General features: G+C 39.3%; 2 protein-coding genes across 9 annotated transcripts in view; one reads left to right on the forward strand and one right to left on the reverse strand.

Annotated features, from left to right (window-relative positions):
• The first annotated feature begins 7607 nt into the window (after positions 1-7607).
• On the forward strand, positions 7608-146678 carry COMMD10 (COMM domain containing 10). 4 transcript variants are annotated; one of them, XM_041400222.1, is made up of 7 exons: positions 7608-7662; positions 7798-7888; positions 10649-10759; positions 12541-12696; positions 30505-30615; positions 113155-113214; positions 113838-117754. In XM_041400222.1, exons 1-7 carry the CDS (start codon positions 7631-7633, stop codon positions 113874-113876), a joined length of 600 nt encoding a protein of 199 aa, XP_041256156.1. In that variant the 5' UTR covers positions 7608-7630; the 3' UTR covers positions 113877-117754. The 4 variants fall into 4 exon arrangements, 3 of the variants coding, with proteins under 3 accessions (XP_041256156.1, XP_041256157.1, XP_041256158.1); XR_005952339.1 differs by lacking the exons at positions 113155-113214; positions 113838-117754 and adding exons at positions 136714-136783; positions 146376-146678 and having other exon boundaries at positions 7613-7662; XM_041400223.1 differs by lacking the exons at positions 113155-113214; positions 113838-117754 and adding an exon at positions 32710-32772 and having other exon boundaries at positions 7613-7662.
• Positions 146679-173688: 27010 nt separating this feature from the next.
• The window catches only part of SEMA6A (semaphorin 6A), a 117572-nt gene continuing 2902 nt past the window's right edge, over positions 173689-288358 (reverse strand). For 2 of the 5 annotated variants that reach the window (XM_041400216.1, XM_041400217.1), the window contains exons 2-19: positions 239761-239898; positions 237294-237411; positions 232130-232190; positions 230519-230581; positions 229584-229685; positions 226716-226806; positions 223286-223405; positions 222146-222234; positions 221031-221248; positions 217397-217528; positions 216096-216251; positions 214508-214684; positions 213626-213766; positions 213457-213537; positions 211489-211547; positions 209717-209737; positions 202515-202679; positions 173689-178457 (exon numbers count right to left, since the gene is read on the reverse strand). In XM_041400216.1, coding sequence (XP_041256150.1) covers positions 177268-178457; positions 202515-202679; positions 209717-209737; positions 211489-211547; positions 213457-213537; positions 213626-213766; positions 214508-214684; positions 216096-216251; positions 217397-217528; positions 221031-221248; positions 222146-222234; positions 223286-223405; positions 226716-226806; positions 229584-229685; positions 230519-230581; positions 232130-232190; positions 237294-237411; positions 239761-239860 — 3084 coding nt within the window. In that variant the 5' untranslated portion in view covers positions 239861-239898 and the 3' untranslated portion in view covers positions 173689-177267. Of the gene's footprint in view, positions 178458-202514; positions 202680-209716; positions 209738-211488; positions 211548-213456; positions 213538-213625; positions 213767-214507; positions 214685-216095; positions 216252-217396; positions 217529-221030; positions 221249-222145; positions 222235-223285; positions 223406-226715; positions 226807-229583; positions 229686-230518; positions 230582-232129; positions 232191-237293; positions 237412-239760; positions 239899-252409; positions 252472-288358 lie in introns of all 5 variants that reach the window. The other 3 variants (XM_041400218.1, XM_041400220.1, XM_041400219.1) reach the window with 3 other exon arrangements.

Here is a 288358-nt window from a genome sequence, read left to right on the forward strand (position 1 = left end):
CTTTGACTTCTGCCAGGAGTCCAAATAGCCCACATCATATCTGAGCTATGTTTCTTAAGGTAGGTGGAAATCCTGCTGTAAGTCAGGAGTTAGGAATTGTTTCTAGTTCCAGATGTGCCATAGACTCATTCTAGATTTGAGGGAACAAGCAGCTCTTCAAGAAGATAAAGTTGATTTAAATTTACAAGAAGATGGCAGCCTTTGACATAACCTCAAGATCTGAAATGGACAGGTTTGAATTATCATCTATTTCTTTCTACTTTAAGGCAAAAACCTAAATAGTTTATCACATGGATTCCTGTGGTAAGGCTACATGTTACATTTTGTAAGTAATGTGGTTAATACCAGATTGGTGGAAATCCCATTGTTGAATTCATTTGTGTTACTCTGTGGTTTTTAAAATGGACTCTGACTCAGTCACAGTCATTGCTAAACACAAAGTCTAAGAGAACTCCATCACAAACACACTTATTGTAACCTTGGAAATAGAGCACAAAACCTGAAAATAAAACAAAGGTGGGAGCCAAGTTAAAGAAATAATAGGGCAGAGGCAGTTCTGCTGTGGTTTGAAAATTACCCTACTATTGCAATGATCCTGCTAACTTTTCCCTAAATTCCAAATGAGCAGTTCAGAGTGCACAAGTATAATTCTATTAGGGCAGATGTACATAGGGAAGAAGAAAACGTGTTGTACATATTTTTATAAGGATTGTGAAAGTTAGTGGTAGATACAAATAGCAACACAATGCCCATATCTGACAGTTTTCTTAAGCAACTACATAATACCACACCACATGGCATTATGGTTTTAAATCCCTTAGGAGAAATGGCAGAGAACATTTTGTAGTCTCTTGAGAGATTGGTTATGCTCCAGATGACATCAGATCATCTTACACCTTATAAATCAGTCTAAACAGAATATGAATTTCCCTATGGAATAAGTTTGGTCCAGAAAGATGGTTAAGGGAAAACAGATCAATGAACTCTTCCTTAAGGTCAGTGTGTCCTTCTCTCTCTTCCCAATTCCTCCCCTCCTCCCCACATTATGCACTTGAAACAACTTGTGACTCTGTGAATTTACTTTTCCTGTCTTTTCCTTGTCAATGTGGCTGCTTTGCTACCAGTGATCCCATTGTGGCTTAAGGAAAGGGGAGTATAGATAGATACATATTGAACTACATCCATACCATCTCTCAGTCTCTCAATTCTCTGTCTAAAAATTGATTCAGTTTGTTTAATTTGAAATTATTGTGTCTTCCGCTGTATTTCCCTTGCTTACAATAACTATCTATCTGGAAGGAGATATTCACCTCTGCTTTATTAGATGTTATTACTACCAAGAAGCCAATCTCAGGGAAATGAACAGTGTATTCCCATATGATTTTTGCATAAGGATGCTTCTTTCCCTTCTAACCTGCTATGTACTTGGGCATTGTCTTATTGGAGTTGTTTTAATTCCAAAGACTACAATGTGCATCTCCTGCCTTTTACAAACTTGAAAACTCAGAAAATAAAATGAGACCTATGCGCAGCATCTCATTGTTTGCCTTCATTGCACTGAGTTAGACAACAAGCTAGAAATCTATCCACTAAAGGCACTCTCTATTTAACAATGTTTCTTCATCTACATCTGAAGTTGTCACAGCTCTGAGGAAAAAAAATACAATAGCTGTCCTTTCATATTGTATTGGATACTTATAACTGCTTCCACAACAAAGGCCAATTAAAAGGAAGTAATTATAGAATTATTAGCATGTGGCCTGGAAGAGGCAAAGACAAGAGCCATTAAATATTATGACTTTTAAAATGTGAAAGTATGCGAAAGACCATGAACATCTGAGGCTTTATCGGGTGAGTTAAGAGACGGGAGTTTTGAATATGGCAGACCAAAGCTGTATTGGCGCACAAGGCTGGCTAGCTAGCCAGCTGTAGCAGGACCACCACTCTCTTGTCTGCCTCTATTTCTCTGCTCCTAGAAGGGACACACAATGCTGATTTTTCCCTTGTTCGGTATTTGCAAATACTTCATGCAAAGTTCCACAGTGAAAATCAGTATAACATAGCCCTTCTGAAACACAGACTAGGAGTACAATAGATCACTGTATCAGCACTGTAAAACAACGGGCAGAAAATTGAGATCTTTCCCAAACTAAGCTCCCACATTTTTATATAAAAATTGTTGTGGGATTCCTGTCCAAAATGGGGACTTAACATTAGATAAGTAAACCACAAGGTATTCAGTTTACCTTCAGTGCTTTAAAACAGTGAGGAACAGTCAGTCCTGGCAAAAGTCAGATCTGTGGTTCCAGAAAATCTACATATTTCAGTTACAAGACCACTGAACTGTTCCTCCTGGCTTAAAATGAACTTCTGCATATGGCACAGTGCTATTCAATCCCACTGCATCATTAAAGCATTCAAAAAAGAGAGAGAAAATAAAAAAGATACATTTTTGAATTCTTTTCCAGACAATTTTCATTAACCTTTTAAAGATCGCCTATAAGAACACAATTGGACTATATCCATCCACACTATGGTAGAATACAGATTTGACTCACTTTAGGGCAAAAACCAAAAGAGATGGACTAAAGAAATATAGACCAATGGTTTCTGAATAAATATTCAAATATCCTTAAATATCCATTTGCACCAAATGCCTTACAGTTGCTACAGCTCTTTTGAGTTGGCATGGCAGGATAGGGAGATGAGAGCAGTGGATGTTGTCTACCTCAGCTTCAGCAAGGCTTTTGACATTGTGTCTCACAGCATCCTTGTAGGTAAGCTCAGGAAATGTGCGTTAAATGACTGGACAGTGAGATGGATCAAGAACTAGCTGAATGGCAGAGCTCAGAGGATCCTGACCAGCAGAGCAGAATCCAGGTGGAGGCCTGCAGTCAGTGGCACTCCCCAGGGATCAGTACTGGCTACAGTGTTATTCAGCCTGTTTGTCCATGACCTGGACGAAGGGACTGAATGCACCCACAGCAAGTTTGCTGATCATACAAAACTGGGGGGAGTGGCTGATCCAGCCCAAGGCTGTGCTGACGTTCAGTGCAACCTTGATAGGCTGGAGAGCTGGGCAGAGAGAAACCTAATGAGGATCTAGGAGGACAAGTGTAGAGTGCTGCACCTATAGGGGAAGGAATAACCCCAAGAACCAGAACAGGCTGGGGGCTGACCTGCTAGACATCACCTGCTCTTTTTGTCTGTGTGCATACAAGTGTGCATGCGCTATAACAAACGTGGGAGAAATGCTGCTCTCCTAGATTTTTAACTGTATAAATTGCTTAAGTTATAGGTTAAGTTAAATGCTGTTGAATTGAAGTACTGTTTTAAATGCTATTAAATAAAGTGCTGTTGGACCTTTGGGCTGTATTCCCCTTTATCCTTCCCCATTCTATACTCAGTGTGCCTTGACCATTGGGTAAGTATTAAAGAGTGCCTATAGAATCTATTATATTTAACCTGTTTTTACTGATACTTTTGCTAGTGATTCTTTAAACAATCTTAAAACACTCATTCATGACATGGGTGCAAGTGCAAACCAATAAGATATTAATGGATGTCTGAGAAATCACAACTTTTTAGAATTCCTATTTAGTAACAGAAAAGGTATTAGGATAAAAAGTGGTATAATGGTGCACTTGACTGCACCTTGTCAAGTTAGCTTCATTATTTATTGTTTCTAAACTCTCTTTCCTGTGTTTCTTCAGTGAGGGTCTGAACACAGAGTCATACATGGTAGAAGAAGCCTCCAGGGCCTGCAAGTCAAGTCCAGCTGGAGCAGTTTGCCCGGTTGAGTTCTTAATGTTCATTCTCCTGATTATTCATTTTAAATATTCATTTGATGCAGCAAAGTGTGAAAGAAAACACTTTAAAATAGGTCCAAGTTGTAAAACCAGAGAATTGGCAGCAAACCTGAGCAGTGCATCCAATACTTGTATCAAATGGAACTTTATGAAATAAGTAAGCAATTGTTAGACTTCCAAACACCCTTGCTCATTTTGCCTGAACAAACTTTATAAAATTCTGCTCTTGGGGGAGATTTTCTAGAACAAATAGGTATGTTGGGTTTTTTTCAGTGTGCAGCAAAACACTAATTTTTCTTTTCTAGCCAAGTAAATTTCTTGCAGGAATATTGGGATTTTTTTGTTTGTTTGTTTTATAAAAGCACAGAAAACCAGATGAAATAGTTGAATATAATTGTATTTCATCCCAGAACAATAGCTTGAAAAATGTAATGGCCATTCATAACAGTGACTGTGGGTCCAGCTTCTTGTAAAAGTTTGTCTCAGTTTAAGACAATTTAAAAAATGGACAATCTGAAATCAACTACCTCCCATTATAGCTCTAATCAGTCAATTTCCACCATAAGGAGAAACAAATATGAGTAGATGTAAGTGAAAAATTAATGGTTTACTAACATGTGGAACAGAAATAGGCAAAAAAATAACAGGAATCACCACTAGATACGTAACTGCTAAATCTCACTGGCCCTCCCGGAATAAAGAGAAACTTAAAATGGTGGAGTGACCACTCGTCCAGGATGGTGGCCCCCACAGCTGGCAATGTGGTTTGAAAGACGAAGGGAAGCTGGTGACAAACCTGTCCTGCGAAGGCAGGAGCTTACAAAGCAGCTCTGGCAGCAGACAGAAATCACAGACATTGCTGGGGTGTGACTGGCCCTGCTGTGTCAGGCTCTGGTTTGCTGGGTGTTGGTGATGCTGTCTCTCTGTCTCCTGTCATCCACTGGACTCTGCTGGCAATGGTGCTACTATTCCTGAGCCATCGGTGTGTTGGGAGGGAGTAGCAGGGAAGAAACAGTGTCTCAGCACTGAGGTTGTGGCGACCTGACCCTGACTGGCTCAAGCTTTGCAGTCGACAGGTGTTGCAACATTCACTGTGAAACAAGTTCTGATTGTAAAATGCAGCTTTTTGGGTTGCTACTGTTGTGAGCCCAGAAAAACCCATCTGAAACAACATCTGCCTTGAGCAAATGTCATGAGGGAAGAGAGTACTTTGCTGGGGCGCTCCAAGATTTTAAAGGGATTGGCACCACTCCACCTCCAGTGCAATTCTGTTTCTGGCTGTGGTGCTGGGCCTTAAAGTGTCAGTCACTATTTTGGGCACAGATAGATATGGAATCCAATAACTTTTTGGGTTACCCAAGACAGAGTATAGCACAAATGTGTTTTAAGTCTCAGGCAGGAATTCTCTGCTTTCAAACTCCTGTTGGAATATGGCCATGTCTCTCACATTTGTTTTTTTTTTCTGCTAAAGTTGCTTCTGAAGGCCAAGTCTGTTTAATCAGACATAATCTTTTCAGATGTTCTGGCTGCAATGCTGACTATATTGAATTTTACCCTGCTGACTAAATTCCCTTCAGTTAATTATGGCAGATTTCAGCATATATGTTTATAAAACATTTCTTCACAGCACTCACAAAAATTTCCAACCTTTTCCCACCTGTCTCTTGATGTTACCATAATTTATTACTATATATTACCTTTGTGACACAGCTTATAAACCTTTGCAGCCACATTCTGAAGAAGTCTTCAAAAGACTTTTAACATTTTTAGTTGGCTTCCTAGGAAAACAAGGCTTATGCAGTTATGCTACCTGTTCCTCTGTTTACACATCCCATTGTCTTTGATCCTGTTTTTCAATTTCAGCCAAATCTGATGGAAAATAGAGGTCTCACAGACATTACATCCATTCAAGTAGAGTAGAAACACGCAATTCAATGCTTCAAAGTTAACAGTTCTGTTCATTTAGCTTGAGAACCTTGTGCTTGGCTTGAAACAAGGCACGGTGTGCTCTGTGTCTTATGCAGGGGAGTTTGATGGTGTGGGACGGGGTGGGGCTTCGGGAGAATTACCTGGGCACAGGTTGTTTGGGGATGGCAGGAACTGCAGATTCCATGTCTGTTGAGGTGAACACTCCATGTGTGGAGACAGGATGTTTGACTTTATTTTTTCAGAAGGCCGATTTATTTATATTATATATTATATTAAAATACTACATGAAAACCATACTAAAAGAACAGAGAGAAAAGAACGATCAGAAGGCTACAAAGAAGGGAATAGAATAACAAAATCTTGTGACTCTCAGAGTCCGATGCAGCTGCATCTGTGATTGGCTCTAAATTAGAACAACCAACATGCACCAATCACAGATGCACCTGTTGCATTCCACAGCAGCAGATAGTTATTGTTTGCATTTCTTTCCTGAGGTCCTCAGCTCCGCAGGAGGGGAAAAATCCTAGCAGAGGATTTTTCATAAAATATCATAGCTACACATGGCCTCCAGAACAATTCGCTGTTGCTGAAAAGGTGACAGTTTGCTTTGACAAGCTCACGGCCTACAAACAAGGGTGGTGCTGACAGGTGTTTTAGGGCTGATGGTGCTTTTCCACCTGGGAACAAATGTCCCTGTGGAGCCTGAGGGGCTGAACAGCATCACAAGGTGAGGGCTCAGGGATGAGACTCAAGGAGGAGCGCTCGTCCTGGCTGCCTGCTGGTGGGCCCCAGGGTAGCTCAGGCCCGTCCAGCCGGGGGTTCAGCCGCAGCCCTTCGGCCGCCGCCGCTGCGGGGCCCCGGGGCAGCGAGCGCCCTCAGCCGCAGGGGCAGGCTCGGCACCTTCTCCCGGGCTACCAGCCACGGGGCAAGAGGACCCAGCCTCAAGCTGCGCCCGGCAATGTTATGAATAAAAAGTTATCTATTTTTGTTTAAGGTTACAGAGCTAAAAAACCGGTGGGACCAGTTGCTGTTAAATTAGCTTAATTGTTAAAGAGTTCTTTAATTGCCCGTTAATGGTTGGTGATTTAGCCATTGTCCTCCCTGGTACCTGCCCCGGAGCTACACCCGGACACGGCAGCCCAGGAGAATAGAGTGGCCTGAGACCACGTATGCAGATAAGAAATGCACTGCTCCAAAATTTTCCCTTTTTCTAGGAAAACCCCTAAAAACAACGAACCAATATAGAATTAGGGGACTCTAGGTGATGTATAAGGATGGGCGTGAAGTCCAGTGCCTGCTTGGATCCTTTTTGCTTCACACCCTGACCTCAAAGGATGTTCACTAAGGAGGGGACCCGGAGCGTTGGACTGAAAAGGAGGAATCTGCGAATCTCCCGTGAGGACGCAGTCCCCAGCTCTGCCTGCAGACCAGCGGACAGAGCTGCACCACCCTCCTCCTCCGTGCCACTCTTGGGGACAGCGGCGGCGTGGGCACGACCCGTCGATTTCTCCCCGCCTGAGCTGAATCTCTTTAATAAAGGCATTAAAAAGGAGAAAGATCTCCTGCCCTATTTATGTCAGGCAAGGTTAAGGCTGGACCTAAGGAGGAGTTTCCTCACAGAAAGTGTGATTCGACATTAGAATGGATTACGCGGGGAGGTGGTAGAGTCACCGTCCCTGGGAGTGTTTAAGGAAAAACTGGACGTGACACTCCAGTGCTGTAGTCCAGCCGACATGGTGGTGCCCGGTGATGGGCTGGAACAGGACGATCCCAGATGTTTCTCCAGCAAGTTCATTCCGTGATTCCGTGGGTTCGCGATCTCCTCGCTGAGAGCGGCACGGCAGCGCTTGGCCCTGCCAGGCAGCCGTCGAGGGCGGGCCTGCGCCGTAGTCATGGCGGCGCCCGTCGTGCCGGAGAGTGACAGGTACCGGCGCTCCGGCGGCGCCGCTCCCGCTGGGCCGGGCCGGGCCGGGCCGGGCGGGGCGGTCAAGGTACCGCCACGATACTGGGGCGCAGCGGGGCCCCTGCCCCTCTGACACCCCTCCCTCCTTCCTCCCAGCATCCGCAGGGCCGTGTCGCTGCTCAACGCCGTGGACCCGGGCCGGTTTCCGCGGCTCCTCTCCCGCCTTCTCCAGAAGCTGCACCTGAAGGTTGGCGAGGCGCAGGGAGCCGGCTGGGGGTCGTGTGACGCTGGGCTGAGCGGGGCGGGAGCGGGGACTCGGCGGTGCTGGGAGGACGCGGGGCCGGGCCCGGCCGGAGTTTGGGCAGCGCGGCTGCGGAGCCGGAACACAAGCCCCAGCCCGCCCCGCTCCTTCTTAAGGATTTTAGATCTTGATTTCAGTCGTCACTAGTTCTTCAGACCTGTATCGGGGGGAGGAAGTAAAAGCCGGAAACGCGTGGCGTAAGAAGGCGAATGGCATGCGAACTAGTGATGCTTGTTTTAGGCTGCCTCCTCCAGGTGCTGGTGCCTCCGAGAGTGCTGTCAGAGGACACGCGAGTTGCTTGGCTTTTTGCACAAACGCCCCCTCTGCCCTCACGAATGTTGTCCACAAAAATCGGATTTGATACCCGGTTTGCAAAAAGCCAGTGATTTAACACTCGAGTGAGACACTGATTGTTTATTTCAGAGTTGTGCAGGCCCGATTTTCAGTGGCATTCCCCAAGGCAAGTGCCCCAAGCATCAAAACTTTTTACCATTTATACATTCTAGCAAACAAAGGCTTTAGTGTTCATTGGCAACAAGTTACATAGTGCTTATCTGTTAATATTCTGTCTTCTGCTGGTTAATGATTCTCTCGCTTCCCGTGCTAATTAGTCTGCATGCTCATTCTTTCTCTTCTCTTGAGTCACTGGGCTCCTTGGGCTTGTGGTCTGTGAGCCGGTGGTCGCAGATTCCCCTGTGGGAATTACCTTTTACCCAGTCGGAGCTGATTTCAGCACAGTTGCTGAATTGGCCTTATCAGTTTCTCCCTTATCTTGGTAGTTCTGCCAAATGTCCTCGAGGTCCATAATATCAGTGGTACATCCTTCTTCCCAGGTTTTGTTACCCTTCCCCTAGGTCTGAGGTCACTGATGCATGTCAAGCCCTAAGACTTAACAAGGAAATCCTTCCAACAAGTATTTTGTCTTTCTAAAAAACCTGCACATCACTCAGAGCTTGTTAGCTGCTCTATGTTTCATGGGTTAATTCACCTTTCTTCTTGATTAGGCTTGAAAGTATACAAAGATCAACCATCAAAGAACATCCTTTCTTAAGAAAATGTTACATGTTCTGCTTTTTACAACACAAAGGAAACACTAAATAGATGTTTTATGTATTTTTCTGTATTTGTGGATGTCCATCAACTAAAAACACCTGTGGACTTGAAGATAAAAATTAAATACAGAGCTTTTAGTGAATATTTCTGTCATCTTTGCAGAAGATGATTATAGATTGCAGAATCAAAATAAATAAAAAAGAGAAAGTAAATCAGTAGTCACTTTAATTTCACAGTGCTCAAGTGTCAAATGCAGACTAACTCTAAACTTCGTATTAAATTTTGCACTGAAAAATTAATCTTACACCAGAAATTACTTTCTTAGTTTCATTGTCTTGCTGTGTCAGATTTTGTTTATTCCACTGTTTTGTATTTAGAAAAAGTATAAAAAGAAACACAGAATTTGTTTTCTATACACATATACATACAGACTAAATGGTAAAATAATGCAGAAGCAGCATGGAAAAAAATGCAAATATGTTAAAGATTATAAATGTGAGACTGTAAGGAATCATTGGTTCAGCTGCTGGTTTGTTTGTTTTTTGTTTTTTTTTTTTTTCTATGAACATCAGTAGCTTGGATGCCACTGTTATTGCAGAGAATTTTCTCTGTTTTGCATGGATATTAACTGTTAGGTAACTGGAATGCATCACCAACTTTTGTTTGTTTGTTCTTTTTCACTACTCCATAGCATTTTAGTAGCTCTTCACAGTTTTAATTGGCATTTACATCAGCTGAAGTGGTTATTGTAGTTCAGCCCACTCAGTCTCATTAATAGTTTTACTTTCTAAAGTACCTAAGTAACTAGTTAAATTGCTGGAAGCTTGAAATTAACTTCATTGCCTTAACAAAGCAGATACTGGGAATTCTGCAGTTTGTTTTTAACAACTAATGATTCAAATAACGTTTGCATTTTGGTACTCTTGTTATAAACGTCGTGATCATTGAAAGTTTTGTGTAATTGCACCATTTTTTTTATTTGGACAGCTAAATTGTTTTGCTTGTCTAGCTTTGCAGTTTTGGATTACTAAGGGGTCTAAATGTGGTGTTTGTTAGTAATTGGGTTTTAAAAGAAGGCAATATCTGAATTTTAAATTACTATTTAATTTGCTGTAGTCTAGTAAATACAACTGCTGTAATTTAAAAGTACAACACATTTTCAATTATCTTCAGTAACTAGTAGGCTATAGATTCAAATTTGACTTTCAAAATAAATATATATTAGGCCTTTATTTCCCTTGCAACAGCATGGGTGATTTTTAGAAGAGTGTCCAGGATGGAAGACGCATACATAACTAACATAACTATAGTTTTGCTTTCTGTTTTGTGGGGTGTGATTTAAGTAATGCAGTTCATATTTGCCTTATTTTTATTTATAAAAGTTTGTTGGAGATGATCTCATTACTGAAAGAATAATATTTCTGTAGTGTCTGTGAGGTACAAAGAGAAAGCTTTTTCTTCTGATGTATGTCAGATAATCCTGTGGTACTGTGTTAGCTTTTAATTTTGATTTTCAGTGAAAGGAATTGCATCTGCCTTGTAATTTCTGTTTATAAACAACTGTTTATAAAGATGAGGAGAAAGTTTTTGTTTTGATAAATATGTTCTTGGTCCTTAAATTAAATGTCAGGACTAACCATATTTGTGCTTCAGGCTGAAAGTACTTTCAGTGAAGAGGAGGAAGAAAAACTTCAAATAGCTTTTTCATTGGAAAAACAGGATCTTCATCTGGTTCTTGAAACTATATCATTCATTTTGGAACAGGTATTTTGTTTTCACCTTTAGGCATTAATAAATGTATTTTTTTATCCAGCTATAGATTTCAAAAATAGGATGGTGAAGTTAAAAAGGAATTAGTGAAAATATATCTGTAGTATATTTTGTATGTTTTAGGGTTGTGATTTAACTGCTTTTTGTTTCATGCCTTTCTGACTTGGATGGGACTAAGTGCCTTTGTGCAGTGGTTTTTCAGCTAATGTAAATATTAATAATATAAGTGAGGTCTGCAGTTCTCAAGGGAACTCTTGATAATTACGAGATATATTATTCTCTCTTATGCATCGTATCAAGCCAGCCATGCATTTTTTAAGTTTATGTGAGGAAAATCCTAGATAACATTACTGACCACAGCTTAACTTATATTAGGAATCAGTTATGGACAATTTTCATGCACAGAAGCCTTCTGTACTGAGGTGAACAGGCACAACTACTGTAGCTCAAGAATTTGGAGGAGTGGATGACTGCATGGTGTAGCGTGGTGCAGTCACCTTATAAACAGAGAAGGTTTTCTTGTTCGGTCTACCTCTACAAAAGCTGTGAAGCTGTTGTATTACCCGGTAAATATGGTAATTGTTTTAAAAATTGTTAAGCCTATGCTGTTATCCATCCATTTCATGCAAATATAGATAGTGGAGTCTTATACAGAGGGCATGTTCATAATGATGGTCTTTTGGTGGATTTAAATCTGGTCCTTTCTTACACATGTCAGTTTATGATCAGTTCACTTAATTAGCATATTCCACTGCATTGGAAAGAAAACAAACTGTCCTCCTCGTGGCTCCCATCCACCAAAAAATCAAAATAAAACCTAAGGTCACCTCCAGACTGGAGTTTTTAATTTTCATCTCAGCAAAACAGCAAAATTGCTTGTTTACTGCCTTGTCCTGATTTCTTCAGACTGCTTAATTTGTAGTATAATTATTGAAGATGAGCAGATAAAGCCGTTAATTCTCTTCATGATTCTTTTGCATTAAAAAAAAAAGCGGGAAGAATATTAATATCTGCCAAAAAAAGAGTCCAAAGTGGACTACATGTTGTATGAGGACTTTTTGGTTTCCTGCTGAAAACAGCTGTGCTTCTTGGAGCATCTGCTTGTTCTGTCAGATTATGATTGTTTTAACAGCACTTTGCTCTATGAAGGCATTATAGATAAAAAGACTATCATACAGTTGTTGCCATATATGTTGTTTCTTTTTTTAACCTGACCTGGTGGTGACACAGTCCTGTTTTGAAAGTGAAGAACCATATAGAGTGTCTTCCACAAAAAAATTGACACTAGTAGGGAGGTAATATCTAACCCATTCAGTTTAGGCAAACTCTTCTTGGTTTTTCAAAATAATGCCTTGTAGTTTAGTTTTGCTTGAACAGTGTGAATTTGGAAAAGTTCTCCTTTCTTGATTGTCACAAAGATGGCTTCAAAGCCCATCTGATTTTCATTGATAGCTATTTTGCCATTCTGTACAGTGGAAACCTGTACATATACTCAGATCTGACTTGTTCTATTTTTTGGTAGTGTGTCTATCTTGAGAGGAGTAATTTGTAACACATTTTTGGTACAAATTTGTTAATTTGTAATCACATTTTGAGATAGTTATAGTTTTCCATCTACCAGGTAAGAGGGTAAAGATGAAAAGGATGCAGATAGTTCCCCTAGTGGAGTTGCTAGTAAAAATCTTGTGTGAACACAGTGGTCAGTTGTGCTAATACATATTTGCTATGACTTGTAGAACAGCACTTAGCAACAGCAGTTATTTTTCCTTTAACAGGCAGTCTATCACAATTTGAAGCCTGCTTCACTGCAACAGCAACTACAAAGCATTCACCTGGATCAAGAAAAAGCCGAAGCATTTGCTAGTGCATGGGCAGCTGCAGGTCAAGATACGATTGAAAAGTTCAGGCAGAGGGTTTTGACCCCTCAGAAGGTAATGTGTGTGGTTTCTCTTCTGAGAGAGAACAAAGTTGTATTAGTTCGGTTTAAAGCAAAGAGTTTTAAACTAAGGTGCAAAGTTTGTGGCAAGCCAGGTCACTTATAGGTACTAGATAAATTTGATCGAGACAGTTGAATTCTGGTGTATTAAAGAGATGTTACTTGTTAGCTGAGCTGCTGTAACTGCAGAAGCCCAGCTATATATGCACTATTAGCAGCCTGCATACTGTTTGTGAGCAGGCTTAACAACATGCCGTGGGGACTGTGTGTTCATGAGCATTTGTGGTGATGGAGCTCATCAGGTTGGTCATTCTCTGTGCTTGTATCTCAGCTTCTGCCATCTTTAGTTTTGTAAGCTGGTTATGTAGTGAATTTTGCAAAATACTTATTATAATTTTCTGGTGTTTTTCTATGATGGCATATAATTTTGCTTCCTATGTGCCTGTTGCCACTTAAAACTTGCTACAAGCTTTGGAAGTCTCATTGTATCTTTAGACATAGATGTCTATATCTATTACAAGGTATAATAACATCATTTTGTTGATTCATAATAATCCTTCAAATGCATAAGGAATTGTATATAGAACATAGAATTGTATATAAGATCAAATTGTTAGAATTGTGAAACACAGTTTCAGTTATTCTGAAATTGTTAGATTTAACAATTAAATTATTTTGTATAATAACTGAGTTAATGTTAAATTAACTCAGTTATTCTTACTTTATTTTTATCATTGCTTTATATCATGTTGGGATAAGATTCAGTTTGTTAATTAATGATTTGGTCAATAAGATGAACATAGAAAATAAATTGTATATATTAAGTATACATGATGCACAGAGAGAACTATAATAATGTAATTTGTACCAGCCTGCTTGCTCCTGAATAAATCTAGAATTTCACTTAGGTGTAAAATTCACATTTTGAGAATTTTGAGAAGGTGAGGTATATTTATGGAACAGGCTGAAGATACTCTGAATTACATCACTGTTGATTTTTTTCAAAGTATTTAAACTTCATTCTTTGTAAAACTGGGTAATTTTAGGCACAAAACCTACAGGATTCTGATATGCAAAATTATAATAACTCATGAATCTAACAGAGTAAATGACTGATAGTATAAGCATACAGAAGAAAAAAAAAGAATCAAGAATCAGCAAGATATTTTATGTTTCTGGGTTTGTTTTTTTTTCTTTTTTTAATAATGTTACCAGTGTCAAGTGTTCAAGTCCCAAAGTTTAAATGGTCAGTGGGCCAGTAAGTATGGTATGAGTGTCCATTGAAGGAGGTAAGTAATTTGAAAACTTACCTCTTTGAATTGAAGTGAAATAATGAAAGATTATGAGGTAAATGTTTCAACATACAGAATACACGTGCAGAATGGAAGGCATTTCTGAATATAGCATGCAAATCAGATGTCTTTAAAAATTTTCTTCAGGCAGACTATGCATTAATACATGTTTTACTGCTGGCTCCTAGGCCTATGAGAAACCACTTAAAAAACCTTTCATCCTCTTTCATTTCCAGTTTGTACCATACATATCTGAGGTCCTTCTGTGACCTACCTGGTTTGGGAATGACATTGCTCTGTTACTTGTCTCAAGTTTTGTCAGCCCTGTAACATGCAATGTTTCTGGTGTATGTTACAGTTTTGGAGGTTCATTGTAACTTCAGCGCCATCTGCTAAGGCAATGGTGTTTTCCTACTATATTGCATCCCCCCATATAAAGAAGTTTTAAACTGTGTCTTTAATTGAATTTGCAGGTAAGCAGCTACAAAAAGATTGTAGTGCCATTTACTTGTTTTTTAACGTGAAAGTGGGTTTAAATACAGGTGTGTGCCACTACGTACGCTTAAGTCGTCATTTTCACTCCTGCCTTTTTGCCCAGACAACAGGTTGAGTTTCAGTTTAAGTGTAATTTGAGTTGAAACTTGAATTTGCTTTCTCAGTTTGTTTTGAAAGTCTCTGAAGTATTACTCCTGTAGACTTGAAGTTTATGAGAGTTTTCCTTAGAGATTAAGTTCACAAAACTAATTGCTGAATAAATAATTAATTCTGCTAGCAAGAAGTAAAATATTTTAAAAATTGCATTGTAATGGAAAAACACCTTGCTATGTCCTTATAATCTTCTGAATCTCTTTGTAATATCTTACAAGTGCAGTAGGTGACTGCATTGTTTCCTTCAATATTGTCTGTAATTGCATATCTGCATGTATTTTCTATATTACCTTTCTGTACCTTGAAAAATAGTGGTCAGAATATTCTGTTACTTGTTGTACATTGCTGTACCATCCAATTTTTAGTAATGTTCATCATCATCTCTTCAACTGAAGTTAGAAAAAAGTTATAATCCTGACAAGTACTTATGGAAGGGCGATTGCTTTTTTGATTACAATAATATACAATCTAAAATTTACAGTTTTAGATTACAATGATATACGATTTAGGTATTTATATTGATTTAGAAATTATATTAACTTTCTTCTTTGTAGAAAGAGATGTGTAGTCAATTATTAATACCCTCTTCAACATGTAAAAATACAGGTGTAATGTATTAAATAATTGATCCTGTAAATATCAGTATTTATTTACATGGCCATATAGTAATTCCCAATTTACATTGTTCACTTCTCTTCCAGAACCAATATTCTGAACAGAAAAAGAATGACTTTTATGTTATCACAAGTTCCAGCAACATAGTCACAGAATAGTTGAAGCTGGGAGGAACTTCTGGAATGTGTCTGATCCACCCCCTCTGCTCAAGCAGGGGCATTTAAACCCAATTGCTCAGGACCATGTCCAGACAGCACCTGAACATCTGTGAGGATGCAGATTCCACAGCCTTCCTGGGCACCCTTTGTCAGTTCTTGGCCACCTTTGAAGTGCCTAAATGTTTTCCTGTGTTCCAAGAGATGCTCCCATGTTTTATTTTGTGCCTGTTGCCACTTGTCCTGTTACTGGGCCTTACTGTAAAGAGCCTGGCTCAGTCTTTACAGCTTTCCTTCACATAAGGAGTTAAAGAGCTCTCTTGTAGCTTCCTCTTAAATGTGAGGTGCCCTTCCCTATCCCTTCCCTGCCCTTCCTATCCCTTCATCATCGTGGTGGCCTTTGCTGTATTCTTTACAGTACCTACATGACTCTTATACTGTGGAGCCCAGCACTGATTATGCTACTCCAGGTGAGGCCTCACAATTGTTGAGTGCAGGGAAGGATCATTTTCTTCAGTCTGTGGGCGGTACTCCTCCTAGAGCAGCCCAGGATGGCTCATGATTGACTTGGTGTCCACCAGGAGCCTCAGGTTCTTTTTCACAAGGCTTTTTGTCAGCTGGACAGCATCCAGCTTGTACTGGTGCTTGTCCCCTCCAGTGCAGGACATTTCACTTTCTCTTGTTGAACTTCATAAGGTTCCTGTCAGACCACTTCTCCAGCCTGTCCAAGTCACTCTGGATGGCAACACAGTCCTTTGGTGTACCGACCACTCCTCTCAGCTGTTCTCAGACCTCACCTGGAATATTGCATGAAGGGCTGGCTGAGGGGCCCCCAGCATGAGACGGACTCAGATCTGTTGAAATGAGGATCCACAGGAGAGCCATTGAAGTGATGCAAGGGCAGGAGGACCTTTGCCGTGAAGACAGACTGAGACAGTAGGGGTTGTCCAGCCTGCAGAAGAGAAGGCTCCAGAGAAATATTATTTTAGCTATTCAGTACTTAAAGAGGGCTTACAAGGAAGATAGAGAGAGATGTTTTACCAGGGCATGTAGTGGCAGAACAAAGGGCAATGGTTTTATATGAAAGGATTATGGATTTAGACTGGATTAAAGAAAGAAATTCTTGATGAGGGTGGTGAGATACTGGAGCAGGTTGCCCAGAGAGGTTGTGGATGCCCTGTCATTGGAAGTGTTCAAAAGACTGGATGGGTCATTGATCATCATGATGTAATGATCAACATGTTCCCAGTCCATGGCGGGGAATTTGGACTAGATGATTTTCAGAGGTTCCTTCCAATCCAAACCAATCTGTGAGTCCTTGAATGCTAGTTGTTGGTTGGTTTTTCTTTTCTCTTTCACGTTCTTTTAAAAATACATACTGGCTTTTTGGTTATCATTGCATATTTGGTATGGACTGCTGCTGACCTGTTGAGGTGGTGTGCAGCACTAAGTATGAATTCAGAATTAAGTTCACAGGGGATTCTTTTGTACTTTTGCTTACCGTGTGCTTCCTGCACATTAGTAACTCTGGATTTTCTTTATTAGAAGCTTTAGTGGGTGTGTAAAGGGTTTGCTTGTGTGGATCCAGGTGCAGAATCAGGGTCATGATTAACATTACTGAGGTCTCAATAGTTCTGTTCCAACACATACACAGTGTCCCTGCAGACATTCACAAGACAGAGTTTATGAAATAACTAAGATCTGTTTGGAATTTTATATTGTGTTTTACTAAAGTCTGTGTGACAAAATAATTCTAAGTCTTTCCTGACACCTGATACTTAGAGGTTGTCTGTTTCAGAAGTATTGAAATGGTGGCAGTACAGTATTTTCTGTCATGTACACAAGGACTGGGCTGTAATCCATTTCTGTTTCAAAAAAATTAAAAATGGCAGACAGTTTAATTTTTTTTTTTATTAGGGGTATGGTTTACATATTAAGAGAACTTTGGAACCTGTATGATTGATTAGGTTATGGTCAAAAACTAGTGGGTAACTGAGTGTCCAAGTTTGTTGTTTCATAACAAAGAAAAAGATTTTACTTATGCCATATTTCAGAGTAGTCCAGTGCATCTTTTGGCTTGCAGAAGAGTTCAGGTTTGGACTCAAAACCACTAGGTATTATGAGAAATAATTTAATAATTTTTCTTTATTGATGAGCTATTTCTCTTAAATCAGATTCCTTTCTTGCCTTCAAACTACAAGTTGTTAAAAGGTAGTATTCTGAGTTCTGCATCTGTCAGTTCTGAGCAGGAGGTGTAGGTGGTAATGTGCTGGTTGATACCTTCATTAGGCTGACAAGTCAAATTGTGCTTATTAGAGCAGCAGAACAAGTATTTCCTAGAATACTGATTAGGTGAAGTTTTCTGTGTCATATTCAACACTATTTCTAATTGTTTGAGAACAACTATTTTCTGAACAGTGCAGACTGCTTGGTAGATAGGGATGTTATTGACTTGAGAAATTAATAAAAAGTGTGGAGTTAAAGCTGTACTGTTTAATACTGTTTCTCACTTCATCTTTTCATTTTTCTTTGCTGAATTATTGGCAGTCTTCAGCTGCACAGAGTTATTAATTATGTATATTCTGCTGTTGCATTAATTGGTTCTTTGGTCCTTACTCATATGGCAGTGCCTTTATTATATTATTCCTGTTGATGATAATACAATCCTAGTCAATTAAAATGATGGTATTTGTATAATATTTTTCTTTGATCACATTCTTAATCTGGCCTTTAAAATGATAGGCTGCTGATAATAGTTTGATAACAGGCTGCTGATAATAGTTTGATAACAATCTGATCCAGTTTTTAAGTCTTTTCTTGGTAATGTACAAGTTTAGAAATGAGGGCATGCTGATCAGATTAAAATATATTTTTTCTTCCCTGTACAGAAGAGCTGGATTTTTGGTAGGTTTCACTATGAATTCTCATGGCAGTTTTACATCAGTTTTGTTGCTTTTCTCCACTTCTCCTCCCCCTAATATTATGTTCTCTGTATGTGTTTTGGTATTCTGCGCAAATCTTTGTTTTAAAGGCAGATCAAGCTAAGTGCTTCATAGCTTTCTGGTTTTGGAAAACTATTCAGGGTATTGTTAAAACATATATAATGAAAAAGATAAAAGTCCTATGTTGCCAAGCAAGAGGAGTTTTTTATAGCTTTCAGACAGCATTGCTTAATATAATGATGCGTGGGAATGTAACTAGTGAAATTATGTACCTAAAATTCTTGACAGAGCTGTCAGTTCTGTATCTTGACTGCCTGTTTGAAGCCATATGGGAAAAACTCTGAAAGTAATTTTCTCAGAAACTGGCCTTCTTGCTAATGGGTGTATATGTAATGTTAATGTGCTAAATTCCCTCTGCTAAATGCTGGCACATCTACAGAAATACTCTGAAACACATGCATCCTGTGGTTATGCCAAAAAAAAGGAGAGAATTGGTGTGCTCTGTGTCATGGCAGAATTTTTTTCCTGATATCAGAAGAATGCAAAATAAGGAGGAATACAGTTCAAACTATAAGAAATAATTTTACAGTTTCTTGTTAGTATCTGGTTAACTAATTGTTCTTACAGTGACAAGCTGAAGTCACAAAAACAGTGTTGTACCTATGGGCATTGTCACAGTGAATTGTGAACCAGCTTGCATAATGTGATGCCAGTGCACTCACAAAGAGACTGCAAATGATGAAATACAAAGTAAAAACACAGTTTTATGCCTAATGAGATTATTTTAATCACCTGCTGCAGCACATGTGAGTCTTATTCTTTCACTCACTCAGCTTTATTAGTAGGAATTTTAATTATTTACAGTTTTTAGGTACTACTTCTTAAGGATTTTTTAATGAGTTGCTTCCTATCCTGGCCCTCTTCTGTTTTCTACCAAGAAGGCACAAGTTATGAAGGTTGGAAGAAGGTACATTCTGAGAAGGTTTCGAAGATCTGTAGGTTTTGTTCTGTTCCTACATGCAAAATAGCATTTTAAGAGATTATAAAAATGAGTACTGTCCTTGTCTTGTGTAACTTCCTGAGTAACACAAAACATAATTTTTTCTCAATATGTAAAAGAGCTTTTGGAACAAGAGTGTGGTTGTGATTTCAAGGCTTGAAATGACAGGTATCTTCTGAGGGTTTTTTTGTGGTTACTGAAAAGGTTTGCCTTATCTCTAATTAAGAACTGTCCAACTTAATGTTTCCTCCACTGGATCTTGTTATATTTTCTGTTAGATAAAAACACCAGTCAGTCATGACTTAATAAAGATGGTCATAGACTGGTGTATGTTTTTGCTGCAGCTATGCCCACAAATTTTCCATAGACAGAGCACAACAGGAGTGCATTTGCCTTTTGCACTAAATGCTACGGTTTTTGTGGAATGTTGTTTCTAATGTTTATCATAGAGTCTCTTTCTGTTTGCTTTCAAGCTAGCTGTTTATCAGTAAAAATCAGTGAAAGATGAAAACTTGCAGTAACCTCAATTAGAGGAAAGTCTTTTGAAGTTGTTGCAGCTTAACACTAGTTTTACTCTACCAATGTCTCTTGTATCCTTCCTTTTGAAGCATACTGATTCTTTTTGGTGTGTCTTTTTCCTGATTTCCAAGGTTAAAGAGCTGAGGGAGTTTGATTTTAATGTTGAACAAAGAAGTCTGAAAATACCACTTTTCTTGGTATACATGCTAAGAAAACTGTGCTGAAGAGAAAAATGATTTTATCCTTGAAGACAAAAATGGGAAATCAGAAGAAATTTTCCTCCAGCTAGTCTGAGATGAAGAATCTAGTTAAACTTAAATATTCACTAATAAGGTGGATTTAGGTGCATAGCTTGTGCATATTTTCCTTTTAGAGTTAAATCCTAGCCTCTTCTATTTTTAATATGCTCCTGATATCTTCTCTGAGAGGTAAGTGAGGTACTGGCTCTTTGTTTTGCTCCTGTTGCTTTTTCTAACATTAATTACAAGCTGAAATGAACAATTTATAGAGATAAAAAGCTTACTGCTCTTCTTTTTTTTTTTTTTTTTTTTTTTTTTTTTTTTTTTTTTTCCTTTTTTTTTTTTTTTTTTTTTTTTGCTGCCTTCTTAAGTTACTGATGTTCTTTGGGAAAGTTATGCTGAGGGTTCCAAGAGTTGCACAGCAAACGTGATGACGTGATGTGTTTGTTCACATTAGCAAAGATTCTTCACATTCAGTGCCTCTATCTCGCTTGCTTGGTTTAATCACTTGACAGTGTCTTTGACTTAACTTGTTTTCAGTCTCTTGATCATAACAGTGCCTTCTTTTGAGGCCAAGATACTTTTCTTTACCCCTGGGAATTGGGCTCCATTTGGTCAATATTTTACATGATTCTGTAAATTTACTGTCTGCCTAGCCCAATCCAACTCTTTCCTTGCCTTTATACTTTTATGTCTAGTTATTCTTGTCTGTTGGTGAAAAATATAGTTCCTCCTTTCTTTTTTTTTTTTTTTTTGTTTGCCTGTTTGCTGATGGCCTCACAATATCGACAAGATTAAGGCAGAATCTGGTTTAACATTGCATTCTAGTATTGTGTCTAGGTAGATAGGATCCATCTGGTGATTCTTTACTTTCTTTTGCTTCATGACTGAGAAAAAATATCATTAAAGTTTCAAAGTCCAGTCTTAAAAATTTAGTGTGAGTCACTGCAGTTGACTATGCCACTTCTGCTTAACTTGACTGTGCATATGTGTTATGACTGACTATAACTACAGACTTGTAGTTCATAAAAATCTTCACCTTATTGTACTGAATCTGTTACGTGGCTGAGTAGTTGTACCTACGGTTTTGTTGACAGTTACATACCATTTTATGGGGACTGCTTTTGTGTTTATTTTGAAGATTTGTGTAATACTGTCAGCTGAAGATGCTAGTCACTCATTTTGTGATTCATATATATAGGTAAAATATGAATGTTACAAATTTTAAACCTGCCATGAAAGAGTACTTATCACTGAAGCTACAAAATACCTGAGTAACCGATTTATGAAATGAGGATGCTGAATTTTATTGAAGTTGAATGTGTTTGTCCAGTAGAGGGACAGTTTTTTAACTACTGTATACTTTATTTTCTATTTTCTATTAAAAAATGGAAATCTTTTTCTGTGGTTGTTAAAAATGTGGTAGAGGACTGCAGTCAGAAATTTCATGCAATTATATGAAAATCCAGTGTTTCACAGTAGGATTGCTCACCTGTGGAGCAATTGTTGCAGCAAGACCTGCTTGAAAGAAGCTGCAGCATCCAGAACTCCTTCAGAGGTATTCATGCCACCTGAGTTCAACTGATGTCAATAGCAACAATGGAGAATAGAAATCAGTGTGTTTGTGCAGTCATTTCCCAGGCTTACAATGCTCCAGTTTCCCATCATGAGAAAATTGATGTTTGATCTGGGGCTTATCTTAAAGGAAACACACTCTTCCTGATTACAGATTATTTCTGTGATGAAGACCCTACCTATGGTGATTGGCAAATTTTGCCTGTCAATTATTGTCTTCTCTTAAAAATTTGCCCTTCTTTTTCTGTTTTAATGTTCATTTCCTGTATTGAGTACACTTTTGGCTGCATCCTGCTGCTATCTCCTCTGCAGTAATATTCTTTTCTTGAGATGGAGAGAGTTTTTGAAGGAGTTAATAGGCATGTTTTGTCACCTTTAAATCATTCCTAAATAATTTCCATCACCACAGCTGGCAAAACTGATATTTTCATGTCTTTTTTTTTTTTTTTTTTGATTCTGGAGTGCTGTATTTGCTGATGAAAAGTGGAATTGGCACCTTTAGCTACAAATTTTAGGGAGAAGAATTAATGGTTTCCTCTGGTTTTGTGCTGGTGTGATTACACAGGTGTGAAGAAATGCATTGTAGACCAATGGGGGTTTTTTTACAGATAATGCACATTTAGTCCTCTCCCAGCATACAAAACTGATAGTTAATATATTAAAACTATGCATACATGTATATTATACATACATGTATGTACATAATATATTAAAATTATACATACATGTTGCAATACTTTCTTTAAGAGAAAATTATTCATTTATTTAACTGTTACTTAGTGTATTTTTGTCTAGTTGATTATTGAAAGATGAGGGAAAGACATCCTCACACTTTAAACATGAGTATTTTGATTTTTGCTTTTTCCAATGAATTGAGGAATATTTTGTCTTCAGTGCAGGAGCTAAGTGCGGCAGTTACTCTTTCAATAATTAAACTGAATGAAAGGATGGCCATACTCGTTTTCTTCTAGGTTATTTGCTTAGAACAACCAAAAACATATAAGTGAAAGAACTGCGTTAGAAAATTTCTTATGTTGTGGAGTATTTATTTTCTTGAAATATTTTGTTGAGTGGAAAATGTTTTGTTGTCAGTGTGATATATACTACTGTAATAATATATTTCCTGAAGATGTCTTTCTTATCCCATTGTCTCTTCACTGTTCATAACAGTTCCAGTTAGGATAGTATCAATGGCTTAAATTTCATAAACAGCTCTTTCAATTATTCAAGGAAATGTTTCAATTTTCAAGTTGGACTATTCCTCTGAAATTAGGGGGAAAAATAACTGAAGTGAATGAGTTAGTAGCTGAGATAAAATGACAAAATTATGATTTAATTTGTTAAAATCAGATGTAATTTCTCTCCTTTTGTAATTGTTGTATTTGGGACATTATAGTCCCTTGCTAAGGTACATTGGGCAGAGTCATTAAGTTGTTCATTTTCCCCATTACTGCAAGCAGCAAAATTATGTAGTGCACTTTTTCAGTTTGTCAGGCTTCATTTTTAAGGTATAGTTTTTGGTCACACTGAGGGTATTGAAGGATAGTTCCTTTTTTCTTCAGCTGTGAGAAATCTACTTCCTCAAGAACAGGCTAAAGTTTGGGTTTTCATCCCCCTTTTTTGCACTCCTCGACAGTGTTATTTATTCATTCTTAACACTAAAGTAGTAGGCAGGCATTTAGACTTTGCAATCTTAAGATGTCAATATTTACTTTTAACTATGAGTTAAGGTAGCCTGTTAAGTAGGGGTTCTTGATGTAGTGAAGCTGAACTTACCTCCAGAGTAGCTGCTGTGTGTAAACTGAAGATACACCACATTTAGCAGAAATAGATGAGGAGACTGTAAGTTTGAAATAGTGCTGTGCCCTTGTGCATTATTATGGTGTTTTTAATAGAAAGAGCTTCAAGCGTGTCAATTTCTTTCTCAGGCTATGAAAAGCATAATCTGATGTTCAGTAACACCGAAGATATTACAAATACCAGATCATTTTGAACTAAATGGTCTCTAAAAATAAGGATTAAATTATTTGAAAATAAATGGGTGAATCTGTACACCAGTGGAGCGTGACACTAATTTCTGTATTGCTGTAACTGACCTACTTTATCTGCTGTAGTTTGTTAGGCTTGAGCCTAATGGAAGACTGTTTTCTGTGGTACCTGTAAAAAAATGAGCCAGTAAGAAGTTATTGGCATTCTGTTCCCTTTATGCAGTTTTAAAAAATCTCAGAAAAAATGAAGTCAGTTTCACTACTTCAGCATGTCCTCGAATTAATCAGACTCCCTGAGAATGGAAGTAATTACAGATGCACTTAATCTACCCTGAAGTCAGTCTTTGAGTATGGACGTAAAGTCAGGAGACCTGGATGTTATTTCTTAGCTATGCAAGTTACAGGAGCATTCTATACCATAGAAAGCTGCTGGCAACTAAGAGCAGGGGTGTTCATGTTAATTAAGTCTTTCAGCACCACCAGTACCAGGAGGAGCTGACCCCACAAGGAGAGCCTGCAAGAGAGCTGGAGAAGAACTTTTTACAAGGGTGTGTAGTGGTAGAATGAAGGGAAGCGACTAAAACTGAGAAAGGGCAGGTTTACTTTAGATGTTAGGAAGAAATTCTTTATTGTGAGGGTAGTGAGGCACAGCAGCATGTGGCCCAGAGGAGCTGTGGATGCTCCATCCCTGGAAGTGTTCCAGGCCCGGCTGAATGTAACTCTGCATAACCTGGTCTAGGGGAAGGTGTCTGTGTGTGTAGAGGAGAGGGGGATTGGAACTAGATGATTTTTAAGATTCATTCCAATACAAACCATTCTATGATTAGAAGCACTTAGCTTTCTGCCAAGATCTGAATATGCAGAAGGAATGGTAGGATTTATTTTCATTTGTGCTCATGTTACTGGCTTTTCATTCTGACTGTGGGCTACAAGCTCAGTTTGCTTTGAAATTCTCCTCAGTCATGTTAGAAAGCTTTAGCAGTTCCTTGGCAACTTTGTGGTAATGAAAATCTTTTTATACCTAAAAAGGCACATGTTGAGGAGTTTTCTTGCTTTAACAAAATTCAAGCAGATGAACTAAACTGTAGCCCATTGACAGTGGAAGAGATACTGAATTGAAATGATACTGTTGAAAAACTATTTTATGCAGTTGATTTTTAAAGATTCTTATTATATGGTAATGTTACCACTTTTATTTACCAATTACCTTTAAGACATACTGAAAACATTTGTTGTGGTACTAGTAGTAGGCTTCTACAAATTGGATATGTTAGTTTGCCTGTGCTATTTGTTCCTTTCCCATCCAGCACTTTCCTAGCCTTTTTTCTTTCATAAGCATGGAACTACAGGACACTTGCTGTCAGTTTAGAACTCCTTCTGCATTCTCTCCCCACCAGACTTGTTAAGTGGTTCAGCCCAGAATTGTGTTTTTCTCCCTTTTTAGGTTTTAAGATTAAACACTGGTTTTGAGCATTCTTCTTGCTCTTTGCTAACTGCTAGTCAGCATTTATCGTTCTGCCAGTAGAAATGCTCCTGGTCATTTGCTTGCCAGAAAGACTAATACTGGATATGACAGGACCTTTATACTGTTTTTCTGTAGCCAGGTTATCTGTAGTGGATTGTTAAGTGGCGTTTAACCTGCAATGCTGATTAATTTTCTGCATATTTTGAATCAAGTATGTTTTCTGACTATAACATTTTAGTCTATTTAGTGAAAGCTAGGTGTTCTGAAAGCAGCAAGTCTTGCCAAGAAAAGGGAGAGCAAGAGCCTGAACAAAAAAATTAAATCTTTATAACTAGCTAAATTTCATCTGTAAAGTAATTCGCTGTTTCATAACTGTCTAAATGCCTGGTGTTATAAAAACCTCAGTGCTGTTGATTTTATGTTTCCAAGCTGTATTTGTGTAGTGTAGTTCTTGCAGGTTCATTGCTGTGTTGAGCAACTCATTTTTGCTCTTACTTTCTGTGAGTCTATGCTTAAATCTCTTTCTAAGGGACAAACAGGTGCCAAATCATGGATGAGAAACAGTGGTTTGCAAGGTATTGTGGCATCCTGCTGGCATTGTGGTAAGAAGTAAGCTGCCAAATCAGTGAGTTCTGAGTGCCATATAATACTTGTCTTCTGTAGTTTCTTTAATGATATGTTACAACCCTTCTAGAATCAGGTAATTTACATGAAAATTGCAGTTTTCAGCTTTAAAATTAAAACAGATTTCCAGTCTTTATGGGTGTAGAGACAGACAGGAGGTGTGATCTCAGTTTATCAGCCAAGACCAACTGAAAAATATCTTCTTTTCCTCCTCTGATACTGACTGAGTATTTAAACCCCTTTTTTCTGTTGTGCTTTAAAAATACTGGATCCTGCTCCAGAAGTTTGGCTGAAGTTGGAGGTATCAGGTAAGAAATTTTAGGTGAATACATATTTTCTGAATTCTGTTCTACTTCATTGTCCCTGTTTCACTATGCTTCCCCTTATTTTGTTCCTTCAAATTAGGCCCTTGCCAACCATTTTTTAGTGTCAGTTTCTTGTTCACTTGGGCCCTGTTCTTGCTCTTTTGGGTTGAAGCCCTGCAGAATGCCCATTATTGACATTTGTTCTGCTTTCCTTCTCAAAGTTGTAGTCCTTCATTTTAAGTCTGACAGCCTGGTTTTTTTATAGTTGAGATGATTAGTCTGAATTTCTTTGCCAAAGAGTGTTTATTTGATTTCTCATTGAAGAGTGTAAAATAAATATATGTGTAGTTGAAATAAGTATTTTTTGACAATTAATATAGAAACTTGTCCTATTTGACAGACTTCTTGAATTTCTTCTCAGTTTAGGTTTAATTTGTGATAATGTTTATGGGCAGCAAAAAGTGGAAGTAAGGAACTGTGGTGAAGATATGCTAGGAAGAGACAATAGAATATGTCAAAACACAGTGGGTTGTAAGAGAAATTGTGGATTCTGTGGGTGTTAATATTGACTGTGTGAACCTTGATTTAGCTGGAGATTGTGCTTCACGTTTATATCAGCTGTAAAGGTTGACTTGACATTTAATGCACTGGGCTTTTTCAAGAGTGACTTTCACACAAATGTTTTACCATAGTTATGTTAGATTGGCGGTGGTCTTGTCTTACTCTGTAAAATGCTATGCTCTGCTATTTAGCATGTCTGCTGGATAGGGCTTGAGTTGGAAAATCCAGTGTTTTACACTGGAAGAAAATTACTGTGGCCATCACAGACAGATCAGATGGTGTTTTTATGTACCTATAAAGATGCTGCTCATTTTCAGTAGAAGGGTCAGATCTTCTTATAGTAGGGGAACTAGCTGCTTTCCATTGTGGATCTGCCCTGGGACAGCTATGCGTCGCCACTGAGAAGCACTGTGGTGAAGGAGTACAGAGCTGGTTCTTCATGCAGTGACATCTTACCTCTTCTACAGCCAGTACAGAGTGAGTGCTTGGAAGGGGGAGGTACTAAAGGTCTTCCATATCTGTGAGTCCCCAAGTGCCATGGTAATCTCTTCAGAAGCCTCAATGAAACAAAATGGACACAACAACTGAGGATTTGCAGGGGTTGTTGAAAGCTTCCTCCTATCTTTATTGCCCTGACTTATTTGCCAGAGGGTTCATAGAACAGATCTGAAGCATTTTCATATGTTCTTACTATTGGTTTTGTTTAGTACTTATGTTTATTTCCCTTCCTTTTTTCCAGCTTGCACCTGTTTACTTTTTGTTGTAGTTTTTTTTCTAAACATAACCTTGAAGTTAAATAAGTGCCAGAGATATCAGTGGGGATTTACAGCAATAAACAGTATATTTTCAACAGTACTTAGTGTTGAAGTGACAAGGTAGCTTGCATATTTCTAACCTGCTGATAAGAAATTGTGAGAAGAAGCTAAAGGTCTACACTAGCTAAAAACATGGCTTTGTTCTCATGCTAGGCATGGAGAAATACTTCTCCTCTGCTCCAGTAAGTGCTTTTCAGTTAGTATATCACAGATTCTGGCACTATTCTTACATCATTTTTCTTTTCTGTAACAAGTTTTATACCAGAAGTAAAAATAATTTTCATATTTGAAAAAAAAATGCCGTAAAGTATGTACCACCTTGTGAGTAATAAATACTTTGCCTTGACACAAATGCCATGCAGAAATGTGTCACTACTCTCAAAAGGTTAATTAACATTGCAGGATGTTGAATGTCTTGTAAGTAAACAAACACAACAATTGCCCGATATATGTTGCATTTTTCTTTCAAGAAAATGAACCATTTTGATGCCTTAGGCAGCATGCTATTTATTAATTAAAACTTATTCTCATACAACTATGTTTAAAACAGAAAATAGACTTGAATTGTACAGGAAAACAAAGTAATTTTTAAGGCAAAACAATATAAAACAAGAGTTACAGCTGCTCCTCAGCTATAAACTCAGGCCAGTGTGCAGCCACATGTATTGTATTTGTTCTGAGCTCTCTACAGTATTCTGGGATAGATGTGTATTTGAAGTGAAACTTGATTTTTTTATTTTTGGTGGTTTGTTCTTCAGTCTACACAGAGTACACAGTATTTAACAGTTTCAGAAAAGTCTTAAAAGTCAGGCTTCTTTCTATATTGTTTTTGTCTCTAGTGGCATTATGGCATTGTCTTATGATCCTGGGTAAGCTGCTATCCTGTCTAAGGCTTGGTTTCTGTACTGGAATAATAGACTGTTTAAGTAGCTGGTAGAAAGTCCTTTCTAACTTGAGGAGCAGAGGGCTTGAACCATAGTGGTTTTTGTCCTTAGTGGTTAGGTGTTCTATCAATAGGTGGTACTGTTACCAGTTTCCTGCTTTGGCCTCCTTCCACCCCTATAACCCATAACTTAGGATCTGAGTCCTTTTCTGTTGACCATTATCAATTTTCTTGACTGAACTATACTTTTTTTTTTCTTGATGAAAACCAGAAAGTTATTTAGTTTGTTTTTTGGTTTTGTTTTGTGTTTTTTTTTTTTTTAATTTTTATTTTTAAAATACTGTCTTTATGCTTCTGAAAGAGTCAGAGTTAGTTTCTTAATTTCATTGAAGCTTGTGGAGAGAAAAATGTTTTCTAGTTTTATAATTCTTGTATAATTTCCTAGAAAATACAGGCTAGCACAGGGACTTAGCAGACTTTTCCTTTGGTGTGATTGACTTCAGCATGTATGCAGAATACACTCTAGATTGTTCTGTGCTTTTGGGTGGGATGGGCTATGCACTGTTATTTTCACTAACCAAGATGTAATCAAGTTAGAGAAACTCAAAGCTGAATTATGATTAAAAATTCAACTGCTTTTATTAGTTATGTACATTTTCTTTAAAGCATCTTCTAATTCATAAGCTGGGGGCCTACTGTTATTAAAGCTATGCTCAAAATGAGGTGGACCAGACTTGGAACATCTTCACTGGGTCCCTTTATGTGGTCTACATGCTTTAGTGGATTTTATAAAATGTAAACTTCCTTATTTTTATAACAAATTGAAGTTTGAATGGTGCATTGATTGCAGAGCAGCTGGCAGGCTGCAGGCTGACCTGCTGAAGTTCTTCCTGCTGTCCTGTTCCTATAGCTGTGCACAAGGTCAGTCTGAGATGGTGTCTTTCCCTTATCTGTGGTCTTGACTGAACTCCCTAACCATCTTGTACTGGGCTTGGTGGTTAAGATATATCATGATACATAGTTTTCCTTCTGGTATGCTTAGTTATGTGGTGGCCAGTGCTTGTTATGTAGTTCTGCTATTCATCCTGCCTACAGATAAATGCAGTATAACATACATTAGTTTGTAACTGTAAATTGTATAGCTGCAAGAAATTTTGGAAGTTCTGTGTTTGAGCTGTGTCCATAGGAGAAGCTTTTTGCCACCCTTTCCTATCTTTCATCTAGAGATTACTGTCATTGTAGGATGCAGGGCATGTATTGCTATTCACAGTACAAGGTCTTTGGCATGGCTTTATTCTGTTAATGATTTTAGCTGAATTTAGCTATTGGATTGGTAAGAGATTAACTAAGATGTGGCACTCTTTTGCTTTTCTAAGTCAACTACAATATTTACTAGAAGAGGGGAGATGCTAGATTAAAAAGAATTTGTGTGTAAATTATCTTGGCAGATGGTAAGATTTTATATTTCCACTTCTTTTTATTACTAAGGCCAGGAAGATCATTTTGTGGAAGCCTTGTGGTTCTGTTGTTGTGTATTTCATTTGTGCATGAGCTGTACCTTAATAATGCTTGAATATAATTTCAGATTAATGATGAAAAAAGAATTCGAACTGTATTTTTTTTAAAAAAAATTATATTAAAGATTCTATTGCTCACATGCTTACCTGGATTTTGTCCTTTCAGCATTAGTGATTCAAAAAACAAACTCATTTTTGTTGTTAAGATCTGCATATGGTACAGCACACATGAGTATATCTGTGGATTAAGAAATCACCATTTTTAGGTGGTTTACTATTTTTTTTTTTATCCTGAAAGTAAAATAAATATTAAATTAAATTGAATAATTGAATCTTCAACTTTGCTGATAAACTTCCACAAGAAAAGGAAGCTGCTATATTCTGGATCTGTAGTTGTGTTCTATGGATTTTGTCCATCAGATCTGAGACACAGGAAGTTGCTCTATTTGAGTGGTCGTAGGCAGTTTGAATGGTAATTTTGACAAGAGAAAAGCACATCTGTCCCGGAGTCCAGGATAATTTGAGGGAAATGCATTGTATACAAATACTTAACATTTGTAGAGTGTGATACTGTTCACTGACTCAGACCACTGGCAGTTCTGAGAGTTGATGTCAGTGCTTCTGTACCATCTGATTGTAATCTAAATTTGTGTTTTATAGCTTGAAACAGTTGGATGGCAGCTTAATCTTCAAATGGCAGAGTCCATGCAAGCAAAGCTGAAGTCTCCTCAAGCTGTGCTAGAGCTGGGAGTGAGCAATGAAGATTCAAAGGTAAGGAATATATAAGTCAGCAGAATTGGAATGAATTGTGGTGATGGCCTTATGTTAAAGCTTTGTTAAAGGCATCCATTGGAACTCTTAAGTGTTGTTGTTCTTGTCATTATTTTAGTTTTTATATTTTATATAGGTTATAGTAAACACTTGGAATTGTGAAATACTGATATAGTAGCATAAATATTCAGCAGACTGAGAGCTGTGTTACCAGCTCTTTGGACTGTAACAGGAGAGATAGGGAATATGGTTATTTTAGATCTCTAAAGTTTTTTGTAGATAGTTTATTTTTATCACGTAACATGTGATTGTAGTTCTTATGCTTTTAATACATAGTAGGTTGCAGCCTTCTGCCGTGTGTGTAGTTATGTAAGACATTGCTCATCGCTTACAACTTTTCTGTGCTAATGATGTATATATTTGAATGATGACACTATGTGAGGCCACAGAAACCCAGTATTTGGGGATTCTAAGGTAGAGTTTTAAGTTCAAGGATTTTAGTGACTTGGTGGCATATCAGAACCCAAACTCACTAAAGGACATAATTTTTTATTCATAAAATCTGTGTCTTTAGTTAGCCAGTGTGTTTCAAATTAGACACATGATTTGCTTTTAACCTTATCGTGCTATGGAAATTGGAATTTAGTTCTGTGGTGTCTGTCAGAATGTTTGACTGTGTCAGTGTTTACCTATGAAAAATTCAGTATAAGGAGTTTGAGGGGAGAAACCAGAACTCAGTACTGCTTTAGCATTGCATTTAATGAAGTAATTTTACTAATGTGAGTGGAATTTCTGATTTGTGGTGAAGTAAAAGAGAAAACACGTCTTATGTTTGTGATTTGCACTAAGACTTGCAGCAGTTACATTTTTTTCAGCATTTCATTGCTGCAGATACAGGAACTGGACAAAATTTTATGCACAGGCCACATTGGCGAGCATTGAATACAGATTCTGTTCTTAATGGTAAAACTATTAAAAATAGAGATGGAAAAATGTCACTTTCATGTAAGACAGAAAGTTCTGTTTATTGTACAAACAGAATTCAGATAGTGGACTTTTTCTGCTATTTCCTCTCTTATGTCTTTTTGTGGATATGTTTAGATACCAAGATCAGAATTACTTTGAGATAATTACAAGCTCAGAATAAACTTGTGGTGGGCATTTAGATGAAACAATGCAACAAGAAAACTGATGCTCTCACAGTACAGACACTATAATTTAAAAATCTGGATTGGTGTGATGATATCTACAGGATTATGTCCTAGTACGTAAGATTGACTAATATTTGCTTAGTGTGGGTAATTTTTCTGCTCTATCTTGCATCTTTGTGATCTCTTGGAGCATTAAGTATTGTATCTGAAAATCATAGCTACTGAATACTTCTTCTTTTCCTCTGTGAAGTTATGTGTGTGCCTTTTGTGCAGAAATGTGGTGTGAATTTAAAATGTATATTCTTAATGATTGGTTTATTTTTTCACTTTTTTTTCATAATTCATGAATGTAATGATTTTTTTCAGGAATGACACAAAATGATGTTACAGAAGAGCTTTTATGGTCTGGCTCATTAGGGGGCAGTAGTGCTCTTTGTCACCCTGGTTCTTTGCTTTTTTTGAGATAATACTCAGAATCAATTCTGAAGTCAGTCATTGTGGGAAGTGTTTAAGTGTTTACATTTCTAATCTGTATATGACAATAGAAGTTTCTCTTGTGTATAGAAAAAAATAAAGCCTATTAATAAAAAAACCATACTGAGCAAGGCAAATGAAATGGGCTATAATTTTCACTTTTGCTAACTAAAATTAATACTACCAATACATTTGTGTTTACTACGAATCACACTGCTTAAAGAACACTTAAACTGTTCTTATTCACAAGATGACATTTAAAATTAGTATTTAAATTATCTCTTCAGGAGGTAATCATAAAACCTGTGGCTATATGGATGTTACTTCGGTGTTGAGAAATAAAAAGAAATCTGTTATATGCTGTATAAATATTTATAGAGTACATTTTGTCAGCTTCAGATGAAATGCAGAGTCCCAGAGGAATAAATCCATCATAATGCAAAAGTAAGGTGTTCTTTATTTCTTTCAGGTGGTTCAAGCTGCTAGTGGCATTTGCATTTCCCAGGAAATAAACTGCTTGTGACTAGCAAGAGTTGTGATCAGAGCTCATGATTTTTGTTAAGCTGTTTTTACTGGGTTTTGTTACAGATTTGCTGTTTGCTTATACTCAGGCATGGAATTATGCTTGTGTTAGCCCCAGTGTGAGCAGGGGGTGGATCAGGTGGGTTGCCAGACACAGCCTTCCAGCCCAAGTTGTCCTGTGATCTAGGCTGCTTTGGTTGCTGCTGACATTTTGTATGAGAAAGAGAAAAAAGGAGTTTCCAATTAAAAATCCAATTAACAGTGTTTTATTACAATGATTATTTTTTTCAAATGTTTAATTCATCTTAGAATCTGAGGGAAGTGAAATGTCAATGAACTAGACATATGAAACAAACTGGTAGAATAGGAAACATATTTTTGATTTGCAAGATCCCTTTGCTTCCCTTATGACATTTTGATGAGTTTAGTGGCATTTGAGAAATAATGTGTAACTTATCCACTGTGTAGAGGGTTTTTTTTAATAGTAAATTTGTTTTCAGATTTTTGGGCTGTTGATTGCAACATGACAATCTGGAGATTCTGTACAGGGTATCGTTGTTTTTATGGCTATAGGTTCAATTGACCAGTAGAAGGAGCACAAATTAACAATCCTGACAATCTGTGTTGCTAATTTAGATTTTTGATTTGCAAACAAAGACTGATGCCAGGAAGTACTGTGTTTTTTTAGTATTTCTTTCTTCCAGTAATCTATTTGGTAACTATGCACATAGACACACACTCTCACATTCCTTCCCACTGTTAATAGCAGTAATTCCTTAGACTGTCTAGTCACAGACTTTTTAAAACTACTGTGATAATTTTTTATAACCATAGGAGAAGCCACACAAATAAATAAATAAATAATCAAAGTGTGTAGAAAGATTGAAGGGCTTCAGAAATGTCACACAAATGGTGCTGAATATCTTCACAAGGAATATGGGAAGTAGGAGTGTGTTCTTAAAGAGTTGTTGCTATTACTCATCATTAGGAAGATCCAGTAAGACGCATTACTATATAAGGTATTTGTTACTGTGTATTTTCACACATGATCTGTAGTTACCATTTATGCTGAAAATCGTTAGGATAAATAAATTATTCTTGCCCAGTGTTGTCTCTCGATAGTTATCCAATTTTGTAAATCCATTCCACAGATTTTATTAGATTCAGCTATCTAATTGCAATTTGTCCTATGGAAAGCTTTGCTCTTTTCTTGTTTTCCTTCTCCTTATTTAATCTGTGAATTTATTTTTTACCATAAAGAACTTCTTGGGGGAGCTCTATTTTTAGAGAGCTATGTAGATATTCCTTGTGAAAAATCAATATTTTGCTTCTTTTGTTCCTTCTTTATAGATGCATATGAAAAATTTTTACAGGATTTTGTCTGCTAGTGCAAGATAAAAAATAACTGATAATTGTGCTGGTTTGTTGTACCTGCTAGTGTACTTTTGGCAAATAATACTTTTGGCAAAAGACAGATAATATTATCTTGATTTACTTTTATTTCCTTTTAAATAATTTCCCCTAACATCAAGATGCTTTAACAGGGGAATGTAACACATGAGAGACTGCAACAAATTAAGAGAGATGGGTAATCACTAACCAAATTAATTTTAATCAGGACAAATGCCAGATTCAGCACCTGGGATGGGGCAACCTTGGATGTATGGGCAGACTGGTGAATGAGATGCTGGATGGCAGTTCTGTGACAAGTGATGTGGGGGTTGATGGCAAGTTGAATGTGAGCCTGCAGTGCCCTGGCAGCCAGGAGGGCCAAACTTGTCCTGGGGAGCATCAGAGACAGCATCACCAGCTGGGCAAGGGAGGGGATTGTCCTCTGCTCTGCTCTGGGGTGGCCTCCCCTCGAGTGCTGGTTGCTGTTTTGAGCGCCACAATATAAAATAGATACTAAGTTATTAGAGACTGTCCATGGGAGTGCAGCAAAGATGAAGAGTCTAGAGGTGAAGTGATGTGAGCTGCAGCTTGCTCTATTCAGCCTGGAGAAGGAGAGACTGAGGAGACATCTCGTTGCAGTCCAGAGCTTCTTTGTGAGGGGAGAGGAGGGGCAGACACTGCTCTCTTCTCTGTGGTGACAGTGACAGAACCTGACTGAACATCATGAAGCCGTGCCAAGGGAGATTTTCGCTGGATATTAATAAGAGGTGGTTCACCCAGGGGGTGGCTGGGCCCTGGAACAGGCTCCCAGCGAAGTGGTCACAGCACCAGGCCTGACAGAGCTCAATGTTCCCAGGCACATGGTCTGACTCCTGGGGCTCTGAAGGGCCAGGAGTTGGAGCTGGACTTGGATGATTCTTATGGGTCACTTCCAACTCAGGATGTTCTATGATTCTATGAAAATCAAGCTGCAGTCTGATTACGTTTGAAACTGAGATGATATTACATATTCATCATTCTACAGAGTAAGTAGAAATCTGGAAATCTGGAATTACTATCTTTTACTTGTTAAAATAACAGCATATATATTGGGCTTTTTTTTTCTCCTGTTTTTTACAGACTTTCTATATATTTCTGAACAGTGAACAAAATTTATGACTTTTTGCTCTGTTTACTTCAATAAGTACGCTATTCTGCTTTCTGAGTTTGCCATTGTGATTACTTTTCCCATCTCTTAGAAAAAAACCCAGAGCAAAGTAAATGAGAAATCTTCTATCAGAGCTACATCAGTAGCTGCACATTGATCAATGTGTAAGGAAAAATGGTGGTACGTCCCCCTCCACCTCAGTTTAGCCCTTTGTTTTTCTCTGAAAAGAATTTGTGTTTGTGGAGTGGCACAACAGTGGTGGATCCTAGTAATACAATCCCACTTCTGAGATGTAGGAAGTGGCAGAATTGAGCATGTTCTCCTTTCATTTGTCATTTCAGTCCTTGCCTTTGGGGATGATGCATTTATGTGGCGCTTTTTTTTTTTTTTTTTTTTTTTTTTCCCAGAATAGAGGAGTAATGTTTATTTGTAGCGCCTTCAAAAGAAAGGACACTTGAAAGTAATAATGCTGAACTGTGATGAGGTCCAAAGATGAAACAATTGTAAATTCCTTCCAACATTCATCAGTTCCCTCTCAAGCACTTTCTTTTATGATGAGAACATCACCTTTTTCCTTCTCACAGCACAAACAGCCTCAGCCTTGTATGTACACCCTGGAACTGAGCTTAGTTTTCTCATCAAGCATATTTGTAAGTCTCTAACAATTACAAAAAGAAAGTAGGACAGGCCTTGGGTGAGTGCAAAAATATTTAAGGATTAGATTGAGAGAAAAGATTTCTTCATTCCTATTCAGAGGAATTAATTGGAGTCCTGGATAGCCTCAGTCAGCACAGTCCTGGTTCAAGGTTTTTCTGTGCTTCTGAACAGGCAATGTTGCTGCTTTTGGCAAGGTGTACATCATTAAATGAGTTTTGTTTGGAATATTAAACCCCAATAAGTAGTGCTGCTATTAGGAAAGAAGAAAGTTCCCTAAGAGGAGATTTCAGAATATGAGAAAGGTCCTCATATTTTTAGGAGTGGTAGTAAGAATGACAGTATAATCTTGAGTGTGTGGAAAAACTGAGAAAAATGAGACTGAGATGTATAACTTGATTCCAACAGTCAAATTGCTACGGAAAGATGACAGAAATTTAATTGCTCCACCGTGAGTGATGGAAATTCTGCACTTACGATGAAGAGCAAATCTTGCATTAGACTGTTTGGTTTTGATCTATCATAGCTATTACCTCTGATTAAATCCATTTAAATTGAGGAAAAAATGAAGCTGCAGTCCAGAATTTTTAAAATGCTGAGAGGACTTTATTTTCTTACTAGCATAGAAATGGATGCCCATATAACTTGTTGGGAGTAGTTTGACATTTTTCCTAGTAACCATTTGTCAGATGGTGTCGCTCTAGGAGTATGCTCTCACTTCTGGGAATTCTACTGCAGCATGTACTTATTATCTGACTTCATTTGTGATTTTACATTATTTAATTATCCTGCTTATAGTAAGGATCTCTTTTCAGTATACTTACATTGCTTTCATCTGGCTATATGCAAAATTTATGAATACAGATTCTATCACATAGATTTACAAACCCTGTAACTGGTTACAGCCTGTACACGTGCTCTGTTCATGGCAGAACATTCTTAGGACTTTCTCCTTGTTTCTTTGTGTCTTGGAACTAAAGAAGAAGATGGTGCCAGTTGACTGTAGTTGGTTGCAGCCTTGGGCAGCCTCAGCCTACAGTCAGAAATTAATCTCTTGTTTTGTGCAGGAGTAAATTTAATTGTCTGTCATGTGTAGCTGTACTGTTGTCAGTCCCAATAAATAGCTGAAAAGTAGTTCAAATACTGAAGTTTAAACTTGGTGACCCATTTCATTGCCAGGCAGAGTTGAACTTTAGGTTGTTGAGGGAGTTTGAAAAACAAAGATCAGGTGAGTCTTTCTTATTTAATGCAGTTGTTTGTAAAATCTTTTTTCTTAGAAAACTTTTTTCCTGTTTGCCCCAAACTGGTTTTGTAGGCTTGGTACTTCAGTCTTTTCAGATGAAGACAAATCCCTGGGATTCATGACAAATTCTCAAGCATTTATATACTTTATTGCCTATTATTCTCAGAAACTATGCAGTGCCTTAACAGATGAACTGTTGCTTTTATTTGTACGTAGCAATAGAAAATAACCCTATTTGTTCAGTACCTTTGCTATGCTTTTGCAGAACTTCTGAACATTATTTTTCCCTTTGCTTTTACTGAGACAATAAGCTCTGTGGTACCTTCACACATATGTTAAAAACCATAATCTCTCCCATGTCTGTTTCTTACCAGCTTTATGGTAGAAAGATAAGATAGTCTAAGAAATGGGTGAGGTTAGGGAGAGATGAATGTGAAAGCTAGACTTGCTCTAACAGCAAATCTAAAGTTACCAATATTGCTCTTCTGCCTTTTTCTCTGTCACACTGATGATGACTGCTGCCTTTGAGAATTGAAGGCGGAGGCAGAAATGGACAAGGTATAACAAAAAGAATGGCAGCAGAGCTGGTGATGGGTCTGAAGTCTGATGAGAAGGGGCTGAGGGATCTGGGGATGTTCAGCCTGGAGTAAAGGAGGTCAAGGGGACACCTGATGGCTCTCTACGACTGCCTGAAAGAAAGTCATAGCCAGGTAGGGGTCAGTCTCTTCTCCCAGACAAGATAGGATGAGAAGAAATTGTCTCAATTTGCACCAAGGGAGGTTTAGATTGGATATTAGGAAAAATACCTTCACTTAGAGGGTAGGCAGACATTGCATATGAATCTGCTTAATTTGGGTTAAGAAATTACAGATTCTGTTACTGTGTAAAATAAGTAAAGGAGAAGTACTGTGCAGCCCAAAGGAGAAAACCTGATCTGTATCAGAGCATTTGCATCTTGCCAGGGTCAGGCCCCACAGCTTACTTTGGGCCCACTTTGGGGCTGTGCATCTTGTACCTAGTCATGTTTTCTCCTCTGTACACAATCTGTCACAATTCTTGTGGAAAGATATGTGCTTGTCTTTTCTTCCTGTTAGTGTCAATGCTCATATCAGAAGAGGCTGTGGAAACAGTTGAATGGATGACAAGGAACAGCTGCCAACCCAATTCAGTACCGTGCAGATCACACCTTGCTTTTGTGTCATGTACCTTTAAAAAACATTATGGTGAGGAGAACCATTTCCAGTTACTCTATTGGTTCATACCTTGCCAGCAGTTCTGTCTTGCTTAGACTATTACAAACTAATCAGGTGTGTGACAGGCATCTCACCAGGTCTGCTCAGAGCAGTATAGAAAGAGCCCACACTTCTCCATTTGCATTCAGTTTACATTTCTGTTCACCGTTGTAATTCTCTCCTGTGCTTTACTTTCTCTTTGTCAGCTCTTTAAATTCATTGTTTTGTGAGTTTTGGTACAAAATGGTACTGTCAAGGAAAAGTAATCTTGTGGTAATGAGTTTCAAACCAAGCATCTTTGGGGGTTAATAGCATGGTTTTGAATTTAAAAGCAATTTTATTGCCTACTTTGTCGAATTGCTGGACTTGCATTCCTGTTCATTTGCTAATTTTTCTGTCAGTTTGTAACTAATGTAATTGCCAAATCTGGCTTTCTGGAGAAATAGTATGTCTGTTCTTGAAAGGGTAGAAAGGTTAGCATCTCCTGTGTTGCTAATATCATGTCCTGCAATAAATATGCAGTACCATGCTGTCAAACAGTATCAACGCTGAGCATTTGACATCAAACAGGTGTCTAACAATGTTGTGACACCCTTTCCAGTTCCTCTTCAGGTGGAAGAAGGTAGGTCATCACCTCAATCATATGCAGAGGAGACAATTTTCACTTGTCTTGTTTCCTGTTGTTTACCAGTGATGGGAGTCTGGTATCTGAAACTGTGTAGAATCTCAGTTTGTGCCACTTGGCTTTGTCTGAATTTTTAACAAACTTTATAAGCTGCTATGACAAGTGACCTTTTTCACTGGTTGAAATACATAAAATATGACCTCTTTCACAGGAAAACCACAACCCACAGCATGACCTACAGCTGAGAAAATCTTGTTCAGTGTGATTGTATAAAATTACTACTAATGAAATAAAACATATTTCTAGAAGTGCATGCTCAGTGGCAAGACAACAAGAGAAAGAGGTTTTAAGGGAGAGAGGAAAAACATTTTTTTTTTCCATATTGAGACAGATCCTGTTACTGAGAATACATTTGGAAGCCTTGGAGTAATGAATGGATAATACAAAAGGCAAAAGAGAGCCAAAGCTACTGAAAATGCTTGTCTCTCTTTTTTAGCAATGTGTGATTTTTGTATTACCTCTGGTGCATAGAGGCAGGCAGCAAACTTTTAACAAGGTTAAAAATACTAGATGATTTCTCTGTCCTCTTTTGCAATGTCAACAGAAACGAGAAGTTGGGAGATACCTGTGCTTGGAAATAAGTCATGTTGTGAGACTGGGAATTTGACAGCAAAACAACTTGCCAATATGTAGATACTATGGAGCTCTACTACTACTACTTCTCTCCTGTTGCTGTGCAGTTCTTTGATTAGGTACTTCAGCACTAAAGGGTTGACTTGTCTGCTTCATGACATGGAGTAAGGTATTAAAGAATCATAGAATCCTTAAGGCAGGAAAAGACCTTCAAGATCATCAAATCCAACCAGTGACAGCATTTCTAACCCGTATCCCCAATGCCACATCCACGTGCTGTTTGAACATTTTGGGAATGGTGATTCCACCATTTCTGTAGGCAGCCCATTCCGATGCCTGATCATGTCAGTGAAGAAGTTTTTCCTGATATCTTTAGGAGAGTCACAGACTTAAGCTTTCTGGAGGACGGACACAGTACCTTAGGGGCTGCCAACAGGCAATTTAGATGTGCCATCATACCTAGTAGTTATGGAAGTTTTGCAGGCTGGAACTGAGTATAGCATTCAGTAACTGCACACAGGAGTTCAAATTCATGTCATCTTTACTCCTCTCTTCTGAATCCTCAATAAAGGAATTTCAAAATCTACACACGTGAAAGCAAATATATATTTTGTTCAGGAACAAGTGCATTTTCAGGCAAACACTGCCTGAAAATACCTGAACTCACTAGTAGAAAGTAAGTGCCTTTTATTAGAGGATCTTAAGAATATTCAGGAGGAGAAGGTTTATTTGAAGATGCAGTTAGAGGGGAAGAAAACCTTCTGTAGATTCTGGAAGGTCCTTCTGACTACAGAGAAACAATTCCTGAGCTGTTTTGCTACCTTGTTGTTATTTCTAGATCACTTTGCCACTTCACATTCCCATTCCTTCTTTTTTGTCATCTCATCTTCATAGGAACAGATGCATTGTTCTCCCATAAAAGAAAAGAAACAGATTCCTTAACATTTTTGAAATTCCTCAAGCATCAGGGTTGTCATTCAAGTAGGCCAGAATTTCTCAGTTTGATGCTATGTCTAATAGATTCTGTACAAACTCTGAAGGACTGCCACATATAACTAGTAGCTTTTTTAATGGTTGTTTCTGTTTCTTTTATTATTGAATAATGGTTGATTAAGTAATATATCATTATAATGCTTTATTAGATTGGCTTCCTTTGTTGTTGAGGCCTTAGAGCCCTTCTTATGCTGTAGGGTATCTTTTGCTCCAAAAGGATGTAAAGCACAGTGTTATATAAATGTAAGATGTTTAGGCAGTTTTTACACAGTTTCAGAGGTCCTGGGTGGCAGTATATTCCTGTCTGTATTTTTGAATCCAGGCTCTTGAGTGAGCGTTTTATTTTCCTCTTTCTGAATTTATATCCCATTTAGTGAAAATGAAAGTCTTTCTTGTGAGGACCGAAATGAGTTGGTAATAATACCGATGAAATGAAGAAAAGCTAGGTTTTAGTATTGAAATTGATTTCTTTGATTTCTTTCCAAGTGCAGATGTATTTGAGACACCATACAGGAGGAAAAGGTAAACCTTTTCAGGAGAGCTACTTTGCTGTAGCAGCAAGGAGCTGTTCTGTTAGAGTGCTTTAATTTGCCAAGGGTACTGTAGCCAGGTGGAGTCAGGTAAGCTGGCACAGTGATGTTTGAAAATGGTATTACACAGAGCAGAAGTGCATGAAACAGATATGGGGAGGTGGAGGTGGTAAGGGCAGTGAAGAGCACAGAAATGCAAGAAAATAGTGCTCACTGAGAGCTACCTGATGTTGAGTTGAGCCTGAAAATGTTTTTTGGAGTAAAACTGAAGATGATTATCATGGAGGAAAATTATGCACTCTGAGAAGGGTTATGCAGCATGATGCAGTGTTTTTTTTTTTTCAAGTACTGAACGGTCATTCTGAAAAGCTCTTGAAAATTCAACTCAATCATAATTTGATTTTACTTTTTTAGTGAAATTGCTTTAAAATTCACATTACCATTTCAAACTGCAATTGTATGCTTTTGTGGCCTTCAGGAAGTCACAAAGCACTTGAAACCATCCTTGACTTTGCAATTGAGGCCTTTGATGCTTGTCTAGGGTGATGGTATAAATAAATTGCGTTTGCTACTTTCAGAAGAGAAGAACATTTTTCTCAGGGACTGCATTCCAAGGGTGAGCCACAGACCAACAGCAGATCTTTTGAGGAAGTGTGGAAGTAGTAAGACAGAAGAAGGATATGACAATAAAAAACTCCAAACCCCTCCCAAAATTATCCAAAATAGGCATCTAATATGTCTGTTTTTTATGGATAAACAGATGAAATATATTAATGCGGAGTATGTGAAGTGCAGTGCTGTAACTTAAGCACCACAGTGAGGCATCAGATTGTGGATACTTGTTGTAAATTCCTTCTTTCCTTCTTTGCAATAAAATAATTTGTTTTCAAAACATTCCAGTCCAACTTGACAGACTGCTTGCTTTTTGGAGTGATGTGGCTTTAGATGCTGGAAAAAGAAATAAAAAAGGGAATTCTGTTCTTCCCACTGTTTTATGACGCAGTTCAGTCATGTACTTCCATCACTGGCCTTTTTCCTTTTCCTTTTTTTCCTCTTTCTTGTTTTGTAATAGAGATGGAAACAAAAATTGTAGACCAAACATGGATCAGTGTATAAAACTGCAAAAATAGCTTTGCCTGTCAAAACCAAAGTGCTCTTATTTTACTATGTGTTTTTATATGCAGATAAGCATGTCCCATTTGCATACTTATGTGAAATTAATACGTGTTTAATTCTGTCAAAAAAGGTTGCAGGAGTAGGGCGAGTTTGAGTGTCAGGAAGACTGCACATTAATACCACTGGAAACAACATCCAGTAGTGTGCTGTTCTAGCAACAGGTTTGGAACAAGTACAAAAATAATCTGCCATTGTATTTGTACATGCGTTAATATCTTCACATTACCTCAGAGCTTGAAAAATTAAATTATTCTTTGGCTTTGTGGAGGCAAAGTTTTTTTTAAGAAAAGTACCTGTTTACATGGAATCACTGTTTGCTTATTTGCATCTAATTCCTAAGTTTCCCGTAGAATACTCTCTTCAGTTAGAGATTTGAGGTTTCTTATGTGAGTGGTTTTTTTTGGTGTTTTGTTTGCTTGTTTTTAGAACTTTTTTTGTGGGGGCAGTTTGGGTTTGTGTTTGGTTTTTTTTGTTAAAGAGTACTAGTATCCTTACTGAATGTAAAAGTGTTGAGAAGAAAGCCTTTGTGGCTAGAAAAGTGTCTTGTAGTTTGTGCCACAAAATGACTTCCAAGTTTAATTGACCTAAACTGTATAAAAATCACCATTCCATTTCTACCAGTGGTTTCTCATAAAACTCCTGGATTTTTACGCAAACACAAAGTCATTCTGAGCATTCTGAGTTAAGGTCAGACTTTGATGTCGTTAAACACCACACTCTTGGGCACTGTGGGGAGTGCGTAGTCCAGGTGCTGGAGATAATGCACCTTGGAGCAGAAGAGGGCTTGATGCTGCTTCCTTCCAGCCTTGAATCTTAGTATAGAGAAAATCAGCTGCCTTCTCTCCACTTTCTGAAGTTGGTGTATAAAATAATGTAGAAGATGATGGCTGATAATCCCACAGGTGGGTGAACGCTCAACAAAATAAAAAAATCCAACAATTTCAGGGAGTATAAAATAGAAAATATAAAACAAAGAATATATAAAATGACACACCCATACTAGCAGAAAGATGGGTAAGGTGACCAAAAGAATTCTCCCTGTAATTTTTTTGATTGTAATAAAAGAATTTATTAACACAAATTTTATATCTATATATGAAAGTAGTAAGGGACTGCTTGTGCTAGTGACAGTAAAATCTGTGTTGCTGTCAATTATCTTCCTCTGTCTGTGGCCTGCATGGCACCTGGAAACTACTTGAAAATGGGGCAGGAAATTGTAGACCAAGGAGGAGAAGATTTCCTCTGGAACAAGCATCAAGGAAAATAGCCTATTGTGGTGGGTTCAGTTTCCTTGACTATTATTGTTAGAATGTTGGAGATGTTTTTAATCCTTAATGATGCTTAAGTGGTATTTTTTTGCATGTGAAAGTAGATACTTTTGTCAGCAATTGTCAAGTATCCTTCAAGGCTAGCACAAAAGCAGTAGAACAAACTGTGATTGTAAATAGAAACCTTGGAAATAAAAACAAAGCTAAATCCCTTTTTCCTTCTGGCATTTGAGAATTGTGTTGATTCTCCCTCTAAATACATCAAACCCCCAAGTGTGTGGGTTTTTTTCTGTAGAGGGTGAATGAAGTTCACATTCTCATAGTTGCACCTGTTTGTTTGTAAAGCTGTGCTGCAAAATGGAGCCCTGAAATGAATTAGAAAATTAAACAAAACTGATGGCCTGAAGGTTTTTAGAAATTATGAGACCTCATGTTTCTGGTGGGATCTACAGAAAAATTGTACTGGTACTGAAAGGAATAGACTGATTTGCAGGTGGTTTTGAGTTGTTAGCATGGAGTTGGGTGTGACATAGCAAAGAAAATACAGCTTTAAGCTGTGCCCTGTTTTTAGCTGTTAACACTTCTTTTTCACAAAATAGCAGTCATCTCCCATATTTTAAAAGGCATTTAAAGACTATCATTCTGCTTTACAGATGTAGATAAAAGTGAGGCTCTTAAATATGTATGTTTGTCCCTTTAGTATTACTACTAATGCAAAGATTAGGATGATTCAAACCTACTCTTTTCGGAGGCAGGAAAGATAAATTACTTGGATGGAATATGTTAAACTTGAGGCATTGGCATTTCTTTTTGATGAAATCAGTTAGAAGGAGAGAAAACTAAGCATTTTTAAAATTCCCACAAATTGAAAAAGCAGGAAATTGCTTGGCACCTATTTTTTTTTTTTTTGTAATCATGTTTGTCCTTGTTTATCTGAAGTGCTATTTGATTAGATTGTTTTTCTGCTATTAGTAGTGTTGTTCATACACTCAACGTTAAAAATGACATAATTTTTACTCCAAACAATTCACTTTGAAAGATCTGTGTGTATAAACTTTTAGAGATGAACATATTTTTGTGCTGCTTTAAAATAATAGCTGTTTTAAAATAATTTTCTATTGTGTCCAAACATAAGCCAAAGAATACGATAAGAAGAATTTGATATTGGTACATAGAACAAAAAGGTACAGGTATGAAATAGCAATGGTAAGAAAGAAAAGCTTATGTGGCTGTAAACAGCATGCATTATAAAAGAGAAAGCAGGAGAGGAAGAAGAATAGGAATTAAGGAAATGTCAATGTGGACCACATTTAGAGTAAATATTGGGCAAATTAGTGATAGATAAAATGAAGCCAAAATACTTTGGTTAAAGGATTAAGAGTGACATGAAATGTATGAAATTGATCAAGGCAGGAAATGAGTGGCTGAGAATCAAACTCCTCTTTGAGCTGCAGCAATTAGCCTACCCTTTGTTTTTGCAGCTAATAATTGGTGTGTATCTAAGGGAGCTAAAGAAATAATGGATGAGAAGGATATTGCTCATAATATATCCAGTGATAAAAAAAAAAAGAAACAGAAATTATAAGAGTGCCCAAGAAAAGCCAAAAAAGGGTTGCAGTGATCAGGGCAACTGCAACTGAAATGAAGAGATTCTTGTCTACGATTATGGTGATTATTATCAAAAGAATTTCAATGTATTCGTATAGTATTTTAAGTAACATTTTGAGGAGGGGAAAAAAACTGAGAACATCACTGGCAATGGCTAAATATGGTTTGGAAGAAATGGTTTCAAACTTTGAAAAGTTTGAAATTTGAAATTTTCACACTGTGAAAGTGCTGTCCTCAACTAAGATGTGAGAAGTAGACATTTGTAGGGTATATGTTGAAAATTCGCTGTAAAGCAAAATACTTGGACTTGCAGAGGTATCCCTGCTTTGAGCAGGGAATCTGGGGATGGTTGGTCCAGATGGCTTCCTGAGGCCTGTTTTCAAGGTAAATTTTTCTGCAGTTATGCAGAGATTTCACTTATGAAAATGTAAATTGGATCTTAAAATGTAAATAGGATCTTCTGAAGAACCCTGGAAAAGAGGTTGAAGAGATTAATGCTAATTTTGTATTTTATTTGTTCTGTTTTGCTTCAACAAGAATAGTGAGATAGAGTGTGTGGGTTCCAAAGATGAACATTTGTGGAAGGTGCCTAATTTGTTTTGACTCTTTCTAAAAACCATGTTGTACTGGTCAGTTGGTCACATTTTCCATTTTTAATTTCTTGTTAAGGTTTCCAACTGAATTTTCATTAGAAATGCTGCTTAATGGGAGATGTAAAAAAAAAAAACAAACAGAAAAACAACAACCTATAGCATCGCAGATGAGTTCTTCCATTAAATTTATTCTCATTAAAAATCAGTCAATCTCTATTAGATAATGGAGAATAACAAGTAGCTCAAAACCTGGCAGACTTGGGACCAGTTTCAAACAGTAGTATGATAGTTAGTGTAGCCTGGCATTATAGTAGTTATGTGAAACATGCACAATAAGGAGCAGTTTGACAAGAATGAGCACCTAAGTGAGGTAAAATTTATCCTTTATCCTATTTACAGGATAAAGGACCAAAGGCAATACTTGTTCTGTGCCTAGACTGCAAATTCTGTGGTATCCCATATTTAATGTTATGTGAAAATAGCATTTGGGTATATATTTATGGTTGCAATTACTCTGGGCATGGCTTGTAGTTTAAAAAACAAACAGCTTCAGACCTGGATTCTGATCTATTGTGACTCTTTATGATTATGGACTTAGTTTATTTTTACTAGTGTAATACTAGGGCTTTAAGTTTGTTTAGTACCAATAACCAGAGTAACATTTCAAAGAAACTTTTTTTCTGTTTCTTCTATGAGTCTGTAATCTGATTCTGCATTTTACAGTGAATGAGGCGTGAAGGTTAAATATTAAAATTAATTAATTTTTTATTCCGGAAAATCTTCAACATTTTAAATGTTGACCTTAATTTTGCTGCATATTCCTTTCTATACTCTGCAGTGTTCTGTGTGGAGAAAATACGTTGTTGTAATTGGTAACTTATATGATTAATTTCCCTTGGAAGGTCTGAAATTAGTGGTAGATTTGTTTTAACTTGTTACTTTGTGTGTAAATAAGATAAGCATTTGTAAATTCCTTGCAGCCATGATCCATTTTTGTTGTACTTAAAAATAGCAGATTTTTGCCACAATTGGAAAATGTTCCTTCAGACTACTGCTAAAGGCAGTTATTGATTTTAGTCCAGCACTTCCATATTTCCTCATATCAGTGTTCTAATCTGTTTACTGTTACACCTTGAATTCTCTCTGCTGCTTTCTTTAGATACTAATTTTAATGCTATGCTAGTGCTCTGTAGAAAAATTGTGGAAATGCTATGGAAGTTTTGGATTCTGCGTAGCTTTGCCTCTGTTTTTCACAAGTAACAAACAGCAGCGTTCCTTATTTTAATCCACTGGCTGCTAAAATTGCATCTCGACTGTACTTCAGTGTGACAAGCTGCGCGCCCAGTTAACACCTGTGCCCAAGCTGGCGTGTGCCACGGGGTGGGCACACGCCTGTGCTGCGCTGCCAGCTCAGGGCTACTCGGCAGACACATCTGGTTGCTGAAGCCATCGGTGGGATGCGCAGTCCCAGAGCATCCTGTGGCACCTGGCACTGCACCTGTGTCTCCGCAGTGCCTCCACAAGCAGCTCAGGTGTCAGGAGTGTGCTAATGGGGTTTCCCTTAGAGGTGCAGCCAAAACATGTCACTTCTTTCACTACGCTGCAAAACACCACCAGCTTGAGCGTGGTGAGTGCAGGCAGAGAAGCTGGGCAGCTTGCTGGGGAATGTGGAATAGTGCATGGCTGCATTTCTGTGGCAATGATGGGTGGTGTATGTAGGATCACTTTTTAAACCTACTGAAGGTGTTTGTAAAAAAAAAATGTATAAGTTGTAAAACAAATGTACGGTTGTTGGACTGAATTCACATTTAGTTTTCAGAAAGTGTAAGGAACAGAAAGATGGTAGTAAAATGTTACATTGCTATAGTTAATAAATAAAAGTTTTTAGAAAGTGTATTATAAAATAAAAAATAGTGATTATTATATAATATGTATTGATTAGGCTGGGCTTGGATACAGGATTTTGCTTGGTTCTTTTTTTTTTTAACTGTAGTAATCTGCCAGTAGAAGGTGCTCATCCTAACATGCAATGCTTACTTTTGGTAAAGGTATGTTGTGCTTGTTAAAATACATAGTGGCAATAGTAGTGCTATTGCCTTCCTTACTTATTTATCCTAATAAAAATTATTTTTTATTTTAAGTAAAAAAAAAAATCACATACTGAAATATGTGCCCTGTATCTCTTTGGTTACTGTTTATAGATTTATCTTATTGATTAAAATATAAAATTAAACTTTTCAAAAGTTTTGGAAATGCAAAATTAATCCTTTTTTTCTTTATCATATGAAATAACCTTTGCAGTGAAGGCGGAGTTGAGTTGGTTTTTTTTTTTCTCTCTTAATGCTCTTGTGAATTAATAATGGAATCACTTTTTTCTGAGAATGTATTTTTGTGTAAAGTCATAGATTCTAACGTTAAGTTTTCTATATTATTGCTATTTGTAAATTGTTAAAATTAAAAAAAAAAATCCCAAACCAGAACAACCAACCTGAATTCTGTAATCTGAAACAGACTAATTCACAGAGGTAAATTATTAGCAAAAGGTCATGCTGCATTTTGGTGGTCAGTTCAGGAACAGAGCCTAACACTTTCTCCTGGGAAGCAGGGTGTCTTAATTCTACTTCTTGTGAATAGAAGGGAACAACTATATTTGTTATGTGTTTTGTAACAGTTGATGGTCTCTAAACTATTCTTACACTGTCAGATTCTCAGAAGTAATGAGTATGTCTGAGGCATGACCACTTAAAATAAAAAATTCACACATGCTTTTATTGTCTTTAATCTTGTGCTGTAACCATTTTGTAGGTCTGGACTGTATTATTGCAGCTTACTCCTGTGTTTTACTTTTAACAGTACAAATATGACATGCAGAGCAACATGGTGGGGGCGTAAAGGAGTGGATTTTGACAGTCATGATGTTTATGGCACAGTTAAAACCGTGTAAATGAAACTTTAGATTTGCGTTTCATGGGCGCTATATGTAGTAAGTAAGGTTTTATAGAAGTGGATAATCTGAAGAAATCTTAAAATCTCTGGGGTGTATTGCCTTGCTTTCTCTGAGATTTGCATTTACAGTGGCCATTTATGCTTACCTCAGAGCAAGAGCTTTTTTACAGCTTCTTGTGGCATGTGAGTTGTGGTAACTTCTGGCAAAAGTGAAAACTAGGCATAGTTTTTATACTAGATTTAACCTAATACTCCTGTCTTTCAGGTCTTTGACTTGTAGACATATTCATTATTATTTGAATAATTTATTACAGACACTCTTACCAGGATATTATTCTAGTGTATTATTGTTGTGTATTATTCTAGTAATTTTTTGACATCATAATTTGATGGATAGCTTGTTGTTGAAAGTAAAAAGCATGTTATTTACTTTTTCTTGATTAATTTTTTTTTTTATGTGGAAGGGATTAATTAATTCCTTATGCTTTATCAGTCCAACTGATCTAGTTCATTACATTATGTCCATGATACCCATGACCTTGGAAAAGCTATAAAAATTTCAAATGACCTCTCCTGTTTGCCCATGTCACTTTAAAGGACAGTCCCGATAGGGTAAATGGCAGCAAGCAGAAAGAAACATGCTGCATGGAAAACAAGTACCTTTTTCTTTCTTGCTTCTATATTTAGGTTGGAATACCTAATTTCTATTTTGAGAGGCCAGATTTTTGTAATCCAAATAACCTAAGTAACCTGATTTCTGCATTTGGAACATCAAGCTTTAATAATTTACATTTATATTCATTTCTGGACCGCATTTCAGCCTCTGTGCAGGAATCACAGAACTCAGTGCAACAGTTACTATGAGCATGGTACACAATCTAAATATGTTTGTAGAGGTGGTTTTATAGCTGTTTATAGCTGAGGAATACTGTGTCACTTTGTCCTGAAAGATACTTGTAAATTGGTATTTAGAAAGAATAAGCCCTTGTTTCCCAAATTTCAATATTTGTAAACAGGATATTCTGATTTAGTAGAACTGTGAATAATGTGGCAGGCACTAATATAAGTTCTGGTGTAGCAGGTATTTTTGCCTAAAAGATTTTTTTTTTTTTAATAATACAGTTTGATAATCAATTAATCATAAAATATGGATGGAAGTTGGAACAGAATTGTTGTGCACCATGGGGATACCTGAATATAATATTGCTGCTGTCCAAAATCATAGGAGCAGTCCAGTGAACAGAATAATCGCGTGCAGCGCTGACTCAAAAGAAAACAGTTGTCTCTTGTTAATCTTTTTGCTGTGGCCTCTTTTTCAGTAGCAATTAGAGAGTGTGTTAAAATCAAGTGAAGTGTATCACTGTAGGGCACATATGGACACTTTCTTTCCTAAATCAAATACTGCAGCTTGGCAAATAAGGCTGCATAAAAGATTTTATCATTACATTGTTTCAGACTTATTGTACTTGCGGGGTTCCCAGAGGAAGGAAGGAATGATGAATCTGACTCCATGTTCTCAGAAGGCTAATTTATTATTTTATGATCTATATTATATTAAAAATTACTAAACTAAACTATACTAAAGAATACAGAAAGGATACCTATAGAAGGCTAAAAGGTACTAATGAAAACTCGTGACTCTTTCCAGAGCCTCAACACAGTTTGACCCTGATTGGTCATTAAGTCAAAACAATTCATATGAAACCAATGAAACAATCACCTGTTGGATAAACAATCTCCAACCTCATTCCAAAGCTGCAATACACAGGAGAAGCAAATGAAGCAAATGAGATAATGTTTTCCTTTTTCTCTGAGGCTTCTCAGCTTTCCAGGAGAGAAATCCTGGGTAAAGGGATTTTTCCAGAAAGTATGACTGCCACACAGACGTATATTTTAGTTTTTTCATGTGTATGAATGTAAGACTCTACACCTTGTTTTTTTTTTGTTTTTTTTTTTTTTTTTGTTGTTGTTTTTTTGTTTTTTTGTTTTTTGTTGTAGTGGTAATGCAAAAGGTTAGGAAACATTTTACATCTGAAATTGTGTTTCTGATAAACTCCCATGATCCCATAGCAATTTTAGTAACCACGCGCTGTTTGACTGGACGAGCAACTTGAGGATATTGCCTGGTTTCTCTCTACCTCCCATGGTAAACCTTCTGTTTGTTTTGTGAATTTAGTAGTCAGAGGTGCATGGATAAAACTTGCCATCTCCTACTTAATGACATTTCACAGCCAGCAAGGCTGCCAAACTGCTATACAACTTCCCTTTTTACTTCATTAAGCAACACAGAGGAACAGAACACAACAATTATTTTCTACCATAATACCTCATGTTGACTGAAACATTTAAGTCTTAGAAATAGACCAGTACCATAAAATAAAAGGCTTAAATGGGAAATGGACATCTTCACAACTCCAAATAGGTCTAAGGGGAGAAAAAGTGCAGAGACCCAGGTTAAGAAAATTGAGCTTTTTCAGATGAGTGAAGCATGAATTGAAAATGGTGAGAAAAGGTTAAGCTATGCTTGTCATAGTATATTATATTAGAGATAAAATTTAAATTTTTTCTTTCGGCAAAACCACACTGAAGGAACAAAATGGAGCTAAGTGTTTCTGCTTTCCCTAGTGGCAACATTTGGACTGCTGTGACACTTAAAATGATCTGTGTGCTCTTTTGCAAAGAACATGATTGTATCAAAAGTTCTTTAGTAACTGACCAACCTGCATCTGTGATGCTCTAAGGGTAGAGCAACAGTAGTCTGATAATACTCTTCAGATACCAAAATGGCTTGCAATATGAATTGTTTACTTGTTGTTATGGAGTTTGTGATTTCATATGTGTATTTTGGTTTTCAACAGCTGTAATTAAAAAAAGAAAGAATACATATTTCCTTCTTTCTCCCTGTCCCTCTCCAACAACAAAAAATTGGCCCCCCATTCATCTGTAATAGTGGTTTTGACACATGGTGTTATGTTTGTTAAAAGGGAAATAGACTCAGTGCTTGTGTTGGCCTGCCTTCAGGGTTTTTTTCCTTGAAGCAGCAGATCAGACAAAATGTTCAAGAAGAGAAGGTGAAGAGTGGACAGTAAAAAAGTGTTCTGTCTGCTGATCACTGTATCCCTTTAAAACACTTTTGTGGCCTTGGGAGAATCCTGCAAGTCAGTTAGAATAAAAGCTGATCTCCGTAGTATGCGAAAGCAAATAGTTAGTACATATATGTGTCTCAAAAGTGTGTTTTCTATTGTAGGTGGGCTAGAGTTAATGGTGGTGGTGGTGTTAACTGAGATTGTGTCTTGCTGGGGACTTACTTTGCTTGTGAGTTCAGATGTCACTGGAAATTGGGCAGTCATTGTGATGATGCATTTGCAGAAGAAAAATTGCCACTTCAATGGGCTTACAGGGTGACAAATTGTGGACAGCACTTGGGGAGGGCTGGGAGATAGCCTGCTCTTGTTTAGTGTTTTTATATTGCACTGAGGATGGATAGATTGTTACAGCAGAGGATACATATATAATGGCTCCTTTTTTTTTTTTTTTTTTTTTTTTTTTTTTTTGTCTCACTCTCCTGTAAGGAGAGTAGGTTCTGGTGCTTTGTCCTTGTAACTTTTCATTGGTTGAAGACTTGTGTTACTACTTAATTTACATATTGATGGAAGCTCCCACAGCTGCTTTCAGAGTTAAATCAGTAGCATGCAGATTACTTTGATAATACTACCTGAAAATACTCCAGAACATGCTGCTGTGGGATAAAACACACTGAATTAATCTTGCACTTGAAAATTAGAGCTCTACAATTGTGATTGTTTCTGTCCTTCAGACAAAGCAGGACAAACACAAAATAGGAGAACTGACTCTTACAGAAAGCAATTATGAATTGTTGTCCCAAATTTTCACTATTTCTTTATTTATGTTTGTTATTTTAACCTGCTTATCACTTTAAATTTAGGTGATGGTGTCTAAAGTAGTGTTTAGACTGTCAGATTGTGTTATTTTGATAAAATAATTTTAGCTCTGAAGATATGACACTTCATTGTCTGAGATTCTGTTACTTGTTCTGGCTTCGTAAATTTTACCCTGATCCTCTGGCCATTTCAGCTTATTTCTCCAACACAAACCTGAAATAATGAAAATACTGAATTATTTGAATTGAAAATGTAGAAATTGGGCTTTGTGCAGCAAGGTGAGCCATAACTTGATAAGTAATCAATTTTGCTAATTCTGCATTGAGTTAATTGTAGAGGAAACCACTGGGAATTCTCGTCTGTATTTTAGGATTTTCCCTGCATGATTTTCTGTAAGGAGTTGACAGAAATCACTTAGTTAAGTAATGGGTTAATGTAATTAGTTGAGTAGACATAAATTCTTCTTCTGCATTTAAACTAATGAAACTGCAAAGAGGCTGATTGTATTCCCCTGCTGCAACATGCAAAACCAGGAGATTTTTTGGTATGAAGAAAATATGTAAGTGCAAAATCTCATTTCTGTTACTATAATAAAGGCATTACAGATGCAAACTCCTCATTAGTATGATACTCCATAAAGTATACAGGTCTATACAAGTCTGTAATATATGCTGACTGACCCAGTGATACCTTGGAGTACTCATGCAGTGTCCCAGAGCTGTGGTGGATAGAGTGGAAGAAGACACAAGCAATGGAGAGCAAAAGGGAGAAAGTTTTTTGAACAGATGACCTACAAAGCTTCTCCCGTTAAAATACTGGGCATCATTTGCCTACTGTGTGTCTTAATCATCTACAAAATACTCAGTCATGCTTCTTAAGAAAACTGAAAGATGCCAAACCAGAACCAGACCTACCACTGAGCTTCTGGTTTATTTTTATTTTCTGGCTTCAGGAGGTTAAAAAAATCAGCTATTTCTGCACCAGGAAAGGAACCTATAGAAACAAGTATGCAAGAGCCAGTAATAAGGGTTGGCAGTACAGTCTGTTAAGTAACATGAGAGATCAGACTGAAAATGTTAAACTTTTTAAATAGAACTTTTAATATTCCATTATCTTCTTAATTAGACTGTGAATCAGGAGTTGTTTGAATTATCACTAGTGGTTTTAAAGAAAAAGTATGAGCTGATACCTTATTAGTGTTACTGTGGTGGTTGACAAATCTGGAAGCACCAAGGACAAGTTGTAGAACCCCATTCATTATTAAAGACAAACTTAGTAGTTCATAGGATACTATGAACGCACTACCAGTCAGTTTCCTTTGTTGTTAAGCTCAAGTGTGTCCATTGTGCGTGTTAGAAGTGCCTTGGCTCTGATTAACTCAGCCTGTAGGGAAAGAGCTGTAAGGTAAGAGGAACAAGTACACAAGTGGTTCCTTACAGTTGCCAAGCTTTTCTCTAAGCCCTAAAGCTTGTTTTGTATAAACTTAAAGAATGATTATAAAGCAAAACCTAAAAATGAAGGCAGTGAGGATCTTTATGCTCAGACTTGGTCTTTCTTATGACTTCGTTGTGCTGAGCTTGAAGTACTACATGTTTTTACAAAGTAAAAGTGGGGGGTTTTTTTCCCACATTTGCTGGAATATTGCATTACTGAAGAACTTTTTTTAAAAAAAACCCAACCCTATGAAAAGTGACTGGATATTGAGGACTAAAGTAACATTTGCACCACTGGTCTTTTACTTCCTTTCGCTACATTTGGGTTTGAAAGATTTCTGAAAAACACCATGTCTGAGAATCCTGGAATGTTTTGCCCTAATTTGATATTTGTTCAGTGCTTGCACTGTACAGTTCAATGTGAGAAGACATGATTTTGGGAGACCATGCAGTATTTGCATTAAGTGCTTACAGTGCAACAAGCTTTGGTGTTTTTAACATGAATTTTTCAATTTGCCTTTATTCTCGCAGGTTTCATGTGAGAATCTTAGATTTAATTTCATCTGAAAAGGAGGGAGCTCTTTTTGAACTGAAACTTAAGTGCCTTTTCTTGTTCAAAAGGAGTTTTTTTCCCATGGTTGCCAGACAGAAAGATGACAACCTGCATACTTGTTTGCAGTGTTTCTTTTAATGTTGACATAGCTATAACTTGATTACTCATAAGGATTAACTATTTGCTGGAAAATACAGAATCTTTTATTTCATGAAGAGACTGGTGGATAAAAAAAGGTAAAATTGAGATGAGGATTTATTCCATCTTTTCAAAAGGTTGAAACTTTCAGATCAGAGATTCTATTTGCATGTTGTCGCTGAGTCGGTTCAAGAAAGAAATAATGTGTTTATAGCATCTATTAATAAATGTTTGATCAATTGAGCATTGTAATGCCTGGAAGTTGGATAAAATACTGAAACATACCTGGATAGCTATGCAGCCATTCTTTATTTTTTATTTACAATTTGAAGTGATGATATTTAAAGTGCAGATAATCTACAAGTAAAAATCTGTTCCTGTGGAATAATGTAGTCTTCTTAAAATAAATAAATTTATAGTAATGTGTCATGACAATATTGAGAAAATAGACCCCAGCCACCTTCCTTGAAAAGTAAGTAATAAATCACTCAGTATTACCATTTTTTTTTAAATTGAAAACAGTGCTAATGTTCAGATCAGAGTGGGATTTTGTGGCACATGTCGCAATCATAAACCCAACAAGCATCCATTGTCTGGTTTCTTCTACTTTCTTGTGTTTGCATTTAATTGGATTTAATGTTTAAAGTGTAAAACTGGTTTGAGGGATTTCTTGCATACTGTAATTTTGAACATGGGAAGTACTGAACAGTACATAAAGAAAGCTGCATGTAGAACCCATTTACTTTAGTACACCTAATTATTTGCACATAAAAAGGGCAGTTTTAGTCTGGAAAACTGGTATTCATGCTTTCACCTCTGTGCAGTGAAGAACTGTCTGCTGTTTCATCAATGTCTGTTTCAGACAAATGTTTTTTTCTCCTTGTTTCAAACATTGCTGACACTACCCCGCAGGTGGTAAAGCAGTGGAAAGTGAACTTTATCATCTAGAACCACTAAATACAGGAAAGAGAGAGAATGATGCGTTTAAAATGCTCCTATTTAAGAAATGTAAAGCAGAATTAAAATTTGTTTTTGTATCAAAGTGTAAGGCTTCAGTGCCTGAGCTGACTCCAGAAGCAAAGCAGTGTATGAAGCAGTGCTGCTTTCAGGCAGGTTTAGCAACACACACCGAAGCTTCTTGTCTTGGTGTCTGCCTTTCACAAACGCATACAGTGGCCTACTTAATTCTTCCAATTATTTTAACGAATTTCCAAATGCCTGCAAGCAGTGGCTGCTGTGTGGGAAAAAATATTCGCCCACAGCAAACCCAGCTGAAATGCAGTTATAAGTTCATCAGCTTTTTCCTATTCTAGCATCTTTTACAGTATTTCAGCTTAATTAGTTTCAGAACTCTGTTTGAAAGAACACAGCTATATTTCATATCCATTGAAGCTTTCATATTTCTTTGAAGTTTTCACAATGTCTGTAAAGAGTGGGAAAGGAAATACTTAACGAAATTTTGCAATGAGAATAAAATATTAAAAATACTTCAAAAACTTAATAATTATAAGAAAGATTTTTTTTCTGATTTTTTCTTTACTTTCATGTGTACATTTTAGAATTATAGCTTTAACTTCCACAGTGCTGTTATTAAGAACGTGTAATAAACTATTCAATGGATTTCTGAAATACAGCAAGGATATCCAGTGTTCAATACAACACTGATTTTAATTATATAGTGTTCTTGTCATGCATCTTATTCTAGCCTATCTTCTTGTTAATGATGTATTTGTTGGAATTTAATACCATGACACATGTTTTTGATTTTAGAGGTTTTTTTGTTTAGTTAGTTTTTCTTTCTCGCTAAGGAACAGTTTGGTGCTCCTAGTCAAATTTCATGGCTTCCAAGTTAAATTTCATATGAAATGTAGGGAGGAAAGATCATTATGATGCTTATGTTTTCAAAAGGAAGAATCCTAGGAGGGAAGCCTTTCTTAGTAGCATCCAGAAAGCAGGAGGTATTGAATTCACATGTTTTGTATTGTGCTGTATACCTTTGTTTTGGCATTTGTTATCACATGGCAGTACTCTCCATATAGGGCTGTGATTTAAGGTTACTGGTCTGGATGCTGTTAGCCGCATATTGTTCATCTCCATCTCTGCTATCTCAAAAGTATCACACCAGTCTTTACCTCAGAGGGACAGTCCAGGTCAGTCACTGTAGGAGGCATACACTGTCTACGCAACAGCCTCATCCCAGTGAGGGAGGTGTACTGGTGCTTCCTGTGCTTCCAGGTGCACAGGAACTACTCTGCCTAGAGGTTTTCTGTGCTTTAAGCCAGTGCTGTTTGGAGTAGCTTTACTGAGATGAGCTTTTGTCCTTTTATATTCCAGCTTGAGGAAAAGGAGTATTGCAAAGCAAAAGTGGAATTAATATATGTTTTACTTCAGGCTAAATATTGAACCATGATCTACGTAGTAATTTCAAGTTGAACTCTACCACAGGTAGTCATGTTGGTCTTGCAGAAGAAAGACATTATGAATTTTTTCTGGTCATGGGCTTGTGCTCAGTTATGGAACAATTGCTTTGGGGTGGAATAGCAGTAGACCAGGGCACTTGGATGTGTGTTTCTATTGTTTGTAACAATTTGTCATTTTACCTGCACCATCACTTCATCTGAAAGTAATATATTTTATTTAAGCTGGGCATTGAAGTGGTGTACATAAGGTAGTACATACTCAGGCACCTTGAGAAAAGCACTGAAACTTGAAAATTGCAGTGGAGATGTAGCCAGTTTCTCAAAACATTTTGCTGGAGTGTTTCAAATAGGAGTTCTGGACAGAAGAAATTGTACTTAGAAAAGGTAATAAAAAAGGCAGTCTGTTGTAAGGCTGTCATCTTGGGGTGCAGATACATATTTTTAGGCCACTGGTCTGAGATTGTCCTGTATATAGCCACCAGTAGGTAGTGGATATTAATAACGTGGACAGTTTTAACAGATACTGCTTTCAGATAAAGCTGTCTTGCAGTTGTATTACAGTTTTTATGTCACTGAGAAATTTAAGCACATGGAAGAAACCACCAGAAGGTGAATATCACAGCTCCTGATACCCTACCGATCCTTATTGTGATTTAAATAATTGTAAATGCCTAGTTGAATTGCCATAGGGCAGAGCACACGTATAGCCTGTATTTTTAACCTTGTGGTTCTTCATCTTGTGTGCATACTAAATTTTCTAGTTGTATTCTCTTGTATTGGTATTTTCATGTTTTCTATCCACAGATGTGGGATATGCTTTAGAAATTTAGGGAAACAGCTACACAAAGAATAATTAGGTTTTTCAATGTCACATTTGATTTAGAAGTTTGCTATATTATTTTAGCCATTTTCCTCAATCATCATCTCTTTTCAAAGACTGTATCATTAAAATAAAATCCCTCTTCTTGATCTATTTCAAAACTGATGGACAAACCATACAATGGGAAAATCACATGTTGTCTTTTTGTAGCTCTTACCCTAATGGGAATGTCTTTCTCAGATTAGCAGCAGAAGGAAAAATGACAATGAAACAGAAAATTAGTGTTGGTGTTACTTTTGAAAGGTAACTTTAAGGTGACAATTTCTAAGGAAAACATTTTCATTTAAATTATTATTATTGTATCTTCGTTTGTTGTCATGGAATCATTCATAATGTTAATTTATCAAGTAACTTCAGTAATCAAATATTTCTTGTCAAATTAATGATTTTTAGAGAAACAGTGGAAATGCTGGTGTCTACTGAGATTATTGTATACTTCCAAAGAAGACTAAATATGTTTAAGCAGAGAATGCTGTTTTGCCTGAAACGATAAATCTCACAGAGAAAGGTTATTGCCAAAGATACCTAATATTCTGGTTATAGGTGAAGGGCTGCATGCTAGCAGAATGGAAAAGGAATCCAGCATGTATGCTACTCAGTCTAATTATAACAATACAGATGGCCATTACATAAGGAATGCCTCCAAATCAATATCATCCATGCAGAGAAACTTTTAAGTGTATACCTGATCCTGAAAGAGGAGGAGCTTGCTATTTTTCCCCAGGAGTGTGGCTCTTGAAGCAGCAAGTAAGACCTTCCCTCCTTCCCTTCAAAGTTACCTTCTTGGTTGTGCTGACTTGGTATTTACATTTGATTTTCTCTCCCGGATCACCATGCTACCTTCCTTAACACGGTTTTCTTTTTATTGTATGCATGCATCAGGCTGAACCATACATTAGATGGAGACAGTTATGCTTTATTAAAAATGAATTATGTATACCCTAGTTAGGATTTTTTCATTATAAAAAAGAGTATGGTGATGCAGAGACTGAATTTAGCTGAAAGGGAGTAAACCAAGCTAGCAAGGAAATGAGGTGCAGAGACAATAGTTGCCCAAGCTAAATTTGTCTTTAAGTGCCTACAGAAACTGACAGTGAGCTTTCAATAACAGCAGTAATTAAGATTAGTGTGTTAGCACGCTGTCTGCAAGCACAAGCTCTAGCTAACTGGAAGGAAAGTAACTGAGTAATGTAGCAGTAATATAACAGTGGTGGGAATTGGGCAAGCAAGGTGCACAATTTAGGTGATGTTTAGGCCTAATACAGAATTAGACATTGAATAATTTATCCTATTTTTTTATACTGAATGAAAATACCTCCTCATCGCTAGATAAAAAGCTCATCATCTTTCCTGCCAGCCGTGGGCAGCACATGAAGAGGATTGTGTTTATATCAGTGGTTCATATAGTTCACATTTGTAACTAAGCATACCTTCTGTGTTTAGTTATGTTCAATTCTATTGCCATCCACTTTTAAAATGCCAAAATAAGTGCTAGTTTGATGGTGCAATCTGCACAGGTTTAAGTAGTCTTCCACCTGTGCCTGCACAGTTCTAGAATATACTGCTTTTTTACGGCTGACTGGGTAGAGAATTTTGAAGGGTCTGAACACCAGGGATTCGGGATTTGCTGCACATCTGTCTTGCTGGATGCATGTTTATAAAGCAGCCAGACTAATACAAATAACTAATGTGCTAGGTGAATCAAGGTAATATTAGAGGAAGACCATTGCTAGTCTGCTTGGATTTCTGGATTTCTTATGTGTCTTTTCATAGCAGAATACTCTTCATTAGGATAATGTGCAACTTTTGGGTAAAACAAGCAGTGTTTTTACATGTCTACTGAGCTGCTGTTTGGAAAAAAATAGGTGCCCTGCTAGGTTGCTAGGTTGCTAGGTGTAGGTTCAAGCAAGTATTACAGATTTAGCATATGGGCCAAATTGAACATACTTAGGCATAATACAGATTGCAAAAGCACATTTCAAGTTTTTGTTGGGTCCCTGTAATTGCTGGGTTGCATGATCTCAGCTGCTTCTTGCTTTTAACTTGTTAAAAGTTACTAAATAGCTAGTACACTATTTCACATGTTACAACTTTTATGCACCCTCATTTATTTTTTTTTCCTTTAAATTGGGACCTTATTTTTTAAATGCATTATCTTTTTATCATTTAAATAATGAAATTTATTATCAGTATGATTCAGTCTTTATATGTAATGATACACTGCATGACAAAGTTACGTTTCTTGAAAGATTGAAACCCTTATATAAAGTTCTCACAATGCTAGGAGCTTGCTTATATTAAATAGTGTGGTAAGAGTGCTTGGCTTGTTGATTTAGTTTGTTCTACATTGCAGTACAGAGCAGCTGTTAGTTTATTACTGGCTTTCTATGGGATTACAATATAAGAATGGGGAGAAGAAGCTGGAATTGCCAAATTGGTTAATTATGCAAAACAGCATGAGCTATAAAGTTGTTGTCTGTGCTGCTGCTTTGGGATGTCTTGCAGACATCAAAAATACCCTAAGCTTTTGTTTAGAGGAGAACCTGACAAAACCACCTCTGCACCTTTAGATGCACCAGCGGTTAGGTCAGAAAAGGATAGTATTTTAGCCTTTCAGCTAGAGTCTTCAGGCTGAGGAATACCTCAGAGTAAGGAGGTTTTGTTGGCAAGTGTGTGCCAATGATTTTCCATACTATATGTATGAAAAGATAAGATATGAAACCAGTGGCTGTCAGGGTGGTGGTATGTGAGCGTGGAATATGAGTGAGGCACAGGCCTATAGAAAAAAGGGCTTCTGAGATTTTCTGGCTTTCAGCAACAATAGTACTGTTTATAACCAAACCAACAAAACCCATCTTGCACCTGTGTTGTTACTTGCCTTGACGACTGCTAGCAAAAACCATTCAGCATATTGTTCACCTGGTAATGAAGGCTTCCAGTTCCTATAATACCCACTTAAATAAGTGTTAATACCCACTTCTTGTATGCCAGTGTTGCCTATAGCTTAAGAGGTTTTCTCCTTCCTTTTTCTTACATGCCTGGTTTGTTTACAGAGAGTATTAATTGCCTCTCAGCTTTCATTTTACTAGGCTAATTAAACAACTGCCAGTGGTATCCTCTTTATACTGTGGTTATCCTCACTTCTGTTGTTATTCTTGTAGTTTTCCTGTGCACATACTAGAGCTTAAATCATGAATTTTCTGAGAGGTGACCAGAACTATTCACAGAGCTCCAGATGAGATCTTACCAGTTTCTTGTAAAACATCCCCATCTCCACTGAAAATTTGTCCCTTGATATAGCCAGATTGCATGTCTTTTGGAGGTCTTTGACAGACTGTATTCATCCCAATTGATTAATACATCCAAGTCATTCCCCTGCTCTTTTATTTTGACTTGATGATTTGCTAGTACAATTACAGTGGAAATTTGTCCTGTTCCCAGAATGCTTGACCTTGTCTTTGTGCTATTGTATTTTGTCATTACTATCACTTTGGTCCTTGATGGCTATTCAGTTCTTGCAATATGATATTCTGATTTTATTCTGTATTGATACAATTTTATTATTTTTTTAACCATCATCAAGTATTATATTTATGATCTAGGGCTTTTTCTTTATTTTTTCTACAAGGTCATTTCTCATGATGGTTTGTAAGGAACTCCACTCTTAATCTTGTTTTCAGTTCAATGGTTTCCTTCCACATTGTAGTCTGATTTTTTCTAGTAAAATCCTTGCTGTTTTGCATTCAGTTGGGTTTTTTGTATCTTACTTACTAGTGTGCCTACAATTTGGTATTTTAAGACTTAGTGAAGTACCTGTTTTTGTAAGACACATTGATTTCAGTCATCTAAAATATTAGTTACCTCCACAACAAGTTACCCTGGGCTAATGTGCTCCTGTGTGTGAACATAACTAAGTCCAGTCATTTTTTGTTTGGTTGAAAGTCTGTTCGTTAAAATGCAATATGAAGTTGATGAAAGTGCTAAATGAAGAAAATGAGGTTCTTCAGCATCAGAAGAACCATTAGTGACTCTTAGCAGTCTCTGAATTTCTTATGAAGTTTTATGAATGTAAAGTGTGCTTATTTATAAGCTTGGTTTTTTTATGAGACCTTTAGTTATAAGACTGTGTAGGCATACTTTTCAAAAGTGTATTAGGTAACTGGGAACCCTGGTGACACTTCATTTTTGGATTATAGAATTAATGTAGACTCAGAAATACATTAAGTTCCTGCTTGCTTCATGCTGTGAGAAAGAGGCAGAGCATTTGACAAAAATTTTCCAGTATACTAAGTTTACTTTTTTATGATGAAAAGGAATACCAAGGATATTAAAAAAATCTGTATATCCAAGAATATTCCACTGGCAGGCCAGCCACAATATTACAGAACATCTTAATGAAATACACTATTCAAGCCTGTCTTTCTTGAACGAAACATACAATGCAAATCTGATTAAAAAGGCCTGTATTAGTGTATGCCTGCCTTAACCAACGTGACTGTTAGACATGATTGTTAGATCTTATCTGTGTCAATCTTGCTAGCCTTCATGTTGATAGTACTTGACTGTCTCCTTTGTATTTAAAAATAGAAATGACATCTCTCTCCCTCTGCCTTTTTGGCTTGATTAGTTCGTAGTTGAAGGTGTGAGACACTTGAGGGAAAAGCTAAATTGAAGGGTTGAGGCTCCCATTCTGCATGTGGTTAAGACGCATTGTTCTTCCAGGAGCAATTGCTGCCGTCTTGTCTTTTGTCATAGTCACATGAAAGTCTTCAATTTCAGTACATTCTGTTGTTTGTCAGTTGTGCTGGTGTGGAATATTAAGGCTGTTGTGCTGATGGAGTAGGGAATGGAGAGGGAACCCAGCCTTTCAGCAGGTGGTGACATAAGAAACACTGAGAGATGCTTAAGGCTGTGCTCAGGACACAACAAAAGCTGCACCAGAGCAATAGATGCTCACCTTCCTGTCATGTAGGCTTTCTGAACTCATTTATGTGTGAACTGTATTTCTGTTAATGTCCTTGCAGTGTTTTCTCACCACGATGATTTAAATAACTCAAGGCGGAGGTCAGGTGTATGTGGTACAGTTTGTTTTTTGTCTATCATGGGCAGTGATGGAATGAAAGGTTACTGTCTATCGATGCCTGTGAGTGGTCTTTCTCCTGTTTTTATCTTCGTATTTAGTGACACTGACACCATCACCAATGTGTGGTGCTAAGCAGCAGAAAGAAAACATTACAGTACATGTTTCTATGAAAAAGCTGTTTCAGTGGTTATACAACAGAAATTGATGGGATAGGCTTTGTGCTAGGTAAAGAGACAGTGTTTGGAATGAATGCTGTTCAAGGGCAAAAGGAATAGAACTTCCTTAGGGACATGAAAATATCTCTTCCTTCCCTATACTGTATAGATCCTATCCAAAGAAAACAAAGTGTGTGCTTAGTTCTTTCTCATGATTCCTCAAAATTATTTTAATGCTGGAAATTACACTTCTCATTACTCTCTGTCTGGCTCTAGTCAACGTTATTATAGTTACTAGATATAATTGATGTTTTTTGTCATTCCATAATCTTGTGCAAGAAGAGTCCTGTTGTTACATAGCATGAGTAGTATCTTATGAACAGAGAGAAAAAACAGATAAATTTACAGATAAACCTCATTAATATGTTTTGAATTCTCTATATTGCAAAAATGTAATTCAGGGTTTTGTCTTTTTGGTAACTGAAGCTGTTTAAAAATACATGTTTTCACCTTGATAGCGCTAGATGAGTTCAAATGCACTAGCGTGAGTCTGGGGAGAGTCTGGGGATTTTGTGCAGCTTGGGGAATGTGGGGGACAGTGTTTAAAAATGAGACAGTTATGAGAAAGAAACACTAAGAAAATGTGAATGTGTCACTTCAAGCTATATATAGAAATACTATCTATATCTATATATATCTATATCTATGTCTGTATATAATATAGGTATATATATATTCATCCCCTCCTTCAACCAAATATGCTTTTTTCTTTTGCCAACAGAGGGCCTTTAAGTGGCTGTGTATTGTTATATCTCTGTGTTGAAAATTATCCTACCCAGGGACAGGTTGTGATCCTTCAGTGCTATGTTGGCAATTATGAAATGCAGGCCAAAGAGGGAGAAGATAAAAGAAGAGAACTTGGTACATTTTCTCATGGGAGACAGGACCCAGGGCCCATTGGAAGAGGCATTACAGTGATGCCAGACAAACTTCTGGAGCATTTGAGATTGATTTATTTCCTCTAGTAACCCTGCTTCTGTGAAAATACTCCCAAGTGTAGCAGGGAGGGAGCATGGCCAACTTTCTTTTCAGGCAAGTCTGGTTTCGCCACTGGAATTGAATGTTAATAGATTAATTTGGAAACTTACTCAACCTGAAACTTCATCGAAGAGAAAAAATGCAGAATTATAATATGACTGAAAATATTTATTCTGATAAATTTTTGCAGATGCTGCAGCTTAGTACCTTCTGAAAGTGATGTATTTAAGCCCTGTATACCTAGTTTTCAGACTGTCATGGACATTTAAGTAATAAGGCAGTCCTGCCCTACAGAAATATCCCTGTGTTGTGAGAAACACAAAATAAAAAAAGATAATTTCTTGAAACCATATTAGCAGTGAGTTGCCTCTGTCTTGTATAAACTAGAGGACTTTTTTTTTAAGGATTTCGGAAGGCATAGGAAGTTGGTGCACAAAGATAAATATGGGCTTCTGTTTGTTTGCTTATCTGGGCTTGGGATTTTTCTTAAAATGTGAAACTTGATGTTTGTCCCTTTTCTTTTGCACCTAAAAAACCTGTAATATTTAACCTATTTTTTCAAAGATCTCTTATATTAAGAGAGACTTTCTTCTGTGTTGTGATGTGCTTGAAGGCTATTATTTTTATCATGAATGATTATCACTGTTATTATTCAGTGTTATTATATGCCTGATCAACAAGAGCTTAGTTCATCCTATTTTGCAGTTACATCTGTTTGCAGTTAAAACCAGAAGAGATCGTATACCCCTTTTTTAATATAGAAGCATCTTGAATCCTTCTACATTACACCTAGGTCATAAAAGGAAACTTGTGAGAATCACAATAATGAAGAACATAATGAAGAAAAAAACTACAAAAGAGAGGTCAGGAATAAAAGAGATGGATGTGTAGAGGATAAGTCTAATGAGTAGGAAGGAAATAGGTGTGCCAGAACTCCCAAGATTTGCTTCTAAAACCCCATGTGCTTTGGAAGAAACTAACTCAAAGGGGATAGCCTGCAAAATTCAGGAACTTAGTATGGACATCTAAGAAAGGTGAAAAGTATTTTAATTTCCTGAAATCTTCTCATTGTAGAATACAACTAATGTACTAGAGTTACTTGTTACTAGAGTTACTAGAGTTACGAGAGTTGTCAGACAGTTGTAGCTCAGAGCAGGCCAGTTGTATTTGTCTGTGAAATGAAGGGCTGGTTAGAAACTCTGAAATCTTGTCACTCTTCATGTATCTAGAGAAGATATGATTATGTTTCTGTCTAATCCTGTACACATAGAGTATAGCATTTACAATATTGACCATCATAATTGTATTAGTAAAATCCACTTAAAAAAGCAGTACAGCTTGTTCTTATATTTTTATTCCTCTTTTGGCAGGTCCCAGGATCAGTATTGTCCTTGGTCTTGGTGTCCAGTCATCCTTGCTGTTGATATTTAGGATATTCTTTACAGAAATACTCTAGTTACCAATATATATCGGTAACTAGAAATACATTTCAGTGAAATTGTGGAAGTATAGCATTTAGAGTTAAGAGATGTAAAAATAAGTTATAATTGGAGGTTTATTTGGTTTTGGCTTAATCTAAATCTAATTAATTGTAAAACTAATATGCAGATGAAAGAATTTCTTACTTATACAGAAGATTTAATTAGTCTAGCGCCAATGTATTCATTTTCAGATAAGTGTTACAGGTATACTTGCATATGCATTCTGGGCTGACCATATGGTTAAAGTATTCATTAGTATTTTATGTATTTAAACACTTGGTACTTGAAGGCACTGTTAAACATTGCTGTATAAACATCCTTTGTGTAAATGTAGATGGAAAAAAAAAAAAGATTAGCTTATTGATATTAATCTAGCTGTGTGCTACTTGCTGATCCTGCATTGTACTATAAAGTACATGTCATGATTACTGCCTGCCATTAGGTTGGAGCTGCTAGCAGTGATGTAATTTCATCTTTGTGTCATGGAATTGGATGCAACTACTTACTTAAATTGAAGGGTTTTTTTCTCAGTATAGCTGAAAAGAGCTCCTTGTTTGATTGCAGGAAAATACCTACATTATAACAGTTTCTTTTACTGCAGTAAATTGAAAGTTTCTGTGTTAGTTACTTGAATCTGACCACACTGATGTGGTTTCTTCATGAAACTTGAGACACTTAACCCATGATTTACAGAAATACTGCTCCAGTACTTCTTGCTTCCTAGCTTTTTTAAGTATTCCTTTTAAAAATCAACTATTTGCTTTAAAGGATTTGCTTTAAACCTTCAAGGGTTCAAAAACTGCTTCCAGATTTTAAGTTGTCTCTGTGTTATTCATGAATAAGCTAAATAACTTTGTTCATTACCTGTATTTGACAGTGGAATAAGAGAAACAGTGAGGATTTTTTTATGGTTATAATTTATTTTTCTTTCCTTTTTTTCATTTCTCTGTACAAAAATATTGGTAAATTATCTCTTAGAGAGCACCAGCAGCCTTCTCTTCTTAAATATGTCTCTAGATAAATAGGTGTACAGCCAAAATGGAGTCAAGGTTCAAGGATAGTAGACTGACTATCAGCAGAAGGGTGAAAGAGATGTACCATTTTTAAGTGACTGATCTAATGGTGGAGGAGAGTTAACTTTTTTACCAGACACTGATTTGTCCTGTATTTTGTGGTTTCGTCTGTGACATTTGTCACAGCGCTTTGTATATTTTTTATAGCATGATAGCAAATGTTCAATAACCTGATCTGTGGTGTTTGGGCTCCCTGCTACCAGTTTTCAGTTCAGAAAAATTGACTTTTAGTTTTGCAGCATTGGATTTCTTTGCTGCTATACCTTCATCCACAACGCATACATAGAACTAAAGCTTAGTCTGTTATAATCCAGATTCATCATTATTTGCAAACCAGTAGGAACCAGACATTGTTCTTGGCCAAAATCACTTATGAAACTCAAGGACCTTTTTCACCGTGCTAATTTGATCTTGTATAAGTGTCACCAAAACAAATGACAGAGTAAAATGCCACATGCAAGATGCACATATATGAAAAACTACTGCAGATAACACTGACTGCAGTTTTTTCACCACAGATGCTGAGCCTTGAGAGTCAGTGCACTTGTTTGAAGTGTTGCTGCTTGTGAGAAGGAAGATTGAGCTGTCATTTCATTGAATATCTAATTGTGGATTGATGGGGGAGCAGTCTGTAGAATTGATGCATGTTTCCTAAATGATCCTGAGTTAATTACTTGTATAGCACTGTGGAGTTTAAGGCTGCAGATTCAGGTATGTATGTCTGACTACAGGACAATGTGCTGTTTTTTTCATAGCATTTCTGTCTTTGAAGAAGGTGTATAATGATGTAGGCAAAGGTATCAGGAAGAAGAACAACAGTCACGAGACTAAGAAATTGGAGTATTCCTTGAGAATTCTTGGAAAAGCTAAATGAATGTTTGCTAAAAATCAATTAAGTGAATTTAAAAGCAAAGTCTGAGGCAGACAGCTCCATGTAAAGTTTTAGCCCAAGAATTGTCTTGGCAATGTTGCCCAAAATCTCCTTGAAAACCCCAAGATCCTATGTATATTCTGAATGCAGACTGAGATTGGTAGAAGTAGTGTAGTGTATATGAAGATGTTAAATAACTTGAATGTATGTACATAGTCTTAAGGAGAGTTGACATTATTTCTTTCAAAAGTCAGTAGATCTGTAGTAATTTTTAATGAATTCCTCATACCTTGAAAGTTTACTTTAAATTGTGTGTAAGGCCTTAAATCTTAGTTAAAATGAAAATGTCTTACATGCTGGTCTACTTCTCCTAAGTTTACTGTTGCATGTGTGTGTGTTACTCTGACCGTTTTTATGTCAGTTAATATCTTAATACATCTACTAAAGGAATTACCTTTGCATAGATGGCGGTAAGTGGTTATCTGAAAATCAAACTAATTTGTCTCTCTATCTGAAATAGGGAGCTGTACTTTTAAGTACAGCTGTCTTTTTGGAAACTATCCTTTTTTATTGTTTTTATTTATACCTTTTTCAAAATTTACCAGTAAAATAAAATCTGCAATCTAACAATGAGCATCGTTTCTAGACAACAAGTTTTTTGAACCTCAAAACCCTAGAGACAAAGGCAGGGAAATATGAAAAATTAAATGAACTTTCTCTGTTCTCAATGCAAACTCAGCTAGCTTCCTGCCTGAACTGACAGTGATCTGTGTACACCGCAAGGCAAAAGCTTTCTTGCAGAACTTTTTGGATACTTCTCCAAGACTTACTGTGGTTCATGCAGTTTAGAGAGAGAAGCTGCTACTTGTTGAGGACAATACATCATATTCTGCTGAGATTTGGTACCTTGTAGCTAGTGACTAAATTTAAGGCACTTCTAAATTTGTTCACAAAAAGTTTCAGAAATATTTACATTCTATTTTTATTACTCCAGACATGTTTTTAAAAAAGGCACAAGACACTTAGTTTGAAACTGGGATCATGTTTTATTTTATGTTATTTTTGAAAAGGCAGGATTTTTAAAAATATCTAATTGGAATATTTTTTTGTTTGCCTACACAAAAAGAGTGCTAAGCACTAAACAGAGTCGCCGGTTTTGTAAATTTGACTTAGTAGACAAGAGATTTTAGTTTGCATTGTGATTTATGGGATCTGGGATTTTAATGTGGTAGTTGTGGACTAAGCATTTTAAATAGAAGTCTAGAAAGGATTTGAAGCAGATAGTGATAAAATACTGCCTGTTATTAAAACGCGTCTTAATAGACACTTCTTAACAGATATGTACCTATAAATATAGTTGCCTTTCATTTTTTATTTCATAACTATTGCATCATTCATTTTTATGACTTTTATGAGACAATAAATTACAAAAAGTTTATCACTGAAGTCAAATCTTCCTCTAAAACTCTCTCTGCACATTTTAAGATAATTTAATCTTTTTTCTTGTCGTGTGCCTTTTGAAATACTTTTTTGACTGCACCATTTGTTACTTTATTTTCAAAAATACTAAGTTTAATAAAATGTGAAAGTCTTCCCCTGCAGAATTGAAACCCCAAATAAATTACAGGTAGCACTTTATACAGAACAGAATTAGTGACTCCTTTATAATCTGTGCATTAGCATTTTCTGACATGGCCCTGTCTTTATTTCGGATTTGAGACCAATGCTTAAACTTAATTGCATGACATTACTTATCATAATTTTGCAATTATATTGCACTGATAGAGGTACCTAAAATATAAGTTGGCTAACCAAACACAATACAAGTTTATACTGTTGGATAAAAAACCCCCAGGCTTTCTTAAATGTCTAATGGAATTTCTAGTGATGCCTGACTGCTGTGGTCTCATTGATGTGACTGGACAGCTCTTACATGTCTAGAGGCACTTTTTAGATGTTTAAATAACTTAACAACAGAATGTGTAAATTGGATGGTAATTTAGACTAAAAATTTCACAATTTCATTAGCTAGACAATGGGATGTAGAAAGACATGTTATAGGAGAGAAAGTAAAAACATGTAGGGCCATGCCTAGGTAGAGGAGTACCACAGGAGAGCAAAAAATAGAAGCTAAGTGAATGAAAAAGCTGCTCAGCTGGATTGCAAATTGTATGGTGATTTCATAGAAATCCAAGTTATATTTTTTATGTCCAATTCTGGTTTATGCAGTCCATTGTGCTTGCAGTATCTTGGTCCTGGGTAGATTTACAGAACATTATCTTTAGACTTCCTTCATTATACAATTGTAACCAGTTGTTGCAAAACCAAGATTTTTCTTTCCAGGAGCAGAGACTACTTTGCTGAGGATAAAATGCTGTATACCAGAAAGACACAACACTTGCTGTTCAAGAAATAGTGAAAGTGCAAGACAGCTCTTCAATTTCCACTCAGTTACAACTAGAAAAGCCTTTAGAATATTTTTTTAATTTTTAATTCTGTAGTGTTTTTTTTGTGGCCTGTGTATGATGTGTGGGAAACACAATCATGAACAAAAGCCTAGTTAGCATGTTTATTTTATGATCAGTTCATACCTTGCACCTTCCTATACTTGCAAGATGGGCTGCATAGCTGTGGTTATTATGGTGTTGGAATGATCTTGATGTTAAAAAACCGTCTGTGAAGACAATTGTTTGTGGTGCTGCTTTTTTACTGTGTTTTGTTGGTACGTAAAATAAATGTATTTTTCAATTGTTTTCTTTCACTACATACTTACAACAGTATAGTTTATTCTTCTTTCTTTTAGCTACGGTCATTCATTTAATCAAATGTAGCCTAAAATGATGATTCATATGAAAATGTATACTGATTTGAGGAAGATAAATTTCTCATAATGACTCAATTCTTCATAAGGCATATTAATTAATAATTTCTAATGTATTAACTAAATCCTTAATTTATTCAGCAAACTTTTATTTACTGTTCCCTTGTGGCAGATCCAGATTTTCAGTGTGTTTGGGAGTGACCAAACTTGTTGAACATGCAGATCAAGGTATTATGGACAGAGTGAAACCTCGAGCAGGGAGTTTGAACTGTATGTTCTCAAAAATCCTTTTCATCTTCACCCACTCTCAGAATCTGGAAAGGCTTCTTGTATTCCCTACTAAGATGGAAAAATGTAAGGGGGGAGATGCAAAACAGGATCCTGCTCAATGTTGCTGGATTTGCATTAATTCTTCCTTACTGCAGAAAGTTTGCTATTTGTCTAGATACAGGAGTAGCTGGCTGCACATGTTTTGAGTGCCACATTTAGTGGTCTGACCTGAAGTACAAAGCAACAAGATAGAGTCTTTGGGCTGCATTTAAAAATCTCTATGATACCTGCCCAAGTTCTTCTGGAGGCTACCCTACATTGCACACTTCTCTCAGTGAAATGGAGAAAGTGGCAGGTAGGAAGTAATTGCTAGAGAGCAAAAGCAAATTAATGGAAATTCATGCCTTTTTCAGGAAATAATTCTTAAACTGTTGTTTGTATTTCCCAATGGCAGAGATTCTTAAGTTTCTTCTATACATGCTACTGGGGCACATTTTCTTTCAAGCTCTATGGATATTAACATTAAATCTCTCTGACTGCAATTTGGTCTCTTAAGTAGTTTTACCATGAAAAAGGCCACGGAGCACAGATCTCTCTTGTAACAGTCTTCTGAATGTATCAAATTGTGAAATATATGCCCTTGATTGATTCTTTTATTATAAACAGATTATTTTTTCAGTTTTTTAGTTCATAGTATTCTCTGAATGTTACTTCATGCTGGTGCTTTTCCCTGAATTCATTTCAGTTTGTGCACATTTGAAGTGAAGTAACTGAAATCGGACACAGCCGATGCTTTTTCTTCTTCAAAGAAAAAACCCTAAACAAAAAACCTGTCTTTTATGCAGCAGTTCTCTTAAAGCGCTAGAGAGGGCAGCATCCTCCCACTGTTGATTCAGTTTGTGGTCTGAAGTAGGTTCAGGATCCTTTTCTACAGAACGGAGTCACCTCTGAACATTTCAGCATTAAATTCCTTTCAGTAATGGTGGCATGGTTAATTTGTTGGCAATGGCTTTGTTTTCTGTTTCCTCCAAATCTGGAACCATTTTTTGTTCTGTAGTAAAAGAAAAGAGAGGGGAACTGTCTGCATTTGAAACACTTGATATGAGAGTTCTGAGAGGTTGATTGCTTTTTTTACATTTTTCTTCCTGTTCCCACTCTTCTTCATCCCCTCACCCCTACCTCTCAAAATCTGTCACACTGAAAAAGAGATTAAAGAACAGTATTAAAGACTCTACAGAATCTGACTGCAGAGGTCACTCTTCTATAGACAAAACAATCTAAGACCTTTTTTTTTTTTTCCCAATGAGAAAATGAAAAAGTTTCAGGAAAGAAGGCCGTAATGCAAATCTTTCCATTGGAAAGTCTCTGAAAAGAACAAAAGCTGGCTTAGGAAGATCAGAGAATTCTTCATTCATTTTTATGGGAGCAAGCATGGCTCTTTAGTCTTGGGGGCCAGAGTTTATGGAGAAGAATACAGCTTTTTTTTTTTTTTTTTTTTTTTTCCCCTGGGAATATTTGAGTCCATTCCTTGGAGTCTATTTCAGATCCCATTTCCCAAAGAAACATATGAAGAAGAATGAATACATCTACATGTAACTCTACCATTCTAAATTGTCATTTAAAAAAATAAGCAGAGTCAACCCAACAGTTTCCAGAGCATCTAGTATTTTCTGCATCCTGTGCAGGTCTTGTTCACTGTGGCTAAATGATGCTCTATGGCAGGAACCTTGGAAAAAATAAAAGTGATGAAATGTTTGTGTGTTACATGGATACTGCGTAAAGGAGGGAAAGAGCAGGGAGGGTGGAAATTCTTCAAATATACTGTAAGTCTAAAGCAAAATTTGAAACACTTCAAATGTACTGTAAGTCTAAAGCAAAATCAGTGATACAGAATTGTTAGTCACGGTAAAATTAATATGCAATGACTTCACTTGTGTGTGGCATTGTATTAACTTCACAATACATTTTTCCACAGAGAAGTGATATTCATGAAACAGTGGTTACAAGGCACATGTAATTTTTAGCTGCTCATGTTTGTACCAGTCAAATGTCTGAGACATATCAGTGTAAATATTACTCTGTCTGAGTCCTCGTCAGAAACTTCTTTTTAAAAAGATCACTTCATCACCCTGTGTGGGTGGGTGAGGCACACTGTTAAGTACAGGTTAACTTAGTCCGGATAAAACCAAAATGTGATTGTATTTGGAGTTTTCATTACAATTACAACAAGATGCTACATTGCCTGATAGTTATCATGTTGCCTTGTCTGTGGCCATAAGCACAGGATTCTGTAAGGATATAAAATTGCCCATTTTTTTTACTGGAAAAAAAATCTCTCAATACCATCCATTGTTGAAAAAGCAAATAGCCTTGTATTTCTTCCCCTGTTACAAATTCTTTGAACTTCCTATCCTTTAAAGCTTGTTATCTAGCTATAATCACTTTAAAGGCGAGTATTGAGGGGAGGATAAAGAAACAAGAGCATTGTTGTATGAGTAAAATTGTGTTAAGAGTAAGGATAGTATTTATTGCAAAAATAAACTCTGGAAATTCTTCCTCCACCCCTCAAGCTTTTGTTTATATGCAAAACAGATTTTAAATAAGTAAATGAATTAAAATATAAAGCAAGCAAACAAACTGACATGTGCCTCTGGCCCACTTTTAGTTTCAAATGAGTTCTGAAATTTGAGATGGAATACACTTTCTTTCCCAGAAAATATCTAGGTATGCTGGTTTATAACTTATAATTTGTAACAGCTGCTAGGTTCTGAATTTTCATAACCCCTGAATGCCATGAATGGTGCAATTGTGGTTTTTTGAAGGTTCATAAGAGGTGTTATTCTCTTCAATCTTCATGTTCTTTCATTAAAGGGAATGAAAACACTAGCCTGAAAGGCCATATGAAACATTGAAAACAATGGTGAACAGACATATACTCATGCTACTATTCTGCATGTTTAATTTGCACAATGGAGTCTCACTAGTCTGTCTCTCAGAGCAGTATCTGTTTCAAAAATCAGATCTTTGTCTTTTTATTTCTTGACTCTTTTATTATGCATTGCTGTTGGACACCCCATCGAGATGGAGTTAAACATTTTTCTGACAAAGATGAAGACAAATACTATCTTTCTTAAGTGTATTTAATGGTAAATATTTATGGACTGAACATATTCAACAGTGTAGGCTAATTCTGAAACAGACTAGAATTTCCACTTTTGGAGTAATCAGTGCTCCATTGTTTGTGGAGGGTTTTTTTTCTGTTTTCCATGAGTCTTTGGATTCTACATAGTTGTCTTCAAAATAACTGAAGAACATCATTGTTCTGAATTCCTCTTTTTCACCTTGAGTCCATTGTCACGTCTTAAACTGTGATTCTGCTGTCACAAGAGCTTTTTTTGCTGTTTCTGAAAACACAGAACTCCTGTAGTAAATCAGTAAAGCACAGCCTGGTGCCTTGGGAGGGACTGTCACACCCAGTGCTGCTGCCTGTTGCTGCAGGCATGGGGGTTATCGTGACCTTGCTGTATACTGTGCCAAGGCCAGCCAGCTGAATACTGCTGCTGGACAAGGAGGAGTTGGCTGCTGCTGGCAGCCAGGAATGCTTCTTCTCATCTACAGAGGTTGCTGTCAGTCCCTTGTGTCTATTCCTGTAGCAGCATGTAGGTTAAATACTCTACTAGTAATAAACCCCCACAGAAATTGCATAGATTTCTGTTGTTTATTAGTAATTATGTTGCAAAGATTTTTTTACATCTTTGAGAAGCAAGATGAAATATGCTCCTTTTTAGAATTGCTGAGTTTTATAATTCAGAACATATATGATAGTCCCAGTAATGGAATGATTCATGTGGCAGTTCAAACCTTTGGTTTCTGGAAATTATTTGCATTACCAGCTACTGTGGGCACAAGTGTGAGAGAAAGAGTAATACCATTGTTACAGAGCAGGGAAATATACACAGGAATTGAAGAGATGGGAATGGCTGAGAGAGTCCACAAGGTTATTATCCAAATCTTGGTCTTGAAAGTTTGTATTTCTTCACTGAAACTGACAGCAAAGAGATTTCATATGAGTTTCTATTATGACAGCTGCTACGCTTGTGGTTTCATTTTGTGAAGCCTTGCTATTTTGAACAATATATTTTAGTTCTGGAAGTTTTACTCAATAGTGGATATTTAAGGAGTTGTTCAGCTTTTTGTATGAACTGTACCATTCCCAGGGAAGTGTTAGCTAATATATCAACACCGTATGTATTTCTCCTGCTGATTAATTAGATCTAAAATAGTTCAGATGTTGGAATAGCACTTCTCATTGCTAATGGATATCTGTCCTAACACCTAGTCTGAAAGGGAATATTCTGGAGTCTTTGGCATATATTTAGGGGTTACTGAGTAGACTTCTCTAGCCTTTTCCCATATTTTATGTTTAAAATATTAAAAGCTCATATTTTAAAAATCATTACCAAAGTCAGGTTTTTCCCTCCTGCCCCCAGTTATTCAAGACCTGTAATTTTTGTTACTGTTATTCTGCTTTTGTAATCAGATTCAAGAGTTACTACATCATATAGTGAAATAAGATCTTTTCATCTTAGGGGCTACTAGCATAACATTTAATTATTTTCATAGCAAAATAATATACTCTAATAATTAAGGCCATGGTACTTTAGTGTATTTACTGCTGCAACTAGTATGGCTATGTGTTTGAATGTTTATGCTGATTACCTGAATCATTTTGGCAGATAAATACTTTGACATATAAGTACTTAAGCACAAATACAGGCTGGGCAGAGGATGGATTGAAAGCAGCCCAGAGATGAAGGATTTGGGAGTGCTGGTGGATGAGAAGCTGGATGCAGTCCAAAAAACCAGCCGTGTCCTGAGTGGCATCAAAATGAGTGTGGTCAGCAGGGCGAGAGAGGGGATTCTGTCCCTGTGCTCTTCTCTGCTCAGCTCTACTCTGCTCTGGTGAGACCCCACCTGCAGTGCTATATCCAGCTCTTGGGTCCCCAGTACAGGAAGGACAGGGAACTCTTGGAGTGAGTGCAGAGGACAGTCACAAAAATTGTCATAGGGCTGGAGCACCTCTCCTATGAAGAAAGACTGAGAAAGCTGGAGATGTTCAGCCTCGAAAAGAGCAGGCTCCAGGGAGACTTTATGGTAGCCTTCCAGTACCCAAACAGGGCCTTATCAAAAGGCCAGAGAAGGACTTTTGACAAAGGCATGTAGTGACGGGACAAGTGGGGATGGTTTTAAATGGAATGAGGGTAGATTATGTAAGATATTATCAAGACATTCTGTACTGTGAGGGTGATGAGGCACTGGCACAGGTGGATGTCCCATCTCTGGAGATGTTCAGGGTCAGGTTGGGTGGGGTTTTGAGCAGCCTAGGCTAGTGGGGGGTTCCTTCCCATGGCAGGGGACTTGGAACTAGATAATCTTCAGGGTCACTTCCAAGCTGTACCATTTTAGGATTTGATATTGAAAACAAAGTGTCATCTAATGGGAAAAATTAATAGGTGTAGAATGAAACTGAAAGACATCTGGAGCTGTGTGAGTCTTATATACAGTTTTATTCTACTTAGGTGGTTTACCTTTGCTGTTGCAACTAAGTTTTTGACCAGTATCTATGCTTTGAGAACAATGAGCTTTTTTTAATTTGGTCTCTTCAAAGTCTTCCCTCCTTATTTTTGTGTGTGTGTAAGAGTTATCTTTCATCCTAAGACTTTTCTGAAATGCTTCCTCTGACATTTAAAGAGCAATTTTATTCCTTAATTGCCATTGTATTGCAATCCTATGCAAGCCAGGCTACTTTAGTTGCTAATGTAAATAAGCTTTCCATTCCCAGAAATTCTTAGCATCCTTTTCCTGTTCTTCTGCCAGCTTGAATCATATTTTTTGCAAATGGATAACTGGATTTGCCTGTCTCAGTTCTGATGAGGTCTTTCTGGTACCCTGTGCTGTGAGTAGCTGTGTTCCAGCAATTTAATAGCTGGGTTCCTGCTCTTGTCCTGTACTTTACAAGATAGTAAACCATGTGTCATCTGTGCAGTCATTGTTTGTGTTCTCATCCCCTAGCAATCTGAACCTCTTATTTTTTTCCTTCCAACTTTGGAAAATAAGGCAGAGGTATCAAAGATAATTTCTTCCTTGCTACTCTTGAGAGCAGGATGTAGAGCATTCTGTAAATCCTTGACTAGATGAAAAGCTACAGAATGAGTTTACATACCATCTGGCAAAGAGAGTCCATGCAAGAAAGCGAAGTCATAAATGCCTCATCTTACCAGGACCACACAAGTGTTGTGTGCACACAGGTGCATAGCCTATTAAGGACCACAATTAATTGTTATCAGTTCATTAGCTTTCAAAGTTTTGTTTTGTTTTCTTTGCTTCTCCAAGAAAATTACATACTCACTCAGCAATTGCCATACAAGTTCTCAGATTTTGTTGTTTGTTTTCCTGGTATGTTTTAAAAAAATGCCAAGATCTTCCCTTTCAAGTCCTGAACTATTCAAGAAGATTTCACTGTTCTTCTTACATCTTCATCTGGGAGCTCTAATCCAACAGACCGTTTACATGTGGTACAAGTTGAACCTGTGATACTTCTGTTTCCTTTCATGGGACTACTCAGATATTTGAAAATGATTGGATTTGTATATCCTGTTGAGTTGGAGTAACCGGGGTCAGAAGATAAGAATTACTGCATCTGCCTCAAAATTACATGGGGGATTTATGTTTGTATTTTCTTAAACGAGGTTGATCCATTCATCACTTCAGTTGAGTACTGAGAAAAATGACATATGCTTTCTGGGTTAAGTTTTGCTTTGCTTGCTTTGCTTGTGGTTTTGTTTTGATTTGTTAGTTGGTTCTTTTTTTTTTTTTTTTTTTTTTTTTTGTACTCTTGTTGGTACATCTTGTTGGATGGTGAGATTACTTCCTTGCCTGAAAGCAAGGTAGTCTTGGGTGCTAAATGCATATACTTAAGAGCACTCTAGGGTCACCTGAATGGTTAGTTTAAACAAATGACAATATTAAATAGATACATACTTTGATAAAAGTGGTTTATTAGCTATTAGAAGTGTTGGAGTATTGAAATCTGTAGTGAATATACAATAATACTGCAGCAACAAAAATTGCATCTGTTGATTTCTTGCATATTTTGTCCTTTTTAAAATGTTCTTCTGAAACTATGGATTTGCTATATTTTCAGAAAAAATTGTCTTGAAGTAGCATCTCTCTTGATAAAATTCTAGTTGTGTGTGAGCCTATATTGATTCATTGGAGACATACAGAGACTTAGTTTTTCTCTCTGAAATTACTGATTAAGTGAACAGTAAAAGGTGACTGTTGTTGTTTAGGGTTGTTTTTATCTTTAGTAAATGTATTAGTATGTAAAGTCCACTTGAAATATATTTAAAAAGCAGTCTAAATAAAGAAGTCAAGCTATTTAACTGAAATGTGATTGCAACTCATTACTTCAAGTACAGACAAAAGAAGTTGGTATTGGTCTCAGGAAAACAGGCTGTATGTGAGGCTGGCAATTTTATGGAAGTGACATTTGTGAACAACAGTGTTACAAGAACTCCTCTTACAAGATAAAGACATGTTAGCATTAATGTATCTCATGGCTATCGTAATGTTTAGGGAACGCTTAAGTGTAAGTGTACAATCAGTGTTTCAGATTTGCTCTACAATCTTGCTGAGAGGAAATTGGACGACAAATATAGCCTGGTTATTTTAGTTTTAAAAATATTCCAATGTCCTTTGAATTGTTTCCTTTTTTTATTCTTAGCATTTCTTTGTATTCTTTATTCTTGGCATTTTGTATATTGACATGATATTATGGATACTAAGAGCTGGATTGTTAAGAAACAAAAATTTACCTTTATGAAGCTATTATGTTCTGAAATAAAGGCTTTCTTTAGTATCTATAAAACTCAAGATCACTTTTTCACCAAATTTCTAGCACTTAAATTAGCTTTCACTGTGCACTTCAACGTGCTGTAGGTCCCATGATTCTCATGACGCTTTTCTTTTATTTAAGTCTGAGCAGAGGCTAGAGAGCAAAACTATAATTTAACTTTATAGGGTAATCTTGAAGAAGCTGAAGCAGACTGAGTAGATGAAGTACTATTGGCAGTTGTTCTTGAAAATGATACCTCTTTACTTTTGAAGATAAAATATACAACAGGGTGCAAATCCAAAGAAACTTACCTGTGTGGAATGAATTATTTTTGTCTGTTATCATTTAACTTTTCCTTGGACACTGAACACCCTTCTAAGAATGTTTTATGAGAAGTTCTATAAGTAATATGATAAAATGAAAATGGAGAGCCAAGAAATGCTACTTTTAGTGTCCCTTGCCTAAGTGTGAAAAAATTTCTGTTTCTTTGGAGTCCCTATTGTGGTTCCCCCAAGTAGCTGGGGAGGTGCATGGCTGATGGCAGCAGCCTTTGGCTGTAGTCTGGCTGCCAAGTAAAGCATCCAAGATTGTGGGAGAAAGCAGTAGGAGCAGTATTTAATAAATACAGTGCTGTTCCTGCCTCAGCAAGCCTGTGTCCCCTTCTGTGTGATTCTTTATTCTTTCTTAGCCACCCAGCAGCTCTCAAGCCTCCACTGAGTAAACTCAGGCTCTGGGATTTTCATCTTCCTCCAAGCTATATGTTGCTTTATAGTGCTGTAAATGATGAATCAAATCTTCTTGATGGAAGCTTTTTAATAAAGGTGAATTTTAGACTGTTACTGATGTGCTGAATTGTAGTGACCAAATCTGATAATCGGGTAAGACTGAGTGATACAGAAATGTAGCCAGGACAGTAGGGATGGCCCTAAAAAGATGACTCTACTTAAGCAGTTGGTATTGTGAAGTAAAAGAAAAGTTTCTGGAAGCAGAAAAATTTCCCCAAATTGAGTGAAAGAATAAGGGAGTGAGAAAACTAATGAACATTTCCTTAATGAATTGCATTTTGATGGAAGGTTTTGCATTTGTATAATGTGTCTCATGTGACTAGCAAAAGAACAGATCTTCACAGGAGTTGAGGTTTGGTGGGTGCCATAGTGTGTAATCTTTTTCTAGAATTGTGCCCCTTATGCTGACCAAGTGGAATACTGCTTTCCCTAATGCCATATAATGGTAATTATAAAAGTTTTCTGGAAACTATGCAAAAGAAGTTATTGTTTGGATGATAGTGCCATATTTTACAGAAATTATTCTTTCTTAAGTATTCTCATTTGAAAGTTCAAGGATGCTGTATCCTGCTAAGCCACTGGTGTTTCTATTTTCAGTACTTTGTGTGCTGCTTGAGTCATATTGATTTCCAAATACTTTTACAGTGTACAAAACAGGAAGAATGTAATAGCCTCATATGGCAACTAAGATGTTGGCGGTTTTTTCTGTAATTAAAGTATTTATTAAAATTGCAACAGGAATTGCTCAATGTAACAAGAAGCTGCATTTTCTTTGTTTGCAACCTAAGCTACTGCTTGAACTAATTCCAGCTGTTTCTTGTTGTTGTTCAAGTGCAGGCATTATCTGCTGTGGAAGAAAAGTAAGAGATGTACTTTCTTTTAATGTCTTTTCTAAATGTAGGAACACACAATTTGCAGGTCAGAAGTGGTGAAGGCTAACAATACCAAATTGCTGATGAAATAATAATTTTCTTTGTGTCTGTGTTTTCACTGTTTGATCTATTTATTTGAATGTCATTATAATAATTAATATTGTGGAACACCAACTTCCTGTAATTAGGGTACTTTTTGTCCCCCTTACCCTGAATATTCTAAAATACACAACCTGGATAGGATTTTAGTTGTGAAATAGTGTTGGCAATTCGCATTTACATGTGGGTTTTGTTTAATTTTTTTTAGTGAGAATGCTCGCAGTATTTTTACTTCTAAAGTAAGTTGCAAAATGCAGGAACAGTGTTGGTGTTTTCTGCTTCTAATATATATGGGTAACAAATATTTCCCCTTTTTTCAGGCAAAAGAAATCCCTAGAGCACCTGTTATGGTTCTTCTCAGGAGGTTTTAAGTTCTGGGATTTGATGGTTCCACATAGCTGGTCATGTCCTAAGAGTGATCAACAGTCTGCCAGATTTCCTGCACAGACATTAACAAGTCTGGTGGAAATCATCCGGTAGGATTTATTTTTGTGCTCTTAAGAGACTTGATTAATTTTTTTCTCTCATACATGCTTGCGATTTCTCTGAAGGGGAGGGACAAGTACCAGAGGCTGATGCCATCAGCCAGCAATGTGCACCTTCCTCCTGGAACACAGAAAGCTTGTCTTTTGCTGATTGCATGATCCCTCTACTGGAGGGAGAGCTGGATTCCCATGTGGTGCTCAATGTTTTGGCTAACAACATTTTACAACTGTGCACTCAGCCTCTGGTTTTCACATACAACTCGTACGCTGAGTCATGTGTGGCTAGACAGATCTGTTGCATCCAAAGAAGAGCATCTGAAATCATTGAATGTTATAAGCTTAGGTTCCACATAACATATCCTTTATTATTACTGGTGGAATTCTTGGTTTAAAGAAGGAAGATATCAATGATAATGTTACATTTGTCAATATAAAAGGCTTCCGGAATGTGAGGAGTGGAGGGTAGTTTGGACCTTCTCCAAAGCTTGATGAGGTGACTGGTAGCTATTTTTGTAGCTGCTTGTGAGCTGTAACAATAGCAGCTTAAACACAGGAAAATCACAGGATAATTTTGAGTGCGGGTAGGTTTTAAGCATTTTGCCCCAAAATGCATAATGAACTTGTAAAAGCAGAATATGAAGTCCAAATTTCATAAGGCATAAAACCCTGCATTTATCCATCTTCCTTTTGTACTGCTGATCCCTCTTCTTTCACAATCTTTTAAATACAGCCTTTTTGCTAGCTGGTCCTTTGCTATTCTTGAATCCTCTGCTTTTCAGTTCTTCATACCTTTACTAAGATCTCTTTCTGGGAGAATACCTCAAGAGTGTGAACCAGGCTGTGCTGAACAGCAGAGAAATCGGAGGATGATGTAAGGGCAAAGAAAAGGGTAGTTAGAGCATTCTGTATTCAGAAGTATCTCCTCAAAGAATTCACATAAATGGAAAGAAGGATTAGGCCTCAATTAAGGGTCTGCCAGGAAATCTGTTGCTTTGAAGACCAAGGAAATAAATGAATAAAAGCTTCACTAACATGGGGTTAAGATTATTCATTGGTGCTCTGTAGTTTTTGAGGACGTAGAGAATAGCTAATACAAAGACTCTAGAAACCAGAAAGTGCATGATTTAATGTGTTTGGCTCCCACTACAGGATTTTAATACTGAATTTCTGAAATCATGCCTTGCTGTATCTTTACATGCTCTACACAGCCTCTGCAGGTGCTGTAACAGCTCTGGGCACAGAACACCTAGGCTCTTTGCCTGGCAAAGTTTGGATTTTTAAATAGGTATGGAAAGTAGGGGCTTTTCCCAGCAGTGAGGTTACTCTTCACATATTATACCCGACTTGCCGGGGGTTTCATTCTGAGATGCTCCTTTCATTTACCCATTGCTATACTTTCAGGATTCATTGTCATATATGCCAGTAGGCTATTAGTAATTCCATGACACAGAGGCATTTTTGTTCATCTCTAGGGAACTTTTCCCACACAATCAATTCACTTCAGCCCTGAAAGGAGGCATTCTTGATTCCTTGGGATAAATATATACTCTTTTCAAATCACAAGATGCAGCTCCTCCAGGCTGCTCTCACTAACAACTCCACTGGTCGCTACACTGAGTGTTAACATAGTGAATGCAGCTGGAGTGTTTGCAAATATGTGCCGGAATGTAAATGTGTGAATATAGCATAAACAGTAACACATTGTTCTAGTTCATTCACATTTCTATTCATGTATCTTGTAGCAATTTCAGGCCCCTGAGAACCATCATCTAGTCTGGCCCCTTGGCTATCCTTTCTGTATGGATTTCTCAGACAGTAGCTTTCTTCAGGAATTCATCTTCGAGCTCCAAAGAAATGAAAAGATGCACAACCTCTGCTAATTGCAGAGGTTTTCCTATCCATGAACACTTGTCACTGAACCATTCCAAGAGACTGTTGGCAGCTCCCCGACTTTGTAACCAAGATCCCATTGCTGAGGTGATAAGTACATTATTTTTCATGGCCTAAGGCACAGTCTAAAAGCAGCTGAGGCACCAGTGGCACGTTTGAACTGCAGTAACTAAGCTTTGTGAAAATTCAAAACATAGAGAGTTAAAGAGTGGTTTTTGTCATATTTCTTACCATCTTAACTTTTCATATGAAATTGTGGAGAAGAGCACTAGGCTTCTTAAAATACGTCTTTTACATCCAGGTGTAAGATTGCTGAAGTTCTCCTGCTTCATTCCTGTGTACATGGCTCAGCAAGTCCATACAGGCTGTAACTCACATGAGGAGGAGTTAGCACATGAGTTGCCTTAGGGGGAGATCTTAAGAGGAGCCAGCTGAGAAACAATACTTTTGTTAAACTTGAGTTTTGAGTACTCACTAACACCAAAACGTAACAAGGGTTTGCATATTAACTTCTGGACTTTGTTTTCTCAGAGTCTTGGCTATGCTCTTCCTCTGTTAATTTTCTGTATGTGATTGAGCTGTGTTTTGGGAGAGCCATAGTCTCTGAAGCCTTAACATTTTGTATTAATTTATCCGTGGTACTTTGCTAGCTTATTATGAGAATAACGCTTGCCAATGCTCTCTATTAACTTTCATAGTTATCCTTGCAAACAGTAATTGATCTTTTGGTGAATTTAAATATCCTTCTTCAAAGGCATGCTGGGAGATTTTTTTCTGTGGCTGAGCGATAATCTTATAATATTTACAACTTTTAACGAAGATCGGGTTTCTCAGCTAATTAAATTGTGCAGGGTTTCTTTCTTTTTTCTTTTAATAGAAATACTTTCATCTTCACTGCTTTTTTACCTCTTGAGATATTTTTAAAATTAAAATGATAATATGAAAAAGCCGCAAGACATATGTTATCCAGTCTTAGTTTTGACATTTGTAATGGATTCTTGAACCTCAAGTGAGAATGTATCAAGAAAAGTTTAATTTACTTAACCAGAATGATGAAGGAAGTTTGTTCATTTTGACACAATTGTAGTCACATTTTAATAGAATTAACTCATGATCTGGTGATCATGCATTAAGATTGTATTAATTTCCACTTCTTCTATTTGCTGTATTTCAAATACAACTTTTAAAAATTAGCTGTTGAGGGGTCCTACATCACACTCCTCTTCTTTTATCCTGCATATATACTGCAATATATCTTGCATTAGGAGAACTTACTTTATTTGAAAAAGTGTCTGAAAATCTGTAGTAGTATATATGTGTTTCAGAATGCATATTTTTATATATACACATATATTTTTACTTTCCTTTTAAATCATTGCAATGTTCACTACTGTCAAACCAGGTTAAGTCAGTAAAAGTTTTTTCAAATTTGGTCTAGGAAGAAAAAGTAATTAATGATATATTTTTTCTGGATCAGGAAACTATTTTTTAGTGCAAATGTGAGTTCTGTCTCACTAGCGTCAGTATTCTTTTATCAGTTTTACATGGATTCAGCTAATGCTGAATCTAAATGTTTTTTTCAGCAAAACAAATCAAAGTCTTTTAATTAATAGTCTTTAGGGCCTTTTCAGTATTCCGTCCTCAGAGTTGTAAAGTGGGAGGTTTTTATTGGGGTTTTTTAATTAAGAAAATTAATTTTGTCTTTATCTTACAATGTATTTTACCCATGACATACTGAGCAATGCCGTTTTGTTCTGCTGATATGTGAAGTATTCTAGAACTTTCTTATGTGGAGCAATTTGGCTTTGTTAAACTAAATACTTTGAACAGGTGAGTATGTGCTTTGTTCTCCTTGATGTTCTGTATTTTGAGGGGTTCAGCAACTAAGGCATACATGGGCTTCACAAAGTAGAGACAGTTTTTTTCAGACTTTTCCATGCTGGGTAGGGCATCAAGAATTTGGTTTAAACATTTGAATGTTTTCATTTCAAGGGTTACATTTTGGGGGTTTTTAAATGAATTTTTACATGAGTTGGGTAAACAGTAAAAGGATGGTGGTATTCCCTTTCTAGAAGCTGCATTTGAGAAATCTAGTGGAAAGATAGGAGCTTTATAAATTTGAGCCGAGTCTGCTTATGTTGGGAATAGGGGAATAAGATTTTTTTGGTGAGCTGCATTACTAAGGGATAGTGAAAGGTTGCGTCATATTAAAGAAAGGGTGCCAGAAATTGAAGGTTTTTTTGTATTTGGGTGAAAGCATATTTATGAGGGCTCGGCTGCAGATTGAAAAGAAGGGACCCAATTTTGAAATGCTTGAAATAAGTTGCTTTTACTATCATGTTCCAGGTAAGCATGCTTGCTAAGGACAATAACCCCTGCGGTGTAAATGAAAATGTATTGTAATTAGAGATGTAGCAGGGGCTTTGAACTCTACAGTTAGTAGAAATAAATGTCCTTTTCCTGAGCACAGGACAGTGTTAAGGTGTAAAAGCTACTCACAATTTCCTTACAGAGCATGTTATTTTATAACTAGCTAGAATTTATTGTTCTTCTGCAGCATTGAATGGGTCTCGGAGTAACCTCATCTAGTTGGAGATGTCTGTGCTAATTTCCAGGGGCTTAGACTAGATGACGCTTAAAACTCCCTTCCAGCACAAACCATTTCATAATTCTATGATTTCTTCTCATCAGTAAAGCTAGAATTGAAAATATTTAAAAATCAAGCCAAATCAGTCTGACTACAGTATATGAATTTCATCCAAAAGAAGCCTGGAAGTCCCTTTTCAGCATCTGTAGAGTGGAGGGTGGGAGAAGGAATGAAGGGACCGCTGCTATTTGGATGTTTTTTTTTTTTTTTTTTTATTCTGGTTGGTTAATACATGAAGACTGTGTTATGATACAGACTGTGCATAGGCTGCTGAAGACAGAATGTATGACTTGTGGGATAAGCAAGTGTACCTGATCTCAGGCCCTGATTGTACTTCGCAGCATGTGTGGAGAACGTTCTGTCTCAGTGTGAACACGTGTGATGCTTCAGTAGTTGTGTTTTGTGTTTGTTGTGTTTTCGCAGAGAAGGAAAAAAGCCTCTTACCATTTTTACGGTCTTTATTCAGGAACATTTTGAGGGAAAATGTAGTCTCTGATCAGCTGTCACCTAGGCAGCATACTGGAATGTTCTTGCGGATTTTATGGATTTAGAAGTAAAGGAACTAAAACTGAGGGAGACTTTGAATTTTATCACTGCAAAAATATTCAGCAGTTTTTAGCCAGTGTACTCTTTTGAGCTGCTTTTCTCAATTTGATAAATTATTCACAGATGACTGCAAATTCTAGCCAAATTGTTTATTTAAATGCATCATTACTGGACCTCACCAGCTTCTCATCCATTTTCAGGACATTGTACTTCTACTTCATTTCAAAGCTTATTTTGCTTAAGAAACCACTCTATTTTTCCTGATTCACTGGCTTTGCTCAGAAACTTATGATTTTATTACTCTTTTTAAGCTGTTTATGTGTTGCTCACATTGCAACAGATACAATGCTTCACTGTAAGGCTTTTTTCATGCTTATTTGGACCAGTTTATATGATAATGTGTAAAATAATCTATTATTTAATGAACAGTTGTATATTCGATTTTACCATTCAGATTTGTTTGGTAGATATTTCATACAGAAGGGGTCAGGATTTCTGGATCCAAGATGTCATGGTATATGTAGTCTTTTGCTATTCAAATATTTTAGTTGAAATGTAAATGAAAACAGCCTGTGTCTAAATCCAGATTTTAAGGGGCAGACTGGTTCTCTTGGAAGATACCACAAATGTGGTTAAATCACTAGCCTTACAGAGTACAAAATTAAGTCCCAGTGAAGGGGAAAGAAAAGATTATTTGAGTGCATTTTCTTTTATATTGTTTTTATATTGTTTGAAACCCCACCAGCAACACAAATGAAAACCAGGTACTTACCGTGTTTTGTCCTTTGCAACAAAAAGCCATTGTCTTTATCAAACAGGCCAAGGCTGTAATAACTACAAAGCCTTTCCACACCTAACAGTAGGTGTGGGAAAATCATGCACAGATAGGGATCTTGATTTCTTACAAAGGAACTTATCAGATGCCAAGATAACCCCGATGACTTTGTAGGCTACCCAGTATGGCAGACTAGCAGGTGTTTGGCCAGCTGCCACCCAGAAGCACTGGTAGCCTTGAGGATCCAGCTGGCCACCAGACAGCCTATTGGCCACAGCTTCCAGCAGGTCCTGGAGGTGCTGCCTTCAGGTCTGGAGCTCAGAAACCCCAGTGTCTGCATTGTCCACAAGCCAGGGCTGGCACTGGTTTGGAAATCCCAGCCTGTGGCTGTCTCAGTATGCCTTGCTCTGCAGCAGCCCTCTGGACAGATTGGTAGAAAAGGTGGGAACCCTTGTGTCCTTCCCAGCCTTCAGGCCCAGGGAAGCAGGCAGAAAAGCAGACAGAAGAGCAGGCATGTTTCTAGCTGGTCTTTTGTTAGAATTTGAATTTTTTTCAGGGACATGTCAAATTCAGCATTTTCTATCTGAAAGTTACTATACTGAAATATTCTTAACTGGCTGTATTGAAACCTTAAATTCCTTCAGCCTGAAAAAGGAAAAAAATTAGGAGGTTGGAAGTTGGTGGTATCTTGCATATGTGTGTCTACAATAACACTGTTTATGAACTCAGGTCAGAAAACTAAAATAGCCAGAAGAGATAAGGATTTGTATGTTTGGTTTCCAGGAAGAAGCTTGAAACAGTATAAAATGTTTTGCAGTTAATTTAGAGTTTTTTTAAAATTTGAGGGAGGAGAAAAATATTGGGCATAAGAAAGAGGTTGTAAATAATTTCTAATAATTAATAATTTTAATTATTATTTACCCTGTGACAGATCACAATCAACCGTTTGCTAGGCAGTTTGTCACCCAAGTTTCCCTGTATTTAATAGTTAAAACCTCAAAACATTTTCATGCTTGTATTTCTATTCTTGAGTATTTGTTCAACTTCTAAGCTCCTAGTTTAGTTTTTTAAAACTTCTGAGTTTAATAGCAAATATTTGATCTCAATTAAATATTTTTATTTTAATTATTAGCATACCAGAGAAGGGGAGAACAGTTTGTCCTGTTTCCAAATACATTTTAAAGCTTGATGAGACTTACTGGCAATCAGAGCATGATCAATGTGCATGTTCCTGACTGAATTTTTAAAAAGATTACCTTGAGCACAATAGTTATCTTTGTGTAATATTAATTAAACAATATATCCCAAAGCACATCAAGAGTGAACAAGTAAAAACCCAGGTGGATTACTGCTCTCATTAGTTTATCTTCTTTTGTTTCTCTTCCCTTGTCTGCCTATAATTGATATTTCTATTTGGAAATGCTAGATCTTAAAGCAGATGTTTTGAAAAGTTACTGCTGTTAATGTGGCAGAGCAGATTTATCATTTAGAGAAGGAAAGATAGGTGAGGAGGCAGGAAAAGCAGGTTGCCAGAGGCTCCTTTCTTGTTGTGTGCTTCATTCTTGTGTGTGTCTCTGTGCAGATCCATTACTTCAGCACTAAGACTGTAATACTACATCATCCATTGTCCTGGCGTTATGATAGTTATGCAAACATCCACATTTAGCAGTAGGGTAAATTTTAATTTAGAATGAAGGGCAATGTTGAAATGTTGGTTCTAGAAAAGTAGAAATAATAACAGAATAAAACTTTGTAAATCCTTCACCACCAACTGCATGTAAAGACTGACCTTTTCAAGACATGTTCAGATTTTTCAAACTTTCCCACATGCTGGAACAGCTCCTTCCTTCTGTATCAAATCTATAATGTATGCTTTACACATATTGCCTCTTGAATCTCCTGTTTCAACAGAGAGATCCTTGAAAGTCGTATGTAAAGTTGGGCATTGTGTTTAGTGGCTTTATATTGTGGTAGCTATTGATTTGTGCTGAGAAGCACTGCTCTTTTTCAATTATTTCGACTAAAAAGCATAATCTCCCTTTTCTTTTTCACCATCATAAAATAAATTATTCAGACATGATCCTACACTATGGCTTCTATGAACCACTTAGCTTGAATTTGCATAGTCTTTTATGAAATTTTTCTTAGTGCTCATGGTCTCTGATGTGTGAATTTACTATTTACTCTGTATTTGTTCATACCGATATACACCTGACAAGGAATTTGCTTGCTTTGTCATTTTTTTGTTTATAGCTCCTCTTTCTTCTAAATTAAAAAAAACCCTAATGATGCAAAAGATGCTACTACATGTTACTTTTTTACAAATTTGCTTTTAGAAATCAGAATGTGCCTCACACATGTCCTCAGTTTTCAAAGCAATTTTTGAGGAATGGGAAACTTTTCTTACTATTTGAGGGAATTTTCATTAAAAACATTAAACTTGTTTTCACTCAAGTGCAGATTGTTTACTTATATACAATTATTGAAGAGTGACAGGATCCTTCTACAAAATCTCCTAAATTCAGCTTTCGTAGTTTAAATGTTCTTTTTATATCCATTAGCCGAATGAAAGCAAAAGAAGAAAATTAAAATTAGTTTCTGTTATGTACCTGAAAAAAGCATCAGAAGACTGCATTTAGAGATAAATTTGAATAAAAAAGCTTCACGGTATTTTGGTGCAGAAGCAATTGGCTGTAGGAGATGAGATGGTATGGAAACAGATAGGAAGATTGGAGATTTTCAATTTGGACAAGAGCTGAGTGAGAATGTTTTCTTTCTGTTGTGTGGAAATCAGTGCTGTGATGGTGGAAAAAAATATTCTGTGTGTGTTCATTTAGCTACAAATTGGCTCTTTCGGGACTCATCTCAAATGCAGGAGTAGAACAAACTGCTTCTGAGAGTTTTGAAGACTTTCTTTCCTGTGTGCCCAAGAGAATTAAAGGGAAAAAGAAGTGAAACATGGATCAATTAACTCCTTTTTCAATTATTTTACAAAACAATACAGATTGGAGTGAGTGAATCACCTAATGATATTTCACTTCTTAAAATTTTAATGAAAGAGATTATTCTCTGAAGTAACCTGCTGTGCCTGTTTCACAGTGACAACATACAATATTCCCTGAAGCTATTTCTGACATCACTGAGTCTAACATAGTTTAGGATGTTTGATGGAGAATTAGGTGTGGGAGAGATGCTGGTTAGAGTATCCAGTATCTTGGGGATGATACACAAAATACTGAGGGTCTGGGCAGAGTGGATTTTTATCTTACAAGCTGTCACATACACTGAAGCAAAATAAACAAATGGACTGACAGTCTGATATGCTATTCTGTCACTTCACAGTGGTAGAAAACCTGCTTCTGAGATTTTGTGCGTGGGACAAAGTTAAGGTACATGTTGCTATTGATGACGTGTTGGATGTAGAACTGAAAGCTTTATGTCATGTTGGGCCATATTAGCAACAGCATTGCAATCAATGGGCAGAGTGGGTGGCTGCTTGTTTGTTTTAAGCTTCATGATTTTAAGGCTCAGTGGAGGCTTGTGGCACTAGCTGATCTTAGATGTCAATATCCAGTGGATTTTTGGTTTATTTTTAATGTGGCTTAATATTTAGCATGTTTTGAGAAACCAATATTCTCTAATACCTCTGAATTTACTTTGTTGTAATATATATAGTTGTATAGATGCCTTCTGATTTAGGGTGCATCACTCTTTAGATGAGAATTTAAGACTCTGGAGCTAAAAATCCGCTATTATTTCACTTCTTTTATTAGATTGCTCTGTCATATAGCACCTTTGTAAGTTCTCTGATCTTCATTATAAAATTAATTCAGATTTTTTTCCCCATTACTTTAATGGCAAGACTCTTCCAGTCTTATCTGTCACAGTGTTTAGGAACCTTCATTTCAATTTGAAGTGAATATTTGTCTAATTTATGTTCGTTTGTTTTCATTCCATTGTTCTTTTACCCTCTTCTTTCTCTCTGTTATATTTATGTTCTGCAATAAACTTAAGGAATCCTGCATTGTGAAAGAATTTTAGGGAGCTGAGGTAAACTCTCTTCAAGCATCTCAATAATTAATTACTTCTAATTTTCTCCCTGCCTTTATATTGGTCACTCTTCTCTACATTTAGGGATGTAGCATTATACCACTGGCTTGGTTTTAAATGCAAAGTTTTCAGTACTCCTTAGGATCTGTATTCCCTTTCTCTTTCGAGACGCCCTGTACACTTCATGCTTGATGATGTAGCATACTATGTATAATATTTCCTGCATATATTTGCACTAGATTTGCTGAACTTTCTAAATATTCAAACTAGCTATTAAAATATAATTTTGATGTGATATTCTGTGCAGCATTTTATTTTCCAGCTATGGTTACATCAGTGTCATCAGCACAGATTGCTTTTGTTCAGTTCCTTTTATTTGGATGGATCTCGGAAAAGTATCTATTATGTATGACCTCTGCAGATGCACTGTGAAATCAGAAGCTGTCCAAATGTTGAGCTGCTTTTTGTGGCACAAGTGCCAGTAAGTTTAAAGAGTTATCAAATGCTAAACTATTGTACAGAAGGACCAAGCCAGTAATGTGCATTCAACAAGTTCTTTGTTTTCTTCATTGCTGTAAAGACAAAGATCAAAAAACCATGTTATCAACAAGGAAAGCTGGCTAAATGAAGAACAGAGATTGTCTCTGTAGCCTGTATTTGAGATTCTTACCAAGGGAGCTGATGAAACACAGCAACATCTTCAGGTAGAATGGTACTGCTGTTGTGCTGAATTTTATAACAGGCTTGATCAGAAATTAATTTAAATAACTGTTAGGCTAATCTTAACAATTGCTTATCTACACTGTTCCTGAAAAATGCTGTGACTCATACTCTGAGAGCGAAAATCACTTTCAGCATCTTTAAATATTTCCCTATTTGTAGAGTACATGTCTTGTAGACCTTTTTCTACTTTTGTACTTAATTTCTCTGCTTTCCTGCAGAACACTAAACATTGAGTGTTATTTTATGACTCAAGATTCATCAAGTCATTACAGTAAATTATGGCTTTACAGTGTTCTTGTCTTTTTTTTTCTTGTATTATGAGAATAATGAGCTTGCTTATTGTTTACTTCTGTAAAAAAGCAGTGGGCATATGTGTCTGTTAAAAACTTTAGTGTTAATTAGAGTTGTGTTAATACAGTCACCTACAAAAATCACATAATTCTGTTAAAGATGATGAAAATATTTCTTTGTTCTTATTAGCTAATAAGTTCACATGATAAGCAGAAGCCTCGGTGAAAGACATCACACTCTTCTGGTGGAGAAAGATACAACCTTAAAAAGTAGAGAAATTGTTTAAATGTTGACATATATGAATGCTACAGTTTTTTATTTAGCTTACAGTAAACTCCAACTAAGACTAAGACATTTGAAGGGTCCACCCATATGTCCTTCAGATAAAATTTCAGCTGCTTAAGTCCTAAAGCAAAGAATCAAACAAACAAACAAAAGGAACCCCAACAACAAACAAAACAACCCCCAGTCCAGTAATAAAGTGTTCTTGATTGTTGTAAAAACACAAAGCAATGTAATGGGTACTAATGCTCGAAACAGTATTTCCTGTGCTATAAAGGGTATTTGGGATTAAATACTTTTCAAGAAATATGTATTATTTTACTTACTAAATTCAAACAAGTTGTTGCTTTACTATTGAAACAAACCCTCTAAAATCTTGGTAGAACAAGGAAAATCTGCTGCACGCTCAGTTTTGGGGTGGCTCATGCTTCTTACCATGCAGCTGCATACCAGCTTTGCAATGGCTTGAAGCGGCTAAGTGACTATGAGAATGTAACATCTAACTTCATTCTTCTGCCTGAAAGTCCTTGTAGATTTGAAAAGTTGACTCACATTACCCAGTTTGCTCCTTATGCATAAAAGTATGTCAGCTGAACTCCCCTGAACTGTTCTGCTTTAACTAGCGGCTTATGCATAGAAATCAGCTGTCTTTTAACATAAGCTGATAAACAGTTGACAACTATAGCAAGTCATTATCAGATTTGTCTGGGTGGAAATCCTTTTTTACATTAATGTGCTGTCACCTAAAGCTCTATGAAATATTGAAGCGTATTTAGACGTGTCTGGGGAGAGTCTAGTGTTTAGCAGCAGGCTAGGAATTTCTGCAGTAGAGCAACAGACTACATTTTAGTGAAATAAAGGGAGTGAGTAGATGAATTGAAGTGATAGCCTTGCACAGGGGGATTGCACAAGGAAGGAAAAATATTTTACCATCTAGAGAAGCAATAGGTTCTTTTGCAGGAAAAAAAAATTAATCAATTACGTACTTTTTGTAGTCTGAATAATTTTCTTAGTATTTTTACTATAAATTTAATGGTCATTAATAGTTAATATTTTTATCCAATATTTGATAGAGGGCTCATTGTGTTATTAAATTTGTAAAGTGTGAGTTAGAGGAAACAATATATACAAAATCTGCAGAAGCAGCAATTAAATCAATTACTGTACTTTGTGTTTACTTAAAAAATAATGTAATATTCTGGTATTCCTAATTCTAAAGGGCAACAACCATTTTATAAAAAAGGGGGCTTTAGGAATGGGAATGCAAAATTGAAGGAATTGTCCAGGTGTTGGAAAAAACCCCCATGTTTGCATGAGGGTTGATGGTGAGCAATATTCTCTTTCATTACCAATGTAATTTCATAGTAATATTGATACTATATTTTTTCAGAATTCACATGGATTCTTACTTTTAAAAATAGAATTGAAAGCAGGACATCATGCTTTTCTGAAGTTCATTCACATTTCAAAGTCATGTTTGGCTTATTCCTGGAGTTAAGCATGGGGTTTTTTCCCTGAAAGGGAGTGAAGACCTCAAAAACTGTGATTTCTGTGTATAGAGAGAAAACTAGATTCTTAGGAAAGGGAAACTGGAATAAAGGTGGGGAAAAATGGAATTGAGAGTTAAGGTACTTTGGGAGTTAAAGCAAATTCCTTATTGCATTACAAAACATATCTTTCTAAAACTGACTGGATAAAATGCAGTATAACCTTTAAGCAGCAACTTAATATATTCTCCTCAATTTGACAATGGCATGACAATTAACAGCTGAAAGGAAGGTATTTATTGAGATTAGCAATATGACTCATACTACCTTTATAAACTGGGCTGATACATCAGGAAGTGTTTTTAATTGAAGTGAAAGTGTTGGTATGATCACAGAAATAAAAATCCTTTGGAAAACTGTGCTCAAAAATGTGGTTGCAAACTTTTTATGTGAGTTTCAGGAAGGATGGAACAAGTCTACGAACAGTGGTTGAAGGTTATTAGACAAATAAATTCACATGGGACTGAAGAAATCCACCTGAATTCTGAAAGGGTGTCTTGATGGGAATGCACAGACACTGCCTTTAAAGCCATTATTTTCAGAGTGTGCACAGTGAAACAGAAGAAACTTGAAAATATTACATATATTTTAATCTGGGAGGCTGATTGTCTTTTAAAGGTAGCGCTGTCTGCACATTTCTTTTATCTTTTTCATTCCAAATCTTTGCTCCATAATTTCTGGCATTTGGGTCCATGGGGTGACTTGCTGGAGAATTTGTTAGGTTTTGTGTTCTGACGTAGAATTAAATTGAAGTGCCATTTGGTCTAATTCTGTAACACTAAACAAAAATTTTAATGACCAAGAGTATTTCCAAGTTAACTTTGTCAATTAAACCCATGCACAGAAGGGTTATTTTGATAATGTAAGTAGATTTGTGGAAAATAAATTAGCATTTGATTACTTTTGAGGGCCAGACACATTGTTTCAAGAGTTAGTTTCAAGGAGCTTTGACAGCAATACCAAAGTGTTTGAAATATTTACCCTGCAAATGCATGAAGGAAGAAAAGAAAGCCTGAAGAGCATTCACCAATTGAAATTGGTGGAATTTAAATGGTGTTGCAGTTTTGGCTAGCAGAGTGTGATGGATGTGTTTCTTTCTGGACCATTGAATTGATTTCAAATTTGAAAAGTTTTTACAGGGCTTTAGGATCAACTTGGATTAGGAATGGAGTCAAGCATCAAATATGCCTTTGATTTTCAGAATTCTTTGATTTTCTTATATTGCAAAATAAAATCTGTTGCACTTTCTATCCCTGGAAGTGTTCAGGGCCAAGTTGGATGGATTCCTGAGCAACCTGATCTAGTGAATAGCATCCTTGTCCACTGTGGAAAGGTTGGAAATAGATGATCCTTAAAGCCCCTTCCAACACAAGTCTGTGATTCTACAATGAAAATAGCTTCCTTCTCCAAGATTGAGTCTCTGGCTTTCATGGTATTACTAGATATTCCTGTAACATGCTTCAAAGTCTCTTGTAGAAATAATTTATAACATGGGAAAAAATGCATTTTCTGTCTTAGTTTTGTTTAATGGTAATTTTTTCCCCATTTATTTTTTCTGTCCTCTGCCAGTTCTATTTGGGCAAAACCAAATACAGCTATGCATTTTTAAAGTAATGACACTTGGTTTATCCTCACTGTATAAAATGCATGTGTCACAATTTTCAAAAAAGTAGTTATGGGACAAAAGATTTGCATATTGAGAAAATTTGTATTGTCAGTCTCCTTGCTGTACAGGCATGTGACCTGCTCAAGTTAAGACTGGCATTCTGGTTCTATGGTAATAGGCACATTGTTATTAATATATGCTGCCTGATTCTGATCTGCTCTGCTTAGAATGCATGTGGGTTTTCAGTGTGTGTGACATTTAAGGGTTATGGATTAAAGAAATTAAATTTTCCGAAACAAAAAATATCTCATACATTTTTAACAGAGTTTACAAAACAGCTATTCTACATTTTCCCTCTAGCAAGATGGTACAGTATTAAATTAAGTGTTGTTATTTCTATGGCCATGTAAGACTTAATGTTCTGGGCAAAGATATTAATTGTCTTTTGAAGTGGACAGATGGTTTTGCCTAAAACCTGCTTGTTAATTAATTGGATTTTTTGAAAAACAAGTAATTTTCAAATGAGGTTTGAGGCTCATTTTTTTTGATAGAGAATTTTTCATATTGTAGGCATGAGGGTTTTTTGAAGTACATTGTGTGATGTAACATTTTCTATTGGATTGTGAAAGTAGAATCTAGGTAGGATGGGAGTTCACATCATCACTCATGCAAAAGATGTCCAAACCTGGACTGAAAATAAATAAAAATAACTCAAGAGTCAAGGTGTTACAGCTCTTCATTACAACATGAGGAAGCTGAATTTACTAATTTATACAGATCTGCACTTTACTCTTAGTAAAAACTATAAACTGCTAGTAGGAAATGATGTATGAAACAAGTTACCACTCTTAGAATCTCCTAAGCTTTTTCGGAAGTGCCACTTAAAACTTCAGCTGTTAGTGTGAAGATCAAGAAGAAGATGAAGTCAGCAGTGTTTGCAAGTCATTTCATCTTTCTGCAAGAGGGAGAACATCAGAGCTATGGCTAGGTAAACTTATCAAGAAAGCATTAGACTGTATAGCCAGTCTAATCTCATGCTGTGCTGCAGATCACACACAAACCTGTAAATAAATGTAGTATATCTTTGGTAAGTTCTCGGGAATGCTGGAGAGCTCACTTGTGTACATTTTTATACACTTGTACACCGTTGCTGTTCTTTTACTCTGCATTGGTGTAGCATTAATTCAATGAACACAATAAAATCTGGTACTTTTACCCTGTTCCATTTGCCCCTTTTGTCCACTGATATTTATCTTAACTATAATAAAATTATTTCATGCTAAGCATTTACATAAGATGTGGATGCCCTTGAGCATATTTTATTTTTGTTAGAAATTATCTGTAAAATGAGTTTATTTATTTCAGGTGCATTTTTCCTTGCTGTTATTCAAAAAAACTTGAAGTGAAAAAAATATTTTGAAGTACAGAATAGAAGATTTTAAGTAATGAATGCTGCATATATGCACCTAATATTTTCCCACATGTTTAGGGCAAGATTTTTATACTAGATAATGGCAGTACAGAAGGAACCATTTCTGATCTAGCATGGATAGGCCTTGTGATAGGGGGCCCAAAAACAAAAATTAAAAGGCCCAAATAATATATTCACTGCAGTTCACTGGAAAGCAGCTACAAAAGCCAAAAAAACAAATTTAATAATAAAGCATTTACTACAGTTAACTGAGAAGTAGCTATATGGACAAAAATACTGGGCATACTTTGAGATTTAACATCAAGTGAATGAAAAATTCTTAAAATTCGCTTAATTAAAGGTGTTTAAAAAATTATTGCACTGATGGAACAGAAAGTTTTTATCACTGCAAAACATAATAATTTTACTTGACTTCTAAAAAATATATTTAAAAAATGTCTCTGTTACTAGTGAAGCACTCTAGTCAAATCCTTATTCAATAGGAACAAGTTGATTGTAGGTACATTTTTTAAATAGATGGACTTTGTGTTGGTCTGTTAACTGTGGTCCCTCAAAATTGCTTTTTCCACAGAAATACAGGAGCAGACTGTTACTGAAGCCCAGGTATCTTCTAATTGGGTGTTATGGGAATGGCAAAAGAAGGACTGTCTTTCCCTCCTTGCTCCTAGAACACAGAGTGATGACAGGGCTGGACAGAAGCCACTCTTGCAGAGTCTTGATCCTGAGGTCTGTCTTTTCCAAGGTCTGTGTTGATGCCTAGATTGATCTCCATGCATTAATTACTTTCTTTGTAATCCCCAGTCACAACTGATTTCTCACATTTTCTTGATTATGAAGCTTTTTAAACCACCATGGTCAGGGTGGAAAACATTATTTGTGACAAAGTTATATTTAGTTTTTAAATTCTTGCATTATTTTGTACTTTCAACTGTAGCTGTTCAACTAGAGAAGATTTTGGAGCTTTTTGCAGTCAGCAACTAGAAGCAGTGGGATGCTGGGATTACATGAAATAACTGAAGTAAATTGCCTTAAAATTTCATTAATTTGTGTAGGTTTTGATTGTGAGTCTCTGTCAGTGTTTCTTGGTTTCCACAAAACAGTGTTAGAAAAACATATTATACTGGAAATTGCAACAATAGGGAGATGATGTCATGCTGCATTAGAGAGTGGTGTAGAAAATACCGCATTTCTAGTAGCCATTGTTATTATTATAATCTGAATAATGGCCTGTGAAATTCATTCTGGTATGGCTTCAGAGTAATGAAATATTCCAGGCAACTTTTGAGTAACAGCGTTCAGCAAGGTAATTTACAGCCCCATTTTGATATCTATCTTTATCTCTTCAGTCTCTTGTTTTCTTGGAAGTATTGCCACATACTGGCCTGTAAATAGCATTTTGAGTTCAATTCATAGCCAGTCAGTACCCAGCTGTGAAATAAACAAACTCGAATTTCACAATTAGTTTAGCGCCACGGAGTCAAGGCATGATTTCACAATCATTAATACTGTATCTCTGCACTGCTGTATTGCTCACAGTAGAATTGTAATGCTGGGTGCAAGATAGCCATTCTGTCACATTAACTGGAATATATGCAGCTAATACAGAGTTTATGCCAGCCTTGCATTTTTATGCTGTCTTAAATTCTAAGAGAACGGGCTGTGCAACCACTAATGCAAAATTAACGTATTGACTTTCTATTAAGCACAATTTAGTTGTTGGAGGTAATCTAGCTCCTTGTATTATGTGACCGTAACATTTTACCTCTATGAGAGCCCTATGGCCCAGTGGTGCTCTGAATGGTAGTGTCTGGAGAGGTGTAGCTGACTAATAGCAGCAATTATTTATTCAAGAGCTCTGGACCCTTTGGGTATTCACTCTTATACTTGCTCTTTGTGGATGTTTTACGCTGGCTTTAAAGTTTCAGAGTTATTGAAGTTTGTGCTGGAATTCTTTAATCACACTTCAGTTGCAGCACTTTCAAACTGCTGGGGATAAACAAACCGGAGGTCAGTAAGTCTTCAGATCCTAAGACTTGACTGTTAACAGCCTTGTCTCTTGTGAACTTCAGTGGCCTCCTGCTAAGTTATCTAGATCATCTTTCTGGCTACTCTCACTGCTTATCAGTCAATATCTATTGAAATTACTTGTGCATCCAGATCTACATCTTTTAGGAGTGAAGAAAAGTGGCCATCTAAAAGAGGTAGTTGCCAACTTCTAGGGATGTTGTTTTGATCAGCTCCCTGTGAGAATTATTTGGAGAAACAAATGGTCATGAATGGATTGAAATTGTATTCCTTGTCAATTCTTCAGGTAAGGAATGGTTATTATTTGTTGCCAAACGTGATTCTTTGTTATGATGTGAACTCCCTAAGCTGGTAAGATCTCTAGTATTTAACAGAATAAACTAAAATCACCTGTCACATTTTAATGCTACAATTGTTACATATAGGTGTATAGATTTGAGACAGTTTAAAGAGGTGGGCAGTTTGAAATTATAACTTCCTCCTTGTTTCCAACTAATCCCTTCCCACCAGTAATGAATGACATACCAACAGATGTAAGTGAAAAAATAACAGTTTAGTAACAAACAAAGTGGCACCAGGCAAGAAAAAGAAAGGTAACAGTAAATAACGGCTAGATAGTCAACTGCTGCAAACTCAGGATCTGCTGGAAATGCCCTTCCTGAGACCGTGCCCAGCAGGGACAGCCTCGGGCTTGGACAAGATGGCAAGAGATCCCTGCTGGAATGCAGAACTCACGGGGCAGGTGCAGCAGCAGATGGAGACACCGATGGCTCCCCAGGGCCAGTACCATCCCCCAGAGGCCCAGCAGGGCGGGCGGCATTCGGTGTTCCCTGTCCCCTCTGTCCTGGGGCATTTGGTGTTCCCTGTCTCTTCTGTCCCAGGCACTCGGTGCTCTCTGTCCCCTCTGTCCCGGGATACTCAGTGTTCCCTGTCCCCTCTGTCCCAGGACACTCGATGTTCCCTGTCACCTCTGTCCCGGGACACTCGGTGCTCCCTGCCCCTCTGGCTCGGGACACTCGGTATTCCCTGTCCCCTCTGGCCTGGGACACTCGGTGCTCTCTGTCCAGCGACAGCTCAGCCGGAGCGGGGCCACAGCTCCATTGCGGGCCAGTGCCTCGGCTGTGGACAGGCACCTGCGGAATCCACCCCAGGGCAGCCCAAAACTCCTGCTGCAGCCCCTCCAAGATGAAGAAAAAAAAAAAAAAATTAAAGGAGAACCCAAAAAGGAGAAAATCTCTGCTTAAACGAAGACCAAAGAGCCAGTGAAGCAAATACCACGTGGCAAAAACCAGGAAATGGCATGCAAGAGATGATTGTAAAAGCACCTGCGATAGCACACTCCCCACCCGGTTCTTGTTTCTAGGGTCTTAAAGATACAGTGCGAATTTTCTGTGCACAGGTAGATATGGAATACAGTAACATTAAGGATTATGTGAGGACAACAGGACTGCAGGTAGATTCCCTATTCTTAACCCTGTTACAAATCTGGTATATCTGGATATACCAGGTGTGAAGAAGTACTATAAGTATCATACATCTGGTGTATCTGGATGATTACACTCCAGTTATTAACTCCCCTCAGTTTCCAAACATCTGTCCTGTACTGGGGCTGTGCAGGACTGGAAGCAGTGTCTCAGATGAAGCCTTACACGTGCTGAACAGAAGAGAATTGCTGTACGGTGGCTGATGGCTGTGTTTTTGCTAGTGGAGAAAAACACTTTTTCTTACAATGGAATATGCTTTAAGATAAGAATCTCTTGTCATTCATGTATTAATCTTGAAAGGTGTATTTTAGAAAGGAAAGTTTTAGTTCCCGGTAGAAAAGAGGAATGGAAAGTCTTTCTGTATCTTCAGTATTCTGGTTCTTCTTTCACTCTTGTACCAAGGATAGCTATTGTTAAATGGCTTGTAGCTTTTGACCTCCCATATGTTTATTTTCACATTTCAATATTCTCAACACACAGAAAATATTAACAACTGTTGGAGAAAGATTTTAGTACAAACACAAAACCTCATTTTGAGTATTTATCCTGCTGATACAGACATGCAGTTTATTTGGTTGTCCCTTTCTCTTATAATATCACACTTTGTTACTGCATTCTAGAATTTCATATCTCTGTAGGCTTCAGCTTTAGAAGGCTATTATATGGAAGGATATTATATAGAAGGATTTAGAGGGTATCACCAATGCCACAAAACCCCAGGTACTGTGTTTATCATTTTGAGAAGTAGATTGCCAACTGCAAATCAGCAGTTGGATCTATGTATTCCTTAGGTAGCCTCTAATCCCAGAAAGCCATTGCCTGACCGTTGAGTCCTGCCTAGTTTATGGTTGTAAACCAGTCAACCTGTTTATCTCTAAAATAAACAAAACAGTCCAAATAGCATTACTTCTCTATCACAATAGTGTTTTAATCCTTTCAAAATAATGCTCCCAAGTATGTTAGACTGTTGTTCTCGTTAAAGAAACTGGTTTGCAATTTGAGCAATTCAGTCTTCTTCTGTGCAGGGTTTTGGAATGACTTTCTTCAACAGATACAAAACATTTCTCATGCCTGGAATCCAGTGGTGTCTCCCTTTAGCGTGTGTTCAGCTGTTAATTCTGTCACACCAGAAAGAAAGCACAGATACTCTTAATATGCTCTTTTATAAAGACTGCTCTCACCCTTATTCGGACTAGGATCATCAGGCTATCCTTCCGGTTCACCAGTTCAGGTGTCACACTTTCATTCTTCTAGTTCATTTTCTGCTGCTCAGAGACCAGTTTTGCACCTCGAATGCAACTAAACACTGCCTTGGTACTAACAGCTACCTCAAAGGAGGTTGTGGAAAGGTAGGGAATTAGCAGCAAGACAAGAGGAAATGGCCTTGAGCTGCTCTAGGGGGGTTCATGTTGAACATCAGGATGAAATTCTTCCTGGAAGGGGTTGTTAAACATTGGAATGGACTGCCCAGGAAGGTGGTAGAGGACGTGTTGAAGAAATGATTAGGTGTGGCATTTAGTGCTGCGGTTTAGTTGACATAGTGGTGTTTGGTCAAAGGTTGGGTGGGCTCGATGATCTTGGGGGCTCTTTTCCAACCTTAATAGTATGTGATTCTAAGAAAATAGTGTTTGCAAACTGACCTGTAACATCTTGCTATTCCATGTTTCTCTTTGAAGAACTCCTATGTTAAAAAGACAAAAAAGACATTAGGTTTAGTTTAGTAATTAGTATTAGTTTAATATTAATTTTGTGTCTATCTTTGTGAAAAGATTACACCACATACATTTTATTGCTTGCTCTACCATTTTAGTTTTGCATCATGCAGTGTTATCTTGAAAGAGAAAAATGTAATTAATTGGGAGCTAAATGGATTCATTTTGAGAGAGAAGCATAAAAAGTGTCCTGGTTTTGATGCTTACTGAAACCATTGCAGCCAGCCTGAGTACCAGATTGTGCTTCTGCCATCTGTAAAATAATCTGAATCTAGTACTATATTCCTTCATATTACTTACTGTCTTTTAAAGCAACCTGTATAAATGGTAATTCAATAGCGCACAGATTTGAAGAAAATAAAAATAAAATGGGCTTTGATACCCTCTTTTGAGTTGCTTATGTTAGCCAGAAATTGTTTTTTTCTTTCCTGAGAGGATGTTTATTACACACGTTCATATTCTGGCTTTGAAGGAAATTTGGGGTGAGAGATCTCATTTCATCTTTGGTGTGTGTGAAAACACACAGAACTTGTACTTTCAGTCCTCAGCATTTTGTCCAGTTTTCAGTAAGCAGTGAGAATTCACACCACTCCACTGCATCAAGGTTTGAATAATTTGTCAGCAAAATAAAAGCAGTGAAGCAAAATCACTGAAATTCCATTGTCTGAAATCCAAAATAGTTAATTTTATGTAATTAGAATGTGTGTAACCTTCAATGACAAATGAGAAAGTTGTTGCTTGATGACTTTGTAGTATAGTGATTGTTTCCACATTCTTATTAAATTTTTTTGTGGGGTTGTAATAAGAAGAACACATAATCTATTTGTAATTCTTGTAAAAAGGCAAATATTTTTTGTCTAATTTGAGAAACTGCAGCGGCAGCGGCTGACCTTAAGGTGTGTCCCGGCTAGCTGCAGCCAGCACCGCCGGCAGCACGGGGGCACTCTCCCGATCCGGGGCTTGGTCAGGGGAGCGCCTAAGGCTTTCGCCTTAAGGGACGAGGATCCGCGGCTAAGAGAGAGAGAGGGCTGCTAACCCACAGGAGGCGAAAGAAGAGACGGACTCCAGTGGTAGTGCAGTCTGCATTTAATGCCCTGGGGAGCTACCAGCTGGAAACAGCCAACTGGCCTCCGACCTGCGTTTATAAGGAGGGGCGGATACAGAGAGTCAAGGTGGCCTTCAGCAAATCAGAGTACAGGTGGGAGTGGTGGGAGGATAACAGACATGTAGGGAAAACCACTGAGGGAAGAGCAGGGGTGGAGGCCTGGCCCCTGATCCAATCACTCGATGCCCAGGATGGAAGATTCTAGACAGAAGGGCTGGGGCACCGAGTGACAGACAGGGAACCAGGGAGGGACTGAGGGAATGGATACATCAGTTACTAAGGATAACAGGGAGGAGAGATTTGAGGGACGGGGCGATCAAGGAGAGAGAGAACCAGGGCAGAACCATTACAACTTAAAGGGGTGTAAGGAACAAACCAAATCGGCATACAGCATAACAAAACACAATACAACAAGAAACTTTGGTTTTAATAACCTCTTCCAATTTTGCACTGTGGCCTGTTGTCTGAGAAATGTTGGTGTTTACTTGGTCAGGCTAGGGATGCAATGTAATTTTGTTCACATCAGTGAGACATCTGACATCAGTGTGTCCTTGACACAGTTAGCTCTGGTTCAAGGCTTTGCTGGGTTGCTTATGGCAAGGAAGAGGTACCAGCAGTTATTTGTAGATTATGAGCATTGTAGCAAAAGCTGCAGATATATTACAACCTTAAAATACAGCAAAAATATTAAGTAGGTGACTTCCTCATAAAATTAAGTAAATTTTAAAAAGGATAAAGTATGTATTACTTTACAAACAACCTTATTCCCTAAGAGTTTTGCTTTTGATCCTGTTGGAGACTAGACAGCTAGTTAACATCCCTCATTCCTGCATGACTTCCTTGTCTTTCAGCAGCTGAGATTTGTGTGCAAGCCCCCAGCTGCTAGCTGCTAGAATGACTTGCCCGCTGGAGATCAAAAATATACTTGCTGACAGCCACTAGCATCTCTTTAGCACAGAAAAAAACAGCCCCAAACATTTTATCTTTCCTGATCTGCCTAACAAAATCCAAATTTGTGATACTCTGGGTGACCCATTTCAAACAAAAAACCTAATTTACAGATTATCTAATCTCGACATTTTGTGAATATTTGAACAGATTTTTGAAAGGTGTTTTCACATCAGTTACATTGATTTCATACTTCCTTAGATCTTTCCTCTCACTGCTGGCATCTTTTATCCAGCTGCTTTTTCTTGTGCCTCAACAGAAACAATAGATACCTTCAGATATTCCAGTGATGAAGGCTCTTTGTAGTAAAACAATACAGCATTGCAGTTCCTTACTGAACCAGCTAGGCTCAGAAGGTAAGAATTCAAAAATATGCCTGCCAGCTTCCTCCATTCCTAAATGGAGGTATAAATCCTTCTTAAAGTGTCAGTCATGTGCATGACATCACCATGTAATAATATTTCTGTCGGATCTGTAGCTCTACATGTGGATGCAGATGATAACAACCCAGGTTTCTTCTCTGGACAGAGGAGATTGGATGTGGCTTTTTGATAAGAACAAAGGGATGGTTTCCTGAGTAGTTTGGATGACAGGTTGAGCTTCCTCTAAATCCAGCTTCAGACCCAGCATTAGATGTATAACTGATTAGAACATAAAGTATTTGTAACTCCAGGTTAATTACATCAGCTGCAAGCAAGCTGTGTGAGAAGCTCTTTAAAACACTCAGTGCATGGTGTTGAGCTGCTCTTCTTGCTAATAGGGGGTTTTGACCGTTGTATATCTAGATGCAAAGAGTTTTCAGTCTGCCTTTGATGCTGTAAGCCATGCTTCACTGTTCCAAGGCACCAAGGTTCATTGTTCGCCATTTAAGCTCATAATCTTAAATTGGTGGTTGTCAATACTAGGCACTTAATATTTATACTCAGTTCTGTTAGTTTCCTAGAATTTGATTATGTTCTGATCACAGTAATGAAAATATTTCACAACTGTAGCTATGTGACGTCTTTTTAATGTAGCATGAAATCAAAATGGCATCAGCTGTGGTCAGATCTGGTGAACATGTGAGGTCAGAAAAGCTTGAAAGCATTTCTGATGCCAGCATGCCTAGGCTTTCTATTTCTTCAGAAGAGGTTATCTGTGAATGCAATAATAAGAAGGGAATTCCTTATCATTTGAGGTGAATGTAAGACTATTGTGTCGGTTTTGATGTGAACTATCTTTAGAGTGGAAATGTGAACTCACTGGTCTTCATGGCTTTGAAGACTTATACATGCTAGCCCCAGTGGAAATAAAAGAAACACAGAATCACAACTGCCTGGTTTTCCTTGAATCGTTCCTGAACTTAATTTTTTAAATGTCATAAGTTCTGTGACAAGTGAGGTGTACAAAATGGGAAAGATAAGAATTTAATTTCTTCTGTGGAGTAAAACCACTTATCACATTATAGCTCTGATTAAAGAAGAAAGTTGTATTTTGATAGTTACTGACAGTATAAGCGGTATGAACAATGAGGGTGTGTGTGATTTCTCATGGACTCTTTTTTCCAAACTTGATACAGTGAAATTTAATAGGAAGAAAGCCTGTTTGGATGGGTTTTGGGTTTGTTTTTGGGGTTTTTTTTTTTTTTTTGGTGTGTTTTTTTTTTGGTTTTTGTTTTTTTTGGGTTTTTTTTTTGGTTTTTGTTTTTTGGGGGGTTTTTTTGGGTGTGTGTTTGTGGGTTTTTTGTTTTGGTTTGGTTTGGTTTTTTGTGGGTTTCCTTTTTAAATTTTTAGTAAGACTGCCTTTTCAGAGAGCTTTCTGCAGTATTTGGAGTACAGTAGAATTTGCAAAATTAGGTGAGAGATGAAACAGGAAAATAATAATTATTAGTTGTCGGGGTCCGCTGTTATGTGTCTCTGCCCCGACACAGGGAAAGGTGGTTCTGGGCGGCCGCGATTGCGAAGGATAGTACCTGTGTTTCTCGATTAATCTGTGACATTCCTAGTATTTGTGGCAGCCTTTCAGTGAATGAACTGATTTTTAAAACACATGTCAGAACACATTTGGCTGTACTGTTTTTGGAAATTTTGCATGTTTTGCAATTGAATCCTGAAAGTACAACAACATTCCTGTGGATGGAGACTTGTTGCTTGTAGTGACTGAATAATCCATGTGGAGTGTAGTGAGGAATCAATCAGGAGCTTGTGCAGTGTGTATAGTTATATTCAAAGAAGGAAAGGGCATGTGAAGGTAAATACAAATACAGAACTGACATAAGGCAAGTCAGCCTTTCAATAGATCTTCTATGAGCCATTTCCTGTACCTGCAACATACGGGGAAGTATCGATATAAAAGACATGCTTTTAAGTGATAGGCATACACTGATACACATCTACCACCCTTTTCTCCAAAAAGCATGTTTGTTCACTGTGATGTTTTTCTGAAAGTGTATTTTAACATAGTCTGCACAGAAGTGTCGACCCTTATCTCTAGATTTCTGGTTTTTAGAGGTTTTCCATGCAAAAGTATCGTTGAAAGGCCAGCCAATATAATGATGGTACTTATATGAATGTAAATTCCTAGGAAACTTTGCTTGGATATGGCTATTGAAAAAAAAAAAGACTTTTTGATCTCTCTTTTCTTTAGCAGGATGGTATTTACCCTGACACAATGTACTGAGGTGGAAACTGTAGTTTTGGAGGTTTTTTTCTCAGATAATTCTCTCTCAGTTTTAAAAGCATTTTTCTTAACTACTTTGAAAAAGGGACCTGTCCGTCTCTCATGCTCTGTGGTCGTCCCATCCTATGTGGTCTTTTTAGTAGTTGTGTCCCCTTTCCTGTCTATAGTTTTGCATTAGTTCATTCAGCCAGCAATTTATATTTTTGTGAGGATGGGGAGGAACAGGAGTAATGAAAATAGTAGTGACTGACAATTCTTACTGAGTTTGGGAATATGTCAGGTCTTCTGTAGGTCTCCATATGACTGCAGAATCTGTTGCTTTATTACCAAATTGGACAACAAATACATTCTTGCCATCTTCCATGCAAACATGTTTAAATGATCCTGAACCTACTGGAGTGAAATTCAACATTTATCTGTATGTATCTCCATAAATTCCAGTAACACATTGGTTAGCTCTCAGGAATCAACACAGACCTTTGGTTAGGATGCTTACATATAGATTGCAAAGAGAGTAGTGCAACGCAGGTCTTGATCTTTCTGAATCCACAAGGAATTTGAGTTTCTTAAGCTTATATGAAAAAGAAATGCAACTTTGAAAGGTAGAATGCAGTATGTTTATGAACGAAATGTTAATATGTTGGTCAGGAAGCGCGGGTTAGTATCTTACATTTTATAGCAGTAACACACTGAAACTTGAAATGCATGTAATTCATAAAACAAGATTTTTTTTCTCTTCAAAAATAGTAATTTGGTATTGCAAATGGAGATAAGCTTGGAAAAAGAATGAAGATTGAAAGTTACATTTCTGATGATGTGAAAGGAGTTTAATTAGGAATATATTAGTCTGTATTTAACTCCCAGTGTTTTGCTGAATCCCTGAGCTGAATTACATCCATCTACAGCTGTAAGAATATGAAGATGTTTTAATTAATGTTTCTTATATGCAGAGAGTTAACAAACAGGTGTGCTTCTAAGAAGTGCTTCTAAGAAAGGTTTGTTTTAATGCATATGCTCTTGAAATTGATCTTCCTGACCAAGCAGCAGAAACTTTTTGATAAATTCTGTGAGATTCAAGTAGAAAAAGGGCTGTAAGTTGTAAGTGCCTAGGTGAATACACAGTTCTCCGGGATGCAAGCGAGTTTAATGGAAGTCTGAATTAATGTAGCACAAAAATTGATAGGTCCAGAGGGAAATGTAGCTAATAAGAATCAACTGGAGTCTGTTTAGGAATGAATCTTAATTTATGCATAAACTGATTAGCTTACTTATCCATATAATTCTGTTATATCTGAGATTTTAAGGATATCTAATAGGAGTAAATTGGAGAATGGATAGCAAATGTGAAAATATTCTTCTCTCAAACCTAATGGAAATGTGGCTCAAGATAGTATTAAAGGTAATATTAGAATATGAAGACTGGGATGTATGTTATTTCACTTAGTTACTATTAAAAAGCTTTGCTGAATATACTGTATTTTTTTTCATGTGCTCAGTCACAGAACATTATCATTGTCAGCAGACATTTCGCTTATAAATATATTATATAATTCAACTTATGCCTCTGTTTCTTCGGAATACTTGGCATTTATTTTCCAACATCATTGAAGCAGCTATAGCTTTACAGTTGAGAACAGTAGTATCTGTTTTTTTGTATTCAAGTTCGCTTTAAACCGGAGGTTTAGCTTTAATTTATAACTTCTAGTGCATTACTTTATGCTTACACATGGGGTTGGGGATTTAAAAGTGTGGAATAGCTGTGTAGTATGTAACGTTGCAAAATTCTGTCATTAGTAATAAGGCTTTTCTCAGTAGCACATTATGGACATCTAGAGCACTGTATTAAAAACACTCAACAAACCACTACAAACACATAAAGATCCCCACTGTGAAACCAACCAACCAACCAACCCCCTAAAAGCAAAACCCAGTCCTTTGGTTATAACGAGAAATTTACCTCTGCTTTCTGAAGTATTTTAAGGAGACAATTTTTGCTTGGTTGCCACAGAAACGTTTTGCAGTAAGAAGGTATTTGTGTTTAAAATAGTTAGCCAAAATAATGGGAAATTGGAGACTCTTACATATCCTATATATTTGTATCCTCATTATTGTATGCTGATGATCATGTTCAGCTAAAAAATTTGCCTGTTTGGTGGTGGTTGTAAGCTAAGTGTACATTGAAAGACTGTGGCTATTCTGTAGAATTAGCCAGACATTCAGAAGGGCTGTTTTGGTTAAGATAGCATATTCATATTGACTGGGAATACAATTTTATCTTCATTTTCCTCTCATTTCTCTTTCCTCTTTCCTGCCCCCCTTCCACCCCCAAAGGAAATTTGGTTTTAGAGACTGATGAAGATATTATGTTTTTTAAAATAATAGCAGACAGTGAGAAGATACTTAAGGGGAGAAAACAACTCTAATCAGTTAAACTTATTAGAATTTCACAGTTCTCAGGAGGCTGTAAGTTGTAAATTGATACAGCCCTGGGGTGAGAGAAGAGGTGGAATGAAATCAGATTTCATTGAGATGTATGAAGGCTAAATGGCACTAAAATCTAATTTTTACACTTAAAATACATTCACTAGTGATACATGTCCAAACATGTTAAACCACACATTTCTGAAAGCTTATTACCGTATTCCTTGCAGTGAATTCAGAGTGATATAAAGATTTTTCTTGGTGACACCTGCAATTCACACATACCTTTCCAGTAGTAAATGCAATGGTTTGGCATGTTTTACAGTAAATGAGCACACTGAACTTAACAGCAACTTTATTTAGCTAATGTGCTGCACATACTCTTTAGCTACACTCATTGAGCATGTTGTTCAAGTGCAGTCCCTGCCACCCTTCGTGGATATTGTATCAGACAAAAAGCCTGTCTCCTTGTTTTCAAAGCAACCCAAAGAATGATTGTTTGGTGCTTTAGAGATTTCTTTGTCTTCATAAGAATAGCATATTCAGCTGTGTTTCTCTGATGCTATGAAACTGTCACACTCAAGGCTAAAACTCTAAAAGTAGGATGTAGGAGTTAACACTGGCACAGCAGCAAAATTTGGGATGTAATTAGAAAAACTGTCGGACTGACAAAGTGTGACAATGGGAATAAATTCAGTTTAGTTTTCTGGTCACTCAATTTAATTTTGTTTCACATGAAGATGATAAAAAGAAAGAGAAAATGAGATGCCAAAAATGAGGGGGAGTGTAGTGTGAAGGTGAGGGATGGGAAGATATTTGTGAGGTAAGAGGAAAAAAGAATGATACGTTTGATAAAAAGAGGAAGAAGTTAGACATCCAGCAAATTGCTGTTTTCTTATTTATGTCTGGGAAACACACTAGATCAGAGGCAACATCTGAAAACTTGTATGTGCAGATAAAAGAAGTCAGCTTAGCTTTACTTTTCATAAATAGGTTGAGGCTCTGTCTGCACACAGTGACATTTAATTAAGTAAGTAAGCTGAAAGTGACTTTTTTAATCCTGTGTTTTAGTTACAGTTGAAATATTATTGGGGTTTGTAATTTTGTATGCTTATCTGAGTAAAATTTCATTAAGTATATTAGGAATTTGCCTGCTCTGGGGGGTAGCAATATTCTATCTATACAGTAATTTTTAAGACAATTTTACTGAGTAATTGAAGAACTGGGTGGTAACCTAGTTCTTGTGGTGTACAGTTTTAATTGCACTTGTTTATATTCACACAGAATAAAGCAAATAATGGATATCTCAGCTAAAAATGGGGGGCCATCAGCTGCGTGAGAAGTATGTTTTTTTGTAGGGATATAGTTATGATACAACATTTTTGTAATTTGTATAGGAACTCCTGACCACACAATATTGATCATTTGTCACCATCCTTAACGGACTCATGCTAGTGAGAAATTTAATATAGTAAAGTAACATTTTTAACTGGTGCTATACTTCTGCATGGGTTTTTTTTGTACACCACTCTCTGTTGAAGTGGTGTAGTAGATGTACCAGGTTTTTACACATACAAACAAATGTGTTTTAGCAGACAATTAAGTGCAGATAAACAACATATTTAATACAAGATTGTTACACCTCGCTCCCATTGACACTCCTACTCCCACCCCAGATCAGAAACGTAGCCTAGCATGCCATGCTTTCTTTTAGATCTTCACAGACATTTGCCTGCCACAATCCAACATACATTTTGTCCTAGTTATCAGAGTATGACTATTAAATAATAATGGGAATAGAGATCGCATCCTGTTCATAAAGCAGAGTGGTTTTTTTTTCTAAAGTGTAAAGAGAATCTGAATTAAAAGGCCTTCACTTTTTTCATTTGCATACTCTGTCTTTTAAATAGCAGTAACTAATGTAGCTAGAAAATATGAAAAACAAGCAGTGAGAGAGAGAAGGAGAATTGATTGTGCTTAGTGATCTGAAGTAGTACCAGAAGATGTCTATTTTGAACGAGACACGGAGATTGGAGAAATGAGATCTGCTAGTCAGAGGTTTTTCTCTGCCCCTCTCTGGAGGCATTGCAAAAGTATCACATCCAAATGTAGCAGACTCCCTTTCCAGAAATCATTCAAGGAATTATCCTAGCTATTAATTGTGACTGATAAACTTTGAAGATACAAGATATCTTCCTTTTGCTGAACCTCCTCTTTTCAGTTCTGATTCCTTCCATTCAGTCACCAAAATCCTTCTAGGATGGCAAATGCCAAGCAAACATCCCAGCTCAAATGGTCAATCCCTTTGCTATTAGTGTATTTTCCTTCTTTCCTCTACCCACTTGCTCTTCTGAAAAAAAATCTTGTTTGCTTTGTTTTTTGTTTCTTAGCTGCTAGAAAGCCTTTAAAAATGCTTTTACTTTCCTGTCATGGCATTATGCTCTTGGGAGAGAGGATCAGCTGGAGTCATGGCAAAGAAAACTGCTGTCCTGGTAGTTTTATTTTGTATTCACCATATGATTCACAGTATTGCATTGTTCCTTCTCAGAGGGGGAAGATTGGTCTCTCATGCAAATCACTGGTCTTTTTCTATGCTTTTGTAGCCGTCCTGAAATTGTTGGAAGGGATCCTTCTTTCTGCAGAGTGAGAAGGAGGAATTGCACCAGACAGGCTGGCCCCAGTTATTTTATCTCTTTCCTGTGTCTCTTACAACTCCTTTTGAGGAGCAGGCACCAGGCCGTACCTATACTGTGTTCCCAGGGCTTCTGCTGGTCTTGTGCATTTGGTGGGCCAAATTCAGTGACATTATTTGGCATAACTTGAGACTTGCATTGCTTTGAGTACACAGAATCTGGCCCTCAGCCTTGACTGTATGCAAAATTGTCCTTGCTCATTTAAGCTGAGTGGATAAACAAGTGTTTTTCTATTGACTCAAGTGGTACATGAAGTTGCTACCAGTTAAAGAAACGTGGTGTGTGTACATTATTTCAGCTGATAATATTTTATGAGTAGAGGTGTCCAGAGATTCAGCTTTCACGGAGCCTCGTTATTGTTCATGGTAGTGCAGCTTTTATCCTCAGGAATGCCTCTAAGCCTTGAAAAGTCTAAGAAAAGTAAAGAGAATGTGCAGAAATAGAAATCTACTTTTAAATAAATAAAGTCACGAAGTGAAGTAGAAGGAATAAGGCTAGGTAGGAACTGCGTGCATAGATCTGCTGTGTGATTGAAGGTAGCAGGCTCCAAGCAAGTTAAGCAGGACAAAAGTTTTAATTTAACTCCCATCTTCACAGACATCAGCACATGCATGCAGAGGATTATTACCACCATCTGTTTTATATACAGCAGTTTTCATCAGTTGTGTTATTTTGTGGGTTTTTTAAGTGCTTAAGCACTGCTTTGAAGCTGTTGTGTTAATTGTTAAGTTTGGCTGAATTTGCATGGATGCCTATAGCAGTGTCAGCATGCTAAGATTGGAACTGTTAGATTAATGAATGGAAGTATCAGCTCTGTGCCTGTGCAGTGCATTAATAGCTGTGCCAGTTCCATCAAATACACTACTGACTTTGTCACTGTGAAATGGTATTTACCAGACCTTAGATGGACTGCTGAGAAAGATGAATGCAATCTTTCATTTTAGTCTGACTTAAAAATAAGGTGACTAAATTCTCACATAGATTATTTGATTACTGTTCTTCACAGGAGGAAAATAGATAGACTGGTAGATTTGGATTCTTGAATGAAATACACATGTATGAGGAACATTGTGTTGAATAGAAGGAAACTAATCATTATCTTTCATATAGCTTAATCTCATATTCTGATTTACTGGAGTTAATGTTGGAAAGAGAAAAAAGAAAAGAAAAGAGAAAGAAAAGAAAAGAGAAAGAAAAGAGAGAAAAGAAGGAGCATGCTTGTTTCTTAATTTTTTTAATTTGTTTTCTTTCTTCTTTACAGAACCTGAAGAAGGTGTTTGTAGAATTTAGCCATAAGGAGCTATTTGAGTTCTACAACAAGGTCTGTAGATTTTACAATACTATAGTTTCTTTGTAAACACATGATGCTGCTCAGCCGGAAGTGTTGCCTATATTAATTAAATGTAGTAAAACTGGAAAAAAGGGATCCAACTTAAATCAAGGCTGTTGGAATCCTTTGATCACATAAGCCATTTTCAAGATCCTGTGCATTCAGCTTTGGAATAGGCGGGGCTTGGGTTACTGTAAGCATACCTGTTGGTTAGATCAGGTGGAGTAGCTGATGATTGACAGTGGGGATCTCTGGAAACAGCATCTTTGTGTTACATCTTCAGTCAAGATGCTAGGCCCATAATCCAGTCCAAATGAACTCTATTATTTTTTTCCTTGTTATTATGCATTGGAAATTCAGAGGAAAACATCTGTGCATGCTAAAGAGGTAGTATTTAGAAAACTGTTTCTTTAAAATTTGAATATTTAAACTGCAGCAATGAATTCTAATAGCTTCATGTAAAAACAAATATTCATGAGTACAGGATTTTTATATTGGTATGCAAATATATTTAGTATGCATAGTTGAAGATATTGGTTATTTCTGTTTGCATGTTTCTAAACAACTCTTTATGAGTGGAGTTTTTTTTCTCTCTTTTTCTTTCCTTTAAATAGCTGGAAACTATACAAGCACAGCTGGATTCCCTTACGTGATGTTTCTGAAGACTTATTTCTCTATCACACTCCTGCCACCTCATTATTTTGAATTGAAGATAGATTGCCAAGCTGCGTTTCCTGAACGATTCAGTGGGTTGCTTCTTGTAAAATTATATGGCTTATCTGCTTTTCAGATCAGTACCATTAGCCAAGAGTCTTTGTCAAGGATCTGATGATTCTAATGGACTTTCTCTTCTTTGCTTAGCAGCTGTGAAAAATGTCTTCTTTACTTACAGTGGGGAAACCCCCTGCCCATGCCCCCCCCCCCCCCCGCCAAAGAATGCTACCCTGCTTCAGAAATAATTTTTTTTATTCTATTATGCATGTTACTTGATTCTGGTAGAAATTTGCATGTTAGTGAGAGACAAGGAAAAAATTCCTTCTTTGTAGACAAATGTAGAAATTATAAGAGAATACGCAGCTAATAAAATCTCTATCCTTTTTAAATAATATTCATACAATTGATAATGCTTCTTGCAGATTTGTCAAAATAAATTCAGAATTTTGAAAGTTTATTTTGGGGCTAGTCAAACTTCATTTCACTATCTTCATTCTATTTTAGTTTTGTGGGGGTTTTTTCTTTGAAATAATCAACAATGTCTCTGATTTCAGTGTTTACTCTTGGCACTGAAAATAAGCATGGTTTCTTAGCACTGCCTGCTCACTAATGAATCTCAGAAGTGTGGTGTATAACTGAGGGGAGAAATCTCAGAGTATAAAACAAAAAAATACTGAAATGATCTGACAGATTTCTGAAAGCTATATTGATCCTTCCTCGTGCTCTTTTTTCTACCAGAGTTTTTACATTGAACAGGAAAAATTGAAATTAAAGGCCGACTTAGTCATACTTTCACCCATTAGTTCCAGATGATTCATGAGCAGCAGGAGAAGGGTGAAAGTCATCTTAGTTCTTGTGTGTTGATGTTTGTTGACAGGCAACTCCTTGCTGCACAGTGTAGGCTCTGGGCTCCAGGCTTATAGAAGGCAAGAGGAAATTTTCCTGTTCAGAGATTTAAAAGTTTTTTCTTCCTGATGCTTACATCAGGGATGGTTAATACCCAACCGAACAGTTTACTTCTGTAGGTTGTTTGCTCATGACTGTAGATATAAGTATAACCAAAATGTATGTTTTGAATACCTGGTTTCTCCTGAATAGTTTAGGTCCTCCTGTGCCAGATTTCCCACTTTGTTGCCTTTTTGTGCCTTTTTGTTGCTTTGTTGTTAGGGATTGTGCTGTCAGCTCTAGAATACTGTGAGATTTGCACAAGTTGTCCAAGCTGAAAATTATTAGATTCCAATGATAACAGCCTATGTGTGAGTAAAGGGCACTGAGGAGAAAACACACACTTAGCATAGTCCTTAGCTCTTTAAGGAAGTGCCAAATGATACTCTACTGCTCTGGTACAGTACACTGTTACTGTAGAAGAAGAAGAAAGTCACCTGGAAGAAGAAATGAGTCACCATTGCCTGGCAGAATATCCTCAGCTATCCACTGTAGCTTGTGAGGCTGGCTGCTGAAATCACATCTTGTCATAAGCCCCTGGCACACGTACCATATTGTCTAGAGACGTCACCTCCTCGGTCTGGCTGTTCAACAAGAGCTTGGTAGCTGGCTCATCTCACCCTGCATGGACTGGTGCATGTCTGCAGGTGGACACAACCTCACCATTCCCTCTGCTTGCTGCAGTGCTTTGTAGTTAGTGCAGCTGAGGGAATCCCCTTCGGCATGACATGTCTTCTCTACCAGTCCTGTGGCACAGTGTGCTTTGTACAAGAACACTGCTCTTGAGCTTTTTCACCGAGTTTCCAGAGTTTATATTCTGAAAGTCAGGTCTGAAGTGAGTTCAGACCTTCCTGTGTAGATACCGGACATACTAAGGCAGTTGTGTGAGGGGTTTAAGTTATCTTAAATAACTTAACTGAATGTAGGCAGTGATTGATGAATCCTGGAGGAGGAGGTGAAGGCTGGACTAGTTTGTAGAGCAGGAGCCATTGGACAAATCAGCAGGCACATCTTAGAAAAAGAAGTCAGAGTAGGAAGAAATGGGGCACAAGAAAAATTAAGGAGAGGGTAGAGAAATGGGTATTCCCAAGGATGGAATTTGGGTGTTGGAAAATACCAGGAAGAGAGCAGAAACACTGGAAAAGATGACAAAAAGATATATACAAAGAAAAAATTAAACAGCGGAGGAGATAACCTTGTAGAAGAGTGAGAGGAAAACTGGGGAATCAGAGTAAACCAGAATTAGCTATGGAAACTAGCCAGTTGTATAACTGCATCTAGTATTTCAAATTAACCCAGAAGTGCCAACCTTGGTACAAAGTTGACCAAGATCAAAGTGTAGGATAATGAAATACAGATTTTAAATCTAGCTTCAATAGGAAATATTTTAAAATTATAAAATTATGGTGAGAGGAAGAAAATGGCTAAAGTTGCAATAATTTTGTAAAATTCATTTAATGTTTATCCTTGTTTGCAGATGGCTGAAAATATTTATGGCTTCTTTACAGTGGCTGCCTTGTATTTTTCACTAACTGTACTAAATTCTTAGTATCAAAAGCTTTATTGTAAGAAGTACAGTGGTTATCTTTAGTCAAGGACTGCTGAGAAATAAACATTTAGTTTAAAAAGACTTTTCTGTATGTAGTGGGAAGCTTTGGGGTTGTACATTGTTATGGAGCGAGGACATAACCTGTACCATCTTAGAGAAGAACACTGCCACTTAAATTTAAGTGCTGCTGACTAAGGAGAGAAAATTGGCTAACTGAGAAAGAGCAGAAGACTTTAGGGGGTTTTGTTAGGTCTTGCAGAAAAGAAGGCTTTTATCCTGGTTGCTTCCCTCTGGGTGTGAGTGGACCTGGAGAAGGGAAGATTATTCTTCTCCTGAGAGAAGTTGTCTCTGCTTGGTTTGTATAGAATCCTGGTGTCTCAGAAGTGTCAGTGAACAAGAGGAAAAACAAGCACTGGCACAGACTGCGTCATGCGTGGGTAGATCTGCCTGAAGCAGGGACTCAACCCAGTGCCTGAGGGGTGCCAGAAAGAAAAACACTTCTGGGAGGAAGGTGGCATGAGTGAAGAATGACACAGAATGACCACTCCAGGCTGGTGTAAAAGCCTAGACAGATGTGTGCATTCTGAACGCCTTCAAGCTTTGGTTATGGGTACTGGTGAAAAACAGAACAGTGAGTCTCGGGGCTATTTTGAACAGCCCCAAGTAGAATTTTGAAAATTTTTATTGCAGGAAACAAAAGGGATGCATCCCATGCTCTTTCCAGTTCAGGATCCTAGCATACTGGCCTGTAATATCTCTTGGACATGATCCAGATTTGAAATTACCAAGGCTTCACATTGTGTTGAAGGAAGATATTTGCAGAGATTTATTGAACTCTAAAACTGGAAATTGGAATGAGTAAGAATTACTAAATCTTCTTTCGGGTCTTTCAGTGCATTTAAAAAACATTTGATTACTCTTTGTTCAGACATTAAAGACTGTATTTTCTGTGACTGTACTTCTTTCAAAACTATAATGTCAAAATCTGCCTCAAATGGACTGTTGGCAAAAGAAGGAAATCTTTTGATTCAGGTGTAACAAACATCAGTAATATTTTGACGTAAAGATTTGGAGTTCTGGACCTAAGGGAAAGCCAGTTCTTAAACTGCCTCAAAACCACCAAATTACTGGTGAAGAGCAACCACTTGTACACCACTGACCAAAACCAACACTAACGGCACATTAATGCTTATTGAGTACAAATGCATTAGATTATCTTTGTCCAGTTCAGACTTGGCAATGTAATTCCTGTTTTTTAAGCAAATACAAAATGTCTGTAAATTTTTGCATTTTACTTTTGTTGAAATAAAATACATAGTTAGACAAATATAGCTTTGCTGTCTCAAATTTTGACTAACTACCAAACCTGTTTTGGCTCTTCAGAGGAGGGTTGCAAATTCTCCTTTAATTTCTGGGTTTGCTGACACATAAATTTTGAGTAATGGCCTGCAGCTTCATTTCTACAGTCTGGTTTTAAGGACTCTGAAGTCGTGTTCTTTCAAAGCGTGAAGAATTTACTGACATGCTAATTCTTACCTTGGCCCAAGGAAGAAGAATGGTTATTGTTATAAAATAGCATAAGCCCCCCTTCACACTTGTTCATATTCTCATATTCTTGATTCCAGCATCATCAGTAACATTTCATTGCTTGGCTGTATTGGCGTATATCTTCAAAGTTTATGAATTCTCTCACATTATGGTGGAATAATGACAAAGCTTAGTAATGTCTGCTGACCAGTGAATAAGTAACATAGCATCTTGTGTTATAAGCTTTTATAGCTTATTTGACCAATGAAAATGAGTGACATTTTGAGCTACTGTGTGGAAGTTCCTTTTCTGTGGAACAGATATGAATAACAGTGATTTTGAGTAGGTGTATGAGCCACAGTGCTGCTGACTGGTACACTATTGATGGTGTCTCATTAAGATAAACTAATAAGATGCTTTTATCTGCAATTGCATAAGTTGATTTCTAATTTTCATAGAAATTAATCCGTTTTGTTGGATCTTCCCTTGGCCTCCTTAATTGTTGATCAGATCAAATTATATGCTGTGATTTTAACTGAAATGAAGTGTTTAGACTGTCTCTTCATCCCCTCATTATTTTGTTTCTTAAGAGATAAAAACTACTGGTCTGTTACAAATCAGATACTGTTCATCTGTATTCAGCTATGCATGCAGGAAGCACTTATCCCTCTCTTTTAGAGGGATTAGTCTTTTTTCTATTGAGGTCAAACTATATTTCATGGTTATCCAATGTTTTCTCCTATTATTGAAATAATAGGAGGGTGTTTGGAGTCCTACACATGCTGGAAGCATAACTGTCTTGACCAGGTGTTCTAATAAGATGATCACATTTTTGGAACACTTTTAACTTCTTGTCATTGGTGTTAAACATTAATTGCCCCTTTGTGGTAATATAAAACATACATTCAAGAAAATGTGGATGCATGTAGTACCTGTCCCTGAGATGGCTGTGCAGATCCACAGCAGCCAGCACAGGCAGCTGTGGAGTACTAGTTCTGGGACTGGACACACTGGAGTGACAGATTAGTTCTTTTGGAATTCACCCTCTGGTCATTCAGGACAAGGGAAGGGAGGAGGAAGCAGCACTCCCTGGACAGCGCTAACAAGATTCCTCATATCTGCACTGTGTTGGAGGGATCATCCCACAAGAATTAATATAAAGAGCTCCTCATACAGGTGAGCTGCCTTTATTTCATTTAGTTCCCATCCATGGTTGCAGTAGTTATGGCAGCTCTTTAATAAATTGCATTTCATGAGGACACAGTGCTTTTTCTGTCATGTACTTGTCTGTTTTTCTGCTTCCAGGGTTAAGAAATGCTTCTTTGTTAACAAAAGAAAAAAATCAGTTTGATTTAAGAAATTATGCAGTTAATTATGTAGTAAGCATTTTAAATAAAGTTTGCATTCTTGTGTTTGTTTCTAATTTCAAAGTGTTTGTCATAGCCAATATCCTTGCTGGCAGCAGAGAATGAATCTCAGCGAGGTCAGTGAAGCCCAGGGACAGAAGAAAGGACCTCCTGTTCCTTGCACTCATCCATGTTGAGCCCTGGGGGGCAGCTCAGGCTTTTCCTTTTGTTTTCACCTCAGACTGCCAGTTAGCTGAGTAGTCACTACCTCTTTCCTGGATAACAGAGCATCAGGAAAAGGTCAGAGATGCTGACTGCAGTGGAAAAAAAAAACTTAAGTCAGACTAGGTGTCGTTAGCTTAGCTCTTTATTCTGGAAGGGATGAGAATATTTTCTTCATGCAAGCTGCATTTCTGCCCGGGTCTCCTCCCTCTAAGGAACTGAGGTCAGAGTAGTGCTTTACACATCAGATGAATCCCTGATACCTCTGTCAGGAGCCATGCCTTGTGATGGTAGATCTCCACCATCTTCTCATCTTGTAATTCCTAGCAAATTCTTGCTAGTTCTAGCTCATACACAGCTTGGAGAGACGCACCACAGGCCTCAAGAACAGAAAAGTATCTTTCTCTAGCTTCATCTCTGCTCCCAGGAGGATGTCTACTCCTCTCTCAGGCTCAGTGTTCAGTACAGTTCCAGATAGTGTCCTACCTGTTGAGGATTTTGTTGAGGTTTTCTCACCACCCCAAATTTGAAATTCACTTTGAGAAAGGTTCAGAAAAGAGCTGTATGAGAGGAGAAGTCAAACAAGACCAGCCTTTCAGGATATTCCCTTTCAGGGGTATTATTCAGTATTTGACCATTTCTGGAACAAACTCTGTGTTCAACTAATCAATGATAAAATTTATTCTTTGCAGCCAAACTGCCTAGTGAATAAAATCATCATTGTTTCCCCACATCATCCTTATGAATTGCAGCAAGCTAAAATATCCTTGGAATCAGATTTAGGGCAACAGAAGTGAAGTATGTCAGATAATTGTAGAAAAAATGAAGCCTATAAGTGTGAGCTGATACCTTTGGAGCTGTGCTCACTCACTGTCTGACAGGATGAATGGCAGTGATCCCACTTTCTTAGGTTATCTGATACTAGATATAATAAAAAAGCCACCCCAGTTAAAATAGATATAAAGAGCCAAAAAGGGCACAAATAAGCAGAGCAGAGTCTCCTTTAAGCAAGAGAATGCAGTATGTCACTGAGGATGCTTGAAGTGAGAAGTTTTCTCAGGTCTTGCTTGGGGCAGCACAGACTGTGTGTAATCCTCATTGCAGTACCCAGTAAGTGTGCTGGAGTGCTTTTATGTCCTCCTGCAAATGAGCTGCATCTCCCCATATCCTGTCAAATGTCACCCCTGCATCTACCCACTAAAATCTGTTTGACAGCCTACTGATTGATTCCTTTGGGTCTGTAGTCATAAGAAGGACTGTCTGGGTGCTCTTCTGTATGTCAGGACAGAAGATACAAGGTCCTGAATTACCTCAAGCACTGGTGGGCAGTACTGCTCTTAACTGCTTCTGCAAACGGCACCCAAATAGGAATGCAAAGTATCTCAAGTAATTTTAGTGTCATTCTGACTGAATGAGCTGTGTTTGCTAGGGTTGATAAACAAGGTTTTGGGTCTGTGTCTCTCTCAGCACTGAAGTTGGTAAGTTTTAAGATCCATCTTCTGTCTGAGAACAGAGAAGTTTTAAATTAATATTTAGTTGAAATACTTAGTATGAAAGAGAAGCCAAAGGTGGAGCTTATTCTGCTGCCTGGAGCAAAGTTCATGCTTTAGCTAGTATGTTAGGTGAATAAAATCTACCCTTGAGTTCCTTGCATATGGGCCTGGATATGAATGTGTAAAATTATCTGAGCAAGAGGTTGTATCCCTGTGGTATAATGATTTCAGCATGTTGGAAGAAAGGAAATCTCCTATTAATCAACCTTATTCCAGTGTGCAAGGTCACAAAGCATGAACTTGGTACCTTATTCTGTGTTTCATAGCCCTGCCTAAATCAAACCCAGGCTGCAGACATGACTGTACTTTTTACTTGCCAGAGTAGCCCTGTTGTCATAACTATCTTTAGTCAAGTGATTTTGGTGGTTTCAAATCAGACAGAGCATTCAGCTGCCACATTAGCCTACTTCTGCATCCAAGGTATTAGTCCTTGAAAATTCAGCCCTTCAGAGTTCCATCAGCCTCCAAATAAAGCAACCATATCTCTTGTATAAAAAGATACAAGGGATCTTATCACTTGTATGAAGATCTACTCTACCTCTTGACTATCAATATATGTGTGTGTGTGTATATATATATATATATATATATGTATATATATAAGCTCATATATCTTTACAGAAGAATTCTGATGACTTGGTGACCAGTCAAAGATGCTATAGATTTCTTTGCATAATCTTTTCTCCTTATTTCTCCCTTTCTGCTTATATTTCTCCTGTATTTAAAAGCTGATTTTTTTACCCAGTTTGGGAATACAGTGCAGCAGTAATCCCCTGGTATATGGACAGAAGGATGAGGAAGAACAGGAAAAAACTACTGTGCCAGCTTGTAAGAGACTTTGTCTTCTAGGAAGAGCCTGCTTGAAGGAAAAAAAAAAAAAAAAAAAAAAAAAAAGGATTTGATTTCCATAGATTTAGATTAGCTTGTTATAAATTGAATGGTTGTCCATGCCTCTCCCCAGGTACAAGTTAGCTGAAATCCTGCTGTTATGCATCATGCTAACAGCACATTATCTGAAAAATGCAGATACCTATCTGTAGTCTCTAGTTTTTAATCCATCAGATTTCATTAACTTGATCTCTGAGGACAGTTATAAGCCCCAGTAATAAAAGTTATGCATCTCATGAAATCATGAACTGGAATTCTGGTTCTCCTTTGGATTTTGTGAAAACCTTCCTCGAAACTCACCAGTTTCTTTTTTGGCCTCTTTGCTGATGGATTCTATCTTTTACTGATTTTACCTTAGCTCACTCAGTTAACTGGTTTTGCTCACAACTTTCCCTACACTCTTTAAGCTGAAATTAATGTTTTGCCATGTTCTTTCCCGATTTGCTACATATGTACTCTGTCGACTTTTCAAAAGAAGGATCAGGAGGTGCCATTTTTCTGTCAACAGTCCTCTGCTGGTGTGCACTTTTGAAGGACTTAATACAAATCTTAAAAGTCAGTAAAAAATCATTCACAAATAGGTTATACTGTGTAAAATTGCACTATTCATCACAGTGACACTCAAGGTCACTACTGGTGTTGCAGGGAAGTGTTGAAATAAACCAGATAAACAACTGAGAAGATCAGAAAACAGTAAAATACAGAAAAAGGAAAGGAAAGGAAAGGAAAGGAAAGGAAAGGAAAGGAAAGGAAAGGAAAGGAAAGGAAAGGAAAGGAAAGGAAAGGAAAGGAAAGGAAAGGACATCACTGGATATTTGGACACATGGGGCACATATCTAATCCACCTTTATTAGATAATCAGTCCTGCTACAAAACTAATGTTTCCCTTGCTTCTTTAAGTGATTGTATAAACTTTTACTCTATGGAAGTTTTGCTGCATTAGCAAGAAGATCTTTCTGCTGTCTGTAAGTACAGTCTGTTTATCTGAGTACACAGTGGTTTTCAGTCACTTCATTGAGAAGTAAATGGGTCTGAGAATGTCTGAGACAATGTGGAATAGCCTTATAGATTCATTTTTATAAGGAATTGTGGGAGCATTATGTTCAAAAGTACAGGAGGTGGAAAACATTGATGCTTCAAAAATACCAATAGTCGAAACATATTTTTATAATCAGAAGAAAAAAGGCAGTATGAAACATAGCATGGCAAAAATCACTCAGAGTCTTGTCTAGAAGTCTGGTGAGATTTATGATATATGGTACTGGCCCATGCATTTTTGCAATGCTGAAAAAGCAAACACAAGGTAATGGAAAACAATTATGAGTCATTCCTTACTTCAGAGGTGATTAATGTGACACAGTCAAGTTAAATCCTCCGAAGAGATATCAGCTATGTGTTCCACTGATGGGTTTTGTAAGCATGGGTTTGATACTCTTCCACAGGAGATTTTAATTTCCTGCTAAAGGATATGTTCATGATCAAAACCAAGGTATACATAAATACTAGCTGCTCAGCTTGTAAGACTGATGGTTTTCTTATCAGCAAATGGTAAGAACACAGAGCATCTTTAGTTTTATGACACAAACAACTCTGAAGTAAAGCATGTGGAAGTGGATTGAAATATTCTAATGGACTAGGCTGCAAAGGATCTAATAGCATCCCATCAGACCACCATATTCCTGGTCTTTGTGTACTTGCATTTAAAATCTGAAAATATTTGCTGCTCTGAGAAAGAAAGGGTGGCACTCAGAAATTTAAGAAACAAAAAGGATGAGCCCAAAAAATACAAAGGTCCTTGGAAGTGCTGCCAAATAAAAATATGTAAAGCCCACATCCACACAACTGGATTGTCACTTTGTCACTGTGTTTACAAGCATTATTGAGCCCTGATCTGGCTCCCTGTGCATATTTGCAAACCTGCTGGTGTGACTGCAGAGGGCACAAAGTTGCATTTAGTCCCTCAGTAGTTTCCCTTGATGCATGTCACTTAAGGTGTTAATCCGAGAGCTCAAGACAGTCTTTCATTCAATTTGTCTCCAATTTCTAATGGGAAACATGTCCTAGGGATGCTTTGCCACCACCCCCAGCACTTCAGTCTCCTAAAATGCCTCCATTCAGACCTTTGATTCCACTTTTTTGTTTGCTAAGTTAGCCCAGCTCTTCTATTGCCTTTCTCAGTTTCAGCAAATCCTTAGTCGGAGCAGCATCTTCTCTGGATGGGAGCTGAGTACAGAGGTTCCCTCCAGTGTAACTGAGTCTAGTTTTGTGGCTAGGCTGGGTGGAAGCATTTTGCAGAAGGTATTTCAAATTTTGACTCTCACTTGTCAACTCTCAACTCATATCCCATTTCCATGCTTAGAGAGGCAGAAGATACAAAACTCATTTTTGATGTATTGAGTGCAGTTGTATTCTGAGGTCACAAAATTAGGTATTGTCCTACCACTCAAAGCTCCTACCACTCAAAGCTTGAAGTGAATGTGTTCCTTGGGATATGAGTGCCACCCAGGCAAAGTCTGTTCACTCCTTGTTTCCCTCCATTTCCTTAATATCAGAAACAGGTGAGCTCAGGACTGTGTACATCCACATACACAGATGTGTCTTGGTTCACCATGCTGCTGCACAGGGATACATCTGTATTGAATTAACCATTAGCAGAAGTATTTAGCACTTTTATGGTCAGTTTGTTCCTAGGAAAATACTGGAAAAGCTCAGTGATCTCAGTGTTTACCTGACACTTAACAACAGCTTTTTGGACACAGTCATTTTGGTATTTGGAGATGGATGAACTCATTTATAATAAATTTTTAGGGGCACTTCAGCACCTTGTTCCCACCCCATCAGCTCTGACTTTATCATTCTTTGCATCTTTGCCCCCTCCACTTTTCACGGTTCATTTTTTTTTCCCCCAGACTTCACCCATAGCTACCTATATCCAGATTCACCATATAGATATGTGTAGTGGTTGCTTGGGTTTCATAGGGTCAGTGCTGCTCCACTCTGTGCGGCAAATGAGCTGTTGGTGGCACTTCAGGAGCAGGTTTTAAGCCCTGGAAAGGGGAGAGCTGAGCAAGCAGGTGGGGCTCAGCTCCTTCTGGCATCATTCTGCCATGCGGACTGTGGTACTGTGACTCCTGCTTAAACCCGTGCTAAAAGCCTGTGTTTATTCTGTAGGTAAATTCCTCTTCCAAGTCACCATTTCTCAGATTGCTCTCTGACACCTACTTGTTGTTCTTCCCCAAGGAGAGCTTCTGATACTAAAATTCTCTCAGTCAAGGCACATAATTTAGTACATTCTTTACATCAGTCCTGAATTTATTTTTCTCTTTTTATCAGATGACTCACTTACAGAGATAAGGGATTCTTATTTTCTATCAGAATTATTTTCCAGGAACACATAGTGTGACAGATCTCTGAGGATTAAATTCCTAAGTAGTCTTCCAAGTTTTCCTGGTTTCCCAGTTCTCTGTTGTAGATAAGGATCAACATGCAAATCAGATTGTTTTTCCCAGGTCCATGTTAATCTCAGCTCTTGGGCACTGATTTCTTGCTTTGTGGGGAAAGTGTGAAGTGGGTATGTCCTCCTTTATTCACCCAGCTATTTCTCTTATCTGGTGTTTTTAGCATCCAGACAGTATAACTGGAGTTTTTTCCTATCCTCATTTCTCTTTGTTGTGTTTTTTGTTTTGTTCTGTGGTGTGGGTTCGTGTTTCTATGTGTGGCTTATTTTTTCTTCCCTGTTTGTTTCTTTGGGGCTTTTTTACCAGCTTTTGGTGTTGCTATTTATGCAAACTTTATTCTTAACTTTGATCTGATTGTTAGGAAGTTTGCCCTATTTTTGCAGGATTCCAAGCATCACATGTGAGCCTGTACTTATTCCTCTAGTACTGCTCTGTTACACTGACTTCTTCCATAGAAGAAGAATTGCTTTAAATGTGCTGCCCACTAAAGATAAAGATAACTCTTAATTCACCTTTTTCCCGAGAGACATCTTCAGGCTGTGAAAACTTCTACAGAGATATAAAGTGATAGAGAGTTTCTCATAAGAGAGGCCAAAGGCTACTTGAACTAAAGCAAAGGACGTGGCAATTCAGTCCCAAACATTTTTGCCTCTTCTTGCAAAGACCTGAAATGAAGTCAAAGGAAACTGAATCTTGAATTTATAGACACATTTACTCACAACTTGCAGACAGAACTACAGAATATGGCCTTACTGGTGAAGCTTGAAGATAGCCAAAAGCATCCCTCTGATGTGTTGCCCCAGAGGGATAGCTTTTTTGATTCAGTAGTGTCTGAAAGTACTTTGGTGCTTCTGTCTTTTTCTGAAGGACAGATAGTTTCTTGTGCTCACCTAAATTGTTTTTTATATCTTTTCAAATTGATATGAATTCATAACCTTAGTCCTTGGGGTCTGTTGTTGATTTGGAGTTGGGACCAGGGTCAGAGGTTGGAGGATAGAGAAATTTTATTGGAGTGGAGTTCATTTCACCACAAAGTGCTATCAAATTATTTATCAAGTGTCACATATATGAACTGAAAAGAACTGTAGTGTTCCAGGGATCTGGCAATATCTAAGAGGGTGACAGAAAGGTAATAGACTGGACAGGGAGCTAAACTATTACATAATCCTGTCTACTGCCTCTTTTAAGATGCATTACATTAGCTTAAATAGAGGGGGTACTTGCTCACGTCCCCTGTTGGGTCTAGCAAGTTAAATGGTCAGCAGGGGCAGGAGACAGATAAAAAATTATTTGCTTCTTTGAATTCCACCAACTTTCATCTGTGGAGTTATCTTAACCCATTATAAAAACCTTAAAAAGTCAGTATGTGAAGTGGTGTCTAGTAATTTAAGTAAAAAAGAAGAAGAGGATCTATTCTCTGACAGTAATAAAATTCACATATCATGCAGCTTTTATTCTTTGATCCATAAAAGCCAGGTGTTCAAAGTGTCTGCCTCATTAGCTAAAATGGAGCCTAAATTGAAAGGGAAACAAAGTGTTTGTGTGTTTTGGTACATCTTTTAATATAGATAATCTATTCAAGGGAAATCGACCAGGCTGGCTGGCTTTTGGAGAGTGGATGTCTGAAAGGAATAGCACTCACTTCCCAAGACTTCTGTTTTATAATCATACCCCTCTTTGAATACTAAAGATGTAGCTAATAGTGATAGTAAAAATAAATAATTTTGTAAGAGTTGTTACAATATGAATAATAAGATTATGGCCCTTAAATTCAGTTGAGATCCAGATTTGTTATGTAGAGTCTATTTTTAATAGTGTTTGTTATGTCTTTTGAATCCAGTTTTGTCCTCCTTAAGGAACCTGAGATGCTGTCACATAGGATTTCTTGGGGAAGGGATATCCAATGTCAGTTCCACAGCAAATGAAAACAAAAAACAGGAACAAAGCAGTGGTATGCAGAGATACCTGGGCTAGGTGGGATGCTGAAGTAGCTGCAGAAGATCAGCTCACTACACAGGATAATATATTTTGCTTCTCAGCAGAGTTGTGTAGACAGAAGCAGGTGAAAGTAGCTCTCAATAGGCCTGCAATGAGCCATGAGGATGTTTCTCATTATTGCAATGTAATAAGAACCCTTTTCTGAAATTATTTCCTCTGCTGTGTTGATGTAGGGTTCACTTAGTCTTGGCAGTCTGGAAGATGTTGAAACAAGATTATTTTAGCTAAAATAATGGTTTAAGATCACAAATTTTTGGAGACCAGTGGTGACAAATGATTCATTTAAAACTTTGAAAGAATCGTTTGTATTCTTCCCTCTCCCCTCTAGTGGCCTCATCTTCTAGTACTTTGTAAGTAATTTTAAAATAATTTCCATTTTGTTTTCTTATATAGCTGGTCACTCATGCAAGATTGAGGATTCTGTGTGGAGCAGTTTTTATTTGCACTTGATTTTATCTGACTTGTATCTGACATTTTATACTTTCAGTAACTTTTAGAATAGGATTGCTTGTACAATGACAGGAGTAAGGCAGTCCAGATTCTGAAAGGGGCCTGTGGGTACTACTCTCCTGTGAACTGAAATAATTCTGGTTTGCACTGAGACTGCTTACTTATTTGTCAAGCTTCCAGAAGGGAAGTGGCAGAAGCAAATGCTCTGACTGCTAAACTTCAGCTGGGTGCTATTCATCAAGATCATGTCATACTAAGAACTGCCTCAGAGCTCACTGTTAAGGTGACTCCTATACCCATTATTTCCAAAACTAGCACTGTCATCATTTCTGTCTGGACCATACACATGGCAAACAATAACTAAGGTGTGTGCCAGCTGTCAGAAGACTTTTAAGTATATCTCTAAAATGTACTTAAAAAAGAAAACCTTCAGATGTTTCAGACTTCCACTGGCTGTGTTTATATATCTGCATGCCAGATTCTCACCACTCTAGACAGCGACTTAGAAATCACCTATCTGAAGCCTATAAGGCAAAAGAGAAATCTCCTGCAGAAGTGACGGAAGTCCTCACCAGGCTTTATTTCCAGGTGTCTTGGCTGATGGAGTGTGTTCTTCCTCAGCGGGAATCTGAAAGGCAGTTACCTGTTTTACAGACCAGTATAAGTCTGCAATGTTCAGCAGATGTGGTTTCTGGAAGTAAAGACTCCTTGCTGTGATATCTGGTTAGTCACTGTACATTTAACCAGCAATCTGTAGGGTGCTTGCACAACTATTTATGCTTATCTTTAATGGGAGGAATAACAACTCTATTTATTCTCACTCTTATCTGTAACTTCTGTGTAAACACAATATGTAGAAAGAAGCTAAGTTAGGAATGCAGGTGAAAAAGTTCAGGAGTTCTTCCAAATGGCTTTTTTTCCCCTCTCAATCTATTTTTTTTTTGAAAACTCTTTTTTTTTCCCTGGAGAGGGGCTGATGTGCATTGTCAGTAAAATTGCACCTCTCAGCATTGAACAGGAACATGGAGGAGGCTCGTCTGTCATGTCCCCCAAACATCACAGTGAGAAGATGATGTACTCTTGCCTTGGTCATCAAAGGGAAGGGATGCTTTTCATGCTGTGTAACTCATGGGCAGCTGACAAGGTTAAAAACAAGATTTCAAATCTGACATGTTAGATTACAGATTTGATGCTCACTTTTAACTTTTAATCCAGAGTTTTCAGGGAACTTTCTTCAGTAACTTTGCTGTGAAAATCCTTCAGACTCATTACACAGTCTGGCAGCTTGAGTGAGATACTGTCACTTGAGGTCATGAGTACATTAGGCAGAGCAATGTAGGACTATATATATATACATATTTTGGTCTATATTTACTCTGTTGGAATGTTTGCTTTCTGTTCTATAAGCATTCTTTTGATCAGCCTCAGCTGCATTTTCTTGTGAAAATATAAAGATCAGAAAGCTGACTCGTACTCGGATTCTTTGTTGGAATGAGATTACCCAGGTTATTTCAGAATTTCCAGAAATTAGACAGATTCCATTTGTTTCTTCTCAGAACAGATGGTGGAGTAGAATTAGAATCACTGAAGTGATAGTGGGAGAGAAGTTAAAGTTACAGTGGGGGAAAAAAAGGGAGTTTAAGTGAAACTTTTCACACTTTCCTTTTTTTTGCTGTTTCCCAGCTTTTCTTTTTTATTTGAAGTGTTTAATAGATCCAGCTTTCAGATTTGGCTCCATTGTTCAGAGAACTATAAAATCAGATGGATACAATCTAGAATATTCTGTACTTTTACTAGATACTAAATGGACACTCATAAAGTGCTAGACTTTCACCTCATGAATTGAGTTCAGATCTATTTTAGTGGGCTGTTTCCTTCTTCATTCCCTAAAGTGACAGAGCTAAAATCAGGATTAATTCTCCCACTCTTTAAAAGGAGATGGATGTATGAATTTAGCATGGAGTCTGAAGAAGGCACATCAAAGCCACCACCACTACCAAAACTGAAGCCCTGGATGAGAACTCAGTCTATTTCTAGGTCAACCCTTTAAATTATTTCTGTGGAGATATTTTTTATTTATGCTTCTGTGTTTTCTGCAGTTGTAGGATCACAGACCAGGCTAACTCAAGGAAATAGCTGGCACAGGGCAGTGACAGAGATGGAGGGCTGCACTCTGGATACCGGCAGAAGAGGCAAAACTGAACCCTAAGCTGCTCTCTATTGGGTTTGATTTCTTTTTATCAGTGGCTCTTGTACATGGCACAGATGATCCTGAGAGAATACATGAATCAGTGTGCCTTGAGTCTCTGTGCCTGCAGCTCTCTCACTGACACAACAAAATCCCAGAAATGCCTTGCTGCAGATGAGATGAATGAGAGATTTCCCCACGCCCCACACCGTAAGGCAGTAAATGCAGTGAGGGTTTTTTTTATTGGTTTCTATCATGTTTGTTGTATTGAATGGCTCCACTCAATGTTCCATGCACAGAGCTGCAGAGGGCTGAGAGCTCGTGTGCCCTGTGCTGGGGGCTACAAGCTCCTGCCTTCCACAGGCTTCCCTCAAACAGGTTGTGGGTGGGCTCTGCAGGCTGACCAGACATTCACTGCATGTTTAATGTTTACTTCCTTTTTTGCTCATGTCTCAGTCTGCTCTCTCTGCTATTATGTGCCTAAACTCCTATTATATGGGGTAAGAGGTCTACACATGGTTAAAAAAAAAAAAATAATCTATAAGCTTTCAGGGACAGATTCAGCAAAGCACTTACAGAAAGTGCCTAAATGGAGAGATGTGAATAGCCCTACAGACTTCAGTGGGATTATGGATGTAATTAAAATTATACCTGTGATAAAATGCCTGGCTGCACTGAAGTCTAATAAGGGGTTTCTCAGAGTTTCACCCATCCTGCAACCCAAAACCCTGGGTGGTTTCCAGGGGCTCACCTGCAGCCCCAGTGTGGTGCAAATGCTAACAGCCATGCTGTGCCATTGGCCTCCCCAGCAGCCAAATTTCATTTCAGAAACCACAGATCTAGGCTGGGAAACAGGCAGAGGTGAGAGCACGGCTTTGCACATGTCTCTCCTCTTTTTCTGTTGAACGAGCAGCACTGCCAGAGTTGCTGGCTCTGTGACCTGTGATGTGCTGGCAGATGCAGCCTCAGGGCTTCAGATCCTGAGTTGCCCATGCCCGTTCCTTGCCAGTCTTCCCAGTGATTTTATGGCAGGGAAGAAAAGTGAGCTAGATTGATTAACTTTTAGGCAGCATTCACTTCAGGAAACATGGTTGTGGTCAGTTTTATCTCAGTGCCATCTAGTACATGAAATAGCATAAAGAAAGAAGGACAAAAATGTGGATCATAAGAGGAAAATGTAGTAACACAAAAAAGAGCAGAATTCAGAGAAGGACTATAATAGTAGTAGAGGAACATAAAGATAAAGGTGTCATAGTTCATCATTGTGAAGATAAAAGGTGAAGTTAGTTTAACCCACTGCATATATCTCACATGGTTTTCCACCTCTCAGATGCTTCGAATTGCTTTTCAACCTCTTTTCAAGCACTTCTAATGATAAAACATCAATTACAAGGCTGTTGTCACATTGCCTTTATATTTAATCTTTCTGACTGCATTATTGAAATATTTTAGCATACCACTGTCACTTAAAATACCCATGGTGCATTAAACTGTAGGTGTTTGTGGGTTACTGTAAATATCTCTGCACATATAGGCATAAATAGCTCTCTTTTTATTCCCTAATTCAGAAACCACTGCCTCCTCCTCCCCCTGTCTCTGGTCTCTCTGATTCCACATAACCTCATTAGTTACTAACCTTTAAATGCTCCCCCCACCCCTCCAGGTCCAGGCCACTCTCCACTAAAAAAGACAGAGCATACAATTTCAAGCTTTTTGCAAGAAATGGAGTTATACCCTCAACTCCCCTAGGCTTCCTTTCCACTTAAGAAAAAAACCAGCCTGAAGACACTGGTGTCACCAGGGATCTTGCTGTGAGCAGTGGTGGCGTCTTAGGTGCCTGTGGTTGGACTGTCAATGGCAATCCCAGATGGTCATGTGGGAGACCTAGGGCTTGGCTTTTCCACGGAACAGCTCGGTACTTCTGAGTATCCTGTCTGCTGCTCTGTTCAGAGCCGTGAGTCATCTCTAGGGAGACTGATCTGAGACCCCCAATTCACAGGCATTTCCTCAACAGCTAAGGTGAGGACTTAGTCTTACTTTATACTTTTTAAATCAATATTTCATTAAGCAATGCTTTTATGGCATTTCAGTATTCATCTACAGTAATTAATATAAGCCTTTTATCTGTGTAAATCAAAACACTTTGTGAAAGCTGAAGTGCATGAAAACTCTGTATTAAAGATGAAGAAATATGAATCATGCAGAGGGATTATGTACTTTGCCCAATTGCCCAGCCAATTAACGGATTAATTCTTAATCCAGTTCCATATCCATGGGGCCATGCTGCCAGATTTTATCTCCTAAATGTAAAATATTCTACATCTGAAAAAAACTAATCAACTTAATGTCACAGTCACTTTGCAGTTCAAGTATTTCTCTATTTTTAATGAACTTAATGAAAAAAAAAGTGTTTGATTAGGGTGTTTTTCTGAAATGTCTGTATTTCAACCTAGTGTAAGATTTTCAGTTAATGACATGTTTAACACTCAACTGTTTGGCAACATGTTTCATTTTCCTTATTTTAATGTTTCACTCTTATTTTCTGCACATGCAACTGGAAGGGAAGTCTGTGTCACAGAGAAACCTTTTTTCTAGGGTGTTTCATCACCAAAACTTGGGTGAAGAATATAAGTTAAAGAAGTGTTTACACAAACTTGATGTTCCCTGTTTCCCTGGTTTCCCTGTGCTCTTTTTTTTTTTTTTTTCCAAGAGGCTACCAGCTTTCCACTTCATAACAGGAAAACAACTAAACCAGAGGGACTTCACCTACACAAATGCATTTTGTGAGGTAATTATTCGACTGGCATTACAGAGCTTAAAACCTCTCAGACTTCATGGTCTCTGAAGACTGAATTCATTATACCTTAAACAAGGCAAGATTCTCCTTTGGGAATTTTCTGTCTGTCTGCTTTTCTTATATATATAGTTTATCTGCTTAGGAATGAGGCAAGAGGAATAGATCAGCTCAAATTTTTTGATACATTTGCCCTTTTTTTCTCCAAAAAAAAACAAAAAGAAAAAAGTTGTTTGTTATTAGAAACATAACCTACTTCTCTTTATGTAGGCAGGCACATGCTTCTCTCCTCAGCTGAGACACAAGGCCCTATTCTTAGCTTCGCTTTCATTTACATTGTCCCTTGAGGCAAGATGCACAGGATGTAACAGCTCTGCAGTTAGGTCTGGTTTAAACTAAGCAAAATTAGAACCCTCTCTAACATTACAGGCAATTTAAGGGTATGTGAAAGATGTTAGAAACCTGTTATAGAAACCCTGTCCAAGGATATGTAACCCTGACAAGCAAGAAAGGAACATTAAAAATATTTGGAAATATTTGAATGCAGTCAGATGGGTGCAGAACCAGCCTGCTGTTTCCTCCTCATGGCAGCTGAGAACCAGGAAATGTCTGCAATAAAGGGTCAGCTCCCCAGTGGATGAAGCTTATTCAGTTTCACTGATGTTGATTTGCACAAATTGACAAACTAGGCAGATCGGAGAAATTGACAGACTCAGAGCATTCACCTGTGATGAATGCACTCAACCTTCTCAACCAAACTAGCAGCAGTCTGGTGCAAACTCCAAAGAAGGTAAAGGCCTGGGCCATAGGCAAGGCACAATCTCCCCCGGGAAGCCACAAAGGGGCAGAGTGACCCAGGGAGCACTGATGCACATGGACTTGGAACACCAAGTGTGCTGTTAGTGCAAGGAGAGCAGGCGGTTTTGCCAAGACCCATCTGTGTGGGTACGAGGAATCTCATGCTTACCTTTCTCGCTGTATGCTCTTGAACTTTGAGCCAACTGCTTTATCCCATAAATATGACAGCCTAATTGAGCCCTCCCTGCTAGGCAGTGTGGCTGCATAAGTGTGATCTCCACTGGAGCTGGAATGCCTCTCAAAGTTTGAGATTCTTTACCTGAGATCAAGACATCCTTCCTTACCCAAGGCAGAGAGATACCTTTGTAGCAACAAATCCTCTGTAAGTGACTGATAGCATGCTAAATTAATACTAATGAAATCATTAATTGATTCCTTTGCAAACAAATTGATTCGTTTGATTCAAACAATTGTCCAAGTCTGAGACTAAGATTGGCCCTAGGTGCAGCTAGGCTTCATCATGAGTTTACAAAGCAAGGGGGTTCACTCTGAGCCTCATGACTCAAGGGGAGAACCTCTCCTGATGGATATTTGGTCTCTGTCACTCTAAATGGATTCTGTCTTATTTGCCTTTGTATGTTTCATGCATGTGGTAGGTAATAGAGTGAACCTTGCCATTGAATTTGTTAATGCACATTTTATAAAGATGTATTAAATCTATTTTTGCCAATATCTTTGATTTCTTGAGTGACCTTAAAGTATGCATTTGTGACATCACTACTTGTTGTTTCTCCACTGTTGCTTCAGCACTACCCATTACTCCTTTCTTTAAGATCTGCACCTTACCTATCCCTCCTGTCTGTACCTGGAGGAAAGGAAAGCAGACTAAAAACTGTCCTTGGAATATAGCCTTCATTATCCCAAATTAGTTCACAAATATTATGGAGTATTTGGTAAAAGAGTCAATCTTCCCAGTAAAAATTCAACCCACAAGGTGCTGAGCAGAAGAAACAGTATGGAGACACTTCTTATTCAAATTCTGAAAAGTAGGTGTCAGCTTGGCTGGTAATGGCTTTGTAGTCCATCCCACAATATCCAAACCAGGAGTCTAATTCCACAGAAGCTTAGCTAGTTAATGGTCATGCTCTTGGGAGGTAATGTCCAGGGTGCTTTGACCTGGGATATGTGCAGGAGACATGTCACCCTGCTGGTGGTGAGGCCAGGCTGCACTGTGGAGGTGCCATGTGCTCCCCCTAACACCAGGGTGGACATCCATTGGCTTTGGAAGCTGCGTATGTCTTCCTAGCCCAAAATGGGTAGAAAGATTCCTCTCCATCCTCATGAAGTTCTTGCAGCTTCCCTTGAAGCCCCTGAGCAGAGGACCAGCTCCTCCAGGTGCCTTGAGGGGGCCTCGCCCCATTTTGAGGGGAAGACAAGAAGTTAGAGGAAATTATTTATTTCTCTTTCTCCCTCACCACCTCTCCAAGTATGCTGGGGAGGGCATGGATAGACTGACATCACTCCCCTCACGCACAGATTCTGCAGAGTTTGGAACAAGGCTGAGAGCAGTCTCCATGACTTGAGATACTGACACTGGTGCCAGCAGCAGCTATTCTGGTTCCTAGTTTAGGGATTTGGAAATAATTTCTCCCAGGTGAGGAATCTGGGGGAAAAAAAATTTAGGCCTTCAAATGACAGGCATTTGCATTTTGAATGTTGGGTGTGTAAAGAGTTAGAAGGGACTTGATCTGTGACCGTGTATATCTGAGGGCTGATTAAGCCAGTTACTGCAGGGGCATGTGTCTCCATGAGGAAAGACTCTGGCTTCAAATCAGTATCCCTGGTTGTTACTGAGAGTGAAGATAAAGCATTAATTTCATCACCACAACACGGTTTTCAGCAATTAGACCCATTGGCATGTCTTGCAGCTGGTGCTGTAGCAAAACTGCCAGAGTTCTGGACATTTCTCTCCTATGGGTAACAATGATTGATAAAGCTGTAACTTCATAATTGACCAAATGGAGATTTATATGCTTACTGGTCTTTGTTCACCATGTTTCCTTGCACAGCACAAAATTGTCACCTGTTCTCTGCTTGCTCATTCCCTTGTTATACCTGAAGATCTGTCAATGCCATAGGAATAACCCTGCACTAAAAAAGAAGCCAACAGAACCAGTTCAATTTCTGCTGCCAGGGCATATGCACAGAGCCTGGAGCATCTACTTGGGCCAAGTCAGTGACATGACATGGCTGCATGATGACAAAGGCATCGTCAGACCTTCTTTCTCCCCGACTTCATTCCTTCACCTCTTACTGCAAACCCTTCTGCTGTGGTGTTTTGTATTCATTAAGTAGCTCTCCCCTTCTATGTTAGCTCAGTGCCAAGACTGCTGAATGGTGTTGGAGGAACCATTCCACTAGAAATTCATTATTTGGGATATTCTCTGACAGAGCAGATTAAGTAAAAGACCCTTTGGTAGCATAGGTGCAGAGTCAAAGTTCAGGATGCCAGGTGAGCTGGTATTGATGTACCTCACAGCTTTTTTTGTAGGTTGGTGGTTCCAGGGTCTGTTTTGGTTGCTAAAAATAGCTGTGCTGCTGCAGAAATGCAGTCTTCAGAAAGCAATTTTACAAAGCATTTGAGTAATTTTTTCAGGGCTCTGCCCTGAAAAATAACCCAGGAAAAAGTGTAATATAGGGGTCTGTATTTATTGTTTTTCATAACTGGCTGGGATCCATACATGAAACCCTGTCTTCTGCATCATTCTGCACTGTCCCTGGTAAAGGAAATGTGAAAGCTGATGAACTAGAGAAAACCTTTTTCTCTTTCTCTTGCTCTCAGTGGTGTCAGTTTTATGCAACTAGAAAGCAGAAGATAGTAAAAATCTATTTCAGTCACCTGAAATCAGCAAAAGTGAAAATTCACAGAGTGAGCATGTTGGTTATGTGAGAAGGTGCTGCATTTGCAGTCAGTTTTCAATGTGGAATTTCACCATAATTTCTCACTGACATGAGAACACATGACAATTTGGAATAAAGACAGGCATTTTTTTCCCCCAGGAGTAACAGCTGCCCAGACACAGGGAGGTAACTGCCAAGGACCTGACTGCTGGTCTCTGGTGTTTTTTAGGTAAGGACCGTTACTGCTTGCTAACCCTCCCAAACTGGAACTCAGTCCCCAGACTTGGCTGGGGATGTCGTCTCTGGTACGAGCATTCCCTGAAAGCTGTAAGTGAGATGCCACCAGAACAGTGCCACATCTTCCCCACCGTGACCCATCCCTGCATGCTCCTGATCAGTAAGAGGGCCCTCCATCTTCCTTGCGTGTTTTGTCTCAAATATGAATGTGCTTGCATGATGGAACTCCTCAGTTTTCAAAGAGGGAAACTCCAAGATAATCTTTATGAAATCTTTATTTGGGGCAGCCAGAAAGAGTGGAAGGGGTCAGTCTTGGGTAAGAGCAGCTGTAATTAGCCTGAATCAGAAGTTGAAACAAAAGACAGCAATACATTTAATGGGAACCTCTGTTTTTTTAGTGGTCACTCTGCCTCCAAAACGCACGTGATCTACAGGCAGAGGTGGAGATGTGACACCAGCGCTGGGTTCACGCTCTGTCCTCTGACCCACCAATACCCTGTTCAGTCCTTGGGGACCAGACTCCAACCCAGACTTCAGCAATGTGGGCTCCCTCTGCTCTCCAAGTCACAAGTGAGGTGTCATTTCCTCTGCTCACATCCATTCTGAAGCAGAGGTGATCACTGGGGAGCACAAATGTATCATTTTTTCCATAGAGCCATGGGATGCTCCAGGAAAAAAGAAATCATAGGCTGGTTCCCTGGGGAAAATTTCCAAATTAGACTTCAAAGCTGGATTGGGTAGGGCTGCTGGCAATGACAACTGGGAAAAAAAAAAAAAAAAAAAGTGTTCTTTTTCCCTGTATGTGTAGCTCAAAGTGCTGCCTCTTGGATAGTAATTATATTGATCTAAGTTATTTTACTATTCCTCAGGAAAAAGAAAATTAAAATTCCTTAAAAATATGTTTTGTGTGCTAATCAGGCACTGTGGCTTTTCTGAAAAGAAGCTGTTAAGTCGAATTTATTTTCAGCAATGGATGGTAGGGTTTTTTCCCCCTGACAATCAAGCAAAATGGTCAAAAATAAGTCAGTCCTTGGAATTAGTTATTGGAATTAGTCTCGACTTTACATTTTATTAGGCCTAATTGAATATGCATATTCATTCTTAATTGTCATTTTGTCATCATTAAAAAGGTTAAGGTTTAGTAAGTGATTTTTTATTAACTATTCTATGCAAATGCTTCTGTCAAAACTTAATTGTAATTTTGCTTGTAGTTTATTTAAGGCATCTCTATAGTGCTGAATATTACATGTGAATTGACCTGTCCTTACATTTGTTCTTATCATTCTTCATAGAATCATGGTATGGTCAGAAGGGACCTTAAAGATCACTTCGTTCCAACCTCTGTGCCATGGACAGGAACACCTCACACTAGACCAGGTTGCTCATGGTCCATCCAACCTGGCCTTGAACACTGCCAGGGATGAGGCATCCACAGCTTCTCTGGGTGACCTGTACCAGTGCCCTATCACCCTTACAGTAAACAATTGCTTCCTAATATCTAACGTAAATTTTCCCTCTTTCAGTTTGTACCCATCACTCCTCATCATGTCACTGCAGTTCCTGAGAAGGGTCTCCAGCTTCCCTGCTGGCTCCTTCAGATCCTGTGAGGTTGCCATGAGGTCTCCACACAACCTTCCCTTCTCCAGGCTGAACAGCCCGAGCTGTCTTAGCCTAGCTTTGTAAGGGATGTGCTCCAGTCTTCTTATTAAGTCTGTGGCCCTTGAGTTGCTCCAACAGGTCCATGTCCTTGTGTTGGGGACCCGAGAGCTGAACGCAGAAGTGGAGTCACACCAGAGCAGAGCAGAGCAGAGCAGAGCAGAGCAGAGCAGAGCAGAGGGGCAGAATCCCCTCCCTCACCCTGCTGGCCATGCTGGATGCAGCCCAGGACATGTTTGGTTTTCCAGGCTCTCTGGGCTGCCCTCCAGACCCTCATCCACTAGCAACCCCAAGTCCTTGTATGGGAGGCTGCTCTCAATTACTTCTCCACCCAGCCTGTAGATGTGCCTGATGCTGTTACACCTTGAAAATGAGTCTGGTGAGAAAGCCTGGCAAATATGGCATAAATGGGCCATGTACAGATTGTCAAGACTGAAACTGAGAAATAGCTAATTAGACTTCTCCTTTGCTAAAAATTGCTGTAAATTTGTTGCTTTGTCCTGGACAATAGCTGGTACTCTTCTTAAGAACAGTGCTAGCTGAACTCAGTATGGGATCACTTTGTAAAGAAATAGAGTATCGGGTGTTTTTGAGAGGAAAACTTACAAAACTTGAAGCATTCTTCAGCTTGATAGAAAAGTGAAAGGCTACATAATTTGTAGTACTATATTGACCATGCTCCATTGCTTCTTCATTCATAAGTACCTATATTCAATGTGGTTTTCAAGCAGAAACAAACCTTTGCATGAGTAAGATCTCATTGGACAAGCAGCCAAATTAAGTTTAGCGTTCTCAGACCAAAAACAATTACTTTTTTGAAGGAAGCTGAGGAAAATGTGCAACTTATTGCCATTGAGCCTCTTGACACCAGGTCAGATTTCAAGCCGACTACCCACTCAGCATGAGATATATTTGTTGAAAATTGAACATGCCAAGAATCAGACTTCAAGGCGAAACAAGGCGAGTTTGTTGTTTCCACACTGGAAATCTCTGTCAGCATCAGTGAATTTTGGCTCCTTATTTTTCCTACCTAAATTGATTGCTAACCATGCTAAAGTAGAGCAATTAGAGCCTGAAAGCTTTGATGCAGTGACTCTTGGTGAGGGAACGGGGGAGTGGGGCAGGGGAGGGAAGGGTAACTAGCAGCAAACCAGCCTTTATCAGGTTAGAAAAATAGCAGGAATGCAAGGGAGCTTGGGAAAATGAGGTCTGATCTTTTAGTGAACAGACTGTTGGGCTCAGATACAAAAGTTTACTGTGTGAAAACCTGGGATTATGCAGTGGGATGAGGGAGACGAGCCTTGCCCCAGCACGCCTCTTGCAACTGCGATGGACGTTGTAGCTCGAGAGGTGCCTGCCAGGATGATATCTTCATGTCTGTGTTTACAACAGGATTAGAAACATCCATTTCAAGGGATCTGCAAATCAACTGGAAAAATTGGCTCAGATCAGGAGCCTGGCTGACAAAGCTGTGGTCTTAAAGCAATTGTAAAAAACCCCAGATCATCTGCTTTTCAAATCGCAGCAGGAGAGCAAACAAGTGGGCCTATTTTCTGTTTGTTTGTTTGTTTGTTTTTAATATTTCCTTAGTTGTGGTTGCATAACACAGGATTTTTTTTTATATTTTAAATTAAACCATTGGCTGTTGTTAACTAAAATTTGAGATGTGTGAGAAACAAGTGTGAATATATTTAGTAAAAAATAAACTGATTAATACTACAGTGTAAGCTTTTATAAATGCAGAGCTATATTTTGATGTTGTAGCCAGATTGCAATATAGTATCAAGGTCAACATAATTTGAAAACATCCAAATAGATTTGGAGCAGGAATTAGTGGGTGAAGCAATATTCCCAGGGTGTTTGGAACATCACACTATATTTTATGATGGTTTATCTGGCCTTTGAATGCACATTCTGTGAAGTTTGCCTTCCCTTGCAGAGAGCTCTGTGGCCCCAGCATCCCTGCATCACCAAAGGAGCTGGATGTGCCCCTCAGGAGGTCCACATCACTGATGTTATCTTTCCCTGAGCATGCACTGGTCTGGAGAGTGAGGTGGGATCAGTATGGAGTGCTGCCCAGCTGGCACTACAGCTCCTGCTGTACATTACTGCACCTGGGGCAAACGCCCCTATGAATATGCGCTTCTTTTTCCAGAACAATAGATATCTGTAACTGGGCTGCTTGCAGATGAAGAATCTCTTTGTTCATTTAAATTCTCCGCGTGAGACCTCAGGTGGGCTCTGGTGGGATGTCTGAATTGGAACAGGGTCACATGACCCAGCGGCTGAGTGCCCGCAGATGGGTGCGCTTGCAGGCGAGGTCTCCCAGCAGTCCAGCAGGTCACTCAGCTCCTTGGTTTGGTTTGTTTAGTTTGGTTGCCTTTGGCAGAGTGGAACTCCAGGAGGCTGCAGCTTGTGCTGTAGCAATAGTAAGTTTCAGAGGGCCACTCATCTGTGAACTCAGCACACTCAGCTTGTGCCATTACCAACAGCAGTAAAATCTGGGACCTTGAAACAAAGCCAGCTGTTTCTCCCCATTGTTGGCTGAGGCCTGCTAGTACAGGGAGAAGAATGGCAGCATCAAATGAGCAGGATTATTGGGGGAAAAAACATAGCAACAGCACAGCCTTGTCACTTAGTAACAAGGTAGAATTACGATGAAGAAGGAAGGAACATATATAATAAAATATTCAGGAATATACATATTCATTAAAATGTTACCCAGAAAACAGAAATAAGAAGGGCAATAGCCAAGCATCTAAAAATGTTCTTTAATGAAAAAGAATTTTAAATATCTGTCTCCGCTGCTCAGAGCTCTGTGATGATATTACCTTCCCACATGACACTATGCTATTTCAGGTTCCCCGGTTTCCTTCCCCCATCTCCTCACCTCAAGTACATGAGAAGTCTGACAGATGAGCTTGAAAGTGTTGCTTTTTTGTTTCCAGACATGTGTTGCTGGTTTATTACCCTTACTGTGTCTATGTGAGTAATGTTCTTTATGTATCGCCATGCCCACTGCTGAATACACAGTGATATATTTCAGCTCTGAACAGCATCCCAATTAATTTGCCTGCTACAAGAGGCAAATTTGCTGTGAGACCAACAGCATGTTCCTCATTGTTTTGATTGCTTTCCTTACCTCCTGGATCAGGTGAAGAGCAGAAGATGAACAAACAATGGCAGTAACCAAATAAAACTCTTTCTCTCCTTTCCACACCTCTACACTCAAATGTATTTATGTCATCTCTAATTCAGGAAAAATTTAAAAAGCCAGCAAAGAAAAATCAAGCCCAAAATAAAAGCCTCAATAATCTAAAATTCAAACCACTTTCACAGAAGGAAAAGTGAGACCTTGGAAGCTGTTGAAAAACAAGTTTTTGTGTTATCAGATATTGTTCTTCTACCTTGAATATTTAATCAAATGCCCAAGTCTGTTCCCACACAAAGTGAAAGATTAATCATTGACCTTATAAATCATTCTCCTCATCTCCCTCTCACTTGCACTGAAGGCGCTCTCTTCTCTTTCAGTGCTGTAGAAGCTGCTACCCCTTAGCACCAGCTTCACTTTTTCTAAGGGCTTCAGCTGGCATTGTTAAGTAAATGTTAAACAGTCACCTTTATTGCTTATTTTATGTATGGAAAACTGATTGCAAGCCTTTTGTCTTCAATCCACTGCTTTTAATAAATACTTTACCTTCCGTTGCTGAAACACTAGTTATTAATTTTCAGGAGCAACTTCACATAAATCTTCTTAACAGCTCTCCACATGAAGAGGGTCTTCAAAAGCACTGTGCTGGCCAGGAAAGGGTCATCTTGTATTTAGTTTCTCTCTCTCCAGTACTTTCAGGGATTCAATGGAACATTTAACACAAAGAAAGGTGTTGTTCCAGGCTTCATTCATCTCTGTTGATAACAAATGTTTGACATGACTGGAGGCTACACAGTGTACTTGTGTAGCAGCTAGTTTTGGAAGATCCCTAAGATAAAAATTGCTCCTGTTTGGGAAATACTCAAAAGAATTCGCATTTATATTTGGATGTGTACCAAGATCACATTTGGTGTTTTCCATCTGAAATTTTCATAGTAAACTTAGCAGCATGTATTTGAAGTATAGATGCATATAAAGTTTATCTGATTTATAAATATTAATGTGATCAGTTTGTCTGTGCAGCACCTGTCCATGACTCATAGAGATGATGAGGAGCTACTGGGGCCAATAAATGTCCCCTGTGTAAAAAGATCCACTGGCAGACAGCAATGGCATTGTCAAAAAGCTGAACAAATTTTTTGCATGCATTGGCATTCACTGTGATGGTGGCACCATGAATGGGGAGGGAGTCGGAGGAACCACCTCAAATGGAGGTGGTGGGAAAAAGCATGTTAGGACAAATTGATAAACTAAACATTAACAAATTCTCAGCACCAGATGGTGTTTACACAGGAGTCCTGAAAAAACACACACCACAAATAAGAATTTTCTGAATTGCTAACTATGTGTGATCTGGCACTACTATCAGCTCCAGGTTTAGAGGGATGCAGAGGAACATGATGCCAAGTTTTGAACAGGGCTTCAGGAGTGATCCTGGGAAGTAATGGTCAGTCAAAGATTTCACTTGCAGTGGTCAGATTTGGTTGGAGGTTTGAGAAGAAACACGGGTGTGGAGAGGAAGGTCAGGCTTGAAAGCCACAAGAACTCTTGGAAGGATACCAGGAGCATACATATTGTGCTTGTTCAGGCTATGTAGCTTTCAACAGAACCTTAGGGAAACAATGGCTCATAACAAATGACACTTACTATGGAACATCAGAAGTTACTTTTGGGCTAACCCCCAGAAAGGGGAGGGTTGGAAGAAACTGGCACCTCACACATCAAGAGGAGGTCCAATAGACACAAGACCTAGATCTGGTGTTCAGCATCTTCCTAAGAGGCCTGGAGAAGACAGTGCAAGCAAATAATGACAATGGTTACAACTAATGAAATATTATTCAGGATAACCCAAACTAGTCTTGACTCTGAAAAACCGCTGAAATTATTCACTGCACTAGAACGAAATTCTGTGTTAGGGGAAAAGTGACTACTTACATAAAATCATGATCTCTTACCTCAGGAAAAAGTGAAAGACAGCTTGAGTCATTGTAGAATGTTTGCTAAAAGCATCCAAGCGCTGCTCAGTGGGCAAGGTGGCTGTTGGATGTGGAGCGAAGGCGGAGAAGTGCATTTTCCTGTGGTGCAGAATTGCACTTTTGCTTCTGCATATTGGGGAGGCCAGAGTACCAGTGGGGTGTGAGGAGGCGGGTGATCTGAAGGAAGAAGGCTGTGGGGAGCAAGTTAGGCCGGGCAGCATGGCTACACCTCCCGGCACAGCTGTGTCCCAGACTGAGAGCAGCACAGGAGGCACTTGCCCTGTTTCACATAGCCCCTCTGAAAACCACACTGCAAGCCTTGGATGGCTCTGTTTTTTGGGCTAAATGGGACTTTGGTATGACATTTCTCAAGGCAATCCCAAGTTATCAGGCTTTTCAAGGGTTTGAGATGAGTTACTACACGCAGGAGAACAGAAGCGAGTTGGTGGTGGGTAGCAGGGTGTCTGTCACAGCTTACATTTGTAGCTGGGCAGTTACAGTTGAGACACACTTAGCCAGCTCCTAGTCAGAGGATTTTTTGCCAGGACTTGTTTTATGTGTTGGTATTTGAAACTTGATTAGGTATACTCAAAGTTGTCCTGTCTTATCTTACTTCCTTCCCTCTCTGAAAATAACATGTTTTTTTTTTTCCCTGGAGAAATAGGACGTGGCTATTTACTGTCCTAGAATTGTCCACAAGAAGAGAAAATAAAGACCAAGACGAACAATGAATGTAGCTGTTTCTCCCAGTTGTTCTCTATATGATTTATTGCTTTATTTTCAAGACATGAAGAATGTTGTTAATGCAAATATATTGAATGGGCACCTTATTGTTTTTATTATGGTGACTTTCTCTTTTTATCCTGTGGGAGAGCAGTAGATTTGCATCTATCTGACATTTGAAATGTTCTGCCTTTGGCTGATCTGCAGTTCTGTGCAGCATGACTAAGAAAAGCTCATTTCAGTTCTTAGGACAGGTGCAAGATCAAGCATCTTGCTTCTGAAATTGCTTGTGATTGTTTTTCCTCCACAAATGTCTGCATAGCTAGCAATTAACTGCATCCAGAGATCAAAAGCTAAATTGTCTCAGACAGAAATTGCCATATCAGAGCTTAGTGCTACTTGTACTGTACTTTAACAATCAGGCAGTTCCACCGATCTTCCTTTCCTTGAAGGTGAAACAGGCAGGCTGGGCTTGCTCTGCAGCCAGGGAGAACAGAAAGGGGAATAAAGGACTACATGAAGACCTGAGGAGAAGCACAGATTTTATGGTCCTGAGATTGTAACATCACAGAAAAATGTTTTTGTTTGCTCTGTAGGGCTAGAAGAGTGAGAGAGGGCTCCTCACTGGACTTGCAGACTGAAGTGCCACAGATGCCTCCTCCAGGGGAAGCCCTGCACTGTCCCTCCTCTGGCATGGCAGGGAGCCTGGGGCTGGCCACCTCCTTGCAAGACAGGAGGTGACAGCTCCACTCTCCCAGATGGGGGAAGACAGGACCCAGCAGGGAGAGGAGGCCTGAGAGGGGCTCCCTTCACGCTGCAGGCAATGTAGGCTCAGGGAAGCAGAGGGCTCGGTGCCTTGGCAACTCCTTTCCTGTTATTTGTAGAGAAGCTCCTGATGCCTTCACCCTTAATTGCCTTAATTAGTCCATTATCCTCCTCTAGGGGAATTTTCCACAGAAAGCGAAGATGTCACTCCTTGAAATGTTTGACTGGTAGACCGAAAACTACCCTGTCAGCTTTTTTTTTTTTTTTTTAATTTTTACTATATTGTAAGTTGAGCGATTGTATTGACAATTTAGCATCTAATGCTATTGCTCTAATTCAGTCATTTGCCTATGCATTAGGATAACAATGATTTGCATAACAGCCTTCAGTCCTCTGTTTAGCAACAAAATATTCTGATTTTTGCTTGTGTTAAGTGGGATAAAGCTGTGAACAGGCTGGAGAGTGATCCCAGGGGACCTGCGCTGATTCTGGCACTGCTGGGGAAGATGTGGCTGCTCCATTTTCCTGCAGGCTGACTTGCAGGGAGCTGGGGCCTGCTGGCAAATATCCCTTCTTGGGAAATTTGAAAAAAGAATAGGAAAATGTCTTGCTTGCCCCAGTCATGAATGGTTAGATTCCACTTGCCTGTATTTATCACTTTCTGCACCACTGATAAGGATTGTTTTAGCAAGTTGGCCTTTATGTGCTGTTTTCCTTCCTTAGAGCAGAAAAGGTTCGTAATTGGGTTGTAAACCTTCCACTGGAGTGGCAGGACTGATAGTTTTTTGCTCTCAAGGAGACAGTTCCCAAAGAGATTATTTGCATCAGATTTTCCTGGAGAGAGCTCGAAGTGTTCGTTCCCTGTTTGAAGGCCGGAGGGCTTGGCATGGTCAGAGGTGCAGTAGGTGTCCCCCACAGCCTGGTACCAAGCTGTGGATGCTCCTGCCCAAACAATGCCTCCCACATGCTAAAGCACAGCCCTCACCCCACATTCCCTGTACAGCGCTTTGTAATTCTGAGATGTCAGTCTTCCAATTCACCCAAATTTCCAGTTTCATCTGCTACGCATTTTTATTTTGTTTAGCAGCTAGACTTTATACATGCTTTGTAGTTTTACATTCATTTTCTGTGTCTGGCAGATAACATTTTCCCAATTGATTAAGTATCCAGACTTACAAAGGTAGAGCTGCTGTATGTGACTGCAGGCACCTGAAAAGTTGTAACCCCCTGTGGCAGATCATTAACTTCAGATCAATAGGAAAATCACTTTTTCCCCTGTCTTTTTTGTAATACCTTTTTTTTTTTTTTTCCAGTGTCCAGATGCTTCTCAGGGTGGTGCTTTCAGAGAGAGCTGTCATTCCTCTAACACAAAATTGTATTATCAAAGAACTTCTGCTGGTACTACAAAAATGCTGAAATGAAATGCAAATCTAGACATTAAAGACAACTTCCTTAATAACTGAGGTAGATTTCTTCGAGCTTTCCTCTCTTGAATGGTACTTCTTTTCCTAGGAAAGAGTATGGAGATAAAGGAATGTTTCTACAAAGAGCCTTTTCTTACAACTCTCCCTCAACTTTGGTGCATATCCTCCTTAAGAGGCCTGTGGGATCATACCATTTGCAGAAGTCCACGTTGTATGATATTCTCCATTGTATTTTAACATATATATTTTTATTAGGATGCGATCTGTCTATTTAATTAAAATTACTACTCTGAGAGGAAAAACTGTGGATGTTTTGATTTTCCAGAGGCTGTTGATAGCCTGGGGTTTGCTTGTTGGAAGAACATATTTCAATGTTTTCTCCTCTTGCCTGCTAAATTATATGCAAACATTCCTCCTGAAGCAAAGCAAAGTCCATTTTCCATTTTGAAGATTATACTGGGGTGTCCCTGTCTGCATGTCATCTCCCACGAATTCCCCATGGTCCTGTTTTAGCATTTCCCCATGTTGTGAGGTGGAGATAGGAGCAGCTACCAGTGTGGCTGGCACCCTGGAGAGGGCAGGTTGGCTCAGGGCTTCAGGGACTGCCCAGTCCTGGCATGGTATAGGGGCTTCGGAGCTTCACCTCACTGCTGGCTCCCTCAGTTCTCCTGAATGAGGGAAGGAACAGAAGAGGTGGTAGGTCTCTTATGAACCATTGGGTCTTTAGGATGAGTTTTGTAGCATTTAATGCCTCTGTCTCTCATTTTTTTCCTCTGGTGCTTTCAGACTGAGGAACTGGCATGCTTGGACAGAGAGGAAGCCACATCTGCGGCAGGTTTGGATCACTATGGCACTGATCCTATTCATTGCACAGCCACCACCAATGGCATGTGTTACCACATCTCACCATCCTGGCTGGGAAGCATCCAGGTCCCCACCGTGTCCCAGGCTAGGCCTTTGGCTGCATTACTTAAATTAACTCCTCTTAATGGATCATGTTGTTTTTCTTCTGCACTGGAACCTACTCAGGAAGAAAAAGTGGTTCCCCTGGTTAATAAAGGGTTAACTTTTTCAGTCCCAAACCCTTTATTTTTACTTTATTTTCATGGCCTTAGTCAATACCATAAAGCCCCCAAATCCCTGGCAGTCTTTACCGCAGAGATAACCACACAATGAACCTATCTGCACATCACAAAAAGCCGACAGTAAATTTACAAGTACTCAGTGGGATATGGGGCCTCCTTGCTGATAACCAGCTTTGGCACTGAATAGGAGCTGTACACTTATGCCTGCTTTGTTATGTTATGTTTTTCCCTGCAGATAGCAGCTCGTTGTGGGAAAAGGCAAGGACTGCTGCTGGAGCACATTCAGCACCCTTGAATCTGTGCTCTGTCTCAGCTCTCCTGCCCAGTTTAGTCAGCACTGGTGTTTGTTCCTCTTTCTCTTTTTGTGCCTCCTCTCCCTTGTCTCTGCTAATAATTTCACAAATTCTCTCTATCTTACAAGCCAGAGATAATTTCTATTGAAACTGGCTGAGTTGCATAAATTGTGAGATGTTTTTCCATGGCACTCTGGTTTTAATCTGTGTTGATGTTAAGATCCTCTTCTCTGCTGAGTGCTTGCTGGGGTGTGAAGCATCTGCTTAGCTGTTATGTAAAGAAATACATTTATTAGGTAGTTACTGTAATCACATAATCTTGACAGACACCAATGCAGCCGCAGTTCCATATTTTATCAAGTGGGAGGATATATAAACAGGCAGGCAGCAAAGCAAAAGTAGGCACATTTCTGCTGCTAAGGGACACCTTTTCAGGATTATGTTTCCAAAGTCTGTTTTCTGGGAAAAAAGGTAGGGTCATTAGCTCTCTGTGAGTGCAACAACTGAGGCAGGGGTGGAGTGACCACAGTGACCACAGCTGGAGGGGCACAGGGCAATGTTGCAGGTGATGGATGCAGTGTGCAGGACAGGGCAGAGACAGGGCTGGTCCACTGGAGGAAGGTGACAACGACCCTCAGCCATCTTAGCTGGTGGGAAGTGGTGATGTCCACGTAGGAGGTGGGGATGGAGCAGGGCCAGGAATCATTCCACAGCATGGCCAAGTCTGGATGCAGGGGTGTGGGTGGTCAGGAGGAGTTTTGGAGCATCCTTGTTGAGGTGTTCAGCAGTGAGCGGCTCCTCCAGGCTCAGTTGGTGACCAACAGTTCATATAAATTTGCTACTGCCCTTGAATGGCAAGGAAATGTTTCAATCCCTTGTGCTGCTCAACCTGCAGCATAGTTGATTTCAAGTGTACACAGTTCTTACCAAGATGTGTGCAGGAATGGGCAGGGATGGGGATGAATGTGTATGGAGAGATCCTTGCACATGCATTATCTGCAGGACTCCCTCTGCCTGCACTGCCCAGCACTGATGAGTGGTGGAGCCTTTTGGGAATCAATTCCACTGGAAGAAATCCCAGAGATTCTGAGTTAATTGTGCACAATCGTCCCCAGGGGAGGAATTTCCTTAAATCATTTCAGTGCAGAGAGCTGATGGAGGCCACAGGGTTGCTTTGTTTCCGTCATTCAGGCAGGAGGCAGAGGCTGTCACCCACAGGTCTCTGGGTTCACTTTGCCCACAAGACTCCAGTCCAGCAATTGGAATAGTCTGCATTTGTGGGAGAGGTGAAGGCTAGAAATCTCACTAAGCATTTTAGTCATGCAAAATTGTCACCTTTGATTTTCAGAAAGCTGCTTCCCCCTTACCATCTGGTGCCACTTCCCTCTCTGGAGACACCCAACAAAATAATAATATGGATTTTTTGCATGTGAGCTGGAGATGATCAATAGCACTCCTTCCTACAGCAGCAGCACAGTACATGAAGCACTGTAACATTAGGGTATAGGAGGTTCAAGGGAGACAGAAGCAATGGCCTGCATTTCCTTGTTGCACAGCTTGTCCTCCCTGTGCTCCAGCAACCAGAAATTCTTGCTGCTGTTCTTCTGGTTTGTTTCCCTGATGTAAAATGAAAGCAGGAAAGGCTGAGCTACCTGCCTGCTCTGAGGAAAATGTTTACTTATAGTGGACAGGCTGGACAATAGTTTTCATTCTGTTTCTTCCATCTTTTAATGACCTCTGTTATGCTGTCAAGACCTTCAGTGATTCGCCGTCTCAGTGCCAGTCAGGCCAGCTAAATCTAACTGCTTTGTTATACAAATCCAGGGTGTTTTCCACCCATAAAGGATGCAGGCAATTTGCATAAAGAAGGTATAAGCAACTTCTTTGGGCCAATTCCTTTATTTAAAAAATTTCTGCATCACCTGAACTCCTAGTATGCATTGCCAACATTTCTGAGTTTTTTGGAAGGGATAACATCAGCATTGATGATGTTATACCTTCCAGAGAAAACCCAATTTATCTATGTATTTTTCTAAATTATTCAAAGATGTAAGAGTGTTTCATGAAGCATGAGCGAGCTCTGAAACTGTGCATATGTGAGCCTACCAACATGATGGAGAGCTTTTGGAGGAGTTGCTCCTCTTTTCCTTAAACTGTCACTGTTGATGATGAGAAGGCAAAAATATTTCTGATTTCTTTTTTGCTTTGCTGGTGGTACAAAGCAAGACAACCCACCACGCCATGATACATTTTCTGAGCTCCTCTGTCACAACGAAGGAATGAAACTGGAATACCTCAAATGGATGTATTAAATGGTCTCTCTCGTGTCACATGGTAGTCAGACATGGCATCCAATTCTTTCCTCACACACCATATTAATCTCTTTCTGAATTCAGAATTAATTGTAATAAGATGACAGAGTCCTAGAGATTTCTGAAAAATAAACCAAACATATTGTCAGTTTGCTCTGAATTTTCCACATCTCTAGTGCATGATGTGCACTTAAAAACCCTTTAAGTATGTTGTAATCTGGTATCAGACATTCTCAAATTAGAATTTTCTGTAGCATCATGTATGAATTAGAATTCTGTTGATACTTTTTATACTAAGCTGGTTATGTGATACATTAGGTGTATGTCATTGTGCCCATTAACATGGATTTATTTATTTTTGTCAAGTAAAATGCATGCAGTTTAAAGGATTTTGATAGCTGGTGATGTTCACTTTGGTAGGCATGGATGGATAGTGAAGAAGATGTCTTTTCATTTAAATGTGTTACCCTTTGGATAGGTCTTAACTTCTTCACTCTTTACAGGGTGTAAATACATCTATAAGTAATTCTTTTGCCTTCTTTTGCCGATCAAGTCCTCTTTGCAGCACAAAACCACAAAATGAAGTAATGGCAGTTTCAGTAATTTTTTTTTTTTTTAGAATTAGCACTGCAATTTCTGACATATCTTAATATTTTTGTGATTTTTAGGTGTCACACTTCATGCCAATTTTTTCCACACTCCCACTTCTACCCTCCCAATAACATGTGCTATTGTTCTAGAGAATGTTACAAACACATCACAGAAGGATCTGTACTCTCAGTTCACCTGCCACATGCTGAGTAATAACATCAAAACAGACTAATCTTGTGGAAGTAAACTGACTTTCTGTTTAGAGCAATATTTACAGAGATGTGAGAACTGCAGCCCGTGCTCTCACCATGTGTGTGAAGGATGATCTTTCTGCTGCCTCTAGTTCCTCCCCTCCAGCAATTTCAGCTCTGCCCTCCAAATTTTACCCAGGGAAGCTGCAAGAAAGGGGTTTTCCAGCTCTTGAAGCTGCTGCAGGAAGGTAAACTGACCCTGTCAAGAGGCTGGCAGTCACTGTGGCAGGCTACAAGCCAAGACTGGGCTGTATGTGTCTCTCCCACACAGAAGTTTGGGTGCATCAGTGGACATATGGACTAGTTTCAAACTTCAGGTGCAAGTGCAGAGAGCTGACACATTTGGAGAGGTGAATGCCTTGGGGGTCAGGATGTGCCTCATCTTTAGTTAAATGAGTAGCTAATTAACTGACCAAGTCCACAAGACAGTGCTTGGCCTTGCAAAACATTGTTTGCTCCTCTGAGGAGCTGAAAAATATTTGTTTTGATTAGAGGGTGCCAGGACTACCTCAGGAACACATCACAGGGAGGAGGAAAAGAGGAACAGTTGTATCAAAGGGAAGGTTAAACTCCCTTGGAAGAGATTGACTGTAGGGGTTCCTGTATTTTACCAAGCTTGGGTGCTCTCCAGCCGGCTCTGGAGGAAGGCCAGAAAGGAGGGAGAAACACAGAGACCTCACATATTTTTACTAGCTAAAATTGTGGTCTGCTGTGGAATGTATGAAATGACAGTCATAAAAATAAGTAATGGATCCAGGGTACAAGGTGAGACCCTGTGGAGTAGGTGGGAGAGGATCCCTGCATCACTCAACAGCCTTCAGGCGTCACTGCCCAGAGCTGATGGAATGATGGAAAATGGCACCTAGAGACTGTACAACACCTACTCTGAGATGTTCATAGGGTGGCTGTGAGGATGGTCAGGCTTTATGACTGGGGAAGAATCAGAGACAGAGGAAGAGGGGTCAGGGATAATTGAGAAGGAGCAAGTCCAGAAAAATAGGGGATAATGGATAAAAGGGGATAGATGTATGTGAACAGGAATGGCAAGTGTACTTTTCACAGCTGATTGACCCTTCTGCATGCATGTGCCATGTGTATGTTTTCAGTGCCAGCTGTGTGACTTAGCCCATGGCCAAGAGATGACCTGCCCAGCTAGCATCCTGGCCCCCGGGAGGGACACACTGTGTGCAGTGTTCCTTGGGGACTTGTGTGTGTGTCTGTGCATGAGAAGCTCTGAACAGGAGCTGGAGTAGGGCTGGGCTTGTAAGGCAGCCAAGGAGGCTGGGGATCCAGGACCAGTTACAGCAGTTACTGCCTAAGGTCACTTACTGGAGGGAGAGGAGAACCACAACCAGGCCATATGCATGCTTCCCATTTGGATGAGCACTCTGTGTGTGTTGGGAATAGAAACTCAGCCTTGCTGCTGGGTGGATCTGGGGACACAGAGCAGCAGCAGCCTCATGTCTGTCAAGCCACGTCTTCAGCAGCCATGAGCATTGGGATTATTAAGTAATTCACTGATTGCCTGAATACTGGAGTAGGGATCAGTCTTATCAGTGCTGCTGCAAGGAGGTTGAGAGTATGGATTAGCATTCCATGTAATGCTGACAGTAGAGATATGGACCAAAAAAAAATATTAGGATATAACTCAATTGGGGTGACTCTAAGGTGGGTGAATATATAAATTTAAATGGAAATAGACAGCAATACACAGACACAGTATTAAGTGACAGCCCACCTGTCTACAGCACATGAATAGGACTCTAAGGTGGCAAGGAGACACGATACACATTTTCTGCTTCACACAGAAAAAAAGTTCCCGAAACTACTGGTTCCAATTTTGGACACTGTATCTCAAAAAGAGGCTATCTTACTTGATTAAAGCCAAGAGGACAGTGGGAGTAGTACAGTAGACTAGAAAGCATGAAAAATATTTTTACAAACTCCTTCTTTAGTCAGAGAAGAAAATTTCAGCTGGAAATAGATGACCTTGAATCCAAAAGAAGTTGTGGTAAAGGGGGTGTTTACACTTGATATTCTTGGACAGGCAAGAAATGCTTGATTGGTGCCAAGCGAGATGTGGAGATCCTGGAGCAGGTCCGGCAGAGAGCCGCTGTGTCGGTCAAAGCTCTAGAGTGTATCTCTCACCAGGAAAGGCTGAGAGAGTTGAGTCTCTTCAGCCTCAAGATGTGAAAACTGAGAGGGACCTCATCAGTGCCTCTAAGTATCTGCAGGGACAGAGCCATGGGGATGGACCAGGCTCTGCTCAATGGTGCCCAGGAGCAGGACAAGAGGCAAGAGGCAGAAACTGATGCAGAGGAAGTTCCACCTGAATATGGGGAAGAATTTACTGTGCAAGTGACCACACATTGCAACCTGTTGCCCAGAGAGGCTGTGGAATTTCCCTCGCTGGATATACTCAAGAACTGTCTAGAAACAATCCTGTGCCATGTGCTCTGGGATGACCCTTCTTGTGCAGACAACCCACTGTGGTCACTTCCAACCTTACCTGTTCCGTGATTCTGTAAACCATATGGGGAATGGAAGAACCACAGATCCACAGAGGAGGGCAGGTGAGGCTGTGGGACCAGCTGCCAGTTCACAGGGCTGGTGGAGTCTCCAGTGTCCCAGCGCTGGAGTTATCAGGCAGACATTTACCAGAGGTGGCCCTGGCACACAGCACCCCTGACAGCATATTGTCCTCTGTGGATACCTTGAGGAGGTCACACTCCCCAGTCTATGCATGTCATTGCTGAGAACAAGGCCAGGGCTTCCTGTCTTCACCGGCAGAAATGTACAAAGATCACAGCGGGATTAGTCAGGAAACCTCCAGGCCTCCCAGGCTCTGGGCTCACTGTCAGCTGAAAGTCATGCTCCCTCTAAAACTCTGCCGACCTGATGCTTTGTGGGAAACAAAGGGCTATTGAAAGCTACTTCTAGCAAGAGATGAATGCAGAAAAGTGTTTGCTGCCTCCAGGCTTAGTATATAGGTCAGGTAAAAAGTACAGTGTTACCAACCCTTTGTAAATAAGTAATTAGGGCACTTAATGTAATTGAGCAGCATAATGAATAGTAGCAATAGAAATGAATTGCAAAAGGTTTCTGTCCTTCAGAGAAATGCATAGGTATGCAAAAAGCATTTGCTGGTATGTTACAGAGTTTGTGACTGAGAGTAGTTATCAGAGAGACAGAAAGAAATCTTAGGTTTTCCACTCGGTGTCCTGCTGGGGCAGATTTGGTTCCAGCAATGCACTTTACAGTATTTGGTTACCAGAACTATCAAAGGTAGGTGAAATACATACTTTTTAGACTCAGGTCCAAGAGGCTCAGTGGGTCTAGGCTGACAGAGCACTGCTGAAGGCAGCAGAGGTGTGCCAAATTACACTGTGTGAATTAGCTAATGCACACTCGGGGCAACACATCCTGCTGGGCCCCACCAGCCTCTGTGAGCTCAGCAGAATTTGTCATCAGTTGGAAAATACGGTGACAAGTTTTGGCTGTGTCCTGTCCCCAGCCCCCCCATCCCTCAGCACCCTGCTTTTCAGCTTCTTCCTGACTCTGTCCCGTGGCCCTACAATAGGGTGGCATCTGCCTGACTCAAAAGCTGTTGTTGTGAGTCAGTCTGTTAAAAGGATCATGAAGTGACTGGCTATCACAAAGAGAAAAACCCTTTAACTATATAACGTTAGGCTATTGGAAGCTATTGGGTATCAGAGGGTTAAATATATCTGAACTTCTGTAGGCTGAATTGAGAAGATATGGTTTCTGTCATATAATAAATGTTTATAGAAGTTTCATAGACATAGCTCCTGAATAACTATGAGACTGGAATATTCATGAAGTATAACCCTAAGGGAAGCAGAGTATCTGGATATCTAGCCACTCCACTTTTATTTTTATTTAAAACTCACCTTTTTTTCCTAATAATATTTCACCTCCCGTGCTTGCTGAAGTTTAATTCAGCTGCTCTTTAACTGTATAGCACACTGTTCATGTTTAGCTGTGGTCAGTCCTGCATAAGGCTGAATGGGGAGCGTGTTCCCAAGAGTGTGTTTCTGGTGGAGAACCAGAAGATGGCCCTTCTATCTGCAGACAGGTCATAGCGAGTGTTACCTCTCAAGCCTGGGTCCAGCCTTTTGCACCCCTGTGATGTGCTCACCACACCCACATATACTCCAGAGCCCAAGATGTTGCTCCTGACAAGGATCAAGAATATCCCAGGAGAGCTGGCAGTATAGTACCTTTGGGACTGTATTTTATGTGCTTATCTTTAATACAGTCTCCTATGGCGACTTATATATTTCCAATTTATTTTATGTATAATCTACTGTGCAAACTACAATTGCAGATTTCTGTACTGTGCAACACAGTTGTAAAGCATGACAGTAAATAATATCTGAGTGATTGAGAACACGTGTTTTCAGTTCAGATTTGAAAAGAGAGGGGGAGTCAGTCAGGCATGTAAATGTGAACGTAAATGTATCTAATATTCTTAAAGGAACTTGTGCTCCAGAAGGATTTTACCATTTACCAGGGTTTCTCCTTTAGGCTATAGAGGATCCAAACTGCCTGGATTCTTGGGCTACAGCCAGGTTGCAAGCAGTCAACCCACAACACCATCCACCCAGGGGAAGGAGCAGAAGAGACTTCAGAGCAGGGTGTAAAAAAGGTACAATGTAGGGTGGAAAACCTTCCCCTGCTGAGTCTCTCCCTCCAATGTGCAGTCTCATTGCTGGGAGTGGTCTGCAAAAGAACATTGCTCACCCTGGCCTCTTTGTTCTGGTTTCTAACAGCTTATCAGATGACTGACTGCAGCAGCTCAAGTTGCAAAGATGGGAAACACTCAAGCCAGTGTTAGGAGTAGCTATGCATGCACATAAATCATGCACGTGAGTCCTGAACCATATATGGAACTGCAAAAGACCAAAGAAAGTAATTTCTACTGTTCAAATAATGACTATTCTATTTTTAAAAAATTTCTAGGTTACCTAAGGCTTATTTGAACTAATCTTAAAAGACAAAATCATATGATGAAATAAAGTTAAGCCCGCTAAATGGAACAGTATTTGGCAAATAGCCTGTTTTATAAAACAAAAGGGTGGATAATTCCTCTCTGATGCATAATATTGGTCTGACAGGAAAGACTCTCTCAATTTAACAAAGAGCTAATTCAAGATATTTGTGAGGACAAGTAGGGTTGTTTCATGGAAGTTTTCAAAGGAATTAGTACTTTTTTCTGTCTTGAACTTTTAGCTGAATGTGGGCTGAAGTATTTCAGGACTAGGTTAAACATTGTTTACAATGTGCCTTTTTAAAGCTCCCCATCTCCAAGGTTTTTGCTATTATGTCTTTCTGCTTCTAAGTAAATTAGAACTCTTTGAACTGCTCTTGTTGTGTGGTTTGTTTATGTGCTTTTATAGGTTAAAACCTTCTGCATTCACATTTAGCTGTGGAGGAAATGTATTATTTTCCCTGAAATAAGCTTAGACAAATGCTTTTTGTTCTCCCAAGTCTGGAGTTCCTCAGGTATTTTATGCTTTAAACAATCCCTCTGAATGGATGAAAAATGCCTTGTAACTTCCCAGCCAGCAGGGCGGGTGAGATAGTCTGGTGGGATTTAGTCATAGTAGTTTTCTCTTGACCTGTGCCCTGTTCTTGGGTTCCCAAGGACAGGAGAGGGTGATATCCTGGCACTTTGTTGGAGCCACAGCTGATGCCATGGACATCAGCTCTACCACCATGTGTGTTTAGACATCCTCTTCTGGGCCATCTTCTGCTTTGTTTTTCCTCCTTACACCAAGAGTTTTTTTTCCATATGCTAAGACACCCGAAAAGACAGATGAACTTTTCCATGAGCCCAGCTGCTTTGCAGCCCCCATACCTGTGCCATCCCGGGTGAGCAGCCATCCAAAGCGTTTCCCTCCTGCAAGGAGAGCACAGGCTCCAGGCCTGTCCGGGCAGGCCGTGGAACACACACAGCCAAGCGCCTTCAGACCCTCCGGGGGCGAGAGATCTGGTTACAGCCACCACGTAAATCCCCAGATCTTCTTATCGGTCTGGCCTCAGCTGCGTGTGCCTGCTGTCTCCTCCCCCCCGGCCTGTGGGATGGAGATGGGGGATCTGAGATGGGTGGTGGGGGGCAGCGCAGGGATGTGCCCGTTAACAACACGGCTGCTGCGAGGAGGGCTCTGCTTTCCCAGTGATTTAGCCCACGCAGAGTGATTTGATGCAGAGAGCTGTGCCTCACCTACCTCATGCTTTATTAGGCTCTTTTCCAGCTCGGCTGTGCATGGTTAAACAGACTCTGAACCCTATTACATGACCTTTCGGGTCCTTGCCTGTCAATTGAATTTCTTCCCACATGCTGCTCTCCCCATTTACAGCTAGGGCCAGACCTTGTCCTCTCCGTAAAGTATCATGTGAGTGTGACCTGCTGCCACTGTAAGAGGAGCTTGGCTGTGCCAGCTATCCCTGCTCATATTCCTTCTTTACTGAGAGAAGAGGCAAAACCAGATATGTTCTCAGCTTGTTTTTTATGTTCCTTCCCCAAAACAGCCTAAAACCCAAACCTTGGATTTTTCTCCTCAACTATAGATATACCGATAAAGAGAAATTATTGTTTGCAAATTGGTCATACTGTGCTTAATTTGCCTTGCATCAGTGTATAGCACTGTCTCTAAATTCAAGGCTGTCTGTGTGGGCTGGCTGGGGCCAAAAAACTGTAGTGCCTTATGTCGCTCATATCTGTCCCCAGATTGATCAGGCTATAGGTATTTGCTCCCGTTGTGCAAAGGCATGAAAAGAAAAAAAGAAGCCAGCTAGGAGACTGCCCCATCCTCCTCTGCCTGGGTAGCCTTCGCTTCACTGTGACATTACCTATGGTTCATGTGCTAGGAATCACCCGTGGTTTGTATGCTTTACATTTCTTAACGGCTGAAGTTTGTGTTATAAGCTCCTTCATGCCCTACTGCAATTTACATGTGAAGTAATAGTAGGACAATTATTTGGTGATGCTTATTCTTCCTATTACATGTGTTGAGATTTAACCCCAGTCAGCAGCCAAGCCCCACACAGCTGCTCATTCACTCCTCCACCAACAGGATCAGGAAGAGAATCAGAGACTAAAAGCTTAGAAAACTCATGGGTTGAGATAAAACCAGTTTGATAGGGAAAGCAAAAGCTGTGCACAAAAGCAAACCAAAGCAAGGAATTAATTGACCGCTTCTCAAAGAGCAGGGAAATGTTCAGTCATCTCCAGGAGAGCAGTGCTCCCTCACAGTATCAGTGACATGGGAAGACAAACATCATCACTTTGAATGTTTTTCCCCTTCCTCCTCCTACCCCACTTCTTTATGTACTGACCATGATGTCAGATGGTCTGAAAGATCCTTTTGGTCAGTTGGGTCACCTGTCCTGGCTGTGTGTCCTCCCAGCCTCTTAGGCACCACCAGCTGCCTCACCAGGGTGGAAGTGAAAAAGCAGAAAAAGCCTTTTGTCCCTTTCATATTTTCTGAAAAATCCCTTTGCCCAGGATTTTTCTTCTGGGAAGCTGAGAAACCTCAGAGAAAAAAGGAAAACAATAATTATCTCATTTGCTTCTCCTGTGTTTTGCTCCTTTGGAATGTGTTTGGTGATTGTTTACCATCAGGTGATTGTTTCATTGTTTTTAGTGTGAGTGTTTTGTCTCAATGGCCAATCAGTGCAAAGCTGTGTCGGGACTATGGAGAGAGTCACGAGTTTCATTATTATCTTTTTAGTATTCTGTAAGTATCCTTTATGTATTCTTTAGTATAGTATAGTATAGCATTCTTTATTATAATATAGTATCATAAAATAATAAATTAGCCTTCTGAGAACATGGAGTCAGATTCATTGTTCCTTCCTTCGTCTGGGGGCCCTGCAAATACAATAGCCTTTTCTCTGTGTAAGCCCTGCTCAACAATAACAAATCATCTCTGTGTTATCAACCCTGTGTTCAGCACAAATCCAAAACACGGGCCTGCACCAGAAAGAAGAAAATTACCTCTACCCCAGCCACAACCAGCACAGCATGAACACAATCATTCAAAAAGACCTAAGCAAACAAAGTCCTTTAATGTGAGAAAATTATATCAAAATTGACATAAATTGTACTGCTTTCAGTGAGTCTGGAATCAAAGGATCCTGAGGAAAAGGAATCAAAGTATATTTTAGATATTTATGGGTTTTACCTCTGAAAAGTGAAAGAAACAAGCCCACAATCAAGTTTATAGTTTTCTTTTTCTGCAGATCTACAAAATGTTAATGGTAAGTGAAAATACTGTTGATTTGAGAACAAGTAGAAATGTTTTTTCTGTTCTGATAACTGGTTTATTTGAGATGCACAACAAATGCCAAAAGAAAGCAATTTTTCATGAGGAAAATTCCTGTTGAGAGATCTGCAGTATTTATTCTTTTGACCATGATCACTCTTCGTACTCATGCGTGTTACAAGATAAAGTCAAGAGCACTTTTGCCTACTGTTCTGACACATATCAGTGCTTGTCCACCCCACAAAATGTTTGGTGTGTCGGAAGGGCACATCTGTTCTACTCTGGGATCCTCCTGGCATGGTTTATTGTGGAGGAAACAATTTTTCTGCATGATGAAAGCAGAGCAAACTGGTGTTTGCATTAGTGTGCCATTAATGTCTTGTTTCCTTGTGATGAAACAAGTCTAAGGTTGGCCTGTTAATCAGTGCTGTCAAAAATGGCTTTTAAAGGATGATATTTTCTCCTTTTTTTTTTTTCTTCAGTTGCATGTTTTGGGAAGAGGGAACATGAATAACATGATTTCTTTGGGTCTGAAATGATCTTCCCACCCCTTTTGGCAGACACTGCTGCCACAGCTGAGGACTGGTGCTCCAGCTTTCTGGTTTTTAAGGAGCCCTCCTGTCCAAAGAAGAAGGCTGAGTCTCTGCCTTGTTTTACATGAGCTGACACAATTTGCCTGTGCGGTTGAAGAAGCTTCAAATGTAAAGTTCTCCATAAATAAATCATAATAAAAAAATAAAATATCAACATCAACCCTTTTAATAACAACAGTAATTGTGGCTTGCAAATGAAGAATTGCTTTATAAGTTGCTGAAAGCTACCACTGTATTAAAAAAAAAACAAAAAACTTGATTGCATAAACTTCATTAAAAGCTGGTTTTCCGTTTGGTGCCATGGCTGCAAAGACTCAGCTTGGGGGCAAGGCTGGGGGCCGGGAAAGCAGGTGCTGCTTTTGACTTGGCTGCTAACAGAATAGCATTAAACTAGATCACTAATAGCATTGAACTAAATCACTTATCTCTGTTTTGCCTTCCACCTCCTTGGATTTCTGACCTTGGTGGGTGCAGCTTTGATATATGTTACAGCATCTCAGCAGAGCTCTGCACATTTTAATTCTTGATCATTAGGTGATCTCAGCATGGCCCCTGGTAAATCACAGACTATTAAGTTGTCTGATGGCCTCCTTTGTCATCCTTCAGATGAAGGAAGGTGCTAGGGAGGCTGAGCCACCTCACACCCCTAAGGCCACATCCCAGCAGGCAAATAAAAAGCAAGCAGCCCAGGCTTTGCTTGGTGCAGAGGTGTTGGGGCACTGCTGGTAGCTGGACTGTGTCTTTCAACAAGGTCAAAAGCCACCCCACTTCCTCTTCTGTATGCACTGACCATGATCGCCACCTCTATGTTTCCAAAGAGCTCTCGCTGTCTCCCTTCAAGGTGAGGTGCAGACAGCCCACATGTCATGTGGGAGCCAACCTGTCCCTGCATCCCACCTGAATTACCCACTGAGGGTGGTAGGCCCCTGCAAACCCCAGAAAACACTATGTGGCGTTCAGCTCAGTCCATCTGGCAGCCACAAGCCTGTTCTGCTCACTGCTCAGTGCTGGTGAGTAGTACAGCATTTTCAGGCATCTTGTTGAAGATTTTATATCATTTGGAATATTGATTGAAAACATATTAAATAAGGCTGGCCCAAGACACAGTCCTGTGGGAACCCTGCTGGATCTAGCCTCATTATTAAGCATGCTTTAGGATCTACCAGAGTTCCAGTTTGTAATTTGTCTTCACGCACAATTAATGCAATATTGTTTTGGAACAAAACCATGCATGTCTAGAATTTACTGGTGTTTGAAAGTCATTGAATGGTAGAACGGCCTGGTTGGAAGGACCTTAAAGGTGGGAACCTTAGTATAAACCACGACTTGGTCTCAAGGCAAGACTTCTTTCCGTGCTCTTAAGGCTCTCAGAAAGACATGTGAATAGAAATGTGGCAAGTGGTTGTACTGGGTCTGCTAAAAGTCACAATGGTCTGCACCAGGAGCCTGCAGAGGGTGTGAGAGCAGTGCAGGAAGAGCAGTGTGAGCCCTCCTTGTCTGTCTTATACTTACAGCATAATTAGAATAACATAAATGCCACTGCTGTTAACAACGATGGTGATGACTGTTGTATCAGAAAAATCCCCCTGCCGTCTGCCTCCCAGGTGTTTGCACTTACATATCACTTGCCATTAAAATGGTCTGCAGCAAGCGCCGGGGGTGTCAGAGCTGGGTGATGAAATTGAATTAGTTTGAATAACTGAATAAGTTTTAGATCTTGAACTGACAGCTTGTTCATATAGATCTTAAATGCCCAGCAGCAGCAGCATAATTTGCATTACCCAGGCATGGCTGTTCAGAGCGGGAGGGCAGGGCTGCACATGGCTGGTGCTCGCTGTTAACCTCACTGTCTTCAGGAAGCCTGCCTTGCAGGGAGAGCCACAGACACAAATGGAGTAATTGCAAATAATCTCTCCTCTCCTCTCCTCTCCTCTCCTCTCCTCTCCTCTTCCCTCTCCCTCTCCCCCCCCAAGAAGTGCGCAATTCCTTGCAGAAAACAGCATAAATTCTGATTCATTGATTCTGCCTGATCCTGCACAGCACAGGCAGTGCTGAGGAGGGCAAAGTTTCATAAAGACCTTTTGTATAGCTTTTTCTGAAATCTGGCATCAACCAATACAATGCAGACTGAGCAAGCGTATTTTGAAGAAATATTTAATAATTTATGAAGTACTTGGCACTTGCACAGCACCTTTCATCCATGGTTCTTAAAAGACTTCAGAGATGTCAATAGATGATACAAACAGAATAATGTTTTATTATAATAAATCCATTTTGCATGTACATAAAGAGGCAGAAATTGCATTCCTAAAATAATGAATTGTTTTATCTATAACCAAAAAAAGGGACAGTCTGTAAGAAAGTAGGACATAAAAGTAAAAATTTTAGTTTCCACCTCTCCCTTGTGAACTTTTTGAGGAAATGGAAAGCTTGAGGCAGAATAATGATTTTTATACTTTTAAAAAAGTACCTGCTTGACTAGCATTCATTATCTACAGTGCTTTTAAGGCCTCCCACACATGGTGGATATTTGCCCTCCTGCTCAGTATCGTGCCAGCTGAAGGGGTGTTACTTCTGTATAAAGCAGCAACTTAAGACCTCTGTGATTAGGTTCACCTGCAAATATTTTTCTTTTATATGTTACAAATAAATAAGAAGTTGTCTGTAAAGCCTTTCCCCCCCAAATGTAAAACAAGTAATGGATGACCACAAAAATCAGAGACACCATAACCTCAGTCTCCCTTGGACTTTCATTTTTTAAAATAGATTACATTGTTTCTCTCCATCATCCAAAGTATGCATAGATTAGATTAGATTAGATTAGATTAGGAAATGCATAAGGTTTTGCAGCTAAAATTTCCAAAAGCCCTTTCAACTTATGACAGTTTAGGCTTTAATAAGGTGTAAAGAACCATTGAGAGAAGTCTGAGACTCAGAGCATGGTACTGTACAGCAGAAGGGTTGGTCACACTTGGTGCTGCTATATCCTATAGAAATGTCCTTTAGCTAATGGTAAATACATCAGAAGTTGATCAAGTGATAATGGGGTGGATGTAGCTATGAAGGTGGGTTCAAAAAAAGGCCCAAAAAATTCCAAATGGCATTCAGTGAGATTTTGTGATTATTTTACTGTAATCCTTTACCCAGAGGATAATAAAAGAACCTGATTCTGACTTGTGCATACTACTACTTCACATTGAATTAAAAGAAAACTAAGAAATTAAATGGAACTATTTAGAAGGAAAATTCTTTAATGTACAAAGCCCTTCAAAACAGAATGCTACATGAAGTACTTACCATTAAAAACATTATTATTCACCAGTACTTACCACACAGATATTATTCCGATATGCTATTCTAAGCAGCTGGGTTACCACACTGTGGTTTCTTGGAAAATGCATGGTTTTTAACTGCAGTAACATTACTTGCATTAATGGCATGGAAGGATGTGGGTAAATGTGCACTTGTGCTTAGGGCTGTCCAGTATTTTCCTCTGCAAGAGGCTGCTTGCTGCTGTTTGTGTGTCAGCAGGCTTTGTCCTGCAGGAGTACAGGGGCCTCAGCCAGGTGGGTGCTGTGAACTGATGCTGCTGTGCAAGTGTCACGAGCAGGGGGCTGTGCAGCCACAGTGAGGCAGCTCCTCTCTGCCCCATCTGAAAGCCTCTAACACCTTCTCATTTTGAAGTTTCAGATGTGCTTTGCAGCAGTGCAAGTTTTGGGAATGTAGTGGGGGATTGCGGTGGTGTTATGCCAGTGAAAGGCCTTTTCACACTGACTGAAAAACGTACTTTAGGACATATGCAAATACATAATCTGAGTAAGTGTGGTGGCATCTGACAACAAATCTTGATGCTCTTATATGCAGAAAAACAAGCTTATTATGTATTTTACCATGTAGCTTTGCATTCCACTTTTACTTTGCTGGCAGTTTGCCTCTCTTTCTTTAGGTGTTGTTTGGCTCAATTCTTGTTTCAGTTACAGAAGTCTGCTTTCATTTTTCCTTTAAACACATAGGATATTGAAAAAAAAACACTTAAAAATATACAAATACCTGATGGTAGGGAGCCAGGCTCTTTTCAGTGGTATGCAGTGACAGGACAAGCACATACTGAAATACAGGAAATTCAGTTTAAACATAATACTATTTTTTACTGTGGAGGCAATCTAGTGCTGGAATAGGTTGCTGAAACAGTCTGTGGAGTCTCCACCCATGCAATTACTTAAAACACAAGTGGATGTTGTCCTGGGCAGCTGGCTCTAGCTGACACTGCTTGAGCAGGGGAGTTGGATGGGATGGCATCTGCAGGTGTCTTCCATCCTCAGCTGTCCTGAGAGCATATGAATACATCTGGTTTCCGTAACACACACAAATATATATTAAAAATGAAGACTTCCTTATGTGGTCTGGAGACCTGAGTTTATCTCGGTCAGTCCATGCTGCTGCTCAGAATCGTTTGGCTAACCTGTGTTGGGGGGGGTGTGGGTTCAGCTCTCCAGTGCTTCCTCTCTGGCACAGCCACAGTCACAGAAGAGACTGAAAACATCCTGAGACAAGAGGAAGGAGGAAAAGGATGTGGTTCAACTCCAAGTTGCAGGGATTGAAGACCTTCCAGGCCCTCTTGGCAGAGCTGCTGCTCAGGGATGGCAAGTACCCTCATCCTCTGTGCTGAGGGTTACACAGCAGGAAAAGAGAGCTGGAAAAGAAAGGCATTGCCATGTGCATCATGCCAGTCATGCTGTCGGCTTCAGGGTCCCATTCTGCCAGACCTTCCCTCCACTCTGTAGTGAGGAGCACAGAATAGACCTGGGAAAGGGACAGCAGCTGAAAAAGCTGTAGGTGGTAGCCCTGGCACTAGCTTCCACTTAAAATAAAAATAAACAAATACAAACCCTCCACAAATAAATGAAGAGGAAGGCCAAGTGAAGAACATCACTGCAGTACAGCCGCAGTACAGCTGATGGCTGATTAGAGATGTATCTTCACCAAGGCCCAATTACAATTGAGTGTTTAATTGCTTCTGGCCAGCATCAGCCCCCTGGGCAGGAGGCAGCTGGTTGCATGCAGTCCTCATTCCACAGGGGAGTAGGGGAAAAAACTTTTCTGGCTCTGTGGATTGTTTGTCTTTGGCACAATTTGGAAACAAATCAGTTATCATTTTTATTGCTCTAAATATTACACTATTATTTTTCCTTTAAGTGACGTAACCTTTAATTAGCTGCATGAGTGAAGCCACACAATCTCTCTTAAATTACTTAAATTTAGCCCCATAAGGTTTTGGGGTTTTTTTGTGGGAAGGTAGCATATTTTTTAACACCGTCTATTCCTACCCTACTTATTGAAGAGCCCGCTGCTGCAAGTCCTCCAGCCCCCAGTGTTGCTTCCTCCCAGGATGGTGCCTTTCATACTTCATTTCTGAGGGACAGGTCTCAGACTCCCGGGTGCCTTGCTGTGCCTCACCCCACAGCAGCACTTCTTCTGGGGAAGGGAGGTCCCTCCTCACATCCACCACAGCCAGGATGCAGTGTACTGGCGTAGCTTTGCAAGCCCCCACTGCTGTGATCAAGTTACAAGTTACTGTACCAAAAATTGAATATTAGCAGTTAATTTGGCACAAAATCCCAAGAGGAATCTTTTTAATAGACATAAAATATATTTAATATGACTCTAATACATCTTATATATCATATATGCAAACCACATGAATATTTATATCTATATTTTTGCATATATATGTATATAGTTAGTTAGTTAGTATAGTTGGTGTTTTATGATCAACTTGCCACAGGAGGGTTTCTGAAAGCAGAAGTTCCTTGATGCTGGAGACATCCCATTTGCCTGCCTGTGCCTTGGCAGCAGGATGTTCTGTGATCATCCAGGCAGTGCGAAGGGCAGGGCAGGAGCTCTGGGGAAATTGGGGTTGGTGCAAAGTGCCCAGCCTGTAGCTGCAGGTGGAAACACACCTCACCAGAGAAGGCACTGGGGGCTCTGTGAACCCCTCCCTGGAAACAGATGACCTGTGGCTCTCAGCCCCTGGGGCAGCAGTCTGCTTTCCTTCCTCTTCTCACACCAGCAGATCCTCTTCTTATTCTTCTTCCACGCCATGGGAAGGTTTGGCTTTGTTTCTGGTTCTTTTTGCTTGAAACAGGAATATCCATGTGCCTGCCTTGTTTGTAATTTCTTCACAAAAGGGGATTCTTTTCCATTCAACCCCCTTCCTTTGATTCTCTGTTTCTGCTACCACTCTCCAGGCTTATGGAGTTGTGCCTTCCTCAAACCTGCCAGTTATGCCGGGCAATGCAGAGGTGAATGTACGAGAGGGTGATCTGGGACCTTGTGACTGCCCTTGTCCCTGCTGCTGGTTTGCAGGTAGCTGGGACAAAATGGCTTCAGTCCTCATTTTGCCTGTTCATAAAATGTGTTACCCAGCCTATTCTCCTCCATCAAAGTAGTCCCAGTAGCGCAGGTAGCATGACAAGAGGGAAAGGAGAGAGAAAATAAGGATTTAAAACAGAACAGCCTGAATCAAACCCTTGTTGAAATACGTGGAGGTTCCCTGTGTTCTCCAAATCAGGTTGAATGATCTGTGGATGCAGGCAGACTTCTGGGCTGGAAGGGAGCAAAGACCACATTGCTGCAACCACCACAGGTGACTGGGAGCATCCTTTGCAGAGGCTGATGCTTGTAAGCTGTACCCCTTCCTGCAACTCTCATGGCACCTGTGTTTTGCAGTGCCAGCCACAGGAATGGCAGTGACTCTCAGGTGCTCCCCTTCTCATGTGGCGAAAGTCCCACAGACATGCCAAATTCATGTAAAGAGCTGCCTCAATGATCTGAGCTAATAGGGCAGCTTTTAATTTCCATCATTAAAGCAATGGGGAAAGGTCACATACATCTTTATCTAGGTCAGGGGAGTTTGTCCTTTCTCTTATATAATGGTCACAGAATCCAAAGTCAGAAAATTAGTTTTCATTGCTTTTAGACCAATTCTAAGTAAAGCCCTTTCCAGCATTAGAGCTAGTAGTTCAAACTTCAGGTAGACTTTCTCATTAAAAAATTAAGATGAACAAAAGAACTACTATTGAGTTGCATTTGTTATACAAAATGGCATGTGCATTTAACAGCAAATACTCTGGAGACTCTTTAGTTTTCTGTCAGTCAGCCTAATGCATTTCATATTCTGTGCATCAAGTAAAATCTTGTATCAGCTATAATTGTGGGTGAGACTGGACCATCTAAACAATCTCTATGTTGAGCTGGTTACACTGGGAAATAGAACCAAAATTGCAGCCTGTAGAGCTCAAGACTCCTCCATTTCAGAAAGTCCCTTCCTGAAGATTTCCCTTCAATGACTGATATTTGGTATGACTTGTGTCATTGTGTTTGTCTGCATAGGATTTTAAACTCTAAATGCAGGTGTACTACAGTTAGGAGATATTTAAACGTACAAGTTAGACTAAAGAAGAGGTATTTGAATGCAGATGTGAATTATTCAAAACTTTAGTAACTGGGCACCCTGAGTAAAGTGTTTAGGACAGTAAGTGGGATGTATTTCTATTCAGAAAGTGTTTATATAACTGTAGTTCATCAATGTGGGCTTAATTACCTGCTGATCTCAAACATGAAATCTCAGTAAAATGCATTTTAATCATATTAGTACAACAAAGCCACTACAGCAGAGGATGAAAAAAACAGTGTTACAGGCTGCATCAGCCAGGTCCTGTTCTTTTGTACCCATGAGTACAGCTTCTGTGTGCCACATGGAGTAACCAACTATGTCCACACGATTCGTGGGACATGAACAAGGAAAGTGGAAGCAGGTCCTGAGTCTGCAATTTACCTGCATAGGCATGGCGCGGCCTTATGCCTGTTCAGCTCTGACAGGTAACTGCTTTAGATTTACTGGCTTGGAGGGCAGCTGTTCTTATGGAGTATCAATGGCTGTCTGGCCTCGGTTAGTTTGGAAGCACCATTCTTTATGTGGTTGGCAATGTGGTTTCTTCAGGAGGAGTCCTGTGGCCCTGCCCAGGAAATCTGTCATTCTCTCCCATCTTTAAAACAGGAAGCTAAATGGGCAAAATTTTGTTTCAAGTCAAGACTTTCCCTGGGTCAGTGTCTGTGTTGCCAGCAATAATGCAGTCCAGCTCTTCCAGAGTGCATATCCGGATCCAAATGCTGCTCTCTGCACTACCTGACAAATTCAGTCATCCACCAAAGTTCACATTTCTGCACCAACAATAAATGTCAGTTCTTAGCTCACCTGCCATTTGGATTATCCTGTGCTTATAAACACTAGTCCAGAGCTAAAATCTCTGGACTCTGTTCGGTGAGTTTTCCCCCATTTGTCAATTACCTGCAGAACAGAAATTCCCCAGGGACCTTTCCTAGGACCAGAGACAAACACATCACCATGTACACTGCAGCTTGTCACTGTCCCAGACTCTGCTTGAGGAACAAAGGACCAAGGAACAAAATTGAGTAACTGGACCACGGAATAAAATTGAGTAACTGGAGTGGGGATGCAGCAGTAAGGATCAGTGCACTGGGTGTGTGCTTTCCAAAGAGGAAGTCTGGTTAACTCAGGGAGGTTCGCTGGCTGAGGCTGACAAGGACAACAACCAGTGCTGCCCCAGTCACTTATGAATGACAGTCTGCTTAAATTCAGTGCTACTACTTCTGAAATACTTGCTTGCCCTTTCTCCAAACTAGGCAAAAGGAGTCCTGGGACCTAAATTATATCCCCCACCCTGTTCAGAAATTTTATTTAGTTCGTTGCAAAGAAACTGCTTGTAAAATATCCTGCAAGAAATGGAGTGTTTCTGCTTTGAGCCATGCTGGGGCTTTGGCCCTGTCTGTCTGGCTCTGTTGCCTTGTATGCAGTGCTGTAGTGATTTTGCACTTGGGCCTGTATGCTTTTGTAACTGGACATTGTTCTGGGCAGAATTTTATGGGTTGGAGTGCCCAGACTGCAGCTGGGAGGATGACAGACGCAGCAGCAGCACTGCATAGGGTCATGTATTGTCTAGCTAGGGACTTCAGCATATTGAGGTCTTGAGAACAGCTATGGCTGGGGCAAAGTGTTTTATACATCAACATTTCTGCAGTCTTCAGCATGTACAGGAAGTGCATCTAATGCTACATGACTATTAGCATCTATGAGAGTAGGACAACTAATGAAAAAGCATGCAGCCAGGTAAATTCAGACAGTTACCTCCTGTTTGGATAAACAGCTGAGTTGTCCTGGTTAGGAATTTTGCATTTCTGGGGACACACTGCTTGCACATGGGGAAGAGCAAAGTGTTTGTCTCAGATGGGTGGATTATTACCTTTAATTGAGCAAGATCAGACACATGTCCAGATTCTGAGTAGTTTTGGATAGCTTTGCAGGCTGTCGATATCTGCTTTAATCCCATAAGTATTTGTTGTATACTGTAGGCTCCACAGAGATAAGAAAATACCCTGGGTCAGCCATGAGGACTATCTGAAACCTGAAAATTGGCTCTGGTCATTTGCAGTCATTGTTTTTTCCTTATTGTGAAACCACAGTGATATAGATAAAAAGACTCGGTCTATATCAACATTCTTCTTTTCTGTTTAGAGAAGAGATTTGATTATCAAAGAGGAAAATGTCCTTCAGATTGTGGGTTGCTGTGGTACAGGTCTATTCTATTCTTGTGCTACCATCAAAAGGTAAAATTGGCCAGCAATACCGTACACCACTTTTTTTCCAAGAAAAGGAAAAAAAAAAGAGGGTCAGGAGAAACACACACTAGCACACACAAGTCCTTGAACTTCCACAAAGAGATATCATGTTACATTTTGCAGTGTTGCCTAGGAAACCATTATAGTGTAAAAGGAACTCTTTGTCTCCTGCTCTTTGTAAAATTGTTTGAACCACCACATCTTGTAAAAGGTTGCTTCACAGACAATTTAGGCAGCATTTAATAAAAGCTCAATCTGCAGTTTGCTGCACTATCAGAAGCAATATTTCTATCAGAAGTCTGAGTATTTTAGATTGTATTTGTTGAGAATTGATAAGAATATGTAATAATTTCCAGAAGTCAGAGGAAAAAAATATTCTAGTTGTCATTTTCTTTTTCTTTTTCTTTTTTTTTTTTTTTTTCTGACATATATCGCCTTTCTCTAGCACAAGGCTGTATAGATATATAGAAAAAAAATGCAAAGAAAACCCTCCCAAAAGGCAGAAACTGCTTTAGGAAGCTCTCATCAGCACCTTTTACTGTTCCCTGAAGCAAAAGTGTGGTTTGGTTTCTTTTCCTGTGAACATGGACAAGGCTTGAACAGGATTTCCACAATCTCTTGCTTGCAGTGAGGGCTGTGGTGCCCAGTTCTGATGTGGGCTAGCCATGTGGGCCACCTGCTAGCCCGGCTCCGGTGGCTGGAACAAAGGGCTCATCTGCTTTGAGCCACCTGTGCCTGCCACTCCCGCAGGCTGTGCAAGGCGCTTCCCAAAACTGGGCAGTGCCTCAGCCTCAGCTGGGAGGCTTTGCTGTGTAGGAGGGGCTCTGGAGAGTGCAACCATCCCAGCCTGCTCTGCAGAGAGGCTGAAAGCCCTGAATACCGGGGCAGGGCTTGCAGGCCAGAGAAAGGCGTGAGTTTCCACTGAGGTCTTTGCCAGTTATCTTCCATTATTTATCATCTTCCTTTAAATCCAGCAGTCGATGTTTGCTATTTCATTTTAAGGAGGATTAATATGAGGGCTCACAGGGTCCCCATGGCTGCCAGCAGGCTGTCCTATGCTTCCCCAGCACTTTACTTAAAGAGCTGACCTAATGAGTTTTTTTCCCTCCTGTAGTCCCTGTCATTTACAGTTGCTGTCATAGCTACTTTCTTCCTCCCCCACCTCCTTGTGATATTGCAGGATTCATCTATAAGCCTGATGTGCTCTGACTGCAGCATGCTAGATTTGTCTTCGTCTTAATATATTATTTATGGTGCTATTATTCCTTGCAGTGGACTGCCTGCCACGCTGTGCATACAGTTGCTGGTCTTCCAAATGCATCATGGCCAGCAAAGGAAAACACTGGTCTAATTGAATTAGCAGTGGTTCTGTTAGCCTTAATAGAGTTTGTCATGAAACACTAAGCAGATGTGACAATGATCTTGGTTAGTCATATTTTTGTCCCTACTTCTAGACATGGTTACTGTTAGCCAGATCAGTGGGGAGGGTAATTTTCCTTTGCTGATCAGTAATTGCGCTTACCCAGACATGTGGCAATCACTTTGGACTGATGGCTGAAATAAGCCAGGGACTTGAATAGCAGAAAGTTTTATATTCTGACAATAAACTTGGCTAATTAAAACAAGATGCAGATGGTACTGCCACCTAGCAATTTTCACCTCACTTACTCTGACTCCAATTATAGCTTTTCCCTACTGACTTACACTGTTTAAATTACAGTCAGGGGATATATGACTATTTACCTCTTTCTATTCATAAAAATATGTCTAACACATCATTGCTCTGCACAAGGCATGTGAAGACGAACTTAGTACTTATTCTGAAAAGTATCCCCACTTTTTAAAAGAAAGGGAAAAGCGTAATAAAAAGACTACTTAGAGACTCATTAGCAGACACATGCATCAGCAGGAAGCATATGAATATTACACAGACAATGTGTCTCTCTAACACTTGTTCATTGGAGCAGGTGCCATACTACTGGGAAATTAACTTTAATTGGATAAATAGAAAACTGGCCTTAACTAAGGCAGTCCAACTAACTTTCTTAGCTTATTATTTTCTTTAGACACTCTGAAATGCTTGATATTTATCCCTTGGGTGAGTTTCACTGCTCAGAATAAAATATGTTTACAAGGAAAGGGTAAGACAATCAGTCATCAAGAATGGGTTAGGTTTGCTTGATCCTGCCTCAGTGCAGTGGGGTGGATAAGACCACCACATGTCTTCCACATTGCTTTAAACAAGCTTTATAAACAAGCTTTAGGGAGCAAAAATCCATGCCTAATCCAGGGATAGAACAGCCTGCTAATTCTGTGGCAGAATTATTGGAATTGCATCCCTGAAATTTGTCTGGCCATCATCTGGATCATGTGTTACTGTTAGTGCTGATGCATTACTGTTCTGGCAGCCCTTTCCATGCAAACCAGCCATCCTGCTGGCAGCAAAGTGTCCTGAAACTGCACATGCTTGACCTGATTGCCTCATCTTTTTTCACATGGGGAACTTTCAGGTAAAAAATATTCCCTGATGTGTTTCCCTGACTCCCTGCTACAGTGGGGCAGGATTTGAAGTTATCTTTGAAACTACTCTCGTGTAGTTTGAAATGTATGTCTGGTGGAGGTAGAGGGGAAGAACTGGGCAGTGGACCAGGATTTATTTGCAGAGACCTACTGTTTTGAGTCGTTCAGCTGAGATCCATCTTGTGCAAAAATATGTACGCAAATTAATGCTGATTGGAACTCACATGCATCCTTGATGACAAGACTAAATGAGGTCAATATGAGTACCATTAATATGATTAATAAGATGACACTAACTTGAGTGAAGTGCTCAAAGCATCCTCGCTTTCTCTTGGCTTTCTTGTTTGTCCTGTTCAGCCCCAGGGAGCTTCTGCAGTGTGGCACCAGCAGCCCCTGTAGGGGACAGATCCCATGATTCAAATAGACAGTGAGTAGCTCAGTGGTCTCCTCCCCTGTCAGAAGCCACCACAGTGTCACTGCCTCTTCTGGGTGGCAAGCTGTGTGTTCTCAGTGGAGGAACCATTCCTTGGCAGGGTGCTGCTGTGGGTACCTGCACTCTGCTTGGCTGGCTGAGACCCCACTGGGACAATGAGTTTCCTTCAGTTCCTCTCTGATCCTTCCTGCCCAGCAGAAGGTAATGCAGGTCTCTGTCAGAGGACCCATACTTGCCATCTTGAAGTGCACCTTTGGGGAAGTAAGGGAACAGTGCTTTAAGAGGCTAAGTACAAACCTTCCCTTTGGCAGCAGGTTTTGGATGCATGAACAGAGCAGTTGCAGACCCCAAACAGCTTGTTCATCAGGGCACATTCTTGCCCTCCCTCCTTCATGCTATGTTTTAAATGGACTTCCACTGGCAAGAGATGGAGGAGCTGTGCAAAATGAGACATCCAGCACTGCACCGGGCACTATTGGGCCCTTTTCTCCAGGCTTATCATGACTTATGGAGGAACATTTATATTAATTTTAAAAAAGAGGTATATTAATCATTGAATATCTTCTGTAGGTGCTGCTTATACAAAGCATTTCAAACAGAAGAATAGATAGAGGAATTTCACAAAGGATTGGCTGCAGGACTGAAAAATACACAGGTCCCTAAACACCTGGAGAGCTTTTGCTTTCCCATTTGGTGCAGCTCTGGCAGCATGCAGGTCAAATGCAGCAGAGTGGAGCACTGTGTAACTGTGCACTGCCCTCGGTCCCCAGGCTGGAGAGCTCATCAGCATTACCTGGGGCATGTCCCAGGCCTGGCAGGCATTCTCCCTGTGTGCACACCACACATCTGCATGCCAGTGTGCCCAGCTTGAAGCGAGCCCACACTGAGAAAAAACCAGGCAGGTATGTAGGCAAGGCACTGAAAAATGTTGTGTGCAATGCTCTGCATTTATGTGTCACATATGCGGCATGTATCATGAAGGCAATAGGTCCTGAACAGAGTGTACTTGCAGGGCAGAAAAGCCCAAATATGATCTGAGCAAGGATAAATTACTGGATTAGATCCCTTTTATCTATGGGGTCACATTTCACAATGCCCACTCCTCTCACAAAACAAGTCCACTAAGCCTAGTAATGGACACAACCAATGTTTATTTGTACTGTAGTTAATAGCTGTGCATAAGTGATCCCATTTACAGAAAATCAAGGTGAAGAACCCAGGTATGTTCCAGTGACTCCCAGGACAAGGGAGTCATTACTTCTACACTTTTCTGTTATTATCTGTTCACTACTATTTTCTTGCAGAATAAGTCTCAGACAACATCCTCTAAATCAGGCCTGTGAAGCACAACAGATTTATGCCTTCTGAAAGAAAATACAGGTTACTCTGCTATTAATATGTAAAATCTGGAGATGAAGTCACATCTGTATGATGATCTATTTTGGTGGACCACATGTTCTTAAATCCCGGCCTTGCTCTTTTAAACTATTAAGTGTGTCATAAATATTTGATGATCAACAAGCTTATAAAAGCTAAATGCAAAATATGAATAGAGGGAGAGCAAACGTGTGATTTAACTTTTAATTAATTACCAGCACCTTACACTAAATCCTGTCTTCTGTAAGTGGTAAAAAGTAACAAATGTCTTCCTTACTATAACCTGATCTAAATGATCAGCATTGCATTTATTTGTATTTTTTAAAGGAAAAGGATAAATTGTCTAGAAACAAGAGAACCAGGAAACAAGAAACAAGGTAGAACAGTCTGGTTTTATTACCATATGTAATCAAGAGCTTTTATTTCCCATCTCTCCTCCTTTTTCTTTTCCTTTCCTGCCTTTTTTTTTTCTTTTACAACCGACATTAAGTTGTGAATCATATGTTAGGGGGATGTGGAAATGAAGGGAAACTGGTGACATCACAATACTTTACAACTTTACAACAAATGAGAGTCTGAATTTGTTGCATCTACGAGTGTATAGCAAGGGTGGAAAGCAAAGGCACACATAGGTTCACGAACCCCTCAAAACAGAGGGTGGAAGAGAACTGGGGTTGGGAAAGGATGAAAACAGAAGACCCACTGAATACAAAATGAACATTTCAAGGTCAACCCAGTAACTGTGCTGTACTTTGTGAAGGCAGATCGCTGCACAAGCTGTTGCCATGATTATCCATCTCTGTGTTTTGGGAGAACGTGTTGAGGGATAATATCAAGGGAACCCTGCTTCAGGGGTTGGAGCTTGGTAAAAAGGTGTTGAGTTGGTTCTTGAAAAGAAAAATTACCTTGCTCCCTGCTGTTTTCAAAGGGTTTTCAGTTTGTTTTTATTAAAACAACAACATTGCTTTGGATACAGATCTATCTACTCCAGTCTGCATAGTTCACTACGGGTGAACAAAACTGTTTCATAAAAGAAGCCATGATGAAATGAAAGAACATGCAAGCACCCTTGTTACACACTTTGGTGTAGACCATCCAGACCTTATATATACCATCTATAAGCTAGTGGACTTAAAATCTGTCTTTTCAATCATTCAGAAACAAAACCAAAACCCTGAAAAACAAATGGAAGTATAAAATTTTAAAAAACAAATTGAAACAGAAACAACCACCTTACTCAAACATACTGTTCAGTAGATATATATATATATATATATATATAAAAAGCTTAGAAGCGATCCCCATCATTTTTCTACAGTATGTTGACACAGTTATTGTAACAGATTAAAAACACAGCTACGTTTTTGCATAAACTGAAAGACTGGAAAGGAACTTGCACACCTGCGCGCGCACACACACGCACACACCTGTGCGCACGCACACTCCCACACTAGCTACATGCACAGTCACACAAAAGAACAAAGGAAAAAAAACCAAAACCCACGTTTTTCCCCAAAGAAGTATATGCAGCATCCTTCTGGAGCAGCAGGTAGCTACAGCAGGAGCCTGCCTGCCTGTCCTAGCTCCATGTGCCCTGCATGCTGCAGGATGTGTGGCTGGGCTTTCTGCAGGGCTTGGCCCCTCTCACCAGTGCTGTCCCCAGCCAGGGGATGTACCAGCTCCATGGACAAGGGTGTTAGTCATTTTCCTGCTGCCAGTGAGAACGATCTCCACGCTGACATGCTGTAAAAAGGGAGCGGGAGGTGGGGGAAGGCAGAACCCCCAGCACGGTGCCTTGGGAGCACAACCACCACCTGTGGGTGGCTTTGAGAGAGGACTTGGCACAGCTAGAAAGTCAAATTTGGAGGGTATGGTGCTAGCCTAATTTCTTTAGGGATGTGAGGGTTATGAAAATAACCACCACATTCTTCTTTCAATGTCTTTACTCCAGTTTTTGAAGGGGCTTGGAGGAGGAAGAATCAATAAATATTTGCATTACTCAAAGGGGAAAAAGAAAAAGGTTTTACATACTACAGCTCACAAATATACACAACTGAGGGTGTAAGGCACAAATTTACATGTGGAAGAAAACAGGCTATTCACAGATATATTCCCACGAAAAACCCGTGTGATAAGACCATAATTTATGCATGGTAACAGCCGGCATATTAGCTAGTTCACACTGTTTGAGGATTTTGTTTGCCGTCTCACATGCAAGGTGAAATGAGATGGCACATCACAAGCTGGTGCCTTCACAGAAAGTATTAGCTACTGACAAAGCCATGTTGATAGCAATGTTGCACAGATGTGCAGCTTTTAAGTTTCTCTTGCAGCTGCTTTAGAAGTTATGAACTTGCGGTATTTGTTGCTGTCTTAGGTCAGAGGCCCAGCCAGCTAATTAGCTGAGAGACTTAAATAGATATCCCCTTTTTTGTTCAGCTAACCAGGCAGTCCAGGCACAAAGTTCAGAAATCCAGCTCCAACTTATCTAACTCAGTGAATTTATTGGAAAAATAAAAGAGTTCTAATTACTCCAGTTAATGGGTTTCATGTTAAATAGGTATAACTTTCAAGGTACTTCTCTGAAAAGCTGCTCGTGGGATGATAATGAAGGTCAGTTCCTTAAGAAAAATAAAAGTTGAACAATAAATAAGAGGAGTTACTTGAGTTAACAGTCACATGTTATTCATTAAAAGACAAGAGTAGCAGAAATCTATGACATAGTTCGCCCAAGCCGGCATTTAACTGCTATGACCAAATGACTGTAACACTGAAGGGCATAATTTCACAGTACCTGGTAGTGGTAAACCTCTGCCATTGTTAAGTCAGAGTTAGCTTTATCAATTGATTTTTAAAATTTTTTTCTTCCTTTTGTAAAAATTTTTTTTTTTTTTTTTTTTTTTTTTTTTTTTCTTTCTTTTTTTTTTTTTTTTTTTTTTTTAACATTTGTATGTTTTTTACATTTGTTTTGCTTTTCAGAGCACTCTTTCCCAGTTCAGGAATGCACTGTGCAGTTAGGGGCAGGGGGTGAAATGTCACAGTCACTTTCACCTGTGTGCTTTTGGCTCAATGTTTTTGATGGAGGGTTAGTCTTTTGAGCAAAGAACTGGCAGGTTGTGGGGGTGAATCCTGCAATTGCAAACCTTCAACCATGGGTCATATGGCTCGGGTTTAAAAAAATATTCCACTTTTCCCAGAGAGCAGAAATCCAACACATCTTCAGCTTGCAACAACCATCTTCTCAGAGGAGCGAGTGATAACAGTTGCAGAACAGTGGCTTTCAAGGGCAACTTCTGCTTAATTGCCATCCTCCTCCCACTCACCCTCCCCCTCTGATTATGTGCACGCATCGTTGGGCTTCATGGACGTGGAAAGCGGAGCAAAGGAAGGTTTGGGAGGTACGTCTGGCTTTAGCGAGGGCGTGCGTTTCAAGCCTGACCTCGTCAGTGAGTTGTAGGTAGTGAGGCTCGGCTGCCGGGATACAGTCACAGCCTGTGCCTGAGCAGCGTGGACCTGTATGGAGTCCACTCGCTGCGGGGCCGGTGGCGGGTTGTCACCCCGGCTGAAGCTCTGATTGCGGGACAGGTGGGACGAGTTGGAGGAGTTAGTGTTGTTTCTTTTGAGGGTTGATGCCTGATGACTTCTCGTGAGTGAGTTTGTGGGGTAGCTTCTCTTGTAGTCCACGTTGTAAGCAGAGGGGTGCATCTCCAGCCGCTTGCTCAGCCCGCTCTGTGACAGCGAGGTGCCTGGGGGTCCCAGGGAAGCCTCCCGCTGGGGGACTTTCGGTGGCATGCTGTCGAGATTTTCCACCAAGTTAACTCCATGGCTGGGGCTTTTGCTACTGAGGTGGTCCTTGATAGTTTTGTACTCAAGAGTGGCATTCTGGTCCTCCACGGACATCTGAGCCCCGTCGCTCATTTTTGGCTGGTCAACATACTCGTGCTGGTAGCCTTGCTGGGCTATGGGCAGGACCACAACACTGGGGATGTGGCTGGGAGAAGCCCTGAGCGGCAGGTCGGTTGGTATCACTGGCGAGGCCATGGAGGGGATATCTTTTGTGCAGGCATTGATGAGGTTCTGGTTTCTTTCCCATTCCCTACTGCCTCGGCTGGGCTTTCTCTTCTGCTGCAGGGTTGGGGTGGACTCAGGGGTTGGCAGGGCAGCCAGGTCCAGATGGTGCTGGTCAGCTTTGATTAGCATCTTGGCAGTGCTGCCCGGGGTAGCCAGCTTGCCATTGTGCATCAGAGGTGTGAGGATAGCTTCAGGCTTTGGCTCCTTGGACTGAGCATCCCCAAAGAGCCCACTGAGCTTGGAAACACTGCTCATGGAGCCACGGCGGGAGTGGGTCAGCTCCTTCTCCTTTCTCTGCACAACAGCCATATCTCTGCGGCGGTGGTCGCAGATGCAGTACACTATGATTCCCGAAAAGATGGCCCCCATGACAAAAGCAAGAATAACAGCAATGGCCAACAGGGTGACTGGCACCAGCTGATCATGACCTTTCAGGTAACTCTCCCGAATCACTCCTGCAATAGACAGCATACAGAGGTTAAACAAATTAAAGACAAAGCAGGGAGGTGGGGGAGGTTCTTATCATTAAGTACTTTATTCAAAGGCATGCCCCTTGGAGGTTTCTTTGTGTTGTGCAGGGTGATTTTGTTTATCAGCTTGTTCGAATTTGGAGACATACTTTACCTGCCAGCTACATCCATGTGCAGCCTTCAGCTTTCAGTACAGCTTTCAGATCTGGAGCTGAAGACTACAAAATTCAGGAGGTGAAAGGGAATTTACTTGCAGGACAAGTACAATTGTTTTGAAATCCTGGTCCTGGGCAATTCACACTGACTTCAGCAGATCTTTTAGCTTTCCTCTGACATACTGCTCATTCCTCACCTTTCTCTTTCTGATCTCTCCTAGGCTAATACCATCTTATTTTTGCTATGGTAAATCATTGATATTCAAAAGCCTTTAAAAGGAGGAGAGGAGATAGAATCTTGGTGAATACCAGAGAAGTATATGCCACATTGTTTAAGGCTTCTTTCTCTGCTCTTCATTCTGTTATCTTTGTCATGTGTTTTACAAGTCATGTCACATGCCTGGGCTTCAGAAGGGTGCTTGAGTAACTATGAAAGATAGAGCACAGTGTTGAAATTTATTAAGCCTGCTAGACTGTCCTTGCTATTTTAATTTTAAAAGCTCTCTCTTTTCTAAACACATGAATGTGCTGAAGCCTATGCTTTCTGTTCTAAAAGGCCTGACCTGGTGCCTCATCCTGTGGTTGGAGGTCACTGTCAAATCCTACCTGGCCATCCAAGCACCCGCTGTCTGAGGAGGCACCTTTGGCAGAGTGCACCTCCTCTGTATGAAGTCCCTAATGCAGCATTAATGAATACCCTGAATTTCTAAAGTAAGTTTTTTTTCCTCATATGGACACCAAGCCAGGAGCACTAATGGAGCACAAGCAAAAAGCCTGTAATTTTTTTTGTTTGTTTGGTTTTTAATTTCTGGTTTTGTTCTTACTGTTTACAAAGAACAGCCACAGTTTGACAAGGAACTGAAGGAGCAACTCTCCCACCTCTTCTTCCAGAGAGGGCCCAAGTGCCAGGGGATTAAAAGCTCCACAAGCTCAAAGGAAATGTAATAGTTGTCCTTATTTCAGGAGAGACAGCAAGGCAGAAAATACAACTCCAAGGCTCTCCTGAGACTTTATGAAGATACAAAACTTTCACATTGTTAATCAACTACTAAAATAAGGTTCTTTCATCTTTTGGCACAGAAGGTAATTAAAATCCAGAATTAGAATCAAACTATGTTAAAAGAATATTAAAAAGTTGCCACTATCTCACAGAAACCTTTGATAAGTATTCTGGCCAGATATAGTATTGTTCCCATTTTTCTGTCCCAAGTTAATTGCAGTATTTATGTGGACAAGGGATATTTGCATACAAGAGATGAACTGTGTATTTAAAAGCAAAACAGCTCTTGAAATCATAAGCACCTGGATGTGACATCACAGCTGGGTGCCACAGAAATTATTGTGCTCTGACAATACAAAGGATTGAGATTTCACAAGGAGAGTAAGTAGCAAGAGCAGATGATCACTTAAGAAAATAAGATCTGGCATTCACATAAATGTCCTAATAGTAAAATGTAAGGGCAGGAAAGTAAAACTCAGAAAACAATATATAATTAGAAACAATCTTCAAATTAAGTGTTTCTAAGAGAACTCTCTTTTAAAGCCCAGAAGCTTCTTCAGAGGCAGATTCTTCTATTCTTTGTCATCAGCACTTAACAAGCAGCAGTAAAACTTTATTCTGTAATTTAAACACACAAACAAAATTGCTGTATGTAGAAGTCTAGTGGTTACAGCACACTCAGCAGGAACCATATTTCACTGCAAAGGTGTTGGTCTTCTGTGATCCTTCACCTGCTGATATTTGCACCCTAGACTCTGCAGCATTTTGTGGCCAAATTTATTTACATTTGTAAAACTGTTTGCAGTGAATAACCAGAGAATCAGATAGAGAGTCTTAAATGGATGGGAAGAATGAAGTTAAGAAAAGCTTCACCTTAAGAAGTCTAATTTAATGGATTGGACTTCTCAGACATGTCCCTTTAAGCACTTATCCAATGTGTTTTGCATGGAAAAAACTCAAAATCTCTGCTCAGTGCCTACCTAAGGGTGTAAGCACCTAGAGTCAAAGCCCAAAAGCATGGGTTCGTGACAGGAAAGCCATATCTTACTAACTTAATATTCTTCACTGAAAGGATAGTCAGTCATTGAAAGAAGCTGTCTATGGAAGGGTTAAAATTATCATCCCTGAAACTTCGAAAAGCATGTCAATGTGCTACCTGGGAACATGGTTTAGAAAACACCACGGTGGTGCTAGGTTAAAGGGCGAACTTGATGATCTCCGAGGTCTTTTCCAACCTAAATTGTTCTATGATTCTATAATTCTAATATTCTTTTATATATAGACTGGGAGCAAGAGGCTGGAGTGCAGCTGTGGGAAGGGAAATAGCATTTTTGGTTGATAGTAAGCTCAATATGACTCAACCATGTACTCTGGTGGAAAAAAGGGCCAACCATATAAAAATATTGGAATGTGTCAACTTTCCAACACATAAAAATGATGGAAAGACTACAGGGCATCAGTGATGAGGTGTGGCTTAAAATACTTGGTTTGTTCAGCTTAGATGAGACCTCATTGCTACCTAAAACTTCCTCATGATAAGGAGTGGAGGGGGAAAGTGCCGTCACCTCTCTCAGATATCTGGTGATAGGATGCAAGGGGAATACCTTAAAACTCATGTCCATGCCTGAAATTTCCTACTGGCTGAGGGAAACTTCAAGCTCTGCACTCTCAGTCTTCTGCTTTAGGCCGAATCCTACTCTGCGAGTGATAGCCTTAAGCACAAAGCTGCATCACTGCATGAAAAACCAACGTAAAATCTTCAGCCTTAGGTTACCAGTAGATATCAAAACATTAGCACTCACATTACACCCAGTCCAGACTGCATGATCCTTTGTGTTCATGAAAGGAGTAGCTGAAATGATGTTGTGCACACTGCAGGTGTTTTACACTCAGAAATTTATGAGTCTCTTAAAATATCCTGATTCCAGCTATTTCCTCTTGAACTCAAACCTTCCTGATGTTTATTACGTTTCCTACACTAAAGGATATTTAACATTAGTGGCTTTTCTCTAGGCAGGCATATCTCTGGAAACAAAGTCAGTTTAATTATATGGTTTATTTCTTATCAGGGGTCTCTTCCATGTGTCATTAGTCATGCAAACAACCCCACTGACTTAAATATAAATAAAATAAAATTGGCAAGATTTAACCTTTCATTAATGTTCATGGAATAGATAAGAAAACTAAGTAATAAAAAAGTAGGAGAAATGCTCAGCATCCTGCTGTCATGACCAGAGGGTGGGTGGGGGTGGTCTGGAATTTAACATGATATATCAGCCTGTAGGCTGATAATTGCAGTTGTTGTCCATCAACATGTCAAACCTCAACATCAGCAGTAACTGCCTGCACAGTGCGGGATGACTAAGGAAGTGTGTGATCCCAACCATGTCAAGTTTGAGGCAAACTGTTCATGTCACTTTACAGACTGCATTCTGTGTGCTTTTACTTATCCTGCAGTTCTTAAAGAACATCACAATCCACAAGGCCAGTCCAGCATCCTTCATTTGCACTCACTGTTCAAGGAATTAAAATGAAGGAGAAAATAATCAGAAAAATGTAGGGTTTACAGTTTTGAAAGGCAAATAAAGTATTCGGACTCCCAGCTTTGAGGAAATACCTGTCATTAAAAAATCTTACTGCTATTTATTATCTGACATACTTTTAAGACATCATGTACTGGAAAACTGACCGGGCTGGCTGCATAGAACCAGTAAAATATGTCTGATATAAGTATCCTCATATTATATATATCTTATTTAATAAAAAAATTGTTATTCTATATTAAATACTTTTCAAATATTATGTCTAGCACTTTCCTGTTTGTAATATATCATTTGCAAAAGTGAAAAGACATTGCTTATTTCATTTTATGTGGTCTAAATCCACACCCCTGACTATTTTCTCTAGTGCATTGAGACCTATCACCTTGGATAACAACACACTATTCTTTTGAAAGGGATAGTTTTGAAAGAATTATCTGTGTTGACATTGTACTCCAGGGTTGTGTGGTGGTAAAAATGAAAGCAAACCTGAAAATGTTACAAAGAAATAGATGACATCAAATATTTGCATCTTCAAGGGTGCAATCTTACATGTTGTGTCACTAATGCCCCAAACATGCTGACATTTACTGACCTCCCTGGATGCTTTCTTTTGAGTCAAGCTCTCTCCCTTACAAATCACAGCTGGGCTTATAAGTTCAGGGTCCTCCTACATGTGATGTTGCATTATTTCTGGCTACTAAAAGAGCCAGTCTAGTCACCTGATATTCTCCCTTTTCCATGGCTAGTCTGATTCCCATAGACAACCTGACCCTTTCTCCTCCATTAACTTTCTGTAATTTCATCCCACTTCCTTTTGTCTGCATCTCCTAACATTGCCATTCATTTTCTCCGCCAGTATACCCTGCACTGTAACAGTCTGGAACATGCAAAATCACCTCTTCTTACTCATCTAATGAGAGAGAAGACCTGATATGGTATTGTGTTATACTGCTATGCATAATTGATTCCTTCTTCCAGCAGAGCTTCTAGGTAAGGTACACAGTTTGGGCTGGCTGGTTGGTTAAGAGGACATTTAGAAAAATGTTTCCAGACCTTCAAAGTGATTCAACTCACTTGAAATGAGCTAGAACATGTATAAACCCCATGAGTAGAGCCCTGGTCTAGCTAAAGGTAGTTGTAACTAACGAGCAAGAAGATATTACATTTTATGACAATAATACATATACTGTTGTTAAAATTATGTAAGATGGGAAAAGCAGACTTGTGATATGTCTCTGGGTAAAAATAATGTAGAAAAGACCAGAGGTTATGCAAAGATATAGATCTCTGTATGCTAGATTATCATAAGCAGGAAAGTGAGGCTCCCTCTTTTCACCAATTAACAAAAGTATTCAGGCTTTTGGACAGTACATACGCTAAAAAAAGCCAAGTTAGAAAGCAAGATGTGTATGAAAATACTGATGAAGCTATTCTGGAGATGCTCTGCTCCTTCTAATTCTAATAGAAAAGAAATTCCAAGGGTAGAAATGTAATTAAAATGAAAAAATCACAAAGGGATTAAATTCATTCCAAGGAATACATGGCATGAGCATAACTGAATACGAATAATGAATATCAACACAAAAAACTTCATTAAAGAAGGATAGATATAGGAAGACATGGAGACTAAACTATTTACGCCTGTTCCTGCGGCTATTTAAAAAAAAAAAAAAAAAACCAACAAAAAAAAAATCCCCACTCTGATCTGTAATCAGAAATATAACAAAGTTAGGGAGTAAGTGTGGACCATGATAGAGAAAAGAGGCAAACCTACTTAGATACTAGACATTTTTAAATTGTCTTAAGGAATTTGTCTCCCACTGCTTAAGGAGCTACCCAAAGCAATTCTTAGACATTGTGTGGTATCTTGGACAACACTGGAAAAAGTACAAGCATAATGAGCTCTGGAAAAGGACAAGTGTATTATGTACCTTTGAGAATAGCCAAAGGGAGGACCCAACAAAACACAGACCTACCACTACAATCTTTCAAATGGAGGCAACACTAGAACAAGTAATAAAACAACCGATTTTATGAGCACCCAAAGAATAAAGTAATTAAAAAAAACCCCCCAACATATTTTTCAATAGTAAATTACGTTAAACCAGACAAACTTCCTTGCTCGGCAGGATAAATGGATTACTTTTTTGTGGGGAAGGAGTAAGTATGATAGCCCTTGACTTCTCTAAAGCCTTTGACTTATCTTCTCAGAAGTAAATGAAAGGAGCTAAAACCTGCTAAAAAGTTGCAGTTGAAAAGTGCTGATCAAAGGTCTCCCTGGAAAGAGATCTGAAGTAAGGTGTTTGTCTCAGGAGAACAGCAATTAACAGGCATCTGCAGAAAGGAGACCTCGACTCCAGAGGCCCAGCAAAAGCTCTGTGTCCTTTTAGCATGTACAGCATAAAAAGAAACATCTCGTGATGAAGCCTAAATTTCCTCATCTCACCTGTGATCCCTGCGTGCCACGAATGGCAGGACATCAAGAAAAGCCCCACAGTCACATTCCTTTCAGTCTTAAATTCTGGTGTGTGCTTTGCAGTGAGTACAAACTGAAATTCCAGCTTATAACCTTCACAATTCATTAACAATGAAAACAAGCAGCAAATTACACTCCAGTTTGAATAGCTTGATGACTTTTAGTGAAAGTTTGGATGCTGCCCTCTTCCAGGGCAGCTGTAGCCAGTAAGGATAACTCTAGGGACAGACAGCAATACTTGGTCTGCCACTGCAATTTGCTGTGTGTGAATAACAGCTATCTGTCCTGAAAAGTAACACCTTTCAGTCTGAGAACTGCAGTTTGCTGCAGTGTGGAGACAAGGAAATGATTTATGGCTGGCAGAGGTGTGCCCTGGGCAACGGGAAGACCACACGCGCCGCAATCTCTCTGTGATCAGATCAACAGGGAGCTGTCATTATCTGCCTTTCCAAAGTTGCCTACAACAGTTGGTAAAGTAATAACCCAAAATGGTGACACACATGAAACTTGAAACACTGAAGTGGGAAATTGAGAATGATGTTTTGGAAGGGAAATGAGGGAATAACTATCAGGAAATAAGGTGATATTTATCTCCAGACCACACACTAAGAGCAGTTAAGGCATGAGTGTCATCGCTGTGTTAAATGTCACCTCTCTAGCTAAATGGGAATAAGCCCATGTCTGTCTCCAACAGCTACAAAATCACTTGAGACTTCCCACTGAACAAGCCATTGTTACAGAAAAGCACAATTATTTCTTTACTATTGTAATCTAAGGGGAAAACTCAGCAGTTTATTTCATTCTTCAGTGCAAGCTTCTCTGTAGGATGTACATCTCCCTCACCTTAGGCTTGCAAGAAACACTGGTGAAAAACCTCATTATAAATGAAGGTTTTTATGGGCTTCAACATATCTTTTTAAAATAATACTGAATAGGTTTTCAACATGTGTGTCCAGGTGTTAGAAATGTGTTTACAGGTAGTCTCATGCTGCTAAAAGACTATTTCAGACTGGAAAATCCCTGCAGGTATTAACAAGCTTTCCTCCTCTTTTTAAACTAGCAGTAATAATTAAAAAAAAAAAAAAACAAAAAACCAAAAAAACAAACAAAAAAACCAAAAAAACAAAACAAAAACAAAAAAAAAAACAACAACCACCCAAAAACCCAAAAAACCCCTCAAACCTCCAGGAAACAACCAAACAAAAAAATCTCCAGAAAAATTTAGACTGAACTCTGAGATTTCAGTGTCAGAAAAACAGAGGAATGATCAAAGTCTACCTTGCACTTCTGAGATCTTATCTCATGTTTTCCTGAAGGAATAATTTAAAGATTTTATATAAACCAACCATATTATTATCCCAATGACTTGGTGTTTGCAACTTTAATGGAATTGCTTTATTGAAAGCAGTGAGAACATTTTTTCTTCATCTTTGTTCTGCTAGGACTTATTGTGCTGACTCAGTGCAATACCACCCAGTACCCCTTTTTCTGGACTCCTGGTGTCACCAGCTAGAAAAACCCCCAGCCCAAACATTCATAGTTAAAATGGCTGGAAAATGCTTTCCCCTGCCTTCCCTCTCAGTAAAGCTGTATAGTTGACTCATAAAGGTCTACAACTCTTAAGATTTGCATGACTGCATTGAGAAAATCAATCCATCTTCTCTCATACTCCACCCTAGGGCTCTCAAAGCCAGCTGCCTAAGCTAGTAGTCTGAGGTATCTAGCAAGGAAAAAGTAGGTGCATGAAGTTGGAAAGAGAATTAATTTGTTAAACAAAAAACCTTCAGTTACAAAGAGCCTGGGGATCATTGGAGGTATGAGAAGAAATCATACTCCAGAACTGTGAAAAAAAGAAAAATCAATAAATAATGTGACTGACGTAACCTGCAAATTCTTGAAAACTACCTAAGCAATCTGATCAGCTCTAGTGGCCTCTGTTAGGGTTTTCTGTCCCCTTATCAGACCTATTTCAGAAACAATCCCTCCAGGACAAGATGATAAACTGATCTTTAACAGTGGTTTAATTTCTTCTTTCAGCTGGTTCATCATTTTGTCATTTCTCTCCACTTTCCATGAGTGACTGTCAACATGACTCTCTATAGAAAAAAGACAGTTATAACTTACAAAAGGAGGGGAGACCAACACGTCCATATGATATAACTTGTGACTCTTGAAGCACCATTTAAAGAATGGATTCCAATTATTTGGTTTCAATTTGATTATGAGCCTGCAATCCAACTTTTCTGCATGCTACTGTGGCCATACAAAATTCACACCATGGCCTTGTGAATTCTCACTTGTGAATTTTGAAACAAGGGATTATTATAGATGGAAATCAAAAAACCTGAACCAGAAAATTCATGCTCATACAATTTCCACCCCTAGTGGAGTGAAGGGGAGACAAGACTGAAAAAGACTGGAATAGGAAGCTCTTAAAGCTTTTTGAAATGTGTTACTTCTGAGCAGTATCTCTGTAAATTAACCAGTTTATTAAGCTTGCAGGTATGGGAGGAGGTTTGTCTGACACAACCTCCTGTATGTGTAATATAATGAAAGTCATTACAGTCCTGAAGCCAACCCCATTTTGTTTGTCCCAGAGGCTAAGCTCAGGGCCAGCCCTTGCACTAGAAAGCATTTGACAACTTTTCTCCCACTGGCAGGTGGTACACAGTGGCTGATAATTTTGAACTTTCCTGATTTCAGTACTTTCCTTCACCTCTCACCCTTTCCCAGCGAGCAAAGATAATTTTAGATGCATGGTGGGGAATAAGCAGACATATCAGGTCGCTTTAAAAAAAAAAAAAAAAAACATAAAGCACAGGCATTCACAGTAGTTAAAAACAAGATGTATAAAATCCAAATGTCAAGGAAAATTAATTCTTTTGTAGCTTGTCTCGGCAGACACAAACTTTATGCTGCTTTGCATCTTAAAACACAAATTTCCTTTAAAGTCTGCAGCATTTCCTCTAGTGATGTAAAAAAAGCTCAGTGCACATTCTGGGACCTTTCTAGTATGCCTGGGATAAGCTTAAACATATACAGCTGCTCTTTATTAGCTTACTTCAGGGGATCTTTCACAGCTGGGTTAACATAGATTTACATATGTTTGGCTGAATATGCATGATTTCAGGGCTCCAGAGAAGTTGTTGTAGCCTGCAAAGTGAATCTCTCATCTTCACAGCTCCCTTTTCACTGCAAGGAGCTCCTCTGATGGCACAGAACAAGTGTTGGGTGTTTCTTTTTTTTCAGGTTTTTTTTTCTTTTCCTGATGCGGGCATTATGTATTCTGAGCAACCCAGTGCCTTTCTGGAAGAAGTTTTATGAATAGTGTCAAGGAAAAAGAAGCTGTCACTGAGAAATTCTGTGGCTTTTCCTCTCCTTTTATACAGCCTGTTTTGAACTATGGCCTTTCTGCACAACAGGGAAAAGTGAAGTTTGCAGAATGTCAACTTAAGCAGCTCTGCTTAGCAGGCTGAAGCTCAAAGCAGCCTTATGGTAGAATTTGGGTTAAATTTCAAACATTGCACGTAACCTAAAAGCAAAAATTGTTTCCTCATCAGCTCTGATCTTGCTTAAAGACACAAAAATGCAAATGCTAATTTTGAGCTAATAGGGCAACTGAACGCATCACGGCTGAACTAACAAAGGAGTCATCTATTACACATTTTCAAAGACAAATAGTAAGGCAGTACCCTATATCTCCAATTCTCCAAGGGTTCTGGAAATTATAACTAAATTGTTGAACAACTATGTGACCAAGCCAACAGTGTTTATTCATGCACACAGACTGTATTTCTTAGAAACAGTCCTTCTACCCACAGCTGGGCTGGGCTGGTGCATGCTAGGAATGTGGCTGGACCCCTTGTTAGCTCTGCCTTTACACAGAGGAAGGATAAAACCTCTTCTGTGACTAGAATGCCATCACTGTATATTGCATGACAGGAAACAAACACTGTGGATTAGCTCTTCATTTCTCCTACACTCATGAACACAGCAGGTGTAGTCAAAAGCCCTGGACTTAAGAATTAAAACATGTCCCTACCAGGGATATTGAGAAGACTGCTTCTTCCAGAAAGATTTGCAGATCTGCTAAAAAACCAGATTATACATATCTGATATTAGGTTTATAATTTCCCTTTGTATTGCAGTACCATTGCCTCTCCTGCCTTTGAACACTTTAAATGGGATTGTGATGAGTGTGAAACACAGGCTGTAACAGTCAGCAAGACTAATTTTACTGCTAGGTCTTCTTTGATTTCTCACAACTCTTCAACTATCAGAGCCTTTCTTTACTCTGTTACACTAATTCACATCCACAGTATGTCCAGTAAAGCAAGCATAGTTACTCCAGTCATATCCTGAGGTAAAAGATAGCATTTCCCTCATAGACTTGGTGCCCAGATGCTGCTATGGTCTCACTTAATTTTCTGTCTCCAGTGGTACCTTCTTTCATGCATTTTTCTGTCTTATTTATAGTTCTCTGCTTTTTTTTTTTTTTTTTTTTTTTTTTTTTTTTTTTTTTTTTTTTTTAACCTAATTATTTTTTTTTACCACCTCCCTACATTGCAGACACTGGTATAATGTGTGTACATTTTTATTTTATTGCCACAACTTCACTGAATGTTTCCTGTGTACGTTTTTTAACATGCTCATTAATTACTACAGCCAGTCTCTTCCCTAGATGAGGTGAACCTGTAGCTTCATCTCAGAGGACATACATTGGCAAGTACCTGCCCCAGCCCCGGTAAAGCTGCCCTGAGTCCAGCACTAATATCCTCAGAGCTGTGCGGGCAAACAAGTATGCTCTCCAACATACATTCAAATCCCATGCAGACACCCTCTCAATTGTCCAGCAGCAGGCTAGGCAGACATACCTGTCTGCTCTACCAAGCATCTCACAAACAGCAGGGTTGCTGCTGCAAATAACAACTCCCCCAGCATTGCAATCCGTTCTGCTACTGGGTCAAACTTTACTTTTCTGGATTTACTGCAGTCATTTGTCCAGTTCCTGCTCATGCTCTTACTTTAACCCAGCATTTTCCAGTGCTGCAGGAAAAACAGGGAGCTTACACAGCTAGTTAGTCAACGTGAAGGTAGCTCCTGCAACAAGGAGCATGACTGGCTTTTTCACATTTGTAGATTAGCTCTGAAGACATTTTACTGATCTACAGATATACAAATTTCCATGTAAGAGGTTAAAGCCTAATTTATTTTCCTAGTGTTGGAACTCTCTCAATTTTTATCATGATCTCTTTTCACTTGAGGACATATAACACAGTGTAGGTGAGATCAAACCTTTCAGGGAAGCATTGCTGATGGTATAAAGTTGTCTTGCCATGAGCAAGTAGAGATAAACAGTATTGTTTTTCCAGGTCTTGATGCTGGGTATATAAAAGTAGCTGCTGATTTGATATTAGTAGTTTAGTTCAATGAGTGTGAACTGCACACTGAGATATGAAAAAAACCCTGTGTACACAAAATTAATTGGTCTCACTGGATGATTGCCTCAGGACATTGCCTGCTGTTGGTCGTATTTAGACAAAAAACATATAAAGTGCTGCAAAACTGTAAGACTTTAAGACACTGAATAGAGACTCCTGTTTTGTAGAGATAAAGCTGAATGCTGTTTGCAGAAAAAGAGCAGTGCTCTTTACATTCCTTGTTATGAGCCATGATTGCACAAACCTCTGCACAGGCTGTGGTGAATGCAGGAGGTTCACTGTGGACAGAAGGCAGAAGAAGGGACAGAGGGAACTTCTGCACTGTGCCCTCCTTTGAGAGGCTCTGACTGGGACTCATTCAGCCATGAATGCACATAGAGAATTGCTGAGTTGTTTGATGGGAGATATGAGCTGGTAGCAGAAATAAATTTCTCCAGTGCTGGCCATGGCCTCAAAGTCACTACTGATGGCCTTGTCTGCACCACGTGGTAAGACCACTTCTGTGAGCATCCTTAAAAACCGGTGGTACTCAGTGTCCACCCAGCACAGTGGCTTCTGTTGCACTCACCCTGCTTGCTTGTAAACAAGAAGTCGGTATGTATTTAAGAATAAGAATTTACTGATTTAAATAATAAGAAAACATCAAAAACATATGCTTTTGTCAAAAGACTTTTAGAATTGTTTTAGTGAAGGCTTTGGTCAGGTGTTTCTGCACATGCTTAAATTCTCTGTGCGTGGGTACTGTTTGTGTTCAGCAACTGCAGATCTTTCAGGCTCTCCAAAAATACTCCTCTATGTCTTTCTACAAGGACATGATAGTGGATAGCAGTAGCTTTGCAGGGCTTCGAAAATGTGCCTGCTTTCCCCCAACTGCCTTTTTTTTATATAACAGCTGCTCTTTTATTTTCTATCACAATTGTGGGTAAGATGGGATGGAACATGAACAAGATGGCATATTATTGACAGCATGCAGCTGGTGTTATTTTCCAATTAAAAAATCCTTGATGGGTATATGAAAGAACTGTCTAGTTCATGCCCAGTTGTAACAATGCTATCAAGCTGCCCCCTCAGCTGAGATTTTATTTCACAGAAGAGAAGCAGTCTTTGGTTGCTAGTAGAACAACAGTTTAATATCCTGGCCAACACAAAATTGGTGATGAACATGCTGTTAGCCATTTACAAATGTTTGCTATATTGTATAGCTGTGCCAGAAATTCTCTTAGTTCTTCTTCTTCCTGAGCAACTACTCTGTAAACTGCCCTAAGCCCTTCTAATGCCAATGGAGCTGTTAAAATCCACTTGAGCAGGGACCCTGACTTACTCTGCTCTGCTGGGGCAGGGAGAGTTATCAGACTATCAGCTGGTGGTTTAAGAACACCAATGCTCAGAGTACAGAGTTGTTTGTGCATTTAGTTGTCTAACTGTGACCAGTCTCTTCTGGGCATGAGGGACTGAGATTTCAAAAAAACTTACAGCTTTGCCAACAGAACTCCTTTTCTTTTCCCTCTCAGGGATGTTAGGATGCACATTTTTGATACAGTGGTAAATATACACTATCTGCTTCAAAACTTCTCAATAAAGTGCCCTTAAGACACATTTTTTGTAACATGAGAATTACATGTCTTTTCCGTATCCTCTCTCTCAGCCACTGGCATAATTTTGGAGCACATGATTAAAGTCTAGCAAAATTAGCAGCAATGGCAACCAGATAGCAGAGGGTACAGTGCCTCACTAAATCACTTTTAAAGAGTTTGAAGGAACACCTCCCTATACACCTGACTAAATGAAAGAAATTCAGAGGAACAACTGCTTCCCAAACACAATGACATTTGTTATCTGTGTTTAATGTTCAATAAAACCGAGATTGCAAAACCTAAATTATGCCCTCTCCAGGTTTTTAATTTTTTAATTAACTACATGCTGTTGATCAGTAAGCACCAGCCCATGCTGACACAAGGAATTAAGTGTGCCTATTTTACAGACAAAGAAAACTAATTAAAATGGAAAACTTGTTTGGGATCCTTCCTATATAATTAAAGAGATACTGATAACCAATAACTAAAAATTAATGAATATGAGAAAAATGTAGGTGGTGTTTTTTACAGGGCAGGTAATTAGACAGCTGACAGTTTACAGACCATATTAACAGTGCTCTGAACCAGGACTGTCAATGTTTAGGTCATTGTAAAATTACCACATCACATCTGAACTATTAATACAGTAATTGAAACTAGGTATATCCTATATGAGAAAAATGAATTATTCAAATATCTTTAACAGTATATTGACATTTTAATTGTACACTGGCATTAACAAAACTAAAAGGTGCTTTAAATATCTTTCACCTACTAGATTTTCTCCTATTAAATCCCTTTGAATGTCAAACCAGTTTCAGAAATCTCTTGTTTAAAGGGCCAGACTGTCCTCCCAATTCAGCATCTTTATTTAGCACAGTATCTCCTTATAATCAATGTAAACATCACAAAAATGAAACTGGGTAACCTGTCCACCAGCTGTGCCTTGCTATTTCTAGATAAGAATAGTGGCTCTGTGGAGCAAGCACACCCAACAGCAAATTTCCAGCTCTTGATAAATATGTCAGTGCTACAAAGGTCAAACAAGAGCACGAGGCAGTCTGTGTTCCTCCACTGAGCCATCCTCACCGGGTGACAGTGGATGAATGCAGCTGGGGATCTGGTCCACCACACAATAGCTCTAGTGCCCTGAACCCTGAGCAACTGCCTTCACAAATTAGATGTGGCCTCTTTTATTGAAAAAGCACATCAGGGTCCTGGGACAATGACAGTTTTTCCCTCTTTTAGTCAGACAAGCCTCTACAGCTCATTGCAGCCTGGAAATGGATAGCCTGACTTGAAATCTGTGCAGGTGAACAATTACGGGTCAAGGATACCTGCTGTTTCCAGAAGCCACATTTGATAACATCTATTTTAAACTTCACCATTCTTTTATTTGTAGGATCTAATGTGGGAGCAGAAACTGTTTTCATAACCAGATCAATACAACTTCTTCTGTTACCAATGATGTAATTTTTTTTATTCGCTACTAAACAGCAAATGGCTCTTGGTTCTAATCTTGCCACTCAACGTTTCCATTTCTGGTAGTTAAATCTGAAATCTGTACTGTTAGTGAAATGCAGAAATGCTTTGAATTCTGAAAATGTTAAATGAGTGTCAGTGCTAAAGTATAGGCATTTCTTTAAGTGTGGCACAGGCAGTTGGTGTGTGCTGGAATATACCCCACCATTATCTTGATTTCTTCATCCTTGCCTGTCTTTTGCAGTTAAATCTGTTCCTTTCCTTACACTTTCAGATGGCCACTATAGAAAATCTGCAACTAAATAAGCTGGAGCTTTCTTTACATAAAGTTTGAAATGCAGGCTTAGTCACAGAGAAGGCGCACTAAATCACTGCCCAATACTCTATTATAACCCTGTGTTTGACTAAAATTCACTTAAAGATGTGGCCCTGCTCAGGGATTTAGCTTCTGACATCTTTTCTGATTGCCATGTCTCTGCTCTGTCTCTTCACTCTTGTTCCCAGAGAAACTTACTAAAATATAATTTAAAAAAGTCTGAAGAAAGTCTGCTGTCAGAAACATCCTTCCAGCATTCTTCTTTCGTGAATTTTATATACAATTTCCATTTTATTAATTAGCATCTACTTTACTACTGTCACTGAACTTGAAGATGTAATCTGAGATGATTAGCTGTCTCTAGCCGTGGGAGCAGACAGCTCATACATGCAAGACAGAACAGAAGAACGATCAGTGTCATTTCTCTGGACAAGTCTGGTGTGTTCCCTTAATCCTGACTGCAGAGCCCTCCTGGTGCATGTCACAGGACACCAGCCATTCTGGTGTGGTGAGATCACCAATCTTCTGGCATCTTTGTGAGTTATTAGCCTAGTCTAGTGACTCAGGTATCTGTCCACCAAAAACCATACTGGGAAATTTGGTCCCATTGAAATGCTAACAATGCCTTTCAGGTGTTTATCTGATATGGTGCTGAAACAGTGTCCCACAGTAGGTGTGCTGGGATTAGTTTATGAGACATCCAGTTCCTGGACAAGTTGTTCATTAGAGGCATTTTAGGCAAATATAGGGTTGGTTGTTTGTTCTAAAAAAAAATACTTTTTTTAAAATTTCATCCAAACAACCATATATAAATAAGGCTTCTCTCTGGAAAGAGGGATGTTTACAGTAAGCTGATGCTAACTTACTTAAGAACATTTCAGAACAAAATCTACAGAGCCTTGCTTAATACAGACTCATCCAACCAACTTCTGTTTTCATCCTAATGAGAAGTCAATAGGTTTTAATCTACATGTAGCTCTACATAAGTTTAAATGAACTAAATCCTGTGTTGTGCTGTCTAGGTGAAATCACTCTGTGAACCAGTACACTCTGAGTAACCATACCTCTCACCCAAATCTCAGCCACGTGCTACAGAACCACAGATAGAATCAGAGCAAATTCTCTACTCCCTTTCTTACAATTTACTGACTCTGGGCAGAAAACATAAAAGTATAGTAAAGGAAGGATCTGGTCTGATTCAATTTTCATGGTTTCCTCAGCACTTGAAACGTAGTAGTCTGCAAAGTACTGGTAACTCTTTTATATTTCTGCATACAATGGTTTGAGTTATGGGAAAGAATAGCAGTGTTTGCATAGTTTCCCCTCAGATGCACATGCTTTGGGTGAATACACCTCTTCCCAATCCCATCCAGACAGAACTGCCTATGGTGCAACTCCTCCCACTGGACTTACACTTGTTTTAGGATCAATCAGTATCTATCATGACAGCATCAGGACAATGGCACTGATGAAATACTGAGTATTTGCTCCACCTCCACATATTGAAAGTCCAAGCCCTTCCCCTCAGACCTGCAAACACTGACTCAAAAACTAAGTTTTGACAAATTTTGTGCTACTTCAATTCCTCATTTCCTCATCTGATTTATTACATAATGCCAACAACATAATCACATTCCTCTGTCTTCTCTGATATAGAAATTGCTTTGAATCTTCTAGATCCTTGTACATATTAGCATATAACAATATTTTTGTGTAAAAACTACTCTGCAAATGTACTTCTTGGTGCAAAACTGAGCTCTCCTGTGATGAATATTAATTGTTTAATTTATGCAAAAAAAAACAACCTCTGAAGCTTTGTTTTGCCACAGATTTTTTTCCCCCACTCATTTCATGTCTACCTGCAAAGTATCTTGTTATATCATCACTTTACATTTTTTATCATAACTGTACCTGAAGTTTCTTATAATTTTGTGTCACTGCAGCAGAATCTGCCTGAACATTTGCAGACTCTCCAGAGACAAGCATTGTCAGCACTTAGCAAATCTTTCAAGTAGTGATAATCACAGTAAAATTTAGTAACACTGCCACTTGTGTACAATATGAAATATCTTCTGGAGACAGGTTTTGAAAGGAGTGGCTCTTGGGCTCCCCAAGAGCACAGCCCTCTCCAAATAGAGGAGTTGACTATTAATGATGTACCAGAGGAAGAGCTGCAATTACTGATAATAATAATATAGATTATACTATAAAATAATAGGTGCTACCAGATTCTCTAAAGGAGCCCTCTTGATATCCAAATAAACCAGCAACTCTTAACTCTGTAAACTGTGTTCTTCACATCCCACTTCTAATCAGCTTTTTACCTTAGTTACATGGATATCAACAAAAGGCTTGCTAAGGAAAGGAGATACCACTTACAATCTTCACCTAAAGAGTGCTGAGCCAAGTAAGAATACAAACATTAAAGACTGCTAACCACTACACTTTTGTTGTTCAGTGCCCAGTTCAGCCACTTCCACCTGAATGCTGTGAAGAAGAAGCTGTAGCAGAGCCACAAAACCATAACCTGAATTTTCAACCAATTTATCAAAACAGTGATTAACAGGCACAGATTTCAGGCAGATAGGGAACGTGTGAGAAAACGGAGCTGTTGGCTACATTTGCACTAAGGAACCCAGTACTAGAAAAGCATGAGGCATTTCTGAATGGAGGCAGGAAGGACAGGAGGCAGCAGAGAAGGGCAGCAGGGTAGTGAGGGACACGGCCAGCTGCTCTTGAAGAAAATCAGTTTGCTTTCTTCACAGAGGCCCTGTCAAAGAGCTGTACACCTCTATCCCTGCTTCGTTAGTAGGGCGACTACAGGGGGACGCAGCACTACGGCACTACTGGGGTGTGGAGGGTAAAGCCTTGGAGTGCTCCACAGGAGGAGCTTCATGACTCCGACTGTGGAGGAGGAACACCAAGTACAATGGCAGCAGGGGGGAAGGTTAGACAGCAAGGTTACAGAAACTATTTCAACAAAGGTGAGAAACACAATTAAATTAACACTAAAACACAGCAAGAAAGGAAACAAAACATACTCTAGAACATGCTGTTCTTTTGGGTTTTTTTTTTCAGTTTGGTTTAATTTAGTTTTCTGGGGAGACGGGAGGAGAATAGAAAAGAGGGTTGTAATTTGTCCAATCACAGCTTTTTTTTTTTTTTTTTTTTTTTTTTTTTTTTTTTTTTTTTTTTTTTTTTTTGCCTGCAATATAAAGGGCAGATTCCTTAATGGCCAAAATGAAAATGCCGATGCGATGGCAATGCACAATTCCCACTCTATGGGTTGGACTACACATTTTCATCTTGGCAAGAAATGTGATGTAGCTCGGAAACAACAGTCCCAGAGTATATTTAGCTACTAAAGCTGTGGCACACAAATGTCACATTCCCATGAGTCAACCCTTTTAAAGAACCCCATCTTCACACCCCCACAGATATTCCCCAAGATGCCTGCACTGAATTAAGAGTGAAGCATATGGATGGATGTGACATCATCAAAGCAACCGTGTTACAGTAAAAAAAACCAGCAAGTGGATTTTTATACAATTAGTACAATCAGTAAGGAGCTATTTGTGAGCACAGAAAAAGAAAGAAAACACTGCTCAAAGGAATAGACATAACCAATGAAGAAAAACACAAAGCACCTTGCAAAACAAGGAGAAAATATGAAAAAAAAAATTCTTTGTGAATGTGTGAAAGCAAAAGAAATCTCAGCAAAAGTGGAAACAAAATCTTGATAAAAGGATTGTAAGTGTAACATTTATTGATTTAATTTTGTGTAAGAACTTTTTCCTTTGCCCTTTTGAAACAACAACTCAATAGAATTTTGGAGCCAACTAGCTCTGATTGGGCAAGGCAAGGAGTAACAACACACAAGTGGATAGTCATGGTGGACAACCATGCGGTCACCTCTGCCGCCATTGTTTTGATGGGTGTAGACTGCTTCCAGCTTTGTCAATATTCATAATTAGGCATCAAAGAATGCATGATATTTAAATGACCCTGTCAAGTACTTATAAGGCTCTTTGGTAACCATCACTCCCTGGGGAGGGAAATATTGAATGTAAGCCACTTCATCAGTCAGTGAATTGAAGCGAAAATTATTAGAATTCAACAGCTATACATTTATTAATATTTTCACTGCATGCTCTTCTGAAAGCTGCTAGTGGCATACAAGACGCTTGTAAGATCTGGTTTTCCATCTATTAAGCATTGCTTTTCAGAAGACTTGTGAAGCAGGGACCCACACACAACAAACAGTGCTATTAAAATGCTGCTTTGTCTGGTAGTAGCAGAGAAGCTGTGTTCAAGGACCCATCCCCCCTTCCCTTCCCTTCCCTTCCCTTCCCTTTCCTTTCCTTTCCTTTCCTTTCCTTTCCTTTCCTTTCCTTTCCTTTCCTTTCCTTTCCTTTCCTTGTGGAAAAGAGAAAGATACTGCTTATTTTCAGAAGTGGAAACTGGATTTTCTAAGGAATGTCCTCTTGCCTGAAGTATTTTGTATAACAGGGGTTACCAACAGATTGGACAAAGAAAAGATCCTCATTTTTTGGCATTATTATCATTGATAATATTAATGGCAATAATTTTGGCATTAATATCATTGATTACTGTCAGCATTATTATCATTGATGTTGCTGGGAGGAAAGCGGAGTGCTAGGTAAATCACATGCCATCTTAAGGAGAGCATGGAGGTTATCTGCCTTCCCTCCGCTATGTAAGTGATAACCCTTTTTCTTACTTGCATTTCTACAATTGAAGAACAAGGGACAAGGAATTAAAAAAGAGGATATCTCAAACTAAGCTTAAACTGGAAGGAGAGTGTGCGATTTAATCTTCAGTACTGTCACTCCCTTGCATCTGAAGTTAAGGTTTTGAGTATTGCGGCCACCTGAAATTATTCCTCTGCCAAGGCTCAGCAGCTCCCAGGTCTGCAGGGTGCAAAGAGACTCTGTGCTCAAGACACAGGCAAGACTGATCAAATTCTAGAAATTTACTTTTCTGATTTAGATTTTGCAGTTATTCTCCCAGAATGTCCTAGAACCTACAGGATGAAGCTCTTCAAAGAAATTGTTCAAACAGGGGTAGTTTTTCCTTTCTTTTTCTGTAGGAAGAGCTAGTTAGCTGGGAAGTGGGGGACAAGTTTCCATCCTCTGCCTGTGGGAGTTTAAATCTTCATATTCAATTTCCTGCCAATAAGCCTAAAAGCCAAGGCTACTAGATTAATATTTTCCATGTTATCTTCTGCCTAATTTGACCAAGCTCCTCCACTGGAAAAGTGCTTCAGGCTTTGTCTCTGCTGGGCCAGCCAGGTGACACCCACTGTCTTTATGGCAAGGAACTGTGAAGGCTCTTTGAGGTCAGTCCTCGGGAGATCAGTGGGAAACCCTGGATATCCCTGGACTATGGGAAGCATCATGTGTCTGGGGCTGTAATGAACAGCAGCCACTGAGGTCAGGTCAGGTCTGGGTCCAGACCACCAGCAGCTGTTCATGTAGCTCTGCTGAAGACTGTTCTGTGATGTTAATGTGCTCATCACTCCTCGCTGAAAGCCTCCACAAGTAATGCAAAGAATTCAAGATTCAGTGGGTCAGATGGAGGGGGAAGAATAGGGGAAACTAGTAACCCACTAGTTTGGGCAGACAATGCAAAGCATCAGGTCTGGCATGCCAGTAGCTTCTTTAGGAACAGCAGATGCTTTTGTTTAATGAGTTTTTCATATAAAATGCATGAACAACAGAGACTGGAATCCACATTTCAATTAATATTTTAAGTGTTTTATATCAAGTATTCATAGCAGAAAGAACTAAACTCGTGTGTTTCTGCCCCTGATGAGTGCCCTAACCACTCAGCAAGTGAGTTTTGCTCGTACTCATCTTCCTTCTGACACAGTGAGTACTTAATTAGTCCACACAGAGAAAAACATCTTCAACAGAGATTGAAAGAAGAGATCTAAGAACACCCTGGAGAAGAATAACAAGGATTCAGATCTCTCTAGGCAGTGGAGCTATTTGAACCTAACTCTCCTGTTTAAAAGGAACCATATTAATACAGATTAAAAGGAGCTGAAAGAATGATGAGGGTCAAGATGCAATGAGGGGCACCACCACCTCTACATAGGAGAAAAGGTTCTACTTCTCTATGTTCAAGCAGAAAATTTTGGCAATTCTCTTCCTAAGTCTCTGTATGTATGGCAAAGGAGGAATGGAGGCCAAAGCACAGGATTTGTATTACACCCCTGCGCTACAGCACTGGTCTGAGCACTGTGAAATGACACCTAAATCTCAACCTTTTAGAGTGTGAAAAACAAAACATAGAACCTCTTCATGAGCAGTCATTTATGCATCATTTAATGTACACTAATGACCACACTTTAAAAGGAATTTTTCTCTCAGGTCTCACTGAAGACAGTGGGATTGAGGACCGGTGACTACGACTACTCCCAGTTTACTCAATGGTTAAACTAGAGCAGGCTTTCCTTATCTGTACTGGGATACTGGACCTGATGGTCACCACCTCAGTGAACTGACTGGTGATGCCACGAGTGGCAGCAGCCTGGGCTGCAGTGATCATGTCCTGGTGGAGTTCACAGTCCTCAGGCATATGGATTGGCAAAGAGTAAAGCCAGGAGCCAGCATTTTAGAAGATAAAACTTTCAGCTCTTTAAGAAGGTCAGTAGGACCCCCTGGGAAACTGCCCTCAAGGACAAGGGAGCAGAACAGAGCTGACAGATCTTTAAGGATCTCTCCCAAGAGGGAAGATCTAGTGAAACCCAGGTGAAAGAAATTGGATGAGAAAGACAAGAGACTTAATTGCTCTATTGGGACCTGCTAGCTGAACTAAAGGGCAGAAGTGAAATGCAGAGGTGGTGGAAGAAGGGACAGCTGTCATGGAAAGAGCATAGGAACACAGTCTGGTTGTGTATGGATGTGGTCAGGAAGGTCAAGGTGTAGATGGAGCTGAAGTAGGCAAGGGATGCCAAGAATAACAAGAAGAGCTTCTACAGGTATGTCAGCTAGAAAAGGAAGGTTGAAGAAGTGTACTCCACCTGGCAAGCAAGGTCGTCATGAGGAGAAGGCTGAGGCACTCAGCAACAATTTTCCCTCAGTCTTTTGCCACCTCCTTTCCCACGCCTCTTGAGTGTTCGGTCCACAAGACAGGGCCTGGAGGAGCAAAGTCCCTCCCACTGTAAGAGAAAATCGGGCTTGGGACCACTTGAAGAACCTACCTAAGTCTTGAACATACCTCAGTCTATTGAACATTGTGAGATGTATCCCAGAGTCCCAGGAATTGTGGGACTATTTAATTACCTAGCCACTGTCTATGATATTTGAAAAGTGTGGCAGTCAGGTGACTGGAAAAAGGGAAATATTGTACCCATCTTAAAAAAGGGTAGAAAGAAGGGCCCTGGGAAGTATCAACTTGTCAGTGCCATTATCTCTGTGCCTGGGAAGATCATGGAACATACCTTCCTAGAAACTCTGCTAGGACACATGGAGGACAGGGAAATGTTCAAGACAGCCAGCACAGCTTCACTAAGGGCAAGTATTGCCTGACCAACCTGGTGAAGTGAGTCCATCAATGGACAAGGAAAGAGCTACATATGTCATTTATCTGGACTTTTGTAAGGCTTTTGACATGGTCCCCCACAACATACTTCCCTCTAAATTGGAGAGAGATGGACTTGATGGGTGGACAATTTAATAGATAAGGAATTTGCTGTACAGCATTATTCAGAGAATAGTGGTCAATGGCTTGAGGTCTGAATGGAGATCAGGGACAAGTGGTGTCCTTCAGGGGTCAATTTTGGGACCAATGTCTTCATCAATGACATAGTGAGTGACATCAGTGACAGAGTGAGCCTGCAGTAAGTTTGCAGATGACATCAAGCTGTGTGGTGTGACTGAGGCACCTGAAGGACAGGATGCCATCCAGAGGGACTCGGACAAGATTTGAGAAGTAGGCCCATGGGAACCTTGAGGTTTAACAAGGCCATGTGCAAAGAACCTGAGGCAGAGCAACTCACAGCCCAGAAAGCCAAATGTATTCTGGGCTGCATCCACAGCAGCATGGCCAGCAGGGCGAGGAAGAGGATTTTGCTCCTCTGCTCTGCTCATGTGAGACCCCACCTGGAGTGCTGTGTCCAGCTCTGGGGTCCCCAGCACAGGAAAGACACGGGCCACAGAGATGATCAGAGGGCTGGAGAACCACTCTTATGAAGACAGGCTGAGAGAGCTGGAGTTGCTCAGGGTGAGGAAGAGAAGGTTCTGGGAAGATGCAGATATATCCCCCCTAGCAGCCAGGGGGATATATAAAAGCTGAAGAGGGACTTTTTACAAGGGCATGTAGTGATAGGAGAAGGCAAATGGCTTCAAACTGAAAGGGGGCCAGTTTAAATTAGATATTAGGCAGAAATTCTTTACTCTGAGGGTGGGTGGTGAAGCATTGCAAGGCTGCCCAAAGAAGTTGTCGACGGCCCATTCCTGAAACTGTTCAAGGCCAGGTTGAATGGGGTTTAGAACAACCTGGTCAAGTGGAAAGTCCTTCTGGTCATGGCAGGAGGAGTTAGAATAAGATGGTCATTATGGTCCCTTCCAAATCAAAGCATTTCATGATTCTATGATTCTGTGCTTGTTGAGATATGGAAATAATGTGAAATTAGCTGAGAACTGTAATGCTGCCTTGGAAATTCAGAGAAAGGCAATATAAAAATGCATCCTTAAGAACAATAGGAAGCCATGGATCCTGCTTTGTCAGAGAACAGGGCAGATTAAATTTAAAGAGAGCTAAAACCCCTGCTTCCCTCCTTCCCATACACATGCACAAAACTCTCTATAAAGGCATACACTTCTGTTTGTTTTGTGTGGTTTCCTCAGGCAGTGAATTATCTAGGACTGACTCTAAGACTGGCTGTTTAGTTTCAGACTTTACTATAAGCTTTTAATTATAGCACGGGAGTTTCATTACATGTTACTCTGAGCCAGCTGGAAGCAGTTACACTTTAGTCCTCCTCCCCCTCCCTCCTCACCACAGGATGTCATTTCCAAGGCCTTACCCTTCTTGTCTTGATGATTATGGGATGAAACTGCCACATATGGATCTGTATTTTCAGATGAACCAAGCGGATCCTTCCAATCCAGCATGCGTCCCCTAGCATCATAACCCTGTCGAGCGCGAGAGTCAGAAGTGGTGGTGCTTGGGACTAGGGAACTGGAGTGTCCTGTTCACATTATAAATACAGGTAGGGAAGACAAGTCTCATTAGTCACTTACCACGCTACCTCCCCATACTCAGGGGTGTACAGACTGCTTTGCTTCTGAGACAGGTGAACATCTTGTCTTAGGCAGAGTAATGTTTCAAAAGTCCTTGAAAATGTGACTCCAAAGGAAGAGGGGATTTGAACCTTCCAGATCAGGGTGCTAAAAGGTGCTGCCACTGAGCTGGCAGTTCTGTGCTTCTTGACAGAGTTAAATGCATATGAAAGAGGGTAAGCACACTTTGTCTGAGTCAAACATCCTTTGGCTGGATTCAGCACACATGCCTGACTGACACTGAAGGGTCAGCCCATGTTGTCTGATACTGGCTCAGTCAAAAAGCAAATAAGAAATCCATCTAGAACAGAACAATGTCCAAAATGGCTGGAACTGAATGGGAATGCCAGAAGAACTACAAAATGGTGACATCATGAGGCACTCTACTGCATGTCCCCAGGGGAATGAAGGACTGCCTAACACCAGTGTGCTCACACTGTGGCACTCCTCTCCAGACAGGAAATGTCCTGGGCCAGCTGCTTGCACCATCACTGTTGGTTCTGTCTGAGCTGATGGCCCAAAACGGCTCTGAAATAAGCACAAGACTGAGCACCACTTCTACTCAGAGGCACAGTGCAGACAGTGCCTCACCACGTGGATCTGCCCAAGAGCCCGTGACTCCAGCAGCAGCTGAGACTGTCTCACATGCCTTTTTTCCATTACAAATGCTCTAGACATTGTTACTGTTGCCCTGAACAAGACTGATCTGCTTCTTGCGTATCACATACACCCCAACAAACAGCACACTCGCTGAACTTCCCCCACTGGAAACACAGCACGATTTGAAATGTGGTTTGGATGGGACAACATCATGTTTGCAGACTCATACACTCTTTGAAGCTGGACCTGAAAAGCACATCAGCGCCTAAAATTATTGAGATGCTTGGAGTCTACTGTCTCTGGAAGACAGCTCCCACAAGGACTTTCCAGTGGCTCAGCTGCTTTGGTGAGAGGGCTCCAAAAGCCATCCACACCACCACATTTTGACCTCAAAACCATTCTGAAATTTTCCTTTTGGCACATGTAAAAAAGTGATTTATTTTCATCAGGATTCAAGGAGTTCTGGGCCTCCTCAATTTGTTGTGGAGTAACTATATCCCCTTACCTACTTTTCTTAAGGAGCCCATTAAAAAAAGGATTTTTGACACATGCTCAAACTAACAGAACTGGATTATTCACAGACAGAATGGCATATAACATTTTTCATCAGATAACACTAGACAGACTGACAGCAGCCCTCCTTTCTCCTGTCTCCTTTTGAACAGCCCAGCAAATTAATTTTCCTTCCTTAGATGAATCTCACTTGGAGAGGAATCCAATCACCAGGCTACAGGCTGCCCTAGCAGGGACCCTCTCCCTGCTCCTTTCCTTGATCTTGCTTCACTGCTCAGAAAAATAATTTGAGACTCACTGGGGCAGAGACAGATCAACACAAGGAGCTGAAATTTAAGCCTCATACAGAAGGCACAGGGCTGGGCAGGTAGAGCCTGTGCTTCTGTAATTTATTTTAAACAGCTCCTGGATAACCACAAAGCTTTTGAAAGAACTATCTCAAACGTGCTCTTTTACATGGCTTCTAAAGCCATACAGTCCCACCTCTCAAAAGTCTAGAGAGAGATGGTGAACCTAGATCCTCAATTTTACTCCAACAATCAAAAATCTAAATGTTGGCCACCAATGTCCCCAAGCTTTTAGATGCACCCACATGATTCTTTTCATCCAGCCCTTTCACCAGCTTCATAGTGTTGAACTACTGATGAAGTCAGCATGCTGCAACTTCTATTAAGATGATACGATTTAAAGAAATCTTGTTGAATATTAATGACTTTAGAGTAAAAAAATATCTGTGCTCCTCTCTAAGTTTTTGAGGAGCTCTTTTGATTTACTGAATCAGATTATATATGGGAGCACTTTGGACTACGTTTTGTATAGGACATGGTTACAATGAACTCCTTTAACTTGTATGCTTAGAAAGGAAAATTGGTTCAATTTGGATTCACCATGTGAATTTGGATTTAAATTTGGATTCATCAGTGTTCTCACCATGAAGCCACCCTTCAACTATAACTAATTGTTAACACAATTTTGGTCTGGATGTCAGTTTGAAGGTTTTATACTGACAAGTGCAGTGGATTATTTTTTACCCTCTCATGGTAGAAAGTGTGTTTTCTCCCAGCCATCTTTCTTTAAAGCAGCAAATTAAATGCTGTATTTTGTTAAGAGAGAGTTTTGAATGTCACCCAAATAGAAAAGAGAAGCCAAATATTATCCTCTTTTAAATGGCTTCCATATGCCCCATCATGGCTGGGGACATGGGTAGCACACAGACAGAGGACTCCATTTGAACTCCAATCCAAATGTGCTGCCTGCTCCACAGCAGTCCTGCAGCAGGACTGTTTGTGTCCAAAGGGACAGGTAGAGGTCCACAATAGAAAGAACACCCCCTCTTGAAGCAAGAGCATGCTGGATCCTGAAAGCATTCACTCCAACACTATTTTATGCTCATCAACTCCCGTGCTCATCCTTAAGGAACAAGACAAATAACAGGGCAGAGAACAGGCTAGAAAATAGAAATTATGGAATTTTCATGTTTTCCTTTCCCTATGGATTAAACCACAGTGCAAACATTCACGGGGTTCCAGTCTTCAAGATTATACCTCATTCAGCAACAACAATAATGTGTACAGTATTTGGTCAGCTTACACATAGTGCTGCACTCAACATAAGAAAGCAATTAGTCATTGCTTGATAAGGAGGTAAAAGAGAAGAAAATCTTGCCAAGTAGCAATCGTATTTTATGCCTCTGTTTGATATGCATTTATATACCAATATTTCTTTCCAGACACTTGCAAATTTATATGTCCTTAAAGGAAGAGTTCTAGGGAAAAGCTGTAAGTATAGTTAAAGAGAAACATTTCATAATACAGAAATATAGAGGAAGTATATGCTTAAGGGACACATTTTTCAGGGGAAAAAAAAATTCTTGAACCATATGTTGCTAATACACAGAGAACTTCCTGGTAATGGAAAGCTAAGGCTTTGTGAAGCTATTAATGTGTACCAGATGGTCACTAGGTAGAGAGAAGTTCCATACAAATACAAGGAATCAGCATATTTATTCTCTCTGTTACTAATGTATTAGTCTAGTACACGCTGAGAAGCAAGCTTACACAGCTAATTGAAGCAAACTTTCTTCCACTGGATTTTGAGGAAACAGGGCAGGAACAGATTAAACCTTAATAGCCCATCCCAGTTGTGGTAGGGCTGTATTTGCAAACACTTACTACTAGGCAATGATACTGCTCCTGTAAGCAGTATCACAGTGTTCTGCAAGTGCCTGAATAGCCAGTCCCACTGGGTGAATTTCACCTCTGAGCAGAGTAGCACCACAAATGTATGACCTATTTAAGTTTCTTTCATAAACAGAGAAAAGACTGAAGTGGCAGGCAACCCAGTCCCCAGTCCTGGCCCTCTTGCACCCAGCCATTATGAAGCCTTTACAATGCACTATATAGTTCTCAACACATAGTGGGCCTTTTTTTTCCCATTACACCATTTTTTTACCATTCTAACTTGCAAATGAAATTTGTTTAAATTTAACGAGGCTTTAGCACATCTGAGATGTGGCCAGATTCTCTGAGTTAATAACGGTTAATACAACATCTGAAAAACCAATTCTGCCTTTGTTTTAAAACAAAGCATCCAAATAACGGTACACATAGTGCTTTTCAAATGTCTTTGTTTAAAGAAAACATGTAAAAACCAAATAGACACACTTTTAAAAAATCTGGCTTAGGTGCTTCCATTATTTGGAAAAACTTTTCAGTTGGAGTGCTGTAATCAAGTAACAGAGGCAGAGTAAAAGCACTTAGTGCCTAAAAGAACAGATAATGATTCAGAAACGCTGCACTTCTGAAACTATAGCTTGTTCTGAAGTGCACTTGTAAAATGCAAAGAGGTTTTTTTTTCAGGTTTAAAACAAAGACAGATTCAACTATCAGTATTTGATCGTTGGTTTAATATGCACAAGTCATTAGAATCTCAGAGGTTAAGATATCTGCACGCTATCCTATTAACAGCTATAGCAATCTAATTAGACAATTAGAGGGAAAGTTAAATCAATACTATAGAGGGAGAAAGGACTATGGCTAGGGGGTAATATAAGGGCCCAATTCACTAAGAATTGATGTTTCCAAAGGTAATTGAAACTGCTTAGACTTTTGCAGAGTGATCTAGCTTAATCTCCTTGTTTAAATATGTGGGTCCTGCATAATTCCTGTCTGACTTTCTGCATCCATACCTTCAGTCCGCTATCCTCTCCTTGGGTATCAATTTGAGTCACCTGTGTGGACTTTGCACTTTACTTGTTTGCAACTGATCATGTGAGACTGCCTTAGGAAGAGAGCCCATGTGCCGAAATCAGGAGGAGGCTGGTGCCAAGAATACAAAGATTAAGGGTTTGGTTCTCCTTTCATTCACACTGTTACAGATTGGCAGTAAATCTGTTGAAGGAGGATGATTTATAGTGGCATAAGTGAAGAGAATCAGGCCTTATGACTTCTTTTGGAGCTTCAGATGACTTTGGGTATATTTAGCCCACTGAGCATTCACTCAGTTGGCATTCTGGTACCGGTGTTCTGAGGCTTAGTCTATTGTGATATACCATTACCTTTGCATTAAACTGTACTCACTAACATCAAAATAGATAATTCATATTGTTTTTTCAAGATGCATAATTACTCAGACCAGTCTCTACAGTTGGCAAACATGAACATGTTTACTGAGACTGGTTTACTACCTCATCCTAGAATTTTTGCACCCTGAAGTGGAAGATCAATAAAGGGTCAGTAGTGGCAGGTGAAAAGAAAGCCCAACTGTAAAACCATCAGAATAGGTATTTTAACTAAACCAATAAAAGGGGGAGCTGACTTGCCTGGAGACAAAGTTATCAGGATGTACCTGAGAGGGGTCAATGAAATAAACCATAAAAGACAGGACATGAACGGGAACCCATGTTAATGCTGGGTCAGCATTTCTCCATTGTACCTGTCTGTAAAATCCTACTTTAAAAGCTGTGTTCATTTATGGAGTCTCTTTTTGAGCTTGACATGCCTGGACAGTAAAATGTACTCTCTTTTGTTAACTGTTCTCTCTTGGACTACAGCTTTTTTTCATCTGCTGCTCACTTGAAACACTTTTCTGCTTTCTTGGTCAGATTAAAATATCAGTTTTTACTAAAGTGCCTACTAATACTCTAGCTGGCAGGATCCAGAACCACAGTTCCACAGCTATAACTCTGCAGACTACGGAATTCACTTACAAGTAGGACATCTAGAACATTTCTGGCACACCAGCACTATACCCAAAGACACTGTCTTTATCTTCACATTCAGCAGAATGGATTTTATTACTACTTTTCTTTAATTACTGTGCATTAAAAATACAGTAATTTCACAATGAAAGAAGTGTAAACCCTCTATGCAGATGAAACTGTGAGTCTTCCATATATCAGAAAGTCTCAGCTTGCCTTTGATTTTGCATGTTCCCTTCACTGGTTTTCACTACCACACTTTCAAATAAGTTTCACCTGCACATTTTTCATTTCCTGGTAATAAACAGTAGGGGGAATTTGATTTTATTTTTACAAATGTTGAACAGCATTACTGTGCCTCCAGTTATGTAAATTCTGCTGTACTGAACTGTCATTGGTTCAGTTTCATACCTACATACTCTGCAGGCATGGGATGAAAGGATGAATTAAAAGTTCATCACAACTTCACATCAACCTACCTCTTGCTGTGTTCAGCCAAACGTATGGTGAATTTGATCTAGCCCTAATGAACTGCTACTCTTGTACAGCCTGAAAGCAACTTCACAAGGAAGCTCCCACCGCTCATGGAATTCTGCCATTGACTTCACTGGCAGCTCTTAGCTTGTGAGTACTTGTCTTTGTTCAGGATGTCTGTAAGAAAAGCTATTGAAATATATGTCTAGGTTTGAATTTAAAGTGATTATTTATTCTGCAGTGATTCCTCATGAAGGCATTTATTCTTCACTCCAAGAAACAGCATAATCTTCTTCCAAATATGCAAAACAGAGTGGTAGAAAGCACTATGAGCACAGATTAACAGCTGCCTCATGGGAACCTGCTACTCTAGGCTTGCAAAAATGATCCTCTTCAGTTCAGGTAATTTAATTTGCTATGTAAATTTGAATGGACAACATAAATGACTCACCCTAGAAGTGACAAGAACCTTTAGGAACTGAGGCATAATCCAGTCTCAAACCACATGGGTAAAAGGCTAATTTTCCTTATGAGAGATCTTTCTGTAACCCAGGGATAGTTCTGCTTTCCCTAAGGTATCTCTGAGTGGCTGCTGTAGCAGTAATGACACCACCCTGGGCAGCTCATAAGTGGGATGTGAGCTACTACCTTGTTTGTCCTGGTGAACAGATAAGATGCATCACTGTACCTGAGTGTTTCTTTGAGTGTCCAGATGAAGCATGCTCTTAATCATGTCTGCTGACATGACAGTAAAATAGGCCTTATCTGACTTTAGTTCAATGGAGACAGTTTTGAGGAAAGACAAGAAAAGAGGGATTGAAAACCAAGAGGTATGACTTAATCCTAGTTGTGATTAGTGAATCGGGCCCTCAAAACCAAGACAAAACAAGTAAAATAGGGTAACAACTATTTGAGTATAGATACTACTAGCTAACACAAGGATTTGGGGAGAATTTTTAAAAACACTCATAAACTGACCATACACTGTGTAGTAAGACATTTTTTGATCAGATGGAGCAGTTGAAATGTCTATGAACAAAATAAATTGGGAAGAACCATTAAATATAACAAAAGTATGAAAATATTTTAAAGTTTGGTAAAAAGTGATTCCTCCAAAATGGATTTGCTGTCAATAAATATTGAAACCAAGAACTTCCTTACCATTCAGGGCTACGAAGGAATCTGAAAGACAAATAACAAGGGAAATATCATTATTTGTATCTTGTTTTTTCTTGTAAGTAGTTTGCTGATAATAAGTGTTAATGTTTCAGCTGATATTTATAAGCATGAGATTTATACTAAGGACCCAGGCAAAACTAATGTTCAGACATACCCAAAAACAATGTCTGGCTTTGAAAGTGCTCACGACCAGCTCTGTACAGGAGGTACTGAAGGAGGGAGGGCCAGTGTCCCCCCTGCTTTCCTTGTAAATCTTAGTCTAAGGCAAGGCATTCCAGGGATGCAGCCAGCAATGTGAATCAATGAGGACAAAACTCAGGTGACCCAAGATCTCATGAAGTAATAAAATCAGCTGCATTAGCAGGGAATGAAATCTACCCCTGTGCAGTGTCAAGGTTCAATGCACTATTCAGGGCTAAAGAGGGATTTAAGAAGGGTATAGGCTTTGTTGCTCTCTGCACAGAAGCAGATCTCTCTCCATGAGCACAATGTGCTGTTCCTGAATAATTTCCTACCCTCCTTTTATATGTAACTGATATCAGGTACACTCCACTCCTGCCTAACCTATTTGCCCAAGGAGAGCAGGACTGGCTGAAAAGGGCAAACATATACCAGCTGGGAACTGGCCTGATTTTGGTGCTAACCCATTTTACAGGGGAGCAGAGGGGAGGTCTATTTGTACATCTCCATCAAAAACCTTTGCAATGGTCTATATCAACCTATCTTAGGACAGAGGCTGAAATCTTTGCACTCCTCCACGCAAAGTCATGAGAGTAATTAATGCCTCTTGAATAAAGAAGCACAAGGCATGAGAAGGCTCTGGCTTTCTCCAGAGTGTCTGGCCTACACCATGTCCCATGGCACAGCCTAGCCCCCTGTTATTTTTCTCTGTATTGCAGAAGTAATGACTCTCTCACTGTACATTGATTCCTCAGCTTCATCAGTACAAATTACACTGAAAAGAATGAGAGCCTTGATTTCATGAGGTTTATAATTAGTGTTTGGAGCTCAGAATCAAACCAACCTTGCTGAGAACATTTGGAACAAGAGCTGTCCTGAACACAGATGTTGGTATTCCTGAAGGCTCAGAAATCAGCAAGGTTTCTTTGCATACAGTGCAAGCTATGCACTTTTAAGCATTTCAGAACCAACCAGTAAATGTTTAAAGACTGTGTTTAAGCTTCCAGCTCACACTGTCAGTACTTAAGGTTTACTATTAAAATTTCATAGGCAGTGCCAATAGTACCTGACCCTTAATACCATGAGGTTGTCCAGACTGTATGTAAAATTCCCTAAGATTCACAAACAAAGCAGTTGTCATTTCTTGATCCGGATCCAAAGCTGAAGATATATTTCTCTGTCTCACTGTGCTTCATGCAAATGTAGTCCAAGTCACAGACCACACCAAGAAACCAAGCCACTTCTGTACATTTACATACACAACCCAACCACCAGGCTAATAAAGACAATGGCCCCAATTCATTATGCCATTGCTGTAATCAATATCCTCTAGAGCTAAGCTTTTCTCATTATGCAACCACTCTGAAGTCCAGTGTTTGTACAAATCGCATGAACTGGGCTATTTTCCTCAAACACATTTAAAAACAGTTCTTCTGAACCTGCACCATTAGCTACATTGCTGTCCCTGCCATGGCTTATGTTGCTACAAAAGAATGCCTGACAGGTAATGGTGATTTGAGGCATTCAGAAGGATACTGTGACACATGGTAAATAGAGGTAAAAGCTTTGCTTACTTTGGCAGTCACCCAGGCCATCTGTATTGCCACGTTCTATGTCCTGTTCAAATGCCAGTCTAAATAATAGAAGGAAACAAAACAGTATGAATAACAACAGTCATAGGCACAACCAGAAAGAAATTATCACATGTTCAATTGAAATAAATCCCTGCTGTGAAACTGGCTATTTCTTTGGAAATTCCACACAAAGCCTGAAAAACCGCAACATACACATTTGAGCTATTCATCATTGCTTAATGATTTCTTGGCTTCTGGTGATACTTTTTCTTTATATTATTACTTTTTAAAAATCCACAGCATGCCTCGTTACCAAGGGAAGAAAAGACTAGCATTTTTTAAGCTGTTAAATATAGGATGTTATCAGAAGCAACTGTAACCTGTGCACAGAGTAGATCAGGTGCACTGGCACTTTGGTGTGAGAAGGAAGCCAACCCATTGGGCAGGTAATGTGCTTGAGGAAGAAGCCTGCATTTCAGCAATCACTTAGATACAGCACCAGATGAGGCTGCAAGGCATAAGGTCCATCCCACAAAAGGTATTCCTTTTAAGTCAGGGGCTCTACTGACAAACACTCATGTGCTTTTCTAGCTGACATGCTCAGCTTATGCTCCCATGCTCTCTCTGTGATTTTGGATAACTGTTGAAGTTGTTCTTCCAACTTCCTGTGTGGTCAAAGGTGAATGACAAGAACCTTGGAAAACTTCCAAACACAAGCCCTTGCCTATGTTAGGATCCTGCCCTTGAGGCATAATTACTCTTGCAGACCACTCATTCTAACTCTGTGTTCTGAAAACACCTGCTCTACTGTCATCTACTCTAGGAGGATGACTAACACCTCTGCCTCCTGTTGGTTAGCTTAGAACCAGATACCTTCACAGCTGATCTGTACCCCCTTCCTAAGCACTGGACAGAGCATGGGCTGCCTTGATCACTTTTGGACTTCATCACTGCAAGCTGCACAGCCTCTGTCTCGATGGATCTATTGATGAAAATGGGAGCTGCTTTTAAAAGTGAGCTATGGAAGTCCCCTACAAGTTGCCATGGAAGTTGAAAAAGTCTCAAGCACTTTTTGGAGTGATGAAAAACCTGATATGGACACAGGTATATTTTAACATTATCCTACCAAATGTCAAATCAGAAACAGCCCACACTTTTGTAGTCAAGCATATATAGACACATACAGATACAGCATCCTCAGCAGATGGTGGAAATCACCAAATTAAGAACAAGACAGAAGCACAGGGATTGTAATTTGTCCATTATAGAGTGAGGAACTTTAGAGAAGCAGGGTTAAGTGGCGTCAGATGCAGGGCTGTCAAGGCTCTGTGATGTCTGTGCTACACTTCCACTACTACCATGAGGGAATGTTGCTGGTAGCTCAGAGTGGGCAGTCATGTGGTGTGTCAGAAGTGGCCATGAAATGTGAGCTCTGAAGTGGGTTTGCTCCTTGTAACCTTCACAGACTTTCATTATCATAAAATAATTAAATTCTACTGTTAAGCAAGGGGAGATCCAGCACTTCTCTAAATCTGTTTTAAGCCCTTACTGTGCTCTGTTATTCCTCTTAGTAATGCACAGTAAATTAGAAGGACTGGTTTTGTTTTCAGTGGACAAATTACTTCAGTAATTTAATTTGGATTCTATTGCCTCTTTAATCAGCTGTGATGGCTCCAGTGTAGGCTGGTCCAGACATATCCATCCGATTCACTCCTTTCAATAATACACGGACCTTAATACAGCTCTTTCATTTTCTTCTTCCTCCTCTTTCAGCAGTTACCACTCAGCTAACTGTTCACATCAAAAAAATTTGTGAGACATTTCGGAGGTGAATGCAAATAAGACAGAAACAAACACTTCCCACATTTTTCCCTCTCTAAAAGCCTTATGTTTCAAATAGCTTTTCCCAAGACTGCCTGGCACCACCGCCAGAGCTCCACGGCCCATCCAGCCAGAGCCCTTACTCACTTGGAGCCAAGGACCAGCTGCGTGCATGCCCCGCTCTCCTTCACCCATCCGCAGTACGGGTCCCTCGATGCTATGCAGGCCCTTGGGAGAGAAGAGCACAAGGCGGCATTCAGGAGTGCTCTGGCTTGCCCACTGCCCAGGCCCCTGACAGCCACCCCAAAACACGTACTTTTTGCACTTGCCGTGACGCTCGCAGCGTCCCAGGGGAACCTTGATGATGCAGGTGGAGAAGGCGACGTACAGGGCGCTGCTGGGCTTGTCAAGCTGCATGCCCATGATCCGCTTGTCCTCCATGCCGTCGTAGCTGCACCTGATTTGGATAAAAGTGGGATGTGGTTACAAGTGGGCTCTTCTGGGAAGCCAGGGGAAGCCTTAGTGGTCCCCCAGGCTGAAAAAATAAGATCGCATAAAGCTTTTGCCAAAAAATCAGTAAGAAAGGTAGACTTGAACAAGTCAAGGAAAAAGAACACACAATAACCACTAAAAATACTGACAGACATATAAGTATTAAAAAATGCATGGGATAGTTAAGAATTTGGGAGCAACAGCACACCAGATAAGCTTCTGACGGCCCTTCACACACCAGATAAGCTTCTGACGGCCCTTCGTTTCTGTGTTTATTCTTCTCCAGCACTCAAAGTAGCTGAAATTTCTGCATGATTATGGCTCACTTCAAAACCCCCTTAGGCATATTTGAGGAAGACTGAAATGTGGAAAATTTCCCTTGGAGAGTATCTTGCTGCTTGTTGAGTTATTTGGAGAGGAATCAGGGTTTTTTATAGGATTAGAAAATTAATCTTCCTTTCCAGAACTTCACTTTTAATTATCTATCAGCTGCTGCATAGGATGGGCTATTTTCTACACAGACTGAATAAAAAAATCTTATTGCAATGTAGAGACTGATAAGCAGACATCCCCTCCCTAAACAATTTAAAATTACCAAAAAAACTTGGCTTCTCTAACCACTTCCGTTTCCACGGGATATATTATTCTCTGGGAAATCAGAAGTTCAAAGTCACCCATACATGAGTACAAAGAATCAGATACACACTTTTCAGGATTGTAAACATTGATCTCCTCCAGGAAAAGGCTGTCATTTAGGAAACCAGTGTTTCCTGTCCGTGCCAAGAACTTCAGGATGATTCCCTTCTCTGACCCCAAGAAAACCACGGTATAGTTCTGATATGGCCCAGCAGCAGAGTCAACAGCAATTTTGGTCAGGCGATATCTAAAACAATAGAGCATTTTCACAGATAAATCACAGAGATAATCACAAAATTTTAATTTAATCACTTTCTTCACATCAGATAAGTGTATGGTAGCCTTCTAGCAACCATAAAACACATTTAAGCACTTTTCCTACCTGACTACAAATCAACACAGACTGTACCAATTTGGCTCCCCAGATGCTGGGGAATTTTCACGTGTTTGCATGCCCACACATCCAATAGCCAGCAGAAGTGTCCAGAAGTTCAGAAACATGAAGGGGTGCTAGGAGCCTGAGGGCATTTAGGAATAATCCTTCCAAAAGCCTGGTGATTTCTTCAGACAGGGATAGAGAATCAGCATGGTGAACTGTTTTTAAAATTTCAAGCTCTGTCACATTAAAAGCAGCTGAATGAGGTTCAACTTGTTTTGTCAGGAAAAGCTGTGTCAGTGCAAGACTAAGACACTAAACAGCACTTTACCTCACTAAAAGTAATCACACAGCCACCACCAAGCAAGTTCAGCACTGAGGTGAAATCAAATCTTGGGGTGACACAATTTATTGAAAACAATAAATTGGTGGTTTGGTACCAGTTGGATGGTACTGCCTATCAAAGGGAAGCACTCCATGAAGCTTGCTACTCTCATCTTTGGTTGGAGCTACAGAACCTGACAGAAAAACCTGTCATAAGATACACTACAGAACCGAAGTCAGATCCTTCTACAGAGCTAAGTGCCCAACACAATATTCTACCTTTGTTCAGAGGAAAATACGGCAAAAGTTAGTCACATTATTCTGTTCACTGCCGCAGGGTAGATAAGTAGTATAATGACCACAATGTACATTCCCCACAGAGAGTGGGAATGTATTTTGATACATTCAAAGGAAGGGGATGGTGCATTTAGCACTTGCTGATTTATGAGACTTTGTTCAATCTATTATTATTTTTTTTCTTGTTGCCATAGAAAGGATGCAGATTATGCGATTACTTCTGCCCTATACACTTCTGCAAACATTAAAGCTTTCCAGTACATAACCTGACAGACATCTACATATCCTGTGAACGTATCCTGGCAGACATGTTTGTATCCTGTGTACATATTCCTGAGTTGTCTGCTGATCCTTGCCTGAAGTTTTTACCGAGGCGTCTCAAACATTGACCTGTAAGCCAAAAGGCGATTAAACTTCCCCACACAGCATTTCCTACAACATCCAGTTTCAGCACAGCATGGTTGGAAAAGACTGAGGTCTTTCCTATCTTGAAAGCTCCTCAGGGAGTTCCGCAGCATCTGCTCTGCTCTGCTACCATTCCTAGCTGGGTTCGTACCCAGGACACTGAGGACATGTGCAGAGTTGGAGGGTATTTGGAAGCAAGGCTATTAGCACAACTTGACAGCTAGAGTGCGGGCAGGAACTCACTCGGTGCACATACCTGACCATTGTTCTCAGGAACCAGGGTCGGTTGACAATGGAAGGTACAGCCTCGTCCATCAGTGGATGTGTTTTGATGAAGTTCAGAGTATCATCTGGGAACTCATTAGATGTTACATATTTTTCTAATGATGTAGAGCCAGCACAGCAACCAGGCCTATACAAAACAAGAGAGTAAAGCCAGAAAGCTTAAGTTTGACATAGAGGGCAAGCTTCCTTTTATGATGAAGTTCTAACTGAATATGATGTGTTTTACAGGAGTTTGACTTGGCAGAGGATCGATAAATGTGGTGGACTTGTTCAGCACCTCAAGGGAAGCCTAAAATCCTGCTCTGTCCTCCATTCAAAAGGACTTCATGTGTCACTTATGAGCACAAAGTCATTTTTTCATCAGGAGCACTACACACACAGTTTTGTAATTTATCCATTCACATGGAATGTAATCACAGCATGTGTGCATTTGGGTTGATGCTTCCCAATTGCACAGGTGTTTTCTGATCTGTAACTTGCCTAATTGACTGCTCTCTCCTGGAATAAAAGAAGTCCCTCTAATACAGTAGGAAGTTACTTTTTTTTAAATGTGTATGAAAAAATGTTACTTTTAGTCACATCTGATAGAAAACAGACTGTTCAAGAAGACAAACTGAATAGCATCCATGTAAACATTGGTTTTGTCCTTTGTTCAATTTGGAGGAGATGATTTAAGAATGGTAGCTCATTGAGAACTTTCACTGAAAAGTTACCTCGCATTCTTTAACAACCTAAATGCAAATCTGCTTGTGCTATTTCTAAAATCTACCTGCTCCTAAGACATAGTTCAATCTTCTTGCCTGGACAGGCCATCTCTCAAAAAAGCAGCAAAATGTTTTACTTGTTAATATTGTGTAGGTAATATAAGAATCTCAGTTTGGTGGAACGCTCTTTTTTGCTCTCCATAAATCATCCATTGTGGCACTTAAACTGCATGTTAATCATAGAATAGCAAACTGCAGAACTGGTGCAGGCTTTGTAATGAGATATATCTGTTACTGAACCAATTTGCAACAACTGTGTAATTCACATCACTCTTAAGTGATTATTCTGACCAAGTGGATCTGATGCTGGCCTGATATATGTTACACAAATCTCATTTAATTGGAAAAATCTCTATTGCATAGTTTAGATCCAAATTCAACTCAACTTTTACGTTATTTTTTCAACATGTATAATTGTATCGGCACCTTACAAGGCTGTTCAAAATATGAAAAAGCCTCTGTAGCCCACATGAAGGAACTGAATAATATCACTATGCATGAAACATACCTGGGCTTGGGCACTCGTTCATCAGGAACTGGTGTCCATGTGGAGTCTGGAGACTTTTGTTCTTTGAATCTCCCAGTAAATACATTGGCAATGTCAAGCATGTCATAGGCACAGACTGCAGAGCCAGGGATGCTGCAAAGTGACATTTCCCAGAAATTGTTACTCATTCTGCAGTTATGCATAAAACCTTGAGTGAAAAATATGCTTTATAGAAGCCTTCCTTTACTCAATACTGAACTCTGAATCTGGTATTAACCGGAAAAGCCAGCCCCATGGTAAAGCCTGAATACCAATCAGCAGGCAGCTCCTGCCAAGATATTTTATTCAAAGCTTCTACAGAAAGAAGTACTTGCAATAATCTTGAAGAAGGGAAAGAATCGGTGAAACTCTGGCTATCACTGGCAATGCATGAGGAGCAATCACCAGTCTCATTCAAAACCCATTACTTGGACATTTCAGGTCTTCTAAGTCATAGCATTTCTCAGTACCGAGAGTCCTGTAGTCCCTGCCATTCCTCAAAAAACACATTGCAGATAATTCAGAAACTGGTTCTAATCAAACTGGAAGCGTGCTGCAGTGTGCCATTTACCTGGCTTTTACATGTAATTTGTTCATGCTCCCACAGCCTGACATCCACAAAGTGCTCCCAGTGAAAAGGAGTTAACTATGCTCAGGAGTTTGCTCTACTCAATGAAATCTAAAAAGCTTATACAAACAAATTTGATATTATTTTAAGATCATAACATTGCAAGTTTCAACTTTTTGGATACTTGCATGCAACTCCACAACAGCATTGTCCAAACATCGTTAATTTTTTACCAACATACTTTCTGAAAGGTGTATGGATTTAGCATGGTTAGTCACTTGGAAGCACGAAATATTCATTTATCACCTATTTTTTTTAAATTTTGTACATGAACTACTGTATTTGTATCTGACTCCCACCACTTGATTTTATTGGGTAAATAGCATGAAACCAGCTGGCTGAGGCTTTCAATCCTGCTCTTAGCTAGTAGGTCTTTATACATCAAAGAAAAAATGTAGGAACTATAACACTGTTACAGAGGATGAAGCTAAACTCCTAAAGGTATATAAATTTATAGAAAAACAACCATTTGAAGAGTAAACAATTTCAAAATGCTTTTTACTGAAGAAAAACAACAAGTTGAGAGACAGTACAGTAGTTTTATTTTGATCTCCACAGATTTATTTTCTTATAGAAGGAAATGTCAAAGCTCAATATTAATGTGATACTGCACAGCAGGAGTTTTAAATGGAGGCAGCCATATACATGTTGATGTAAGAGACGGTGAAGGGTGTATTTCGCCACAGAGGACCTCAGCTCAAGACCCACTCCAGCTAGAATATTTTACACATTACTGAATTAAGTCCTAAAGACAAAAAAACCACCATAAAATCTTGAGGTGTGTTACACACAACTACAAGTGCTCAACACACAACTACACATGGATGGAGGCATTGCTGTGCTCAAAGGACTGCAACATCTTTTACTTGTGAGGGTGGCAGATTACAGGTCTGTGGTATGATGCAGTGGGAAGGATGGAGCACTGTGGGTCACAGCCAAGGGGGTCCAAGCCACCTCTGAACTACTGGACTACAACTCAACACTAGCTTCTACCTGAGTGACCTCTGATTAGACTGAGGAATCTCTTCCACTTCAGTCTAGAAGGAAACTTTGTTCTAGAGACCAAAGGTATTTGTTTCAACCTTTCTTTAGTGGAGAAGGAATGAGAGATGCATTTATGTCAGAAGTAGGTTTCATACAGCTACAGAATCAGAATATCCTGAACTGGAAGTGACTCACAAGGATCATTGAAGTCCAGTTCTCCTGCACAGGACATCCCAAGAATCACATCATGTACCTGAGAGCATTGTCCAAATGGTCCTTGATGTTTGTCAGGCTTGGTAACTTCCCTGGGGAGCCTGCTCCAGTTCCCAACCACCATCTGAGTGAAGAACCTATTTTTTGTAATATCCAACCTAAACCTCCATGACTCAGCTTTCCCAAGTCCTCTTACAGGCCACCAGAGAGCAGAGATTGGTTATTGCCCCTCCTCTTCACCTCATAAGGAAGTTCTGTACTGCTGTGAGGTTTTCCCTCAGTCTCCTCTCCCCCAGGCTGAACAAGCCAAGTGGCCTCGTTCACTCCTCATATGCTTCCCCTCAAGTCCTTCACCACTTTCGTTACTCTCCTTTGGATGGTGTCTGATATCTTAGATTCTTCTAATATTGTGGTACTCAGAACTGCCCCCAGCACACGAGGTCATGCTGCCCCAGTGCGGAGCAGAGCAGGACAATTCCCTCCCTTGTTTGATTGGAGATGCTGTCCCTGATGTCCCCCAGGACACACTTGGCCCTCCTGGGTGCCAGGTCTGCTAATAAGCTGTGTCCAAGAATATATGTCTTCCTGTCATCTTCCATGTGTAGCAAAACCTGCGGCCTTTAAAATAGTATTTTGTTTTTGACACCAAGTACTTAGATTCTAAAATGCAAGACTTAAGGAAAAGAATTATTCATGACACGCCACAGGAAATACCAGCAGAGTGGGAGTACAATCTCAATGTTGAGATAATTGCAAGATACAATCTATTTTCTGATGTTGAATCCCTATTTGTTCACCTGTTTTTATTAAGCCAGATTGCATGAAAAGAGATCATCTTAATTTAAGCTTGTATTCCCTATTGGTGGCATAATTATTCCATTGCAGTTCTTATTGTTTTGATGTCAAAAGCAGTGATTTTACATTACAGGCCTACGCTTACTCTCATTTGAAGTCAGTTCTGTGAATGACCTTACTGAGGTCAGGCTTTGACAAGGGGTGGCAAGGATACAGCAAAACTAAATGAATTTCAACAATAAAATTCCTCTTTTAGCTCAAATGTTACTCTGTGAAACTGTGATATATTTTTAATTAGAAAACTACTATTTTTTTTAACTTCTTTGGGATTTCTCAATAATTAGATACAGTTATTCTAATAACTTCCAGAGAAACACGCTAAAATGTGTAACAGTAATAAAATCTCTACAGATGAATTGACGCTTTTGGAAAATCATGCAAACAATGAAATAGGTGTTCTAGGGACCTGCCTTCCCAGACAGCAAGACCTTCGTTCTCCCAGGATAGTCAGGGGGCAGCAGGGTCAATGCAGGGTCAAGGATCAATGCAAGAGTCACCAGGGATGCATAAAACAAAAAGAAGTAGATAACACGGTTCTTGGAGGTTTAGCTAGAGACAGGACAGACACAATCCTTTCTTTGTGAGGAAAAAAATACTGTATTTTCTCTTTGGAATAATATTCTGCAAGTTACATGCTGCAACACTTGGTGGCTGGTGTGAACTATTCCCTTGTAAAGAAAAGTATATCCGAGGAGTGTGTCCACATAGTAAATGGCTGAAACCCACCCTAAGTTATCAGGTGTGAAGCAAGCAATACCAGGGTGCCTTAAAATTGAACACAAACTATCAGTAAGTGCAGCGTACATAATAATTATGTTGTACTAGCAATCACTTCTTGTGCTTGCATAAAGTAAAAAGGAAAAAAGCAAAACATTTTTTGTGGTGAAAAGCAAAACATAAAGGAAATAGAAGGTAAAAGGTTATTGTGGCTATTACCTATTATATGGAGTGGAGAATGTTGCTAAAACAACATCCCGGCCATTGAAATGGATAACATCTGTGACTGACTGCAGTATGTTAAAGTAGAAGTGTGAGTCGCCAGGAACTGAGCAGTTCAACCGAGCCTTGAGAAAGGAAGTCCACTGTTTTTCCAGCACTCTCTGAGATCCTCCCATGTCATTTTTGCAAACCTGGGCCACCCTTGGGAAAACAACCTGGAAGGGATAGAGCAAAAATAATGGAGAAAATTAAATCTTTGTTGGAATACTGCTTTTAAAACATTTGGAATAACACAGCAAGGTGCTTAATTTAATACCACTTTTCTATAATCTGTGACAAATAAGAAACAGAGAAAAATTAAGCTTTGGAACAGTGTGCTATGAAAGATAAGACTATGGCATTTACTACACAGCAATAAATCCTTCAGGAGATCTGTTCTCAACCCATATAAAACTCATTTCCATACAGACTGCTTAGCTTTCTATTTCCCCTAACAAAAGCACATTTCATATTCACAATCCCTGCAACCCACACTGCTGCTCCAATTCTTGTGTTTTCAGCACTTAAAAACTATGCAAATCTTGCTGGGCTTTTATTCCTGCTCTCCACCTTTGTGACCTTGGTCAGCTTTTCTGACTGCTTAGTCAGAAAGCTATTGTGAAATTAGCAAAAATGCAGAAAGTGCTTAATTATTCTTTGCAGAATGGCAGAGCACAAAATTCCTACCCTTGTTTACTCAGCACCCTAATTAATACTTTTTACATTAAAAATTCTTCCTACTTTGGAATCTGTTTTTAACAACTATCTACTGTTGTTAAAATGTACTGAACTAAGTACATTAGCCTTGTGCTTTCTATAATTTCAGAAAAGAGACTCTAGCATACACCATCACTGTAAGAAACTACACATTTTCCTTTCAAGACAGTGCAATGTTTCACTCCAGCCAACCTTTTGGCTTGAGCAATAGGAATCTTCTCAAAATGCTGACCTTGTCATCATGATTTATGGTTCTCATTTCAAGGTCACTTGTAACAGCATTGGTCCAAGAATAGCATAAATTTTCCTCCTCCCCAATCTGACAAAGTCATTCAAGGCAGTGTTTTTGCCCTTACCTTTCCCATGCTGTTGTATTCCACTGCTATTTCCCGGAAGAAGAAGTATATGTAATTGCCATAGTCAACTGCCTGAACAAAGTACGGCTCTAGAAAAAAAAAACAGCAACCCAAGACACCTGATTTAGGCACAGGATACAGAATGCAAAGAGAAGCCAAACACATTCACACTTAATATCCAGAGGTGAAATGCCTGTGCTTGACAAACTTGATCAGTTTTCAGAACAAACAAATCACTGCTGCAGAAGAATCACTGTCTGGGGACAGGAGAGCTGGGAACAAGTCTGCACAACATCACTGCAGGGTAGTTAAGTCTCTGCCACTAATATGTCTGCCCTGCACGGAGTAAGAGGAAAGGTAAACAGGCATTTATAACTGTATGCCTGAGGGGTCCAAGCAGTGCTCTTTATGGCATGCAGGCTGTGAGCTGAGGGAATAACAAACCACGTAACTGTTTCTGCCCACACGTGTCTGTAGCAGCAAGCAAAGTGGGACAGCTAAAGTTGACACCTGGCAAAACATTTCTGCATGCAGAAAAAGACTTGAAACTATGGCTTTGCTCTCTGCTAAAATCACTCCAAATGCTAACAATTCTTAACACCTACATGAAGCTAAACAGTGCAATTCTTAACAATGAGGGCATTTAGAGCACAAAAATTGCCTAATTCAATGGCAGCCATACAATTCTTAAGAACTGTAACAGAAAGGCTTTGTGCAATATTCCCATAATTTTATTTTCATTAATGAATCTTAGCATTACAGCACAAACTTTCTATACTTCATATAGCCTTGATTGTTACCTAACAGTGCTGTGGCAGGAATATTTTCAAACACAGCCCAAGCACACAGAGCCCTGCAAGCTCCAACTTTTCCATCCAACAGACGTAAAGTGGTGGATTTCAGCTTGGAAACCTCACTGGAATATATATTCTGATCTACCCAGCTCACAGCTTCTGTTAAATCCAGTAACTTGAGGTCAGGAGAGGAGTGAAAGAGATAAACAAATCAGAGTAAGCAAGAGATGTAACCTGCTTCCTCCTTTCTGCCAGAAAGCATCGGTGAAATGAAATGACAAAGACGTCTGTCAGAAATCCAAGACCCTCTCATCAGAGATGCTGCTTTTTTGCCACATTTATCTACCTTTCAACCACTTGGAGTCATGTTTAACTGTCCGCAGAGTTGGGCTGTCTCCCAGGCTCCGGTATATGACCGCATCTATTGCAAGGAAGTCAGTCACTGTGGCAGAATACAGCTTTCCCTCTGGGGAGGAAGGAAAGAAGAAACAAGGCGGGAGGAGCATTAGAAATAGTACAATTGCTTCTTCTCTCATCAGTCAGATGAGAAGGGGAAACAAAACCATCACAGTCTCCTTAGGAACACTGAAGGAAGGAAAAAATCCAGCTAGGTAAACAGAACTGAGTACTGAACAAGCAACTCACCCCTCTGCAAAATGGTAATTTCAGAGGGATGCTGTGGAAGAAAATAATCTTACGGAATAATTCTTCTTCAGTTTAGGTATGTCATACTGAACTACTCTATCCAGTCACATGTCACCAGTTCAACGCTCAGAAATTCTGCTTAGGTATGTCAGCAAAACAAATAGAACAGAACTGCTAGTTTTAACTGGGAGTGCAAACCAGACAGTGCTTGAAGACTGTCAGTTAATTGATACTTATGAAAATTTCTCCCCTTGAGAGCACTTCTGCTCTGCCAAAGATCACTAACAAAAATTAAATAACATGCTGGGAGCCCTGCTGAAACAGGAATGAAAAGAGATGGAGGAGGATTGCCCATCAATATTTCTTTTCGAGCATGCATTTTAGGCATTTTCCATACGAATTATGCATTCCTCTCTCCTAAAGAATGGAGGACAAGTGATAAGAAAAGGCCTACAAAATGGCATCCCAAGGACAACCAAAACATACAAAACTATAAGGACATAAAAACTCAAGGTTCAGCAACATTTTAAAATTTTATTTGTTGCCTTCTTTGTTTGCAGGTCGTGATAAATGTACAGGACTGTTTTCATGTGTGAGATAGATCTTGGAACACGATGTCTGCTAGAAGCACAAGTGGTGCAGCATGAGCACACAAAATTGTTTCTCTGTTGTGTCTGCATAAAAATCAGAATTGTCTACATCTTGTTTGACAGAGATTATGTTGGTGTCTAGAAGGCACCAGCACTGAGGAGATTCCCAGGACAAAGCAGAGAGGCTTCTATTGGTCAAGCTCTTCTCATTATACTTTCAGACTTAGTTTAAGACTAAGAGGGAATCTCATTGATGCATACAACTGTCTCATAGGCGGTTGCCAAGAGGAGGTTGCTGGACTCTTTTCAGTGGTGTCCTGCAACAGGATGAGGAGCAGTGGCCATAAAATGAAGCTCAAGAGCTTTCCTCAACATGAGAAGAGCTTCTTTCCAGTGAAGATGCCAGAGCACTGTACCAGCCTTCCCCTGGAGGTTGTGGTCTCCTCTCTGGAGGCATTCAAAGCCCACTTGGACACATTGCTGTGTCACTTGCTGTTGGTGACCCTGCCTTGGCAGAGTGGGTTGGGCTGGACGATTTCCAGAGCTCCCTTCCAACCCTAGAAACTCTGTGAGTCTGTGAATTTCAGCTCCAAATTTAAAATTCCAACTGTCTTTTATTAGCAGTACTGTATGCTTTGTTCTGACTCATGCAATTCTTGCCCTTATTTGGCTACTTAAGAATGATCATTTTTTCTTACCAAAAGAGAAAAAAATTATTACTACATGTGCCCCCCCCCCTCAATTTAAAATAGAATAAAAAGCTCAATTGTTTAGATATGGATGTCTGAACTCATGTTTATACAACCACGGTCTTATTTTCTTTCCTGCCAAGTTCCTGTGACCAACTACAATTCACACACATCAGCTGTAATAGCTACAGGCTGCAAGAAGAGCCATACTCATGTAAGTGCATCCAACAAACTCAGATGACTCAGATTAGTGCCCTAAACTGTTCTGAAATTGCTTTTCATTGCACTCTGAAAAGTTAGCATGGGTATCAATATGTAAGACACATATAACAATGATTTTCTGAAGCTAGCAGATTTACAAGGCATATTCCAGAAATATTTATTTGAACTGTATCAAGTTTATTCCGAATCACCATGAAGGAGTATGATCATTTCTATAAATATTATCTTTATTTTCAAATAATTCAAGGATTTCTTCAGTGACAAATTTGGAGTCATCTTTCTGAACTTCATCTACATTCAAAGTGAATGTTTACAATAGGCTGGTCATAAACACTTTCTTGGCCAATATACTGAGAAAGACCCTTCTGAAAGGTCATTCATGCTGCACTAAGGACAGGGAGTCTGAGATACATGGGAAAAATATTTCTCCGAAGGAGTTTCTCTATTTCCATGTTTTATTATTTACTTGCTGCAGTTAGAGAATTTCTACTGTATATTTCTGCCCGTGACTGTAATTAAGAAATCACATATTACCACTATCATCATCACTATTCTTGAAACAAAAGGACCACTTATTTTCACTATAAGAAGTATTTAAAAAAAGAAAGAAAAAAAAAAGAAAAAATTGAAGCAGGTTATAAAATCTCTCCTTTGTGAGGCAGAGGACGATACCTCTAACATCCTAGTGCTTAATAGAACCTTTGGCTATAGACTTGTTTGAGAATGGCTGAAGTACTTGCACATTCTTAAATCTTCAGAGGAATAGCTTAGTTATTTCCATGTGAGCACCCAGGCTGTTTTATAGCATCACATTTGCTGAAGAGAACTCACATTATCATGGAGGATGTTTTTATTATTTTCACCACCTATCTAACAGCCAGATCTAAGAAAAGATCAGCAGGGTTCACACTACGAGAAGTTCAATAAATAAATAATTTAATCAGGAATTTCTGATGAGATATACAGAAATACTGCACAATCAACAGCCAAAATTTATAAGATCTCACTTTTTCTAACTATTGTAGTAGAAATCAGAATTAACACTATTCTGCTGCATGAAGCATAAATCACCGCTAGCCAATACACATCTCTCCCTTTTCTACAGCAGCTGGTAAGACCACAGTAAGATGCTTTCACTTCAAAAAAAAAAAAAAAAAAAAAAAAATCACCTTCCCTTTCCTTCTTGATCTAGTAAAGGGCATGCCACAGCATTTTCTGTAACTTCCTTTTATTATGAATGTTAGCTTAGGCTTAGACTTGTTAATGAGCATATCCTGCTTAATCCTAATTAAAGCTTACACAAGCCTTGATTTCCTTTGACATTCACAGAAGCTGAATGCAGCCAAAAATGGTGCCTCACACTGGCCATATTATCAAGAATACAGGAAATACTGAAACACTGATCCAGGAAATTGATGCGTTATGCAATGTTGATGACAGTGAAGTTAATTTCAGAGAAGGGTAGGATTTTTTTGCTAGGGATTTTCTCATGCCACCTCTTTTTAGTCATTGTTTACTCCCTTTGACACCACTTAGATTTAGGCATTCTGGGCTCAAGCAAGAGGCACAGTGTTACACCAAGCCTGGGCTGCAGCACAGAAAGTAAAAAAATTTATCTCTGTCATTTTACCTGCAAACAACGCAACGTTGGCATGCTTTGCATCATAGGGGCACCTGGCCATTCCACTGAATTCCTCTTCCAGATAGTCCAAGGTATCCATCTGAAAAATCAAAGGGAGTTCCTCAGACAGAGAAACAAAGAAACAAAACTTCTCACCCAGGATGAAACTTATGACATGTTTCTTCTTTTCTGGGCAGAGGAGAAGGCTTTCTCAAGTAAAAACTTGACAAAAATCATGGCATTAAATAAAATAAGCCTGAAAAATGTATGTCCAGTAAGTCAGGCATTCTTTTGGACTTAATAATTCCCACCCTGACAAATTTTACTGAAGTCTTCAGTCTATATTTTATCTGCACACAAGTTTCATTTGCAACTGTAGCAGGCTATGTGGTCTGTGGTTCTGGCAAGGCTCCAAAATATATCCTCACCAGTGACCCAACAGAAGCGCTCTTATACACAGAAAAGACTGCAAACCACAACCTTTAGAAGAAACAACACTGGGACAATTATCTCTGTGTGCATTTTTCTCTCCCAAGTCCAGAGGTCCTTCTGCTCTAGTCTCAAGAGCGGTGCTCTCTTCCTTGATTTGCATATTCAGAAAGATGCTCTTCAAGTTTTACTGTACCAGTTGAGTCTGTGTCACAGAGAATCCTCTTACCATCAGGCAAGAATTAGTCTGTGCAGGAATTGTAGATTCTGAGGCTTATATGTAACTCCTGGGAAATAAATTCACCCTGGGCACTGATAATGACACAAATATACAGATTTGCTTTACATGAAGCTCAAGAAGGTTTGGTGAGCTAAAGGAGAATTGTACACCTGTTACCCCTTTAAGATGCTTATACTACAGTATTTTGGAAATAAGAACCTTTGTAGCATATTCAGGCAACTTGTCCAGCTCATACTCTATAGATCACATACAGCAAATATTCACAGAGCATGACAAATAACCCACACGGCACCATCCACTTAAATAAACTTTTAATTTGTATGTTACAGCTTCCAAGTCCTTCAGCAGATGATTTGTGATAGTTTGTTTTCCGTCATGTATCCTTCCTGTCAAAATCCACTCTGAGGGGAGTCAGTTGTGTTTACTCAAAGGCTGAAAAGCATTTCATGTGGTAGTGAGAGGAAACAAGTCCTCAGTAACTTTTCTTGCACCCAGCGCCACACCCTTGGCTCATCCTCACAACCACTGGCATGCTTGAGGGACAGCCCTGCTTTCTGTTTGGCACATGTTTAGCTCTCTCTCTGTATAATGAAGGAATACATGGAGGAAAAGCCAGGGCAGGTGTTGCAGAGGCCTTCTGAAGGCTGCCAGATCCAGAGGGATCATTATCCAGCCCTGCATCATGGGGGATGAAAACTCTGGAGTAGGGGTGTAGTACTCTGCAGTAGTACGCCCTGGAGTAAGGGTGAGGAGGCCATTTATATGCCTCACATCAAGGTGCCAAAGAAATCTATAATTATAACTAAAAAACAACTTCCACACAAGGAGACTGGCTGAGATTTGATAGCCTCATTAATGGAATTCAGAGATTAAAAATTACAAACTGTAGTAGAAGAATAAATACAGCCCAGTGATCAAGAAGTTTCATTGCATACTAGGAGCAGGCAAGGAAAGAAAGAATAAAAGAAACAGCTGTTAACAGAGTAGATAACTGTACCTCACAATTACCATGACACAGGCTTGTGTTCTTACTCAAATTTGGTTCTTCCACCACAGACTGGAAGAAAATATTACCCTGTGCTTCTCTTCTGTGTGTGTTTTCTAAACTGCAGCCACTATAGTGGCTAAATGAGGTAAAGCATCACTGCAGAAAAATCAAGGAAGACCACCAGTTATAGTGAATACCATTAGGGAAGTAGTTTTCCTGGCTCTTAACATCTTTATTCTGCTTTTTTACAATAACTCTGAACCCAAAACCTGAATGACAGTTCTGATGTTGTCAGGAGCAGCATTAGCAAAACTGAAATTTATTTTTCCAGAAAAAAAAGATGAGAAATTACCTGTGGGACATAACAGTGCCTAGAAAAGCAGAGTCTGGATGTCAAATGCCTAAATAAATTAATTTCAAAGCTACTCCAGAGACATCCACTGTTGGGAGTTATATCAGAATATAATGCTGAAAGTCTAAGAAAATGGGAAATATTTCAATAAGTGGGTCCTATTGGAATGAAGACTACTGAGATACACTATGCCAAAGGAATAAACTGGCTTCAGGGCATTAATGTCAAGTATGCAGGGACCAGCAGAGTTTCTACACTGCTCTAGATAATGTTTTGGTTTTGCAGATCCCCAGCAAGTGAGGAATAATTCTCTGTCCTGCTGTACTGTTCCTTGGGGAGATTTGCTCTTCCATCGCTCCCACAGCACACAATGCCATCAGATCTCCACAGCTTGGATCTCCACTCCCTGTCTGGGGGGTTCACAAGAAACTTGGGTTTTGCTTGCTATGCCCCCAGGCATCTTCAGAACTGGTTTTGTGATTGAGAACAGTAAAACAGAAATTTTGAAACATGCTACTCAGAAGTAACCCCCAATATTATTGATGTGAGTGTCCGTGACAAGCTGAGGATCTTTCTGAGGAGGGACCACAGCCCCAAGCAGGGATTTGAAGGACTCTGTACCTATGGGGGGCAATGCAGAGTGGCAATACTCTTGATGTGCAGAAGTTGCAAAGAACTAGGTACTCAGTCTGAAATTTTCTCAGAAATCCAATCAATACTGAACTCTGTAGCACTGAAACAAGTCAGGACAAATGTTTCAGAGTGGAATGGTGCACAGGTGAAGGACAATCTCATGCTGCTGCCAACACAGTCACATTAAATCCAACAAAAAGACAAGCCATAAGTGAAATTCTACAGATTACATACCTTGTAGTTCCTGCAAGAAGGGTTGAATGCATTTGTTCCACAGATAAACAGTGTATCCTCATTTCTTTTTAGGAGAACCTTAATAAAGTTATGACATTCATCCTGAAGAAAAATAATAAAAACTATTTCAACTACTGCATTTTGAGCATCTGTTTTCATTTTTAAGCAGTGATATTTCACAGGTTTAAAATTAAATTGGCTGGTACCCACTGCGATACTCTGGCCTTATTTTGACTATGTTTAACTAACAATGAGCAATTTGTAAATAATTTATATTCTAGTGGTTTAAAAATTACAAAGAGCTGAAGCTCTTCATATTGTAGCTCCCAGTTTGCTGTTGTTGACAAAGGTGAATTTTGTTTGAAAACTGTTGCTTTCCTGAAGAGCAAAAAGTCTGATTTTATCACCTCTGCCGCTGTCAGTGACATGGCCACTACAATGTACTGGCATAAAGCTTCTGTAGCTAGAAGGGGAAGTAGATGTAAAGAGTCAAAGAGTATGCATTTAATTATGATATTACTTGTGCCAGTCATAGCTTACAGGAGGGCGAAACTGGTGTGAGAAACAGTCCTTCTACAGCCCCACATTCATGTTTTCTGATGCTTTACCTGAACTCCTCAGTAAATTCCCACAGAGGGATGGACAGTCGAACTTGGCTTTTGAAGAAATGACAAGCAAAACTGGTACACTAAGCATTGTGACCTGCTCAATGCCTTAAATATTTCAGGATATTGCTGTGGCTTCTGTCCTAATATTTTACCACATTCAAAGTGAACTGTTTTTGCAAACTAAAACCTTCAGTAAGTTGATGGAAAAAGCAATTACTGGTAAGAAGTGAATGGCATGAACCATTGCACACCACAGACAGCAGCCTGGGATAATAGTGATGCAACTAAACTAAAGTGGCAGTTGCAGAAGAAATGAAAATTGCCTACCTTATGTTTTCCCTTCATTCTGCATGTATCTACATCAGCTTGTCTAGATTTCCATGTCAATTTCTGCAATAAAGAAAGAAATCAATTAGAACTCAGAAGTTTTTTACTTTTGATTTCAGAAGTAGAAGTCCCATAGGGGAAACTAGCTTTTTGAAAGTTTTTATTGAAAGTTTTCTGCACTCTTTCTCCATGACTAATTCACCACAACAATGAAAGTTTAGTGATGTGGATCATTCATTTAAACTTTGTTTTGCCACAAATTCATGAGACTGGAAATCCATCCCTCTTTTTTTAAAGCCTAAACTAACAGAATTCAACAATAGCCCAACTTTGAAAAATGTGTACTTTTCTTAAAAGTAGTAGATGTTCTCTTTTAACTGATATTGATCTACAAATCAGAATTATAATTTATGGACTATGAACCTTCACTGGATTCTAAATGAAATATACATTATCAAAGACAACATTTTAGATCTGGAAAGAAATAAAATTCAGGTAATTCTTACCACTTCAATTCAGCTAACAAGCTCCAAAAGTTTTTCATCTGTCAAGACACTGCTGACTTTATCTGCTAACACTCTTCCTTTGGAAGATTTACAGATAAATCCCAGCCAGTCTGTTGTTTTTTTTTTTGAGATATGTTTCAAAAATGGTCAAATGTGGAAGTCTTATTAATTATAATAAAACTTTATTTAAAATCACATGGCCTAAGATGGCATCACTTTAGACATCATTGCCATGATTGTTCTGAGTGTTCCTGATCACTAAACTGAGGCACTGTGCATTCATGGAGGGGTCCAAGCTGAAAGAGTAACCATGAATGTTCATTTCCATTGTAAGCTTGTGCCTTACTCTTTGAAGAGTGATAAAGCTCATTTTCACCATCATTCATAGTTGTAATGAAGCACTGTCCCCTCCTCCAGTGAAATTCATCCAATGTCCAAATTTTTATGATCTTCTGTCAGACCATGGCTGTGTTTAACATACGTTACACAACATGAATGAAAGGAAAAGGAGCTGAAGGCAGATTCTTTTCAGCATGTTTGTGTTGATATACAATGCAGTAATGCAGGCAAAGCTTTTTTTTGTTTGATTGTAACTTCCCATGGAGATAATGTGAATACATTAATATTCACATTAGCATTAGTTTAATGTGAATTAGTATTGGTATAATGTGAATACACTACAAAGTGATGTTATACTAAGAATATATTTAGTCAGTTCTTGCACAAGTGAAACAAATTTGTGCACATGAAAATACGTAACTTGCTTCTTATGACAAAAGTTTCAGTAGACTTAATTGGGATTGTATAGCTGTTATAGAAAACTGCTGCATATAAATGAATAGATGTTTGACAGATGTTCCATCAGGGACCTCACCATATTTCAGTACAGATTGCTTATCAGCCCAGCTAAACCACTTATCAGAAATTCACAGAGGACATGATTGCTATTCCAGCTCTCCACAAATATGATTAGCAATGCCATCTTACTTGCTTATTACAGCTTTACAGCAGTGCTGGCAAGTTCTTTAAAACAATGTTACCATCCTATTTATTTGAAGCTTGTTCTAGTGTCCTTGGTTTCTGGGTGATGATAAAAGCTACTTACTTTGCTAAAATAAATTTCTTCTGTATGTGATGTGTCCATATCAACAGTATAAATATGGTCCCTGTAAACAAAAGCAAAGAATACGAAGTCAAATGGAGTAGTCAGACAGTTCATTTTCTATAAGAGAGCTATCTATCACAAAATAATCCATAATACATTTTAAAAAAATCAGAGGTCTTACCAGAAGACATTACTGGCTGCATCTCCTGCTTCTCCCACAAAAGCATTTTCACATATAAACTGTTTGCCTTCCCATTAAGAGAAAAAAAGAAAAGTGCTAAAAAACTTCAAAGTAAGATTCTTTCCCAAAAGCAATTATTTGAACAAATGAGATTTGGGAAAGTGGATGAGTCTCACATGATTTCTGCTCTATCAGTCCTACAGCAGATGCCACAATCTAGCATGCAGATGTTTTTCTGTATCCTGAAATCAGCTGCAATAGATTTTAGGCACCTTTTGCCAGATTCCTAGGCTAGATGTCACTGTGCCACATTGAGTCATTTAAGGTTTTCCTTTCCTTTCCTTTCCTTTCCTTTCCTTTCCTTTGTCCTTTTTTTTTTAAATATGTGTCTAACCTTACCTGTTATAATGTGATTGACAATACGGTAGACAAAAAAGGCACAGAACTATTCCCAGAAATTATTATTTTCTTCACACACTGCTGGCCAAACAAAACTGTAAAATACTTCTCTGAAAAAAGTTCACACTTTTTTTCTTACATTTACCTTCCTATTTTCCTGAGAATCTGTCCCTCTCTACAATTAGCTGCCAATCTGTTCTTAGAAAGAGGAAACAGACATAGCTCATCAGGTAAAGAGATCTTTTTGGGCATCCTCTTTCGAGTAAGCTGAGAAAAAGACAGCTCTGTATAGAATCCAAAAGTTCAAAAAGACCACCAACCCACAACACTGTAGTAACCACCACATCAAATTGAGACTGAGATCTCATTTTTTCCTTGAAATGAAATTGATTTTTTTTAACATGCAGAAAGCTGTCCAGCTGAAGTGTGATCCACAACATTGGAAGGTCTGCTGAATGCAGAATACAGGCTCTTTCCATTTTAGAAATCCCTGCTCTCAAGGTTAGCTTCATATTTACTGGGTTTTGGGAAATACTGCTAGTCCCTTTAACTGAGACAAACAGAGGATACTGCTACCAGAGAAATAAGCAACACTTCTCTCGGATGAAGAAAAGTGGCAGTATTGTGGTAGGGAACTGGCTTTGAAAATTTGTCTCCTGTGGAGCTTGAGGCTGTTTGCTTTGCAAGATGCCAAATCAAGGAGTTGATGGGTTTTCTTCTCCTCCAGACTCCACAACCAGAGCTGTCATTTACTTACAAGATTGGTTTAATACTTCAATTTATTATTTGCCTGACTTCAGTGACAGAGCAGTGGTCAGGGTTGGTTCTGGAATAAAATTACCTATTAGCACAATATCAGCTTCATAGATTACATCATAGTTCCCTTTTTATGTGCATTAATCTTTATTGCTGTCACTCCTGCTATAAAAAAGTGGGGGAAAAAATGTCTTGAATTGCAAATATGGTGCAGGTGGACCTCTAAAACCCTTCTTCTGGCACAGCTCTTGATTTTATTCATCAGCCTCGCTTTCCAGAGGTTACAATTTTTTTCATTTTCAGCAAGACAATTAGAAAATACAGCAGTGGTACTCAGAAAGAGCTGAGTTGTTTGATTCCACCTCAATAAAACCGTCTTTACAGGACTTACTATCTGGCTCAAAGAACAGTACAAATGAAACTCTGATGCTAAGTTATGGGATTGTTGGAAAAAAGGAAAAAATTGTATATAATTTTCTCATGCCACAGATGAAGCACAGTTGCTGACAATGTCAGTAGAGAGTAAAAGAGCTGTCCAGTTTAGGGGAGGGCTCCCTAATCGCAGAAAACGTGGGATTGTTCTTATTCTCCTTTTCCCACTGCTGCCCAACTCCTACTTTCTACTAACTGTGCTATGTGTACAGTTTACTGCTAATTAAGTTATTCTAACACAAATTTACTTAATCCTTGAGCTTCAGTTTTTCCCACCTCCAGTCAGCAGAACTGAGTTTTGTTGCCATGGCATAATCTTGTCGAGGAAGGGAATTTCAATAATGCCACTGGCTGTGCACGACCCTTGGCACTGGGAGCATGGTTTGGAAACACGTAACAGCAAAGGAGGAGGGAGCCATCCCATACCCTGCTCCTTGCCTCTTTGGTTCACACACACAAGAGGGTGGCAGATAATGTGAACAAAAGCTGCCACTGCATGAGACAATGGGAGGAGGAGACACAGCAAACTTAGAAAAGGATGTGTGTGCTTGGGTGTGGGCCAGTGAGAGAGAGATAGGGAGGGAGCACCCTTCCCACGAGAAAAAAGATGACAGAGCCGATCCTTAGCAAGCCTGCTCAGACAGTAAAGCTTTATGGCCTTTGGCTGAGCTATTCCGATTTATATTGGCTGTGTATTTGTGTCTGATAACATGAAATAATGCCTTTGTGAAGAGACACAAAACTTTATTTGGTAATAGCTAATACAGGAGCTGTGTACCCCATATGACAAAATAAGTAGTGGGCTGCCAGAAATTTTGTTCTATGCCAGTTGATCATTAATAAAATGTAAGCAGTTCTCAAATCTGAGTTAGCCTTTCTAGTGGGCTGAAACTGCCTGCAAAAGTCAACACTGGATTTTCCAAAACAAGCAAATAAAAAAAAAACTCCCCAACCTAAACACAACAGTCCTAAAATAAAAACGCTCACTATTTAACCATTTGTTTTGATTGTCTTTCAGATAATTGAGTAAAACATAAACTTAGGATTTCTGTATTTCAATGCATAAAAAAATCATGAAAGCGATAGCTCATATAATAGCCCAAAGATGTATTTAGCTACAATGAATCAATGAATCTTGTTACAAAACTCTTTGGCAAACACATTTGCTTGTGCACAAATTTGCTCCCAATCTCTAGATTTACTACTGCCTTTGAAGGAAATGCAGTACTTGAATTACAAACTTTCTTCCACGCTAGATACTGAAGGATGACTCATTTTCTGAAGTTTGTTACTTAAAGATAAAAATTACCTCTGAATTTCAACTTGTATCACATAGTCTTGTCAGCCCAGGAAGGACTTTATTCAGTAACATGGAGGGGGAAAAGAATATGCCAAAGAGGTTTTGAGTTACCAAAGGAAAAATAGTGTAAGAAGATTTTTTTCATGCCTGTGTAAGTACAAAACAGATCAGGCCTTTATTCTTTCTTGTAGGTCACAAGATCCTAGGACTACATCAGCACTCTTATTGTAGCAAGTTGTTTTATACAAATGAGGAAGAATGCATATTCACATACTAGTACGTTATCCCCCAAATATTACCATTTTTCATATAATTTGTGCACACAGTGGTTTCATATCCCAAAACTGTTCTCTGGGTTTTCCTGCTCTAATGCCAGTTGCTTGGGCACTGAGACAGCCTAACTGCGTCAATCTCAGTCTGGGAACAAACTATGAAAATAGCAAAGCAAAATCTGCAAAGAGGATTTACCACCATCTCACTGCAAATAGTTTCCTATATAAAGGAAAACAAATAAGGAAAGCAAAGGGAGCTCAGTCATGAAAAGGAGGAAATCCTGCCACCACCTTTCAAACCTATTCAACCCTCAGCCCTCCCCCACTCATTATCTCACTAAAAATGGCAAAAATACCAATCTTGGACCTCAGGCAAAGCACAGGGCTTTGCCACTTGCCACAGGGCTGACCTCTCCTTGTGCCCCATGACCACCACCACCGCAGCTCCTGTGGAAGGATACTTACTCTCTGCCTGGACTCTGTGCAAGGTCTTGCCGTGAGAGCCCTGAGCTCTGCCACCCGGACCCCATGCAGCACGGGGTATGCAAGGAGCCTGCGAAGCTGCAATTAGCTAGAGCAGCTGCCATGGCTGGGTAATGGAACAGGTGTGTTATTCCAGCAGCCGGGGACATGACTCTGAACAGAGTCACTCAGCGACCGTGCTGGTGTAATGCAATCACTAATTATGTCGTGCTGCATGGAGATCGACGGGCAGCTTTCCCCCACAGGACACATCCGACCACCCAGGAGGTGGGGAGTGGCTGTTTGAGAAGAAAGGCAGGCAGCTCCCAGAGGCTGCCAAGGGCTTTGCAGACAGGGCTGGTGGTGAGAGGCTGCCTGTTCAGCAGCTGTTCCCCTTCGCTCTTGGCCATCCCACCCACCACTTCTCTCATCTGCAGCAACAGCCTGGTTTTATGTGACACATGCAGAAAGGTGTGTGTTTTTCCAATGGAGAACCAAAAAACAGGCAGGAAACAAGCTACTACTTGAGAGGCAGCTTGCAGGGAGGTCCCAAACAGGATCTGGGTCCAAGAGCTCTAAACTGGACTATCTGCCCTTGCAAATCTGGACCACCCAGCCTTGCTAATCTGGACCCATCTTGCACTCATTCTGCATGCCTCATGTAATTCCCACTCTAAGATCCTCAATCTTCTTTGCTAACAACAGGTAGGGATGTGAAGTGTTAATATTGGATCTCTGGCTGGTTGGCAGCTGTCTGATGGGTGTAGGCCCACTGAGGCTGACAGTGCAAGCTGAGCTAGGCAAACTGAATGAGTGGCTCTATGTGCAATTTTTATAAAAAGACATGCTCATGTCTGCACAGTATAGCTCTCCAAAGAAGTCAAGACACTAAATTAAATTAACCTTGAGGAAGCATCTTTAGTTCTTTGTCTTAAGATACCAAAAACATGCCTAAATCAGCAAAATTATATTCTAATAATTCTTATCAAAAATACATCTGTGCACAGAAGAATTATTCTCTAAAATTTGTCATTAATTGGTGAGCACAAGTGGAATAAAATGAGGATGGAATTGCTTCTCCATGGAACTAAATTATATTTCTGGCAACTTCCCTCTTGCAGATCTCAGAGGAAGGCAGAGGCATGTAGTCCTAAAGCACAGGTGTAAGACATCACAAAACTTTAGTTGATCGTCTAGCAACATTTCTAATATGTCTTACTAACAGGCTGCAAAGCTCTCTCTGAGTGAAAAACAATCCTAAAAATAATGTGTCCATCAGAGAAGAACTCAGAATATTCCTTGTCTTCTCCTTGCTCCTCTTAAAGCAGTAAGAGAGGAGTGGTGAAGCAGGAGGCTACTGACCTAGCAGCAACGTAGAGGGTCCTGTTCATGACCATGACAAGCTGGATGTCCAGCCGGTGCCTCTGTGTGGTGTTCCGCCCCGGTTTGTGACCCACAAACACCGGATACTGTTTTGTGTCTGTAGGAAGGAAAAAAATCAACAGGGTAAAAAGAGAATAACAAACTGAAATGGTGCTAACATGAATCACCATGGGGCCCAGCTATAGCCAAAACCTATGGTTTCTGTTCTGCACTGGAAGCACAGACTGGGGCTGGAAGGCATGAGCACAGAGAGCTGGAGAGTTCTTCAAAGTTACAGTGTCTGCAGCTGCAAAGAGGAAAGTCACCACCTTTGTAGAAGACAAAAGTGCGAATATTTTTAAGTATAAAGCTGGAGCTCTTGGCACACAGGTACACCGCACTTCCTTGCAGTTTTTCTTTCACTGCTTGCAGAGCTTAAATGCTTGCTCCTGGCTGCAAAACATGTGTATCAGGATGAGGCTGTTCCACAGTGACCAATTAATCCACAATGACTGGACTGGTAATGGCTAAAGCAAATGGCTTGGCTCTTTTAGGTTCAAGCTGCCAGTTCCCTGGATTTTCTATACGACTTGACTGTTGCCACAGAATGGCTGCAGGGTTTTCTGAGAAGCAGTGGGAAATCAGCACTTGAACTTCATGAAGTGAAAGTCACTGCTCATTATTTTGGCAACCAGTCTGATATTCCAGTCCTTCTGGTAACTGGGCAGCAATATTGATTGGAATCTCCATACTGAGCTTATGCTATCAACAAGTGAGCTTCCCCAGCCCTCCAGTTCTACCAGTCAGCAAGAGTATTTATTGTCTATTCCCATTATTTTTTTGGGGTGAGAGCTCAGCACACACAGGGTGTTCCACTGCTCCTCAGACGGGTGTACAACCGAACAACAGTGAACACTTCTGATCAAGGGCCACTTGACATTCATGTGTATCATATGATCATGACATCTAGTACGCAAACAAGGAGCTAATTAAGTAAATAAAATTCCAGAAGATAGGAGGATAATCCTCTGATGAGCATTATCATGGCAGACCTGTTGCAAATGAATGTTATACAGAGCTGACTAGCATCGAGCTATGGTTTCTCCCCATTAATATGCTTTCCCAGAAAACTGCAGCTCTTTGGGGGAGTCTGTTTCTTCAGAAACTCATCTGCTCCTTTAGTATTTTAGCTATTGTCTTCTAAAAGCATTGTACCTGTTAACCTTGGTCAAATTATTGGTTCACAGCATGGCTTCAGCAGAGCACCTCAAAATGTCACATGCCACAAAGTCTGGTGATAAAACTGGACAGGAAAAGGAACTTCTCACCAAACCAGGTGCTGATAACTCTTCAAGAAATAAATTAAGACACCAGGCAGGATTTACATTCAGAAGATTAATTCTTCTGATCATGTCTGACATTGCAAAATGCCAAGTTTTATTGTCAGGCTGTTTTCTGCTCAATGTTTTCTGCTCCTTTGTAACTCATGGATCTAGAACAAACTAGGCACATTCATGTCCACTTCAGCATGCCATCCTGCAGAGGAAAAATTATCCCAGGTTCTACTTCTCTAAAAACATCAAGTATGGCAAATTTTTCTAAGAATGATTAGCATTGCCCTTCTGGAGGGTGAAAATGTTCGCGCTGAAGTGGCCACACTAGCCATGGGGTTGCTTCAGAGCAGTTCTTCCCTGATGTTGTATCTTAGAGGTCTATTAGCATTTGCAGCACATCAGGTGTGCCCTGGACTCTTGTCATTCAGAATAAAGTTACACAGGACAGACAAGTTTTTGGGTACCAAGGCCATTGCAAAGCATAGCAAACATGGACAATCTTAAAACCAAATTCCTGAACAAAAAAAGAACGGAACACAAGCCTGCTCTTAGCTGATTTGCTACTCCCTAGCACAGTTTTAGAGGCCCAGATGCTAAAGACATCCTTATAAACATCTGAAACTTTGGGACTTTGAAGAATTTTCATTGCCATTATCACAACTGAGATGAGGCAAATGTGAAAGAATCAGTTAAATCAATGTCCACTGTAAGATACACAGAAAGCTCTCCACCTGTTTAGCCAGCAGATCTCAGTATGCAGCTGTTGGTGTTACACTAGATTTTGGAGAGTTTGCCAATCTCTGCTGGTAAGAAAGGAGAGACCTTCTGTCATATAAGATTCTTTGTCTTGATTTGGTTTTTAGCTTCTTCAATTCCATCTTAGGAAAAAAATGCCTAATGCTCAAGCAGAATCCATTTGAGCCTAAAGAAGTTAAATTATTTGTATTAGATTAACAAATAATAAAACTATGTGAAAAAGTAATGTTCCTATATTAGTGCCAGTGAATGTAAATTGGCTGATATGGGAGAAATCAAGAAAAAACAACTTCATCCACTGCAACTCTATTTAAGTAGCATTGATTTGAAGTCCCCTGATCAGTGCTACATGAAGTCCTCTGGCCCCTTATACTTACAGTTGCCATGCGAAATACTGATAGGCTCAGAATCTTCTGGGAAACCAGCCCCAGCAAAGTGTAGCAGTGTGAAATATAGCAGCAAGGCTTCTGACCTCATAGTAGTTCAGCTGTGAGGCTTCACTTCTTCACTTCACCCTGTGGAAGACAAACAAGGGTTTAAGCACCTTCAGGTGGGTCAGAGCTTTAAAGAGTCTGTGGAAAGTAGAGGAAGCTTTTCTCCTCAGAACTCTCACTGTACCTGAGGAGGCATGCTGTGTTTCTAAGTAGAAACTGCCCTGAAAATCCAGTTATTCTTCAGCTCATGCCCTAGCAGGGCTACATCTTGCTTGAGGATAGACTTAAGGACCTGTGTATTACAAAAATTTTTCTGCCCTGATGCTTATATGTACTTCATCTCCTGCACTGATCGACAGCTGACAAGAGTTTTCCAAGAAACATTTGATTTTCCCCTACTTTGGTTTACATAATTAGATGATGACAAGATGACACACACCATAAATAAAAAAAAAAAAAAAAAAACCTCACACTACATTATTCTGGTTAAAAAGAGATTAAGAGTTATACTACAGGACTGACTCATACCCTGCAGAGCTGTGAATCAAGAGAAGAAACACTGAGAGAGCTTGATGGAGCATTCAGAACATGTCATTGGGCTTTACCATAAAAGTATGTACCCATAAATTTAGGTGTTGTAAAACCAATACTCCAACTTGTGATAAAATAAGGAAGAAAAGAACTGTCTAAATCCAGCAATTTTTTCCCCCGTGTTCCACTGATGCATTCATTCATTCATTCAGATTTCATGTACAAAAATATCCCTAAATCTTTAAGATAAAAGGAACCACTGAGCCCTTTGGACACAGTGAAAAAAACCAGCACATAATACAGTAAATACTTCATAATTCCCAGGCAAATTTCACAGAGACATTGATCTGTAGGGGAAATCAGTGCAAAAGTGGGGTTTTCTTTTCATCCCTTCCAGAGTTTCAAACCTTTGATGCTGCCTTCCAAAGATTCCTTTTGAACAAAGCTATTTTACAGTGGTCTGTCAGTCACTCAAGATTTATGGACAGAAAGTCAAACTTCATAACCTACATAGTCTTTGAAACTTAATTTGGCAAACAAAGTGCTAACTTGCCCTTCTGCAGCACTATTTAATATTAGATACCTGTGTCTCCTTTTTTGATGCCAAAAAAAGCATTAGCAAGTATTAAACGTTGGATTCCTCATTTTTTAACCAATAGAAACATGTCATAATAATTAATTTGCCTCATCAGATATTTGCTTTCAAATAAAATTTCAGTTGCTATAAATGGTTTGGAGTGGGGGTTCTGTTGCAGGGTGATAGAGTCCATAAGGACTGCTGATATATTAGGCTCTCTGTGTTAGTCTATTATTATTTCAACATAAAAATTGGAATTTTGGCTGCTTCTCTATTTCTATTAACAAAATAACTGGGAGACCAAATTAGACCAAGAATAGGAAAAAAAATAATGTAACGCAGTGACTGACAACTGAACAAAATTTCAGATAGATGGTGAAGGATAAAAATAGCAAAAATAAATGCAATACAATGCAGACACTGTCTGTCTATTATAACTTATAGGAGAATGCATAGTAAAAGATAGTACATACCAGCCCCAACAGAAGTATTTCCATCTAGCACTGGTTAAGCCAATAGATCTCTATGATTACTGGCACACCTATATTTGCCTGCAGATGCTTTCTTTATGCATTTCCTCCATTTGTCTTTCTAGTCACCTCTTACATTTTCTCTTGACTGTTAGCTCTCCGGGGTAGAACCTGTTTCTTTCTATTTGTTGCCATTTGGGACCCTTTGGAATGCCCAAAGAAGAAATAAGGAGCAGAAGTAAATAGCAGGCTTGGAAAAACAGTTTCCCTCTAAAGGTTATAATTAAAAGCAATACATACACATTAAAGGTGCTATTTCCTTTATCTCTATGCAATTTTTCAAAATGGCACTTTACTGGGTTAAAAATTTTGCCCTTGTAAGTACACAGCAAAATGGCAAAATGAAATTCCTTACTACACAAACTGATTGAAATTATTTTCTCTTTGAAATTGCTACAATCCAATGTAAAAATCTTTTCTGAAATGTACATAAGGAACAACAGTTCAATGGGAAGAACTTAGGAAGCAATCCAATTGTTCCACTTCCACTGTATTAATCTACAGTATCAATCTGCAGGCTAACAATCCAAACCACTTGGCTCACAATGAGACTCCAGAGCATAAGAATAGCTGCTTTCTGCTGCTCCCTTTCATCACAAAATCCACCATCTGACAACATGTGTGCTGTGAGGAAAGCAGCACAGTACTGCAGACACAGCTCTGCCGCTCCCCTTCAGAGCCTGAAAAACTTGTCCCATGGGTGATTCTGCACCATCAGTCTCTAATGCTCATTCAGACTTGTGTACTGCTCCGTGTACATCTGTGTGGGAGACAGCTTCCAGGAAAATGAACAAGTCCCAGCATGCTTACTTTGTGATTTCATGCACATGCTATTGGGCCAGATCTGCTTACGTTTACCTGGGAAAAAAACCAAACTGACAAATGAACTGTCATAGATTGGTAGGTTTATATGAAATTCTCTCTCCTTCTTAAGGGGACTCTTCTGGAGAAGAAAAGAGGGAGAAGAGAGGAAAAAGCATAAATCTCTGTTGCTCTGATGCCAACATGGTCGTTCAAATTCACAAAATGTGTATGCAAAGTATCTGCTTTGACATGTCAATAATTCAAGTTGACTACATGTGTATCAGTGTCTGTGCCAATAAATTAGCACTGAGGAGGACTAAATTGTATCCAAAGGCAGCTTTTTTCCAGAAGTAATTATTCAAACATATTGTCACTTTTGCAGTTCTTACAATGACAGAAAGAGCCATACTGTTTCAGTGGAATTTCAGAAAAGTGCTGATTCAAGGTCACACTTATTTTTAGGACAATTTTCACTGTGGTTGGGCCCCTGGGATTGATGCAAATGTTCGCACTCACAACTGTGCTGAAACTACTTTTGTTCAAAAGTGCTTGTGAGCACAGTGTCTGATGAAGACGAGTAGCTAGACAGTGATGCCAAGTGAGCACAGCACTGTTCCAAAATAAAAGTTTTGCAAACATCAATGAAGAACTCTCCATCTGTCATGCAGCGATCTGAACTGCAATTCAATCTGGCCTGCACTAAGCCATACTGGTTGAGAGAGAACTGGGTCTGAGAACTCCAGTTCTGGGTCAAAACATTGTAACTCTTGTTGAAGGAACCTACTGCCAACAGGAGTGAACCTTGGCGGTCTTTTATTATCAAGCATGCTATTAAAATATTAGCCCTAAAAATATTTAAGAGAATGTTTTATAGTCTATGTCTAATCCAGTGGCTTGCAGCCATCAAATTGGCGCAGTAGATTAGATTTCTTCCAAGCTTCTAAAAAAACCACAAATAATTTGCTTGTTGCTTTTCTAAACCAAAGAATATACAAATATTTTGGAACATACATTGGTGCTCTGATTATTCTTTCTGAAGCGGATGGTTCTAATACCTGTGTAAGACATCTCCTCGTGGCCACTTATGTGTTCACTCCTTTTTGTTGTATTATATTTACGTATAAACAAACAACATGATCTCTTAATCAAAATATATAGAAATCAAAGTTTTGCCTTCTGAGGTGGAATAGGTTTCTCTGTTTGCACACTTCAGCCTGAAGATGAATCACTTTTAAGCAACTATCTTGTACTAGTTTGAATACTAGTACAAGATAGTTGCTATTACTATTATTTTTACTTAGTCAAAGCCTATGTATACATATACATATACATATACATATACATGTACATGTACATATACATAATCACCCACACATACATGCTTGACATAGAATCATTTACTTTTGTAAAATTCATGCTGTTGGCATGAAGGAGTTTCTGAAGACAAGAAAGTAATGATCATTTCAAGACAAGGAGAAAAGTCTAATTTTACTTTGCCAAGTTCTTTCCACAATGGCTATCCATGGCTATTCAAGCTACCAAGGAGCCACCATTACGAGCTTTGCTTTTTGCTGTCTGATATTTTTAGCATTTCCAACAGTCTGCGTGGAAATGCATACAGAATATCTGCTTGGCCAAGGAAAGAATTATGTGGCTCCTGCCACAATAACCTAGTAGGCAGGTTATTTTATCTACAGCTAGTTTGTTCCAGAAGGGTTACACAATCCAATGAAAAATCTGAACGGAAGAGACAACTTCCTGGTAAACTCCATAAAAGTGCAAGGGCAGATTTGATCCTGAAAACAAATTCAACAGCAACAGCAATGACTGCAAAGGCACATCTCTAATGAAACGGATGCTCTTCCATGTTAGAAAACCTCCCATCTTGTTGCTTCAACTTCACCGTTCATTCAGCTAATCCCGGTGTAACTCCAAGAAAAATTAAAGTATGCAACTATGCCAGAATTTTCCCATGGCACAGTAAGACTGCTGTATAATGAACAGATCTTGTTATATTCATTTATTACAAAACTTCTTTCTACCATGATGCGCTGTGTTCATGCAAAACAGCTGCACTTCGATTCACAAATTATTAAGCTTAATGTGAGAATCACCAGACAAAATTCCACGGTCCGTGTTATGCATGAAGCAAGGCCAGAAAATCTACTGGCCCTAAAAACCTGTGACTGTCTTCAACAAACTCTTTCATTTACATAAATATGTAGAAATAATTTATTCTTCAAAAAGACAGTCCAGCAAGAGGAAACTAAAAAGTAAAGCCAGATGAATTTGAACTACTGCATAAGGAAAAATACACAACAGGGAAAGCAGCAGCCTACATGAACTGGTCCTGGAAATACTCAGCAAATAGCCCTTAGAATCATAACCAGCAAAAGCAAAAGTACTTTTAAAAAGCAGGGAAGAAACTGATTTGAGTTTCATAACAGAGGTTAAAAGATTGGAGATTCTTCTGTGGTAAGAGCTTTAAAAGCACACAGGTGATTTAGGAGCCCAAGTCCTACTCCAGTGTCTCATCAAAAGAGACTCACTTACACAAAAAGCATGTATTGATCTACACAGCCATGCCTCCTTGCTGTGCTGAAGGCAGAGCACAGAAACCAGTTGGCCAACCTGCCTGCTGTTCTCAGCTATGGTACAGATTTGCCATGAGATACTGGCAAACATCCTTCAAGTCCCTCGGCTAAATTTAAATTCAACTAATTTTCCTTTGGAAATCTCTGAGTGGACGACACTGTCCCTGCTATTTACCCTTTTAAATTCACAGTTTCTAGAAAGTGAAAGACAAGAGTTCAGTGCAAGTCAGAGGAAGGAATTAGGAATAATGCAACAACAAAAACATAAGAGAGGAATACAACCTGAAGGCTGCAGCTCCCAGAGAATGAGGAAAGTTAGGCTAGCACCAGAAGAACCGTTCAGGAGAGCATCTTTTCTCTATGCCTGCCTGTGTAGTGTGTTAGCTGCTGCTCAGTCACCTCGCATGGCTGCACCACACAGCAGAAGGGCTCATGCAAAATGCCTGGTCTGAGTGGTGCCGAGGGGATCAGACAGATGTGAGTGAACAGAAGCTCAGCAGGTGCTTGGGAAGCTCAGGAGAGATGAGACACAAGTGGCTATCAGCAAGACACAGCATGGAGTGCCAGACACTGCAACTGAATTGGCAATGGCAGGGCAGTGCCTGGGATGGACAGCTTTTTCAGCCATGCTGTCCTTTCTCTACCAATTGCTGCTCAGTCACCTGAATGGTGGTGCAGGTGGCTACAGAGACTCAGTGCCAGCTCCATGCCCATCATCACTACCAACTTCCAACATCTCTTTGTGACTGATGGTGCAGCCACCATTCATATTTCCTCTCCTGTTCTGCTCCTGTGGTCTCTACAGCTGGCCATACATTTCATGTGGCCAAAAAAGCACTCTTGCACTCCAGGTAGCTGGCACTTATGCCAGAGACACTGGAGCATGAAGGCATTGGGGTAATCACCTGTACTCCTTCAGATCTCATGGTAACAAGGGGTTTCTCCTGAACACTGGTGAGGGGACAGAGGCAGTGCCCAAGGGAAGCCCACACCTGTCTGGCAACACTGTGGTCCCTAAATTCTGTGTATGAAGCACCACTCTCTCTCAATTGTGCATATCAAAAAGTCCTCCCTGACTATAAGAGGACTGCATGGGTGCCCCCTGTTGTACATGCTTTACTAGCATTTTAATTGGATTCAGTACTGCTTACTCATTGCCCAGCTGCTGTGGGCTGCATGCCAGGCATGATGATCAGGCCCAAGGGAAAGACACCAATAAGAGCAATTTTGCCTCATATAGTAAGCAACAGTATCTACCTTCATTAAAAAGAATAATATGAACTTCATTACTAGTTTAATGAAACACAGATACATGAGCTATGAAGATTTTCTCACAAAGACTTGCAAAAATGCATCTAAAATAAAATTTCTGCCCAAAGTATTTTCACGCAAGTTTCAGGGGTAATTGATTTTTTTCATTCAGGTTTATGCAAACCTGGGTTTATACCAACTTTTCTCTCCCCTCATTTGCACCTTTACAAGGCCATACTTCACACAATAATGTCACCAACGATATGTGGCATCACTACCTCCTACCTCAGTAAGCGATAAACCAAAAAGATCTGGACAACCCCCGGGCAGCAGTGATGAACCTCAGCCTGTCAAATGGGAGTAGCAGGTGTCAAGTCAGTAGGCAAAACTCAGCATGCTTAATGCTGGCAACCTGTCCTGTCAAGATCCACATTGCTGCTCCCTCCAGTGCAGCCCAAAAAGAAAAGGCAAAGAACAAATGGAGGCCTAAGTAGAAGAAGCCCTCTTCTGACCTGAGTGAGACATCTCTGATGACTGCAGTGTTAATAGGATGCTGCTGTTCAGAGGGAACAGTCAGAAGGAAGATGAACATCTCCCAGATGGAATTAGAAGCGTCTCAGGCCTATTGATTTTGGTTGTAACCTTTACTGTAAACAGTCCACAGGGGCCTCATCAGCCACCTGTTCAGTGATATTTGCATTGAAATATAGAGCCAACGCAAATGAGAAAATGGCCACAGTTCCTTGCTAAAGCATCTGCTCTAGCAAGATGCATCTATCCGTGCATCACCAGCAGCAGCACAGGTACAGGTTTTAAAGGAAGGGGTAATGCAGTGGCACTAGCTCTCTCACATGGCTCTGAAATAACAAATGCTCCATTTGTCATGATGTTGATGGTGGTGGTAGTGATATTATATCATGCAATATTTCACTTTCTAATAATTGCTCAGTTTTATACTGAAATCAGTCTTGCCAAAACTGGGAGGAAAGCCATCTGTGCCTGGAGGATGACTGCCAGAAATATTTGCAATTTTATTTTGGGGTTATAAACCTGCAGAATGGAACAAAGGCAATGCCTAAATAACTTCTTTCACTTAATAACCCCAGTCACATAGAGCAATAGACCTAACTCTGGAACAACTTGGTCAGCTCATTACAAAGATGTCTTTCTTATTTTTAAAAGCCTCACTCATTTAGGAGATAAAAATAGCTTTATTGATTATTTGCGGGACTTCAGCAAAACTCTGTCAAGATTCTGAATTGATTTGAGAGCTAAATGTAGCAATCACTCCCTTTTGAAAGGAGAGAACACCATATCTAATATATACTTTGCTGTTTCATCTAGGCATGCTTAATAGAAAACAGCTACACTACCAGCAACACCATTACTCTCTCCAACACTCATTTTGCCTGGGAAATATCACTGCCAGTCAACTGACCTTCTATTCCCTCATCTGATAGACAGAAAAAAAATTTTGTAGCTGCAGGTGACCCAAAGACGTAATAGGAGAAAAACGTGTCCTTCCTTTGTTTTCTTCTCCTTTTGGACAGCAAAGGTAAAACACCAAGTCTGATATGTTTTCACAACAACATTTACAAATGTCACTGATTAGAAGTTAGACATGGCCCAGCAGGCTTTGTCTCAGCTGCCACATGAACATTGCAAGGGCATGCAGAGATAGGACAAGGGAAAACGGCTTCGGACTGGGAGGGTGCTGAGGCACTGGAATAAGGTGCCCAAAGAAATTGCAGAGGTTCCATTGCTGGAAGTGCTCAGTGTCAGGTTGTCAACCTGGTCTAGCAGAAAGTGTCCTTGCAAGGGTGTTGAAAGTAGACAATCTTTAAGGCCCCTTCTAACCTCAACTTTCACAATTCTGTGATTTTAATATCCCAGTGTTTAAAGCTTGGTGTAATCACAAATAACTCTCCTTTGTTTTTAGTTAATGCAAGAGACACTCAATCACTTAAATATGAGCTCCAGCTGTATTGTTCAGGACATTTGTTCATTCACTTGAAATTGAAGTGTCCATGTTTTAATGTGATGAAACTGTAGAAAATGCAAATCATCACGTTTAAGTCAGCTGTTAACCAGAGCACATTGCTTAGCTGTTGTGCAATTTGGCCAGTTCTGCCCCTAAATCCATTTGTGCAAAAATCAACTCATTAACCAGCCTTGGAGAGAAATAGCAAATCTTGTCAGGTTATTTTTTTCAAACGGCAACCAATCAACTTTGTAATGAAGTGGTTTGACACCACATTAAACTACATACCTACCCTAAAATGTGAATGAAATATACTGTAGCACTTCAAATACTCTAAAAACATTACTATTTACATGATAATTACTCCAGCAGTGGGCAACACACTACCTGAAAGTGACAGTCACCACTGCAGAGTGCACCAATTGCTCCACACTGCAACAGTTTACTCATGGCAGGAGAGCTCAGGCCAAACCTCAGCATCATATTCTGGGCAGGGATGCTCAGCACAAGGACACAGTGTGGACAAGCAATCTGAGTTATGACAGGCAGAAAAAAAAGAAAACTTTTTTCTTCTGGAAACCTGGCAAAGTCTTTGAGAAAAAATTATGTTTGTCCCTGATAGATTTAAAAAAAAAAAATCGGATAAGAAAACAGTTCTCCATATGTATTTATAATTTTAGCCCCTAATTTGTTTATTAATGAGTTATGTCAAGTTTCTCTATACCTTACCGAAAAGTAATAGAGAAAAGCATTAAATAGACTAGTACAAAAATGCAAAATGTCCAAAAATGAAGGATGTCCACAAAATAAAGGTAACCCCTAAGGGAAAATATTAAAATAGCTGTGGATAGACAGAGGTAGAAGGTAAAACCAGATGTCTCTGAGTACAACTGGGAATATTGCCTCTCAGCACCACCTCTGAAATGTCTCTCCTTCAGACAACCATCCACTCTTGTGTGCCCATACAGTGACAGATTTCAAAGGAAAGATCATCACAGGAAAGATTTTCCTGTTAAAACTTCAAGGCAATTTCATTGATCTCTATCTTTCATGATTAGTTTTCATTGCCAATGTTTTTTTGCTGGTACTTTTAGAAGCTTTAAAATAATAAAATTAATCTGACTCTGAGACAGAAAATCTATGTAGTTTGCTTTTCCTCTGAAATGAGCATGATGCTTACAACAATCCTAGATTGTAGCACCTGCAGCTTGCTAATAATTGTTAGTTGCAAGTGGAGGACTCTGAGCTTTACTCTGTCTAGATTCATGCCAAATAAATTCCCAAATTTTAAATCACATAAAATCCAAGCACCTTTATGGACAAGTTATTACTAGAAAGTACCCTATCCTCAAAAATGCTCTTTGAGTAAAGAGATCACCTCAATATGCCAACATGACATATTTTCCACTCTCTTCTTCATTCCATCATTCCACAGTTATGAAGAAGACAGAGGGCATAGCAAGAAGTCAACAGATCCTAAAAAAATATACTATTTCCAGGATAGTGCTCAGACAAATGGTAATGTATGTTAACCTGCGCATAAGGTTAATCAGTCTAATTCAGTGTATTTTAAGGGAAAATGCTAAATGCAGATGTAATCAATAAATGTCTGAATATAAAAATCACAATTCCTGTAACTAATAGAATAGTTTAAGATAATTTTAATTACTGAGGGTCTATTATTGAGAGGAAACATCAAACATCTAATGTAATTGCACAGGCAAACTTAAATTAAATTGAGGTGGTGCGGGTCAGAAAAAGCAAGAAAAGAGATTATAGTCAGAGTAAGCTGAGTCCCTACACCACACAAATACACTACTGACACACATTCACCCACATACTGAAGAATACAAGCACCCTTACACATTTGTTCACACCTGCTTCTTAGTGCAGCGTCAGGGAATTAGAGCAGCACAGAAAAGGAAGTCAAAGCAGCATTGACAAATGCCTGTAGTACAAGTTACAAAAGCAGCAGCTCTGTTATTATTTGCTTTGCTTCTTTGGACAAGCTACCGAGAAAAAGGTTCAGTGTAGCAAGAGAGAACAAGCCCACTGAGTATGACTGCCTGAATGGGGCATGATGGATGGGCTTCCTTGCAGATAGGAAAAGCCTCTAATCCATTCTCCGGCTCATTGCTAGAGCGAGGCAAAGTCATTCTCTTCTTCTGCGGGAAATAACCTCTGCCTTTTCGATGCCATGTGCAGGGTTTTGCAAAGGACAATCCAGACTGTCACACAGATGAGACTGCAGGCTGTTTCCAGGTCCCACACTAGGGCAGGCTCAGCTATGCAGCCCAAAGCCCTGAAGCAAGACAAAGATGCTTCTATATTGCTTGTGCTTCCTATGGCTATTTTAGGAATGATTGCATGCATTCAGGTTCCAACAACGAATAATGAGAGACCCAGGAAGAGAAGTAATTTTCACTGCACCAGCGCTCAGCTAATGACTGAAACTGAAACTGAAACACTTCTAATCCTCCAGATAATTTTCTGGAGCTGAAAAAACCTACTCTGTGTGTAAAAGACAGATTTCAAGCATCATCCCAGCAATGAAATAACATCCATCAGCATCAGGATGGGAAGACCCTTGCTCTGGCGTTCACTGATGAAAGTTTGACTCTAATAAAAATACCAAGGCTTTCTCAGACAATGAAGGGCCTTTTCCCAAACCTCCTCCTCCCCCACACCCTGCACCTTCAGCCTGTAATGGCAGGTGACACAGGAAAAGCAATGATTCATTAGCTGACTGCATCTAAATGAATTCAGCAAAATTGCTTCATGAGTAGTAACACACAGTTAAGGGTTTTTAACAAGTCTGCCAGGTATTTTTTTAACATAAAGGAATCCTTCCTGGCTTGCCTAACAGAACTGAAATTCCTGTGCAGGAACAAGGAAGATGACTGCATAGCTGATGAACCATTGCTATTATTTCTTACTCTGCAGTTCTGCTGCCTATGTGATTTATATCAAACGCTGCAGAGAGAGTTTCCACTAACTGTAGGTTGGCCTCCATAATGTGGACATTGAACTGATCAGCTGCCAGGAGCTGATCTACAGCCAAGTCCCAATTCCTGCCAGCATTTAGAAGGAAAAAATGCACAAAAAACCATGATCCCAGAGAATCAAGACTTTTGAATGAGACTTAAGGCTGTCTGCACAGACTGTGCTGAAGTCACTAGAAAACTCTGAGGAGATCCCAGCAGGCATTGAGGTGCAATGTTCTCAGCTGGACTCCAAATCATCTTCCCCCCCATGCCCACAAGCATGACCCATGCCTTACAGGCCGTGTTTCCCTGCACAGTCACAGAGCAGTGGCTCTCCAGCTCGCAGCACAGTCACACAGCACTTACAACTAAAGGGCATTGGCTTGTTTCTGTTTACGCCAGTGAAAGTGCTGACACTCTCATCTGCTAGATTGTGGAGCACTGATTCCCGCTGGACTTCAGAAAGACCTGTAGCTGCTTTACAGCTTGTACCATCTGCACCCGCTCACGCCTGAGATTGCTGTACCTATTTATAAGCCTTCCAGTTATAGAGAATTACATATATTTAACACTTTTGCTTTCACATAAAGGTGCACATACTTGGATGAGGACTCAGTTAAATTCTGCTAACTTTACATGGGTTTTGGGCAGAGTCTCCCGTCTAATGTTAGGAAATGGGAATAACCACATTCAAACTCCCTGTGGAATTTGAGGTTATGTTTAATCTTTTAAAAGAAGAAATGTTTCTTTTGGTTTGCATTCTCACTCTCTTAGAGAAAGCAAAGGAGATAATCTTGATCATGTTCTACTCTATTTATTTTGTTAACATTTTCCTGTGTGTAATCCAAAACAGAATTATTTTTCTGTGGTAAACATCACTACACCATCTTGAAGTATAAGAGATTCTTTGCACTAGCACTCCTATATTCAACTTATTAAAAAGTCAATTTTACAGTGTCTATGACCATATATATTCATAACTGCTGGTATCCTGAACAACATCACCAATAATGCCAAAAAAGTGTACTACGATAGCTCAATAATAATAGATTTTTTGGGGAGTCTTCTCTCAACAACTTGCTGCAACAATGAAATCTGAAGAATACATTTTCAGGTACTTCTCCTCTTCTGATGGAAAAATGTATCTTTGAAAAAAGCACTTAACCTACAAAACTTTTCTGTAAGCTCTGAAGGTCCCTGTTACCTGACACTTCAGGGTTGTTAGGACCACCTTTTCCTAGGCATCAGCCATAGAGGTACCTTGATGAGACAGACCAGAGCTTCTAAATGCTTTGACAAAACTTTCAGAGAGGAGAAAGATCTTTACTTAGTTCACTTACCAGCAAGCTCTACTTCCTGCATGTGAAGTCAGAAAAAGTCCAGCCACAGAACAAACAGCACTCTGAGAACATGCCAAAGAAAAATTTATATTAAAAACCCCCAACACATGAAAATTGAGTGTGTTCTCACATTTTCAAAGCACAGAGGAAAAAAGGTGTGAATTTATTGATAATTTGCCTCATTGTATACCAATGCCTACCATAACATCACTCCCCCATGTAGAGCAAGAAAGCAATTTTTTTTCTTTCAGAAGACTACCATGGTTTTTTTTCCCCTGGGATCCTAAAAGTATTACTTACAGTCCCAGGCAGGAAGAAACAACCTGCACAGATCTGCATGGAGGAGCATGTAGACAGGAGGGGCAACACAAACCTCTGACTAGCAAGAAGAAGTTGCAAATTGGCAATGCTCCACAATAAAGTACTTTTATAGTGAATGGGACTGGTTTGTAGGACTGAAGACTCTGATGCCTCCACGATAAAGACTGTGAAAAATGCTTGTATGCTTCCTTTCTGAATCTCAAGGAGTTCCTCACAATCCTTTCCCTTCCCAGCACTGACATGTAGGGCCTCTCTTTCTCGTAGAAGGACTTGGCTTTCCTCACGCAAGAACAGATTTGGCTTTCCTAATACCGGAACAGATTACTCCCCTTCTTCACACACACCCTTACATTCCCCAAAAGATGAGAACATTATTTCTGCTGCAGGCTCATGGGGACAGATTGTATCTTCCCTCCTTTTTTGGACAGCTTAAAGTAGATTGCTTGTGCTTCCCATAAATAAAAAGCTAGCACTTGATGTTCAAAGGATGACTAAATTTGGAATATATCTTTTAATGTACATTTTAATTAAGCTGACTTGTGACTTAGTTTCACTTAGATGAATACTGGTAAGCTCTGAAGGCAGGTATTATACCAAGAAACCAGGATCGAGAGATGTGGTTGCTTTCTCCCAGGTGCTGGACAATGAAGGAGATGGAGAGCAAACTCCTTCTTCCTGGAGTCCACCAGGCACATTCCTTCTTTTTCTTTCATGAAGGAAGATCGACTCCCATGCTCTTTCTCAGTCAGCAGAGCTGGGCACCCTCCCTTCCCTTGACCTGCCAAAGATAACTGTTCCACTCAGCCTGGAACAAAGTGCCTTGCCCTGTTGTGTGTTCCCCAGGGGCAGGACACTGTCAACCAGAAGAATTTTGCCTGACTGGAAATGAAAATGAGGACAGAAATCTTTTCAGCACAACTTATATTTCAATCTCTTCTCTTGCTCTGCAGGCACAGAAATATACAAGGTCAAACATAGTAAGACAAAACTTCTAAGCCATGTACCCATTGCAGGATCCTCCTGCCCAGTTCTCAAGTAGGATTAATTAGACTGTGTGAACCCACATGCACAAATTGAAAAAAAAAACCTGTCATTTTCAATATGCTGCTTTCAAGGTATTTGTAATGCAAACACAGACAAAAGGTATGCCCTCTTTTATGACAAGCCTGAAATAAAGCAGCTCTAATTAGCAAAACCAGATATGGCATCTGAGGTAGCAGTTTGCAATGCAAGGATAAGAAAACTCTCCTTTGGGCTTGTCCAGCAGCAAGCAGACTTCTGCCCTTCCTTCTTAGATTATTTTTTCTTTTTGACTTTGCAAATAGATCTATCTATACAATAGATGGATGAATTGATAATTTCCTACAATAGCAATTTGATTATTGCTTGCTACTTTGTCATTAACCCATCACACATCTACAGCCAAGAAATGTCCTACATCAGCAGAAAAAACCTGTGCACTAGACAGCCCTGTCAGTGATATAATTTCTGTTGCTGGCTGAACCCTCCTATAAACTATAGGACTGTAAATTACTTTATGTCTGACCTTGTTGGAAAAAAAAAGTTTCAGCTACAACCCATACAGCAAAGTACTGCTTGGGATTAAAACAGTGCTACCAACAGAAAGAAAAAAAGAAACACCATCAGCAGATATTACTGTACTGGAGCTCCTTTTGCTGTTGCTTCCTCAACTTGTGTTTTATTTAAAGAATGCTAGGTGCTGTGAAATTTTTATTAAAAAAGGCCTCGTTTTGAGTTGTCCACATAGACAACATAAAGGAGATTAAACAAAAAATTTACAGGTATCAGAAAAGCTGTTCCCAACTGCAATTCTCCTGATTCAAATTTCTTTGGCCCCATTTTTTCTCTAAGCAAACAGTTACCAAACTGCAAAAAATACTGACAGTGTTTCTACAGCATAACAGCATCCATAACTGACTTCCAACACCCCAAACTTCTCATGTCAACATTTTGAGCTCAAATGAATGCATTCAGCTGCTGACCTCCAGCCCATACCAAGCCCTTAAAAACAGAATCATGCACACATGCACACAGAAGGGATGCATTCCCCAGGATAAAGGAGCTATTGCTTGCAGTTTTGGCAGGGGACACGGCTTTGGAGCATGGTTGTGCACTTCAAGGAGAACAAACATGGTGATTCATCTCACTGAAAACATTCAAATCAAAATTGTGCATTTTTTTTTTAGTTTTTCCATCATTACCAACTGGTCTGTCAGAGAAATATTTTTTCTAGTTATACCTACAAAAGTTACACAAATAACAAATGAGTTGTTGCTGAATCTTTTTCCTAATCAGCAGATTTTAGAAATACTAATTGGGAAACCTTGTGCAGGGTCTGGGAACAGACTTAAATAATTAAACCCTCAGTCCTGCTTCAATACCAAAAAGAATGATGCCCCACATATTTCAATTTTCTTATGAAAGATTTCAATCATTCTGTCTAATCAATCAAGTTAAATTATGTTTGATTTCTAGACTCAAACATCTGGGTTTAAACAGAATAATCTAATTATCACAACAAATTCACAATTAAAAGGAAACTTCAATCACAACCTCTTGAACAAACATAAGGTTTAATGTGCAGTTGCCAGATTATACAACTAAAAGAATACAGTTTCACTCGACAGTAATTAAGTTTAAATTCCAGTGTAATGAGAAGGAAGACAGCAAACATTACTTCTCAGAAAGAAAGTGAGAAAGAGAGAGAAGAGAGAAAAGGAGAGAGAAGACAGAAGGAGGAGAGAGACAGAGAGAAAGAAGAAGAAAGAAAGAAAGAAAGAAAGAAAGAAAGAAAGAAAGAAAGAAAGAAAGAAAGAAAGAAAGAAAGAAAGAAAGAAAGAAAGAAAGAAAGAATCAGTACTGAAGGAAGAGAGTGTAATGAGCACAAGGGAAAAAACAGAAGAACAAGAACAGCCATCTCAGCACATTACAGTTTTCTGCTAAAGCCACAGCCATATCTGGTACAATACAAATGGCAGCAGCAAGTCCCTTGGGACTGCAGTGTTGTGTGAAGCTTTATGCAAAACACTTCACTGATGTCTCTTGGGGACCAGAGAAGGCTAAAGGTCCTTTTTTAGCTAACTACTCTAATCGCCTCCTCCCAAACCAACACTTACCTTACTTCTTCAAAAACAGCAGCAGATAAAAGGCTAACTGGGCACTGCTTCAAGGATCTTGCACTTGGTAAAGTTCTGGAAGTTTCCTTTCTAGGTAGGAGTTACTAAAATTAAACTTTATAAGGTCTACTAGTCTGTATTTTTGGTATCTAAAAGCAATGCAGGCTCCTGAGAGACTAGCAGGTATCTCTGAAAAAAAGGAATAAACACCACCACACCTCAGTTTTACATTGCTTGTTGCTTACTCCTCCCCCCCCCCTTATTTTGCTGACAGCAAGATGGACAATACATGAAAATTTGATTCTCGGTAAGCCGAGTAATGCAAATTAGCTTAATGAAATAGGCGACTTTGTGTATGTCCCTTTGATACTGATTAAGCTCAAGTATCCACTCAGCTAATGACTAAAGCAATACCATGAGAGCTCTTGTGGAGGTGTCATAGCTATACTTCTTTTTTTTCAGTAGCTCTTTACTCAGCATTTATTTCTACCTCAGATCCCCCTGTCCAGACCAGCCTCCAAAGTGCAGGCAGAAGTAGTAACAGCTTAAGACATGAGTGATGCAACATAAAAATCTGCAAAGCTGTGTTACTTTACACAGCTTAGGCCTCAACATAAAAAGGAGATATGCCTTTGTAGCTCCAGTTTTCAAGGCATATTACCAGTGTGCTGCAAGGGGCTGCTTTGACTCTGTAATTATAGCCATCTTAATAATGATCTGTTCAATGGCTGCCTACTGCTGGTGCCCAGACAGTTTAATCACTACGCATTCAGCTGTAGAGAACTAGCTATCCTTCCTGTCATTTGAAACATGGGACATGTTGTGAGAAGGAGGTGTAAATGAGCTCCCCCTGAACTAGCTGGCTAATATACTTTCACCATTTAAAGTCTAAATTATAAAATAGACCAGTAAAAGGGATATGCATTGCCTCTTGCTACAAAAAGATGCTTTACCTCTGCTGCACTAGATGAACTCCTATCAAGCCCATAAATATATTATTCATTGAGCACCAGCTGTGTGCTTGGCACTGTACAGGCACAGAGAGATGTGCTCCTTACTCCTGGGAAGCTTTTACAGTCTAAAGTAGTGGAGCTTGGCATTCATTCTGCCTGTAGAAATCCCATTGACTTCACTATGGGGAGCAGTTGCAGAAGCAGGTATTACGGCATTTGTAAGAGCCAGTGTAGTATCAACTGATAGGTACAGTGAGAGATAACATTCAAGCTGAATAACAGGAGCTGTGTTTTAGGCCCTGAGGAAACTGACTGTGAAGACTGACACAGAGGGCTTGGAATGTACTCGAACATACTATGTAAATGCAAAAAAGATGAAGCAGTGTCCCAAAACCCCTTTGTGCTGATGCTGGCTGCATCTCCTCACACAATGCTGCTGTGTGGTTGCTGCCTTAGTATTTTCTCATATTATAATGCCTTCAAGGCAATCCTGATCCAGTAACATCCAATGGTGGAACAAACAATACCCTATATCTCCAGTGCCAGGGATTTGTAAGGACTCCTAGCCAAACACTAGAAGCAGGCCCAGTGTGAGTGAGAATGAGGCATGAATCACTACAACAGCATCCAAAACATATTTTACACTTGAGATAAAATCCTGCTCTCAGATTTGTACAAAGATTCCCCACACTGAAGAATAGAAGTGGCTGAAAGTACAGTTCTGTTTACATGTGATAGATGGAAGAACCCAGAAAAGGAAAGGGAAAGAGCAAGAACAAAGGGGGGAAAAAAAGGAAGCAGATCTGAGTCAGGCACTGAGAAGAGAACAAAGACTGAGAAAATTGGGAGCTGTAAGTTCAGGCAGGTGAAGCAGGCTAAGGAGGAAGAGCTGTTATGGCATCTGGGCATGGAGGGAGGTAAATGATTAGCAAGTGGGAGAAAGCAAAAAATATGAAGATGAGAAGAGTCTTTCAAAATTAATACAGCTATAAAAAGATTGTGAGGCAAAAGAACCTCATGCATGTGCCTGTAAAGGGATCTCTAGAAATTAAGGAATGCAATTATTGGCAAAGGGAGAAAAAAGGAAGATGATTCAGAGGATTCCTAAACAAATGAAAATAAGAAAAGGACAATAGCCGGATGGAAGGAATAAGAAAAGTAAGAAAACATAATGTTAAGGATGTTGTTGCTTATCACACTCCTTTTTCATTTGCAGTCTGTGCTTGGAAATTTGGTCTCTCAGGTGTATAATATTTTTGCTTCTTTATTAACACAACTTTTAAACTCAAAAAAATATTCAGACAGAGAAAAGGACAGAAGGAAGTCTCCTCTGTATTGACTGATGATGTGTAGTACAAGAGGGAATGATATTGCGCTCCCAGCAGTTGGCTCAGAGGAAGGCTGCAGGTATGAATACAATGGCTACATCAAAACACAGGTTCATGGTTTGTGTTTTCTGTCTCACTACAGGAAAAAAGACAACTCCTCAACATTTGTGTCGGCACCTAACTGATCACAAGTCACGGAAATACATTAAAATACATTAAAAACTTTCTTAAATGCACTCTTGAGTCCAGCTTATCTGACATTCAGAGTCAGTAATCACTGTATTTGTCTCAGAGATGCAATTTAATTGCAAAGGAAAGGGAATGTGAGAAGGCTCTCACGGGTGAGAAGACACTGTCCACCAAACAACATCACTCTTGTAAGATCTACACTGAAAAACCTGTAGACTTACTGAGCCAAGGGAATTTTGCCTATGTATAAGAACTGTCCTTATGCTTCAGAGATGAAGGATTCGGTGTCTGGGCCCAGCTCCCTGCGCATATCCATGTGTGCCTTGATTTATACAGTAATCCTGTCTGTTGCCTGTAGCACTGGCACTTGTTATAAAAACACAGGAAAACATCCTCCTGTAGTGCACTATCATATTCCTCAGTCAGCAGCTTCCTTGGAGTGGACTGACCAAAGGCTCACAAGGAGAAGAAAAGAATTCTCAAGGTACAATAAGCCTCAAGGTCCAATAGAAGAAGAACAAAACGAGAAGGACAGATGTGGGGCAGAAGGACAGGCAGAGTGAAGGGAACTCACAAGAAATAAGAGAGACTCTGCATCTACACAGAGAGCCCAACAAATATGTACTTAAGGTGTCTCATGAGACTGGGATAGATGGATCTAGCTGGAAGTGAGCTCTATTTTCATACAGCTGCAAAGAAGCATGCTTCCCACGAAACCATTATAAAACCCTCATCTTCAGGGTTGATTTAAAAATTGTAACTCAGCTGTTGCAATTTGTATCGGATTTGAATTTGGCAATCTCAGACATTAAATCAGTTCCAACTGAGAAGGGAACTTACAATGCTCCATTTTACAGCCTGAAATTGTACTTTCAAGGGTTTAAAATATTTTCTACACCTCTGCAGAGTGATAAAAATATGAAGTTAATTTTTAAAATGAGAGATCAGTTTAGTTGTCAATAGAGTCTGTAGAAAGATTAAAAATATCCATCTGGAAATACAGAAAAACCAAAATTTTTATTCTCAAAAGCAAAATAACCCCCTTGACCCCCCAAAAACCCAAACCAACAAACAAAGCAAGATATTTAAGCAAGAACATTTACATATTTTGACAGTGGTATGTCACTTAACAGCCAGCCATGCTGTTATCAAACTCATTGCTTGTTTTCATGCAGTCATTCATTGATTTCCATGCATTTTTAAAAAATTGTGTCATATTCTAATGGGGTTGTATCTCCAACACAATGCACAAAAGTTAGTATCCCACATGGCAAATATCAGGAGCTGCGCACCCTTACACCTTCAAACTGTCAAAAATACCCAAACTGTGGATCTGGATCCTGAAAAGCATAGGCAGACAAAACTGCCATTTAATTTAATATAGTCAATGGAAATGCAGCCAGCAAGTCAGACCTTATGAAATTAATATTCTGTACTAGTTAGGCTGTGAGTTTATTTTATAGGATGTGTTGGGCAGTGCGAAATGCAACATACCAAATTCACCCTCAGGCAACCCTAGAGTGGGAATGTTCTGTTTATTTATATGGAAATGTTACTGCTAAACAAGCACTGGAAACACTGAAGTCTGGCTATTAAGAATTTGTGTCCTGACGCTAATGTCTTTAAAAGGCGAGTTAGCCACAGGCCCTTTGCCTCACTGAAACCACTCCTTCACCTGCTTGCCTGATTTCAGCAGAGGCCTTGGAATATTACTGTCTTCCAGGCTGAGGTAAGTCAACCCAAAAATTCAGAAGTCACTGGGAGATGATAAGCACCTATACACAGACAATGTGATCACACAAGCCTTGTTTCTCTAGGATGGCAGGCTAAAAATACAGCCTTTTACATTAATTACTGAGAAGAACTTTAGCTCTGAACTACAGTGGGAATTGTACCCTTAGCTGCACAGAGACAAATTTAGGGATGAAGGATGAATGAGGCTGAACTTATCTCTGACCCTTTCTCTTGCAGATTTCAGACAGTTCCTTGACCCTGTCCTGACACAGTTGTTTGTGCTTAATTTGAAACAGTTCAATTTCCCGTAACTCATAAGCAAACAGAGCACCCTCTCCACTAGCACGCTGATCCCAGCTTGGCTGACTTTGAATAGATGAGGCTGACCAGATACCGGCCATGAGCTCAGCAAAGAAAGAGCCATTGTGTGAGAGACCCACACACCCAGCCAGTGAGCCAGACAGCACATTGCCCATCACAGCCTCACTGCCAGATTTGAAGAGGTGGCTTTGGAAGACAAGAAACACAGACCTTCATCATGCTGGGCACAGAGTCATAATGCAAAAAATCACAGAACAGATGCTGATGAGTAGACAAAAATTTGTTACGTATTTACGTGTATTGTAATGGGAAAGGTACAGGCAGAGAAAATACCGCAGCTCTCCACACAGGGATCTGGCAGATCCCCAAACCCAGCTTCTCCTGAAAAGCTCAATGTGTCAGTGTTTCCTGCAGGTACTACTTCAGTGTCGACAGCACTATGTTCTCAGCAGTAGAATAACAGCTGCACAATAGGAGCAGCAACTGAATGGTTGAACAGCTTTTTTTACAGGCATGGTGTGATAAAAACCTGGTGTTCTTTTGTGCTTCACAAAGGCCCTATTTTGCTGACTCCAAGTTCAAATCTCACGGGCTATTAGGAGAAGGAAGAAGGACAATGCATTAACATGCATGGTAGAAAAGAATGTGCTCTATTCTGGAAGCCAAGTCTGCACTAGAAGCTGTGTTATGTCCTAAATACCGAGGCAGAAGCTGCTTTCATGTCAATTAAAAGGTATGCATTTGGGCATGCAAGATTTAGTCGCAGTATAACTCAAGCCTGATTTTCATAATGGGATGCTAAGTGGGGTGTTTTCCCCTTACTAGTGCTCCCAACAGGACATAAAAACTGTTACCAACTGGTGGTCTTGCAGCTTATTTTTTAAAGGCTGGGAAATGTGTGATTTTTATCTGTTCCAAAGTTTTTCTCCCTAAAGAATAAATCATAGCAAAATAACTGATATGTGACATTCCCTTAAGATTGCTGAGTTGAACCCTGTGTTGGCAGACAGATAAGCCACTGCTGACTAATTAGAACTGCCCTTGAGGAACAAGTATCAGAACAAAATAAAGTATCAGAAGTAAAAAAGCAGAACAGGAACTGGAGTGGCTCTTCAAAGTGGAAAGTTAGTACCAAAAAGAGATACTAAGTCCCCAAAGTTTCAAAAGTTTTTGGGGGGTTTATTTTGTTTGGTTAGTTTTTGTTTTGTTTTGTGGGGTGTTTTTTTGGGTGGTGGGAAGGGAGTTTTTTAACATTCTCCTCTTAACAGTCAAAGCCAACTTTTACCCAGCAGAGGGATGCCAGACAGATGTGCCGAGTTAAGGCTGAGCAATAGATGGGAGATTCACTGGTAGCCACCAGTCCACCAGTACATTAGCTCATCTTTGGCTCCCCCTTCCCAATCTCACTTAAGAATATTTACGACTTCACTGACAGTTCCAGGACTTCACAAGACCTCCTTTTATATATTTGCAAATCAGTGTTGCAATGTAGTACCTGCTTCACAAGGAAGTTATGAGCTCCCATTAATTCCTGTAATGTACTTCAAGATAATCAAATAAAGGATGCCAGGCAAGAGTATGATAATGTTATTGTGCCTTGGGAATCCTCCCTTTTCCTAGTTGGCACAATTCTACATTTTGCCTGCTTAATTTTAATCTCTCTCAGCCCTTGGGCTACAGTTTAGTACTCTGCCTCTAAACTGAGGCCAAAAACCACTTTGCAAATATATTTCTACTAGCAAAGTGAGTCAGTTTCAAAGTTTTTTGAGGGTAAACTACAGGAATTGAAATATGCCATACTGACAGTAAAATAAAAATGCAGTTCCCTCATCTCTGCTGCAAAAACTCTTTACAGCACCCTCTAAAAGATGACAAAGTGCTTGAAGGTCAAGAATTGTTTTTGTGCCATATGGACTGAAGGCTGAAGATCCCTGTGAACACTTGCAGAGAGCTGGGGGTGGGGGCAGGTGCAGGTGGAGGCTGTAGTGAGAAAAATCCCAGCAGTAAAGGAAAGCTTGAATTACATGCCAGCCCTGGTGAAGCAAATTACTAATTAACTGAAATAAGCTGAGTTTAACAATCATGAACTTGTTGGAAGTGAAACCAGACAATGCAGTTCTTCTGCCTATCAGTCTTACAAAAAGGAGGTGTCCATTTTGAGAGAAAAAGAACAATTGTAGAGAGATTTAATTTGAAAGCTACAATGATCTGAGTAGTCATTTGTATGATCATATATAGTATCACACAAATCACACAACACATATATTATACAACTATATACACTAAAAATATAGTTGAAGTAACTGCCAGAAAGGAGATAGCCATGGACACAGGAATGGGTTAATTATTATATACTGAAAATGATAATCCACCCACACAACTTTTGTCTTCCAACACTTACAAAATTATTGTCATTACAAGTTCAAACACTAGTAATTCTAGCACACTTGCTGCTAGCTTACATGTGGCTAGATATCTAGGACAGGAAAAGCTCTAAATTCTGTAAGCCTAAAGAAGATTGAATTATTGACAAGGGGATTCTCCTGTGTAGCTGTGTCACACTGTTGTTCACATGGTCACATGGTGGGTTTTTTTTTTTGGGGGGGGGGGGGGGGTTTTTTTGTCTTTTTTTTTTTTTTTTTTTTTTTTTTTTTTTTTTTTTTTGCAATCCCCATTATAAAATTAGTACTCTCTTATTTCAGGAGTTATTTCACTTTTCCAGGTTTCATAAATCTCTGCAGTCTCAAAGAGAGCATTCAGAAATACGTCACAAGCCCTACTCTGGTAGAATGCAGAAAAATGCCACCTGCTTTTGGTGGCCCATAGACTCAAAGGACAATCTCAGCCCTCACTGACATTGTGCTCCTTTCTGCAGAACAAAAGAAAGAACTTCAAGCTTCAGTTTACCAAAACCAGAGCAGCCCACAAGCAAAGGACACCATACTGGCCGTAGTGAAAACTTTTTTTTTTTTTTTTTTTTTTTTTTTTTTTGCAATCCCCATTATAAAATTAGTACTCTCTTATTTCAGGAGTTATTTCACTTTTCCAGGTTTCATAAATCTCTGCAGTCTCAAAGAGAGCATTCAGAAATACGTCACAAGCCCTACTCTGGTAGAATGCAGAAAAATGCCACCTGCTTTTGGTGGCCCATAGACTCAAAGGACAATCTCAGCCCTCACTGACATTGTGCTCCTTTCTGCAGAACAAAAGAAAGAACTTCAAGCTTCAGTTTACCAAAACCAGAGCAGCCCACAAGCAAAGGACACCATACTGGCCGTAGTGAAAACTGTGTAGGAATTATCTCTGCTTAAATTCTCCTCTGCAGCAAAATTTCACATTAGGTTCTTCCCACTGAAGTAAAAGATTCTTTCCTGACTGCCACCAGGTTGATTCATACTAAACAATGGTACTGGCTTCCTCTGCTGTGAGAATGAAATAAGTTACGTGCTTTTTACTAGAATTCAATGGACAACTCAGCTCCATGGTTCCCATTAGAAACCATATATTTTTAGCTTTTTCAGTGCTTAACAACCTGGTGTTTTGCTAAGCCAGCTGTGGCCTTTACCCCTGAAATAATAAATAATACATTTAATGCATATTGTCTATTGCCCTCACATTCCAATTTATTTGTTTTTTTTTCTCTTTGCCTAATGAATTGAAATGCCTGATTTAACAATGGCTAAGGAGAACATGTAAGTTCAAGTATGAAGAATTCCCTTTTTCAAGAGCCACATTCATGCAAGTAATGACATTTCCCACAACAAAAAACTTTCAGAATACCTTATTTTCAATTTTTTTTCTTTTCTTTTTTTTTTTTTTTTCTGACAGGATTTATATTTCATTCTTTGCTTCTTAAAAAGCCCAGTTGTCCAGTTAAAAGACTCCCTTACCAAGACTTTCTCAACTCACATTTGTTGATTCAACTTGTGATGAATAATCAACATGTTAAAACAAGCTGATAAATCTATGTTTCCATAGATCCCAGCACTGTGATTAGAGACCTGTTTGAACCAATGTGGCACGTTTATTTATTTGAAGATTATAAAAAGTTGTGCAGATGAAATAAGGGGAAAAACATATGCCTTCACCTTTTAGCAAAAAGTTCTTTTGAAGGCAATGAAGGTGATGATAGGTTTGAAAGAGTGCCAGCTGCGACTGGCGCAACTTTGGAGTATGAGAGGGTCTGCTTGTTATTTTTTTCTGGCCAGACCTGAGCAACTGTATCTTGGATACACTCCTTGTTAATGTACTGAAACAACCCCTGTCACTAGGGATTCCAGCTGGACTGTTTCTGGGATTCACTTGCAAGCTGAACCTGGGACATCAAGGGTCATGAGACTCCAGTTTTTCTCATCCTCCATTTCTCCTTCCCTTTTGAGAATTTGATTTCAGTCGAAGGGTTACCTCCATCTCTGCTTTCACCTTTATCCATCATTAAAATCAACAAAAGAAACTGCAGGCTATATACATACTAGAGTTAATATAGAAATGTTTAAACTACTACAGACTTTCCAAACCAGGAAATAGTACCTACTGCTCTTAGATACACACAACTGATGTGAGCACTGGTACCTCTCCTAAATTTCAGCTTTCAGAGCAGGGGAGAAGGCAGCCTTGATCCTGATATGAGCAAGAAGAGATGGATCTGCCTCAGAGGCAGTTCTGTCTGCTGCCAGTTGAGAGGTCTGAGAGCACAGAGAGGGTACCCCTGCTGTTTCACCCCCAGATAAATCTACACGTTGAGAAGAGTCTGCCAAGAACCTGGAAGAAAATCACAGTTAGTGAGAGTTTTTCCACTGACCTCACAAGAACGAGTATTGATGTCTTGCTGTGAGGCTTACACTCACACTGACGCCAACAGGAAAGCACCCATTTTTCACTAAGATGAGGAACAGCAAAGCACCCATTCTTTTAAGATGAGGATATGCTGGTGGATATTTCTGCCTATTTTGTACATTAAGCTAATAACCTAAACAAAAGCTGAAAAAGATGCAAGCTTTGCAGCTAATCATGTAGTCAGATCTACAGATGACTCGCTCCTCTGACACTCATTTCCAAGCACACACCATAGCTAACATTTTCTGTTGCTGCAAGAATAGGCATTATTAAAAACCATTTAACTACCAAAACAACTCTGCTAGTGATGATTATTTTCATATTAGCAGGTTAATTATCTAATTATTTTCAATGATACAGAAAAATGAACACAAATCTTTTGCTTTAATGTAACAGTACATTCTTGGTTTAGTGGTAGCTCCTGGTGCCGGGAGAAATTAAGAACAAGCTGCAACTGGAACTCTAGCTGAAATCCTGAACCCCATCTACATCTTATTCACATTTGCATAAGTAATGCTTCATTTCTGCGCTGAGTTTATTATTTTCAAAGAAAGTATTTTTATTAATGTAATGTAGGGATCAGCAAATAAATTATCTTCTTCTCAATATCTCCGAAACTCAGGGGCTCAGGTTTTCATCAAAGACTCATTCTTCAGGCTCTCAAAGAGTCTTAAGATCAGACCTGCTAAGATATTGTCACATAGTAGAAGACAAGGGCAAATAATCAAGAGGTAAAGAGTCAGAAATTAAGCAAAAAAGAGAAGGAGGAGAAGAAGACACCACTGCAATCAAGATGCAGAGAGAAAGGCAGTTGAAATTACAGAGGGGGAAGGAGAAGGCTTGAAATATGAAACTTTTAGAGGAAGAAAGGATTTGGTAGAACAGCAGTAAATATTAGGACCCTGTACCGACATACTGAGAAAAGTCAAGGCAATTGAGCAGGATGTAAATTCAAAAGTAATTCTTAAAACATACTAATCTTTCAAAGCATGCAAAGTTAAGCTGTGGTAAGACTCCTTCTGAATAAGACCATTCATGCAGGGATGAAGGTACTTTAATTAAAACCTGGTTGTACATAATGAGTCTTACCTATTTATGTCCTGGAGAAAAAGCACATGGTAACACACAGAAGTGCAGATATATGAAAATAAGACACAGGAAAAATAAGAGACCTAAAAAAGCCTGTTTGGCAAAATAATGGCGAGACTCCATCCTACCCAATGAGATCCTCATCCCCTGACAACCTGTACTCAGTTTCTCCGAGACCTGCATATGTGTTGCTGCTAAACTGTAGAAGTCTGTTCTGCAGATTCAGGAAGAGATTACATCCTAGAAGGTTCCTGTGGATGTGAAGATCACACAGCCTGCTGTGACTAATCAGCTGGATATTCTGCGCATTACTACAGGAAATAATGAAAGCAGCAAAGGCATTTCAAGTGAGGGCACAGGATATTTCACCTCCCCTGTTCCTGTTATTTTTAAAATTTAGCTGAGGAGGTAAGAGCACAGAACTCTGACACACAATGAACTGTTCCTTCACACACAAACCCACTTCCCACCTCAATCCTGAACAGCAGAAGTTTGCAAGTACCACTAATTCCGTTCCGGCTACCCTTGTAACACCTGGACACACAAGTAATTTGTTTCTCTTGCTCCTTTGAGACAAAATTTTTGTGATTTTTCTACTGTATACTACAAGACCTCACTGAACAAATAAAACAAAAGTTCCTTCTCTCAAGTAACTTGTGGAATTCTCTGATAAGGATACAGCCAGTATAAACAACTGCCCAATGTGGGGTAACTCTTTCCACCATTTCCAGCCAGTCATGTCTGGATCTCTATTTACCCTGATAGAAGACGGCTCCAGACCTACTAGCAGAGAATTCAGTCCTGTGGAGTACAGGTGTTGTACTCCATAAGGCATGCAAAAATGCTGGAGTCTACTGTAATTAGTTTCCAAATTCAGTCTGGCAGTTAGTATGACTTATGTGCAATGAGTAACAAAAACAAAAAATGTGTTCTAAAATTAAAGAGAGTTGAAAAAGAAAGCAAAGCTAAGAAATATTTCCTTATCCCTTCTTGTTTCACAATGAAGAACTGTTTCTGATTTTGAACTACAAATCATAACAGCACTGTTTTGTCCAGCTCATAAAGGTTTTTTTGTTCAGGCCTTTTTAGTGTTGTCATCTGGGCTCTGAGGGTAAACTGGACACAGACCTCTGCAGCTGTGCTGCAACGAGAATATTTTCAGAAGGAGAACTGTCTGATGTTGTCACATGGCTGCCAGGTTGTGTCCTTAACTATTGATTCCCAAAACACCACTGTATAGGAAATAAAGAAGGGAGAAAGAGGCTGTGACAATGCCTCTTTGTGTCCTACCGATTTCCAGGAATAGTACGGCTGGCCCCAGGCTGTGACACTGTTTTCACACACCTCTCCCCAGCACATCCCCGAGCCAGGCTTTCATAACCAAGAGCTGCTCTAAGGGGTCGTCATGCCACGTGCCAGGTTCCTGCGGGTTTCTGCCACTCTCGGGAATCTTACAATCTATTATGGGCAATGGGAACTTTCATCCATAGAGGTCTGCAGTCACGCTCTGAGCATCCCCCACTCCTTTCAAACCTTGAAAATTACAGCATTGTTACTTCTCTAAAGAAGGAGTTTCAGAGCGCTGAAAATTAGCTGTGTGAGACTGAGTTGAATAATACCTTCTAACCAGGGTGAATTCCAGCAGGAAATTAATTCCCACTAACTGACTTTATTTCAAAAGTGTTCATACAACGGTTGTCTGCAAATATGGTTTCTACATGAAGTGAAGCTTTTTTCAAGGACAAATAATTATCAAATATTTGGTCTTCCTGTAAGAAACAGAATAACATTTAGCATAATATTAATTATCTACTTTACCTGGAGACTATATCTTGTTGTTAAAAACATGAGCAAAATCTTAATGTCCCTAACATCCAAAAATCTATCCGTTTAATTTCTGAACATTACCAGGAAATACCTATGTTTGGAGTTTTTGTACTCCTTTTCAGCTTCTCTACAGAAACACTCAAGTCAATGAGTTCATTTCTTGGAATATTCCATAGGACCAACAAGCACAGCTTTGTGTAAGCTTCATATTTAAGGTAAAACAACTGTGCCTACATCAAACAAGGGAGTGAGTGTATTATAAGACTCTGAAAAGCAGTTTTTTTGTCTCTGGCAGAGCCTTGTGCTGACAAAGCCATAAAGGTTCTGCACAAAATCACCAAGTGACTACTGGTAAACCCCTGCACACTGGGCTGTGATGATGCTCCTCCTATATCTACACTCCAGTGCCTACACATAGTGGGGCAAAAGTACTGCTTCCTGTCAGCTTGCACTACAGGAGCACCTTGCTGCTGCAGGCACAGAGCTGCTGCAAATTCATTCACCAGAAAAATTTACTATACCAATTCCCAGCACTTTAGCAGTTTGTTTTAGTGTATGACTGTGCTAGCGACTGTGGAGGACCCTCAATCTATTCACTAGCTCTATTTTTTTCCTTAGTCAGCCCTTATTCAGTAGCTTTTGTTGCTATGCTCAAACACAATAGGATTGATTATCAGATACACAAGTCCTGAAAAATATCTATTTTTTTTAGGTGTAACCCGCAGATTATATTTCTTTTCCCTGTGACAGTTCGACTGCTGATGACAAATTTCTTGTAAAAATTTCAAGAATCTAACTGTGATGTTGCTGGTCTCATACTCTATATGAGTGGCAAAAAACAATTTCATGAGAACATGATGTTCCCAGTTTCCCTCTAGTGCTGCCCTAGCACTCCTGAATTTTTAAAGTTATTCTAAGAGTTTCTACTCAGAAGTATAGACTCACTACAAGACCCCCAGAACTTTAGATGCTTTTTCTTTGTTTTATTTTTCATTTAAATATGCAAAGCAGATGCAGATATCTGCTTGAATTTTTCATTTTCAGCAGTCTGCTTTAATAACTAGCTACAGGATGGACTCTACACTGACCTTGTTTTCCAGTCTCCGAGTATATGGATAAAGCTGTTTAAAACATTACTTAAATTCAAAGATTGACTTGCAAAAAAATAGACATGGAGTCTGAAGGCACACTATTAGTTTCACACACTGTCTGTTCAGAGGGACTGTCTCCATTTTTACACTGACATACCTGATGATGAGTGAACAGTAACATCAAACTTTATAAAGTCTTTGTTTCTTAATGCACCAAGTCAGCTTTTGTTTTAAGAGGCAGACATACACTTTTTTGAAGATAACCTAAGAATCACTAGATTACTTGCCAGATAATGCAATGTGTATTTTTATCTTTAAAGTTTTCCTGTGTGCCAGAGTTGCTAAACCCTGTAATTTTTTATTACATTACTATATAACTGGGTATTTTCTTTGATGCTCTGGCTTCTGAAACCAAGATATTAAATTATTTTTTCAGGAATAAGAGAACTCTTTGGTCCCTCAGGAATATGTTGCTAGCTCCCTTATTTCATTATTTCAATATCTGATCAGGAGAGCTTGGCAGCACCGTGTCTCTTCACATTTCCAGAAAAACAACCCTCCTATGAATGTTAGGAAAGACTTTGTGACGTATTTTATCACCACTCATCAAAGACCCAGGTCAAGGAATTCAAACCACTGATAGAAATAAGCCTTCCAAGGACCACTCCTTGCAGACAGAAGTGAGCTTGTTCTGGCCCAGTGCAACCCAGCAGGGCCCAGCGAGGTGTGGAGTGGGTCGGGATGGCAGCACCAGATGGGTTGAGTCTACCTGATCCCAGCGGTTCCTGGGGATTTAGCATCAACACGGAAGTTGCAGAATCCATTTACAGAAAAGACAGTTGCTGCCTATTCTTGTGAGCAAAAAGTACAGGTCTGTCTACGCCCTGCCCTGCCCTTTGAAAGCATCCTGCACTTTACAGTCCCATCAGGACTCCTTGAATATTCAGCAGTTCTGAAAGTCATGACACCTCCCTTAAGCCTCCATAAATGCAAATGAAGCTAAACCATAAGAGCAAACACCTGGAGAAAATAAAACTTTTTATTTGTAAGAGAGGAAAAATTATCAAATACATCCCAGGAAGATATTCCCTTCAGCATTAACCTTTGCTATTAAGCAAAATAATAAAACCTACAGCTCCCTAGTATTTCCAGTAAGAATAGAGAGCAAGTAATTAATAGTGAACCTCTTCACGTCCCTATGTAGAAAATAATAATTTTTTGTGTTTTGAAAAAAACTAGACAGTATTTTTAGAGGTCAGCAACAAGCCATGGTCACTGAATGGATCAGAATGAAAATAGCTGTAGGCACAGCACCTTCCATGTGTGTCCAGTTTTCCCATGTACAGGTAGAAAACAGGTCTCAGATATTGAAGCCCTCTTCTGCACAGTTATATAAAGAAAAATTATTTAGCCACATTTTGATTTTACTTTAAAAAGTCTAGATCAGTCCTCATACACACTGAATATTAATGAATGACCAAGAAATACAAAGCTCATCCTATGGAACATACACATACCCTTCAACACCTTTTACATATTTTAATGTCTTCAGATTTTCAGAATCTCAATGCAACTTACTCCTAATACGAATTTCCAAATTTGAAACTTTCTCACAGGGAAGACACAAAGGTAAGCAGCACCTGCTTCCATCTGATCTCCGCAAATGCACATTGGAGCCTGATGGTTGCCACACACTGCAACAATTACCAGGACTGACAAAAGGTTACAAATCGATCTACTCTCTCAGGTGTTATTGGATGCTGCTGGACTGGCAGTTCTTTAATTCTTAGTCTTGAAAGAGCATCACGAAGCTAACTGTGGGAAGCCAGAGCCATAAAGCTGTATGGAAAGTCCATGGAAATTACTGTGTTACCAAGCTGGCTGATGGTAACCCCAAATTTCCCTTTAATATTTTGTTGCTTGTTTCCAGCAAAGAGCCAGAGTCGCAACACAGTATTTTTTTTTCATTCAGTCTGCATACAGAACTCCACCAGTAGATCCTTAGCTGAAGAGCAGTCCAGCACACGTCCAACTCTCTGTACAATATCCGAACACTGCAATGGGGGTACCGGCCTTTGTGACCAGTTCACCTACCCTGCCGTCCCATCCTCAGCAACAACCAGGAACAGACCTCCAGAAAAGAGCCAAGAACAGAAGCATTACTGAATAATTGTAGCATTTCACAAATTTAAACCATCTTATGGCTTTGTGCCATTTTCTACACATTTTTGTGAATATACAAATTTAGTGCTTTAGCTACCTTGCCTCTGTTTACAAAAGTGGATAAAGAGGGGAAGAAAGGAAAAATCTGTAACTAATTAAAAATTCGAAACCTCAAAATTACCCAGTCTGGGTGTTCTTTTAGGCACATTAGTGTTGTACTTCTGGTACTTCTGTAAGTCACATGGCTAGGAGGCAAACAACGAGTTTCTCCTTGGAGGTATGGAAATCTCTGTCCCTGCATACTGCAGAGCACTGATGCTTGATAGGGTGAGTGAGCAGAAACAAATCACCTGGGGGTCCAGCCATCTGCCTCTCACCCTACCTGGTCAGAGGATCTCAGCTTTAAACCTATTTCCTGCCTCAGCAAAAAAATGTGTTTTAACCTTGGCAAATGTACATTCAGGTGGGACACTCTTCATTTGCTGGGTAAAACGTCAACCTTCCTATCCCAGACTGGGCTGTTTGTTTGTTCGATGCTTTTTCTCCTTGTAAGAAAATGGCATCTGCCTAAAGCTGTTCAAAAAGGCTGAAATGGTCAAAAATAATCTAGAAGAAGAATTAGCAAATGCATATAAGGTGGTCAAAATTGTGTAATAAATGCTATTTAACTTCTGACTGTCATATATCATGGACATTGCTGAGGACAAATGGCATACACAAAAACATTTTAAAAGGCCCTTCCCACATGACTTCTTTTTAAAATTCTTCTGAATTCTAAGTGTGGTCTGGGTTAAGCCTTACTTTTTTCTTTTTTTTCCCCCCTTTTAGTTTTTTAAAAAATTATATTGCATTATCTGGCTTAGAAGGAACAAAACAGTATTTCACAAACTTTATTTCATTGTTGATAAAACATAATACAAACTCAGCAATTGCTTACTATATCTTTTCCCTCAAGACCACCCTGAAATCCTAAACAAGTCAAAAGAGCCATACTGAGAATAAATATCAAAGACACTGCCAAATATGCCTTTCTATTTAATTAGTAGACCAGCTCATTAGCAGAAGAGCTGTATAGGAGAGTTTGCCTGCAGCTCTTGCTGACATCAGGGACTGCAGAGAAGTAGGTTGCAGTCACACACGCAGAAAGCCAGCCAGTGCTGGCAGCAGCAGCAGCACATGGCAGAGCTGGGGACAGGGATGCCTGTCCCCTAACGCAGGTGTAACTCTGCAGCTCGCGGCAACGAGAAGTGAGAATTTGCATCTTTGGGGGGCACCCAAGCAATGGATTCAGCAGCACAGAGCACAGGGGCAGAGCACATCCCTGCTCCACCAGCTGGGAGCATTTTCTTTGTGCGGGAGGAATAGGTGGGAAAGACAGCCCTGGTCCCCAGCATGCGGACGCTGCCTTGTCCCACAGAGCACCACACGGTGCCTAAACCAACACAGTCACGAGTGGTAAACAAACACTACCATCGGAAAACATATGCAATACCCGTGTGTGTAGGAGGGGATGACTGTCTGCACCTAGTCTGCGTGGTGAAAGGGAATAGCTCACAACGCAGCCTCGGCAGCCTGCTTCTGGGTCAAACAGCCTGTCACTGAGCAGCACCATTTATTACTTGGTTAGATTTTAGTACTTGCTCAGCACAAAGCAGCTAATACTCACAGAGTGCTCCAAGAACTGAAAAGACTATTTGTCTGAACTAAAGGCAGTTAATTGCAGCCTCTCCAAGAAGGAGCATGTCCACGTTATTATTGCTGGGTTGTTGTTGAGGATATCTTAGCTTAAAATACCAAAAAAATTTTCATTTACAATAATTTGAGGATTTCTTCAACCCTTTTCTACTGAGAAAATAAAATTTGGGGTACTTGTGTAGTCACAGCTGTTACTAATCAAATTTATTTAAGAGAGTAATGTAAAACAGCATGTTTGTGCAAGTTCATAATCACAGCAGAATTAAATCATTTTTACAGAGCATTTATTTGAAACGTTCTGTACACAAACTTTGAATATGGCAGAGAATATTTCCCTTGCAGTTTAGGTTTGATTTCATTCCTGGAAACCACTATAAAAATCCTGCTCACTTGCGGTAGGGTTCTTTATTTATGCTCAGTTTTAGTTTTAAGACCTGTGACAAACACCAGATTGCTCACGTTCATCACGACACAGGCAGAGTCACTACACATCCTGCCCTGCCTCCTAGTACTACCCAGCCAGCATAACACACTCCTGGCTCACTCTGGAGTGGCCTGCTCAGCAGGTTTCCCCTCTGTAGGCATCCAGGTCTGGAGCTGCAAAAAGGGGCTTTGAACTTCACATGGCTCCTGGCACATCTGCAGTTACAGCCACAGAGTCACAGTCACTTCTTAAATATGATGATCCTTGCATCCATGTTACTCTTCCCACACTGCAAAGATCAGCCCTGTACTGGTTGTCTGTACAAAGCCCTGCTCATCTTGGCAAGAATTTTGGATCCAGCAGAGACCTGGAGACTGCCTGCTTCCAGAGTCACCAGCTTCTCCCTTTCCCTTCCCCACCCACAAATCCTCTCTTTTAAAAAACACATGCTACTAATTTTTTAAAAAGGTACAACATACCAAAAATCTAACTTTCAGAGCTTTTAATGCCTGTGCTTACTAGCCTTTTTCTTCTCCAATAAGTCTATCAACCATTTTCCTGAAAAGTGCCAGGTGCAGAGATTTTTTTAAAGGAGGCTTTACTAGTTCAGTGGAAACTGGCCAAAAGCCATGAACTTGTTCCAGGCAGCTGACCAGCCAGCTGCAACGGGTGATGCCAATGCCCTTTCCTCATGGCTGAAACATGTCAACTCGCCACAGGCCTGGCAAGAAGATCACACAGCCCATTAGCAACTTCCCTTGAAACACACAAATTGTAAAGCCTCCTTCCATCTCTTTGCCCAAGCCTGAGTACAACTAAATTGCTTACTGCCCTTGTTTTTAATGTCTATCTCTGCATTCCTATGTGTCAACGTCTTTTCCCCACAGAAAAAAAAAACACTTCTCCAAGCCAGTCTCTCAAAATCCTTGGCAATGATGGAAACCTTCTTTACCAATGACTTGTGAGAGAAGTTGGGAGTCTCGTGAGATTTCTGAGGGCAAGGAGAAACATGTGGGGAGGGAGAAGAATCACATCCGGACATTTTCCCTCCCCCACCTGCCAAATTCTATGTGAAGGATAGAGAAATCAGGCAGAGAGACAAATTATGTCACTTCATCTCCCGTGTGCCATCTATATTTTCCACTCCAAGCTTCCTATACACTTTAGGTAGTGACTGCTGATCAGAAAGGAGTCATGCCACGGCATACTGCTGTTTTGTAAGGCAGAGAGCACTTCCACCCTGCCCTCCCTTCCTCTGGCACTTCAGCTGTCCCTCTGTACCAGTCTGACTATACACCTGCACCTATTCCCTTAATCAACCCTTTTGAGAAATCTTCCACTTCTCACCTTTGACCTTACAACTACTTTCCTTGTCTCCTATAACCATTTTTCCTTAAAAATTACTCAAACATCTGTGTTTGTCCCATTACTCATGGGGCAAGCTGGGACCTAGCAAGAGTAGTATGGTAGCACAGCTGCATCCACTCATAATTTCAATGTTTTTGGGTTTCTTGTTGACTTAGTCTTTATGCCATTTTTTCAAAGATAATATTTTTGAGAGATTGCACGTAACAAAAGCACTGATATGACTCAATAAATTTAACTTCAATTTAATTCACTGGAAGCATCTGTCAGAAACATTATTAAAATACTTTGACTGAATATTAAGTTAAAAAAAAAACAAAAACAAAACATGGTCAAGTTGAAGTGGCACCTCAACTGGACCATCTTAGTGGTTTTACTATGGAGAAAAAAAAAATCTGCAAATTATTCATTGCTTGCAATCTCTTGCAAGCTCACAGAGCAGGCGTTAGCCTGACATATAAACTTTTACAAATATTATTAGCACTTCAAAGACACCACAAATATTGAAGAAGATAAATTCTCTGTTACTTATCCTCTTCTGATATATCCTTAAGCAGGACAACACAGCTTGTCATCTTTTGCCTGCTGAGTTAAGACTGAGCATATGCATTAGGTATGATGCATTAAAGTTCAAGGAAAGAACTTCATTTGAACTGATAAAAAGTGAGAATTTTTCCTGCAGATAAGGGAGACATCTTGTCCTTAATTTTCTGTACAGACCTGTAAGTTCCAGAAATAAGTTTCATCTTTTTATATCTCTTTATAAGATAAAGTTGAAATGGAGTTTTAAGCAGAATGATGTGAATGACTCTCAGATGTTCTAGTGTTTTCTAAGTCTACAACATGGCCAAAGACACAGGCTCTGTGTCACACATTGTCACCTGTTGATGTTGACTGGAAATACTCTGTATACTCTTGGGAGACCACAGTTTCCTTCATGAGTGTATTATAAAATTTCACGAATCATCCCACTTATTTCTTAAAAGATAATCAGTCTAACTAGTTACTACGAGCCACCTTGTCACTCAGTGGCAATTGTGCTTCATTCTAGCTGGTTTCACCACATTGTTGCAGAAAGCACTTTTCCTTGTCTGAATCAGTGAGACCTAAGCTGGAGCTGGCAGTGTGCTGCCTACAGAGCCAGAGCTGCTGAAGCACCACTCTCAGAAGGATGACTTGCACTACAACACATTCTTCATCAGTTGTGTCTGCTGTTGCCAAAATCCAGCACACTCTCCAACCTCCCTACTTTCCAGGCTATCCAGTGAATATTTAGCTGGTCTTGGGGCAGATGGCTTGAGTCTGTGGTTTCTACTGAAAGGAACTGGTTCCCAGACTTGACTTCTTCTTGACCTGAAGTTATGAGCCTGCACAAAGTAGACATCTAAATAAACAAATGCAAAGTTCGGTTTATCATCAGGTAACAAGTGTGAGTGAAGATATCATGAAATATCTTAAGTTGCAGATAAATTTCCATGCATCACCAATGCATTTCCCATGCAACGTCTTCATGATGTTCTCAGGAAGGGAAAGCTAGAGTATTTTATAATTCATTTGGCAAACCTGATTTATTTGTGTATGTATTTGAGATGTATCTGTAAAATGTCTCTAGACATTTTAGTCATGACACATTGAAACATGAAAAACTTGCTATTTTTTTTTAAGTGAGACCTGCTCAGATGAGGCTGAAGAACTAAGGGATTTCTTTGTGAACACAGTGCCTTCCTTCTACACACAATGCCAGCTGCTTGACAGCAGCTTTCTTCTCCAGGCTCTGCCTAAAAACAGCTACAGGCTTGCAAATCTAGGACTTGAGGTGTGGGTTGAGCAGTGGACAAAGTTGTGAACTCAGGTCAGAAGCAAGCATCTGTCCATAGAGCAATTGCAGCGTGCAAGTACGAACACGCCACATTTCCGAAAGGTCTTCTCCAGATACAAATCCAGAGTACCCTGGCAAAATGGATTTGGTTAAAAGAGAGAAGAGGCCTAAAATCAATGTGTGTAACCATAGGCATCTTGATCAGCCAGCCAGCTGTGTCCTTCTGCTGATTTCTCAGCCTGTGGGGACCTGAAGAGATCAGCAGGACTGGGAGCAGAATTAGTTCAAACACAAAACCTTTTCCACGTGTATTTTGCTTTGAAGTAAAAAACAACCAACCAAATAAACAAACAAGACCTCAGAACATGCTAACTTCTGCAAATCCTTTTTGTTAAGACTTGAACACCTGGGCTTGAGTCCTTAATGCATAATTAACCCTTGGATGTCTAAATAAAAAAACTTCCAAAATGCACATTTTTATCCACCCTGGATCCATAACGACTATTCTTAAGAAAATGAAGACTTAAAGATATTATGTCTCAAGGAAGACACAAATGACATTATTTGAAATAGCCCCTGAGTTCACATGGGACTGACATGAGGTAAAATTTCTTACATAAATGCACATTTCTCAAGAAAATAATAATAATAAAAAAATTAATTGGACAATTGAAAGTTAAAGTTACCCTTGTTTTATGGATCAAGTCCATTTTTAGCTGTTTTTTAACCTCTTTTAAAATAATTACTTGAATTACTATTTCTTTATGTTTTTTTCTAAACACTGTAACAACATACAGCTGCTGCAGTCTATTTTTCTGCATCTTGCAAAAACTTCAGATAATTCTGGAAGCTCTTTAAACATGAGAGAGTATTTAAATACTCTTTTGAGCTAGAGAAAATATACTTCATATGAACAAGGGGATGTGGTGGAATTACTGCCAGAAACTATTAAATGGCTCACAGCAATATCTATGCTTCTGTTTCAAAAGGAGAAAAAAAAATGTTTAAAGGACATGAGATTTCTCTTCTCTTCTCTTCTCTTCTCTTCTCTTCTCTTCTCTTCTCTTCTCTTCTCTTCTCTTCTCTTCTCTTCTCCTCTCCTCTCCTCTCCTCAAAATTAATTTGCCTTAACTTAATTTGTGCTTTTAGCCTCCCCTCTCTATCAGTATTGAACAATAAAGCACTAAGAGAAAAGACGTTTGAGATAAACCAAGCAAATGCTAATTTGGGACACCGTTTTGCTAATAAGCAGGCCGTTGTTGTACTCAGTGCAAATTGCATTATTTTGTGTTCAGTTGGTTGCATTTGTTTGAGTGTCTTATCTGTCCTGTAGGGCTGAGCAAAACGACACACCCACTGAAACCAAACATGAATTTATTTTCTGTAAAAACGGGGCTGAGACATGAAAGCTGTGAAAGAATCTTGTTAGCAATTCTCTGTGTAGGCAGCATGTTTCACTTTAATCATATGCATTACAGCCTCTACCCATCGCTTCAGATTCACTCCTAGAGCTTTTTTGCACATCAGTTTGGCTAACCCACTTTCTGATGTTCCTGCCTCTGTACAAGAAAGCAGAAAACTATTCTGCTTTTTACGCTGCAAACGAAGCAGCAAGACTAGGCGCACGCACACACACCGGCGGAGGCAAAACCAGCGCCTTTGGAGAGCGCGGCTCGCGTCCATCCCTCGCTCCCGGCTTTTCCGCCCCTCGCTCCCGTCGCCGCCCGGCCGGAGCCTGCACGGAGCTGTTCAGACACAAGAGGGCAGGCGGCATGCGGAGGAAAGCGCCCACAGCCTGCGCCGAGCAGGCTCTCGGCGAACTTCGGCAATCAGGGAAGTGCTCCTCGCATTCCGCGTAACCACGTACGTGACCAAGCTCTCCGCCGGCTCCTCCAGCCATGACACTATTAGTCACAGCTGTACCACCGCACTAAAAGCTGTGTCAAAAAGGGAATGTTCGTATTCTCTTGAAACCTGTAGCAATTTATAAGGCCACTCTGTAACAGGAAGAGAAGTTACTGTGCCTCCTTCCAAGATCTGACGCGCAGTCTAACTAAAATGCGACACATTCTCCCTCAGTGTATTCCACCCGCTGGAATATTTAAGGCTCTCCCCACCATAAATGTATTTCGGTAGATGTGTTGTGCTCATTCTTACACAACCCTGCTATTTAAATGTGGGTAGTTGTTAGAGCAGGCTGTCATACGACGACTATCTAGAAGCAGGCAGTGCAGCAGCAAAGTAGCACACCAGCCCCGCTACTAACACGTTCTCTGGTTTACTGTTGAAAAATTTCCAGTACTTGAATCTTTGAAGCTAAAATACTAATTCAATTTACAGATCCATTTCAGTCCTGTGCCTTCTTGATTGTTTTGATATTTTTATTTATTGTTATTGGTATTTTGAGCTTGTGACTTAAGTTCCTAAAATAATTTTTTTTAAAAAAGTCAGCAATTTTTGACTCCTAATGAAGTCAGCAAGGTTTATGCCACCAATACGAACAAGTCAGAGGTTAGCTCTTATAGACAAAGTCCATGCCTAGTAAAATAAACATGAAGATGCAATCTGAAGCAAAACTGTGCCCTCAATTTTCTGTTTGATGCTAACAGATCAAAAGTTAGATCCTGCTAACCTGTATTTTCTTGTCTTCACCCAGCTCCTCTTCATTTATACACATAAGCAATGTAATCGGTTCTGATGACATGTCCATGTAAACTACGTCACTCGTTTGGGTAGACAGTTGGATATTTGGAGCCTGGCACAAAGGAGAAGGTGAGGAGTAGTCCTTCTAAAAATGCAGTAGCTAAGCATATGTGTAGATATTCCAGGATTTGAAAAGTTCTTGAAGTTCTTTGGCTGTGACAACAATGAATTATTTTATCTGCTTCAATCTAAAAGAGATTACTGACCTTTTATGAAAAAAAAAATTATAAAGTCTAATGAATTTATTTGCTATTGAAAGTAATTCAATTAAAGTGTCCTTACAGACCACTTCAGACATCAGCAGGCATGATATAGTTTACATTTTCCATCCCTTTGCAGAACATCAACAGCATCTAATCATATCAACATGTTATCGGGAAGGACCTGGCTGAATTGCCTCTCTCACATAAACAACACTTGAGTTGTGTGTTATTTCTTTGGGGTTTTTTTTCTTTTCTCTTTTTTTTTTTCTTTTTTTTTGGCAAATGATGCTATCACCAGGATTTCAGCTACACAGGAGAGATTATGACAAAGATGAACACAAACAAAAACAAATAGTTACAAATGTAAAAGGTACATTGAAAAGGAAATAAAATGCATGTGTCAGAGAACTTACTCTATTCCACAAGCTGTCTTATATTTTCAAAGTTTTTCTCTGATAGTCACTTTAACACACGTATGTAGTACTATTAATAATGTTTTGACAAATCAAAACTGCATTTTTCTCACAATCATCCAGTCACCAGCCCTCATCTCACACCTTCAGGCCATTAGCTCAGTGTTGGCTAAATTTGCCTTTTGGACTACATGTGCTGTTGAACAAGAACAGGATCTCTCTTTTTTTTTTTTTTTATCTTGGGAAAGGAAGTGTTCTGGCAGCATGTCTGGGTCTTTCGCATGGAACAGGATAAAGCGAAAAAGACAACACCACCCTGAAATATACGCATCTCGTGATATAATTAATCAGTTTCTGAACATGATGAACTTCCCTACAACAGAACTAAAAGGAAACACCTTGCCGATAATAATGAAAAAGTGTAGTAGCTCATGCAAAAATCTTTCCTTTTCCCAGAGCAGATCTTTAAGGATTTAGTTCTTAATTTCTTTTTAAAGAAAAACAAATTCCTATTCCAAATCAAGAATAATTTCACTGGGTGGAAAAAATAAAGCATCCTAAAGCATCACTACTTTAAAGTTTGTCTGCTTACTTTTCCCATAAAACCTTAAATAACTCTCCACTTAAATTTCTTCCCAAAAACAAACAAAAAAATCCAACCAAACCAAAAGCCAAAACAAAAATTCTGAACAACGTATTTCTAGAGAACAGAGTTCTACTGCAGAGACACAGTTATTACAAGATGTATTACATATCATCCTCATATAACAGAGTACAGGAAATTTTTAAAAAATCAATTTAACTGTGATAATTTCTGATTTAATATAGTTTGGATCAGTAAGTTATAATTGCAAAAGCTGTGCATTTGTAATTAATGAGTACAATTTATTCAGAAGTGGAATGGGTTGAATGTCATTAGAAGTTTATACACATAGTACCAAGTTCTCTTCATACAGAAAATTAAATTCAAAAGTTGATTTTAACGCACGATGCCCCTCTTTCACTAGAGAGCTCTGATGAAAAGCCAGTAACATAAAGACTATGACCCAAAGTTCAAGACTGCAGTTGAACAGCCTCTAATCCTCTCTATATAATAAAAAAGGCATTTTTGACTCAAATATGAGGCTGCATTTAGCCATGCTCATGGCATGAAGTACCACTCAAGAAAGATAATCCTGTGGGACTCTTGCCTACAGGCAACAGACACCAGGCTGTGCCCCACGTGCGGAGCATCTGTCGGAAAAGGCGTGTCATCCCGTCCCTTTCCTTGCCATGGTGTTTTGAGACAGAATTCCCACACAAACGCAGGCATGCAGGCCAGGGCCCCAGCTGCCCTCCAATCATTCCTCCCCATCCACCCACTCCAAAGGACGGCTGGGATGGGTGTGCTCTGCCTGCACCCGCTACCAGCTGCAGGCACCGGGGAGCTTTGAGGCTGAACAGGGACCATCCTCCTCTCCTCTGTTTGCTCATGAGCACACAGCCCAAGAAAGCACCTTCCAACCTTCCAGGAACATTCAGGCAGTAAGATGCTATTGAGCATATACGAGACTTGCAAAGCAAATGCCATGACATTGCTTAAAAGACACAAACACAACAATTACTTTCACAGGAATTACTGTTTTCTTTTCTTGATAAGATTAGTATATTTGATGTTAAAATTCAGCTGTTTGGTGATGCAGAACATTTATTACCAACCATAAGCAAACGAAAAGAAAAATACTCCCAAGGAAGTAGCTGAGTCACCAACTCGGGTATTTAAAAGATACACAGAGGTATATAAAAGATGTGAAGATGTAGGCTTTAGGTACATGGTTTAGAGGTGGACTCAGCAGTGTTAGGTTAAGGGTTGGACTCCATGATCTTCAAGGACCTTTCTAACCTAAATAATTCTGTAGTTTTATACTGAACTCTAAAAGGCATAAGGGTTTGTTGATAGGTGCTGAGTAGAAATACATTTTTACCCTCCAACAGGACCCAGACTGGCTCTTTATACTGAGTATTAACTTCACATTCTCTTCTCTGTTTCTTGGAGGCAAAAAATAAATAGCAAGGGAAAAAAGAAAACAACCCACTAGTGTTAAAGAAGGTACAAATGTTCCTTACAGAACTGCCTAAATTAATTTCTGTGCAGGGGGATCATATACCTAACCCGAAACTAAATGGAATATAATAAATTCTGAAGAAGAAAAAAAGCACAACAGAATTTGTACATCTACAGCTTTTGACCCAAGATATTTCCTCACTGTTACAATCGCTACCCCCCTTTCAAAGGGAAATAAAAAATGATGGAGGCATACTATTCTGTCAGTCTAACAGACACATGCACATTCCGAGTTACCAGGAAAAAGACTGGGATTCATTTTATGCAAAATATGTGTATTCAACACAGATCCAGAAGATTAGAAACCAGAAGATTCCATACTATGTGAAAGTATAAAATTACAAACACAGATTTTGTGTGCATCGACCAACAAATGAAACTTTAAAATTAACGTCAAATTTTTGGACTTCATTTGTTCAATTCATAGGGCTCCTGAGGATTACATATAACAGGCACATGTTTGTTGATCGCACTTGAAAAATTTACAAGATTGGGTTGTAAAGTCCCAAGCTGAAAATTTAAAACTAATCTTTGAGTACAAACTAACCATATGAAAGCAAAAAAGTCACTGTTTTTCTGATTAATTCAAATTATACTGAATTCTTTAATCTCAGCTGTACATAGTTTTAATATTATGCTTTGATTTGATTAGTCAAGACTGGTTTTTTTGTTGCTGTAAACAGAAGATACTTAGCAAGTTTCTCTGTGGGAGACTCAAATTGCTTCATAAGAACTGAAGGGTTATCACATCATTCTGGAGATACTAAAATGCAGAATATCTGGTCAAACATGTGGCTTACTATTGATCACACAGAAGTGATGAAGAATTTTTTGTCAATGGGAAAATAAAAAGGAAACCATTATTTGCTTACTGAAATATGCTTTTGCATCATTTTGTATTATGCATAACAGACAAATCAATTGGCAGTGAGCACTACATTGACAAATCAGTCTTCTAGCTATTTTCCTGTTAGACATATTTACTACTTTACCATTTTTCTCGTTCATCAAAAAAGCTAATTCTAACATCTCACGTCTTATATCTATGAAAGCATGTATGTTTTAATGCTGAGTTTATGAACAAATATTGAAACATCATTGAAAAAACATTGCCAGTGCCAACACAGTACTGAAAGAGCATTAGTTCTGTCTGAAAAAAGTTAATTTCCTCTTTTCTACTTGGTAATTCAAGCTACTCTGCAGCTAACAAAAAGGTTCTTATTGTCTTATTAAATTTAAAGTAGCAATAAACATTAACTCAGTCTCAAACGTGGTATCATACTGTATGTAGCTGGGTTAAAAGGGAATGGAAAACAAATTAGCTGGATTGCTTAGGAAACCCTAAATGCCCTAATTTACCCAACCATTTATTGAAAAAACTAATTAAAAGCCGTTTTTGTTCTTGCAATGGATAAAGGTAGCCATTAGTCTCTGAAGTGTACGATTTTACCAGCAAGACAAAAAGCAAATCTTGGGAGCAAATATCAGCTGGACATACACATAACAAGGTCCAGAGAGACATATATAGAAGTTTCTGCTTTTAATTCAACTCTGAATAATGTTGGATGCTGTTCTCTTGATCCTTCGGAGCTCTTCCACTGCCAAAATAACTGCAAGGCTTGCAAGTCCGAATGTATCGTAAGCCTTTCCCAAGGCACCCCAACACTATCTGAGGCACTGAAACTATGGCAACCGAATAAGAAAGCAGCTTCCATGATTAATAGATGAAGATCCCAGTGACAGTGCCTTGCTAGGCCATAATTCAGGAATGCAGGAGGAATTAGCATAGAATCCATGTCAATCTACCAATAAGAAGTAGGTTTTGAAAGGCATCAACAAAACCACAGGTTTTTTTCTAGAGAAAAACGAAAAACCCACAAAAAACCCCAAACAAAAAACCCCTATGGAATTATAAACTGCTCAAAATCTCATTAACATTTCAATGAATGGCTGCCTCAAGAGCAAGTAATGGATAAATGTTCATGAACAATGGTGAAGGAAGCAATATATAAAATTTTCTGTTCAAGTATAAAAGCCATATGAAGAATACTCAATATATAGAACACCTAAGTGAAACTGAGCAGTCATAGATAGGAAAGTCGAAATAATGTTTGCTGCAGTAAAGAATATAGTTGAATGCAGTTTTTCCCATTGTGTTGGGAATTCCTATGGGAGAGTATTTTTTCCATCTGCTGAACTGGAACGCCTGACCATACCTATTACATCGTCTCCACATTTTCATTGTTAGAAGGTCCCTGAGTCTATCAGGGTCATTACAAAATCAATGACAGTTAGGAATACCTTTTCTTTTTAAGCGCATAATGAAACTTCTGCTATTATCACCAGTAAAAGTACTAGTAGAGTAGTCTTCATCCAACTAGATATTCTCAGACTGATATGAAAGGGCATTACAAAACGATTTGTTTTTGTTTTTTTTCCTCCACTTTTATAAGCTCTGAGTTTTCACTAAATACAACTAGTTACAGAAATCACAAAAACATAGGAATGCGCTTTTTTTTGCCTGCTTCATGGAAAGGGTGTAATGTTGCAGTCAAGGCAAGGCTTTAGCTGGGAAGGATGAGAGAGATGATGCCAAAGGCTTCCCATCCTGAGGACAAGGCCCATGCTGCCCTGTGAGAGTGGTGCAGCAACGCTGTGCACCTGCCCTCAGAAAGTCCTTCACTTCAGAAGTGCAGGCATATTGCAAAAGTGCACTGCTGTGGAAAGTTCCTCAGTAGCAGTTTTGTCAGTAGCTAAAAAAAAAGCCAAAAACAAACCAAAAACCTGCCACTAACAAAAATGGCATGGAGTAGTCCATGATACATGAATTTCAAGTATGTTATATAAATACTTTACATAGAAGTGCCTATTATTAACAATATTTTTAAAGAAAAGGTCATCGCTGAATGTAGTGAATTACCATATGTCTTCACTCTCGAGATACAGCAACTGGCAGTTCTGTTAATAGCTGGTTTATCTACTTTATTTTACATCTCTATTTCAGCCACTAAAGAAACACTCTGGGACTTGGGGAAAAATTTCTTTCATACAAAAATGTCTCTGTATTCACATCAAGCATTATTACGGCCCTCCTTTGGGCTGATAAATAACAACAGTTCTATACTAGGAAAGACTTCATGAAATTTTGCAGCAAGTTACAGGAGAATTCATCCAGGGTTTTTCTCATCTTCTCCCTTTTCTGAAATCTGATTTTTTTGTTGTTGTTGTTGTTGGATTTTTCTGTTTGTTTTGTCTTTTTAAGTGAATTCTACTTTCTTTTAATTAAACTATAGCCAAAGTTAAGCTTTAGATTTCAAAGGTCATAAAACTGGTAGCCTCATTTATGTTCATCTGGTGCATGAAACCTGAGAACATTACTATTTTATGGGGGGAAGCATAGATCTCTTATCCCCTTCCCTGTTTCCAGCAATAGCAGCCTTTATAAGAAATGCCAAAAATTGCAAATGTTTCTATGTATGACTGTCCTTCAAAGAGCCCCTCCTAAGACTTCCAGAACACCCTGGTTGTGTACTTATTTTCTATTTTTTTTCTCTCTCTCCATCTCCATGCCACATATAATTTTGAATCCTTTCACATCTTCCAGAGGTTAGAACAAAATAGGCAAATGAGAAGCTTGGGAACTCCACAAGACACACAGGAGCTGTAATACCTAAAATCATAACACAGTAGGTGGCACTCTTCCCTTTAAAACCTAAAGCTATGCCTTGGGCATTGCTGCCATATTGACATGTTGCAATCAAGACCCAAAACCCAAAGCAACCCTCGCCATGGATAATTAGAGATTCTTAACACTGCAGAAACATAAACACTCAATTATTTCCATGGCCATGGGTAACACAGCACATAAAGAAAATAGAGGCGCACAAACTCTGCTCTGCCAGGTTTGCGCTTGAACTGGAGTAGTCCACTTTTACCTTCACAGGTCCTAGGCATATTTAAGCCATTCCTTCCTCAGAGGACTGGTGCAACAGGCCAAAAATGAAAATATTCCTTTAGAGATCTGTCAGGCTCAGGTCCAGGTTTTCCCGCAGCTGATTACTTCTGTGTTAGAATGCTGCTCATGCTTACTGTATGCTGTTGATCAGCAGTCAGACTTTGTGCTACTGACTTTATCTTGCTGTCAAAATGTCTTGCCCATCTAAGAATAATCCTGATACACAGAATTTATGAACATAAAATGCTCAAATGGTCACCAGTAAAAATCATTGCTTACCACTCTTATTTTTCTGTTGCCTTGTCAAACAAAGCTTGCCACAATTTGTTGGATGTGACTTGCTCCATGATACACAGATCTAGGTCTGACTTATAACATTAAGGATCAGTCCAGACCAAATGTACTCAGAACGTAGCTTTAGGTCCTTAGCAAGTATTGATTCCCAGCAGAAAACAGTATTTTCAGTTTGCGGCTTAAATATTAAAAAAAGTCCACATTTAAGTAATATTTCAGCAACTGCGTTTACTTTTAGAAAATTGCTCCGACAGGCAAGGCATTCCTGGGTCAGCAAAGCTTGCTTGGGTGAATGAGACTGCAAAAGGTTAGGGCTAAAGATTTACTTCATCAATAAATGAATAGTAGCAGGTCAAATACTGCAGCATCTGTATCAAGTTAGGATAGTGAAAACTTCTGGTTTAGTACAGTTCAACTTCTCTAGCATATGCTGCATCTAATATAATTTCAATGTTGTTTTACAGAATTTCAGGATTTACTGGCTTGTTTGTTTTCAGCATTCTGCTACAGCATATGGGAATCAGGTACTATACACAAAACATTTGTTTCAGTAGTATAACAATGTGTTCTTGCAAAGAAGCTGGATGTGAGACATGTATTAGCTCAGGTCAATTTAATCCTAAAACATTTTACGTCTCCCCTGCTGTAAACCATGAGAGCTCCTTTCATGTGTATGGCTCTTCAAAACAAGATGACAAATTTCCCCTTCCCTTCACAAAACATGCACAAGCAAGTTCACAATCACCTACTTCCTTTCTGATGCAAACAATTCTAGTCTGGATTTTTCACAGGTCATTAATTTGATCTCTGTCCTTTCCTTTTTCTTTTTTTTTTTTTTTTTTTTTTTTTTTTTCCTTTTCAAAAATTTAGGCAACGGTTTTTTTTTTTTTTTTTTTTTTTTTAGTTCCTTTCAAAAAATTAGTGAACGCAACTCATCACTCTTAGCCCGATCTACCTCCTTCTTCAGTCTTAAACACCAGTAACTGCAATCTTCTACTTGCAAACATAAAGAAGGGACTATGGCTAAAACTCACTTTCATCTTCAAGCAGCTAGAAATGTTAACTAGCCATCTTCCTCATAGATGTCAGTGCCCATTTATTTTTTGGTTCAAGTAGCATGAGTTCTGTTGATAAGGCTGGTTTGCCATTAAGCAAGAATACACAGTTTTCAAGTAGACTAATTGAGAACACACAGAACATCTGTGACTGCCTAGTTTGTAGTCTCTGAAAGCACTCACCTGCACTTCAAGCCTCTGGTGCCTAGTACATGAAAAGCAAATGCTGCAAATATACATTACAGTATTACTTACTATTTTAAATTGTGTTTAGCATTTAGCAGAAATCTCATCTGGGCATGCTGCTCCTGAGCTAAGCTTCCATGAATGCCAGAGGTTTTCTCCAGTGAAGAGTGGTGGAGAACAGAAACCAGCTTTTTTATGCATATGAAATTATTTGGCTTTAAAGAGAATCAATTCTCGGTCTTGTAACTTATGAGAAACTACCATATTAAAAACAGACTCTTATTAGATAAAAGGAAACCCCAGACAGTGAAACACCTTGGCAACTGTACTTCTTTAATAGTGACAAACCTTCCCGATGCTACAGTATCATGTACTTGCTTTCAACCATGTTCAAAGCAATTTCATGAAGAGAGAGATTTGTTGGAGCAGACCTGAATTTCCTCACAATACACTAGAACAGTCTCATTAAAAAAAAATAAAGTTAAAAAAAAAAAAAAGAAAGAAAAAGGAGAAGCTAACCACAGCAAGATCATTTTGTGTTTCTAATCTGAAAAAAAGGGCAGAGAAAAACCTGAGCATGGTAAGAGCTGCATAAATCTTACCATGAGAGAAAGCTACAAAATCTCAATGAATTTTGAGAATTGAATTTTAAATCAAAAGAGCCTGACTGCACTGGACATTGGATGAGAATGGTTTACTGGATAACACTTAAATTAAATGAATGCACACCAATTGTTGCAAAGA

Source organism: Onychostruthus taczanowskii, unplaced genomic scaffold (assembly GCF_017590055.1).
Source record: "Onychostruthus taczanowskii isolate IOZ18803 unplaced genomic scaffold, ASM1759005v1 scaffold175, whole genome shotgun sequence".
In the NCBI taxonomy this organism is placed as follows: Eukaryota; Metazoa; Chordata; class Aves; order Passeriformes; family Passeridae; genus Onychostruthus; species Onychostruthus taczanowskii.

What these genes read in the sequence shown, in the direction of transcription:
- COMMD10 (XM_041400222.1), top strand. Translation starts at nt 7,631, where the DNA reads ATGGCGGCGCCCGTCGTGCCGGAGAGTGACAG. An exon ending in GTCGTGCCGGAGAGTGACAG is followed by an intron (nt 7,663 to 7,797) that starts GTACCGGCGCTC and finishes CCTTCCTCCCAG; the next exon opens with CATCCGCAGGGCCGTGTCGC. An exon ending in GGGTTTTGACCCCTCAGAAG is followed by an intron (nt 12,697 to 30,504) that starts GTAATGTGTGTG and finishes TGTGTTTTATAG; the next exon opens with CTTGAAACAGTTGGATGGCA.